Source organism: Xenopus tropicalis, chromosome 9 (genome assembly GCF_000004195.4).
Source record: "Xenopus tropicalis strain Nigerian chromosome 9, UCB_Xtro_10.0, whole genome shotgun sequence".
Classification (NCBI taxonomy): domain Eukaryota; kingdom Metazoa; phylum Chordata; class Amphibia; order Anura; family Pipidae; genus Xenopus; species Xenopus tropicalis.
Window position 1 is genome coordinate 53,123,524 of NC_030685.2, and position 288,358 is coordinate 53,411,881.

The 288,358-nt window shown below is 37.9% G+C and overlaps 1 protein-coding gene across 4 annotated transcripts; it reads left to right on the plus strand.

The window, feature by feature from the left end:
• Nucleotides 1–53,602: 53,602 nt before the first annotated feature.
• satb2 (SATB homeobox 2) lies at nt 53,603–165,483 on the plus strand. 4 transcript variants are annotated; one of them, XM_031893396.1, is made up of 12 exons: nt 53,603–53,679; nt 55,804–55,986; nt 57,016–57,234; nt 85,504–85,674; nt 94,512–94,638; nt 95,800–95,923; nt 104,624–104,726; nt 111,605–112,071; nt 120,206–120,418; nt 123,339–123,503; nt 138,106–138,303; nt 162,610–165,483. In XM_031893396.1, the coding sequence occupies exons 2-12, from the start codon at nt 55,926–55,928 to the stop codon at nt 163,069–163,071; spliced, it is 2,310 nt and encodes a 769-aa protein (XP_031749256.1). In that variant the 5' UTR covers nt 53,603–53,679; nt 55,804–55,925; the 3' UTR covers nt 163,072–165,483. The 4 variants fall into 4 exon arrangements, with proteins under 4 accessions (XP_031749256.1, XP_031749257.1, XP_031749255.1 ...); XM_031893395.1 differs by lacking the exon at nt 53,603–53,679 and having other exon boundaries at nt 55,346–55,986; XM_002937713.5 differs by lacking the exon at nt 53,603–53,679 and having other exon boundaries at nt 55,346–55,986; nt 85,516–85,674.
• Nucleotides 165,484–288,358: the final 122,875 nt, after the last annotated feature.

Genomic DNA, 288,358 nt, shown 5'->3' on the forward strand with positions numbered 1-288,358 from the left:
TTATTGCCAAGGGGGCAGGGGTTGCAGCCCCCTCCACCGAACAATGAATCTGACTTATTTCAGAATCAGAACTACAGCTAATGTTGAATATCTATTGCCATTTAATGTAAAGCTATTCGCAAGGCTGTGTGTCTAGAAGGCTTAAAAAAAAAAATCCACAGGGACATATAAAAGCAAGATAACCACAATGGACTCTGCCTAATATGAACCCAGTGACAATAGTAATGATAGTATCGAGTAGTTTAACACACAGAGAGGAACACATATGGCACAATTACAATAGTAAAAGGTTTAATTGTATACCTGCCTGAGATGCAACCATGCAAAAATATGTAACATCCAAGCCCACACAACCCCATCAAACAATCCCCACCTCTTAGAAATGGAAAAACCCTGCCACCATTTTCATTCAGGGATGGCATATCCTTGACCTGCTCCACAAAAAAATGAAAAATGCCACAGAAAGTAAACTGCAATAACTGGATCATCTACAGTAGGAGAGAGCCATTGTTGGACAGCATTTACAGAAATGTTCCCTTTAATCAGTTCCAGTAGAATCATGATGTAATCTGTGCTAAAAATATTTAAAAGCCCAGAAGTAAAATCCTAAAAATATAAACAACAAAAACCTTCTGTTCCCTGTATTTTGATTCATAATAATTCAATATGTACCTTTTTTTATTAAACTGGGGGAGTCTGTGGTGGATATTTTAAAGCTAAGCAGGATAGCTGATTTTATTCATTTATTTTTTTTACACACCAATACATTTTATTATGTAGAAATCATCTTACCCCACTTTGTGTAGAGGGTGGCAGTTAACTTATTGGGGTGATTCTAGACCTGCCAGTAATTCCAGGCCTGCCAGAGCAGGTTACATAAATAGGCACAACAGACTTGCCCCAAGTAAATCAGACTTTAACGCTGTTGCCTGGAAATAAATCTGGAGGAGCAAAAGCCATGCACTACAGCTTCCACACCATTTACAGAAATAAATCCAAATTGTTGCATTGCTCAAGGTGAAGTAGGCTCAATTATCCTTGAATACTGGGGACAACATTGCATACAACCGTATGAATATGAAATATGCATTTTACACACTGACCTAGGTTCATAAACTAGCCTTTTAAGGATAACAGTAACCTTGTAGGATATGTAAATTAATATAAACCACTGTGCCACTAATGTTGAGCATAGGTGCACTTTAATGTATATAGTATCTGAATGATTACCTCCTATTAATGCAGAACAAATAAGCAGAATTTAATCTCAGGAGAAAATGGTAGATTTTGTCTGGTATTTATTCAGCTTGTTTTCTCACTTGTTTAGTTTTCTAAATTGATTATTTACGGGATCTGTAGAAATATCCCAGTGTAGGAATTCCTTCCCAAACATCAAGATGGAGTTTGGAGAGTGGTTGCCAGCTGTTTCTCCGGAGGGATGGCCAAATATATTTTAGGGATAAGAAATGATGTTTAATATTTCCAGTGACCTACCTTATTATTAGAAGATTATGTTTCTAGAATGTCCAGTGGAATCTTTTGAAATGTTTACCTCTCTCAGCACAGACATCTGTAATATATTTAGCAGCGATATATCTCTGATAGGATATATGATAGGACATCCATTGTTCACTTATATAACATTTGCCAGGGCAGTTACCCAGTGCAAACCATTAATCCAGTGATCCCCAACCTTTTTTACTCATGAGCCACATGAGAAAGTGTAAGTAGAAAGTGTTAGTGAGCCACACAAGCATGAAAAAGTTCCTTGAGGATGCAAAACAAGGGCTGTGATTGGCTATTTAGAAGCCCCATGTGGACTGCTAGCCTGCAGGAAGCTCTGCTTGGAGCAAAACTGTGTCTCTCGGCTTCCAAAACTTGCCTCCGAGCCAGAAATGTAAAAATGGCCACCTACTTTGAGGCCACATGGAGCAACATCAAAGGGGGTGGTGAGCAACATGTTGCTCACAAGCCACTGGTTGGGGATTACTGCATTAGTAGATAATAATACTGCATTAGCACATAATAATAAGGAGCATTATTATGAGATCACTGCATTTTACATGATACCAAAACTTCTCCTTATATCAGATTTCTTGCTTATAGTGCACTTTAAATGGAAAAGGCATATATATATTTGCTGACTCTTTGCTGACTCTCTTCTTGACTCCCAGGGACCACTTGTGTCTGCTGTACACTGTGCAAATGTACAATAGAGTGAAACCTAAACAGAAGTTTTGATGTACTGCACATGTGCACCCACCCAGGTTACCAGCAATGATCCCAGATAAAGAAAAAATATTTTTTCCTCAATTTGCACCCATATATTTTAATTAGGTACCTGTGCCTTTAAACCCAGCTTTGCAGCCAAGCTAATGCATCAGGCACAAACAGCAGTGCCATCAATGAGCCTGACAGTAATGATGGTTCCCATATTCACAACCCCTGGCAAAGGTTAGAGGAGAGAAGTTTTTCATTTATAGTATTGCTTTGTTAAACATAAGCCTATTAGCGGTTGAGTCCAAAGAAATCTGCCAGTACATTTAAGGCTAGTGTAATGGAAATACTCTGGCAAAGAAAAAGTCCTCAATCTACCCTGTATTGGCACTGACAGGCAGATGTCCATCAGCACAGTCTAAAAATTGGAAGAAAAAAGAAACTCATTTTCTCCCCTGGTGTATTTACATAGGCAGAGAAACATGACATGTGACACTAGCCTGAAGAAGTCAACTTCACTATAAGAGCCGTGGTGCACAGGGAGATTAGTTTCCCATAGTGATGAGCGAATCTGTCCCATGTTGTTTCACTGAAAAAGTAGCGTGCCTACAGAAAAATTCGCGAAACAGCGAAAAATTTGTGAAGTGCATTTGTTGGTTGAGATTTTTGTTGCGCATGAGTTTTTTTTAACGCCCATTTTGATGCGCTCCGATTTCTGCTAAATTTTTGCAGAGGTTTCGCAAAACAATTTGCCAATGACAAAATACGGAAATTTGCTGCAAATCCATGCCTACCAAAAAAATTGCTCATCACTAGTCACCCATGGTTAAATGTCAGCTACCATTAGGGCAAATTCGGAAAATGAAGCACCGTGTATGCCTTCCCACTTTATTGTGACGAGATCGTCTCATTGATCCAACTGGAAAATAGTCCTACCCGATCACCATCTGACCGAATTTCGTCATGAGCAGATAAGCTGCCGATTCAGTCTGAAGGACTCAAATCAGCATCTTAAATCTGCTTGTGTATGGCCACCTTAAGAGATATCCTGAGAGGATGCAAGGACATCCATTGTGAGTTGAACAAAGAAAACTTATCATTAGCTGCGCAAAGCATTTATTTCCCTGTAATATACCCTGGTGAGGTCATACTGGCAGACACTGTGGAAAGTTTCAAGAAAGGACTACATAGTTTTTTAGGGAACTGGCAATTACTTGGTTAATATTATTAATGCCTATTATGTTATGGTGATTAAGGGACTGGTCTAGCTGGAATTTTCTAGTAAGGATGGAAAGTCTTTCCAATCCTGACTCAATTAAAACAGTTTCATATGGGTTTTAATTCCTTTCTTAAGATTTACTACAAGCTAAATAGGAATTATGTGAATAAGGATTTGATCTGAACATATAATTTGTTTAGTAACTGCTTAATATCTTTGGCATTTAGGAAAAGACAGCATATTTGCTATGTTCATTACTGTTGCTCTTTTCTTTTTTTGTAGAAACCTGATATGCTTGATGCTTGATACTAAGTTATAAGTGCCATTTCATCCTTCTTTGGTGAATTGTGGTTTAGCTATTACAACAGCTCATCACTGCAGAATGGCATTTTGGAGTAGAAAATGTAAATGTAATTGTTCACAGCAGCATACAAGAGTCTTGTCATTTAGGAACTATATCAGATGGTATCAGAATCCCAGTTTGTATATACAATAATTGTTACATTGTTAATATTTCACTGCAAAACTGTACACTTTATTATGGTGGATTATCTGCAGCCACTTATTAGGTGTGTTTCTTAGGTAATAAATCTATGTTAGGACACATGTAGCCTTTTCTGGGCTTTCTGTGGCCCATATCTGATTCTAGAACCACATAGAAGTGCAAAAAAGCAAGATTGCCTCACCACTACATGTTAGTTGTGCTGTAAGTTAGGAGAACAAACAAGTTACACTTTACAAAGGGAAGAAGCACACCAAATTGTCAGCTATGCCTTTCAACGCATTTATTGCAGAAAATAAGTGGCACAAGCTTTCAGGTGTTACCCCCTTCTGCACCTTAGAGGGCCCTTAGGGTGAGGACACACAGAGCTACTAGTAGCAGCTACTTTTTCATGGCTACTAAACTCTAGACAATACTCTGCCATAGACAATGCTGAGAATTACCTCTTTTAAAACACATGTAAAAACAATTGTCTATTTAAGTAGCCTAACAAGTAGCTGCTACTAGTAGCTCTGTGTGTCTTCATCCTTAAGGTGCCTGCAGGTTCTAGCAACTGTGCGTTTTTGGAGTGCCACAAATGTTCTTGTAATGCTCCTTTGGTTCAGGTATCAAGGCAGACCATCATAAAGAATCCTGTGGAAATAAATAAGAAATTATAAAGAGTACTACAGTGGGTATTGTATCTCACAGATATGACACAAACAACTTTGATTTTATTCACCAACATTTTTTCATTTATTTTACAATAAATCAAAAAGTGGTTTCATTGTTTTCACTAAAAATAAATCAATAATAATTTATATATACAGTATTACAGGTATGGGAACCCTTATCTGAAAACCCTTTATCAGAAAGCTCCAAATTACAGAAAGGCCATCTCCCATCAAATGTTTCAAATTTTGACAAATTATTTTTTTCTGTAATAATAATATTAGCTTGTACTTGATCCTAACTAAGCTGCATGAACCCATATTTCCAGCAAAACAATACTATTTGGTGTTTAATGTTTAATAGACTTAAAATATAGGAGTCCAAACTATTCAAGAACCCATTATCTGGAAAACCACAGTTCTTGAGCATTCTGGATAACAGGACCCATACCTATATTAATATATATATATATATATAATATTATATTTATATATATTTATGTCATAGAGGTGATAGTTAACGCAAATAACCCAGGGGTCTGAGATTATAAAGTCCTCTTTACCTGGCTGATAGAAACACCTGTAAGAATAAAGAGTAATATAAACATACATGAATGAATCATTAAATCCTTTTGCTTTGTGAATCGATATATCAAGGTTTCCATATAGGATGCAATCAGAACTTAGATAAGTGAAGCTAGTAAGCTAGTGAAGTGAAGCTAGTAGATGGAGGGAGGTGTTAATGAAATAGGGAAAGATAAGCTCCCATTTGTACCCTCAAAAGGAATATTTCAAAACTTTATTTGTGTTATCTTGAAAAAAGGTTAAAAAGCAAGTATGCTCAGTTTTGTAAGATTTGGTCTAAAAATGATTGTGTTGTAGGGCTTTTTTATCACTTGGTTTCGATTTAAACGCAAATTACAAAGTAGTCCGATTCCTTTCTTTAACTTATACAGTATGTGTAGAATATACAGCCTTTATATAAACTACTGTAATACAGAACACTTTATTTATTCTTGGGTATGTTCATGTGGTTTTATAACTTATATACTTAAAATATGTTTCTTTTTTAATGTTTCTGATATGGTTATTGTTAACTGTTCCTTTTTGCTCTCCTAACTTTTCTACCTCTAGTTTTAAAAGGAAAGTCAAGGAAAGGACAAGTAAATTCTCATATTCACCAGTTTGTAAGTACCAAATATCCAGTTATCTTTTACAGCCCTTCTGGAGTTAAAATTGTAAACACAAATAGTTTTTTTTGTTGATGTTTGTCTAATTACATTTATATTGGAAAACAGTAATAATGTGACCTGATCATGATGAACTCAGAGTAGAACAGCCAGAAGAATGGCCAGAACAGTTTACCATTAGAAATATTATCTTTCCTAAATAGTATACCACAAACTCAGTTTTTTTAGTTGCCTTCTATTATTTATTAGGTTTTTAATTTTTTTTTTTTAATTATCCACTCAGTCTTTGACTCCTTTTTTACCACAAAATTTGGTTTCAATTGCACTCTCTGAACTAGTGATGCTGTATGTCTATGAAGATTCTCATTCATCCAGGTCATGATATACCGTATCTAGTAGAATTAAGTCTAAAACAACTGGACTTTTCTGAGTTTTTCTTGAAAACGTTTCACCACTCATCCGAGTGGCTTCTTCAGTTCAAATGACTGGTAGGGAATTCCCCGGTATTTAAACTCTTGATGGTAGTAGAGTCACAGACATCCAATCACAATGGTTCCATTGAACTTGTTCAGTTAGGTGTTAGCTGAAACTGACAGGTGTAAGAAGGTATGATCCAATCACAATGGTACCAAGATTCTCATTGATGAAGGTGTTAATCCTTCAAAGTACATGACTGGAAGTGTGAACTGTTGTGAAACTGCCGGGGTAAGGATGTCAACGCGCCATTGTATGTTGGTGACAAGCGGTGTCTCAGGCCCCCTCCTCTGTTCAGGGATGGTTTTTCCAGGTTGGCATAAATGGCCTCTTTCACACCTCTTTCAAACCATCTGTCCTCTCGGTCCAAAATATGCACGTTACTGTCCTCAAAAGAGTGACCTTTTTCTTTGAGGTGTAGATGTGTGTGCTGCTGGTAAAGGGTAAGGTGGGGCAGCACTGGCCACCTCAGACAGCATTTTGGCCAGAAACAGCCCAGTTGGACTGTCTTAGAATGAATGGATTAATTTCCATCTGCTATAGTAGGCAAGATTCAGTTCAGTGAGAAAACATTTCTTTTGGTTTATCTCAAAAATCTCTAATGCAGTCTACCTTGTCTATACAGGTATAGTAGGGTCTATTATCCAGAGTGCTAGGGACCTTTGGTTTCCTAGATAAGGGATCTCCATTCCTTAAGTCTCCTAAAAATCATTTAAACATTGGATAAACCCTATAGGATTTTTTTGCCTCTGGTATGGATTCATGCAGTTTAGTTAGAATCAGGCACAATGCTTTTAAACAGGTTGATTGGTTGCTGTGGGTTACTGCACCTGGGCAAATTTAGTGCCTTCTATTACATAACCACTATGGGTCTTATTTAGGAAGTGCAAAAACCAGAGCATTAAGTCATAGGGACTTATCCACGAATGCTCCGAGCGTTCTTTCGATCAGTCCAAGCGTATTTTCCACGACTTTTTCGTACCTTGCTCGGCTTTTTCATCGCTTTCACAACTTTTTTGACACTTGCGTGACCTTTTCATCGGAACGGTTTTGCCACTGTTTACAATCGTTCGGTACAAAAATTTTGTGACTTTCAGATCGCCAATACGAAATTATTGTGACTAACACAATTTTTTCGTAAGCATTTTCGGGATATTTGCGATCTTCAGAAATTTTCATTTCCAATCCGAATTTTTCCCATTCGAGATTCGAACACGTGTTTTGATAAATCTGCGCCATATAGACTTCCTTCAATGCAGCATTTTCCCAATTCTTTCTGCACACCGCAGGTAGCCACAAAATTCTGCACCCCATGCTAACATGTTTATAAATGTTGCACAAGTTGCATCCATGTCATTATGGCCATCTAGCTGATGGCATGATGAATTTACATTCATGCCTTCCAATTGTGTACGATTTTGTAGATACAAAACAAATAATGGGCAGTGTGTAGTTTTCCTAGTTTGAAAAAAGTAGTGTAACTTTCATACACTGCAAATCCTAGCATAAATATTACAACCTGGTGCAAAATACATGGCTATAAAAAGTAAAAAAAGGAAGAGAAGTAAAATAATATAATGTATTTTTTTTTTTTGCAAGTAGTTTAGTTTCCTGGTAATAAACACTGTTGCTTTTTGAATAGCTGTTATCTAAATGCTGCTCTAATTCCATGATGAAAAATACCTCTCTGTAAAGTGTATAATTACCCTCTGCTACTCTTCCATCTCCTAAGGTTTCTCATCTTCTTCAATAATGGTGAACAGATGAATTGAACTTAAAAATAAAGGGCTGTTAACAATGTGGCAGGCAGGACATAATGTATATATAATGATGATCGTGTGAAGGCCTGTTATTTCCACCCGCTTGCTATTTGCTGCTGCTGCAATGGCAGAGACAAACGTGTTGTATGTAAGACAGCCCAGGAGAGCTTAAAAACAATCACAGACTGAATTTGTAATTAAAAAAAAAAAGATATAAAAGAGCCTGCTGAGACCACTCTGTCAAAGGTATGAAACAATGCAAAACTTCAACCGGAAACCTTCTTTTTTGTTATATTGCATTTTTGGCCTGGTTTAAAATTGTGACCAGCAAATCAGGCTGCTAGCTAGCCAAAGGAAACCTCTATTAAGTCATCTGTTTCTTGTAAGAGGAGATCTTTCTGATGTTATTTAATGAACACTCTCTAATTTTGCATCATGTAAACCATGGAAGAATGACTATTTTTAGGTCCCCTTTCTGGGAAACAAGTAAAGACCTTTGGAAAGCACAGTTCCAGCATATTACACTGCATAGTAACTTGATATCTCCCTCTGTCTAATCTTACATTTCCTCTTCTGTGGTTATTGCCTACCTGTCTGTCTTTTTATCACATGAACTCAAAGACAAGAGGGCTCATTTACCTCAGCAAGTGCGGTGAACAAAGTGCAATATGAAGCACAATCCCCATGTTTTACCTGAATTCCAGTGACCAGTGACCCGTAGCAAAGTGTAGGGAACATGGGGCATGACAGAGCCGATGGGGTATAAGCCACACCCAGCTGGTAAGGGATTGGTTGTTTTTGAATGAAGCAGGCAAGGGGTATAAATAGGGGGATTGGAGTTTTTCCCGCTCACTGTTCCATCTTAGGCAGTACATGAAAACGCCCACCCTCCATCCCTACACAGGTGAGTTGGTATGGAAGTTTTGATGGCGGGGTAGTTGAGTCCAATGGTTGCATAGTTATTGTTGGTTGTCACGCCTGGCACCTCAGGGGTAAGGAGGTGTATCAGGAAGTGAAGTGGTTGAGGAGTAGGTGGTTCTGGGCTAGAATGGCAGCTGGCAGCGCGAGTGGCGTTGCGCAGTTATTGGATGGTTGCGGTTATTTGTTATACAAACGTTCAAGTTATGTTTATCATATTTTCATGTTATGTTTTGATATATAGTTACATAGTTACATAGGGTTGAAAAAAGACCAGTGTCCATCAAGTTCAACCCATCCAAGTAAACCCAGCACACCTAACCCACACCTACCAATCTATACACTCACATACATAAACTATAAATACAACCACTAGTACTAACTGTAGATATTAGTATCACAATAGCCTTGGATATTCTGATTGTTCAAGAACTCATCTAGGCCCCTCTTAAAGGCATTAACAGAATCTGCCATTACCACATCACTAGGAAGGGCATTCCCCAACCTCACTGCCCTCACCGTAAAAAAACACCTACGCTGCTTCAAATGGAAGCTCCGTTCCTCTAATCTAAAGGGGTGACCTCTGGTGCGTTGATTGTTTTTATGGGAAAAAAGAACATCCCCCAACTGCCTATAATCCCCTCTAATGTACTTGTACAGAGTAATCATGTCCCCTCGCAAGTGCCTCTTTTCCAGAGAAAACAACCTCAACCTCGACAGACTCACCTCATAGTTTAAATCTTCCATCCCCTTAACCAGTTTAGTTGCAGTCTCTGCACTCTCTCCAGCTCATTTATATCCTTCTTAAGGACTGGAGCCCAAAACTGCACTGCATACTCAAGGTGAGGCCTTACCAGGGACCTATAAAGAGGCAAAATTATGTTTTCATCCCTTGAGTCAATGCCCTTTTTTATACAAGACAGCACTTTATTTGCTGTAGTAGCCACAGAATGACACTGCCTGGAATTAGACAATTTGTTATCAACAAAAACCCCTAGATCCTTCTCCATTAAGGATACCCCCAACACACTACCATTCAGTAGATAGTTCGCGTTTATATTATTCCTACCAAAATGCATAACTTTGCACTTATCAACATTGAACCTCATTTTCCAGTTTGCTGCCCAGTTTTCCAATTTTGTCAAATCGCTCTGCAAAGCGGCAGCATCCTGCATGGAACTTATAGTTTTGCACAATTTTGTGTCATCAGCAAAAATAGAAACAGTACTGTCTATGCCCACCTCCAGGTCATTAATAAACAAGTTAAAAAGCAAAGGCCCAAGGACTGACCCCTGCGGTACCCACTAACCACACTGGTCCAATTAGAAAATGTTCCATTTACCACCACTCTTTGTACTCTATCCTTCAGCCAGTTCTCTATCCAATTACAAATATTATGTTCTAGGCCAATATTCCTTAATTTGATCATTAACCTTCTGTGAGGTACTGTATCAAACGCTTTAGCAAAATCTAAGTAGATGACATCAACTGCCATTCCAGCATCGAGGTTCCTACTCACCTCCTCATAAAAGGCGACTAAATTAGTCTGGCAAGATCTGTTATGCATAAAACCATGCTGGCACAAACTAATAGTATTGTGAACTGCAATGTATTCAAGTACCCTATCCCTTATTACCCCTTCCAAAATTTTTCCTACTACTGATGTCAGACTAACAGGCCTATAGTTTTGAGGCTGAGAACGGGATCCTTTTTTAAATAACGGCACCTTATTAGCAATCCGCCAGTCTCTCGGCACCATGCCAGACCTCAATGAATCCTGTTATCATATGTTCAGGTTACGCCAATTGCTTATGGTATGTTTTAAATTAAAACGTCTGATGTTAATAAATGTTCTGTGGCCCTTTTCATCCAAACTGGTGTCTTTGTAATTTATTTGGGATTCGAGGGATAGGTGGGGTGGGGTGGTAGGTTGTTAAGGGGCAGGGCAATTCCCAATGATGCGCCTGTCATGCGTCCTTGTGGTTGCAAGTGGTAGTTGCACCTGACACAATTGAGGCCAATGAGTCACAATTAAATGCAATTTCTCTTGCACTTGGTCAGGGAAATTGTGCTGAATAGTTTTGAAATATTTTTGAAGACTATACAGTCCTGCAATACTTACAGTTTTCTCTTTATTCCTATTTCAGTTCAAAGCACGAAACATTCAGTGCTCTATAAGTGATAACAACAGTATATCAAACATATATTTGCTACTGCTGGTCTTAATTTTAAAAAAATAAATAAATAAATTAAAAAAAAAAAAATATATATATATATTTCCAATGTTCAGCTGCACTCTGTATATATCATGGGATTGGAAATCTGGCACTTTGTGCAGAGAGCAGCACCAATGGGCACAGGGCAGTCTTGTTCTTACATCTGCTATAAGGCAGGCAGTAAGTGCACCTCTGTTGATTAGCACATAGATAGGGGGTGGTAGGGGGGAAATCTATGTGCTTCCCATCACCCACCCCTCATAATTACATTGCTGACAAATGCAGGTAGTGCTGTGTTCATAGGGAAAATGCAGGCCTTTGAACGCCACAATGTAGTGCAGGGACCTGCAGCAATTCTTCTATGTGTATGGCAAAGCACAAAAAAATCAGGGCAGGTTGCGCCTGATTTTTGCCCTTTGCAGTCTGCCTTGCACATAGTAAATAACCCCCTTTATCTTTTTAATTTTTGTTCCTTAATGACCGTCAGAGACATTTGAATCCAGTGAGATGTTAGCACAAAGGCAGTGTATCCTGTGTTGATTTTGTATAAGTATTATTTGCACTTCTGTGTATTTCTTAAAATAAATACAAATATAAAAAAAGCATCTCAATGTATTTTATGCATGTTAATTTAGTAAAGGGCAGGCTTGGCCTGCACAGAAATGACTCACAAGCCTTTGTCTTAAGCAGAACAACTGGCTTACACTTAATTGTATGTACCTTCAGGTGTCAGGAATGCATCTGTATGTACCTAACATGTATAAAATAAAAACATAAAATGTTGCATAACATGAGAAGAAACAATACTAATAATAATTGGGCACACAATGCTATGTATTAAAAAGGATACAAACCCCAAATTATTTTTTGCGTGATAAAAGTACAGGGAGATGCCATTTAAGCCTGGTTGAGCCATCCCAGAAGCCATAATCTGTCCATAATTTGGCTGATATATCGAGAATAACAAGTTGGGGATCAAAGATACTGAAATACTATAAATATATAGTTCTCTGCTAGACTAGAAACACATAATATTTTATGCTGTGCAGGTACCTTAAGTTATACACCTTCCTGAGTGGTGTCCTGCAGTGCATTCATGCGAGAGTGGAAAATATGTGAATGGTATTAGCTAAATGGCCCAAACATCCATGTATATACAGTACTTGCATGATAACATTGTGTTGGTGCAGCTGCAAATTCCTCCTGCATCTGTAAACAAGCGTGGGTTGGAGGTGCAGAATACTTGGAGGAACGCAATGAGACATTTCTACATCTATAAAAATTTAAAGGCAAAAATCAGCTTTTACATAATGATTGCAACAAGGCTAGTTGGCTAAATTAACAAAGAGCAGCAACAGACTTATTTACTACTTAATATAACCTTGGGGAAATACAAGTACAGGTATAGGACCCGTTATCCAGAATGCTCGGGACCAAGGGTATTCCGGATAAGGGGTCTTTCCGTAATTTGGATCTTCATACCTTAAGTCTACTAAAAAATAAATAAAACATTAATTAAATACAATAGGATTGTTTTGCATCCAATAAAGATTAATTATATCTTAGTTAGGATCAAATATAAGGTACAGTTTTATTATTACAGAGAAAAAGGAAATCAATTTTAAAAATCCTAATTATTTGATTATAATGGAGTCTATGGGAGACATACTTTCCGTAATTCGGAGCTTTCTGGATAATGGGTTTCCGGATAAGGGGTCCGATACCTGTACTGTGTTTAACACTGGGGAAATACAAATACATGTGTCTGCTTCTTTGCACCTGTTCCCATGTCAATTCTGAATTGGAAGATAAAATCCTCATTCTTCAAAGGGAAAAAAATCTGTACACCTTTAATACAGCCCAGTGTAATTTTTTGTCATGTTATGGGGCCAATTTATCAAAGTACGATCGCTTCCAAATACAAAAAAATCTAAATTTTTCCAAGTTTTCATACTGTGCGTGTTTTTTGCGACTTTTTCGTTAATTGGCGTTACTTTTTCGTACTTTGCAACAAAAAGCGCAACAATTTGTGCAACAAAACTGTATTGTTGCACCGAGTACGAAAGTTTCAGATTCATTCAAGCTTCGGTATTGTGACTTTCCTTGGGCCGGGTTGGAGCTGCAGAGTGCCATTGAGCCCTAAGGGAGACTTTCCTTGTGCCAGGTTGGAGCTGCAGAGTGCCATTGAGCCCTATGGGAGACTTTCCTTGGGCCAGGTTGGAGCTGCAGAGTGCCATTGAGCCCTAAGGGAGACTTTCCTTGGGCCGGGTTGGAGCTGCAGAGTGCCATTGAGCCCTATGGGAGACTTTCCTTGGGCCGGGTTGGAGCTGCAGAGTGCCATTGAGTCCTATGGGAGGCTTTCCTTGGGCCAGGTTGGAGCTGCAGAGTGCCATTGAGCCCTATGGGAGACTTTCCTTGGGCCGGGTTCTAGCTGCAGAGTGCCATTGAGCCCTATGGGAGAGTCTCCTTGGGCCGGGTTGGAGCTGGAGAGTGCCATTGAGTCCTATGGGAGACTTTCCTTGGGCCAGGTTGGAGCTGCAGAGTGCCATTGAGCCCTATGGGAGACTTTCCTTGGGCCAGGTTGGAGCTGCAGAGTGCCATTGAGCCCTATGGGAGACTTTCCTTGGGCCGGGTTGGAGCTGCAGAGTGCCATTGAGCCCTATGGGAGACTTTCCTTGGGCCAGGTTGGAGCTGCAGAGTGCCATTGAGCCCTATGGGAGACTTTCCTTGGGCCAGGTTGGAGCTGCAGAGTGCCACTGAGCCCTATGGGAGACTTTCCTTGGGCCAGGTTGGAGCTGCAGAGTGCCATTGAGCCCTATGGGAGACTTTCCTTGGGCCAGGTTGGAGCTGCAGAGTGCCATTGAGTCCTATGGGAGGCTTCCAAAATCATGCACAGAAGGATCAAAGTCAGAAAGGTTTTCCTGCTGTTTATGATCGTTCGGATACAAAAAAAATTGTGACTTTTAAATCGCCAATACAATATTACCGTTCCGAAAAAGAAACCCAAAAAATCCAAGTGGTAAAGTGCTGACGTATTTTTAACATGCTGTGCTGACTTCCAGCATATAGGCTGGTCCAATGAACAACCCTTCCCTAAGTATAAAACATAACATATGCATCACCTGACATTTCAAAAGCATTTAAAGGACAAGTATGAATTTAGACCTTTTGGTTGTACTGTTTCCAACCTTTGAATCCAGGAATTATTTAAACAAGCATATACAGCCTTTATGTGTGTGTGTGTGTGTGTGTGTGTGTGTATATATATATATTCTCCTACTTTTCCTACATAAAGGACATTAAGAAAGGCATTTTGTGCATTAAGCTGCTTAAAAATGCTATCCCCTTTACCAAGGGATGACTTTAATGTAATTGGCCAGCTTGAATATATTGCAATATATGACTATACAATTCCTATTTTATTTAAAGGGGGTGGCATTTTAAGTAGCTTAGTGCACAGAAAGCAAGTGAGCTCCTCTATAGCACAGAGACTTTGCTTTTTACTTGCCTCAGTACCCACTGCTCTCTATTTGAGGGGATTCTGGTTGTGAACAAAAGGTTCCAACTGCAGGTTCCCTAAGGCAATACAGTGATGCCTAAGTCAGAAAAAAAACAGTACTTTTATTTGAAGACCATGGAATTCCAAAAACATGACTTGCTTACAAACAGAAAAATAGCAAATCCCAAACTTGATGATAAACATTTGGCCTGATTTACTAACATAGGTTCTAAATAGCCCAGCTTTAAATAGTATACAAAGGGGCTGATTTACTAACCCACGAATCCGACCCGAATTGGAAAAGTTCCGACTTGAAAACGAACATTTTGCGACTTTTTCGTATGTTTTGCGATTTTTTCGGATTCTGTACGAATTTTTCGTTACCAATACGATTTTTGCGTAAAAACGCGAGTTTTTCGTATCCATTACGAAAGTTGCGTAAAAAGTTGCGCATTTTGCGTAGCGTTAAAACTTACGCGAAAAATGCGCAACTTTTCGCGTAAGTTTTAACGCTACGCAAAATGCGCAACTTTTTACACAACTTTCGTAATGGATAGGAAAACTCGCGTTTTTACGCAAAAATCGTATTGGATCCGAAAAATTCGTAAAGAATCCGAAAAAATCGCAAAACAAACGAAAAAATCGCAAAGTACCGATCATTACGAAAAAAACGCAATAGGACTCCATTCGACCCGTTCGTGGGTAAGTAAATCAGCCCCAAAGAGTTTAAAAATGAAAGCAAAGATCTGATTGACAGTTATTGGTCACAGCACTAATGTAAATGTTTGCCTATATTAGTAAATCAGCCCCTTAGTGCTAAAAATCTGAATCAGAAAAAAAGTAATCCAAAAGTTAGTATATGGTCCCCTTAACATAAAATGTGTAGATTGTTCAAAGGTACAATTGAGTCTCCCTACCTATGTTAGGGATGTGAGTTTAGAATTAGCGATGAGCGAATTTTTACATCAGGCATGGATTCGCAGCAAATTTCCGCATTTTGCCATTGGTGAATTGTTTCGCGAAACTTCCGTTATGGGACAGATTCGCTCATCACTAGTTAGAAGTCTTAAGGGAAGTTTTAAAAACACCCCTTATTCCTGTGTATCTGTCGGACCATAGATAATGGGAGAATTGCCTTTCTCCTTGGCCAGGAACCAAATGTTCTCCAAGCTTGGAGATGAACAGAGCTCCTCTATCAGGAAATAGTTCAGAGTAAATTATTAAAGGAGAACTAAAGCCTAACTAAAGAAGTAGGGCAGAAATGTTGTACATTATGTTTTGGGCTTCTGTTCCAGCCCAAGCCAACCACAGCCCTTTAGCAGGGAAGATCTGTGCCTCTAAGGTTGCCCCCAGCAGCTCCCCATCTTCTTTCTGCACGTGCTCTGTGCTGCTGTCACTTACCTGAGCTTAGGGGCCGACACACAATATACAGTATACAGAGAATATAAATGTCACAATATATAAGGCTGATTACTAATTAATGCAGAAAATTGCTACAGCTCAGAAACAAATGACTTTCCCTGACTTTCCAAGATGGGGAGCACCTGTGACAAGTTAAAAGTTCTGAATCATTGATGCTATTGAGATGGTGTTGTAGAAGAATTGTAGTTATTTTATAGAAGTAATAATGCCTGGCTATGGCACAATGAGTCCAGTGGAGAAAATGGCTAGACAAGGCCTCACTTAAAGAGTGCAAAAGGGGTCATTTACGACCACAAGTGCAGTTGTGGTAGCCCTGATTTCCCCAAAGTCAGTTGCACGGAAAACCCTCATAACTTACATCAAAACACTCTATTTGAACTTTTGTATAGTGAGCTCAGAACCGCTTAGTCTTTGCTGTGGTGCAGTACTGCCCCAGAGGTCCGAAACATGTAGTGCTATGCATCTCTAAACCGATAAACAACACAGAACGCATTTGTCTCTCCGGTGGATTTTTTTATTTTTACATGTTACTTATTGAAGTAGACCTTGCGAAACCTACACCAATGTTTGATTGAACCCTTTCACTAAGTTTTACACTTTGTGGCATACAAGTTGTATTTTCCTTTAGTCCTTCATGCCTCCCATCCAAATTAAGTGCTGCTGTGCCTACTGACACAGAGGAACCCTGGAGCTACTGTTTACCAGACCAGAGAAACCTCAGAGCTACCCTGACCTCCCGACCAGGCAGTGGCTTCAGGGTTCTCTCAGTGCCCTACATATATAGGGAATTATAGCATTATAGGAAAAAAACATGGCAATTGTGTTTGAAATTGCACTTTGCTTACAGCACTTGCTGTCATAAATGAACCCTATGTACATATAGGAACTTGTTTAAGCATATTTCTCTTAATTTTATGTTTTATTATAGTGCATCTAATAGACCAGTCCACCCTTTGAGAAGCTGAGTAAAAGTCCTTGCAGCTAAAAGATTGGCAACTTTATCATTTTATTTAGTATTGAATTCATACTTTCATGATGTTGATATTTCTCAAACAATATAAAGAGCACAGTAGTGTGACCACTGATCTATGCAGTGTACATAATAAGAAAGGTGTGTACAAGGGCAAATTCTCAAGCAGCAGGTGATAAACCAATAACATACACACAAAGGCAATCACATCTGTGCAACAGGTAAAATGCCTATAAAACCAAACAATCACACAGCAAAACTGCTCTGTAATGTTCTGCTAGTTAATAAAACTGAAGCTAATTTTAACAACCAAACCAGTTTTTGTGTTTCAGATACAGTAGGGTAGATACACACATACTGTTTCTAGACTTCTTAAGGAGCATTACAAGCTTCTTAAAAATATACATTTCCACTGTACCTGATTTTGCACCCACATGGGCCGTACTCTAAAGTCCCCCAATGGCTACTGGATGCCTTGACCTTATTCTTGCTAATTTACTTAACAGAATACAATATTCATTTCATAAGAACAATGTCTTAATTGTTAAATGGTAACATAGAAGCATAAAAGAAACGTTATTAGCCTCTCCATTATTGGGTAGTCCTTTCACTGTTGTCAGCATTCATAACTGTTGGTCTTCAGCCTCCATTGATTGTATTTAGCTGCAGCCTTTTGGAACTGCAGGAACTGCATTCTGCTTATCCACAGCAAGTAGCAGCAAATAAGAACATCAGAACTATCTTTGCAAATTGTCTTTATATTAAAGATTATGTTCAGAGAAAAGAAATCCAAGCAATTTAATACTGACACAATGATGTCTATGTTTGTAACCTACGCAGGGTTTAAGCTACACTGTTTTATTCAGTGCACTTTTGTTTTTGTGGGCCTTTTTGTGCAGTATTAGGGTGAAGACACACAAGCTACTAGTTGCAGCTACTTGTCATGGCTACTAAAATAGACAATACTCATAATTTACTGATAACTGTCTGTGTGTTTTAGCAGACATGCACATTTATCTAGTTAACAAGTAACCAGGGTATTGCACCTCTAAAAAGCAGCAACCAATGCCCCTGGGTGGAATGGTGTTCCTTATTGACTCAAGAGGGTAGTGACTATTTCCTGTTAAGGTTTGATATAGTGGGATGGAGAACATTGCTCTCCTCCACCTGCTGAAAAGTGTAGATGCTGCTCTGGAGCCTGGGACATAAGAACCCAGTCAAGAAGGGTGCCCTAAAAGAACAATCCCTTTAGTGAACAGGAAAGCCGTCGTAGGATTAATAGATTAGAGGTAGCTCTCCCAGACCATACTCTGCCTAAAAGTGAAGCAAACCTGCCAATTCCACCTCCATAGTAGTGTCAGTGTGCTCTGCTCTGTGTTAAACCCATGTACCTCTAGTGTAGTATAGCAACACCACTCCCTTCCTTCACACAATAATGTGAGGGCCCAGCTGAGCACACAGGGAGTATAGTGTAACTGTGATCTGCTTCACAATAGCTAGAAACCTACTTTTGGGCCAAGATAGGATTATGGATGAAAAAGTATATACCTGTAGTGTTGTATATGTGCCGCCTTTACAAACATACCTTAAGTACCACCTCTGCAGACAGCATATATATACAATATCAATGTGTGACTAGTGTTCTCAAATATAGATCATGCCAAAAAGAAAAAAAAAGGAAAAGTTTCTTTGTAATGAATGAGAATAGAATCCTATGGATAAAAATAAGAGCAGCATGTGCAGATAAAACCTTTAAATTTTAATGTAAGAGAATAACATTTTATAGACTTCATCCATGGTTTTAATCCCCCACATCTTCTGGATTTACACAGACATGAGTCACTTGGTGACATCAGGAAGAAGATGCCCACCGACCCACTCAGTGATGTACAATCATTCATATTGCAACCATATATGTGCATTTCAGAAATAGTGAGAAAGTGCACTCACAATGCAACTGGTGCACATACAGTGGTTACAGTTCTTATGCCAAAAGTGCATGCAGAGAATGTGCCATTGACAAATCTCTGTACATCATTATTCAGCCAATACTCTATCTGTGTAGATACAGAGTCCCCAAGACCAATATATCTTAAATGTTTTAATAACATTAATATAATAATATGTTTAACTCATTAGGGGCCATTTAAACATGACCTGAACAGTGTAAGAGAACAAAGGGGAACACAATTGCTCTCCTTAGTGCTCATTTATGCAGCACTTTCATCCATAGTATAGCTGAACTTTTCACCATGCCCTTACTAGCACCACTTAACTTGGGAGTCTAAGGGCAGGATGGGGAACAAATGCGTCACCCACAGCCAACCTGAATAAATACCGTTCTTCCAAATGCAACAAGAAGTGAGAAAAATGTGGCGATGAGAGAATTTATTTGCCAGGCATGGATTGGCAGCAAAATTCCACAAATTCCTCTAATTCTTTTGCAAAACTTCTGCAAAATTTCACTATAAAAAATTTGCAGTTGCCGTTCCATACCTTGCACCTCTGAATGAACTGTTAAAAAAATAAAGGACTATTTCTTGTGTTAGTCATTGTTATGAAGCCTTTATTTGTATACTGTTCATTTCTATACTGAATATCATTATTTGCTTTGACTATAAATATTATTATGCATTCTACACCCATTATTTTCTCTTACTATTTAGTTTAGTTTTCATTATCTAATTTTCCTGACTGACTCTAAAGCATTACATCTCAAATATAATGCAGAGGCAGGCACTCCGGTATGGTCAGAAAAATGAAAAGCGATTGTTCATGAAAAGTAAAAGTAAAATCAAAAACCTTTTATTTAACACATGATACAGAGAGCCTTACGCGTTTCGTACCTCCTGGTACTTAATCATAGGCTCTCATACATAATCATAGGCTCATACAGCCTATGATTAAGTACCAGGAGGTACGAAAAGCGTAAGGCTCTCTGTATCATGTGTTAAATAAAAGGTTTTTGATTTTACTTTTACTTTTCATGAACAATCGCTTTTCATTTTTCTGACCATACCGGAGTGCCTGCCTCTGCTTTATATTTGAGATGTACCCATGATGCCTCCCTTTGGCTGAAGGTCTGGGGCATGAGCACCTGGGCCCACTTATACTACGGGTGAGATCCTTTCCTACGAGCATATGTACTATTTCAAACGTTATTTATCTAAAGCATTACAGTTTGAATATAAAATATAATATTCTGCAGTGTTATCTAGTACAGTGGTGTCCAAATTTTCCCTTGTAGTTAGCCATTTATGTTTAATATCTGCAAATATGCTGGACCCAAAATGGTAAAGTCATTCAGGGCTAGTCTTCTGAGCTTTTTATACACCCATACAATGCCTTGGAAGCCTTCATTCAGTCCCTGGGCCTGTTTTCCCTTTTTTTGTGTTTTTGCTTTCTTTCTTTGTCTTGTTGGGGGTTGCATATTACTTTGTATAGCTGGTATAACACAGTGCTGAATGTTCTGAATAAATGAAGGCTCTTTGTCTATAACCACAAACCTCTAATGCCTGTGTTTATGCAACAGTTGGATATTTGCTAGTGCTTTTGTCTTCCCCTTTTTAATATGGGATGAAGAAGGAGCAAATTAGTTGCTATTCTGTAAGACTTCTCGCATTGTCTTCTTTCTAAGGCACACCTGTACATTTATTTCATGCGAAGAACCATTCTGTGTGGGTAATTTCAGATGCATTTTAGAAGACCATCTTTATTTCCATTTAAACCAAACTGAGAAAGTTTGCCTCCTTAAATGTTCTTTTTTTGCCAACAATTAAAAGCGGCTCAGCAGGCATGTTAAGATGATTTGCCTACATCAAGCCAGCAGCGTTGCCAACAAAATAAAAAGTCTTTAATGTAGAAGAATTGAGAAAGTACACACATTATATAGCCATTCCTAAGTGATTTCTATTTCTTCGCCTTTCAAGATGCATTGCTCTGACAGCCGTTTGTCTCAATATTATTGTTCTCTTCTTTTTATAATAAGTTTAGAGATTTAATAGCCTTTTTTTGTGTTTTCTCCAATGATTGAAATATACTAATAACCTGGGTTCTGCCATGTATGAAGTGCTTGTCATTGCCAAAAACACGAGCAAAAACACAAGGCAGATCTATAAAAAATCAAATCTGAGTGTTTGCAATTTTTTTTCCGAATTTGAAAAAACTCAGTCTCAAATTTGTTTCTTATTTATTAAAAACATGGAAAAGCAACTTTGACGCATTGAAATTGCATTCTACCTTTCATTTTACATTAGTCTGCCAAATTTTGAATTAACCTTAGAAATTCAAAGCTTAACAGCTTTCAGATGCTGAATTTTTTTATTTAAGTTTTTTGTACTTAATAAATTTTGAAATTTTGAATTAGCCATTTTTGCTGCAAATAACTCGAGCTGTGGTGAAGTCAAATTTAAATGCTGAAAAATTTACCCCATAGTATATTTCATTCTGCCCCACAGTTTTCTCCCTGTCTTCTTCTGCAGTAAAAGCCAATCTCCTGCTTATAAGTGGAAAGGCACATTAACCCTCCTAAAATTACTTCAAGGGGCTGATTCATCAAAGTATGAGTATCCCGAAATGGGTAAAATTCGGATTAAATACGATAATTTCTGATGATCGCAAATATCACAAAAATGCTTACGAAAAAATTGTAATAGTCACAATAATTTCTGTGCATGATTTTGGAAGCCTCCCATAGGACTCAATGGCACTCTGCAGCTCCAACCTGGCCAAAGGAAAGTCACGATACCGAATAAACTTTCAGCGCTACAAATACGATTTTGTTGCACTAATTGTCGCAAAGTACGAAAAAGTTGTGCAAATTAATGAAAAAGTCGCAAAAAATAAGCACAGGAAGCACGGAAGCTATTGTACTTTGATAAATGAGCCTCAAGTCTTGTTGGGCAGAGCTGGGGGGGTAATCATGGGGAGTTTACCGGGCATAATAAGGCATGGTTGGAGGCGTAACTAGTTGTGGCCAAAATGAAAAATAACCTGGCGTGTTGCCATCTCTGCACACATACTCTGCACTACATGCTAATAATATGATCTCACTGTAGATACAGAGTGTAAGTGCAAGAAGTATTAGGAGGGGGTGCTTTAGTCTCTCATCTTAATATACAAAAGGGGTATTGGACCCGTTATCCAGAATGCTCGGGACCTGGGGTTTTCCAGATAAGGGACCTTTCCGTAATTTAGATCTCCTACCCTAGGTCTACTAAAAAAATTATTTAAACAGTAATTAAACTCAATGCTATTGTTTTTGCTCTAATAAGGATTAATTATATCTTAGTTGGGATCAAGTACAAGGTTCTGTATTATTACAGAGAAAAAGGAAATCACATTTTTAAAAATGTGAATTATTTGATTAAAATGGAGTCTATGGGAGATGTCAGTTCCATAATTCAGAACTTTCTAAGGGGTTTCCGGATAGGGGGTCTGATACCTATATATATAAAGGTTCCTCTTCAGTCCCTCATAATAGCCAGATTTTGAGGAAGGTAGTGGTTCCTTAGTAAACAAAGGCAGGCTTTGGCAAAAAAATTAAATTTACACGAAGTACCCTATAGTAAATGATCCTGCTGTATGAAAAATGCCTTACAAAAGCAAAAGAGTTAAAAGCCTCACTGTGCCACTGATTATGGTGCCTGTATTTACTCCTAGTAAATATTTAGGTTACTTAAATCTGAAGGGCTTGAACTGTGTGACACTGACCGCTAATTAAGGCCAGGTTTCTCTAACCCACATTTCCTATTTTGCTGATTTATCAACAAACTTCAGTTCCTGTCTCACCAAATAGGAACTGACATTTCCCTAAGGATTTCAAAATAGCGAGGTGAAATCAATCTGATTTTTCGCCTTAATCCATTGTAACCCTATCTTGGTTAAAAAAGCCCTGTCCAGCTAGTGATGGTAGAACATGGGTCACATTGGACTCTCTTACCCAGATAGGCCCTTGTTAGGTGAAAGAGAAAGGGAGATGGTGTTGTTCAACCTCACCTCTCTGCTGCTATGTAGAAAAAAACACCAAACAAAAAAAGTAGCACAAAGTACCACACGGTTAATACCTCCAGCTATCAATCCTTAGTAGGAGCACAGTGTTGCTATTTCTAGCTATGCCTGCCTTACTATCTTGCATTCCTAGAATGTACTATGACAAATGCTAGTCCTGTAATCTGACTAAACCTTGTTCTCAGGATCCCTGTTTCCCGACTTTCTCTCATTGTCCTGGGGCAGAACTCTTTACTGGGCCTTGTTGACACCAGCCTCCCCAGGACATCCACCTGGAGAGGGAGAATGGAAGGCCAAAGAGGAAAAACCATCCCTTTCCAATCACAGGCAGGAAGGAATAACTGCATCTATTGGTTAATAACAAAGATATGTAAAAAAGTTAAATTTGGAACATAGGCTTCTGTCTAGCGGCTGGAGGAATAGCACTTGATGGGATTTCAGTCCATACAGACTGTTAACCCTATAGGTCCTTACACCACATTTAGCTTGAATATTGCCAAATGCTGTCCTTTACAGACATTCACAACTTCTGACAGACCTTTTTGTCCTTCTGTATATTAATACTATTTTGCTAGAACAGTAGAGTTCAGATACCCAGAATAATCCTCCTATATGGATGTATTTTTATTGCTTATTTTTTGACAAGTAGGAAAAACAAACAATGGATTTCCTGCACATTAAATGATTACATAGGACTGGGATGGCCATTTGAGGTATGGCAGATTTTGTTAAACTACAACCCTCAGTGATAGAGAAGTTGCTGAAAAAGCCCAGGGCAAAGACTTTTAGCCATGGCCATACATTACCAATTGGTTTTTAATTACATTTGATATTTTTGCCCCCACATTTTTAAATAACCCCCCAGAGAGCATTCATTTGTGGATATACTGTAAGTATATGTGATGCTGGATCTCATTCTTACTTAAAGTGACCAGTGCATCAACCATTACAATTTAAAACATATATATTTAAAATCTGTATTCAAAACAAGTACTTTGACATGATGCTAATTGTTATCCAAGTGACACAGTGCATAAAATATTACAGGCATTATTTTAATTTATACCCACCACAGTGCATTTAAAATCACATATATATGCATATTACCATATGTCAGTTATTCAGAAAGTACAGAGTTATCACTTCTCACTTGAAAAGAAATCTAAAACAGATCAGGGCTCTGGTACACAGGGAGATTAGTCGCCCGCGTCAAATCTCCCTTGTTGCGGGCGACTAATTTCCCCGATATGACATTCCACCAGCAAAAATGTAAATCACCGGTGGGATGGCATATGCGGTGGCGCAATCACTGAAGTTGCCTCTCGAGGCAACTTTGGGGTTTCCGCAAATCACACCGCTGCGTATGCCATCCCACCAGTGATTTACATTTTCGCCGGTGGGATGTCATATCGGGGAGATTAGTCGCCCGCAACAAGGGAGATTTGGCGACTAAACTCCCTCATGTGCCAGAGCCCTCAAAGGTTATTTAATTAACAGGTAAAAAAACCAATTAAATTGTAGAGAGCTATTAGGGTGAAGACAGAGCTTCTAGTAGCAGCTACTTGTGTTGGCTACTAAAATAGCCAATGCTGATCATTTACTGATAACTGTCTCTATGAGCAAAAGGAATTCTCAGTATTGCCTATGGCAGGGTATTTTCTGGAGTTTAGTAGCCATGAAAAAGTAGCTGCTACTAGTAGTCCAGTGTGTCTTCACCCTTAGGACAGTGGCACACGGGAAGATTAGTTGCCCTCTTCACTATTGCGGGCGATTAATCTCTCTGACATGCCATTCCACCGGCAAAAATGTAAATTGCTGGTAAGATGGTATACGCATTGCTTCAGTCGCCTTAAGTTGCCTCGCAAGGAAACTTCGGGCGACTTTAGAAAACCGAAGCGGCGCTTATGCCATCCCACCAGTGATTTACATTCTTGCCAGTGGGTTGACATATCAGGGAGATTAGTTGCCCGCAATAGTGAAGATTTATCGCAGGCAACTAATCTCCCCGCGTGCCACTGCCCTAAGTTAAATACACATGGAGCTACTTAGTAGCAGCTACTTGCCACCTCCCCATATCTTACTTTACTTTTTCAGTGCAGGAGTGGGTAAAGGGCCACATTGCTATTGTGAATTTCAGCTCTTTGTGTTGCTATAGTGACTTTTTTGATACCAGTGAGGGGACGCTGAAAGGTGATTGTGAGCTGGACTCTGAGGGTCTGGAATAGGGGAAGGCAAACAAAGGTACGTGCCTAGCGCTCCTCCTACTGTTGCACCCTAGGCAAATGCCTCGTCTGCCTGCCCCAGTTCTGGCCCTGCTGTCCAGGTGCAAATGTTGCCAGCGTTGATAAATTGGCTTATTAACTTTATCTCACTTACACTCTTAAGGGCTCTGGCACACGGGGAGATTAGTCGCCCGTGACAAAACTCCCTGTTCGCGGGCGACTAATCTCCCCGAGTTGCCTACCCCTGCCATCCCACCAGCGAACATGTAAGTCGCCGGCGGGATGGCAGACGCGGCGGCGCGATTTTGCGCAAATCGCTGAAAAAGACTTGCGAGTCTTTTTCGCCGATTTCCTGAAATCGCCCCGTAGAGGGAGCGCTAGGCACGTACCTTTGTACGCGACTAATCTCCCGTGTGCCAGAGCCCTAATTTGTCTTTTATATCAGTAGATCTAATCTCTCTTCTCTGCCTCTCTTTCCTCTAATCTCTCCCTGTTTCACATTTTCTACCTCCCTCTTACTCTTTTCTCTGATCCACTCTCCCTTCTCTATAAATGTGCTGTTGTCCTTCTTCACTCCCCCACTCCCTTTTTATCTCTCTCAATCTCTTTTATCTAAACTCCATTAGCTCCCTGTGTTTCTTTCTCCGTCTTTGATTCTGTGCTTTCCTCTCTTACTAGCCCTCTTCCCTTCTTGACTTTTCCTTGACCCATAAAATATGTAAAATATATTATATTACTGGTTCCTTTATTGAGTAGTACTGAGTAGGAATTTTGTTTCAGATTACAGTTTAGCATTCCACCCAATTAATCTAGTTTTCTGGGTCTGTTGTACATTTGTACATTTCCCTCATTTCTTTTACTTACAGTTATACAGTAAATGCTGGCGTACTATCCTATTAATAATAATATAAAATACTATAAATATAATTGTCAGCTCAGATCCCCGTGTCACTGTGCAGCTGCTGACATGTTAACTGTCTGTTTAAGTTTGTGTCATGTAAGTAATGGATGATAACCAAAAAAAAGCAAAATGGCAGCCACAAAAAAGTAAGAGTGAGTAAAATGATGCACTAGAGAGGTAGGTTGAGGGTTAAGTTGGTAGGAGCAAATATTGCATAAGCCACATGGCCACCAAAATTTCCTGAACAGAACATTTTCAGAAATGTGTTTACAGCATTCCCACATTTATCAATGAGGGCCAATGTTTCAGTTTGTTAGAACTGAATTGACTGCTCTTAACTAGACTGAATCAACTGCTTTAGATTTAGCCCAATGCTCATCTATGGGCACTTTCCAAAAATCATTTTGTTACTACACAATAGTAGCAAGAGCAAAAAAGATTAATATGCATGAACTGTAATTATTTATAGGATGATAAGTCAGCCCCTAGTTATAATTATGGCTTTTAATATCCCTTCTGTATTTCACTGGGGCTAATTCATCCCTTTTTCTACTCCAGAATTCACTTATAAACTAAATGTTCAGATGCCATATTTAGTGGTGACTTCCTAAAGCAAAATGAGCTGATTGCAGCACCACCTGGGAGCTATAGAGATGCCAATAGTTGTCAGTTGCAATATGTACATGTATACCTAATTCAACCAAGAAACATCAGTCAGAGGTACAAAGCAGGAACAGATCATGATAGACTGAGTCACTGGAGGGTCCTAGTACAAGAATATTTTTTTCCTGATATCAGGAATAGGAATTACTGGGCCCCATGATTGAAAATGTGGGCAGTACTTCACTTGTACTTCTATGCCTCTTGAGCCCCTAAGCTGTCACAGGGTCTGCTTCCTTTATAGTTATACTCCTAAATGGAGGGAATTAATGGACTAGGCCCCAGTGCTCCTGCACCTGTTGCCCTTGACACATCCATTTATGGCTGCTGAGAGAGGCTACATCTCCATTTAAAAGTAGACATCACTTAAGAATATATTGAAGAGATTTGAAACAGGATTGTATGGTGAACCATTTTTATCTGATTTCTCTATTGTTTAGAGCAGGGGTCCCTAGCCTTTCTTACTCATGAACCACAAACAACTGTAAAAAGACTTGGAGAGCAACACAAGCATCATAAAATTTCATGGAGGTGCCAAATAAGGGCTGTGATTGGCTATTAGGGAGCCTCTATGCACACTATCAGCATACAGGAGGCTTTATTTGGTAGGAAATCTTGTTTTTATTCAACCAGAACTTGCCTCCAAGTCAGGAATTCAAATAACTACTTGGTTTGGGGGCACCGAGAACAACGTCCGAGGGGTTGGTGAGCAACATGTTACCCCTGAGCCACTGGTTGGGGATTACTGGTTTAGAGAGACATGCAAGCATTAGTTACTGGCCAATTCTGATTTAGAATCATATGAATGTTAAAAATTCAAATACTGTATATGAATTTTGCATAAAAATGATTGATGTTCGTTAGTAAAATGTATACTTAATCTTCTTTGCGGACTTGAGGTATATTTTTTTAGAATCATAACCCCCAATTCTTTACCCTAAATTTCTGTGTTCTGTTTCTTGGCAAACCTGCATATTAACAGTCAAGGTACATTCATGAACTGAAACACATAATGTTTCACGGCTAAGTGTCACAAAAATAGGTTAAATGGCAGTCACTGGACATCTGCTGAAATTTGACATAAATCTGATGACCATATAATAGAGAAAATCTTTCATTTCCAAGGCTGATTTTCTGGATAGTTCTTGCTCTATATTATAAAATAATCATGGATGTGGGTGTTCTTTCCATAGTAGTTTTTTTTTTTTTCAGTAAATTTAAATTCTCTCTTTAATAAATAATTGTGTTGTATAATTCTCATTATGTGCCTATAATAGCTTGCAAACTGAATTGCATATGAAAAAATGTTCATTCTTTTAGCTTTTACCATGGTTTCTACTAAATGTTTCCTTTGATATTTGCCCCTTTATAAATATGCACCTTGGGGTAGGGGGGATACAGCAATTTACATATGGCTGGGTAGGTTTACAGTGTAAAAAACATTTTTAAAAAATAATAGAAAATTATTCTATTTGTCATCTTTTATTGTAGTGCATACAAGTGGTGCTTTTAAATTTTTGACCATCCATTAGGTTATCATGTATTGCAAATAAATTTAGAAAAGTGAGAGACAAGATAATTAGTGGTCCATCTCATCTGGCTAACCCTTAATTTCCCCAGAAAACTGCGAAATTCAGAGCTGTTTACCCCTCTGACAGTGAAAGGGTTATCCCCCCACCACAATAAAGACTTCACTTGTGTTTACAATGGGTGAAACATACCAGATTCAAACCTTTAGGCAAAAGAAAGTGTTTCATATACAAAACCATAGGAGTATTTACAGATAATTGAGATTGTCAAATGTTTCAGTATAATGACAAAGTGCAGAGATCCCCCCTAAATTCAACAGCCTCGCTGCTTTTTGCTTTCTTGAGTGTTTTGCCCCAAGGGCTTGTGTTCCAGGGACAGGACAAATTAGACTCTAGCTTCTCTAACATGGGAGGGATCCTGTGATTTTAATATTTTCATTTTAGTCACACATATGGATTTTATTTCAAACCACAGCCACACACATACACAGATAAACATTAGAAAGGAAAAAGGGCTTCAGTTCAGCACATGCCTGATTTTGTTCCCAAACGTTGCTCCATCGGACACAGTAGTTTTAAAGAGATCACTTCTAAATGACTGCAGCAATGTGAAACCTCAAATCCTTGCAGTTTAAGTGCTGTGACTGCTCCTGCAATAACAAGTTTGGCAGCAGAGTAGATCTATTTTTTTACGAAACTTTAGAAACATATAAATATGGTTTTATATACAAGTGTTTCGATTTATTTATGTTATAGCACAGTAAGTGTTGTTTTGAATATATATATATATATAATATTTTTACCACTCCAATAAAATATACTTTGTTCCTCTGGTTACATAGGTATGGGTCCTGTTATTATTATTATTATTAACTTGTATTTATAAAGTGCCAACAATATTCTGCAGGGCTGTTATCCAGAATGCTCAGGGTCTGGGTTTTTCTGGATAAGGAATCTTTCTGTAATTTGGAACTACATATTCTAACGCTACTAAAAATTATGTTAACATTATATAAACCCAATAGGAGTGTTTTGCTTTCAATTATTTCAGAAATAATTATATCTTAGTTGGGATCAAGTACAAGGTACTGTTTTATTAGTATAGAGACAAAGGAAACCATTTTTAAAAATATTAAATATTTGATTATAATGGAGTTTAAAAGATGACCTTCCAATAATTCAGAGCTTTCTGGATAACGGATTACTGGAAAACAGATCCTATTCCTTTACAACACACATGCTATCAGCAAATAGGAAAAAGAACATCACAAAAAGCACAAATATTTAAATGAAGAGATCATCTGGATGAAAATATTTTATAAAAGACAGAATTGCAGACAGAGCACTGACCCACATAGTTTCATCTTCAAAACTGGATTCCCAGGGGTTAATTTGATTAAACAGCTCAAAATATGTTGAACTCATTTGGGATCAGTATCCAAAGGGCATCCATATTAGCTCTAGCAATTAGAATCAAAATAACCTCTAGGAATTAAGCAGAGAATTCTAGCTATCTTGGATATCCTGAGTAATTATTTGAAACAGCCAGATCCAACTTTATGCTGTAAATAAATGTAAATGTTAACATTCCCAGGGCCTCTAATATACAACCTTCTGATTACTTACATTTAAGAAATGCAATATATATACCATTTTTAGCATCATAAAACTCAAGAAAATAAATAATATTATTTCATGGAAACGGATAGCCGAAATAACTACATGTTAGTATAAAAATTAGCAGAGCAGTCAGCTAGGAGGGCAGAGAGCCTAGCAATTCCTTGCTGAGGGCACGTCCAGGTGTGAGAAGTATTTTGTTTAATAGGACATTATCACTTGGGTTATCCCACTGCTTATTTTTTTTTTTTTAGATAACTAAAAGTTGCTTTTATCAATTTGTATGTTTATTTACCAAACCAACAAATGCAAAATAATATGTATTAACAGATTCCCACTAGGTGGAGCACAAAGTAAAATCCTTGGTATGTGGCGTGCCATGGCTCCAGACATCATTTTAGATACATTTTAGATGGCTTTGGAGCAGATGACCTTCACAGGTAAGTTTAAAATCAGACCTAATGGAGTCTGAAGTAACGTTTTTAATTACAGAGACCTGCTTGAAATGTATACATGAATAGCCTTTAGGTGCCACTTTGATTGTTTGTATGAATTTTTAGTTGTTTTATTAAGATCACTAGAACTAAACATTCATAAAAACTACTGATTCTAAACCCTACATAGAAATGTTATATTTTTACATTAATATTACATAAACACTATATTGTGACATTATTCTGCTGTGCTGTTTAAGGATAACCCATATTTAATATCTCACTAAAGCTCTCATGAACTAAGAAAGCCAGATTAGTACTGGACAACAGAGACCGCAGACCCAACAGCTGCTAGGAGTCCAAGGGTACAGAGGACCAGGGCCCTGACTGATGCACAGTTACAAAATACATTATCCTAAAGTTTTTTGGTGTGAGGTGTCCTTTAAACAGTTTGTATTATAACTATTTACTTTTTCTCTGTAATAATAAAACAGTATCTTGTACTTGTTTCCCACTAAGATATAATTAGTCCTTATTGGAGGCAAAACAATCTTAGTTTGTTTATTAGGGTCAGATTTATCAAAATTTGAGTTTAGAGCTCAATACATAACAACTCACCCACATTTTATTAATTCCTATGGAATTTTTGGAAGCATATTTGTCACCATACTCACCATTTCATAAATACACTCTTGAAAATTTCATAGGAATAACTAGAACATGAATGAGTTTTTATATATTAAGCGCTAAACTCACATTTTGATAAATTTGCCCCTAAAAGTATAGTGATCCAAATGATGAAAAGATCCCTTATCTGGAAAAACTCAGGTTCTGAGCATTCTGGATAACAGGTCCCATACCTGTACCACTGTCAGGCAATAAGTTATGCCCAATTAATATTCACAATGTAATAACTTACTAATATGGAATATTACACTGAGAAATACAAATTTCTTAATATTGGGATTTATCCGCATTTACTCCCTCTGCACCTCAGAAGCTCTTCCTAAGAATCCCCCATTGAGTTTTCTGGACAGAATGTTTTTTAAGTTAGGCAGTATAAGAATGGTGTCTTGATTTTTCTGTAGTACATATGGATAATAGCAGAGCCACTAAACACAGACCACCTACATGTGTTTTGACAAAAAATTGTTTACAATTGTGAACTAAAGCATATTATGTATGGCCATTGGGTTGCATGTTTATTTACAGAAGTACTGAATCTAAACAAAGAATTAGCATATAAATGTAGCATCTTATGTTTTGGGCTTCTGTACCAGCCAAGGATACAACAGCCCTAACCAGTAAAGGCACCTTCAGTAGTGCCCCATTTTGTTTTCCACTGAATAAAAAGCATGTTCTGGGCAGCTGTCAGTTTCTGTACCTTTACTTGGTGACCAACTCAATACGCAATACAAAATATCTATCCAGTAGAATAGTCACAATACAAGGCTAATTAGCAATTATTTCAGATCCCCATTACAGTCAATTTTTGTCAATTAACAGTATGACCACACTTTATGGGTCCTGGTTGCCAAATGACCAGGTTTAAGCAATATGGTCAGTAATTGATGTTTTCTAAGGGCCCCAAGTGGGGTGCAACCATGCACTGTATGTAAAGGAGCCCAGTCTCCAGATGCTAATGTTTATAGTACATTGTACATGTCTAACACTAACATTACTCTGTGGAACTCTTTCATTAGTTATCACTGAATGAGCAAATGTTCTGATATTCAGTGCATCTTTCAAACAGTGAGCCAGATTCAGTTTAAAGAGAAAATCTTATTTCCTAATTCAGGTCTAGATTTTTCCCATAGAGCCAGATGCAATTTAATGAGAAAATTGCATTTCACTGTTTATCATATGAAAACTCTATTGAAGTCTATGGGAAAAACTGGAACTGAATTTGGAGAAACATTTTTTCTTCTCGAATTAAATGTTGCCCTTACGTTTTCTAGTGGTAAGCCATAAAATAATGTTTTCTTACTCTCCATCATCAAACCGCAGGTGCTGTTAGAAGATGGCAGCATATGGCTTTATAAATACTGCAAATATAAACAAATTCAGGCTAGCATGTTAGCAGAAAACGTAATTGTTTAATGACGGTCAATCTGCTGTTTGAATGTATTTCAACATTACACGGGGTGTTCCAAGATTCTGAGATTAATTCCTCCTTTCTGTATATTCTCTTTTCCCCTTAGGTTGATGCATATTTAACCACTTCTATACTCTGCATATATGCATGCATTATTGCCTAGTTCCAGTCTAAATCCAACAGTCACAATGAAAGTCTTGTAGAAAACAAATAGATGGATAAATGAGGGTATTTTTGTTAACTTTATGGCAATCTCTTCCACCTCTCACCTCATCACTGTTAGCAACAAAACTTTGTATATAATATGTGAGAATAAAGTGTGATGCTGGAGTGGGACGCTTCCCACAGTCGCCCCTGCTTTTTGTTTTTGTTTGTTTTTATTGCCCATAATGACGAGGACATTTCCATGATTATTTTCCACAGGCCAATTTAGAGCAGAGCGTGAGTCAGATTCAGAGCTCTCACAGGAAGGCCTTCTGCTGCCTGTAAACTCTTTCCTGACACAGGGTAGGACACAGGGTAGGACTCAGAGCTCCTTTCTCCCTTTAAAAACACAGATACATGCAACATCTCACACTAAGGTGATTGCTCTGTCTTTGGCACACAACAATATATTTATTTAAAATTAATATTTAATAAAAACAAGTAATCTGGGGTCTCTGATAGCTACAAGGGCCTTTCTTATCCTCATAAATTGCTTTAATTATGAAACACCACTTATGCTTGTTGTAATGGAATATATGACATTTATGGGTGGTCACTGTTTTAATAACCAACTCTGGAGAGCCATACATCATTCTCAAAGCATTATTTATAAGCATTGCCATCAAGGCCAAGATGATTGCCATTTGCTGTAATGGTATACTGAGCAAATGTTTATTATTAAATCTGTACGAATTCTTATTATTTTTGTATTATTCTGTGTTCATAAGGGGTAACATTCACTAGGGCTGTACAGTGTTATACAAACGCATACATGACAATAATGACTGAGTGCAAATGTATATACACGTGGTGGGTCTGCTAATGAGCTGGTACAGTTTAAAGAGAGGGGTTATTCCTCACTTAAAGGGCCTGGTTCGGGAGAGACAAATAGGTCCTGTCACGGGCGAAACTAAACATCTGACCCGTGTGGGTTCAAAAGAGTAAATTTTTCTGATATGTAATTAAAAATATTGCATTTTGTATTAGGTACTATATATTTATATATATGTGGGTATATATGTGTGTATATATATATGTGTATATATATATATATATATATATATATATATATATATATATACATACTAGTAAGGTTCAAAATACAAAAGGTTCAAATACAAATCAACTTCATATTTGGCAGGATTGACAACTGCGATAAAGGCTGCAGAATGGGGTGAAAGTGCTAGGATTAGTAAACAGAATTTGAGATATACATATGTAATGCAAGGGGCTTATATTCTCTCCTTTTCTTCTTCGCCACCCTTATATACTGCATATATATTTCTCAGAGACATACAAATGTATAGCTTAAATGTTATGAGAAGTGTCATTTGTTACATGTAACTTTAATTTCAGTCAATTTCATTTCAAAGTTCAGTACATGCAAAATATCAATTACTAATATCTATGATATAATAAACATTGCCGTAAGATTGATTGTGTTTTGAGATTGCTGCAAGATCGTATATTTTCCCCTATTCTGTTTCCTTTTCGTGTGCAGGGCTGGTTAATCTCTTTCTCCATCAGATGAATTAGACGGCTGTTTCTCATAATTTTTGGTCACAGACTGGCTGACTTCCTTTGTAAACGGACATGATCCCTCCCATTCAGACTGCAAGCTCTTCAGGGCAGGAGTGATGTGTTCTTTAGCATATTAGTATTGCCAGTTTATCTGAAGTTTCATCCTATTGTCTGGTTTGTGTTAAAAATTAAGCACATGATACTCAATGGGGTGTTAACTTCCAAATACATTTTTGACAGTTTTTAGTCCAGGGCCCACTAACTCACTAATTATGATTTTTAGAAAATTACTACTAGGTGTAATGACACCATGTTTTTGTATTGAACCTTGTGGCAATTGGTACCTGCACTTTATCATATATGCATGTTCAGTATGTGTACTTTTATTCAGAGAATGTCCGGCTCTATTTAATGCCCACAATTAAATAGATAGTTCTTTATATTTTAATTGTATATGCTGACATATTCCATTGACCAACATTATGTTACCTATTACTTATTACATTATTACACTATTACATTACCTATTACTATTACCTACAGAACTGTTACAAGGGTTCCCACCTAAAATGAACCTTAAGTAAAGTGAAGAAAGTCAATTTGCAATTAGTCTTAATTCTTTATTTTTTTGTGGTTTTTGAGTGACTAAATTGTTCTTTAGCTCTCCGACTTGGAATGTAAATTGCTCTCTGGTTGCTAAGACATAATTACCTAGCAACCTGGAAACAGTTTAGAAGAATAGAAGATAAATAGGAGAGGGTGTTAACGGCAAGATGAGCAATTAAAAATTCGACTAACATTGTCTCACAATTGATAGAATTTTTAGATGCAGGCAGGATAGAGGCACAACAGAAACATTAATAAAATGAAATTATTACTATAGGAAATAAAAACTTCCCCTAAACTTTGTGCCATGTACACAGGTAGAGCTGCTTATTTACAGATATCATAATTCCATTTAATGCAAGAAAACATGGACACATTTTAACAGACATATGTTAACAAATATTCCTGTACGCTTTGTTTCTAGACTAATTATACTAAGACTAATAATGGTTTTTGGCGTATTAAGGGGTATTGTGAGCTTTGGAGATATTTCCATTGTATGGATATTAGAATGGCAGATTTATCTTAGTGCTGCCACCAATATGTTTTTCTATTATCTAATACGGTCCTTAAAATCCTGAACAGAGCAGTGAAAAATTAAAAATCTGTTTTTCTGCTAAAGAAATGTAATGGTGACAACATGTAAAGTTTGTTGTAAATTGTGTCTGGGCTGAATATGCGCAACTACCACTTGCTTGCACACTTCTAATAATGTATGGATCATATATTTATTGCTTCACCAAATAAATCTGCAAAACTGCAAATAAATTAGCAAAATGGTGAAACCAAATGCTTTGGTGTCAATGAGCATCTTTTTGCCACATTTTCTTCTCACGCCAAATGCTTTGAAGTGAAAGGGATTTTTTTCTTCTTGTTTAGTTTCCTGCACGAAGAAACAGGTTTTTTTCCACCGCAACAAAACACTTGGGGGCTGATTTACTAACCCACGAATCCGACCCGAATTGGAAAAGTTCCGACTTGAAAACGAATATTTTGCGACTTTTTCGTATGTTTTGCGATTTTTTCGGATTCTGTACGAATTTTTCGGATCCAATACGATTTTTGTGTAAAAACGCGAGTTTTTCGTATCCATTACGAAAGTTGCGTAAAAAGTTGCGCATTTTGCGTAGCGTTAAAACTTACGCGAAAAATGCGCAACTTTTCGCGTAAGTTTTAACGCTACGCAAATTGCGCAACTTTTTACGCAACTTTCGTAATGGATAGGAAAACTCGCGTTTTTACGCAAAAATCGTATTGGATCCGAAAAATTCGTAAAGAATCCGAAAAAATCGCAAAACATACGAAAAAATCGCAAAGTACCGATCATTACGAAAAAAACGCAATCGGACTCCATTCGACCCGTTCGTGGGTAAGTAAATCAGCCCCTTGGTGAAATTCTAGTACATATTTGTGCAGAAAACTTTTGCCACTTGCAAAAATTCTAATTTCACCACATCTGTATCGATTTCCAGCTTGGCAGGAAGGTGGCAAATTGCTGAGAATTCCCCCACGCTTGACTTTACCAGCAATTGCCTAGACTCTGTCAGTATACTTTTGATTCAGAAATACTCACCCATGAGTGCACTGCCAGCACCCAGGCAATTAAAGTCAATGGATGGGCAATCCAAAATGTTATGCTGCCCACCTATTAGGTTGGAAATCATGTGGGATTGAACTGTAGGACTGGCTTTCCTGGGGTGGAGAATGTAGAGAAGTAGCAAGGTGTATCACCCTAAAGAAATTTATCTGATGTCCTAGATATTCTTGGCTGAATGACACAATGATACAATGTTTTCCTATATATATAATATTTTCTTATCTATAACTATGTTATGAGCTAAGAAGGGCCCTGACCAAATGTTGGACACAATTCTAGAATTTGTGCAGCAGTTTCATAAATATATATATTTTTAAAAATACCTTGAAGTTCATTTTTAGTGTATGAACTGCTAAAAAATTGCGTATGGCATTTTTACATGTACAGAATTTGGTACATCCACTCCAATCATGTTCTTTTTAGTGGAACTACTGCTCCTTGAGTTTATTACTCTATTCTGGGCAGAAAACATTGATTTCTCTAAATGCAAAAGTAACATTTTTGTTTTTTGAATTTGAATTATCGAGTGCCAGCCTATTAGATCTGTATACTAATTGCTCCAAATGCAGACTATAGAGAAAGCACAGCTAGGGTTGGTTCTAGATATCTTGGGATTGTATAGCTTATCCTTGAAGTGTCGTTCTTATTGTAAATAGCAGCTAAGGGTCTGTTACAGAATAGCTTATTCAGTGACCAGAATATCGGTTAAAAGAGAAAAAAACAATTGTTAGTGACAGGAGGAAGTGATATAATGACATTTGTGTACATGCAGCCGTCTGAGAAAAAGAAGGTCAACGATGGGCATGTTAAACACACATCCACCCACAACGACTTCTAAATATCCTCACTGAGATTCATTTTGTGTTTTTGTGAGATGCCTGATTTGCAGCTCTTTAACCTGGACCATATTAAATAAAACCTTTTGTTGAGCAAAGGGTAGGTATTAATAGTTTTCTTTTAAAAAAGGCCAGGTTATGGCTATACAGTAGCAAAGGGTTAATTTCCCTTGGTGCTGCCAGGCACACTGAGTTCCTATCAGGCAGCAGGGAACAGTGCGTAAGCACCTGACAATCAAGCTCACTTCTGGTACTGCTGAACAGCCTAGATATTTCCACTTTTCAATTTTACCAACTACAATCTAGTTATGGGCTTGTCAGGGGCAACACTGGATCAGGAATCAAAGCCAATGGAAGGTGGATACATTGTCACATCAGTCAGCAATCAGAGTTTGGACTTTTGATGGAGCCACCCTAAGGGGCAAAGTTAACATTAGGGAAGGACAACCAGCACTTGTCATATAAAGGCCTTACGTGGCAGCAAGGCATTGATAAAAGCAGTAATGCACACTACTCTCACTGTGCAGTCATTTGTTTGTGTTCTGGCACAGCTAGATGCCACATTGCCTCTAGCATTGGTCTGTCTGTCTATGTTTTCATTATTTGCACTTACAGGTATACTATCTCTTATCTAAACACCCAATATCCAGAAAGGTCCAAATTACAGGAAGGCCATGTGCCATAGACTTTTTTTCAATCAAATATTCCAATTAAAACGATTTTCCCTCTATAATAATAAAACAGTACATTGCACTTGAGCCTTACTAAGCTGCATAAATCCATATTGGAGGCAAAATAATCCTATTGGGTTTCTTTAATGTTTAAATGATATGAAATGATATAGTATGATATCAAAATTACGGAAGAACCCTTATCCAGAAAACCCCAGGTCCTGAGTACTCTGAATAATGGCCCATACCTGAACAATATTTTGTTAAGAATAAGCACACTTTTTATTGTGTTTTATTTTCCCTATAACTGATTAGTTAATTATAAGGCCTTCCTTAATTTGGTTGCACAGAGCATTTATTTTCTTATAGCTTGGGCTAAAGCGGGAAACTGTTATTTATACTTACATAAAACTAATTTCATGATATATATATATACTGAGGTAGAATGATAACTATGCAGGTGTCTATTGCCCCTTTAGGGAAACATGGCCATGTGACTAAATGCTATTATGTAGTCTTAGTTCAAATCCCTTTTTCAATTTACCTTGTGTCTGAAGTCTCAAAATGTGGCAATTTAAGCAGAGTAAATTGAGAAGATATCACTCTAGACCCACAGTTTCATGACTGAGATGGAATGTTTACGATGTTTAAAACTCTGGAGATTTCCTTTTGTCTCTTCTAAATAAACCATTGTGAAGAGAAGAGTCTGATTCTCCCCAAACAACTCTGGATTGCACAACTGTGAAATTTGTTTTCTAAAGCTATGGTTAGAGTTGGGGGATGCACTATTTTTTTTTTTTTTTGCTACAAATAAATATTTGTGCATAATAAGAAGGCCAAAATTCAGTCATTATTTATTAACAATATTAAGAATAATTATAAATATTATTTTAATAATAACCCAAAGTAGTTGATGATTTATTGGTTGAGATACAAATTAAATTACCCATTAACAGGAGTGTAAGAAGCACACTTTACTCCAGCAGGGGCCACACTGATCACATGGAAATCTCAAATCTGAATGTCAGGTAGTTGGGCGTGGAGGCGAGATTTGGTGGTAGAAAGGCTGTGCATTTTCAGTTGGTGCATTACAATAAAAGAGCTACAAATAATACATCATCTTGTTTTTTTCTCCAACTTCTATAAAGGTGATACTCAGCTTGCAGTTTACCTCTTGCCTGAGCCTCCTTTACCCAGTGGCTATCTGGCCACAAAATGGCACAAGAGAAGAAAAGTAACATAATAAAAGCCAGTATTTTTTCAGAAAATGGGGATAACCCTAACAGGGGAAGCACCAGAATGTCCCCCAATAAGCACAGGATGGGTCAGTAGCACAGGCCAAGGGCAGTTGCTGTCTCATTATAGTGAAAAATAAAATTACAGTAAGCAGGGAGGGTGCTTTTTCCAGGAGCTAGGTAAGAGCATTCCTCCAGCTACCACCCCATACCCCCCTGGTTCAATGTGCATGAGGAGGGGCAGCATTGGCAAAATGGCAAGAAATACCCCTGAAATTAATTTGGGAGAAAAGAAAAAAAAGCTATGCTCAACATACTACTACTAACGTCCCCAAACACTTGTGCAAAAGAGTGGAAGTCTTTCCTCAATTAGTCTCCACAGTATTGTGTGTGTGTGTGTGTGTGTGTGTATGTGTATATATATATATATATATATATATATATATATATATATATACAATACTGTTCATTTATCAATATAAAAGTTTAGAAATACTGCATACCTTGCATTTTTAACATATGACCACAACATGGCACCCAGGAATTATAGGAGTAAATGGAGCAATATATAATAAGCAGTTTTATGAAATTTACTTTACTTGGGGCCTAGTAACTTATAACATCACTGGTATCCCTCTGTATGGGACCAAAACGTGAAGAACTTTTTGCCTGGATGAAGCATGGACCAGTCAATGGCCCACTCCTCAAGAAAATCATTATCAAGGAAGCTCATTAAGAAAATTTCTGAAAACCACACACTAGAAAATTGGTTGAATTCGATATGAAATACAGACTCAGCACCTACATTAAACATATATAGATTTGCACACTAATGGTCTATATATCTATCTATCTATCATCTATCTATCTATCATCTATATCTATCTATGCACCTATTATCTATCCCTCTGTATCTGCCTTTCTGTTTACATGGCATCTATTGTGAGGGCAAAAGCCAGTAGCAATGAATATGGTGCACTTCTGTATATGGTGTTTCCAAACCCTGCAAAATACATAGATTTTACTGCTTGCTTTTAAACCATCTTCAGTAAAATTTCAATTTGCAACGACATTATTTGCCTTTAAGTAACTGTAAAGCAAAGTCCACCTTGTAGACAGGGATAATAATTACCTATTCCAGCTTAATGACTCAGTTGTCAAGGTTTAGGCAGCTACTTTCAAGTCTTGTTATGTTTGTTAGGTATTTAAGTGGCTGTGTGTGATTGTAATAAAAAACATGGAAGGTCTGATTCTGTTTGACTTTCTGAAGCTCTGTCTATTGATTAGGGCCTGAGAGTTCATGGTAAATAAATGGTTTAATTCAAACAGCTATAAACATCCCAGTCCCAAATACTAAGAATGAGTTAGGACTTTGCTTATCTGAACACAATCAACTGAGCCTCGAGGGAGCACAAAATCAATCCACAGAAATGCATTATTTTTTTCATAAGGCACCCATGGAAAAATATCTGGAAGGACTCACATCTGGGGTCCTGACTGTTTGCTGCAAGATAGTATTTACATATAACACAAACACACTGATTAAATCCGTTCAATAGAGGAAGCTGCAGCATCCCGTTACCAATACTGTAAATATATCTACATATTTTCATATGTTTATATGCTGTAAATAGCTGAATATTATCAGATGCTCTTTTATTTAACCTAAGTGCCTATCTTCCCTTGGATAAGAAGTAAAAACTACAAAGGCATCTGATTCTATTTCTAACATATTGCCTCACTACACAATCCATGTATGTTGCTTATATGGCCCTGCCAGTTCCATGCTGAAGTTGTCTTTTGTACCTTTCTGAGTATGATTCCTACTTTGCTACATTGCTGTTCCTCCTCAGAGATGATAGATAGATAGATAGATAGATAGATAGATAGATGAAAGAGAGATAGATAGATAGATAGATAGATGAAAGAGAGATAGATAGATAGATAGATAGATAGATAGACAGACAGATGAAAGAGAGATAGATAGATAGATGATAGATAGAAGCTTGCACCTTTCCCTGCACCAAAATCCATGAATTTAACTGCTGAGACACTAGTTCTCTATTTTTTTTTATATATGTGAAAGTGAAACTAATAATAATGAACTAACCAATAGATGATGCAGGTCAGTGCTCTTGCTGAAAGCCTAATTTGGAATGCTCATGTGTACTGGATAGTTGCTGAACTATAGCATAGCCAGTTACTATAAAAATTGCTATATATGTTGATATGTTAGACCAGTTTGGTTGATTACATGACATACCACAAGTTGAAAGCAATAATTATTATAAAATGACTGTGTACAGTAACCTTGGGCTTGTCGGGGGTCATATTTGACCCACAGGTCTCCATATAGATAGCACTATTCTACCTCTGGGCACCAGAGAGTTCTAAACAAATAAGAAACATATTTAACAGATAGACAGTAACCTCAAAAAAGAAACAATTCAATCACAATTAGTAGAACAGTACTGACAAAACTATTAGTTGCCAGCTCCCTTTGGGCACTTACTTTGGATTCTCTTAAGGGTACTTCTCACCATCAATTATCTCCTTTAGACATTTCAGGTAGATTCTCCCACTTGCGGCCACTTGAGGTGCTTGTACTGGTGGGACCCCCTACTGATCCTTATTTCAGCAATGGGTGCTCTTTCTATCAAGCCTCAATATTTTGTGCTATTGAAATGCCTACACAGGACCGCTAGCACTATCCATGGCTATGTCTCATTCACTGGGCCCTCCTGCACCTGATTTTGGACCTACATTTTCTCTCCTTCTCAAGCTGAACTATGAGACTGGACCCTTCTATTCTTAATATTCTCAGAAAATGGACTGACCTTCAATATTGGATTTTTATAAAAAGTGGTTCTGCCATAAACTTGCCTCTACCCCAGGGAACCACCATGCATGTAGGTGTCTTACTCCCCCTAATATAGTGGAACATTAACAGTAGATCATACATGTTTGAAATTGCTTTGACCCTATTCCCACTCATGCTTGCAATCATACACATACATACTGTATATATGGTTTATATATATATATTCTTTGGGCTTTTTAACAATAGCTATTTTCTATGAAATTGTGTATATGTGTGTATGTATGTTTTACAGTACTTTAGTGCATTTATTGTTGCATGGGAGCAAGAGACACTGCTTTTCCTGTCGTGGGTGCAATGGCAAAGCACAAACTTCATTTGTGAGTGGTCATAACCATATTATGTTCTTTGCGCACCTTTACTTTCACCCACAGTGAAAGGAATGTTTAAGAAATCAGATTCACAGACAGTTTCAAATGTATTTATTATTTCTTATATTTCTGACATATTAAATGCTTTCACAGAACTGTTTCTAAATATGGCTTTGTTCTTGCTACAAACAACTCAGATCAGCAGTTTGCCAAATGGGCATTCCAGATAGCAATTAAATTATTAGGAATCTGGCTGGCATGTTCACGCTAACCCAACAACTGCCACCTATCAACAACTGCATCTGCACACAGCACAACTGACACATTTGGGAACAAAATAAAAAAAAATCAGAATAAAATGTAAATATCTCAAAACTGTTCAAAGACAAATATATATTATTTGTAACACAGATTAAGTAAAATGCATGAGTTCATGTTTTTTTAGCCCAGATACAATTATTTGTTACAAGCACTGCAGGGGCCACACTTGTATCAACCCGGAAGCCAATTCAGGGAGTTATGGGACTTCTATTTTACCACTGCTCAAACCTGGGCAGTAACCCATGATAAAAAATTTAATTTTTACCTTTATTGTTCAACTGCAGCTTGGTGCGCAGCACATACTCCTCCAGCTCTTCCCTCCTGCCCTTGCTTGAGGCGCACAGACAGGGACTAGAGTGTGAGGTGGAACCCCATAATCACTGACGGTTCAGATCCCCCAGGGTCACGGGGGCCACTAGACAGTAGTTACAGCACAAAATGTGAGTGTGTGGCTGGATTTTACTTATATACAGGCTGAAGCAAAACAAAGAAACTTGAGAAGAAGGTCATTTCTGAATTTCAATCCTGTATTATAATCTGTTTTAAATGATTTTTCACAATTAGATGTGTATTTATTAACATTGGAGACAAACATCACTGGTGATATTGCCTATAGCACCAATCAGCAATTAGATTTGAACAGTCACCTATAATTTAAAAAACAAAAGCAAATATCTGAATGGTTGCTATGGGCAACATCACTGGTGATCACCATTTATTAAAATACGCCCCTTAATATTTTCTGCTTTCATGGGCATGTTATACCCATGATGCATTGCAGGCACCAAAGGTACCACTTAAAGTCCAAGGCAAATTCAATTTATAATGGGCATTATTCAAACTGAATGTAAAGAGAGAATGTGTCAATAACATTTGCCCATAATTCCTCTTGAATTATTTAACATCCCCTAAATTTCAAAGTAAAATGAACATATAAAAAGGTGCAAATAAAGATTTTTTTATTAATTTGTACCCTATATTTTTATGATGGCAGAAAAGATTTGTAATCTTATGAAGAAAGATGGAAAGAGAGAGGGGGAGAGAGGGAGAGAGATTGAGAGAGAGAGGTGGATGAGTGAACCATAGATAATCTGTGATCATGGCCTGCCTTGGGGGTGTTGTTACCATAAGGAAAGAAGGTGCCAGAGTGCTTAATGTCATTTTATTTCAATGTATGAAACACACAAATTAGAATACAATTTTACTCAGTCTGGCAATAGGAGATTCTAACCAGCTTTGTCTGAGTTTCCAGCAGGTGCTGAATAAAGACTATTGTGCATATATACATATATATATATATATATATATATATATATATATATGCACAATATATACATGTATATGTATGTATATATATATATATATATATATATATATATATATATATATATATATATATATATATATATATATATATATATATATATATATATATATATATATATATATATATATATATATGTATATACAGTATACTGTGTGTATATGTGTATAGGCAATGTAACCGGATGGGGGGTATAATTGTGCAGGATGTGCTGCTAATCTGCTGAATTTGGCACAATCTGGTGCCTGTCACTCCTCAAGGCTCATTCTGAAGAGCAAGCAACACGCCAGAAGAATGTAGTTTGACAAAGAATAATTTTATTGCGAGTCTCCATCCAACTTCAAATGTGTTGATGGTTTCTGAGTGTTGCAATAAATAAACAGGTCGGTTGCCTTGCGGTTTCCTTGTCCTTTCTTAGCGCGGAGCTTTGTAAATTCTGCTGACAGGGCACCGTGTGAAACCTGGGCTTCTGTGGGCAGAGAAAGGCTTGTTGTCATAATCAGAAATCCGTGTGTGGGGAAGGGATACAGGTAAGGCAGCAGCTTCCGGCCAAGGTCAAGCACTGCAGCTCCGCACTGCCCCGCACTGACCAATCCCCCCGATTAGACTAGCGCAGGGTTCTGACCACCAAGGAGTTCACTGGTCTAGTCAATTTCTCCGGGATAATTAGCACAGATACAGCTCTGGGAAGGTAAAAAGGCGGATTTTAATCAGGACTGAAATGTTCTGCAGCTCCAAATCGTTGCAGAACCGAACGAAAACAGATTTCTTACCCTTCGAAATTATAACACAGACATGGGAAACTTTGCCCAACGTTTAATAACTGCACAATGCGCCATTAATTTTGATTATATTATGTTTTGGTTATAACTTTGCGAACCTGTGATTTATTTTTCAGTTGTATTTTTATACACTTTGTGTATACTATTGTTGAATAAATATTTCTATATATGTGTATATGGTTCATCGTTCTGAAGTTGATATAAACGTACAATTTTCTGTTTTGTTACGTTTGATAAAATTATTTTTAAGTATGCTTCAAAAATAATAAAAAGTGCGAATTAAATCGAATTGCTAAAGAACAAATGTGATACCCCTTAATATGCAGGTTTATTATCTCTACCTTCCAGTTAACACGACTATAATATTCGGAAGATCTTGTTTGTACAAACATCTGTCTTTCGGAAATCCAGATAAAATGGCACATACAAAGGCAAAGCATTTTTAAACCGAGTATCTGAGCTAAATCTTCATAAAAATAACGATTATATTCTGTACCTTCAATTTAGTCCGAATATACAAACTCTCTCTATACATTCCGCCTGATTATTGTTAGTAATACCGAGATTAAACGGCGCAAAATATGTAGATTTGTAAGATTTATAATGTAATCCATAAAGGGGAAATTTCTCTCATAAAAAAACATTTTAGCATTATATAATAAACATGTATATATATATATATATATATAGATAGATAGATAGATAGATAGATAGATAGATAGATAGATACATGTTTATTATATAATGCTTAAATATTTCTATTTAACTATATATATACATAACCAAACTGTAATCTTCCAATCTTACATACATAACAATTAATACACCTTGTAATGGTGGGACATTTTTTCCATATTACGTGAATGGATAGCCCTGGAATATGTTGCGGTATATTACTTATGAGTACAAGTGTGTCTAGACTTACAAAAATTTTGTAGATCAAAATATAATTCTGTCCGGCCTGGAATTTTCTCATTAATTAACATTTCCTTACCTGATACCCTCAGTTCAGATTCTGTCCCTTGTTACGCAATTAACTTTATTTCGTTTTAGGATTTATATAGTATAATAGATAATAATAACTATTATACCAAGAGTTATTTATATGCATGGATGCTATTTTTACGTGCAGCATAAAATAATAATAATAATAATAATAGAATACATTTGGAGTATTATTATCAACATCGTTATTAAAATATTCCTTCTTGGCGAGTCACAGACCTATAAGTAAGAGCGATGTATGGGATCTGCAGGGCAGGATCTGGGCAGTGCTGCGGAGATATATAGAAAGACAAAAGAGAATATAAGAGAATAAAGCCCGGGTTATGTGGCACTATGAGATGTGCGAGTCCCCAGCCCTTCAGCCCAGTCCGTGAGTCTGGACACCAATCAGAGCCCTGACCTTGAAGGAGATGGGTTATCAGTCGCTCGATCTGCTCGGGAAAATCAGATTTCCTCTCCATCTGCCAAACACTTATATTCACCCTTTCGTTTCCAGCAGGAATCAGACATGGAAACCTGCGCCTTTGTTTGTTTGTGTAGGTAGATTTAGCAAAGGCTACAGCAGTAGAATTGTCTGCGACCTGTTGCAAAGAAACTGCCCACTTGGCACCTGCCACCCTAGTCCCCGGGTCACACAGGCTACACTGCGGCTCTGCCCTTCATGGGAAACTCGCCAAACTAGGGAATAAAGTAATAATACAATCTAAAACTATCTGATTTATGTTTCTTTGATTGTCTTTCTACTGTCTGTCTATAGGTTTGTCTGTGGGACTGATTAACCTGATTGGCTTAACCCTTCCATCGCCAGAGTGAAGAATCACACAAAGTGGCAAATGAGGAATGAGAGAGGCTGATATGGAATTCAGTCGTCTGTTTCAGCTTTTATATTACCTACGGAAAACATGGGATTGTTTGGTAGGTGGGCGGTTTTGCACTAAAAGACACAGTAATCTGTATAATGTAATGGCGCATATGATAATAAGTGTCCCTGCACAGAGACCCATTTAATACCCCACAAACTTATTTAGCGTCAGGCCAAAGATCTATACCAGTTCCATCTGCTCCTACTGCTCTGAGCTGTCTGTTGGGAGAAACCTGTGTCTGTCATGGGTGTATAGACTTGCACTTAAGCAAAAAAGCTTCCCAAATAACAGTATGATGGGTGCCATTATGTCAGTGCATCAAGGGTCTCCATTACTGAATCCCTTTTGGAAAGCTGCTTTTACCCAGTGACTTCCTAGATCATTTCTCTTAGACCTTTGTTTGGGCAATTTGGGACATTCATATTTTTAAAGCTTTTCAAAATGTCTGTTTAATGCTTCATAATTCATTTTTTAATTCAAATAAAAAAATTTCTGTTTTGGCAGAACAAGGTCAGAGCAACTGGGACAGAAATGCAATACAGCCAGATGCTATTCTATATCCTATATACTAAAATGCACCATTCTCTCCCCAGAGCTGCCCTAGTTGCAGATATATTTATATAAAGTAATTTCAAGAAAGATTGTATTCTTTTGTAAACAAATTAGAAAATAGATGTTTCCTGCCCACATGATGAATCATAACATTTACAAATCTCTAGCAAAACACTTGCTGAATCCCATAGGCACATTTCTATTTGTGTATTAATCATTGATAAGTGATGATTATATTTAAGATCTAAAAATTCTGCCAAAATGCTTCTGTATTAGCTGAGCAATTAAGGGCCATTGAAAGATCCACATAGGTGACTATTGCTTGTAAATCAGAACCACTGAAGGTAGTAGCTCAAATGTGTCTTAAGCTCAGTCATTTGCATTCACTGTAACAGAATATAAAATGAGACAATTCTAATGTTTTTTCAACATTTTATGCTGAAAATTAAGTGATTTCCAGATGTGTTTTTACTCTAGGAGCTCAAAGCTAGTGTAGTAAATCATGGGTTTAAATCTGGCCTGTGACTTCTGTGTAATGATTCTCTGTTATACTTACCGATAGTATCTCAGCGTAAAACATTCGATGGTGAGTGTTTTTAAAGAGAAAGGAGATATTACTGTACAAATAGCAAGAAATACACATCTGTATTCATTATTAACCTTTATTTATAAAACATTAACATATTCCACAGCACTTGCAGATTACACATCATTTACATCAGTCCCTGCCCCAGAGAAGCTTACAGACTTACACACACTATTCACACACACTAGGGCCAGTTTTATCAGGAGTCAGGTAACTGGCCAGAGGAAACTTAGGGGAAGCCCATGTATAGGCAGAGCATACAAACTCCTTACAGTGCCCTGGCTGTAAACATGGCTTCACTTTTAGAATTCCAGTTTATCACTTTTCCAAACTTTTCTGAGATCAAATACTTTGTTTTTAGGAAATATATTGTATAATGAATTGGTAGAATTACACAAGTTATGGGAGTTACAATTATTGTGGCCAATGAAATTGGTTGGTGCAATGGTAATAGGAGTAGCAAAGCTAATCACAAAAGATTGTTGGATCTAGCATAATTTTTATTTGTAAAATAACTACTTGCCAGCACAGCACCAACATGTAACTTGTCACCTATAATATGTATAAACCCTTTATTTGACATGTCTATGGTGTTTTATGAGAGAGGCCTCAGGCATCAGAGATGGGTGCTAGCACGACTAAGGTATGTAGTGATAGTATGGCACATTAAGTAGAAATGAAAGTATAATTATACATAGAGAGGGTTTGGGTGGCAGTGATAGGGTGTTATATACAGAGATAGCAAAATACACTGTTAATTTACCAGAGACAGGACACTAGTGTAGCACAGACAAGGTGCTAGTGTTGCAGGGTGTGGATGTTACTAGGGTTAGTCATGCTGTAGACATTGGGTACTAGTGTAACACAGTGTGTTTGTGTAATATACAACAAAGAGGGGGTTCTAGTCTCTGTTCCCTTTAAGCCATATGCCTGCACACATATTTTTAGGAAAGGACACACAACAAACTTTGGTGGATACAAAGAATTTTTAATAACAACACATCATTTTGTTCTCCTTCTGACCCACCCACAGTTTTTTAAAATTACAAATGAAAGATAATATATGTGCACACAGCCAAAAAAATCTGTATATGGCAGGGGAAAGGTGTTAGTGTGGCATAAAAAATGTGCTTGTGTGAAATGAACAGGATGTTAGCAAAGGGAACTTTATAGCCAGCCTGCTCTAGGCTCACCCACCATTATCACCCCCCTTCTCCGACCTGATCTGAACATCAGTAAAATCTAATTAAATGGCTCAATTAGATTGGAGAGTGGTATATAGATTTTTATTTTGTATATAGGCACCTCATGCTCCTCAAAGCTACCACTGTAGACACAAACCATCAGGTGCACATGTAGAAAACATGGGCCTGGGTGTTAGTGTGGTATAGACAGAGTACAATGCTGGCATAGGAACTGCATATATATATATATATATAAATATATATGTACCATGTTTCATGAATGAAGCTTAACCCTTTTATTGGGATCAACCCTCCCTCCTTCAAGAACAAGGAGCTAGTTAGAACACCAGTATGGTGCTTGCCTAGACTGTCAGGGTGTTAGTGTAACACAGACAGAGTTCTTCTGTGGTACAGAGTGATGGTGTGACACAGATAAGGTGTTTTTATGGTAGAGACAATGTGTTAGTATGGCAAACAGAAGGTGTACATGAATCAGGGTTTGTGCAGCATAGAAAGGGTGTTTGTGCATCACATTGCTAAAGTGTTGCTAGTAGAGTGTTAGTGTTACACCAGTTATTACAGGTAGGGTACTAGTGTAACACACATTACTACAGGTAGAGTACTAGTGTAACACTGGTTACTACAGGTAGAGTATTAGTGTGGCACAGAGTTCTAATGTGGCAAAGATATGGTTTTTGAGTGACTGTGGGAGGGAGCTAGTGTGGCACAAATAGAGAGTTAGTGTGATACAGACAGGGTATTGCTGTGGCAGAGAGAGTACTAATATGGCTCATATATAGTGGTGTTGGTGAGGCACAGTGTGTTAGTGTGGCACAGACAGAGTGCAAATATATTGTAGTAATGGGTAAGACTGCTGGAACCTGAGCTTATGGGAAGGGGGCACTTCACTGAATATTAAACTGAATTGTAGTTGTGCCCCATAAATGAGATCAGGGCGCATTATTCAGGGGGCTACAGTTGTTAAATAGGCCAGCATTTTTTGTGTTTGGGGGATCTCAATATTTTATACACTAGACTTCCATCTCAGCTCTTACTGAATGCAGCAGTTCCTACTCCACTGTTTGGAAGCAAAACACCTGATTAATTGCCATAAGTTACTAGACCCGGTTAAAACTTTACAAATTTTACTACATTACCCTTTTACCAATAGGAAAACAATGTTTGTCATTGGCTTTTTTTCAGTTTCTTACTTTTTTTTTTATCCCGCAAAATAATATTATTATATAAAACAAATCGTTTCTTATCTTGATATATATCACTGAGATATCACTAATATCTCTTTGTCTCTTATTCCTGTCCAGCGCCTAGTCTTGCCATGCCAGTCTCCTTCTTCCCTTTGGGAACTGCAATAGATTCAGTATTCCAGCAAGTGATGGAGAGAACTACACACCGATCATCCGCTTAGTTTTTTCAAATTTTTATATAATGATATTTTTGTTCTTAGCTTTCCGTTTCAGATCGTACATCTGTATACCGACCACCTTTGAAGCGCTTTTACATTTGGAAACCAAATTGCACCCTGCTGTTTTGCTGGCGCCCAGTAGGTGGCAGTGTGCCTAATGAATGAATTAGTCATAGCCAGACAATATACCTGCTAAAAGGGAAGTTTCCTGTTACCTTTTGAGATTTCTGATTGCCCTTGCAATAATGTTCTTATACTATGGGCAAAATCGTTTTAAACTTAGTTCAGCAAGAAACTACAGTAATTGGTAAAACTGTTACAAATACATTCTGGACTGTAGCAGAAAATGTCCCTTTTTCTAAGTTTATCTCATCATATGTTGATAGTCTATTAATCTTGCTTTCATAAATAAAGGATGAAATATGCCAGAAGCAACTCTTGTATTTTCATGTTGTCAAACTCTGATTCCCTGTAGAAAACTTGTGGGCTAGAGGAGGGAAATCAAAATTTTTAAGAAAGGAAAATCTCATTTATCATGGAATATTTTTTATGAAAAAGGGGGGCACATTTTAGGACAGAACGCCCGAGCAATTAGCTACATCACACACATAAATAGCTTTTTAAAGCTTTGGTGATTATATGGCAATAAAATGATTGTGCGTGTGTGTTTATATATGATTTTGCACTTGGTTCAGAATAATAATTAATAATTTAGATTGGAAAATCTGATTTTCCCAAAAATTCTGTCTCAATTAACATATTTAGAAATTAGAGAATTGCCTCGGAATAATAATAGGATAACAATTTATTGTGAATTCAGTTTATTTAGGGGATTTATTGTGAAACATGCGTATTAGACGCATACATTCACCACCAGGCAATCACAAACAAGCACATAACCTGTATGAATGAAGGGAAATATAGGTGAATTATTTCCCATATCCTGGGACAGTGTAGCTGAAGGCAGCCGTGCGTTGGGCAATGTTTGCCTCCTAGAGGTTAAAGTATTATTTAGAAGCAATGAATGTGGGGAGTACTTGGGGGTTACTCTTTAACCAGCAGCTATTTGGTGACAAACATTTTATTGCTGTCTGCAAACAAAACTTTTATACTTAGATTCCTGCCCTAAAACCGAAATGGCCAGATACCTCTCTCAAAGTGCTTAAGAAAATAATTTTCTTTTTACATAAAAATGGAAGCACATTACTAATGACTCTCTATTTAATACATGGAATTTGGTGGCCTCATATCCAACAAAGCGCCCACCTGACTTCCCTACGGATCTTTCCGCCTACAGCGCTAGGAGATTGCCTGGACTCTTTTAGCCAAATTTACTGTCACTTTAATGAAAACTGTAATAGAACTCTGTGTGCCGGTCCTGTTGCTCTGTGAAAGCAACTCCATAAAAAACTCCCATTTATAGTATACAGATCACTGTTTTGAATAAATATTCTTTATTAACTAATTGCAGTGTCTGAATACAATTTATCTGCTAATAACTCAATGTAAAAACACATAACCACTACAATCTGCCGATTAAATAAAGCTGTCCTTTGTAACTCGATATTTTAATGCCAGATTCCAATTAATTATTAATAATTATCATGAACACATTAACCACGTTTTAAAGGCACCTCGATGGAATCTGCCTATGATTAATTAACAGTAGCATACCTGAATGAAATATTCCAATTAATAAAACATATTTTTAGTAATACGCTTTATCTAATAACACTGAATAGAATTTGACCATAAATAACTCGCTGAAGCATCTAAATGAATTCCGACCATTGATAACTTGCAATACAGTAGCATCTGAATGAAATGTTGTCATTCATATAGTAGACGAATTTGAATGGTACCTGTGCATGAATAGTTTCTAATACTATCTGAATATATACATCTTTATAGAAGCACCGGAACTCACAGAAATAGCAGCTGAATTAAAACGTTATCGCAATTAAAATCTGGCTCTAATTTCACTCGAGTGCAATTTACCCACTGTAGTGTCCAGGAACAGAACCTGATTGAGTTGTTCGCATTAAACTTCAGGTATTAGTGAATGAGTAAAATGTGCCCTTTAATACCTTGCTGCAGAAGCACCTGAATGAAATGTACCCATTAAACCTGTCTGCATGCAATGCTTATAAATCTGTCCACAAATCTTCAAACTTGAGGCCGCCCATATTTACTAGATTCAGCAGGATGGGGAAATGTTAAAAAAAATTAAAAATGTCAAACGAAAATATCTAGAATTTTTTCAGTAAATTCGTCATTGTTACTGTTACAGGGTCTGTAACAAATTAGTTTATCCCAATTAATAACCAGTTTTTCTATTTCTGATTTTACTGTGATACTATGTAAGTTCATTCTAAATAAAAACATAAAATAGTTTGTGTTCGGCGTAAATATCTGTTGACAGTTTATTTTCTGTCCTCCCTGTGTCTCGACTGTTGTGTTAATGCACATTCGCTTCAAATCATCAAAAACGAAGATTACGACATTAATATTCGTTTAGTATAACATTTATTTACTGAGATACAAATCAAATAAAAGGGATAAAGGAAAATGTACATTAACTTTCACAAATAATATTAAGTCACTTTCTGAATATGTATGCTATAAATAGAGTGAGCTAATTAAAATTAGAGACGATGAACTGAACACATATTAATCATGGCTAATTGCATAAATTATTAAAACACACCTCTGCATGAATTAATAATTTAGTATCAATAGTGCCCCTTAAAAACTCCATCAAATATTTACACTTACTAAAATATTAACAAATTAACACCTTGGGGTTATTCGTTAAGACATATTTAATAATATAAATACATGGGAACCGACCAACATCTGCTTGGTAAGTGCCTGTCAGGCGATTATTGGATCTTGAATGAGGAGATGGGCCCTGGGAAATACAAACTTGCAGTTATTAGACATGCTACAATGTAACCTAATAAGAGAAATACCATATTGCTTAGTATCTATCTATCTATCTATCTATCTATCTATCTATCTATCTATCTATCTATCATCTATCTATCTATCATCTATCTATCTATCTATCTATCTATCTGATCTGCCCAATCACAGTCTACAATGAATACAACCAATCAGACACGAACAATGCTTGTGGGTCTCTGCCAATTTGCTATATTTGTCCTTGCTCAGGAAGTTCATTATTACTACTGATTTCTGTAACTTGGGGGGTACGTGCTGCCATACTGATCAGGATCTCTCTCCCTATTGTCTATCTGTGGGGCAGGAAGAAAGGTAAGTCGGTTATTAGCATTACTTATGCCAACTGCTGTGCCTTAGCTATTTCACAGCTTTGTTTTAAAATGACAGCAATTTAAAGCAATACTGTATAATAATTAATAATAATAATCATTACTAATAATGCTTTTAGTTTCAATGATTCCTGAAGCTATTACAAGCACTTTGTATACTTGCATAATAATGTTATGTGTACATTTTACTACACTGTCGCCATTGGAGGAGGTTGAACCAGTCATAAATAGAGACCGCCGTTAAAAGAGGGAAATATCTGTATATATATTTGTTCGTGGATGTAATGTTACACACAGACAGTGACGGGAGGAGCGCAGGTAAGGTCTAAAGCGGATAAACATGCTCCCTATATACTGATATAAGAAATATGTGTGGCATATAGAATGTATATGTGTGTGTGTAAATAAATATATATTTCTATATCTATCGATACATACATATATAACTATTTATAACTTTTTGAAAGCCTAAGTTGGGGGTCGGTTCTTTCCCTGACTAGCAGTGCTGTAAGCTGCCCTTCTATCCATGAATAAGTTGGCAGAGCAGCAGACACATATAACAGGGGCCCTAGTAGTGCGGATCCCCCTGCGCACCCCCAGTGCGGGACTCCCCGGCAGAGAGAGTGTGACGTCACCGGCAGAGTTTCCCCCTAGGGTGCCCATCAGCTGGGTGCTCATCAGCAGGGTGCCCAGAACGCTTGTCCCAGGACTGTGATGGAGAAGATACATAAATGCCATGGGAAATACCCACAAGAGTGTAGTTGCGCACATTGTCACTGGCCTTTTCTTTCGTACAGAAAATGACACTTCCACCCATAGGTACAACACATGTGGCAGCTCTCATTTCCCAGCTATACTCTGGCTCTGCAGCCAAATCTATAAAAGTAGCAATATAAAGGCTTCTCCTAGTTATTGGGACATGTTAGGAATCACTTAATGAACTAATAATTCTACTTTTTAACAAGTTAGTTTGGGTTCAGCTCCCCCCCCCCGTAGCGCAGTCCAGTAAGCGCCCGAAATCTGAGTTTACTGCTGCCTATAAATCGCAGCGATAACAGTAACATTCCCATTCCCGCACCTCCCTGGGAATTACTGAGCAAAGAACATTCACAGGGCAAAATCGGAGTAAGTTGCTACAAAGTTACATTCGCCTCGACTTCTAAACACAGAGAAAAGTAAGGAGAAAGAGAAGAAAAATCATAGTAAATAGAGAGAGAGACAGGGAGAGAGAGAATGAGAAAGTGAGAAAAGAACCCGCAATAAGATAGAAACGTGCAGCGCCGGCTGATCCAGTATCCCATGTGTCCGGTCCTTGAATCCAGCCCCATAGGGAAGCGACAATCCGTCTCAATGCCCTGATCGCCCAGTAGCCACAAAAAGTCAAACCTTGCCGCAGGGATCAGTGCGAGTGTAGCCGCGTCTCCTGGGTGGAAATAAGGGAGAAGGGAACGATCAGCCGCTCAGCTCCCTGTCCCTCCACTTCTTCTTTCTTTGCCCCCGAGCAAGGTCTCCATTCTCTAGAGCTGCACCCACTGGCACCTCTCCTACTAAACAAATACAATTAGTGGGGGCTGGACCCCCCCCCCCCCCCCAGCAGATCCACAGCAGCAGCAGGTTCTCATGTCCTTCCTATTTTGGTCTCTCTCCCTCCTCCTGTACATGTTTTTTTCTTCCTGTGCAGTGACAGATCCTCCCCTCCCATATCACAATCACATCGTCTCCTTCTTCCCTGCTCTGGGCTGAAATGGCTGCATGAGAGATCAGGGCTCCTGGGGGGTGTGGGGGGGAGAGGAAAAAAAAAAAAAAACCTCAGATGAGGAAAGGAAGGAAGGAAGGACAGCCCCAAAGTCCTGATCAGTCCTGGCTGTATGTGGCTCCTGTGCCAGTCACTGTGCTGCTGCTGCCACTGCCAGGCTGAAGGCACACTCATCCTGTCACATCTCTAGTGCAACTCTCCCCATTCCCTACCTCTGTGCCAAGGTGCCGGGGGCACTCTGGGAAGCCTCTACCTCCGCTGCTGCCCTCACTGCACAACAGGAAGCTCCGCGGCTGCCACATGACCTCTCCGCCCTGATCCCGGCTCCTCTGCTCCTTCCCTTCTCCGCAGGCTGAGAGAGAATCACCCTGCGCCGGGGCAAAAGCGAAACAAGTTGGCGCCGTGCGAGAGAATCAGCACCCCCAGAAGCCTTAAAGAGCAAGAGAAAACTTCTAACCCTGGAGTCTTTACTTATGATCCATGGGCAGAGTTACAGCCCATCCCAGGCAAGCTACAGACAGGCTTCTCTAAGCAGTAAGTACCAATGTGATATTTAGCACCTATTTATTATAATTTATATCAATAAATATCAGCATCTATATAGCTATTTATATACATATATGGCTCTCTATATAATATCATTTGGTTCTTTATTCTCTTCATATATATATATTCCATTCTACAAGAAAATAAAAGACACATGCACTAAGGATTCACGCTATGGGATCCCTACTATTATTGCTGGCTTTGGAGCTGTGTGCCTGTCCCTATATAAATATATACATTTTACTGCTCCATAGAGGCCCCTTAAACTTTATGGGAGCTCCTGCTCCTTTACAGGTCTGAGCTGAGTACATGTGACAACAGCATGAAGCAGCAAGCCACTGCTATTTAGCTTGGAGAAGTTTGTACAGATTTATTTTGAAGGTAAAACTTGTACAGAAAATTTTACTTTTTATTAAAGATTTTTCATTTATAAGCAAAATGGGGTGAGGATATTTCTATTTTAAGTCCCTCCAAATTCAAATTACAATTGAACCCAAACAACAACTTTATTTTCAGTAATTTCCTGATGCCTGGTTCGACATAGGCCTGTTATATATATACATGTAGATCTATAGAAACATTGCGTTGACTATGTATTCTTCAGTGGTGAGTTGTCATTTTGAAATTTTAGTGAAAACATATATATATATATAAATATAATACATTATATATAAATACTGTTAATAATTCTTGAAAAACTAAATACATATGTTGTACATGCTGTGTCTAATTGTACAGTATGTGTGCTTGTGTATATCATTTTTTATTATTGTTATTATTGTAAGCTAAATGTAATTGTAGACATTTTTTGTTTTTCCCATAATTCTGATGGTTAGAATCTGGAAGCAAAGTTCTAGTATCTTCTCTAAAAGTTTAAATAAAACTTGCTAGAATGTATCGAGCACACAATGTTTGGCTTTGTGGTTTATTCTTCATCCTTCTAGTAGAAGAGAAAATGTGTGAGACCTATCGGCTCTTTTATTTATATCGTTCCTTTTCTCCTTAACTCTTCGCTAGATCCTTTTTATTGTGAGCTGCCTGGGAGAGCGTTGTCCCCTAACCAGAAGGGCATGGAGGGGAGAAGTGAGAGTCCCAGCCTGAGGGACAGCCCGGACAGAGGGAGCAACAGCCCAGAATCGAAAAGTCCTCCCCCCAAAATGGCCAGGTTGGAACAGAATGGTAGCCCGACAGGAATCAGGGGACGACCCAACGGCTCACTTAGCAAATATAATGGAGGTAAGAAAGCAATATTTGTCTGCAAAATGCTGCAACCAAATGAGAACATTGTCTTTGGGTGTCAGGGTTCATTTTGACTCTACTCTTTTTGTCTATGGTGTAGCATTACAGGAAGTTAGTTCTGCTGTGTTGTGGCCTTGTGATCGCTGTTATAAATCAAAGAGTGGGGTGACCCAAGGGCTGGTATGTTATGGGCACTTTGCCACTTTGAGTTCAGTTGTTGGCAGCTCCATGTCACTAGGAGCAAAAAGATTCTAGCTATTCCTCGAGAGCTGATTTTTTTTCACCCTTGCTCTTTCTGTTTAGCCGAGCGCTGTGCAGAATGCTCATCAGATGAGGATACAGTTACATGGACTGGCTTTCTGTAGCGGGAGATAATGTTGAGAAGCTGGCGCTCAGCACATAATGATTTAAGATGCATTTACATTAGCTGGTGGTAATGCATTTGCACCCTGAACTCAAAATTGTAGTTTTTATCACAGATATGGCAGCCATGACTGAAAAGCTGCTTTTGTGTATTTTACTAGCTAAGATTAATGGTTTTTTCCCTTTGTGTGTACATATTCGGGTCATTGTCAGAATTCTCAGTATCATATATAATGGAAATAAGGCAAATAACTAACTATTTAGAATTCACCCCGGTGTCTTGCTTAGAAACAGCATTAAATTCTTGCTTTAAATGCGGCCGGATAATAACAGCATTAGGCTTGCTGACTGCTAAACTTTAGCTTTTTGTACACATTTAATAGAGGACTTCAGTGAATTCAAACCATGAATGCGTTTTATATTTGTATTATTGGTTTATTATGACTTCCTTTTATAACAGCACATGGGCAAATTCTCTTACACCTTTTGTGTAGATTCTTAAGGAAATATTTAAAATATTTGCATGAAGCAGTGCGTGCAAAGGAGTCATATATATATATATATATATTTTTTTTTTTTTTTTTTAATTTGCTCTATTTGGAATAGAGCCCTGGCCTCATTTAGGTTATTTTTTTTATTGTATTTCCATTTCACTTGTGTCCCTGCTTGTTGGATATAAATGAAAAAAGATGCCATTTATATGGACATCCTAAAAATATTCAAGAAGTTTTATTTATTTATATGACAATTTCTTTAAACCTTTTTACTGGCAAAGCAGCAGGACCCTTTTGAAGGGCTGCTATAAAAACCTTATAGTGTTTATAAAGGTGGTTTATAGATAATACGTTCTGGAAGGCTTCTTTTTTGAAACTGAATTAATCATTGAGGCACTGAAGTAATTTATGCTGTAATACTTAATATACAGCGCAATTACACACACACATACACACTCACGCACTCACACATGCATGTACACAAGCACAAACAGAAATATACACACTCAGATGCACACACACATGCATATTGCTTGTTTCTGTCTTATGTTTATGTATTTGTGTGGCTATATAAGTCATTTGTGTGTGTGTAATATATATATATATATATAAAATTATATATTGATATATGTGTGTATGTAGATATATAGGTTAAAGGCCAAAGTCTAGGTGTGAATAGAATATACATGTGTTTGTGTGAGTGTGTATATGTAAGAAAGCTACTTGTGTGTGTATTAATAATACAAAGACAATGATTCATAAATTCTGTTTTTTTAAATGAATAACAGATAAACTTTGCAGTGAACCACTGAGCAAATTGCACACCATCCCACTTATACACTTATAGTGAGTTTCAGTTTACACACATAGCCCACAAACAGCACTTTGAAAATGAAGAAGAGACAAGTAAATATCTCTGGTGCCAGGATACGTGATATTTAGGCTAATATTGCTAAGAGTCAGTTCCTTCTCCGCCTTGCAGACGTCCTGGTGTGTGCCATGTGGCTCTGCTAATACGAATGACCCCTTGTGCTTGCTTTGACCGTTGCCCTTTAATCATTTGAAAATCATGTATAGATTCGTCTGGCCGATAGTGTTTAGTTTTCTAATTAACGTCACAAATCTGCAGACAGACCACACTTTGTGCTGCTGTGGTTCTGCTGTGCTGAGCTCTGCCTGGAATCTGGAATCTTGCAGGGCTGATGGTGCAATGTGTTGCTTGTCATCACAGCACAAAAACAGTTAAATTTGGGCAACCTATGCTTCAGATGGGAACAGTTTTTTGGTGAGGGGGGGGGGAGGAGGAGCAGCAAAAATAAAATAAAAAGTTATTTTCCCCATATTCAAATAAGAGCTTTTTGGTACAAAGATTTCATTTTTACTAATTATATGACATGTATATGTAGCAGGATGTCAGTGTTGAGGCACCATGTAATATCCCCTTTTATATGTGCACCTATTAGCATGCCACAAAATAAGTCAAACTGCACACAAACACACACATATGTACCTATACACAAATATGCAACTTATTTTAAAAAGCCATAGACATTTACAAACGTAAAAATCAACTGCAGAATTTGTATCTACAAAAAGTCAAGTGTAGATGATTTTGAATTCAGTATGCTCATAAAGATCATTTCTATGTATGAATGCATCTGGATAGTTATGTTTATTTTGTACGCGCACAGAAACATTTTTAATATTAAAATAAAATGAATACTTTATACTTTACACACTTATAGAAATATTTAAACGTGTGTGTTAATAGACAGTACAGGTAAATGGAAACTTTTTTGATGTTGCTCAAGCGTGAATAAAGTTTTTTTTGTTTGTTACTTAAGTCTACTATTAACATTTCACCTACATTCCTGGATGTTCACATTTATACTTTGGGTCCATTTATTGCTGGATTTGTTGATTCCGGGGCCTTGGAGCACACGCATCTGAATCTCTCTTTGCACGTACACAGTAATGCAAAGTTTCTGCACTTTGGAAAAGTATTCAGGTTTTTAAATAAAACCAACTTGGTGCTTAAACTGCTTGAAAAAAAAACTTGCAATGTTACACCAATCATTGTAAGAACTATTATTGTCCTTTATTTATAATAGCACCAACATATTCTGCAACACATCACTCAGCTTGTTCATCTTTCCCTTTAGCCCCTGTCCCAGTGGAACTTAATATCTTATATATTTTTTTTAGAAGGATAAATGTTAAGATTCATATTTTAAAGTAAATGTATTCACTGGACCTGAGCACCACCGCTCCAAGTTATCGTGTTTAGTACGGTGCCATGCTTCTATTCATTTTACATTCCTCTTTACAGTATATTATTTGACTGACATTTTGTCTCAATCAAACATTTTGCCAATCAGTCTTCTATATAAAAGAGAGAGAGCGAGAAATACATATTTAATTACCTGAAAGCGATACTCAATTGTAATGCAATTAGGGATGAGCATCTTCGATAATTTAATGCTGTTATTTGATAATTGATTTACTTGTTTGATTTTAGACCAAAAGCTTTTAGTGTAAGTACCAAGAAGGAATTTTTATTTAATTATAATTTTGTAATGACTCTGAACCCTGCTCTTTCTTGCCACAACAGACTTGTGATACTGATAGAGTCTTGTATATCTGCAGCTAGATGCTCCTAAAATTGTTATCATGTACATGCAGGTCATGATTACTATTCAAATAAAATAAGGGGTCATTAAGAAAATACATAGACATCATTATCAGAGGTAATAAAAGAACTGAAACTTGAAAAACAAGAACATTTTTTCATAATAGCTGAAGACTGAAATCTATTGATGTTTAATGCTTAGTTCTCATATACTGCTTGCATTACTGGTTGAACCAGGGGTAGGGTAATAGTCAAAAACTTGTCTTTTTGTGCAGGACATAACTTTCTCTTTTTTGAATTTGCATGAAATACAGTTAAGTCATTAGCATGGGCTTATTTCTATAATGTTATAATCATATCTACAAAAAAATGAAGTTGGATTCAACTGCACAAGAGCATTAATAAAGTTAGGGTAAGCCTCGAAACCTAAACCTTTCGTCTTGCCCCTTTCGCTGGGATCTAATCAGCCATTTAACACTGTGGCATTGTATCCGCTGAGCCTCCTTACCACTGAGCATTGTCATAAGCTTTTAAATATGCATTGGATTTTGGAACTTATCTGGGCTATTTTTTTTTTTTTTTTAAAAAGAAGGATTTTCTTTTCTTTCTAAATCCAGAAACTTAGATTTGGTGAATTCTGACAAAAGAGTTTGAAGAACTTGTATCATTTATTGAAATGATTGGGAACCAAGACATTTTTCTATTACCAGTTCCTGGCCCAAAAGAAGAGCACCTGCTATCTTCCTAAAGATACAGAGATGTTTAAGAATACTCAAATAGCTCAGCATAGACTACCCTTTAGTTACAATGCTTATTACATATTTAATCTGCCACAAAAGCTTGGGACCATTAAATAGGGAAGCCAGAACTTCATAAATGCAGGGTGAGTTTGAATATGACCCTCAGTAGCAGCTGTCGCCATGTCTTTCCATTAGGAGGTGGTTTATAGGTGCTCAGTATCAAATGAGAGCACTTGCGCATTGAGTTGTATTTAAAAATGTAATGGCCATACACTATACAAGCAGAATGATACTTTCTTCACTGCCTATTGGCAGGGAGAATGCACTCATTTGTAAAGCATATGATAATCATATAAATATAGATATATTCTGAAAATGCCAAAAGCACACATACATCGTTTGTTATGTTTTTTGCACGTTCTTTACATTTTTTTGCACTAGAAAATATAGATGCTGTTTTTCTGCATACTATTTTCTGTTCAAGGTTTTTTATGAAGATTTTTTGAAATCTGAAATTTTCTAAATCATTTATACCAAAATTTGGAATACTGTTGTTTTATATACTGAATAAAAAAATGGTGCTACCTAAACTTTGGTGGAAGGCAGGGACAGTAATATAAAAATTATATATATTATAATAGATTATATTATAAACCCTGTACCTACAGATTTCCTTCTGCTAGACAATCTCTTTTCTCTCTCTATGTTTATGCTATATATGCTTTTGTTATATATGTGTTTGCATGTGAAGCTCCAATACCATTTATTTATACATTTCTCTATGTTCCTTAAGGCAGCAATTCAGAAACCTGCAGGGCTTTAATGTCCATGCATATAGCATAAAAACCTTTAGAACTGTATACAAAATAGCACATTTGCTGTCAATAAATAATTTATTTGCAGATGCCACGCAATCTATAAATATAAACTATATAAATCTATATTCTGACCTTTTAGAGAGGTAGAGAGTTCTGTACACCATGATTGATCAGATTTTGTTATGGAATATATTATATTATATGGAATATAATATAATTCAAAAAAGGCAAACTTCTTGCTCAAAGTCTCACTTGTCTTGGGCAGCCTTAAATGCACAGCCGTGCACATAATGATTACAAGAATTCAACCCATGCACTGAGGAGGAAGGCATAAAAAGAGGCATTTACCTACAGGGATGATTAAATAGGGTGAGGCTGTTAACTTGATCTATCTCCGACACATTTCACGTTAATAGTTCTTTTCTAATCTTAACTTTGTAATGGGTGCATATTTTCTGCGACTGCTAACTTTTGCCTGTTTTCCATGGCATTTATGTTTCTCAAAAATTTTAAAATTAAACTAGCTTTTCTTGTTTTTGTTATAATGGGTGTGCTATATATGTGTGTGATAATGTTGTATGCTATACCAATGCAAAATAATGGGTGGCATAGAATCAATATAAATTACAGACTCATTTTAAACTTATTTATATATTACACAATTTTGTAATGGCTTGTTACTGCATTCTAATAGTTATCTTGGTATGGCTAATTAACCTCAAGTTAGCAGCAAAAATGTAAATGTTCTATATAGATGACTGCCCAGCATCTGTAAATATAGGTATGGGATCCATTATCCAGAAACCCGTTATCCAGAAAGCTTATGGGAGGTCCATCTCCAAAAGAGTCCATTTTAATCAAATAATTAAAATTTTCAAAAGTTATTTCCCTAAACTGTACATTGTATTTGATCATAACTAAGATATAATTAATCCTTATTGAGGCAAATCGATCCTATTGGGTTTATTTAATATTTAAATGATCTTTAAGTAAACATAACATATAGCGATCCAAATTACAGAAAGTCCACTTATCTGGAAAAACACAGGTCCCGAGTATTATTTATCATAGGTCTCAATACTGTATGATATTTCTTGGTTGCATGGATCTTTATGTAAGGAAAGTGCCACCCTTTATATGTGAAGAGATGATGGTCATTGTATTCTCATTAGCTTATCTATTGTCTTGTTAGGAAAACGCACCCTGCAGCCCTGCATGGCTGTCTCATCTGTTGCAAAGTAGCTGACTATTATAAAAAATATTTTTTTGAAGCAAGCATATAGTTTACAAAGGGTACAGGGTAACTGTACATTATATTTTGATGAACATGAAACCCCATCATTTTTAGTGTTACTGGTCAATTAAATTAAAACTTTGTTGTGAGTTATGTGCCCACCTAGTAGGCCTATTATATCTGTGTACAAAACAGTTCTATTCTGTTAGTCTGTTAGAATTGGTATAGATCTATCCTTGTGTTGCTGCATTGCCTTAATACTTTCATATACTGCTAATTGTATTTTGACCCTTGAATTATTAAAAAGTGATGTTTCTCACAAGTCGGCAAAGGTTTTTCAATTGGTTTTGGTGGCAACTTTGTTGGGGGGCTTCTCACACAATCTGTTAAATATTTTAGAGGCATTTTTGTTTTTTGTCTTACAAATAATCCAGTATTACTAGAATCCCAGCTCAGTGTAGCCTGCATCTTAGAAAAGCCATGTTTCATAACGATAAGCGCAATTAGGGTGCTGATTGCTGCCAGAGGCTACTAGTGACAAGGATTATAATTCCTCTACCTACTACACTATGTTAAACACTATGTAATGTTGTAAATCATTAGAACATGTTCTCTCCCTCGGTTGCCCACTTGCCCAGAGTACAAAAAGAAGGGCCATTGGTTTGTGCCAAGTTATTTCCAAACAAAAGAAATGAATCTACTTTGGTATGAAGTATGTTGATAAGTCGATAGAATTACTAGACTCTGTTAACATTAGGGCCAAATACCATAGTAATAAGGTTTTACCTATTAAAAAACAATTCTGTAATATGCATCCAACCCTATGCATAGAATGATAAAGGACTCAGTTTGTTTTCTAAGGCAGCGTGCCCTTTATATGGCTTGTTATTATAGGACCTGTATTATTCATTAGCCATCATGATCCTTTAAAGATATGTTTCCACTGTTGGTTCTGTATAAAGATGTTGCATACTTTCCTGTCTAGTTTGATCTTTTTGCTAGCCAATGTGGGCAATTTACTAACGCCCATTTGGATTCCTGCAATTTTTTAATGATGGAAATAGTATCAGGTAACTGCATGACTATTATGAAAGCTGATTGGCAGAATTAAATATATATATTTTTTATTTTGTTCAACGTTGGTTAACATTTCTTTCTGGAATTAACTCTAAACTTTGCTTGTGGTTATGTTGTTAATTTACAGTAAAGTGTGTGCGCATATTTAAAGTTGACAACGTTTAAATACATTTCTAAGGTTTCTTTAAAACAATTCTAGCATTTGCACGGCAAATGGACGCTATGCAATATTTTTTACACAATTATATTTTAATGTGACCTCTCTATCTATCTTATTAATTGCACCTTAATTATGCTGAAATGTTAATGGCACCTTAATTATACTGAAGTGTTGCAAAAAAAAAAAAAAAATATGAGCATTATTTTTTGCATTACCACTGTACTTTATCCGGGCATACATTGTATATGTATTTTATCTATAGATTAATATAACATTAGCCAAATAAACAATAAGTGTAGCAGCAAAATAGTTAATAGGTCTTATGCTAAGAATATCCTAAGACGTATCCTAAAAATAAGATAAAAGATGCCAGGGTTAAGCAGTTTATGTTGCCCAGACCTGGCAAAGTAACGGAGAGAAACTGATTACATCATGCAGTCCTACTTCATATATTGTTTTATACATAGATTTGTGCTTCTTATATCCATACCCAGTGGGCTTGTGGAATGCAAGTGGCTGATGGTAGAGCAAATTAAAAAGTCTGCACAAATGCAATACAAAAGGATATTGGTCTTGAGCAGCAGATTAACGTAATCGCTAAACTTTCCGGTTGCCATCATTTTGATATGTATGATTGCATTTCCTGGTCTCTCTGTGCCTTGATAAAGGGCATTGTGAAGGATATAGCAAATGGGCCATTGTATTCTGGATTACTTCTCAAACATAATGGTTTATAAGACAAAAATATAGAAATATTGTTTTGCTGTTCTTTAAATTGCATATAATCTTAAAAACATGCACAGTGATACAATACTCTATTCTGGTACCATGCCTCACCTTTAAACCCATTATGCACATGATGCATTGAATTATTTCATTTACTGCCTCCAAAAAGATACTTATTCGCTCTTTTTCCCAGAGCTGAAAACATCAGCAAATGTAACTAAACACACAGTATTTGAACATCTCAGTGTAGCTAATTTCTATGAATATTGTTTTTAGGTTTAGTATATATATATATATATATATATATATATATATATATATATATATATAGGATGTATATAATAGTAATTTGTGTAGCTCTTACAATATAATATATAACATATATATATGTTTTGGATAAATGTGTTATACATTTACATTTAACATAGACATTCTACAGTCCTGCAAATTCAGACCTTTACTTGTGGTTTTTTACCTACAACTTTCTGTACGTATATATTCAGGAATTTGTCAGCCAAAGCTCTGACACACTGGCACACTGACCATGTACGATCATTGACACTATTGAGTGGACCTTATCCAGGGCCGCTGCTGGCCAAATGGGTGCCCTAAGCAGAAATGTACTTTTATGCCCCCTCCCCCAAATATTACAGAAGTAAAAATAAAATAAAAAACACCTACTATAGGGGCCCCACACACAGTGCCCCCAATATCCCCCATAGACAATGCCCCCATAGTAAGTGCCCCCAATAGCCCCCATAGACAATGTCCCCGTAGATTGATTGAACTATCCGGGACAGCGGGATGCACTATAAAAACCGGCGGGACAGTGTTGAGGGGTATGTTATAATATATAAAAATGATTTTTTTGAGCAGCTGGGATGGTGCCCCCCTGGGAGTTGATGCCCTATGCAGACTGCATACTCTGCTTATAGGGAGCGGCGGCCCTGACCTTATCTGCATGAATGTAAAGTGCTGGTAGTCAGGAGTGAATGAAGCATTAAATACAACCAGCCTACAAGACAAATGAGTGTGTTACCCCCCCTTTACTTTACAATGATTACATTCTTAGTAGGGGTTAAAATTATTGTATATATATATACACACACACACACACAGACATACATATAAATATATATACTTATATGTACTAAACTGTAAACCCTAAAGCACTGGAAGGTTTGCCTGTCCAAGAAGACTTCCAAACCCCTCTTAAATGTATTAAGTGAATCTGCCATCACAACATCTCCTGATTTATTAAGCTCCTTTATTTTATTAGTCCCATTTGTTTCTGCTAAAACCTGTTGCAGGCTTATTATTTTTGGTATTTGAATCATCTTCAAATTTTAGTATTTAAAAAGAGAGGGGGATTGATCAATGCACATTCCCTGGTCCCCTGTTTCATAAGTAAATGATCTATGCTAGTGCATGTGTTTACAAAAACAGGGATTTTTAGTTACAAAATTATGATCATAAGATTGTTAAGCCACAATACCACGTCAAGGTAAACCCCGTATGGTGGTCCTATCTATTTACCTCTGGTCATATATTTTAAAGGCTGGCACTCCCGTGCACTGTTGCCATTATGTCTGGTATTTGGCTTCTGTTAGTAAAAGGAAGGCAGAAAGAAAACACTTGCTTGAATATGGGAAAAGCCTTATAATTAAGAGTTAAATTAGATTACAATGAATCCATTCATTATCAACTTCCTTCTAGAAATATTTGGGAAACATAAATGAAAATGTTTGGTCATGAAACAGAACCAACCTAACATGCCTTTATACTTCATAATGGACCACAACACACCAAGTACAGGACATACAAGTACAAGTCTGAAAATTCATGGCTTTCTAGTCAGTAGACTGATTCCTCCATCCCAGTGTATTGTTTGGACATATTTTGGGAATGAAATACCTTGGATCTGTTTCAAAAAGGGACATTGATAAAGCTAAAATCAAGATATATATCAAAACATTTCTAAACAACAGACTGTTCTCTCTGATCTGGCATATACCTTGTACATTCACAGCCAATAATATTTTTTTAAAGATTTTTTACAAGATTTCTAGATTAAAATCAAGTCATTGCTCACAGGTAAAAAATAAATGTCAAATACCTCTTAATTAAATTGATTTTATCGCTGCTTAAATAGCTATGCTGTAGCAGCAGTGAAATAGTTAAGCTGCCCTAATAACCAGGCAGTATTTAGTAAAATCAAAAGTGCTTTGGTGTTGACAGCTTTATATCCCTACTGGGTAATATTCGCTTACTTCAATTGGCAAGGTCTCTCAGTTTGTAATTTACTCCATAAGATTTCAGCATAAAGACAGATGATTGATGAATAGAAATGCCTATTTATGAAATTGTTGATTAGAACTTGTAAGTCCACAGGGAGGGATTTTTTTTCCAGACTGTATTGTAAATAAGAAATTTGGAAAAGCTGTTTGTTTTTAAAGAAAATATAGAAAGAAGATTCAATTTGATCACTAGTTACATTTTTTGTATAGAGTAATAAAATAATTGGACAGAATTAAACTGAAAACAAATTATCCCCAAATACTGAAATAATATAAGGTTCATGAATGAAAATATCATATTCAAATCACTATGAATTACCAACTTTATATTTACACTGAAAATGCCCAATAAAAATGAAATAAAGGAAATGAGTGGATAAGGGGCTTATAATTGGAAAGCCTAACTTTGATTTATATTAATAAGGAAAACTTGTTCATATAAAAAACTCCAGTACCTCAGAATTTTTGAGTTCGAAACTCGAAAACCTGAAAAATGAGAGTTTGAGAATATGGCTTGACTTTGCCTATGAGAACTGACTTCTATAGAAAATCTCAAGCTTTTAGATGGCAAATTTTTACATTCAAGTTTTCGGGGGTTTTTTGCACTTAATACCAGACATTCAAGTTTTTGAAACATAATTCGAATTAAATTTTTTTTTAGAGCAAAAACACTCGAACGGTGAAAAAATCGCAAGAATCAAGCTCGAACGTTGATTAATCTTCCCCTTTGTGTTCGTAATATCAAATGCCATAAATCTTGCTTTGGTAATTCCATTAAAACATTTTGTCAGGGTACTGATTTATTGAAAAGAGCAGTTGAATGCCACCTTTGTATTGGTTGTGGTGTATATATATATATATAATATATATCTGCTTATAGAAAAATTCAAAAAGCTAGAGACCCTTGGATTATAACAGGTTTCTAAAGTAATTCTTTCTTTATAGGAAACAAGAATGATGGCATAATTATTTTATCAATGGCATCATTTGATTGTCTTGGGGCAAGAGCATGATTTGTGATGGCAAATGGCGAACATGTAGAGCCCCATACTGCATTATATATTGCATCTCACAGTGTGCTTATAGTGCCCACCCCAGAGCTGTATTCAGTTAGGAAACTAATTAGAGCCTCTTTGGCTTCTGCCATTTATCCTCTTAAATAGCTGTCCTGTGGGTGCAGTGCCCTATTCATGATGTCACACAAATGTCAACCACACAGCTACCAACATGATCATTCTTTCTTACCCAACCAGGAATAGGGTTGAAGGAAACCTGAATGTCATATTCCCTCATTAGAGCTGTCAGCTCTGTGCCATTTGTAACAATTTAAATCTATCCCCTCTAGTATTGATCAACTACTGGATAGGGTACACACTCAGCTTTTCAAATACAAAGGATCCCTGGCAGGTCAGTTTTGGTACCTTCAAGCAACTGAGAGTCATGCTAGAATTTCAGGCCCTAAGCACATACTAAAAAGAGTGTCTGCTTTATTTCTGGAATGCAGTTTCTGTACAAGTGATTGTCAGTTTATTCAACAAAACTGATTAGAAAGCATTGCAAATGCTGTAATATATACAGTATATATAGGGCCAAATATGAAAAATGTAATTTTTTCAGTTTTTGCATTTGGAAACTCTCCTCGGTTCTTTTTAAAATAAGGGAGGAAAAAAAATCTATAAAAATTACCTCTTTTTTTGTTCATCGCTTTTCTGTCATTAATTATACAGGTACTTTCTCACTGCGTAATAAGGACTGCTCAAAGCATGTTGACTTTGCTTGCATTTTTCAAACCACAGAAATTTTACTTAAAATAATAAAAATGATAAATATGAAATGCTTTCTCAAACCTCATATATGCCTGTAAGGCAAAGACTGACCATTATTCAACAGATGTATCGCTTACCTGCATAGTTGAGAATGAGCCCTCAGGAGAAACATGGCTGTGGGCATCCCTTTCCTTTATCCTTTATTCTAAGAAATGTTTTTCCTTTTCATGTCAATATAACAAGACTTATTGGCTTATTGCTATTCATGTCAGTAGTAACTTTTGTCTTAAATAGTTTATCCAGTAGTTTGCTTCTGAAAAAGTAAGTTGTAGTTCATCGGCACTAGGAAAGCACCAGACTGCCTAGGTCTGATATAGATATTCCTGCGCCAAACTATGCTTGAAATGTGTGCCTTTATTCATAACTAAATTCAAAGCCAGGGCACACGGGTATGCGTTCCTCTTGTCTGGTAATGGTAGAGGGCTATGCAGTATGGTCTGGTGACTTTCGGAAGTTTAGTCTTAGCTGACTCTTGTACAGTTATGCTCTAAAAAGAAAATTGTACAATTATATAGATGGCCATGGAAGCATATTAGTCTAAAGTTAAAAGTAAATAAGGAAGAATAGCCATATTCATACTTATATAAATATGTAACTCAAGTCAAGTGCAAATCAAGTGCATATAGAAAAAAGAATGACAGAGAAATAATAATAATGTTTGCGGGAAATTCCTAGCAGCTCACATTTGCCTCAGAGACATTTGGGCTGATTTTAAACAGTGATTTAATCACTACAGAAAAAAACAGTTCTGTGCCATTAGTCTCAAACTGGCACCTGATATGAGAAATAGAAAGTCATGCACCAGTCGGGAGTGACCTAGAGTCTATAGTACATGATCCAGTCGTCACTACCTGTCCCCTCGAAGTGTCTGCCAAGTGTCAGTGGGAAGTTGCTGATTTTAAGGATTATGTGCAGAAAAGCATCAATGCTGTTCAGAGTGACTTCTCCAAATACAAACTGGCTGCCTGCCCTCAAGAGCAAACTGATGCTATCTTTTCTCAGAGGTGGTTAAGGTAACTATAAAAAAGACTTGTGGTACACAACCCCGGTATGTGAGGCCAGCGTTTAAACCAAATAGTGTATGCATTAGAACCACTAGAAATAGGCATGCTGGGTGGGCCAGGAGTTGTTATCTGCCTGCAAATGGTATGTTTCACATTATATTAAAGAAGGAACATAACCAGGTCAAACAAGAATCTGCTAATATTTTAATAGTAATGAAAGTTGTGTAGGTCTTTTCCTTGGTTTGGTTCATTGCTTGGTATAGCAGAAAGGCATATTCACTTACTAAAGAAAGTCATGCATAGTATGCATAAAATAATGGAAAAGGCATGCTACACTTGGCTTATCTTAAATATAGGTTGGAGGTATCCAAAGAACTATGATAAATTTATGTTTATATAGATATATATGTGTGTGTATGTACTGTCTGTTGTATATAAAGGTCTTGATTATATATATACACTGTATGTTAAATGCAGTTTACAATTTCATAAAAAGTAGGTACATGGTGATATAAAGTCAGGAGGCGGGGCAAGAAGAGAACAACTTGGAATTGCCAAAAAGCAGTCTGTCTCTCTGTCTCTCTATCTTTATTAAACATTTACTTTTTCTTTAAGAGAGCTGTGAAGGGTTTAGGCTCAGTGTACATTTTCACATGCTGGATAAAACACGTTCTTAGAAAGATGGCCCATTTGGGATATAGAAGACTGCTGTACTTGAAAGCAAGAGATCAACTGAAGTTAACCCATGGTATGTGGAAATAAGTCTCTGAACAGTTGGCGCTATGTAAAAGGCAGTTAATCTTCAGAGACAACTCGGATTTCTCATAGCATTCCATCATACATACTGCTGACTTTAAAAGGATATTATACCAACCACTTTTGTTTTTGAACGCAGTATGTACATCGTGTAGCTTTTCCTTTAAACTAAAACATGGGTACTTATGGTACCTCCATAGTATTCTTGCTTCAGGAATTGGAAAAAAAACATTGCCATAGAATAAAGAGAGAAGAGAGACAGTAATGTGGATGAGAGTGTAATGTGGATGATAGTGTAATGTGGATGAAAGAGCGATGAATGATGAAATTCATGAAAGTTATAAGTTGTGTAGATGGACTCCCTTATATATGTTGTTATTGCATCGACTGTGTTTGAATTTCAGTTCTGCAACTTGTAAGACTATTAAATTGTGATATAAATATACACTCACCCAATAAAATACAACTGTAAAAAAAGGTTTGTTTATTGAAATTCTGATTTTGTAGTTTGATTTATGAAACAAAACACAAGTCTATTATGTTCTTTCTGCCTCAGCAGAGCTTGCAGAGTGGAGTATTTTCAGATTTTTTGCTAGTGGCTTTTTAAGTGCACAAGATACTTATGTATTAAGTAATTGCAGGTATGCTTCTGGTCCAACAATTCACTATGAAATATACAACCCCCCCCCCCCAACAAAAAAAATTAACAAGACTTAGTTACTGAATTCAAGTTAAATACTAAAATGTCAGGCTCAACCCATGGTAAGTTAGATTAGCCCTAAGGTATTGCAGCTCCAAAAGACATCAATAAAACACCCCCTTAGACTAATCTCACACATGGAATTTTCTCCACCACCATAAGAATAGCATTTGGGAAAACTGTCTATTACCACTGGCACCTAATGAAATTGCACAGGGGTATTTTCAGTCTAAGGTGACCAGAGTGAAGACACATCCCCAGTAAACCACTCTCCATTTTACAAATACACAATCAGTAAATATATAAATAATATATTAATAAACACACCTCCAATTCCATGTATTATACCCCTAGAACCCATAGAAGAATGACACAGTAGCAATTTCATATACGATACCCCCAGAACTAATTTTATATTTTCCCTCTGTTTGCTTCAACTAATTTTCTGTTCTACTTTTCTTACCATATTCTGTCTCCCACCTATTTTCCCTCTTTTCATTCCCCCATTCTCATATCTTCTGCCCTATGCTACCCATTTCCTTTTCCTGCATCCCCTTCCATCCCCACCCATCCCCACCTGTCTGCTCATTGGTTTTGCCTATTCTGTTCTAAGTAACACTTCTGCTGCATCATGCAGAAATTGTGCTGCTGTGTCTTAGCATTGTAAAGAGATGTAAAATGTGCATACATCTAACAGCAATTAAAGATTTAAAGGGTGCGCCATTTAAGAGCAGGCTTCTGGACACGCAAATCAGATGCCCAGCAGACACGTGGGGGGACAGAATAGAATGGGTTAATGAAAGCTTTTCTGAGTAGTGTGCACTTTTGTTGAAGTCTTGGCAGGCTACACAATTGATCTGACAGCCTGAAGAGTCTGCAACAAACTGCCAGACTGGAGAGTGTCAGACAACTTTTGGAAGCCTTCTAGTATGTGGCTATGTCACTATGAACAGCACTGGGGCAGAGGGGGTTAAGTAGTTGAATACAATGTCCAGGACAGTGATGTGTGTCCTCTCTCTCACTTCTCTTCCCCTGAAAGAACAGAGCAGCTGCTTAAAATACTGTGCGTCTATTGGTCTGGCTGCTGGCATGGCCTTAGCAGCCCTATGGAATGTTGGGTAGTGTAGTTGCAGATAGAGTCTTTAGAAAGAGACATTTGAAAGTACAGGGATATAATGAAACTCCTGCTTGCAGGCAGGGACACTTCACTGGGACGCTTTTCCCCAGGGACCAAGGTCCTGAAATTGGGACGGTCCCCGTGAAATGGGGACAGATGGGAACCTTACTTCAGTCTTCATGTTATATGTGTATGTTGGGTGTTGAGTCTTTAATGGGACAGGGCTGCTATAACTTCATGTTCTATTAACTCTTGTATTGCACTTTATTAAATAAGGTTCGCTAGCTAGGGCACAACAAAGGCTTTTTAGATACATTAAGTATGTGCAACACTGGGTTTATAATTACATTGGGAATTCTGTCCCATTTATTTGGTGAATGAAGAAATCTTAAATAAATATTTTTATTTTTTCACAAAACATTATTAAAGCAGTTTTTATTGCCCATCTCATACGTCACATCAGTGACTTGGACACTGGATACAATCATCTCTCCAGCATTTTAGCAACCATTCTGCTCAGCACTGCCACTTTGCATGGAAGGGGCATGGCCTATTGAAAAGGACTAGTTGCTGCGGCTAAAACATATCAGAAAGTGTTAACCCTGACCCGGGGTAGTTTTCTAAACCAAAGTATCAGTGTGTAGAACTGCAGTATTATCATAACCTATGTATGCAATGATGTATTTATCATTCTGTTAATTCTATGAAGTTATAGTTTCACTTAAAGTGGTACTGGGTTAGGAGCTGTATGTTCAGTCTGGTGTAGCTCAAAATATACTGCCATTCACTTAAAAACTGATCCTGATATATATAGAATGTATGTAGCAGATGCCTATATAATATAGAATCAATTGTATTTATAGTATGTGTTAACCCAATGCAAAGGGATATTAATTCATGCAGCCTTTTTTTGAAAAAATAATGCTTAAAAAATTAAAAGATCTCTTTAGTTAATGTTCTCTGTATATACTGAATTCATCTGTAATGTGTAATCTTTGTAGAGGAAAGCTTTTTTGTCTGTACTTCTCACATCACCTCCTATATCTCTCTGACATGATAGGTGCACTTTGAAATAATGCACAGAGAATATTAAAAACCATAAACATTTGCTTATTATAGAGATTCTGTCTTTTAAGGTGTGCTTGATATTTTCTGTTCACTTTAGAAAAACTGTGTTTGCAGGGTGCTGGGTGGGTCAGAGGCAACAGTGAATTATGTGTAGACACACAACATTTCTTCATATAGTATTATTATTAACATTTATTTATAAAGCGCCAACATATTCCGCAGCACTGTACAATAAGTGGGTTTCATACATTGGACATACAGAGTAACATATAAAGCAATCAATAACCGATACAAGAGGTGAAGAGAGCCCTAACCAAAAGAGCTTACAATCTATCTCTATATCCTATATATTAACTGAGCGATCACTCACAGGACTTGTTTCTTAATGTACAAATGCACAACAACAGTGAAAGTTTACTCCATTACTGGCAAAACATAGCAACTAATTCGATTTTACTTTCTAACAGCAAATCAGTGAATGCTACGGGCTAATTGGTTACTATGCGTGAACAGAATTGGAGCAAAAGTTGCATTGTTGTAATGCAGGAATAGCGCACTATAATTCATTCCACTTTCTGATTGGCAGATGACTTCATTGTTCTCTTTTTCTGCTATTCCCTGGACCAGACTTCCTCTGAGACTGAGGTATTCATTCTAGAATGAGCTTCCAAGTGTTCCGTCATGAAACCAATGCGCCTTCCAATACACGGCATGTTCGCTGTTAATCAGTTAAATATGTACTTTACTAGCAATACATTTGTTGCATTACGGCTCGAGTTGTATCTAAACCACACAGAATAGATAACTGAAACTCTAGCTCATATTATCTAAGAAGTATTTGCAAAACAGATTCTTACTAAGTCTGACCTGGTACAAGAAGAGGAAGTTATTCCCTTGAACTCATTATCTTAAATGGGATCCCGATGTTGTTTTGAGGAAACTATTTATGGTTTATTACTGCAGGAAATACAATAAGATATGAATTCCCTCAAGGTGGGCATGAAAAGATGATAGCCCCCTCTACCCCTGTGAATGTACTTCTATGGTACATTAAATAAAATGCCCCCGAAAGTAGTAATAAACTACAAAAACTTCTTTTTTACTTATTTATTTATAACTGCTGTGGTCCAAACTGCTGTCTGGTTCCTACAGTCACTGATCCCATAGTGATTGGGATGTCAACTTAAATTGGAAAGGATCTAAATCAAAATATAAGTATTCAAGACATATCTAAACTCTCCTGTGTCAGTCAAGTCAGCTTTCTTATTCCCGAGTTCCCTGACCCTCGCAACAAGATAGATTTCAAACTGCAAGTTGGAGCTAAGACCGAACTAACATTACACGCTCTACAACAGCCAAGGGAGCTCTTTAGAAATGAAAATCCACACGCAGTTCTTAACCCATTAGAATCCAGTTTTTGCTGGCAATATAAATCTGTGAGTTTCTACTACCAACCTTACCGACTATGCTTTAAATGCCGGTCCAGGGAATAGAATATATAGTACCATAACTGGGGTGACCAGCCCAAATAGCAGTGGTATAAGGGATTTATTTTCATCTTTCCTTATAAATTACCGTGAGGGTAACCTTAGAAGCTAAATGGCTTTTATATAAATGGAGATTCTTACATTAATAGATTTGAACTGCAACTAAATAGATCTCAAGATACTGTATCTACTCTTTTTCAGCATAATTCTAGAGTGATAATGTCATTTGGGGTTTTCTCACCTAAAATATAACTTATTTGTTAGGGGGATGTATCCATTTATATTATTTCACTTGTATAGACACTTATACAATAGGGTGTTGTTTACTGTGTACAAAAATCACCCCTGTCTGATCGTTGTCGTTTATACATAGGAAAGGGAGGTTAAAAATTACTTGGATGCATAATTCATAATCGCCAACCCCATTTTCAGTTAATAAGCATTAAGGCCTGTCTTGTCGGATAGAAATAATATGGTAGTGCCTTCTGTACAGATACAAGTAAATAAATTGGTGAAGACCCTATAAAGCAGCCATGTCAAACGTGTTGCTTCCCTGGTAGTTCCCTTATCAATACTGTAGCCCATCACCAGAATAAAGGCTATCAAAGCAGCAGAGTTTTTGTTCTACATTCAAGTAATTAATTTAGACATTGAACTTTATAGTTAGATTAAAATAAAACTATAATACAAAATAATTACCATTTGATTTTTTGGCAGCCATCAATGGCTGTATTGCATTGATTGCTTTGGGTTTTTGGGGCAGGTGACTTGATAGCAGGGGATGTAGGAGAAAGATTTATCCCTGTTAGCCATTCTATGTGCATTTATTGGAGGCAAGTGGAGACCAGATTTTTCACTCCATTCAAAATGACCAATCGGAATGCAAGCTAGTCATTTGGCAGTTCAGACAAATTGAAAAGATCAGCGTGCAAGTTGTTGGACAAAACCTGCTCATAAATACACGATGATCCTGCTATAGTTGATTACGCTTGATTAGAGAACACCTAATCAAGTGTAAGCAACATGGCAGCCCTGAATCCTATGCATCCATTTCACAGGAGGTTAAGGAATGGTGACCTCATGCGTTTCTGTATATTTCAAGAAAACACTTACTAACTTGCCCTTTGCTGGAATATCATTTTCTATTATTGAATGGTCATTGAAAGATGAAAGTACACATTATATATATATAAAATAACTGAATTTGGGACTCCAACTCAAAATGACCTGCTTAGAATTTCAACTTATACAGTCAGTTAACAACACTATACAGAACTGTGCATTATTTCTATGGTTTTAACCTTCTCAGTGCTCCTTAACAATAGACTTGTACATCTCCTGCATTTGATGGTTCCTTAATCCTCATGCTTTACTACTAAAAGGGCTGTAGAAAATTAATTCTAAGTTTTTTCTTTTAGACCTTTAAAGTACATTGGGTGGTCCAGTGACAGATTTTATAGTCCTGAAACCATAGCTGTGCCCTAAGCTGTTGTGTTCAATCTATTTATCCAAAAAGGATCTGATTTGGTTGGCACTGCTGATTTGTGTCAGTAAAGGGGATGCATCAATGTACTTTTATATGCTGGGTATATGATTTAATAGCAAACATCTGCAGATTAAAGATGGAGACCACCCACTACTGAACTGAACAGGCATTGTTCAAGATCTCTAACATGTTAATAAGCCAATGGAATGCAGCTGGCATATACCCAAACCATTGTTCTTTTAAAGACCTGTGAAGTTTGCCATGCTTGTTCCATGCTGCATGAGAAATATGGTCTGTACCAGTGTATGGCACACTAGGGATATAGGCATTCATAACTTAAAGTCACTGGTGTGAATCTAGACGTGTTAAATCCCATGAAAATATGTGGGTTATAGATATACCAGTGTTGCTTACACTTGTAGAAATACTCTGCTGTCCTTATTAACCTACTGCATCAGACTGTCATAGCAGGATAGAGTCCAGAGCATTGCATTTTGTGAAACTGCTGCATTAGATCATTGTTTCAGTTCCATCCCTTCCTCATGAAAGAATGAGGCTATAGTGCATTGTCTTAGTATTCTGGAGTATAAATATTTCTCTGTATAGAAAATGCATTGACACTTTTATTTGTGTAACTTATTTTATTGTACAAGGAATTTGAGAAGTTCAAATATAAATATCTATTTGGTATCCCCTGTTAATATATTTCGCTGCAAATTTCCACGTTTCGACATTGGCAGATTGTTTCGCGAAACGGATGCAAAAATTTGCCGAGCGTCACAAAAGAATAGCCGCGGGTGACAAAAGAATAGCCGTGCGACAAAAGAATAGCCTTGTGACAAAAAAATAGCTGTGGGCGACAATTTTTTTTGACATGCGACATTTTCGCCTTCAAATTTTTTGGCGAAGTGAAACAGGACAGATTCGCTCATCACTAGTTACTGCCCATTTCATGCTGGATTGAGGTATTCTTACCAATAAAAAGTGGAGTGTTTGCTACACTATAACATATTAAAGGGGGTATATAGTCCATGTATGATTTATGCTTAGTATTGGCAAGCATGCACACATTGAGGCAACCATGCATGGCAATCATTAGTGTAAGTGAATGTGGACAAATTTGATAAAACCTGCCTTGAGGTTAAAGGAACAGTAACACCAAAAAATGAAAGTGTATAAAAACAATTAATATATTATATACTTTTGGTCTGCACTAGTAAAAGTTGTGTGTTTTCTTCATAAACACTACTGTAGTTTATATAAATACCCTGCTGTGTAGCCATGGGGGCAGCCATTTAAATTTAAAAAAGGAGAAAAGGCACAGTTTACTAAGCAGATAACAGATAAGTAGCAGATTCCCATTGTATTCTACACAGTTTATCTGTTATCTTCTTATGTAACCTGTGCCTTTTCTCCTTTTTTCAATTTAAATGGCTGCCCCCATGGCTACACAGCAGCTATTTCTATTAACTATAGTAGTCTTTCTGAAGCAAACACGCAACTTTTACCAGTGCAGGGCAACAGTACATTATATTTGAATTACTTTAAAACATTTTTATTTTTTAGTGTTACTGTTCCTTTAATGAAAGCAACCTAAAATCTAAAGTGCATGAGACCTTAGCAGAATGTTCTGTAACATATACAGGTGCTGTTAGTTACCTTCAGCATTTAGATATCTTGTCTTACTTTGTCACTTCATTTAAACAAATCATTATTTTGTTTCATTTGAAACTAACTCTTTGTGGGATTGTGTTGGGATGTGCCTTAGTGCAGGATGTTGGTGCTGATGTCATTCCACCTGCAGCAATGCAAGGGAAATGTCTCAGCTGCAACTCACCAATTGGGGGCAGTCTAATGGTAATTGTGTGTAGTGTAGACCCTATTTCTTACATACATAACCTGTATAAATGTATATTTGGACAAAAAAGTTGGAACTGCAAAAACAAAACAAAACAAACCTTAGCACCATGTAGAAACCAGAGGTTAAATGCTCTTTAAAAGGCATGTAATAGTAAGCGTATGTGAAGAACAGAAGCAAATGTGACAGTGATTAAAATACAAAAGTCCATTATGCATAAGTGTCTTTGATTTGGGCATGTCATAGGTATTAAATAAGTTAAATACCAGGCAGACAACTTTAAAACATGAGAGCTTATTACTTCTGTATGAGGCCTTGAATCACTTGCAGCTAGTTTTGCTTCTTTGTGCCCCTTCATGTTTCTTTTGTAGCAAAAACCAAAACAGCAAATGTCAGCATTTGAATGATCTGTCTTAGAATGTTTTCTGCTCCTGTTCTCTTCCTGTGTTGGTATGGTAGAACATTTGGATTTGGTAATAGGGGTTAAATTGTACAAGGGAAGTTGGCAATAGCATCCAATTAGCTATTAGTTTAGAAAAGACTACTAAGTTGACTACTAAGTTCTAAGCAAAGATCTAACTTGTGCAAATTAGTAGCGCTGTATGTGTATACTGGTATGGGACCTATTATCAAGAATGCTCTGGACTTTCCAGATAAGGGATCTTTCCATAATTTGGATCTCCATACCTTAAGTCTACTAGAAATATCATATAAATGTTAAACAAACCAATGGGATTGTTTTGTCTCCAATAAGGATTTAATATATAAATATCACACACACACACATATATAAAGTCCTTAATCATTATTATTTTAGTTGGTATACTAAATTAATTCTAAATTTCTCCATCCCTGGCTGCTCTCTATGCACTGAAGAGCTAAATAAGAGAAATGACCAGTCCTGCTTGTGGCTCTGCAATGTATATAACAGCATTGAGAGATTTACAGTGAATATAAACATAAATCTTTACTTTAACATTTTGGGTAACAGAGCACACCCAACCCTGTGTGCAAGGAAAGTGTAATTTTTATTGCTTTGTTGCAATTCTGTGGATAGGTCTCAGCCATTTCTCTATTGTGGGAGTAAAGGATTCATCCAAGGCTGAAATGTCAATAACACTTTAAAAACAAGGGACAACTAAGCTAGAGGGAAATAATTGAATACTTCCAGTAGAAAAAATACAATTGCAGTTTGATGCATCTCCTGATGAAAAAAGTCTTGCAGGTTACATTATATTTTACCTGTAGAAATGCACCTGTGTTTCTATCAATATGTGCTTAGAGAAATTGCTATTTTCACTTTTTATTTTTCAGCCAATAAGACTTTCTTTGTGGGTAGACATATCCATTTTGTGCCAAATAAATAATTTTGTGCCACTAAATGTACTGGATAGGGTAAGGTTTCATGACCTTTTTTGAATTAATCAGTCTGGGATTTTGCCTCTGGGTCCAAGATTCAGTGCAAAATTAATTGTCTCCTTTTTATAAAACTAAATACAAGGTTGTCAAGGATGACTCTCATATGTTGGGTCCTGAGCGACAGGTTGAAAAGTGAGTGCTGTGTGGGTTGCTATACATTGTTACTGAAAGGGCTTTGCTTACACACAGGCATCTGTAGCGGCTTTCCTTTTTGCGATTGCTAGGATAAGTGTGCTTGTTAATCGACTGTTGACAATGTCCTTTACTGAATTAGCAAACCTCTGTGTCTCTGTGCCAAATAAATATTGTGCGATGAGAGGCCATGACAAAACAATGAAGCCAAATGCTTATAAATAATATTTAATTTGTTTTTATTTCTAGACAGAGAAACGGCCTCCCTATCTCATGTCCATTGCTGAGATAAAAATACTTTAGTGTATCGAAAATCATTCCTATGATACATAAATGCACGAGTAGCAATAGATATATATATAGGTACGCCTTTCCATAGGACTACAGAATTTCACAGAACGTATAGCCTTTTATTCTCCTATTCCCCCTAAAAAGTGATTCAGCAAATTCATCTTATTTCATTTATATAACTGGGTGGGGAATAGGTTTGCTACCTGATTGATTGATTGATCTAAATGTTATTAGTTGGGAAGAAAGATAAATATAAAGGAAAGCCAATACAGGTATAGGACCCATTATCCAGAATGCTCGGGACCAAGGGTATTCCGGATAAGGGGTCTTTCCGTAATTTGGATCTCCATACCTTAAGTCTACTAAAGAATCAATAAAACATTAATTAAACCCTATGAGATTGTTTTGTATCCAATAAAGATTATTTATATCTTAGTTGGGATCAATTACAAGGTACTGTTTTATTATTACAGAGAAAAAGGAAATTGGTTTAAAATTCTAAATTATTTCATTAAAATGGAGTCTATGGGAGACGGGCATTCCGTAATTCGGAGCTTTCTGGATAATGGGTTTCCGGATAAGGGATCCCATACCTGTATTTATTTTTCAGAAAAGGTGGCATCCCTAGTGGGGAATTATGTCATACTCCCCACTTTTGGAACACTTTTGCCTCAAATCTCCCCCAGTGTGCTATCCTGCAGCCACACCCACAATCTGATTTGGCCACAACCTATTTCCTATAAGCCACTCCTCTTTTTAGAAAGAGGATTGTTGGGGTGTATGAGTTTTATGAAAATCTATGGAAAATACCTTGACTGAGGCAAAAAATAATTCAGCTCCCACAAAACAACATACTATGTTGTTTAAGGAAATTAAAAGAAGATGAACCCTATTTATAAAAAGCTATCAGTGTAGGCTTTAGGAGCGGGTGGCATATTTAACATTAGCACCTGCAAAATAGTCTTCAGTGGGTCCGTGACCAGCCACTGCTCAAGCTATACACAATTGTGCTTATAGATGCTTGTGTTGTACACAGTAGTATACAGCCAGCTAATAAAAGGAAGCAAACTGTGCAACAAAAAACTGATTCCCCTAAATTAAAACACATGCAATAAAGCCTCCTTTCATTAATGTGCGAGAGGGTTTTATTTTAACTCATTTTCTGCCAAAGAGTACGGAAGCAAATTACAAATTCCTTTGCCAATCGGTTGGTTGTAACATCTATTTTTTCATTAACGACTTTCCAGCAGATGAAAACAAAATAGCCATATAAAAAGATGATTTATTAGCTGAAGATGGAGACACGCAGGAGACACATTAATAGGATCCAGACGCCCTGACACAAAATCTTCCTTTCCTTACCATGCGGCGTATGAGAAAGCAAAAGTTGTATTGCTTATATTTAAGGCTCTTTAGTATATGCACATTCTGTGAAGATAATAGTGGATGGAGGAACATTGTAGGATTTGGAAAGAGAAGTCATTAAAAGGGAAATTTGTACAGGTATGTGACCTGTTATACAGAATACTTGGGACATTGGATTTTCCAGATAAGGGATCTCTCTGTAATTTTGATCTTCATACCTAAAATCTTAAAGAATTATTTATACACTAAATAAATCCAATAGGAGTGATTTGCCATCAGTTGAGGTTAATTTTATCATTCTGTTCTTTTTAGCAAAGTTGGGTGGTATGCAGATAGTCCTAGAGATGCAATTCTAAATCCAGCCCTGTACGCATGTGTGAATATGAGTCTTTGTTCAAACCTTTATCTTTTTTCTGTACATTTTTTCCTCTTGCTAAGCACTATGGTAACTCCCAACAATATAAACAAACAGAACCATTCAGATATATAAATCTTACTGTTCAGAATAATAATCTCGGAATGGGGTATTTATTGCACATTTAAATAAATAGGGTGTATTTTCCCTCAGAGAAGATTAAAATTCTGTTTTCCAGCACTGAGCAAGCAGTCTATGAATGGCAGGTAAAGGAACATAGAAACAGTTTGCTCGGAATTTTTGTCTTCACTATACATAGAAGGATTTGGCAGATCCTCTACAAATTTGTGAGAGCCATGCTAAATGCCAGGTTGTTGGCTGCAGTTTTTAAAACATGTAATAAAATGGAGAAAGTGTAAAAAATGAATGGGTAAAGCATGAGAAAGAAAGGATGGCCTTTTTAGAAACAGTATGTATATTTAAGTTATGTGCCAGCGCCATGGCCATTAAGCAGATTTGTTTTTTATGATTTATCCTTATTTAATTTTCCATATATTAAGTTTAAATGCTGTAAGTTTAGTTCTTTGCATATTTCCATTTCTTCAAGAATGGGAGCAAGTTAGCTCTATAAGCAACAATGGCTAAAGAACTCTATTTGGCTAATTTACTATGTGCAAGGCAAAGTGCAAAATGTGTGCAATCTGCCATGTTTTTTCACTTTGCAACCTGCCCTGCATGGTAGATGAATTGGTATGAGTCCCTGTGCTCCAAAATAGAGAGAAGAGACCCGCATTCCCCCATGCCATGTTTGCTGGAGTGCTGCATTCATGTGGGGCAGGGGGAAGGCACATAGGTATCCCCTCTCCTGCTCTCTATCTGTGGCCTCAGGATGCACCAGGGTGGCCCTATATGTACCACCTTCCCTATGTATAAATGACCAGACTGACACTGCTTTCATACAATTACATTTACAAATAACTTTAAAACAACTGAATGAATGTATGTTGGAAAATGACAGGTATACCTACATTTATGGCGGGACATAACCCCTTAAAGGAACAGTAACACCAAAAAATGAAAGTGTATAAAAATAATTAATATATTATGTACTATTGCCCTGCACTGGTAAAAGTTGTGTGTTAGCTTCATAAACACTACTACAGTTTATATAAATACCCTGCTGTGTAGCCATGGGGCAGCCATTTAAATTGAAAAAAGGAGAAAAGGCACAGGTTACTAAGCAGATAACAGATAAGTAGCATAGATTCCCATTGTATTCTACACAGTTTATCTGTTATCTTCTTATGTAACCTGTGCCTTTTCTCCTTTTTTCAATTTAAATGGCTGCCCCCATGGCTACACAACAGCTATTTCTATTAACTACAGTAGTCTTTCTGAAGCAAACACACAACTTTTACCAGTGCAGGGCAACAGTACATTATATTTGAATTATTTTAAAACATTTTTATTTTTTAGTGTTACTGTTCCTTTAACAGACTTGATGCTCTCTGATTCACACAATATGGAAGATTTAACACATAAGCATAAATAGAAATACAGGCAGGGGACCTGTTATCCAGAATGCTTGGGACCTGGGGTTTTCTGAATAAGGGGTCTCACTATGCCTTAAATCTAAAAAAAACATTAATTAAACCAAAAATAGGATTTTTTGCCTCTAATAAGGGTTTAATCTTAGGATCAAGTTCAAAGTACTGTTTTATTATTACAGAGAAAAAGGAAATCTGTTTTAAAATTTTAAATTCTTAGAGTGTAATGGAGCCTATGGGAGATGGCCTTCCCATAATTTGGATCTTTCTGGATAACAGGTTTCCGGGTTAAAAGGTCCCATACCTGTATACTGAGAATCCATTGTATTATCTACCAGCAAGATCTGGCAATGTACCATGCCTAAAAACCACTAGGTCATATTTTTACCCTACTCCAGAATTCTGTAGCAACCATATGTTTGACTTTACCTACAAACAATTCCGTACAGCACCAAGCCAAGACGTCCGGGCGCCCTAGGCAACCCGACCGGATTGGCCCGTGGGCGTACACTTATGAACGCATAGGGGGGTTACTGGGCTGGTGGAGGGGGGGGATGCGGTGGGGGGGAAAGGGCATGGAACTAGGGGTAAGTGAAAGGAGAGGTATCTGCCTGGTGCCCCCCCCACCGTTGCATCCTAGGCAGGTGCCACTTCCGCCTACCCCTAGTTCTGGCCCTGCTTCCGTACTTCATATTCACTTTTACTGTCTGATGTTTTTCTGCGGTAGCATGGGCAAAATGTAAGACTAATAAATGTAATACATTGTCTTCCTTCTTACCTAGTAACCTATAGCAGCTAGCCTTTACTAATCAGATTGGTTGCTATAGGTTACTAAGTATTGGCAAACTTCTGACTTTTTATTGCATTACCCCATAAGGCTCATTTATGAACAATTGCAAGTGCAGGTACTAAAATTCACGCGTATTGACAATATTAAGAAAGATACATCAATAAGTTCCAATAAGTCCATCTTTGAATTGAGCACTTAATACCATGCTCTGAAATTGCTCAAAAACAAATGCAGGGGAAAAACGTGCTGAAACTTGCATCATGCAATTTACCAAAAGTGAGCATATTGTTTGAATGCGACTTAGCTTAACTTTGGAAAAAAAATTCTGTATTGTTGGTAAAAAATTGTGACAACTTGCATCCATAGTTTGCACATTGCATTACGTTGGTAAATGGGCCTTATTGCATCTATTACAGTGATACAGAAAATTGAGCTTTTTTGAGAAACTGTGCATTCAATAAATGTACAAATTTTCTAAATGATTTCTTTACATTTCTCTTTATGAGTATTTTATTTTTCTCATTCTGATCTGGACTCAGGTCTCATGCTTCCGGTCTTCTGTGTAGTGGAGCAGATGGACAACAGGGAAGAACATGCCGAGTTTGTACTGGTTCGGAGGGATGTTTTGTTTAATCAGTTGGTGGAGACAGCTCTCCTGGCCTTGGGATACTCTCATTCATCTGCCGCTCAAGCTCAAGGTAAAAGAAACCCGTACCATAGATTTATTGTGTGTAAAATGCTCTTTCTGTAATGTTGATTGCTAACTGCAATAGGTATGTTTTACCACCAGAAATTCCCTCCAACATCAGTGGGATAATGTGACACATTTGTACCTTTGTGAAAGTGTTCACTTGCCAGGAACATTTGTACTTTGAATCATTAGACACACACACTTGAAGCTTCAGCTGCTAAATACACATTTGCAGCAACAACTGTTAGATAAACATTAACTTAGCCACCAGACAAATTGTACCCTCAACCACAGGACATGCATTTGTACCTTCAACCACCAAACACACTGTACCCTCAACCACAGGACATGCATTTGTACCTTCAACCACCAAACACACTGTACCCTCAACCACAGGACATGCATTTGTACCTTCAACCACCAAACACACTGTACCCTCAACCTCAGGACATGCATTTGTAGCTTCAACCACCAAACACACTGTACCCTCAACCTCAGGACATGCATTTGTAGCTTCAACCACCAAACACACTGTACCCTCAACCACAGGACATGCATTTGTACCTTCAAACACCAAACACACTGTACCCTCAACCTCAGGACATGCATTTGTACCTTCAACCACCAAACACACTGTACCTTCAACCTCAGGACATGCATTTGTACCTTCAACCACCAAACACACTGTACCTTTAACCACAGCACATGCATTTGTACCTTCAACCACCAAACACACTGTACCTTTAACCATAGGATGTGCATTTGTACCTTCAACCATAGGACATACATTTGTACCTTGAACATCCAAACACACTGTAGATTCAACCATAGGACATGCATTTATACCTTCAACCATAGGACATGCATTTGTACCTTCAACCACCAAACACACTGTACCTTCAACCACAGGACGTGCCTTTGTACCTTCAACCATAGGACGTGCGTTTGTACCTTCAACCATCAGACAATGTACCTTCAACCACTGGATGGTGCTGCCAGGTTTCAATAAGAATAAAATCCACTATAGTTAATAGAGCACTCCAAAGGACTTGGGTAGCGAATCAAGCAAAGTATTCGTTAGGCTTATCTTAATAAATATATATTTATATCTATATCTATCTATCCATATATATCTATCTATATATATGACGTATATGGATGACAAAGTTTGTTTTAGATATCAAGAAGGGAATTGTAAGACAACACTATTCTTTTGAATGAATCTTGTTTAAACTACAAGCAATTTAATAGCATATTTGAACAAATACTTTGCACTTGTATCAACTATGCCAACCTTGTGAGGTCTTGTATATGTTAAAAGATTAACCTCTTATATGAGGTTAACCACTGAACTGCCCCTTGAAGTTGAAGGTATTATGGAGAGCTTCCTGATAACCATTATTTTCTCAAAATGGACTAACACATATGTGTTGGAATATCTATAGTTAATGAAATGGCAAACTCTTCCATAGAGGACACAGAGTGTATGGCTTCATACACAGTGGAATATCATTTACTGAGTTTTTAGAACAGTTGTTCTTTTGTTTTGAGAAATAGCCATCCGTTGCATAAAAAAATGGTTGCCTCTACTCTGAGTGCTTAGTCTGGATAATGGATATTTCAGATGCTGTGCTAACTCACACGTTTACCTTTTGAAGTGACCCTCCCTGGGTCTCAAAATTGCAGGTCATTAAGAAGTGCCCATTTGAGGCGGCAGAGCCCTCCCGGCTGGGCAGCGTTGGGCTATAAAGCATTTTATTATTGTGTAAGGTAATATTTTCCTTCAGATTGTGTCATATGAACATGGTTAGCAGCTCAGAATAAGAGTGAGTCACACATCATGCTTCCAAAGAGTCCTTTGTCCTCTTCAATTACACATGAATGTAAATCTAATTGTATTTATGGTTGGGTCTTCTCATTGCTTTGCTGTTTAATCTAATATTGGAATAACATCTTTATGTTGCAGGCCTTGGAGGCAGAGTTTTATGGTGGGTCTTTGGTACTGAATGAGAGAAAATATGCAAGGAAAAAGAATTTATCCAGCCATAATTAAGTCTTTACAAGGAAACCCTTCTTTGTAATGAACACAGTATGACGTGTTGAGGTGAATTGCATGCATTTGGATAAACGAAAATTCATCAGTTGTTTTCCCCAAATTAGGGGGGGCGGCAGTTACCAAACTGGTTGTAAACTGGGTTAGATAAACCACTGGGCAAATGAGATGCCTAGCCAGGATTTCTGGAGGGGCTGCCTAGTGGCTGTGGTTAAGCTCCAGGGACAGATTCTGCATTCCTGCTTACAATGCGCTACATTGTATGGAACACTAGTGTTTTGGTTTACTTTTGCTTCTAAAATCTAGATTAATGATGGAAAAAATATAAATATGTATGTTCCCCTGGCAGCAAACTCATCTGAGAACTTTCTGTCATACAATAAGTAAATACAGATATATGGGAGGGAGGCTAAATATTAACAAATTGATGTGTAACCTAAACTTGGCAGTTAGTTGCAGAGGATGCTGGGCCTCATAGTTCAGCAACATCTGAAATGCCAGAGGTTTTTAAACATTGGGATTAGTTGTAAAGCATCATAGTATGTTCCCAACATATTAGCATTGCTGATATTTAGAACTGGAGAATAGGGAAATCGGATGCGTAGTTTAGCAAAAGACCGCTTGACTGCCTCGTCAGGGATGACAGGACCTTAATATGATTTGTAAGAGATATTTCTGTCATCTGGGAATCCTGACACTTTGTATGCTGTTTGTGTGTGAGATTTTACATGCTAATGCAAGTACAGATGCCACGGCCTCTTTCGTTGTGCTTATATGGAATGAAGGGGCTCTTGTGTGATGTATTAGGGAGAGAAGAGGGAGTGTGTAAGTACAATGTAGACTCAACTTTTCATGAGATCTAAAAAATATGCCTTTACAGGTTTAAAAACAAGAAGCTGTTATTTGCTGACTGGTGTAGGTGCTTCTCTTCTACATTTGTGCTTAAAGTTTATTTGGATACGTTAAACCCAGGGCCTTTTGTATCCAGTACTTAAGTGCATCTCTCTGCAGTGGTCTCCTAGCTGCAATGTTGAATCTAGCATCTACTCTGTACTTCTTTTAGCATTACCCATTTAGCAGACACAAAGAAATTGCAGGGTCTGTTTCAGGTCCCTGTATCAGGAAAAATATGCAGTTAGTGGTGCTGCTGGGTATGCTAAATAGTTTTCCGGAGTGCCCGGTCACTTGATTAGCACTGGAAGCAACAGGAGAGCAGAATAACTCCATTCTCTGCAGACTGTTACTCTCTATACTCCTCCAGAAATTTTAATATTGCACGCTAAAGAAACTGATGTGCACTTTCAAAATGTCAGCTTTGGAGCAGTTGTATACTTATCTATTCAACCCCCTGAATGTTTATTAGCCAATTACATCCCCATATTTATCCCAAGCCCATTTACCCAAGCCATTTTATAAATAGGTTTTATCCACGTGCTGCACTTTCATATCAGAGCATGAGGACATTATCATCAAAACGACTTCTTTGCTTGCGAAGACTAATTTAACAGGCATCTTTTAATTTGCTTGACTGCTTTGTGGTCTCCAACACTGTACATTATACATCACATGAGGGGAGTTAGGATAGATTTATCCATCGCTTCAGGATAATAGGAAAAGAACATAAAACTTATGCTGTTACTTCAATGCGTATTAAGAGTCATATTTTGTCTGTAATTCTCTTATGGTGCACATTTAATTGATAGCTGTCAGAATATTTTGCACATTGCACTTGTTATGGCTTTCTTAACCTCCTGCAGTAACCTTGACACTAACTTTTAACCTTAAATGTCCCATCCCTTGGGAATAGAATGTATAGAAAATAGAATGAATTAAACCTTTACATTTAAATTCACTCTCTTAATTTTTGTAAAATCTTGCAGTATTTTCCTGCTTCATTTTCTAGCTTTATCACTGGATAAGAAAGCTCAATACCTTGTGCTTCTAAATAATGCACTGGACAACATTGAACAGAATTCTATTTGTTTATTTTATGTCATGTTGGACAGGTATGGGACCTGTTACCAAGTATGCTCAGGTTTTTCCACATGAGAGGTCTACTAAAAATCATTTAAACATTAATTAAACCCAACAGGATTGTTTTCTCTTCCATAAGAAATAATTATATCTTAGTTGGAATCAAGTTCAAGGTACTGTTTTATTATTACAGAGAAAAAGGTAGAGAGAAAAAATTTAAGTATAAAAATGGAGTCAATAGAAGACGGCTTGTAACTTGGAGCTTTCTGGATAATGGGTTTCTGGATAATGGATCCCATACCTGTGCTTTTTTTTTTGTTTGCAGAGAAAAGAAGCCTACTTTATGCTTAACATACTTACCACATCTCTCATGTTAAATGAAAAATTCTGACCCGGTGAGGGTAGTCAGTATATATTTAATATGGAAATTCCAAATATATTTGGATTTACAAATAAAAATTGTTGGTAAACAATTTAACTCCAGAACTCCATGCATGAGATAATTAATTAATAAGTCAGTTACTGATATGGAATCCATTATCCAGAAACCCATTATCTGGAAAACTCATAATTATTGGAAGGCCATTTCCCGTAGACTCAATTTAAAAGGAGAAGGAAAGGCAAAGTCACTTGGGGTGCCAAAATGTTAGGCACCCCCAAGTGAGCGAACAGGAAGGAGAAAGCGCTCGCTACAGGTACCCCAGGCTGGTGCTGTTTTCTCCTAACAGGGGCACCAGTCCGGGGTACAAGGTAAGCGATTACCTAACATTTTGGCACCCCCAAGTGACTAAGCCTTTCCTTGTCCTTTAAGGCAATAATTTGCATTTTTAAAAGGAAATTCCTTTTTCTTTGTAATAATTAAACAGTAGAATGTACTTAAAATAAATAATAAAACCATATGCAGTCTGAAAACACCATTAATGAAATTGGATTTAATGAAAAAATGCATGGAATCACTGACCCCCCCATCCCCCCACAGGGTCTGTGCAGAAGTAAAGGATCAGCAGAGGGATGATTCTGAGGTGAATATCTTTATGGCTGTGACAGACGGGTTGATTAGTCGCCGCGCGACAAATCTCCTCAAAATGCCATCCCAATGGCTAGAATGTAAATCGCCGGTGGGGTGGCATACGCGGCACCGAAATTGCCGAAGTTCGGCGAAGTGCCGCGAATGCCATCCCACCGGCTATTTACATTCTAGTCGGTGGTATGGCATTTCAGGTAAGTTTGTCGCGAGGCGACTAATCTCCCTGTCTGTCACAGCCCTTAGTTAACTGTGTGCCAGAGATTATTCTATTAATGTGAACTGTTAGATTTGTGAATGTTGTAGAAAGGTGAAGAACCCCTTTAAGTTTAATCTTATATATTTATTATCTTCAATTATTAGGCAAACTCTGTTCCCAAGTGAAAATAGCTTATACCCAATATGCAATTATTTGCATGTGTAAAGCAAACATTTTGCTCTATTTATATCTGCAAAGGAAACTGTCCCTATACACTTTTTCAGTGTTTGTTTGTATATGTATATTATGTAAGCTTGTGTATTTCACTTTTATTATGCGTTAATAAAGCAAGGCACTATGTTACTTTCATTCCTCTGGTTGGTTATAGCTGTGCATTTATGAACACACCATAAATTGCTAATTATTTATAAAAGGTAGAGCTTCAGTTGGAAAATATGTCTCAGCATTCCAAGTTCACCGCCCTATTATAATGTCAAACCCACTTATAACGCCTCATTTTATAACACTTTCATAAATCTTTTTACCTATATAGTGTAGAATGATCTATTCATTGCCAACAGTGCTAAAGGCAATGCAATTGTATAAAAAAAATGCATAGCAAATCAATGTTGCAGAACTGAGAATCATTGAAGAGCGCTTAACTGGCACTCTGTGACATAGTGTATTAAGTACAAGTATAATTACATAGATACTTCTGATATAAAGGTTAAATGGTGTAATGGTCAGGGCATTATATTTACTTTATATTTACCTGAATATGTAAATATGAATGTTGCCCAATAATCTAACTGTTAGTCTGGGCCTCTGAACTTTCTGCACATCACAAACAGAAATAGAAACTGCAAACCTGCTGTATTAGAAATAGTGATTCATTTATGCTGTAACCTCTCAAACACATCAGGGCACACTGAATCTAGGATTGGGTTTCAGATCCAGCCAAATCCTAGCATCAGTTCAACTACATCTGAACCCTTATGGGATTCTTAAAGCTCAGGACAAATTACTTATTTAATTTTTCTCCAATATTAACATGCACATTAGGGTTTGGTTTGGACGTACCTGAGGAAGGGGGTTGTTCCCCCTAAAATTTTGTAAGGACTGTGAATTAATTACACTGCTTAAATAACCGTGAGTTAAATGACTTGGCAGACTTGTATTGTATTGTGTTAGCCTGCCAGGAGCTGATGTGTCTATTAGATCATAAATTCATTGTGAGGATGAATACAACATTAAAATGCCAAGTTCAAACACTGAAAAACAGGGAAAAACACAGCAGCACTCTAATGCATTGCTACTCTAAATGGATACAATGGCCAAAGCACTGTACCTTGCCATAGCCAGAGCATTTTCCCTAAACTTTTAACTATTTATGCTGCTTTCCCTTTTATTTTGTATGATCTGCTGTAAACAATATCAAATATCAGAGAAAGGGCAAGGAGCTTTGGAAAGCAAGGCAACAGTAACAGTCTGGGTACTGGAGTTGGACTAATTATGAGCCATTTACATGGTGTGCTGCTGTGCTTTTTAGTTTGACCACTGTTCCCAGCTGGCTGCCAATAAATGTGATCTGTCTCTACTTCTTATCTTTACATGAGCCTCTGCTCTCTGAACCCTTGCACTCCACTTGCTGACATTTGACTGTGACATTGTCTGAACTTAGCTGAGAGAATGATTAAGGGGGTATCCAGGTGAAAGCAAATCCACAGGGTACAGGTGCACGTGGGACACCATAAGTACAGTTGCCACCTTTACTCCTGAGTAATATCATCTTGCAGGAAGGGGGGGGGGGGGTGCCTGTGACATCACAGGGATGGAGCATGAGCAATTTGGGGGTGGGGAATGATTAAGTTGTGGGTGGGGGATGGGCAGATTGAGGGTGGGGAATGGGCAGGTTGGGAGTAAGGAATGGGCTGGATGAGGGTGGGGAATGGGCAGGATGGAGATGGGGAATGGGAAGGTTGAGGGTGAGGAATGAGCAGGTTGAGGGTGGGGAATGGGCAGGATGGAGATGGGGAATGGGAAGGTTGAGGGTGAGGAATGAGCAGATTGAGGGTGGGGAATGGGCAGGATGGAGATGGGGAATGGGAAGGTTGAGGGTGAGGAATGGGAAGGTTGAGGGTGAGGAATGGGCAGGATGAGGGTGGGGAATGGGAAAGTTGAGGGAGGGGAATGAGCAGGTTGAGGGTGGGGAATGGGCGGGACCGTCTCCGTGATCCCTTGATCTTACTTTGCTTTCTCCCATTGTGTCCTATAATTCTTTCCTTTTAGATTGTAAGCTTTTTTATTTGTATGTTTGATGTATACAGCCATCTATTGTACAGGGAATGTGGCGGCGAATATGTTGGCGCTTAATGACAATAAACAACAATAAATATATTTTCAAGAATTGTGCAACTTACCACTTTCATGCCAAAATGGCTGCACCCTAGAATGGTGCTCCTTCTGCCTACCTCTGCTTTTGTCCCTTTTGGAAGCTGTAGTTCTGTAACAATGGAACAACCACCCTCCCTGCCAATCTTTCTTTTATTGCTTCTCTATGGCTAGTCAGAATAATGTAACATCTTTGCAAGAATTTTCATTGGTGCTTTTCTGCTGCATAATAAAGTACTTCTAAGAAGCAGTCCAACTTGTTTATACTCAGGGGATAAGGTTAAATTATTAAAAATATGAGTAGAAGCTAAAATGTACCCAGCATACAATTACCCTGCTGTATAAACTTCACCAAATCAAATCTCATAAGTACAGTCCTTGGAAAAGAACATTCATTTTGTTTGCTTTCGGCAATGGGGCTTTTAGAATGAATAATACCTTCTTCAAATGAGACATTTTTTTCCTTGTGTGGTTTTGACCAAAATTATAGAGACTCTCCATCTTGGAATAAGATCTGGAGTTTCTCTTCTCTCTTGTATTTTGCTTTAAACCCTTCTGTAAATATCGCTGGGGCCTTTAATTAAAGAGAGCACCATTTAATCCTTAGGCCTTCAAGTTCCCATTAAATGGTGCCACTTAAGTGTGAGGTCTTTATGGTATTTGAAATGTAGGCTTAATAATTAATAAGCAGAAGTAATTGTATCAGCCTTATGTAGTAATAATAGACTGCAGAGTAAACCACAAATATGCTTTCTGATGTCGGATGCGATAAACCAAAAACATTTAGCAAAACCATTGTGATATTTAAGCATGGTAATATATATAATAATATGTGTAATGCTTTAGTCCAGGCAACAGCCCCTAACAGCATCATATATGTATATGTATAGAGTATTTACAGCAATAAGGACACTATTTTTGGACATGCTGGTAGCCCCTCCTCCACTTTTATACTTAAATTGTGTTAGCATTGAGACCAATATGGAGAATTATTCTTGTCATAAAAGCTGGATGAATAATGTCAGAACACGGGCCCAAAAAATCCAATTTGCCCATGTTTATTTTCAGTGTCTTTCTGCTTCAACCATCATTTTTTCATTTCAGACTGTTTATTAGAGTTTTAAGAAACATGAATGTATTCCATATCAATACTATACACTTTGCGGATGTTACTGACCTTTTAATGCCAATTTTTACTTGCAGGAATAATTAAGATTGGACGTTGGAACCCGCTGCCCCTCAGTTATGTGACTGATGCACCAGATGTGACTGTTGCTGACATGTTACAAGATGTCTATCATGTGGTAACGCTGAAGATCCAATTACAGAGGTGGGCAGATCTCTTTGACACAGGGGAAGTATATAGTGGAACCATTTGTACACATGGGCATGACAAGGGCAAATGCAACAAAAATGTAATATGAAATAATCTAAGCAATTTTGCCTTCTGTGTTTGCTTTTTGAACCATTTGGCTTTTATGATCACTGACCCAAACAGCCAGACTTTTACTGTTTTTATTTTTTCACTTTTCACAAAAAATACATGATTAGTTGACATTGATTAATATCCTCTACATCCTGCTAAAATTCATTGTGAGGAGTCCCAGCCTCTATAATGTCTCCTAGTATTTGATTCTGTTTAGGGCTACTATAATAATAAAACCAATGTTTGCCTAATTTCTACTATGACGCTGGGCGCAAAGAGCAAACAAACAGGGCTTTTAGGTCTTTAGTACAGGTATGGGATCCCTTATCTGGATACCCGTTATCCAGAAAGCTCCAAATTACAGAAAACCCATCTCTCATAGACTCCATTATAAGAAAATAATTCGAATATTTAAAAATTATTTCCTTTTTCTCTGTATTAATAAAACAGTACCTTGTACTTGATCCCAACTAAGATATAATGACTCCTTATTGGAGGCAAAACAATCCTATTGGCGTTAAATGATGTTTAACTAATTTTTTAGTAGACTTAAGGCATGGAGATCCAAATTATGGAAAGATCCCTTATTCGGAAAGCCCCGGGTCCCAAGCATTCTGGATAACAGGTCCTATATCTGTACTAGTTCCTGCTGAATTCGTCTTATACAACTCTTTATCAAGCGCATGGGTTTTCCTGGCTGACTTTACCCTGCCTCAATAAAAGGACCAGTTTTAGGGCATGGAGGAGAACTGATTTGTTAATTGTGATTTGTTCTTCATGAAGTTGGAAACTATGTCTACAGGATGTCATTGGTAAAAATGCGTGCAAATTACATATTGTTACATATATGTTACACTGTGTAAAACTTGTTTGCAATTGTTTCTGTTACATCAGTTATTTAGATCAGTAATTTTTAAGCATGTAGCTGAACTATAACAACCTATGTCTCATGCCACATTGGCCAATGACTGATAGGGGGTGATGGGTGTTGCGCTCATGTTAGGGGATCAGTCTGCTTGCATTTCTCTAACACTAGCCCTAATGATAAAATCCCTTTCTGTGCAGTTGTTCCAAGCTAGAAGACTTGCCTGCAGAGCAGTGGAACCATGCCACAGTGCGAAATGCCTTACGCATGCTGCTAAAGGAGATGAATCAGAGTACCCTCGCCAAAGAATGCCCCCTCTCTCAGGTCAGTGTTATGCACAAAATAGTGACCAGTGTTGTTCTATATTAAGAAGGTTATAAACCTGCAAAAGGTAATATATGTTTGAGTGTAAGAACATTGTGCTTTTGAGATGAAACCAGGTGTCAACTCACTTGGATTGTCTGGAGTCACTTGGTTTTGTACACAGAGAATCCCAGAGGGCATGGCCAGAAACCTCTCTGAAATCACATCTGGGAGGTTGGCATAATAAGTGCAAAGCATATGTAGGTAAATGTTTAATGATACACATCTATCTATCTATCTATCTATCTATCTATCTATCTATCTATCTATCTATCTATCTATCTATCTATCTATCTATCTATCATCTATATCTATCTATCTGTCTATCTATCTATCTATCTATCTGTCTATCTGTCTATCTATCTATCATCTATCTATCTATACAACCTTGTGACAAGATGGCATAGATCTTAAATGAGAGTTGTCTTTGGGTGAATGTGTTTATAAAATAGAAACAAGTGATAATGAACAGAAACCAATGGGAATCAGGCTCAGGTAATGCCCAGTGGCTTGTGTGGCCTTTGGCTGGAATAAAGCATTGGTTCTCTTTTATAAGTTCTTACAGACTGAAATTAAACTGGCCTAGTTTCAGTAGTCCGCAACACCACGGGAACCTTGTTCTACTAGAATATTAGGGGACACAGTGACTTAATGGACACCCTTTTTTTCCCTGAGGAAGAGCACAGTCAGTGCTCGAAACATTGGATTTCTTTTCTTAAATAAACTTATTATTTTTTCTGCAAAGTCCTGGTGTGTGCGGCTCACTGTCTTGCTGTATATATATATATATATATATACACACACAATTATGGGATCCCTTATCCAGAAACCCATTATCCAGAAAGCTTCGAATTACGGAAAGCCTGTCTCCCATAGACTTCATTTTAATCAAATAATTTAGAATTTTAAAACTGATTTCCTTTTTCTCTGTAGTAAAGAAACAGTACCTTGTAATTGATCCCAACTAAGATATAAATAATCCTTATTGGATGCAAAACAAACCTATTGGGTTTAATTAATGTTTTATTGATTTTTTAATAGACTTAAGGTTTGGAGATCCAAATTACGGAAAGACCCTTTATCCGGAATACCCTTGGTCCCGAGCATTCTGGATAACAGGTCCTATACCTCTATATCAGGGGGCTCAAACTCAATTTACCTGGGGGCCGCAGGAGGCAAAGTCAGGATGAGGCTGGGCCGCATAAGGGATTTCACAAAAAATTGGCTTTCAAGGGATAATGCAAGGCACGGCGGGCGGGAGCTTCTGATTGCGGAAATGACATTATGCCATCATAACAGTTATTATGGGAAGACGTTCTGTGTGCACAATTAGCTCCTTAGCAACCATAATAACTGTTATGATGGCATAACGTCATTTCCGCAATCAGCAGCTCCCGCCCGCCGTGCCTTGCATTATCCCTTGAATCGCAATAAAAATCGCGATCCATTCATTGCTTTTGAGAAGGCGTTGGTGCGGGCCACAAAATATTGTACCGAGGGCCGCAAATGGCCCGCGGGCCGCGAGTTTGAGACCCCTGCTCTATATAAATATATATACCTATAAGGAGGACCAGCACACCAATTCACATGAAATCATCTTTTTTTTTACTGTGCGTTCCATAAAAAGAAGATTTGATGTAAATTGGTGTGCTTGTCCTCCTTATAGGTATTTACATGTTTTTGACTTCAGCACCCACTTATTGCATTGGTTTAGAGCGCGGACACACAGCTTGACTTTATATATATATGTAAAGCCAACAGTTTTTGACTATTCTTTCTCCTGAGACCAGCATATAACTGGGCCAACTGAGTACCAGCAAAGCACAACACCTCACTTGCAGCCCCTACACTGCAGATTCCTGGGAGAGATAGGAGAGACCCCCTCCATAGATAACAGAAATATGGCTGCATATACAAACCTCACCCAAGCTGAACAGGAGCTCTGTGTGTGTTTTACTTACAAATAATCTGTCTGTTCCTATGGCAGGCAATGGAAGCATGAAATTGCAGCTTTGTATAAAGTACCATTTCACAGCTGTTTTTTTTTTTCCTTTGGATCTTCAGTTTTTATGCCTACGGGGCAAGTGAGAGGCTTAAACACACTTTTATTAACACCCTGTATGCAGGAGGCAATTTCATTTAGCAAAATTGCTTAAGAAATACTCTGCCATATGTGTGAAATGTTATTATAGGTCCCAGTAGATTAATATGTTATTGTCAGTTTCAGGCAGGAGAGCCGCCTCATAGGAGTTAAAGCTTGAGGGAGACAGCTATTGTTTATTAACCCTATGTGTCTAGGCTGCAGCCAGTGAACAGCTACAGCCTTAATGGATGCTGTGTCAGAGAAGGGTTAACAAGAAGGACTGCAATAACTAAGGCTTTTTGTTTGCGCGCCGTTGTCTCAGACAGCTGCTTATTCTTGTTGTTCAGATACTGCCGAAGAGCAAAGAGTCGCAAGGGCTTAAAATGACTTTTTGTTAAGTAAAAGAAGACAGAGCTATCGTAAAAACACTTTGGGAAACAGCAGAAACATCTATTTGTGCTTTAGAAATGTTAATGTTACCAGACAGATTTATTTAAAAGTGTTGGTAGTGTGTACAGTAGTGATTGAGTATGATGGGACTTGTAGTTCACTGCAATCTGGGGGGCCGCAGAGTGTATTCAACTGCACCCATCAACTTTTGCCCAACTAATTGTGTACAATTTTACAAGTGGGACATTTATTTTCTCTGATATACTCTTTAGTATTAAGCCTCCTTACCTGTCCCATCATGCCTCCTAAAGTTGGGTTCATTATTTTTATTATAGCCCAGTCACAGTCCTTCCAAGTGCCATTTGCTTAGAGGATCAGCCATGCTTTTTGACCCTTGCACTCTTGCACTGGGTGGGAAGGGCTTCAGGAGACCACAAAGTGGAATGAAGTCACAAATATGGCTGGTGTTGGGTCAGTAATGCACAGGGTGCTTTGTTGCTCAAGGGAAATCATGCTTCCCATGGTGCAGTATGGTAGCCCGATTCTCAGCTTGTCATTTAATGCTTTTCCAGCAATAACAATTATTTTACTTCACTTTAAATCACGGAAAGGGTGCTTGGTCACCCACTGGGTATCGCACTTCTCTCCATGAAACAAAGTACCCAAAAACACCTTTTCATAGCCACCGGCAGCAGTTACTGTGGGTACAACAGTTCAATGATATAATGGTGTAATGATGTTTCCTTCTGTTACTGATTGAACTGACTGAAGTGTTTTACCTGCTCTTGTCCTGTTGGCCACAGTGGTAAATAGGGCATCTGGGAAGTATTCCACTGTGACGCTACTGGTGCCTATTTTATACAGTAAGAAATTAGCTACAGCCAGCCCTGGAATTGTTGTGGCGGCCCATAGTTTCCAAGCTTCTTGACGCTAGATGTATCTGTGTCTTGGCTTAATCTTGTTTTAATTACTAGCCCTGTCTCTAGTTTAACAGCAGCTAGAGGTGCAACAGGTCAGATACCTCTCGTTTAAAGAATGACCTCCCCCCTCAAATGGGGACCCAAGCATTTATGCATTTTTAGGGGCCATCTTTTTCACTAACTGCAATTCTGCTTCTGTGGCTGCATCTAAATCTACTCCCTTCATTCCATTATTTGTCAGATATCCGCCAGCCCTGAGACACCACTGTGAAATCGAGACTATTTAAAAGGTGATCTTTAATAGGCAGCACCATCCTGTCCCCAGTGAGCTGAGCCCCAGACATCTGCACAGTAAAGCCTGTAGCTGTGATTGTAATGAACTCTGCTTCACAGCACCAAAGAACGCTCGCAGCTCGTAACACGCTTACATGGGATTGTTTTCACACATGCACCAAGCCCAGAGCCAAGCCATAAACAGCCAAGGTATCGTCTTCTATCCACCACATGGTTTCCAATCATGGAGAGTGCAAAACTGAATACAGCTCAGTGTTTGGGCTGTATTCCTTTTTTAGTGTCTGCTGCAAATTTCATACAGATTTTTCTCATAACTTAATATACTGTATGTGTCGTAATCCAGATTCGCTGATTTCAGTGTTTGTCCAAGAACTCTCCCAGCAAACAGCTAGTTTCTTAGTGGGGGGGGGCTATTAGTTGAATTGGATAAAAATGAAGCAGAAAGTACATTATGGATTGTATCTTCAGATATTTACTATTGTTTTATTTTACTGGGTCCCGAAACAGTGTCTTTTATGTGCCTATATGTGTCTTCTCTTGTTTATGGAGGATCCTAGGACACAGTGGTTTAAAGGGCAACTAAAACATAATATTTACATGGCTCCTGGTATTCTGCTACTGTTTTGAGTTAGAGTTACAGCATCCCATGCAGAATAGGTAGCCCCTTGCAATGCAGGTAGGTAAAGGCCCACATTATTTGGGTAGGTTATAGTTCACAAATCAGGGACATTCAAGCTGCAGGCTGTAGGGAGAGCTGAAATGCAACAACAACTGGAGGGCTGTAGAATTTTTTAACTGGTTTTTTGCTGCCATTAAACATGGTCCGTTGTTGCACAATAGTGTGGTGACCTTCACTTACCAACAATGTGATGAACCTACTGAATAATTGACTCTAATCAGTAATCCATAGTAGGCAGTAGCCAAAGTGAACAAATAATAAACATGTGACCAGTAAATGCTGGTTGGTTGATATGAGTTACTGCTCATGCGCAAACATAGTGCCTTTTATTACAGAACCCCCTTTAAGCACAGCTTCCAGTGTGCTAGGTTTGTGTATATGCCTAGTGCATTCTGCCCCTTAGTGCTCCAGCCCTAGTGCCTACCCATACTAATTGAACCTAATTTGCATGTGGACAGGGAACTATTTGCTCTGATTCTCATTCACCATAAGAGTTGTTATTAAAGCAGGTTAGAATAGCCTTTATTTCCACTGTTCCAGTACTGTCTATGAAGCACACTTGTCTCCTTATATGTTCTAGGGAGGCAGGGGAGAGGGAATGAGTGTTCCCTATACAATGTTAAATAAAACAATCTAAAAATAAAGAATTGCTTGTATTTATAACTAAAGGCATGTTTAGCATAAGTCCTTTGTGTTGGGTTTATGTTAAAAGATATCACTTCTTTAAAATCCTATGGTATTATATTAAAACGGACTCAGTATGCAAGGCTGGTATACCCTCCAGAGGTTTAGTTAATAGCCTGTTAAACTGTATGCTAGGAAACAAAACAGTGACAGTACCAGAATTACAGTTTTACATGATATAGTAAGTTTTCTAGGAGAAAAACCAGATTTAAATAAGAACTGACATCCTGAACCAGAGGAGACTTGTTCCTTTGTTCACTTAGTCCCTTATTTTTCTTGTTATACATGGTGAATTTAGCATGGCTGAGCCCTCCTTTTTAAGCCTGTATTGTTTATGGAAGTAGTGAGCCCACCCCTGCCCCTCTGAGTTATTCAGTGGTTTAAAGCAGAACAATATTAAATCCCCCCAAAAAATGAGCATAAAATTAACTTTTATTAAATCTATCCTCACTGTCTTCAAATTTCAAGCCATTCATGCAGATGAGGAATGTTTTTCCATTGTCTGTATAATTCTGAAGCTTATGTTAGTGGCTGTCCTACATAGGTGATTTTGCCAGAGCTACTTGTTAGTGCAACTAGATTACCCAGTGAGCAAATCCCCAGTTAGTGGTGTGCATCTATTTAGCCCATTTGCTGCAACAAAGGTCTCTGGTGAAGATTATCCTAACTGCAGGACAGATTTAGAGGCACTTTATAGGGTTAAATGTGTAAGGGCTTTTATTAGTACTTGTAGAAGAACTTGAGCAAAACTGGATTACTCACAGTGGTCAGCAGATGGCACAAAGCATTTCAACGGTTAATATTGTCACTGGATAGTGAATTTCAGCACAGGTGCTAATGACACGTTGCTATAACTGATAATAATTTACCTTATTAGTCTAAGCGTTGTACTCGGGGTAGCAGCACGTACGTTCCCAGGCTCTTGGCTGTGTGGTCTTGCTGCAGTTGGAAGCTGAAATGTAACATCTGAGAAGCATTAATGGGATTATTCATGCCGGGGCATCTAATCTTACCTTTTAGGTTCTGCTTCCTAAATCACCATTGTTTTCGTCCATTTTCCCTAATGTCTGTGTCTTTCCATATGTCATTTGTAATGACCGGGACCTGGGGATAAAGATAATTTAGAGTGACATAAACTTTGTGAAAGCATGTTATTGTACTGGCTTGTTTTTTCTTATCCATATTCTTACTGTGCCAAAGATCCAATAGAAACCAATATCCCATAGTATATAGGATAACAGCCTTCTGCTAACATATCCCACAAGAACTCCATGGGCCTTTTGCAGTTGTCTAGACCAGGTGTGGACAATCATTTTTGGAGTAGTTCTGGTTTTGAATTTGGTAAGATTTAGGTTTTTACACATATGCCTCATTATCTGTTGTGGGTGGGTTATTATTTTCTCTTCAGTCTACACTGACAATTAAATAGTAGCTGCAACTTAATTTGTAGGATAAGTTAAAAATAGATAACTTTTCCAACCAATATCTGTGCTGAAATCTCTGCAGTTTTATATTGCCTGTATTGATACTTTTAGGGAACGTACAGTGCAGAGTGGTTCTAAAACCTCTGTATTCCCATGTTAAGTGTTATAATGTGCTATAATATACCTTATATAGATACACTTTTCTTTATATACTGAAATCTCTGCAGCTCTTCATTACTGTGGTTGTGAAATAACACCGTACATTGTACTTGATCTGACTATGATATAAATACTCTTTATTGGAGAAAAAACAGTTCTTTTGGGTTTATTAAGTGCTTCAATGATAACAGGTCCCATACCTGTACTAAACTTCTGCCTTCATGTTCTGTAACAGAGGCTTGAGGCTTTGCCCTCAGTTCGCTCCATCATGTTCAAAAACAATAGCCATGTATTGCTCTTGCAAGTGCTTCTGTTTGGCCTTAATAATAAAAGGCACAATTCGTTTTCCACCAAATTATGTTGTGCTATAAAATATCTTCACAATCTAATGTATTAAAGTGTAGTTATTACTATAGTAGAACCCCCATTTTACATTATTCAAGGGACCAGAAAAAATGGTGTACCATCAGAGAAATACATTGTGTATTGTGTATATATTGGCGGGACCACAGAAAATTAAGGTATGTAAAATCAAGGTTTCATTGTATTTAGTTAATTTTACTTCAGCAGTTTACCAGTTAGCCTATTCCAAGAGTTTGTATCCTAAGGTCAGGTTAGAAACTCACTGCTTTTAAGCAGACCTAGAGCTTGTTGCATAATTGAGATCTCGTCACCTATTAGTGGAATGAATTTGCACTTTCTGCTTTTAGCTGGGATCACTGAATGTGCCACCAAAACGTTTCCTGATTACTCTTTAATTCATTTTCATTTCATTTTCAACAAACTCTGCAAAATTCACTGTAAAAGATTAAACTCTGATAAAATTATAGGGTGGGGAGACCTTTCAGATGAGGGTTGTGATTTGGAATGAAAATATGTAATTGCTGATGGGGAATTTGCTTTAAGTAAATATGCATAAGGATGTATAGTCATTAAATATGTTATATATCTTTCATGAGATAACATCACTTAATGCTGGTTTTATTCCTTGAAGCTGGTTTATCAGGTTCAAGTTGAGTTTTCTTAGACAATTCCAAAGAAGGCTGCTGTAATATTCGAGGATTCTCTGTTGAAGACTTAAGCAGGCTTTCTGCCATATTTTAAAAAGGAAAGAAATATCTGTAAAAAAGAAAAAGAAATAATTGGAAAATATACCCACAGTGCAGGCTATAGCCCTGTATTACTAAGAGACTCTAAAGGGAGAGGGGGTACTTAAGGCACTCACACTTCTGGCAGTCTTTACATTACTACCATTAGCCGTACTGTATTTAATATGTAGATAATTTCGGGTTAAATCACATGGAAGGAAGTGTGACAATTGTACCAGAACTGCTGCATAGACAGAGAGGCTTGTCCTGACTTGGGCGTCTGGATTCTTGGTTTAATGCAGGGGTGCAGACATTGTAACAGCTGCCATTTGATTTGTAGTTATTGAGGGATATGGATGGACAGAGTGGTGATTTAGAACATGGGCTTTGGATGGACCTGATGGCTTGGGGGTTCTGTAGTGGTTCTAGTGCCTCTTTGATATGTGGGCCACTAGGCTGCATCCCCACCAGAGCTCATTATAAACCTCCACAACTCATGAAAATAAAGAACAACCCATTACAGAATCCTAACCATATGTACACAAAAGTGACAGAAAGACACGCATTCCTTTCGTAGACAACTGAGACCAAAAATGTGCTTGTAAATAAGTTTATATTTAACTTTGGACTTTCTGTCTTTGCTGTCATTTAGTTGTGGTGATTTTACCAGGGAATTTAATAAATAAATTGTGCCTTTTTACTTTAAAGGAAAACATAATGATATTTGTAAATGCAGTACAAAGATTTGTGTCACCATTATTCCGGACTGAGCAAGTCTTACATGTTTTTATGGGAATATGTAACCATGAATTTATGATATTTAAACCTGAAAGACAGAGATAATGTTGTAGACCAGATACGCAAGTCTGTCATCACTGCATTATTTTGTGATCGCCAAATCTTTCTCTATTCACCCTTCCGTTCCTGTTTTCTCTTGCAGAGCATGATCTCTTCCATTGTAAACAGCACATACTATGCCAACGTGTCTGCCACAAAATGCCAGGAGTTTGGGAGATGGTATAAAAAGTACAAGAAGATGAAAGGTAACATTCACTTTTGTTGTCAAGTGTCCACTCATACTAAACAGGAAAGCACCTTGCTTTCAGAGGAAATGCAGTATAACTGTAAAAACATTATCCACAAGTGAAGGGAATTACAAGTGAATTGCAAACCATTTGCTTTTATGTAGGTAGGGACTATTGTTCGTCCTCTCTCAAGGTTTTTGTTCTATCTAGATCCTGCTGCATGTAAAACAAAGCACAGCCAAACATAATGCACTTTGTTAGGCCTTATTAAGAGATAAACTATAAAGAGAGTCATGTGTCGTGGGACAAAAGCAGTCTTCCATTTCTCTATGCCTTTTTGAAAACCCATGGAGCTGTACTATTAAAGATCTGTAATGCCAACACAAGCTCATATTATAGCTAACTAGCTGCAAGATGTTCCTAATTATTAGAGTCAATCTCTTTTTGACTCTTTGGTTGCTAAAACAGACCAACTGCACAAATACATTCCTCTAGTACCAGAATGCAATTGCCAGTGTCTGTACTTAAGGATGAGAAAAACTGGAATACTCTATTTCCTAGCAAGTCTTATATGGTACACTGGCACAGTCGCAATGTTTATGGATGTTATTTTTTGAGATTATTAGTATTAATGCTATTTAATAATTGGTGAATATTCATATTACTGCCTTGTTTCTTGCCTTTCTAGATATTCTTTGAGGTCACTGGGTCTGTATATAATTAGATTCATTTGAATAGGTGGATTTGTAAGCAATGATGGTGTAACAATGGCAGTGGTCTATTGTGGTAGTTACTGCTTTGCAAAAGAGGTACATGTAATTTTGCAGTCAAGTGCAACACTACAAGTGCAGGCATTCTGAGGGAGCAGGTGAATGCAGGGACAAATCCTAATACTTTAATACATCTCACAAATAGAATGTTATATACCAGTAATTACTGCATATACATTTTTATGGTGGTTTCCTTTGCAGTAAGTGCCAGGCAGCCTATTGTCATTCCTGGCATTCTGGTCTGTGCCATAGCCCTAACACAAACGTAAATGAGATTATCAGAAAAGATAGGCCTCTGATTTCAACCACAAAACCACAAGCTAGAAGTTAGTTTCCTCTCCCTTTGTCTTTTTATGGTGTACTATTGTTAACACATCCACGTGAAAGAGATGAAATATTGAGTCAGTTTGTTACTTAAAAAGCCTGGAGAGTACCCCAGATTCTGTTGAGAGATATAGAAAAAAGCAAACTTGGAAGAACTGACCAGATGTGGTGCATGTCGCCTTTCACCCAGCTAACATTTTTTTCCATTTAGCTGAAGCTTTGTGGAATGATATGTAATGTTTTTTGAATCTGTAACATGCACACAAGATCATATAATTGTTTCCTCTTGTGCATGACTTGTAAAACCAGTAAAAAGGGAATGTAATTTCAAATTTGTCATTTATCTTCCTTTTATAATGGTGAGAGTCACTTCCACAATACTAGCACAACAAAAAAGCTCTAAATACAGCATTATAGCAAAGGTAACATTGAAAATAAGGTCTCTAAACAGTCATCAGCTACAAAAGTGCGGTTTAAGCAAATATGCTTTGTATGAATAGGGACAGCAGAGTGACAATAAAGGAAGGAATTGTATCACCCTCTAAATGAGACCAATGTATCCTAAGTGAATCATACCTGTCAGCTAGATGTACAAGTCAGTCAAGTGATCACTATAACCAGTGACTATAGGTCTTATTCGATATCCCTTTCAACAAGACCCCAGCTAGGGGTATGCTAACCACAGAATGAATGCTTCTTATGAATACAAGTGATGAAAAGGAGTCATATTAAATATGTATTATATGTCCACATGGGGAACTTACACCAAACTAGAAAAAAAATATTTTGCCATCTCTTTTAATTTTTTATTAGCCATGCATCGTCATGTTGTGGTGTCTATGCCACTGTCATGAAATTTGACTATAACTTTTTAGAATTCACTGATATGCCAGACGACCGTTCCAGAGAATAAGGACTTATTAATTTTTTTTGCCATTTCTTACCTTGGGTATCAGTACCCCCTGCTGCCTTATCTACCCGATAAACACTGCCAGTGTTGGGATGTATTGTAGTGTAATACTAACCTGCAGTCAGTGAGGCTGTTAAACAGACAGTCAGTCAGAGGGTCAGAGGTATAAGGAATCTTATATATGTCTTTGTCAGTGCTTTAAAATATGCAGCATTGTTTTCCATTTCATTAGTGTTATATACACTGGTTCCTATGGATTTTATGCCTCTGGAGCTGTATTCAATCGATTATGTTTTTCATAGTTTAGCCTATCCACTCGCTTAAATAAGTTCTTTATAAGGGCTAAAAAAAATTGGGGGGGGCGGGGGAAGATATTTCACATTCCATTTTGGGCTATTGTTTATTATTACTTAATTTAAAATGTATTTTATAATTTTATACTTATAATTAATATATATATATATATATATATATATATATATATATATTTATTTAAAAAAAGAACTGCACTCTCTTCCCTCACTCATGAGCATCATTAGGTTGTCACATACAAAGTTGATGTAAAGGAGTTCACACTTGCTCTCGATACTAAACAAATTCTTCCTATTCTAGTTATGTTTGTAACAGTAGATTCAGACAACATTAGTCACAGATCCACCTGAAAGCCATTGCTCACATCTCTGTAGGATTTCGAATCCATAAAATAATGAATTCAGAGAGCAACAAGCTGGGTTTGGAATTTCAGCAGCAATCATGTTGCTAGGGTACAGTTTCTCCTAGCAACCAGGCAGTGGTTTGAATGAGAGAATGGAAGATGAGTAGGAGGGGGCCTGAATAGCTTAATATTCAGGCCCTCTCCTATGCAATAAAAAGTAAAAATAACAATAAAATTGTTGCCTTAGAGCAATATTTTTTTGGCTGCCGGGGTAAGTGACCCCAATATGAAACTGGAAAGAGGCTGAATTGGAAGGTAAATTATTTAAAAAACTTTAAAAGATAAAACAAAAGATGACCCTATGAAAAGCTGGACATACTATAAATACCAAAAGTTAACATAAAATGAACTACTCCTTAAACCCGTTGGCAATAGGAAGTAAGGTAGATGAAAAATCAGAGATGCATATTTAGGACCGGTTAAGCCATTGCAATTTTCCATTTGTCAGTCTGGCAAGTAAGCAGCAAACTGAGAATAAAATTTACTAACTCTACATCAGCAGAATAAGACCTTGATTGAAATAAGGTCAAGGATCTAAAGCAATGATTTCCAGACAGTGTTTAAGCAGGCAATCTGAAAAGCACTTCTCTGTGACTTCCTATTATCCCATTGTTTCCTGAGATGATCAGAGAGAGCCCAAGGTAACATGTTAGGTAAACAGGCCCAGTTTTAATGGCTCTAAGTGGCTTTGCTCTATCAAGCTTGCAGAAAACACTGTTCTAGTGTTATACATACATTTATTGTTGATGTAATACAAATGTATATGTCCCATTCATCCGGTAAAACTTATCTTGTAGCTAGGTTTGGTTTGATTGCATGGCAAAGTGGACATTTACCTTGGGCCTCTAATCTTAAACTGGCCATACACGCACCGATAAACGATATTCGGTGCGTGTATGTCAACTCGGCAAGGCGACCGATATCGTAGAAGGCTGCTGATATCAGTCGACTCACCAATCAGGTGGGTTACAAGATTTTGATCGGGTGCCATTGAAGGCGCCTGAGCAAAATATATGTTCAGGGCTGAATCGGCAGAAGGAGGTAGAAATCCTATTGTTTGTGCCTCCATATCTGAAGATTCAGCCCTGAACGTCAGTGGAGGGTTGGAACGATCTTTCATGCGACCATCGATCGAAAATCGCCACGTGTGTGGCCACCTTTAGAGAAGGACCTTAACAAACAAATCAAATATTATTATCAAGGATAGAGATATATAACAACATGGTTGACTTGCCACTCTGCTATTTTTTATTTTATCAATGAAAGTTAATAAGCAGTCAACCTCAGATTTCACCCTAACTTGCTAGCCCCCACATACATTGGTTTGAGCACCCCAAAAGGGCTAGTTCCACAGCTTGGGAATCATAGACCATACAACCAATGGTTAAAGAGTGGAACCAGAAGTTAGGGTAATATCACACATGGCCAAGTACCACCCATGCCTCATGCCATTGACTTCAGAAAACACCATGTTGGACATTAGCCTTACAAATTAGTAATAGCTTGATGGTAATGCAGGTACAGGTATGGGACCTGTTATCCAGAATGCTCGGGACCTGGGGTTTTCCAGATAAGGGATCTTTCCGTAATTTGGATCTCCATTACTTAAGTCTGCTAAAACTCATTTAAATATTGAATAAACCCAATAGGATGATTTTACCTCCAATAAGGATGAATTATATCCTACCTGGGATCAAGTACAAGGCACTGTTTTATTATTACAGAGAAAAAGGAAATTTTTAAAAATTAGAATTATTTGCTTATAATGGAGTCTATGGGAGATGGCCATTCCATAGCTGTACAAACAAACTGCAGCCCTGTGACCAGTAGCAACCAATTTGCAGCTAGCTGGTCTTCAATACCTAGACTTATATTTAAGCATCCTAATTCTAGAATCGCTAATTTACTAGATACATAACTAAATACAGTTCTTGAAACTGACACATTTTTTTATAAAAAATTGTTGTGTGTTTCTGTGACGAAAATACAATCTTTTTTGTATTCCAAAGGTATAAATCTCATGTGGGTTACACTTGGCCAAAACAATGTTTATTGTACATCTGGGAACTTACAGCCAAACTATTATGTGGCAAATGTTGTCCCTAGTACTTTATAGTTGGCCAACGTTCTATCTCACAAGTCAGAAGAATGACAAAGTCTGACCCAGAACAATAGGTGGAAATGATTAATACTAGCTTCTCATTTGTGCATAGCTAAAGTTAGCATTATAACGTATCTTTACAGGTAGTACAAGGTCTATGGTATAAACTGGTGATCACCTCTGCCTGCTAGTTAATTTCATAATAAATCTTATTTGATGATGTATGCATAAGTGTAATGTTACCTGCACCTTTTATGTGCTAACTTCCTGCTAAAACACAGATATGACTATACTGTATATGACTCCTTTATTATTTCCCAGGAACTTGTGTACCTGCAATATATAAGAATTATTGCACAACGTCTCTTTTATTCCTATTTACCATTGCTATCCTCAACTGTCTCTCACCATTAAACTCTTCAAAAATAGCCTCCAAAGAGCATTGTTGTCTGAAGCAGATAAAGATCTGGGCTTACAACTTGACCCCACTAAAAAGAGACATTTAGTATAAGTCTATGAGCTTTTAAAGGCCCAGTAACGTATGGTTGGCTATCTTTTCTAACCTGTTTCTTATTAGGCGTTTATGTCTTATTTAATACCACAGCGAGAGTAAATGGTTGCTTTTTAATGAAAACCATCATTGTACTTTGGGATCTTATTACTCGCTGCCACACAGAATCCTCACCGGTCAGGCGTCCTGCCACTCCCAATCAATGAAATAAACATTCAAGTCATTTCCCAGTAGGCAAGATCTTCATGTTTTTTTACAGGCTGAGCTTGATCTCTCTCTCTCAATGTATCTATTTTTCACAATCTCCTTTTCATTATAGTCCCAAAGCATTCATTGCCCAGCAATGCCTCGTACCAGAGAACTCAAATGTTAATTATTTTTGTTGATACATATAATTAAATGTGACTGCAAATGAAACTGTATATGGAGTCACTGCACATTTGCTATATAATTCATGTTTAGGTGTGCGCAGGGCAAATTTTGGGACAGGGTGGAGGCGCCATTTGATCTTAGCTATGAGCCTCACAGGGACCCCTTGGCTAGAATATCTTCGTAGTTCAATTACAAGTGTAACATTGTTACGACTGACTAGATATGTAGGGATTCTTAACCTTTGGCCCTTCAGTTGTTGTTACCCTATAAATTCCATATCCCATTGACAGCTGAAGAATCTTGATAAAAATAATAGTTTATTATTAGGAGGGTGACAGGTTGGAAAAGCTTATTTAAATTGGGTATATGTTCTAGTAGTCTCCACCTTTTGTCTAAGGGGCCTATTTGTTATGCTGTGTGAAAAACAGAGACAAAATTTGCCACACATAGCCAGGCTTTGGCACGTAAAAAACATCATAATTTTTTAAAATCTGGAGTCCAGCCGCCGAAATTCACTTATTATTTTTTTTTCCAAATTTTGTTTTACACAGCATAATAAATAGGCCCCAAGGTGTGCTCTCTTGTCCCCTCTGAAACTGCAAGTCAAGTCCAATTTTATTTTGTCATCTCATCTACATATACACATCCACACCTCTACACTAGTACCCCACTATCAGTATCCATAAAACTTACCATAGGGAAATAAGGGCTTCTATTTCCATAAGTGCTTTGACCTTAAACCTGTACCTTCCAGCTATCCCTAACAGCCCAGGAAAGTTTTAAACTGAGAAATGGTGTGGAGTTTACAGAGAAAGAGAGGTTCTTTCTGACCAGTGGACACAGTGCATTAATCACTAGTGGACCTAAAGGAGATGGATTCTGTCACATCGGATCCTGTAGTATGTAGGCCATAAGCGATATTTCGGATATTTGACTGATGAATGATGTATCTACAGTCATCTTCTGGCCCATAATATTTCACAATCTGTTTTTGGAGACAAGGAGCAGGTTTCTATCTGAGCCAGTGTGTAATCTAATTTATAAAGTAATACAGTAATACTTGTCAAACTGCTTAGCTACATAAGCTGTAATGTGTATTTTATCACCATTATAATAATAGTAACATTGTTAACATTTGAGCGCAATACTATTTACAAGCTGAGATTTTATTTCCACTCTTCTTATTTTCCTAGTTGAAAGAGACAACCTAACAGACTTCTGCTTAGTGGGCCCAAGACCAACACACTTACCAAACATCAACCAGTTGGCAAGTTTGGGAAAAACCAGCGAAGCACCTCCTCACAGCCAGCTCCACCACAGTCCTCCAATCAGAAGCCAGGTTCCATCCTTGCAGCCCATAATGAGCCCTGGACTTCTTTCTCCACAACTCAGCCCTCAGTTAGTACGGCAGCAGATAGCCATGGCCCACTTGATAAACCAACAGTTAGCTGTGAGCAGACTTTTGGCTCACCAGCATCCACAGGCCATCAACCAGCAGTTTCTAAACCACCCTCCCATCCCAAGGCCAGTTAAGCCAGTAGAATCTACGAATTCATCTGTAGAGGTTTCTCCTGATGTATACCAACAAGTCCGAGATGAGCTGAAGAGAGCCAGTGTGTCTCAAGCTGTCTTTGCAAGAGTGGCATTCAATCGCACCCAGGTAATGTTCCTAGACATGGGGAGTCTGTAGTCAAAGTGGTGTTTATTAATGCTGATAACTTTAAAAATGTTGCAATGATTTTTTAAAAATGTTCCAATGACAAGCTATCGATAGTTCGGTTCTACTTTATGTATCATTATACTGTATTACTCGTTGTTTGTGTAGTTTTCTTTTGTTCCCAAAAGTTTATAAAATGTGGTTTGTGCTGTATAATGTAACTATAGATGAGAAAGGGTCCAGCGATGGCTATCTTTAAGGCTCATGTACTATCTCAAAGACAATTACAATATACTTGCATGGCAAGGGCGATGTGCAGGTAAGCAATGTGAATGTGAACACCTAGTGGCCTCCCACTTGCATCCCTCGTAAATGACAGGCAGGTGTCTTCCAGCACATACTGTAATCTTTTAACATTGTGGCTTGCTCTCTTCTCTAACACCTTATTAGTTTAGTTTAAAAGATTATGTGGGGCTGTGTCAGTTACTGAAGCCCTCTGCACCCCCTACAATAATGCCCCAGTGCTTAACCATGAGCCCATGAACCCCGATTTGCTCCCAGACACATCTTCTTATACTGTAACCTCCTACACTGCAATGTAAAGTAATCGGCAAGTGCATATTACAGATTTGAGTTACTTTTTCTTTACCTCATGAGTGCTTCTTATTGTGATGAGGCAGATGTTTAAAAATAAACTCCTACTCCGATATAGGTAAAAATATTGGGGAAAGTGCGGTGGCTGATTGGGTTGCCCATTGCTTGAGTGCTGCCCAGAAAAAATAGTAGACCATATTATATGTTTGAACATAATGAATGCCTATATGCTTTATATGAGACCCTCACACATACGACAGGCTTATGTGAATATAAATGTGTTTGCTATTCATTTTGCTTCATGTAGGTCCACATTTTTATGATGAATCCATGACTGTAGCATTGAAGTTAAAATGGATTAGTTAGTTCTTAAAAAAAAGTTACAAAAACAATATTCAGCTAGATTTAAAAAATAATGAGAGGTGGCCCATTATACTAAGTTTTTCCTAAGAAGTTAGAAGCTCATTAAACATTCATCTATATGGGCTAATTTAATTAATGTGTGTAAGTTGGCAGTGTGCTGCACAGTGCATTAATCTGCAGGAAGATTGAACTTCATGAAAAATGCACCAAAAGCTTGATTAAAATCTCTCCTAATTCTTGAATTTCATTTCATGTCCAATGACCTACATAGGAAGATGCTAAAAAGTCTCCCTCCTCTCTTGACATGAGATTTCCCTTGTGAGCTTCCATCTCTGTAGAGCTGTTCAGTGTAGTGAGCTATGTTTAGATTCCAGACATCATTAACATTGTGGAATGTGTCCATCCGACATCTCTTCGGGTGCCACATATTCTCCAGTTGGCTAGGCCAAGCAGACAGTCAATGGCACCATATCTAGACACCATATGAAACTCAATAAAAAAATAAAAAACTCAATAATAAAATAATTTACTAACTTTCTATCATTTTTCACAGGCCAAAAACAGCAAATAGAGGTAGACAAGTATTGTACAATATTCTAAATTAAAAGAGCTTAACCCTCATATGTCATTAAAGGCACAAAATTTGCACAGGTGCAGTAACCCATAGCAATCAATAGGATGTTATTGGCCTGATTCAATTCCATGAGAAAACATTATTTTGTGGTTTATCATGCAAAAACACATATGGGTGACTTTCATTTTGAAGAGAAAAACATTTCTCCCTATTCAGTTCCAGTTTTTTCCCTATACTTCAATAGAATTTTTATGTGATCAACAATGAGATAAGTTTTTCTCACCTGTGGGAGAAATGTAATAAATGGTGTTAAGCGAATAAAATGTGTTTGATGCAAATAATATTTTCTTCCTATAAATGGTCATATAGGCTAGTAAAAAAAAGATAGTAAGTTTTACTGTTTGCACTAGTTTGCAGCTTTGTAATAAAACTTCCTACTGAGAAAGTAATTCTTTTTGTGCCAAAAATGCACCAATGTATGATGCCCCAAAAAATTCACCATAAAGTAATGGTCTAATGAAGGATAGTACATTTCCAAATGCAAATTGTAGGTCTTGTTTATTCAAGCTTTAATCCTTTTATTACATTTTCAGCACTACTGCCTGATGGTGTAAGGTTTAAGAAGCATTATAAAATGGCATGAGTCAGTTCAAGGCTGATGGGACACATGGAGACATTCAGGGTTTGCCCACCATGTTTCTTCCCATGTTTAAAACACGGTTTTAGTACACCATAAAATGCTTTATTGATGTCAGTGTGAATAGGCCTGCCATCCCAGCATTCACTGGGCAGAGTAGGAACATCTAAAAGTGCATAGTGAATTAAGGGCAAAAAAAACCATGTTGCTTTTTAACATTTTTTGCCCCTTGACCCCCTTCCCAAATGAGCCTTTTCGCTTACGTATTTTGAGATGAGTTATACCCACATGGAGGCTTCTCTTTAAAGAAATATTTACTTTTGTTAAACATAGAAAGGAATCATAACTATTAAACAGGCAAAACAACTTGTAGACTAATATAGAAATCTGCCCTGTCTGACTTCTCTTACAAATGCAGGAGTTTTCAAGTACATCCAAGTGATCGTAGCGTGCAAAATGTAAGGGCTTGTGCTGAAAATAGAGGGATCAGCTTAGTTCCCTCCGATTTGCTGATACAGCGACACTGAGCAATAAAGTTCAACAGCAAAAACCTTTCTCCAGCAATCATATACATGACAAACTTGATTTCTGCAATATGCCTTAATTTATTCTTCTCTTAAAACTTATTAAACACATCCAATGTTATTGTACCCACTGCTCTCTTATTCCTATTTTATACTCTAGTAGTGCACTTCAAGATCCTGTTGAGTAGTAATGAGTAAATAGAGAAGTCTTGTGACAACAAGTACCATACTGTATGGGACATTTTTGTACCATTTTTTGTATATTATCCCCAATTGACATTTCTTCCTCATAATCCATTATTGTGGAGGCATTTCCTTGAGCTGGAAGCCAGTCAATGGAATAAGCAACTTACCAGATAACATGTAGTGATAGCAGTGATATACCTGCGTTGCCAGCAAGGGGGATCAGAGGGATCAGAGCCATGACTATTGTGTCTGTGTAACTTCCAGGTCAAACATTGTTGGCATAAGGCATCAACAGTCTACATTTTCTAGATCGGTACACTAATGTGTGATTCTACTTGAACCAACAATTTGCTAAAAAAAGCATCCCTTTCTTAAAACTATCCAATATATCTGCCAGTAAATCTGCTTCAGGATGAGAATTCCACAACTTTACAACTCTCACTGTACAATGAAACACAAACTCTGTCCTCTAGTGAATAAAGCATTAGGGCTCTGGCACGCGGGGAGATTAGTCGCCTGCAACAAATCTCCCGTGTCTCGGGCGACTGATCTCCCCAGATTGCCATCCCACTGGCGAAAATGTAAATCCCCGGTGGGATGGCATACGCGGCGGCGCGATTTCAGTAAAATGGCGCAAGTTTACTCTCGAGGCAACTTGCGCGATTTCAGTGAAATCGCGCCGCCGCATTTGCCATCCCACTGGTGATTTACATTTTCGCAGGTGGGATGGCAATCCAGGGAGATTAGTCGCCCGCGAACAGGGAGATTTGTTGCGGGCGACTAATCTCCCCGTGTGCCAGAGCCCTTAGAGTGTTTATTGTATGGACCCCTTATGTATTATACATAGTTATCTTATCTCACTTAAGCACCTATTTTCCAATTTAAACAATCTCATCTCTGCCAGCTTTTCTTCATAACTGAGATCTTCCAGACTCTTTATTAGCTTAACTGCTCTTCAGTAGACTCTGTTTTAATAGTGTCCTTTTTAATTACTGGAAATGTAAACCGTACTGCTCTTTTTAGACAGGGCCTTACAAGTTCTTTGTAAGGGGAATTGGAAAAATTCCGATTGGAAACGAACATTTTGCGACTTTTTCGTATTTTTTGCGATTTTTTCGGCGATTTTTGCATGAAAACGCGAGTTTTTCGTAGCCATTCCGAAAGTTGCGCAAAGTCGCGATTTTTTCGTAGCGTTAACACTTGCGCGCAAAGTCGCGCCTTTTTCGTAGCGTTAAAACTTAAAAGGCGCGACGTTTCGCGCAAGTTTTAACGCTACGAAAAAATCGCGACTTTTCGCAACTTTCATAATCGCAAAATTACCGATCATTACGAAAAAAACGCAATCGGACGCATTCGGCCCGTTCGTGGGTTAGTAAATGTGCCCCTAAATCTTATCTGCCACTTTGTCAAAATCCTCCTTTAAGAAGGGCACTGATTAAAAGTTAGCCTAATTCCGAAGTTTGCAGCTTACCACTAGTCAGGTTAGACAGTTTACCATTGACAACTTCTTATTGTACACAGTCTTTCAGCCAGTTCTCTCTCCAGGTGAATATTGTTCCACCAAGACCAATAGACCTTAATTGTGAAAGGAAACATTTATGCAGCACTTTGTCAAAATCCATGTAGACCACATCTACTGAAACCCCACTGTCCAATGTCCAACAGTGGGCAAGTAAGTTTGTTTGACATGATTGGTCCTAAACTAGATCTTTGACTTGGGATCAGTTATAGAGTTCTAATAGGAATACAATGTTATTTTAGAGATTTTGCCTAGAATATAATATTAGTTTCAACATTTCCTCTACACAGTTTACTAATAAGCTTGTTATGTTGCAGAAGTAATGTAAGTACCATCTGTTCAGTCTGATAGCTTGTGTGAATGAGCAGTCACTGTCAGTAATCCTTTATTTTCCCCAAGGCACAGGTTTGACTTTTTCAATAAGTATAGTTGTTAAGTAGTCACCTTACACATGGACGATCAACTACGACATAAACTAAGTCAAAATACAATAAGGTATAAGACTTTGGTATCTGCACCACATCCACTGAAACATAAGAGCCTGTTTTATTACTCACATAGTCCATACGTCATAATTAAAGCTCATGTCAAACTTTGCTAATTGAACTAAACAGCGCTCAGAAGACTTTCCGGGACAATGCTTTGTTTATAGCTACCTTGTCATAATTACAGGGCTTCGTGTGGGTTCTGTGTTTGGTTATCATTATTGCGGGAATTTAGACAATCTCTTGAAAGCAAATTAGCCTTTGTAGAATACGCTGAAGTCTTCAATCCTGACAGATATGATTTATGGTTAGATTACTCATTGGAGGGGGATGGTCAAAACTTGAGGAAAGTCTTCCTCATTATGGTTTCCAGCCAGTCTATATTCTACTAGAAGTACAGGCAGTCGAGCAGTAAGTTTGATCAGGCATGGAATTCAACAGTTTGTAAGAATACTTACACTTTATTAGCCAACAGGTCTTACAATGGAGGTTAAAATATTGATGCTGCAACATTTTGTTGTAAGAAAATAAATTGTACAGAAGAGCAGAAAGAGTACTCCAGTGGTTTAAAAAAAAACATATAATTGGGCTTCAGTAGAAAGATACACAAGTAAAATAACAATAACCATCTAGGCTCAGGAGGAATCTGATTTCTGGTTGGTTGGAATTGCTGACCCCAGCAGTTGCATTTTATATTACAGTTACAGAGAGGCAGAAAAGAAAGCCTATTCAAAAATTGCTAAATATCAATGGCTACCTCACACTAACAGCTATCATGGGAGGTTTGCATGATTGTTCCAATCCGAACAACATGACAAATCCTCAGGGGCACATCTAACAAGAACATTGACTTAAATGTTCATAGTTCAAAACAGTCATAAAGGGGGCTCCACACTGATCCAAATGGTTAGGCGTCTCTATCAATATATATATATATACATACACTCACACATATATATATTGGTGTGTTTATCTTCTCAGGTATATTTGCTTGTTGCCTGAATAGTTCATCTACACCCAGCCATCACTTTTGGCCTTGCCAACAAAGCCTGCAGTTCTGACACTTGGCAAAATTGTGATCTAAGTTAATATATAGCACCAACATATTGCACAACAATTCACACACTTTTAACATCGTTCCTATAACTTCCTGTCCCATTCTAAGCTGTGAAACTTCTTCTGTAGAATACTTGGAACCTGTAGATTTAGAAATGTAGATCTTGATGTGGAGCATGGTACAATCACAAACCTCACATCATGTAGTCATTGAGCTTTATCTTAAATCACCAGACTATAGATGTATAGCAACTAAAATACATTTAAGAGTTTTGAAACCCCAGCTACTTTGCCTAAATGGATTTATTTTGGTTTAAATAACATCAATTAAAAGGCACTAGAGCTCATTTATGAAACAAGTGCAAAAGGCAAGATGCAATATTTGTATGCCAATCAACATGTTTTTAGATAACATGGTAGTAAAAGACATAGCTTTGTATGTAGGTAGCGTGGATGCATGTCCTCGGTTTGTCACCTCAAAGGATCATAAATCAAAAGGGGGGACTTGAGTTCTGAAAATAGAAGCATTTCAATGGGGCATATTACTGTTACCCATCAGTTTTCATTAAAAAACAGTTTAATAAAAAAGATTTTTGATTATGGACTGTAATATATTTTTATGTTTTATAGAAATCTTCACTCTCCAAGGGTATAGTTTCTTTTCAAATATTTATGTGTGTGTCTTTGGGCATGTATATAGACTAAAATACTGCAGAAGAATACTACATGACATTGTATGTGCCAGTGACTATTAAATAAACAGAATGGAAGTTACTTGGCACTAATGGTGTTCATGTGTGAGCAAGAATGCTTGAGAACCTTACGTAAATTCAGGTTAGAAACTATTATGTATAATGCTTGGGACATGAGGTTTTATGGATCTTTTTATGTGTATTTTTGTTCTTTGGAACACCATGCTTTAACGCTACTAAAAACATTTAAACATTTAAAAATACAGTAGAAATATTTTGCTTAGCAGGATTTAGGTTTCTTAGTACAAGTGTTATTGTTACAGAGAAAAAGGAAAGATTATTTCCTTAAAAAGGACCCTGTGGGAAACAGCCTTCCCGTATTTTAGAGCTTTCTGGATAGCTGTTTTGTGGAAAATAGAGCGCATGTCTGTACTGCTACCATTATTTGTCCCATCATTTCTAAACCCAGGCAGAGACTCCACATTCGGTTGTCACGCACCTGGTCTCTATCACTTCAAAAAATAAATTCTGCCTCATTTAGTTACAATTAAACAGAATTATGACCATTTGTTTTTCTTTAAGGAGGTTGCTTTGCATATTGAGTGGCTAATTAGTTGCAGGTGACAAAAAAGATAGATTAGAAAATATTGTATATAATTGAGTAGGCTGTATTTATTGGTGAAAGCACATACTGTATGTCAAGCCATAGGTCATTATACATGAAACAGATATTTTTCTTTTGGAGTGTTATGATTGTTGCTATTACAAGGTCTATTGTATTATTATAGTTATATTCACTCTGATCTTAGAACATATATTTATTATAATGAGCTACAGCAGCATCATATAATGGGGACTATAAATATGATTATTCTGTGGCCAAGTGCTTGCTAAGAAATCACACTCACACGTTTCTTAAGGTATGAAATTAAGCCATGTAAAAACGGTGCCATGTCAAATAAACTGATTTATCATGAGTAGTCCTGTTTCAGAATCAGCTTTCTCTACTCAAGAAGCCACCATATTTGGCCTCCTTAATTGCTGTTTTAGGGCACCTTTGGCATGATTTTTACTATATTAACTGTGTCTTGCTAACAGTGTTTTTAATAAATGCCCCATCTGTGGCATCTTGTACTGGGCTTCAGGTTTTGCTTCTTATTGTGGCAAACTATGCTACTCGTGTATTTCATTTGGCAGCTATTTGACATTGGATCACAGGAGTGCAATGGGCGCAAGAACCAGAAGGGACAAATTACCTAATATATTTCTATATTATGGGGTTTTTGTATGTAAGAGAAAAAAGCATAATGCTTTTAGTTACCAATTAATTTCATTATTATTTTGTAACGAATCTAAAAAAATCTTGATTTAAACAGTTCATAATCAAGAAAATACATGGCAGGACTGAATATAGGTACCTAAGTCTGTCTTATCTGAAAGCAATTACTTTATGTTGCATTGTGCTTTACAAATTTAAAAAGAGAGTTTTTGATCTCTTTTGGACCAGGGCTTACTCTCAGAAATCCTTCGTAAGGAAGAGGATCCCAGGACAGCTTCCCAGTCTCTATTAGTAAACCTAAGAGCCATGCAAAACTTTCTGAACCTCCCAGAGGCAGAAAGAGACCGCATCTATCAGGATGAGAGGGAGAGAAGCATGAACCCAAATGTGAGCCTGTTGTCCACATCATCCAACAGCTCAAGCTCATCGAGGGTTCCACAGGTACTTTCATACTTACTGTTTTTTCTCTTTCTAAACTTAATGTTCTGTCACTTCACTACACTGATCCTAAAGGCCTTATTGATTTTTTTTTCTTGCACCCACTGCACTCATTTCTATTGCTGATGCAATGTTCTTATAAGCCCAACATAGATACGGAGTTTCAGAGTGTTCATTAGTATGCAGCTGGTGCTAATTAACATTTGTCTGCTGAGTAAATTGTGTTGCATTTGTTGTCATTCTCATGAGAAGTTTTGAGGAGTGTTCTAACACAAATCTGGTCCGGCTTCAGAACACTTTATAAGCAGAGATAGTACTATGTCCTTAACAACTGTGCAGTTATTCCAAGGCAAAACAAAAGAACAACTTGACAGCTTTATCTGAAACATATCATTTTCCAAGAAAGCCTTGCCCCCAAAAATCCTAATCACTTTCGCAGAGTTACCGTACCATAGTTCCATGTACACAGAGCAATGAGCAATAAACCTAGCAACTATTCTAATCAAAGGTTCTTTCTATGAAGCATGAAACTGGATCATGATCTATAGCATTCACAATTTTTACTGGATTTATAATTGTGATTAAATCTCGTCAACCTCATTATGTAAGACAGCTTGCTTAATATGTATGCATACATATGGATTTCCCAGAGCTGGCTGTCCTGTTTAAAAGACCTGTTCTAGACTCAACTTCATTGTTCCTTTGTTTTTACTCTTGAATGACTCCTGTATAGTAGACATTAACTGTACTTACATGTGCGAAAGTTATGAAGCGTTTCCTTCAACCTCCACTGATTTCTAACACATTAACATTTTTACTGTCCTAGTTGGGCAAATGCTAAAGGTTAATGACTCTACATGCAGTGAAATGATTAATAAAAAATTGTATCCTGGGCATAACAACTGCCAGTTGCATTTCAAACATCTGTGTACTAAAGTCAGAACTCTAAATCTACTAAGGCTCTACACCTCTGAACCTTGAGTTTATATAGCCTCTAACAGGACTACATATTTTCAATAGTACAATTATTAACAACTACAGAAACAATGGTAACCACCCCTATACAATAAACATAAATAGAGAGACTAAATAAAAGAACCCCTGGATAGTCATGGGGGAGTCCTCTGATATCAAGATTTGTAGTAATGTGTATGGACAGATTGGACTGCCTGCTTTTTAAATGCCATCACCTAATATCCCTGTAATTCCTTTTTACACCAAGTATTTCCTTGTCAGTTCTTTGTATTAAGCGGCAGATCATTTTGTACTGCTCATATTTTTTTTCCATTGCCCTTCATTTGTCAGCTGTTGAGAAAAATCATTGAATTAAACTATTACGGCAGAATACAGAAAATAACAATAACAGTTTAAGAAAATTAAAGGCGCAAATCAGAGGCAACCTGGGGCCTTGGATGCGAAATGAATTTCTCTTTTCATTTCTGCTGATTTCCTAGGTGAAATTGGGTGTCCGACTGGTTAGCATAATGAGGATAATCATAGCCAGAGCTATGTGCTCAGATGACATACATATATGTTTAATAAAGAATGAGAGGGACATGAGGGAGTGCCTTAAATTGAGTAGTAATTTATTATTTAGAGATCTGTACCCATTTTCTCATTTTTTCTGGGAGAATTGCTTGCTGCACTAAGGCCTTTATCCAGCAATAGGAATGAAAAAGTAGCTGGAAATGTTATATATACTTTCATTGTGTACCTGGAGGTTAACACACTGTCTCCGGGATTATCTGAGAACCCAGTCAAGATGGGATTTTTTAAGTGGCAGAAATATTTTTCTCCTATAGAACCTTCTCTAGGAGGGATTAAGAACAAAGAGGAGCATGAGAAAAAATTAGTTCAGTCCAGTATCTTAAGGGACCAGATGTTTGCTATATCTGGTCATACTATACTAGATAAATAACATCTATTAGGTCCAGTCTGGGATTCAAAATATGCCCTGGCATTTCAAGTGTGCATAGGTCCCAATAGCCTCCCACCAACCCAATAAATGGAGATCTAATATATGTATATATATATATATATATGAAATGCATAAGAATGGCACTTCAAAAATTGCTTTCTAAAAGGATATGGCATATAAGGGTCTTTCTACCTCTGCATTCTGTTTGATATGGTTTTCTCTGTGTGGCATCTTTTTCTTAATCTTTCTGATGCAAGCCTATAATTTCTGCTATTCCTTTTTCAAACAACTTTTGGAGTTCTAGCACACACATATTTTATGTCTGCTGCATTGCATGTATGTTTAAATGAACAGTTGCCACAGGTGACATGCTTGCTATGGTTGCTGTGCAATCAGTTTTGGCGCCAGGAATTTGTGGGGGTTTAAATTCTGCCACACTACTGTGGATCTGGTTGCACTGTTTGACTCCTGACGAGGGTCTCTGTGGAGGACAGAAACGTTGAGCAAAATAAACCTTTTAAAGATCGATTCAGCAAAGCCTGTGAGTGCCGTTCTTCTGCATTTTTTATGTTGTTTCTCAGCTCAGGCACCTATGGTGCACCTTAGGTCTCTCACTCTCTTTTTTTCTTTATATATATATATATATATATATATATATATATATATATATATATATATATATATATATATATATATATATATATATAAGTTTCATGTTTTTTAGTACAAATATATGTGTTACTTGTCACTTCCCTACATCCTTACTGTAAGTGCTATGTTTTGTTAGTTGCAGCTCTGCCCATAACCAGAGAAGAATTGCTCTCCCAGCCTTTCCATATTCTTCAGTGGCCGTTATTCCCAGTCACAATTAACCTGATTACAGCTATGGACAGGAAATGTCCCACTGTAGCTAATTCTCTTTGGCAGTGACCGATCTAAATCCTGTGACAATTTCTGCACAGATGGTTCATGCAAATTATTTACTGCCATTCTTCTCTCCTCCAGATGAAAACCTCCAGCACTCCGACATCAGACATTCAAGTGAAAGTAGAAGGAGAAGGCTCCAATGTTAACATCACAGCTGTTGTTTATGATGAGATTCAGCAGGAGATGAAACGGGCTAAGGTGTCCCAAGCTCTCTTTGCCAAAGTAGCTGCAAATAAAAGTCAGGTGAGTTTGATTGTAGGGCATGATATCTTTATGGAAATACATCTGGATCCTATCAAAAGCCATCCAGATGTGGAACTCCTAGAATTCCTTCAGCAACCACTGGTAGGGCCAGCTTGCACCATGTAAAGGAGAATTCAAGTAAAAAGCACTGTAGCTGCCAATTTGTTAGACACCCCCTAGTAGCTCTATTTCCTAACCTGCTACTTGGCCTGACACTCTCTTTCTTTAAAAACGCAATGATCTGGGGTACTTTCTACAGAGTGTGCAGCTGCATCTTCTTAGCTGTTCCCAGGCATCCCCTCTTGTGCAGGGGCATGGGAAATACAGAACATCTTTGGCCGTTCCTGTACTTTGCATCTGCCAAGCTTCACTCGGGGTATGGGATGCCAAGGAACTGGCAAACAGGAAGATGTTGGCTGCGCAGTTTGCTAAAAGTACCTCCATAAAATGGGAGCAAATGCTGGCATAGGGTAGAAATCTAGCTTGGCACAACCTAGTGAGTTTTACTTTCATTCTCCTATGAAACATTTAGTGCCACCACCACAGAACTTACAGCATAGGCATAAAAATACCATAATTCCTGGTCTCCCTATCTTATGTGCCACACTACTTTTACTGACATGACGCAGTGTGGCAAGATCAAAGAGACCTGCAACAGAAAGGCTTAATATATGCAACCATGCAATGTTCGGAAAAGTACCAAAATGCACTTCAAAGCTTGTTGAAACATACCAAAAGATGTGCCTCAGGTCTGTCCTAACTGCATCTAATGGAAACTGCGCACAACTGTGCAGTATGTTTAAGACTAAATGTAAAAAAAACATGTTTCTGTAAAAGAAACTGTTTCTATTAAAAAAGGATTAGTTCAGCAGATACAGAATTTGATTTGCACACACAAGATTGGACTTCTAATAAAAGTTTCTGCAAAAAGACCATTGTAGTATCACTTCACACAGTCAGTCTAATCAGGCCAGATAACAGACTGGGCTGGTTAGAAGCTGCTTCATCATAGCACTTGTCCCGTTTACTATTATTGATACAATCCTATATAGCATATGCGATAGTTTCAGGTTAAATGGCTTATGTTTTCCATGTCCCTCCTTTTGAGTTATAGATCCTTTACAAGAAGCTTTAGGGCCATGACAAACGGGGAGATTACTTGCCGTGTGACAAATCTCCCTTGTCGCGGGCGACTAATCTCCTGAAATGCCATCCCACCGGTTAGAATGTAAATCGCCGGTGGGATGGCATACGCTGTGCCGAAATCACTGAAGTTTCCTCTCAAGGCAACTTTGGCAATTTTTGGCAAATCACTGCTCCGCGTATGCCATCCCACCGCCAAATTACATTCTAGCCTGTGGGATAGATTTGTCGTGTGGCCTATTAAGGAAACTTTCACAGACACTTGTAGCAGCTACTTATCATCCCAATAATTGTTGTACTGTGCAAATGGTTGTTTGGTCGACCAGGTTAGAAAATTCTGGTCAAATAACGATAAAATCTCTGCATTTATTGTATATCTGACGATATTCTTGGGAGACCTACAATGCATTTCCCGGAAGTCACTTTTGTGTGATTTGTGTCTGCCAACTATTTCATGTTCAGAACATCCTCTGTTGAACGTTCGTTAGAAGAAGACTTAAATCTGAACATGTATGGCCACCCTAACTGCCCAGAACAGCTAAACAGTGATGTTCTCCATTCTCACATGGCTGTGTAATAGTTCTGCTACTTAAATAAACAGATAAGAGTTTCATATGTCTGAAGGTAACCGGAAAGTATGTTTATTTCTTTAAAAACATAAAGAGAGTTTCTCTTTATGGCATTTGCTTCCACTTCACTTGGCGTGTGTCAGTGATGCAACTTGTTGGAATTATTGGCAGGTCCAGGCTGCTGGTAATTCCAGAGTTGACTTGGCTCAGGGCGTGCACTTGCATGAGAGAGGGCTGAAGAGGCTTATTGGCATGTTAGACCCAAGTACTTTGTAAATAGATTCAGTGAATGCTTACTTTTTGCTTAGCTATTTTTACCTTTGTAAATGAGCCTTTAAGCCACACTAAGGCTGTAGCAGTAGGGAATGTAACAGTATATAACACATAAAGGTTTATGTGCATATTAATTAACAGAAAATTCCATCACTTTATCCAAAACGTTTTGTTGGAGTTATACATCAGTTTAAATAAAACGTCCACATCCCCTTTTGTTTTATACAGACTCCACCCCCTCCCCCCCACCCCCAATTTAGTTCTTCTGAAATAGGGCTACGCTCTGTATGCAGTTATTAAAGTATTAGTTCAAGGATAGGTAGCCTCTGGTGTTGTAGCTGTCGCAGCTAGCAGGAGGATCTTGGGATTTGTAGTTTCATCGGAGTGCTGAAGCTTACCTCTCTGTGCAAAATTTTGACTTAAGAACAGAACATTTCATGTTCCAGCTGATGTTAATAGAATTCAGAGGATTTGCTACCCATGAGAACTATGCAGTCTGAGCACATGGTGATGAGAAACTTACACCTGATTGGTCATGGAATATGCCACCATAAATAATACATGCGCCTGTTTTGAATTTTCACAGATAGCCCCATGCCTGTCTAATAAGGAAACTTTCACAGACACTTGAGCAAAAAAACTCCTAACATCCCATTAGGGAGATATAAGTCATGCAGACGTTTCATGGGTTTTGCAGTTAATGACCAGCATTTTTGGGTGAGGTTACCATTATTGTGTGAGTTTAATAAGAGAAAATAAAGCTCACTTAAAGGAATCTTCTAAATAAGGTATTGAACACACGGATGCTGTTTATGGGGCTTAAGATGAATTATGTTGGAGGTATCTGAGCCAAGTGGTTTGATAATGAGAGCCAGACAACAAAGATACATTTATAAAGCTAGCCAAGCCTGAGACTTGCTCAGTGCTTTGGAGGCTCTTTTTGCATTAACAAAGTTTTTTTTATTTTCAGAAATATCTTTTATACGCAGTTCTTCTATTTCATTCAGCCTATGCACAGCACCGAACTGAACAGGCATTAGCTGAAACATAATGCTGAGCTACAGATTAGAGTTTAGTATTGGTTTGTGTATATATATTTATTTATAATAAAAAAAATATATATTATTATTAACTTATTGTATAACAAATATATATACACAAACCAGTACTAAACTGTAGATCTACATTATGTTTCTCGTAACGCCTGTACAGTTTGGTGCTATGCATATGCTGATTGGAATAGAAGAACTGTGTATAAAAGATATTTCTAAAAAATAAAAAAAAACAAATTAAAACTTTGTTACAAAAAGAGCCCCCAATGCAAATCTAATTCCATCTGGACTGACTGGATATATATTGAGTGAGTCCAGATGGAATTAGATGGAAGATGGTTTTTTAGCTTGAATATCTTGAAAAACAAACTGGCATTGTCCCTAAATCTCACATAACTGGATCCTGCCTTGTGTGGTGGAAAGAATTTGTGACTAGTGATGAGCAAAATGTTTTGGTGCAAATGGATTTGCTGCAAATTTCTGCATTTTGCTATTGCCGGATTTTTTCAAAAAATGGGTGCAAAAATTTGCTGCGGGAAAATACGGAGCATGACAAAATATTGTTGTACATCAAAAAAATTTCAGCACACTTTAAACAAATACCACACACAACCAATTTTTTTTGACACACATCATTTTCAGTGTTTCATGAATTTTTTCAAAGATTCTCAAATATTTCCCGAAGCAAAACGAGACAGATTCACTCATCACTATTTGTGATATTAAAGTTTCATCTTAATGTCCTATGACTCCTACAGGAAAATAATGTATTATATATATATATATATATATGTTTGCTGCAGTGTTTGATCCCCTTGTCTGTACTATTAATCTATTTGACTAAACAAGTAGTACTATATAAAAAGATTCATATATCCAAAATGACTAAAACCACTGAAAGCATTGAACATGGATGCAAATGACATCATAGGTACACCAATGCCATTCTGGGCAAGTCCACTGTGACATTTATTAGTACAGGTATGGGATCCCATATCCGGAAACCCATCCCAATCCAGAAAATTCTGAATTACGGAAAGGCCATGTCCCATAGACTCCATTATAAGCAAATAATTCTAATTTTTAAAAATGATTTCCTTTTTCTCTGTAATAATAAAACTGTACCTTGTACTTGATCCTAACTAAGATATAATTAATCGTTATTGGAGGTAAAACAAGCCTATTGGGTTTATTCAATATTTAAATGATTTTTAGCAGACTTAAGTTTGTAGATCCAAATTACGGAAAGATCCCTTATCCGGAAAACCCCAGGTCCCGAGCATTCTGGATAACAGGTCCCATACCTGTAATTCTACTTGTTTGCAACTGCTGAAAAGTTTTCCTTATGTATATTTGTAAGGTCAGAGTTTCGTGTGGCCTGTTCTAAAGGCCTGTTATAGCCAATAGTGAATCAGAAACCCACTATTATTGTTTAGATTTGTGTCTTGGCTGCTACAAGCCACATATAAGATGATATAAGCCCTCTATGGAATACTGCAGAAACAAGAGCATGAACCCCATTGTGTTTTCATTGTTAATGACATAGTTTTGCTAATCCTGACATGTTTGTACTCTGGTCTTGCTGCTACATTACACTAATCACTAATAGGGTTCAGTGTATTGATAAGGAGACCTCATACACAGCCCCCTTTAGTCTTCTACCTTGCCATGAAATGCATTGTAGCAAAAACCACCAGGCACCTACTTAAACTGCTAAATGAATCTGCTTAGAAATCCTCCTATATAACACATGGCGGAATATAATGAGGGCTGGAACTGTTAAATGGCCAAAGCTGCTAAATGCATAATGCTACTTGGCAAAACTACTGTGCATTTAACGGTTTTCCACGCTGTAATAAATGACATATGTGGAAAACGTGCAGTAAATGTGAAAAACGGCACAATTGGTTTTGCAAACGTGCCCTTTTTTCCCCTCTCTGTTCCCCCTCATGTGAATATCAAAGTTGTGCAGAATGTAATGGACGTTTTTATGGGCCGCCTTAGCAAGAGGTGTGGGTCACAGACTTGGCATAAAAGTATCTGCCACAGACCAACAACAGCTTCCTTTAACTCCATGTTAAGTACCAGAACCAGCTCCCAGGGAAAGTTTCGACCCACAAAAATCCTTTCATATGGTTGTGCCCTTGCTTTCTGACATATAAGCCCTCTCTGATGATTTTACACTAGCCACAGTCAGTTTCCTGAAACAAACATGGGTTTCCCAGGCAAACTACTCATTTGAAACACACACAGACACATATATTGTTGCAGCATGAAAATTAAATCTCACATGGGTCCAGACTGAAATGCTGTTGTGTCAAAAAGCAATGTTATGCATACTCAACTCATGTTGACTCAATAACTACTGAATTTCTGTAGTAGCAGAGGGACAGTTATGGGTTAATTCTGAATAGCCTGTGTAAAGGTTACTGTTTCAGATACAGCATACACAAGCCATTATTTTGTATCTGTTTGGAATTCTTTTTAAAAACAACACTCGCGTGCCAGGTAAATGAGTGCATTTTTGCTTGATGTACTATCACATGTCAATTGTTGCATTGCTTGCTAGTCAAATGCATTTTACAAATGTGGAGGTAGCATTACACAGCAGCCGGTGCTTGCCCAACTGTCTTCTGTAGGGGTGCCTGGGGTCTGGATCAGTGACAGGGGGCTTAGCCTGAAGACTTATTAGGGTAACATACATACTGTGTTTACTCTCCTACATACACCTTAAAGGACAAGTCAACCCAGAATATAATTTTTTTGCCTAATAATAGAAAACTGAATTCTAAGCAACTTTGCAATATACATTCATCAGGGCTGGAACTAGGGGAAGGCAGTAGAGGCAACTGCCTAGGGTGCAATGATTGGGGGGCGCCAGGAAGGAGCCTCTCCTGCCTACCTCTAGCTCCTTTGTCATTGCCCCCTCCACTTGTCATTACATGGGATAACAGCCAGGAGTTTAGCAAATGCTGCTTTCAATAGCAATTACATTTACACATAACTTTTAAAGCACTGAATTTTTTAGTAAATTCAGAATGGAAAGTTACTTAGAAATATGTTTTCTTTTGTTAGGACAAAACTTATTTTTGGGGTTGACATGTCCTTTAAACCTAACCTGAAGGTCAGTTAGGGTGAGCATGAAAATTTACTGTCCAGTGGACAAATGATACACATGTTTTTTCTGATATCTATAACCCTGTTATGAGCTTGGGTCCCTGAACAAATTGGACCTACAGCAGGGGCTTAAATTTAAAAAGTTCAGCAACCACTGAACTACTTTGAAACTGCTTGGTGTTCAATTCTTTTTTAACATGTAATGACTTTTTGTGTACTTTGGCCACTAGATTGAAGAAATCCCTTGAACTTGAAGCTGCACATCAGCTTTTGCCAACTGGTTGCATCAAAGATTTGTGCCTGTGGATGCAGCCCTGTATATTGTATGATATGTTGCAGCTCAGAGAATAAATGTGTACGTAGTATAAATATTAACTTGCTTTGTTCCTCAAACCAAGGGTTTTACTTGTCGAGGAATAGATGCAGAGGACATGAAATGTCCATGCACTTAATTTCCACACACACACACATACACATATATTGCAGTCATTTTTTTTGTATGCATGTGATATTCATGGCATTCCGACAACACTTCAGAAACAGTGCCATTCTGCTCCTATTCATTGCCTGCTGGGTCTAGTGAAGCTACAATTAACAGGCCAAATGAACATGAACTTCTTTTTTTCCCCGTACATCTAGGCTACTTTACTTTTTTTTGTGTTCCATGGGAAATAGCTGTGTGAGAGTTGTTAGTCTATTGGAAGCCAAAGTACTTAGAACACCCAATTGGACAGGTACAAATTGATGAGAGTTTGGGAAGGTCTAAAAGAAAACTTATTTTTGACCTTTACTTTAAAGGATCCTGAATACATGTTTTTTTCTCTTGCAAAATTAGACAAACATTCAACAGTGATAGACCTTTCTCAAGGTGAGACATACCAAAGTGTCAAGTTGAAACACAGCTCATATTTTATGCCACAGAGGCAAAGTAAATATGTTTAACTTGACATATTTCACGTTCCTCTCTCTCTTATCTTGCTGTCACTTGCTAGTCTCCTTTTTAAGATCACACCAAGCAGATTTATGAGTTTCTGCATAGCTCTCAACCTACTAATTCTTTTAAGAGCTGAAGACTTCTGATATTTAAGAGGGTGAAACTAATGAAATCTATGAGGGTTGCTGATGTGTAACATCTGGGCATGGTGAGTCTTTTATGAAGGTAACTAGATCTAATCGTGCTCCCTCCACCCACTAACTCCATGGCAAAATGCAATGAGATGTTAACCCCAATAACAATAAATGGGGGGTCATTTACAACAACTTATACCAACACTGCATAGCAACACATTTATGGTCTCCATAAATGCAATGTCAGGTTTTCAGGTGAAGGAGGGCAGTATGATAGATTTTCAATGGCATTTTTGATAGATGTTCAATGGCTCCCTGGACTGCCATGTTTTAGATGATACAAACTTTGCTTGTACATTTGTTGGTGCAGTGGACCTTGTGTCTCCGCTACTTTTAGGGATAGTTATCACCCTGACAGTCCACAATAGCACAGGTGTTTGTTTTGTACTGCTATGTACTCCCTGTAACTGCAGGAATGTGCTCTGTGTAGAACTACTGAGGTCTGCAGAAGGACTGAGCTCAAACTAAGCATCAGCAGTGGAATCTTTAAATCAGTTTTAATAGCATAAATGGCTCTGCAAAAACATATTCACTTTATTAAATTAAAACAGCCAATTAAAGGGAACAGTGTAGTTATATATCTGTATACTATTTATATAGTACAGTGTATATGTGTATATATATATTACCTAAACATCCCCATTTACCATTTATCTACTCTATCTCTTTTCATGAATCTCTTTGCCTGTCCATATGGCAGATCTATCACCCACCCAATTACTGTGCAAATTATTGCTAATATTAGCTCATGAAAATGTTTCTGCTCTGCAGGTTGGTTATTATTTATAAAAATTGCACAAGCAGCTGATACATGCATAAGCTAATTATTTTGGCAGCTGGGTACCCTTGGAGCAATATGGCTGAAGCTGGGATTCGTTCAGGACCTGCTGTGGTTAATGTATGGTGGCAGGAGGTGTGTGTGTGGAATGGTCGGCTAAGTGCTTATTCTTATCAGGGGGGTCAAGATGGCAGACCCCTACTGTGCAAAACACCGTTGATTTACCTGATATTACCATGTAGGCATAGTCTTGCACAGCTGTGTGGGAAATACAGAGACTTGTATTTTCTGATAAGCAGATATCCTGTGCATATAGTCATTAACCAATTGTCTGCTAGAGAGGTGAGTAAAATATATCCACAATGACAAGTAGGCTTAAAAAAAACCCCCATAAAAAACACAACTTGTGATTTTAACAAAACACTCTTACACCCCTCTTTTGTCAGTGTTGGTCACTTAAGTAATTTAAATTCATACACAAACATATCACTTTTAGGGCCTCGGAACTGGGGACCTGAACATCACATTGCACTGGGTTTGGGTTTGTCTTTTATCTGAAATAATGTTTTTTTTTATATTTGCTGTCTGTATTCCCATTGCCTGTACATTCAGTTAGCAGCATGCAGCAGTATCTCCAGGTAGCCAGCAGTACAACAGGTTGTTTGTAGGCTGACCAATCTGCTGCCATTTAAATGTGTGACTTATGTGTCTTGGGACCCTTGAAATACTCTTAGCAGAATTAGTCGCACAGTGAACATATTTACACTGCTCTGTTTATAGTTATAAAGATGGAAAAATATTTACTAAGCTGAATTTGCAAATTGTGAATTTATGTTTGCAAAGAGAAAATCGATTATGTAAACCAAGTATCCCCAACCTTTCTACCTGTGAGCCACATTCAAATGTAAAAACAGTTGGGGAGCAACACAAGCATGAATACTTACCTGGGGGTACCAAATAAAGGCGGTATTTGGTTATTTGGTATCCCGATAGTACCCTTTGTGGACTGGCTACAGGAGACTTTCTTTGACATTACACCTGTTTTTTATGCAACCATAACTTTCCTCCAAGCCAGAAATTCAAAAATAAGCACTTGCTTTGAGGCCACTGGGAGCAACATCCAAGGGGTTGGTGAGCAACATGTTATTCCCTAGCCACTGGTTAGGGACCACTGATGCAAACTCTTATTTACTGCAGAGACTTATTTGAACTCCATGTGACAACTGCATTCCTCCTTATCTTCAAATTAAAATTATAATTATGTCCATTAGGCATATCTATTTTGATCAAAGTGGTTTACTTAAAGGAGACATATTGGATAAATGGAAAAAACCCAAATTTTGTAGGCCATTATGAATAATATACAGTGCTGGTTTCACTTTGGGCTAAACATTAATCCTCTCTGTAACAATGGCCCCTTTATTGGAGCTCCCTATAGATCCTATCAGTTCTCTGTCCCTGTTTCTAATGAAGGGTGGGAGTGTCCCAACGGTCCCTGCCAGAAGCACAGCAGGAGGGGGAGAGCCAATCACAGCCTTGTACTCACACAAGCAAAGACAGGATTCAGTTCCCTATCAGGTCAGCCAGCTGGTCCCCTGCACATCCAGAGAATTCAGCCAGCAGGAAGTAGAACAGATGGGAGGGACTAGTGGGGTTTTGGTGGAATGTCTCAATAAATCAGTCCAAAACACAACTTTTTTAAGCACAATCCTATGTTTAGAGAAGTATAATTCTCTGGTACATTCTTAATTTTTATATCTCCTTTAAAGCAGATGTTTGCTGCCTTCTGTATAAACTTGCTAATACATGTTCATAAAATATGATTTGTGATTTATCAGATGGTAACATTGAATATCACTTGATCAAATAAATTGCACGTGATATCGGTCAAAGTATTTATCTAATTTATCTAATGTACTGCCTGTGCTGTTTCTAATAGGTTGGATTCCTGCCAAGGCAGTGCAAGGAGTTTGTATGTTCTCCCTATGCTTCTGCGGGTTTCCTCCAGGAACTCTGGTTTCCTCCCACACTTTAAAAAACATACAGACAGATTCAAAGTCTAATGATAAAATTGACCATAGTGTATGTGAATGTGATATATAGAAAAAGAAACATAAAGTAAAGCTGTAACACAATAATTACCTCCATAACGCGCAATGTGAGATTTTCACTTTAAAGTTCTGGAATAGCTACTTCATAGTTCAGCCTTTATGTCTGAAATTTTTTGTACTTGACACTCAGTTGAGTCTCTATTAAGTATTAATAGTATATTAATAGTACATTATTAATAGTATAAAGGCAAGATATTGTACTACATAAAGACTATGCCTATTAGTATTGTACAGTACTGTCCAACTGTATCAATATAGTAGTCCACATTTTTAATTAAAGTTAATTACGTAGCAATTGTGGTAAATGATAATTTACCACAATTGTTACGTAATTAACTTTAATTATATACATATTGTGATTGGTCAACCTTTTTGTAATTTGATTGGCTAGTTTTGCTTTAAATAATATGCGTTCGTAGATTGTTATTCAGCCTATGACTAAGTACCCACCTAGGTAAGAAACGCATAAGGCTTTATAGAATTATGTGTAAGTTTGAATAAACTATACTGATTTTACTTTAACTTGTTGAGCTACCAAGAACGCTTTGTTTATCCGGAGTGCCCCCCTGTTTTTCTAACATCTGTACAGACAATATTACTATGTCTGGGCTAATATTCATTGCAGCTGTTTGACAGAAAACTAGGAAGCATTTTCCATTTCAAAACTATGTGTATTCATTTGTTTTATGACTTGACATATTAAACTAACAAAATAATATTAGAATGATGTACTTATCAAGCAGTCTTTACAAAGGATGGGAATACAAATGGTCTAGGCAGTATTACAAAAGCAACATGGGCTGCAAAAGTGTGATCCTTAATGTGGTCATACATGGGGCAATAAAAGCTGCTAGTTCGGTCCTTCCAGACTGTGTCAGCAGTGTATGGTGCCCTCCAACAGGCCTGTCTAACCAATATCTGCCAACAATGGTACAGATATTGATTGGGTGGCTTTAAAATTCCATAGGGGCAAGGTGCACATTGGTTTGTGAATGCGGTCTTCACCCCGATGGCATGTTGTTGTGATTCAATCATTTGCCCCTTCAGGTGGACATATCGGAAAAGATCTGCTTGTTTGGCAAAGAGTCTTAGGTCATCTGGTCCTGCATCTACACTCTTTGGTGTGTGCCAGTTTTTCAATCCAGCACAGACAGCAGAGCACAATGCTATTAGGTGCAAGGGAGTCCTTTACTATCAGATACATATTCTGGGAGTTGGGCCTCAGGGTTCTAAGAGCAAATTTTTATTGAAGACCTGTACTTAATGCCTTGTTGTAAGTAGGACCGAGCACCCTAGCACTTTGGCACTACTGGCTTCCATGTTCTGAATCACACAAGCTAGGGGTGTGACAGGAGAATTACATGTGCCACATGTTGCTCTGTCTTAAGGGGAGGCAGTACCACATACAGAGACAGGAGCAACACTTGCACTGTACAATATTCTGGAAGTGCAGAGAATTGCCTGTAGGTGCTAGATGCAAATTCCATGGGGACAAATTGCAAAATGCACTCTCCCCCTTTTTTTGAACCCTAAAGAGTGATCACATTCTGTATAAGTACAGATGTCTGTGTATTCTATTAAAGCAATGTCCTCAGTTTATATTCAGCCCTGCAGTACCTAATTAAGCAAAGGAGACACAGGTACCTTACTTCTCTCCATAAAAGTCCATATAGGGCTTGTTTTAGTGTAGGGCAGAGAGGACACTAGAGTGTATAATTGTTATTCTTTTTAGGTGGCTACTACAACTTAGAGTCCTAAAAAGTCTCGTGCAGAAACATCAACCTGAGAATATTTTTTACGGTCTGATCCACCTCACAATACCCCTATTCTACCTGGGAAACTCCAGAAAATACAGGAAAGTTGACATGTCTACTAGTGCTGTGCTTGGTTGGACTGTAATGCACTTAGGGTGTGTTTTAATTGCTGCTGCTCCAGGCTAAGTGTGACAAAATGCTTGAGAACTGGTGCCGGTGGCCCTTGCTATGCAATTGTTACAATTAAAATGTATCAATTTTGACCAGCATTTGTTGGATAAGGGCTGCTCATGGACCTTCCCTTTGCCAATATTAATAATGACCCGCATCTATAATAAGTATAAGTAGTGGTTATAACCATACCATATGCAGAAAGACATACAGTTTATTTTTGCTTTAAGAAAAGACATAAATAAATATAGTGCAAACAGATATTTCAAACCAAAGTAAAGGTGTTAGATTTAGCAACAAAACCTTACAGTTTTGTTAGTTAATGACTTGCATTCCATTTCCCCAGTATGGAGCCTTTATATTCTACTTATTCTGCATTACAGTTTACGGCTGTGGGTTGGTTACAGTTCAGTGCTTCCTTATTATCTGTGTTTTTTCATGAGACTGGAAGCTGCTATACTGCTTTCCCCACCAGAAGCATCACCAGAGATTAATACTCACTGTTGGTAGTGATGTTTGCTCAATTCTATGAAGAAGGCCTATTCTATAGGCAGGAATATAATAGCTCTCTCTATGTATATATATATATGTACACATGCAGAAAATAATTCATTACTCTTCTCTTTATTTCATACTTAAAATGAAATAAAGAGAAGACACAGACTGCTTATAATGTGGGCCAGCCTCCACCCAAACCATTTTAGTTACTTAACCTATGCATCATGATGTACTTTAGCCTGCCCTTCTGAAGACTCACTAACACTTCTAAAAAAGTCTCCCTTTCGTTCATTCCTTCTTCCACTTTATTGCAAGAATAGAACAGGTCTGTGCAAATGTGGCCTTTCTCTTGTAAAAACAAGGCAGTCTTGTGTTACAGATTACCCGATAAATCCCCAGTGCCTTCACAGTTCAGTGCCTACAGCTGCTACAGATGGGCAGGAGCTCTTTCTCTCTCTGCTCTGTGCTTTGCAGCCGGCAGTTGAAGGAGAAAATGGAATGATCAGGTTATTAACATCGGGGCCATGAGGAAGACGAAGCACAATAAGAACAGCTGGTGTTTCTGCCTTGGCCGATACAGCGAAGATAATCAAATCTTGCATTCCCCCCCCTATTTATTTATGTTTAGGGAGAGACCAGGGGAAAGAGGGGAGGAAGAGAGTAAGTGAGGGCATTAGAGGTTGAAGAGTTAATCGTCTAGTCTACAATACACAGACTTTGATGCACTTGTCCAATTTATTTGCTTAAATTCAGAAACATGAAATGCAAACTTAAGCCAAATAATAAGCCATTCCTATGAGGGGTGTTATGTGCAGTTTACCAATGATCTCTCTGTCTTCCTATCTATCTATCTATCTATCTATCTGAACTGTCATTAATACAAAGGTTCTCACTCAAGGATCCTGGACTGTGCATACTTTCCATTTCCATATTGTACAACACAGCAGTTCTTTTAAAAATCATTCCAAGGAACACAACCAAGGAAAACAGCAAGTCAAAGTTCAGAAAGTAAAACATTCAAATTTTGGGTTAGTGTGGCATTTGACCCATAATACAACTGGCATAGGTCTAAAGATGATCATATTTCATAGATATATATATCAAGATCTACACGTTTAGTGATGTTGTCAAACTAGTACATTTTTTTCCCAAATCTTTTTCCCTGCTTTATTTTTCTCTTTAAACACCAGTGTTCTCCATCACCAACAATTTCTTCATCCAGTGTTCTTCAACCTGCTATATTCCTCAAACTCTGTACATGGGATTGTGTTCTCGCCCCCTCACATTGTAGTCTTATTTTCTGGAGAAACATCACATATTTTGCTCCTAAATGGTCCCTCTGGATCCTAGGGCCTTGTTGGGCGGAGATCCTTTTTAGTCTGCAGGTATCAACAGGTATCCCAGGGATCAACAGACAATGCATCTAGACAATGTAGAAGTATTGGGGGGAGAGGCAGGGAAATGTTCCAAAGGTTTTAGGTAACCCCTTTAGGCAATCAGCCTCTTTGTTAAAAACGTATAAAATTACAATTATAATCATAAAATGTTACAGGGGCACAGGGTAACAAGGCTTATATCGTAAATATCCATGGAATATCTTTATTGTTATTGATCTGCTAGTTATAAGCAAGGCTGTACACAGAACTATTTCAACACAACAAGACCCTGGCATATAAAAATAATAGGCTTTAGGGGTGCACATCTATAACTGCTTTTCCCAGTAAAATGAAATGTACATTGCATCTGCAGTTCCTAAAGTCCAAGGCAATTGAAATCTGGAACTGGAGTTGTCAGGAATCAAACCCAGAACTTCCTGATTCAGAGTTTTGTGTCCTAGTCTTCAAGCTATTTGTTCTACATTGCAGTAGGTGTTCTTATTCTGTTAGGATTGCAGTGCCCTGTCTCTGCTTTACATAGAGATATCAGAAGAAACCAGAAGGTCGCCCTTTCTGCTTTATGGTCTGTTTGTTTCACCAACACATTTAGTAAAATTCATTCTGTTCTGCAGGGATGGCTCTGCGAACTCCTCCGATGGAAGGAAAACCCCAGTCCTGAGAACCGCACTCTTTGGGAGAACTTGTGCACCATCCGACGCTTTCTGGCTCTGCCTCAACATGAACGAGATGCTGTGTATGAAGAGGAGTCACGGCACCATCACAGCGAGCGGCTCCAGCATGTGGTACAGCTTACCCCTGAGCCAGTGCAGGTTAGTACTCCCCTTCCAGCAGGCAAGAACTACTGCAGCAGCAGTAGGGAAATGTACAAACCCAAGATAATGTGATAATGCAAAATACAAATACACACAAATAATTAAGTAGGCGTTGATAAAAGCAAGTAATTCACAAACCATCAAATGAAACCAAGCAGCATATAATCTGGTAGTGCTACTGAAGATCATAGATTGTGATGTAGGACTTACAACAATGCTTATATCCAAGACATCCTCTTGTCTTACCAATCACCTAAAAAAGAAGTAATCTGGTGTTGTATTGGCATTAGTATGGATTAATGCTGGGTTAGTTAATATCTGCCAGTGATACTTGATTTATAGGTATCTGTAACATTTCAGCAATGCTGGGGAAGCCTGTTATGCTAAGCGCTATGTAATAAATGACATGCCTCTCCTACTCTGAAGGGGTAAATGGCCACAGTACAATATAATGCCACTAATCAACTAAAAGCTAATTAGGTTGCCACATTTTTGAAAAAAAAAATACTGGCTTTCTTATATCATATAATCTTTTTTCCGGCACTAAGCTTTGTTTTATTGGCAGGGCCGGTAAAATACTGGCAAGTTGGCAACCCTGCCTGCTGATAGCATGCACAGCACCTCAGAGACTTTCCCTCCAATTGCTTCTGAGGCCTTTTCAGCCTCCTATCTCATATACTTTTCACTTGGGAGCCTTGTTTGGCTTCTTCATAGGCTAAGTACTGCCTCTAGGTTTATATGTAATAAGCCTTATTGCTTGAGTTGATATATCTCTGAAAAGTAGATAAGGCAACACCCATACAACATATCAGCGACAAACTCCTTTCTGTCAAAATGAACTACAAGTTCTACAAGAACTATAGTCACTGCTATAAAAAACACAGCATTTTAAACTTATGAGTAATAATTTTGGCATATTAGCAATAAATGTATGCACAATGTGAAAGAATTGTATAACGTGGAATTTCTTTAAGTCACATTATATGAACTGCAGATTTGCTTGATAAACAAGTTTGTTTGACTAATATTAAATTTAACTGGAAACCTGCATTGTCCTTAGCTGGAGTTGCTTGACAAAGAAAAGAGCCATTTATGTCCATTTTGTAAGAAGGAATTATTTTTATTTATATTTCCCCATAGAACTAGGACATTGTGTGCACAAAACATTACAATTTTTATATGTTGAAATCCAACTGCAAAAAAAACCAGTCTCTTTCTACATCATTTAAAAGGAGGGACTTAAACATTGATGATACAGACAGCATGTATAACCCATGGTCTTTTTCATTCTTGTATACTGAAACTGTAGCACCCCTCCTGGGCATTCCATACTTTTAGGGATAATGGTTTAGGAATTTTCGAGACCTTATTTCATGTAACCATTTTGAGAGAAGAGGATGAAGGTTTTAAAGATCCCAAAGTTGATTATTATCACCCTAATGACATGAGATTAGTTGACATGTTTGTACTTCATCCCTCCTCTTAGCAGATGCTGGTTCTGCTGGTCTTTATTATCACAAGTCTGTCTATGAAGTGTTTTCTCTATTACTTCTGCTGTTGTGCAACATAGGATCACTCACTCATGTATAATTTGAAGAGGAGCAATACCCTTTACAAATGGCCAGGCAATGTCTATTTAAAAGAAAGTACATGAAACTCAAACCCTGCTTAGGGTAATGTTCCACAGGGAGATTAGTCACCTGTGATAAATCTCTGCTACCATGGGCATCTGATCTCACAGAAAAGCCATTTCACTGGCAAAAAAGGGATTCATCAGTGGAAAGGCCTACACTTCGCTTCGGTTTTCCAAAGTCACACACAGTTCCCTGCAGGAGGAAACTGTGTGTGACTTCAGAAAATCAAAGTGATGCCTTACCACTGGCAATTCCCCTTATTGCTGGTGGAAAGGCTCTTTGGGAAAATTAGTCATCTGCAGAAGTAGAGATTTATCTCTGACGACTAATTTCCCCATACAATGATACTTAACCTATGGTTCTCTTTTAATTACACTGGTATTACATATTTTTTACATTTCAGTGCCCACTAACATGAAATCATTTGTGGAGGGGTTTATATAGGATGGGAAATTTCAAACCTCCTGGTCTGATAAGTTAACACTATTCTGTGTTTAAGGCTTATGTCCCATGGGGAGATTAGTTGCCCATGATATATCTTTTCTACCGCAAGCAGCAAATGCCAAAATGCCTTTCCACCTGCAATAAAGTAAACTGCCAGTGGAAAGGCATACGCAGCGTTTAATTTTCCAAAGTTGCCTGCAGAAGGAAACTTTGCATGACTTTGCAACACATTTCAGGGAGATTTGTTGCCCGCGGTTGCAGGGATTTATTATGGACAACTAATCTCCCCACATCCCCTTATCCAGCAAACCCCAGGTCCCAAGCATTTTGGAAATCAGACCCCATACCTGTATTTTTATATATATAACTTTGCTTATGCACACGTTCCTGTATAGCAGAATAGAGAATTGTATATCAATATAATAGTCAATTATACTGCACCACAGTATAATATCTTCTTTGTCTACATTATTGCCATATATGTGTGTTTAGATGTAGCTTTTAGCCAGGATGTATATGGGCCGTGATGTTGCAGGAGGAGGCTGTGTGCAATGACAGGGCCGATGAGACTGATAGCCAAACAGCCAGACAGGTTGTGTATAGATAACATGCCTCTATATGACTGGCATCTCATACATTTTTCTTACATACTGCACTTGTTTTCTGTAGTCAGAGGATTTGGTTCAGGAAATCATGGAAAGTAAAAAAATACATTCTACTGTGAACATTTTTTTTTGCCTAAATGATTCTACAAGTGGTTAAAAAGACCTTGAGTAAGTACTGTCTCTTTATATCACAGCTATCTTTTGCACAGTTGATCAGGTGAGAGTGCACATGTGACAGCTATCGTCAATAAGCTCTGATAAATATGAGATATGTTATCAAGGCCCCAGTACACACCCTCGACCATCTTCTGTGATATGCTGCCAATCTGGGCCTTTAAATAGGATAATGAGTGTGGAATTCACGGAATGTGACAGCACCTGCATGTCCTCTATTGTTTACTTTAACACCCCCTCCTCTATGTATAGCTGCTTCAGGTATCCATCTGCCTTATAACCAGGAAGTCAGTGCACCCTGCAGCACTCCATTGATATACAGTATGGTAAATGCTTGTAGCATACTAAGGGGGGCATTAAATAACGCTCAGTTTTTTTTTCCAATTTGGATTTTTAGTGCTAAAGGTTGCGGGAAAAAAAGTTTCTTTTTACTATGCGACCAAATGACTAAAAATACATATCCAAAAATTTGCCAGCTTAAACTTGCAGAGATCATGTAGAATGTCCCTTTCCCTTGTGAGCACTTTTTCAGTTCGGACTTTTTAGTTTTAGTAAATGAGCCCCTAAGTCATGCCTGTTATTATATTAGTAACAGGTAATATAAGGTTGGCCACTAGTTAAACATTGTGGAAAGACAATAGTAATACCATAAATGAAGTATTAAAGAAAATAATAAAGATTTCACATAGATTGAAACTAGGGGTAGGCAGAAGAGGCACCTGCCTAGGGTGCAACAGTGAGGGGGTGCTAGGCAGGTAACTCTTGCCAACCCCTAGTCCAGGATCTTTTACCCCCACCAATGATTTTCCGACGCTCCCTCCCTGCACGGTGTCTGCGTGCCCCCCTCTACGGCGTCCCCGCGTGTGCGTGCATTTGTACACGTGCGGTGAGGGAAAGAGGGGGAAACGGTGGGGGCGAGGTGGCTGGCTGAGTCGCCTAGGGCGCTCGCCTGACTTGGCCCGCCTCTGATCATTGTCATCTATTTATTTTTTTATTATTATTGCACCAGCAGAGTTTTAAGCTGGCCATAAAAGTGCTGATGTAATCATATGAAACAAATACAATTTTCAGACTGTGTGTGGGCTCTGAATAATTGTCCCAACAATTTTCGTACTATGGTGGTTTAGGTGATTGGACAGGTTAAAAAATTCCTGAGGGATAGCAATAATATGTTTGCATGCATTGCCTGACAATATCCATGAGTGACCTATGACATATAAACATGTACAGGTATAGGACACTTTATCCAGAATGCTCGAGATCAAGGGTATTCCGGATAAGGAGTTTTTCTGTAATTTGGATCTTTATACCTTAAGTCTACAAAAAATTCACATACATTAATTAAACCCAATAGGATTGTTTTGCCCCCAATAAGGATTAATTATATCTTAGTTGGGATCAAATATAAGGTACTGTTTTATTATTACATAAAAAAAGATAACCAATTTTAAAAATCTAAATTATTTGATTAAAATAGAGTCTATGGGAAATGGGCTTTCTGTAATTTGGAACTTTCTGGATAATGGGTTTCCGGATAACGGATCCCATACCTGTATTACACATTTAAGTGCAAATGTCATTCCCAGGATCAAAGTTTCCAAATGTCACAAACATTTCTGGGACAGCGATTTTGTGCGATTGTTGTCTGTTAATTAATGGCCAGAACATCATCTGATTTGTTATTTTTCTGCCTTTAATCCTACAATTTTAGATTGTTCCTTTGAAACGAACTTTTAATATGATGTAGAGAGTGCTATTCTGAGACAATTTGCAATTGGTCTTCATTATTTATTATTTATGGTTTTTTAATTATTTAACTTTTTGTTCAGCAGCTCTCCAGTTTGGAATTTCAGCAGCCATCTGGTTGCTAAGGTTCAATTTATCCTAGCAACCAAACAGTGGCTTGAAAGAAAGACAGAAATATGAGTAGGAGAGGGCCTGAATAAAAAAATAAGTAATAAAAAGTAACAATAACAATAAAACTGTAGCCTCACAGGGCAATAGTTTTTTGGCTGCCGCGGTCTATGACTCCAATTTAAACACAGGTAACAGAAAGGCACATAATTAAAAAACTACAAGGAATACAAAATTAAGACCAATTGAAAACTTGCTAAGAATAGGCCAGTCTATAACATACTAAACCTGAAGGTGAATCTATAAGGGTACAGACAAAGGTCCAATGCATCCATTGAAGTGCTTTGCACTTTCCTTTTGATCAGACACAAGTATTAGTGTCTTTTAAGGACACCAGTGTTTCCTATGCCCTCCATATTGGAACTGTTTCAGACCAATTTATTACAGTTGCCTTCACTAACATAAACCCCAGGTGGATTAAATGCTGAAAAAGCTATGTATCATTATAGGCACATGTTGTATTACCTCACTACCTTTGTCAGCACCTGAGTAAGGTTCAAAAGAAGCAAAACATATAGTGCCAATAAATGTAGCTGTCCTTTTAAATTGTCAGCACCTAATATCCCTGTGGGATAACTCAGTGATATATAGGGTACATTTGTGAATTTTACCAACTGTGTTTTCTTGTATTTAGTATATGATATTTTTTAAAGGGTTCTCAGAGACAGAAACGGCTCTTTTTATTATCATTAATTCTATGCATATTTGACTTTGGTCTCTGCTAGTGGTTTTGGACATGTCATTACTTAATTGCCTCCATATTCTAATGCAACTGCTCACATATCAGTAAAAGGCATTTGCATTAAAACCCAGTTTGCTAACCAGATAGGCCATGCTAATGATTTAAGATTCCTACAGGGCTTGTGGATGTTTTCAGTGAGAGGTTTCCTCAGTGCCCACAATATTTTTAATCACCATTAATCTTTAGTCTTTGAATGCCCTCTGGCTTTTTTAGAGGTTATTTAGACTGTTCTCCAGATCCCCTGTACACTGTGACATGTTACATTGTAACGCAAGGCTGCGTTTGGGGCTGTCAGCAAGTTTTTAAAGTGTGGATTAAATATTTATTGTGGCCATGGTGCTCAGAAATGATGGCTGGAGCTGAAGCCAGCTGGTAAGAGATGCCAGCTTACTCCAGAGAACCACAGTCATGGTGCAGGCAGGAGGAGGAGCACGCTAACAAAATGCAATAAGTTAACCATTTGTAAAGAAAGGACAAGCAGTTTCACTGAATGGGCTGAAGAACAATAATTAAAATTAAGTGGTATTTCTACAATGGCATAGTCATTTACTCAGAGTAGAGGATAGAAAGAGTAGAGAGTGTAAATATGTAAATATGAGTGTAAATAAAGTTGTTAGTCCCAGCACTGATTGGGAGTAATATTTGAAATAATCTGGCCCTGTTTCTGAATCATGTCAGTTTACAGTTCCAGTTGTTGTTGTTTTTCCCTATACAGATACAGCAACTCAACTAAATAAGATAAGGCATCTTTCTGTAATCTGGATCACCATACTTACTAAAAATCATTTAAACTTTAAATAAACCCAATATGATTGTTTGCCACCAGTATGGATTCATGCAGCTTAGCAAGTAAACAATTTTAACGAAATAGTAAGATTGCCTGGCCTATATCTAAATCCCTCAGTTTCCATTACTGATACCTGAGGAGGCTTTAATAGATATAAGCAAAGACTGGTAAAATTAAGTGTAAAGCTAACAATAACAGTGTATCAACATGGAAAGATATTTTAGGAAATATGGTATATACTAAGAAACATTAAGTCTGATTTAAAGTTATACAGAGAAAATTACATTGTATCATTTTTTATTATTAAATAAGGGATGAATGTATCTCCTGACATTGTGTCCTGCAGTGCAGTAGCACTTGGTGGAGAGCGAATGGGAACATCATCTACAATATAGCAGACCCCAGGCAATATTTCTTATGCCTCATAAAGTTTGGTGGTTTTTTTTCTTGAATAAAATGGTGGCCAGGCAATGAACCTTACCTGCTAATTATGTTTTCAGATATTTTAAGTCATCTTGCGTAGACTGATTTCTGGTTCCCTAATGATGTTCCCGTAATTATCAAAGCTGATCGTAACATAGTAACATAGTAAGTTGGGTTGAAAAAAGACATGTCCATCACATTCAACCATAATGCCTATATATAACCTGCCTAACTACTAGTTGATCCAGAGGAAGGCAAAAAACCCCATCTAAAGTCTTTCTAATTTGCCGCAGAGGGGAAAAAATTCCTTCCTGACTCCAAGATGGCAATCGGACCAGTCCCTGGATCAACTGGTACTAAGAGCTATCTCCCATAACCCTGTATTCCCTCACTTGCTAAAAAGCTATCCAACCCCTTCTTAAAGTTATATAATGTATCAGCCAGCACGACTGATTCGGGGAGGGAATTCCACAACTTCAAAGCTCTCACTGTAAAAAATCCTTTCCTAATATTTAAATGGAACCTCCCTTCTTCTAAATGGAGTGGGTGCCCTCGTGTCCGTTGGAAGGACCTACTGGTAAATAAAGCATTAGAGAGGTTATTATATGATCCCCTTATATATTTATACATAGTTATCATGTCACCTCTTAAGCGCCTCTTCTCCAGTGTAAACAGACCCAACTTGGCCAGTCTTTCTTTATAACTGAGACTTTCCATACCCTTAACCAGCTTAATTACCCTTCTCTGGACCCTCTCTAACTCAATCATGTCCCGTTTGAGCACTGGAGACCAGAACTGAACAGCATATTCTAGATGGGGCCTTACCAGCGCTCTGTAAAGGGAAGAATAACCCCCTCCTCCCGTGAATCTATACCCCTTTTAATACAGCTCAAAATCTTGTTTGCCCTTGCAGCTGCTGCCTGGCATTGCTTGCTACAGCCAAGTTTATTATCTACAAGGACTCCAAGGTCCTTCTCCATTATGGATTTGCCTAGTGCAGTCCCATTAAGGGTATTAGTGGCTTGCATATTTTTACATCCCAGGTGCATGACCTTACATTTATCCACATTAAATCTCATCTGCCACTTAGCCGCCCAGATTGCCAGTTGGTCAAGATCCTGCTGCAAGGATGCCACATCCTTGATAGAATTGACTGGTCTGCAGAGTTTTGTGTCATCTGCAAACACTGATACATTGCTTATAATACCCTCCCCTAAGTCATTTATGAACAAGTTAAACAAAAGTGGACCACCCTCTGTACCCGATCCTGTAGCCAGTTTTCTATCCATGTGCAAACGACTTCACTAAGACCAATAGACCTTAGTTTAGAAAGCAGTCGTTTGTGGGGAACGGTATCAAATGCTTTGGCAAAATCCAAATAGATCACATCTACTGCACCCCCACTGTGCAGCTTCCTACTTACCTCATCATAAAAAGCAATTAAATTGGTCTGACATGACCTGTCCTTCATAAAGCCATGCTGATTACTGCTCATAATGCCATTCTCCTGTACATAATTTTGAATGTGATCCCTTAACAAGCCTTGAAATAACTTGCCCACCACGGATGTCAAACTTACAGGCCTATAATTGCCAGGCTGAGATCTTACTCCCTTTTTAAATATAGGAATGACATTCGCCTTCTTCCAATCCCTAGGTACCATACCAGAAAGCGAGTCTGAGAATATCAGAAACAGAGGCCACTGTAAATCTGACCCTAGCTCTCTCAGTACCCGAGGGTGTATTCCATCTGGCCCAGATTTGGCCCAGATCTGGAATTTTCTTTTTCTTGAAAAATGTCACTAAATGTTCGATATGATTAGCATGCCAAGCTATAAATCTTCATTCATTTATGTATATATATATAAAGGTTTATAATTATATGGGTATAATAGGGTACATTCATTATAAGGCTCTGACATCTGGGCATGGCCTCAAAACTTCTACTACTGATGAATTCAGATTCAAAGATATATCTGTGTAGTCAATAGGAACCCTTTAAGTGAATATTTACCCTTTAAGTGAATACCAAGGGATATTGTGAAGTTTCCTGCAGGAGGATGCAATGTCGGACAAAAGTGGGGCGTATGCCTTCCCTCTGGCGATTCACTTTATTGCCGGTGGGAAGGTATTTTGGGGAGATTAGTCACCCATGGTAGCCAAAATGTAACCGCAGGTTACTAATCTCCTCGTGGGCCATTACCCTACGAGTGGCTTTCAACAAATCCATAGGATTGGAAAAATCAAGTTTAGTACCATATGTAGACAGATTTCAGCTTTCAGATTTTCAGACCAATTCAGCAGCTTATCTGCCTGTGTATTGGCCAGCTGTCAAACAGCAGGTTTAATTTTCCCATCGGATCAGAACTGCATCATTATAATTCAATCATTTGATCCTTAGGTGGGCATATCGGTGGAAAGATCCGCTCATTTGGCGACCTTGCCTAACGAACAGATCTTATGTTTAATGGCCAAAAAAGTGTTAACAGACAAGACCATAGATGAGGGATCCCCAACCTTTTTCACCCACAAACCACACTCAAATGTAAGAAGAGTTGGGGAGCAACACATGCATGAAAAATGTTAATGAGGGTGCCAAAAAAGGACTGTGGTTGCTCCTATGTGGACTGGCAGTCTACAGGAGGCTCTGTTTGGCAGTATGCAACCAAAACTTGCCTCAAATCCAGGAATTCAAAAATAAGCACCTGCTTTGAGGCCACTGGGAGCAACATCCCAGGTGTTGGGGAGCAACATGTTGCTCACAAACTACTGGTTGGGGAACACTGCCATAGACAACAGTGAGTATTTTTCTTCAAGGTTAGACAATTTAAATAAGATTAATCTGAATCAGACCTATCAGTTTTGTATTTTGTTTGTTTTGAAGGTCGTGCTGAAAGGGATAGAAATAGACAGTCAATGGGATTGTCAACATCATGTGATAGGATAGTACGTGTCACTCTCTGTGCATAATGCCTAGCTTGTAAATATGAGAAAAAATTCCCAAACTATTAAAGAGTATCCCTGTTTTTATCATTTTTGAATTTTTTTTGCCTTCTTCTGACTTTCAGAGAGTGGTCACTGACCTGTTGCTCTGTGATGCTACAATTTTATTTTTATTGTCACTTTTTATTACTTATCTTTTTATTCAGATCCTCTCCTATAAATATATCAGTCTCTCATTCAAACCACTCCTTGGTTGCTAAGGAAATTTAAACCTTAAAGGACATGTAAACCCCACACACAAAAATGTATTCAGTGAACAGCCTCTTTGAAATCTTTCAATACCTGCCACTCTGGTTGTCCAGAGGTTAAAAGTAAAGCTGCAGTATCTCCTTAATCATTTAGATTTCCTTCTCCTTCTGTAGCCCACTTAGCCCCCCCACCTCGGGAATTTGCTTTGATTTCTTTCTTGCCAGACATGCTCAGTTCTAAGCTCAGATTACTAAACACACCCTCCAGTCTAGCAGCCAGTAAGAGATGGCATTGCTGGTTCCCATAGAAACTCAGCTCTAGCTGTCTGCTTCAATTGTTTTTCTCCTAACTTTCTCTCCTGCGCTCAGCTCACACAAAGCAGAAATTTTAGCAAAGACAGTTGTGCCTGTGTGAGCCTGTATTCTTGATGAAATGTATGCTGAATAAGGGTCTGTGTGTGTATGCTGTTTGCAGATTTAAATGTAACTGATTATGTATCAGAGGAAAAATGGCCACCGGGTGAAAGCTGCTATTTGCTTTAGGAAAATGTGATGGTGCTGGCAAGCGGAGGGGATATATGCAGTACAAATGATGCCATTTGGGTGGGGGAGACGTACCCAACTGATATACATTATAGGTAAATGTAGACTTTACATGTCCTTTAACAACCAGATAACTGCTGAAATTTGAAACTGGAGAGTTTCTGAACAAAAAGTGAAATAATTAAAAAGAAAACATAAATAAAAATGAAGACCAACTGCAAATAGTCTCAGAATCTTACTCTCTACATCATAGTAAAAGTGAAATTAAAGGTGACCAACCGCTTTAATTCAAGATTTGGTGGAAGTACAGCCTAAACCTGCCATATATGGCCGGATTTGCTTAGACAAGTTGGAAAATTCTGATATGGGTTACATATTTCAACTCTGGGACAGTTTCATTAGACTATTCAAAATCATTACCTATGAAAATAGGAAAATAGACAAAAAGTATACAGTGCCTCTTTACTAGATGGAAGCTCTCCAGTATGGCCTCTCCAAGCAAAAAATGGCATCTTTGATGATGGGTGGATAGTACATTAACAGAAAAGAAAGCAAGAGGAGCCACACGCTCTCCTCACTTTCTGTTATATTTGATCATTTCAGGCCCCTGACACAAACAAATGAAACATGCTATTAAGCCAAGAATGGCCAGATCACACAACATCAATCCCTTTGACCCATCTACAACTTGGATGGATATCTTGTCAGGCTGGCAACTGCACGACCACCTTGAACCATGCAAAACCTGATCTATCCCATCCCGAGTCCTGTACCCATTTTACTGTAGTGTTGTGCTTGGGAAAAGCATTCGATCAGATATGCAGAAAGCTAATCTGTGCCCCTCATATTCCAGTTCTGATGCATGTTATATCAGTACCGTAATAATACATATTACACCATTTATTATTACACAAAAGAACAAGGGCGATTTAAAACTTGAATAAATTCTGCGCTGATTACATCTATACTTAAGAAATGTAAGCTTCCCAGACATATTTCATTTTCTGCTATTCATTCAGTGGGGTGAGAGAAACCTAGCAATATGCTATGCAAAGAGTTAAGCCTTACTGTAAATTCCAATTCATGGCTGTGATATATTAGAGCAATTTCTGGGTGTTTAGCCCTTTCAAGGGTCAATTATATACCATAAATATCTCATTTTCTCAGCGTGTTGTTTTACAGTTATCATGCTCTGTTTTATTCCCCTGGATACAAAGAAAAAGGATCTAAAAAAATATTTTGGCAGAGACAGGCAGCGCTGTGGAGCCCCTAATAAAAAAATTAAAATACAAAAGCTACATTCAGAGCACAAATCAGACACATGACTTCAATAAATGTGCCAGCCTTTTAAAAGTAGGATAGCTTGAAAGCTCCTATTTATGATTCTCTAACTCAGAATGAGGTACAGTAGGATTTTGGCTGCTGCAAATGTCTGCCTCTTAGAAACGTTTTTGCTTTGTCCTTTTTCCTTATGTTTTAGATGTAGCTGATTAAATTACAGTTCTAATACAACAAGGATATTTAGATTAAATAAAATTAAATATGTTATGCTGTTCCTTACAATGGCCACACATGGTCTGATTCCTGTCTGATATAATCGACTGACTTACTGGCTGGGTAATCCATTCCAGTGCGATTTGCCACACACATGGATGACCAGATTGCACTGATATGATTGCTTGGGAAGTGGGAGGGAGGTGTGGCCTTGCCACTTTAGGGCAGAACGGCAATTTCCTTCATGCATCAATAGGAATCAGCAGCTTACTGGATTTTCCGTACTGAGTCGCCAGCTGTGATCCAATCAGATTACATGATAGTCTGTCATGAAATGATGCTGTTTTTCATTTTAGTTGCCTATTTGTTAGGTAAATATTTGTGACTGTGACTTGTTTGTGCTGAGAACTAAAGGCAAAATATCCTAATAATGTCCCGGATAGTGATAAGCAAACAAATTATTTGCTAGGCATGGTTTCACTGCAAAATTCTGAATTTCGCCATCCGTGAATTTTTTTTGCAAAACTGTGGCAAAAATTAATGGTGGAAAAAAATTCTATGAAATAACAAAAAAAAAGTAAGTAAAAAAAATGCCTATTCGCTCCAGTGATAAAAAAAAACACCAATTGACCAATGTATTTAAAGTAAGTCATGTGCATTTTGTACTCATAAAAAATGTTGTGCATATAAAAAAAAATCACACGGTAGCTGTGAAAACCACCTATTGACTTCAATACATTTTGTGAATTTTTCAGTGAAGCAAAATGGGGCAGTTTCCCTCATCACTAGTCTCAAAATAGGGTTGTGCCCAGTATCTATGGGATCATAGAATTCCCTTAGGTTCCATGACCATATAAAGAGAGTCTATCACAACACATGTCACCTAAATCAGATTCCTACTATTTTACAATTGTTACCTTTTATTCTAAAGAAATAATATATATATAGGAGAGATGTATTTTACTGTGATTTTGTTGGTACATCAGCTTGCCTACAGAGAATATGACATTTCCATGTATTACAGGAGAAATAGAAGATGTGCTGGCCGGATTTTCCCCTCTCTAGTCACATGGCTTATTGATATGCCAGTTATTCCTTTACAGCCACGTTGACTTGAAGGGGCACACCTGCCTTAATTTGGCCCATCAATCACTTCCCAACCATGCAGATGCAAAATCCTTAACAGCCATGAGTGATTCTACATGAAAGCTTTACAAGTGGCAGGGCAGGAAAGGCCAACAAACGTGAAACCTAATCCATGCTGTCTTTATGTGCTAAGGCTTTCATGCAGGTGCACCTCACTTTTAGCACATATTCTGTTTTATGGTAGATAAACGTGTTAACACGCACACAGCTCTCTGCTGGTTTGGAGGCTGCTGTCCCTACTTCTGCCAATGAGTTTTCCATATCCCGGCTGTCTCAGTAAGAATTCTAGTATTATATTGGCTCAGCATTCATATTTATATGGGCCGATATGGCAATATAGTTAAAAGGAATAATGCAGTGCACAGTGCTATAAAAAGGACATGTTACTGTCTGTTAGGAGTTATTAGTTTTCTTTAGAATATTAACAGCTAAATCAAAAGATGTGTTGGAATCTCCTACACAATTCTAGGCCTGATATGTTTATACTAGCTAATATATTTTACACACAAAACTAAATATACAGGGTAATAATACTATTATCCACTATGATTTATGTTAAGATGTTTAAGTCTCTGAAAAAGCAACTGTAAGGGTGTGGGAGGCTGAAGACTTCCCAGTTTATAGGAAGAGATTAGCATTAGAAGATGCCTTCTTTTCTTAGCAAGATTGGTGGTCGGACACATAGCTGCCCATATATGCAGGACAGTTCTGATTTGCTGAGCCCAAAAGGGGCAGCGTGTACTCAGAGATGGAAAGTCTGTGAGGAGTATTATATATAGTAATATTGGCACCTACTGTAGCACCGCTGTGTTGGCAAACATTGTGCTGCCATGCTGCCACTCCATAACCTGACTTTTAAAAAAACCTCTCCAAATGTAAAGCTGCCAACCAACTTGCCATGACCCTGCACGGTATCTCACTGGTCAGCAGTCACAGCAGTGAATGATCAAAGAGATACTATACATGGGGCTATGCCCACTCTGGCCATCACTGTCCTGTTAGTTCATTTGAGCTGACAGCCTAACTGATCAGAACAGCAGGAAGTGCAGGGGAGATGCGGCTTTTCTTTACTTCCTATTCTACCACGGTACCATATACAGGCAGATATGGTGCATTAGTGCATTAGGTTTTCAAACAGGGTCAGTCCATGAACTGACTAAAATCAGTAGTACACAGATACCAATCTCGTTCGTCAGCCCGCCATACACATATTGAAAACCATACAAAGTTTGATATTATGATATCATACAATATTATTGGTGTAAGTATGGCCAGTTTAAATCCATAATAAAACAAGCATGCATTAATTAAAGGTTTTTATTTCAAAATATATAATAATTTGGAATGTTGGACTTAAGTGGGCCATTAATATTTAACATACTGAAAGAGAACCCATGCCCCCTTTTTCCAGTACTGCCCAAGAAGAAGTGAAATATTTGCTGTATATTAATTACAGCACTTATGAGGTATGGTTTCCTATGGAACATTGGGTAATTATCAATGTTAATTAAAGCAATGCTTTACCGCTATAAGCCACTGTATGAAAACCTCAAGTTGTGTGTGTGCTGTTCCCAGGAGATGGGGGTTAACCAAATGACTTTTCTCCTTGCGCACAAATTGAGCAAACTAAAAATGTGTCTTATGAGCTTTAGTGTTGGAAGTGAAAGAGAAGCTTTCCCTAAGCCACTTTGGAAACATTAATAAATCCACAATAAATAAAATCTCATCTAATGAAATAACTGGTTTTCCTTGGCATGGGGAGAACTGCACACCACATCACTACATAAAATAGCTCCGGCTTCTATTTGTGAAATAAACTTGGCTTGTCTGAAGTTCCTTTGCCAGCATCCATTAATACAATCCTCCATGACAGCAGTTAATTAAATTGCTTTTCCTCGTACCAGATTCATTTAAATAATTTGGTGAAACTGCCTCTGTGTTGACGCAATGCTATCACCTCTTTATTCTGAGTACTAAGTTTAGTTAACTCTAAACAGGCATAAAAACCTTTGTAATTAGGCACACAAGATACGGGCAGCACTCCACTTTATATGTACATTTAGCATTTATTTCATAACTCACCCAGCAAGAACTCATAACTACTATAATACTAACACTTTTGAACATAACCCAGTATACAGTAACTTTCCAGCTGCAGGTATGGGACCTATTATCCAGAATGCTTGAAACCTGGGGTTTTTCTGATTAAGGGATCTTTCAGTAATTTAGATCACCATGCCTAAACCCAATAGGATTGTTTTGCCACCAATAGGGATTCATGCAGTTTAGTTAGGACCAAGTACAAGGTACTGTTTTATTATTACAGAGAAAAAGAAAATATTTTTTGTAAACTAGAATTATCTGCTTAAAATTGACTCTGTGGGAGATGGGCTTTCATTAATATGGGCTTTCTGTATAGCAGGTTTCTAGATAAGTGATCTTATACCTGTATTATTATTGTGCATTATGAACTTAGATAGACAAGCTACTGGCTGTATCTGAGTAATATTCAGCCAGTCAAAACAATAGTAGATAATCTCATGTATTCTATGTTTCAAGGTTTCTTCAGCTTATAGTTATTAGCAACATTCAGGGCAGATAGATGATAAGAGTCTGCATTCAATGGATTAAAATAATACTGTCAGAATAAAAAAGGTTTTATTTCCTTATAATAATCAGTCTCATTTATCAAGGCTTGTTAATCCAAAAACATACTGAGCAACAACACACTAAAGATGGCAGTTTTTAAAAAAACACACTAAAAGCTCTCTGGGTAATTCTTTTTTTTTATCAAAGGGAAGGCACAAGTGCAGGAGTCCTGAAGATCTCACACAACAGATCACTGACAGCCACAAGTAGGAGGTGAGTACAGGGCAGCCAAGAACCTGGTGCCCTGGCGCTCCTGACTTGTACAAGCTAGGGGAATGTCAGGTTGAAGGGCACATGTCACCAACCTCACATTCCTTCTTTATGCAACAGTTCCACATACAGAGATGCAACACTTTGTGTCCCAATTCAGGAAGCCCAGAGAGTTGTGCCTTTGGGCACTAGATCCAAATTCCATGGGGGCAAACTAGAAAAAACATGGCAGTTTGCACTTGTGGGCACTTTGCACATATTTTTCCCTTCTTTAAAAGTGAGCCTTATGATGTACTATTGTGTAAAGGTTTTATTCTTGCATTTAGGAATTAATTTCATGGTGTACATCCTGGATCCATTTTTCTGGCACGCAGCAGAAGCCCAGTATTTATTTTTTTGCCAGGGATTGTACATATACATTCAGTATCAGAGCCATATCCCGCTGGTCAAAGCATGACCGGTGATCGTTTAACTGAATGGATTGTTAATATTTACTACACTGCTATCTAAAAAGCATGTGACTGATTTAACAATGAGAGTGTTGAGCTGTGACATGTAATGCTACTATCCCTTTAAAAAGTTGTATTGGCAGCAGCTTAATACCTGTAAAAAAAATTGGTCTAATAATTTGGCTCCGCTGTTGACAGATGTTGCTGATCAATCAGAAAAAGGCAGAAAAAGTCAATTTTTAAAAAAAAAACCATTAAAAAATTAGATGTATCTCAGCTGCAGTCTACATCATCCATCATACAAAAGTAAACAATAAGATCAAAGAACAATGTTCCTTTTAATATGAACTGATGCAAAGTTCTTTTTGCATAAAAAAGACACATTACATATATGTAATGTAAATCAATCAAATATAATTTGCCGAACTTGTCATTGTGTAAAAGAAAGTGTTATTCCCTTGAGTAAATGAACAGCAGTCATAGTGGTACCTGTTGCCTGTCTGTGTCCTATTCTACTGCCATTTCATATTGATGTTACCACTCATTACTGTCTGCAACCAGTGTAGTAAAATTCAGCACAATTTGATTTAGGAAAACAGTTATCCAATAGAATGAACAAAAATGATATTATCTTAAGGATATAGCAGTCAAATGAACCGCGTACATGAATTTGAACTCCTTGTGTTTATATAAGGTGACATAGTTCCATAGTTCATTTGGGCTGACAAAAGACAACTGCCCATCAAGCCCAAGCCATTCAAATGCATTGCCTGAGCAAGAAGCTGAGCTCCTGCAGATGTGCTGTAAGATTTGCATTAGTACTGTTCTTAGTTAAAGCATATTTGCATCGATGATGAAGAGTGGAGCAGAAGGAAATCGGTATTAATAGTTTATTGGCAGTTTAATGTCTTGGCACCTATTCCTCCTATGAAATATAATAAACAGGAAGCCGAGTGATGCAGAGCCGCTCAATAACATTTTCAATCAAAACCTTTCAGCAGATTGCAAGGCGACCTTCTTGTAGAAGCATTCCATGTGTAACGCTGCACAGTGGTTTAACCCATATGCTGCCGCTGGGGGATGCATATTCAATAGGACTCCAGATGTCAAATGTAAAGTCAGCAAATAAAGTTTTTTTTTTAACAAAAATGGAAAATATCCAGAAATATCCAGAAAGTCCAGAATTCATAACTAAGATAGCTGAGATAAAAATAGATCACGTATATTTCACCTAAAGAGAGTGCTGATTCTTCATATCCATTTGCAATAGCACTTAGCATAGCACTCAGATGAACAAAATACTCATTCAGGTCTGTACTGAGATTTAAAATAGTCCCTGGCATCTCAAGTACACAAAGGCCCAAACGGCCCCTACCTGTCCGCAAAAATATTGACTGTCTATGACTTACAGCAGCCCCTTTGGCATTTGCCAGAATCTATAGATTACCAGTCCAGGCCTGGACTTATTAATTAAATGAATGAATAGAACTGTAAATTGGTGGAGTTTACCTTGATTTGTTTTTACACTCCAACCCAATGCAACATTCTTTCCCAGAGTTCCAGCATAAATCAGGCTTACAATGTCAAATGAGATACCTATTAACTTCTATCTAAATAGGTGCTACCTATGTCTCTGAGGGAACAGGCAGCATGTAGACAGGACATAGGTATGAACACAAACTTCAATTGCATATGATTCAACTGATGCAACATTAGGCATAGCACCTATAGGTGCAACATGCAATAGGAACACATTGTACTTACTGCCTGATCAAGACAGGTGTCATATACAGGGCTCCCTTGTGCTAGAGCTGCGATGCCCAACCAGTAGCAACATGTTGCTCACCGACTCGTTTGATGTTGCTCCCAGTGGCCCTTAAAGCAGGCGCTCATTTTTAAATTTCTGACTTGGAGTCAAGTTTTGGAGGCATAAAGACTATGTTTATTACTGAACAGAACCTCCTGTATTGTGCCAGTCCACATTGGGCTACCAAATAGCCAATCATAGCTTTTATTGGGCACCCCTAGGAACATTTTTCATTCCTGCTTTGCTCCCCAACTTTTTTTATATTTAAATGTTGCTCACAGGTAAAAAAAGGTTGGGGACCCCTGTGCTAGAGCATGCTGTGCCTTGTGCCTCGTTTAACAACATAGGTACAACCAGCAGACTGGCGCATTGTTGTAGTAATGAGTGTAGAAGCAAGCACTTTGTGTTTGCCGGTAATGTCCCCATTCAGTGCTTAGTGCTGTAGTGCCAAGTGACAAATGCACCCTATTTTGTATAGTTAATGTTCAGTGAAGAACCCAAAGAAACTGTAAGATTTAGGTTTCCATAAAGCATAGCAGGCCTATAGGAAAAAGGGTTAACTTCCCAGTAGTCAAAAGGTTAATGGACAGCAAGTGCCAAGAGTGTGTGGTTTGTATTTAGCCTCTGTAATTTCTACATTTAGTTCCTCTAATTTCTGCACCATGTACCTAGATCGCATCTTGATAAGCTACAAAGGCATTCAGGAAGCGATGGGGGCAGGTTGTGGTACCTTCTAACTGAGAAACAGCTGCTAGCAGGGTTTGCGGCAGAACACAGTGGTGGGACAGCTGGAGACATGTTTATCTCCTTTGGAAACTGGGACGTAGGGGATGTAGGGGGCTCTGCAGGTGAACGCTCAAGTACTTTTACGTCGTAGTGTTCTTTGCAATTCTCTGAAGCTTTTATAGGACATTTTTATGCCGGGGAGCTGTTGTTGTGCAGTCATGCTTCAGACAAGGTATAGGGGCCATATTTATTATTATGGAGAAAGATGCAAATTTAATTGCACCTAAATGTGCAATTCTTCTTGCTCAAAAAAGATCTAAGGGGCTTTGCTGTATGCGGCATTTGCCTGTGCTGTATGTCTATATATATAGGTAGAAGATAGGCAGCACCCAGGCATCACATTGCTTGTGCAAACTAGGGAGCACTAGTGTCCACTAACCACACAAGAACCTCCTGTGGTAAGAATTATTACACTCTGTCTGCTCCTTAAACTGGATACTTAATATTTATATTTAATATAAATGTGCACACCCTTATCTAGTGAAATAAATACATGCCTCTTCTACTGCAGAAAACATTGGACTCCCCAAAAATGCCTTAATATGATTTCCCCTTAATAAAAATGTGTGGAAAAAATACCCGGTTATTTCTTGCACCGTGTTATTCCCGCTGGTTAAGCAAATACAGAATGCCTGGTTGAATTCATGTGTTTAAAGTAGCATGGGTTTTTATGCTGTCATTCCCAACCTGCTAGAGTTCTAAAGAAATGTGTCCATCGATGTGGCTCTTTATTTAAAGGTTAGTTATCTTCAGATCTCAAGAATAATTAATCCTGTGAAAAATGAAGAATTGCTTTTTTACTTAATTCTGCTACTAAAGAGTTTCACATTTGACTCAAGAGCATTGCTTTTTTATGCCCATCATTCTGGATAATTTTGAGTAGGAAGTAGGGTGAGATGAGTAGTGGTGATTAGTCTCAACTACCAACTTGGCAGCCTTGGCTTTCACTGTCTTTTAGGGGCATATTTATTATAAGTGTGTAAGCCAACATCAATGGTGATGTTGCCCATAGCAACCAATCAGATCTTTGCTTTTGTTTTTTTTTAACTTAGGTAGGTGACCATTTAAATCCAATTGCTGATTGGTTGCTATGGGCAACATCTCCAGGATATACACAAGTGGGATTTAGTGCTATATATATTTCACTCCCATTCAAATGATAATGTTATAGTTCTACATATTTACCATAGGTATATTAAATGCTATCTAGGGGATTGTACAACCAACCTATACCTAATATTAAACCCACTATAAAAGGCTGCCCTTAATATTGGATAATATTTAAAAAATCCAACTCTTGCTGGACTTTTGTTCTATGATTAGCTCCTTCCTTCTTGTTTGTGTAGAATCCTGTTTTCTACTTTTTGCATAATATAAAATTTAAAAATAAAGTACCAAAAGCAAAAATCCTTAAAATAAGAGCGAAAAAAATACATTTTTAAATTTGAGCTGAAAGAAAAGATGATGTCTGTACAACAAATAAAATATTGGCCTATGCTCATTATTCAGCCTTGAAAATTCTTATATTGTGTTGTCAAAGGCTATCAGTTATAATAAATCTATTCATCATTATTGCTTTGCAGTATTGCAGTGACCCTTCTCTACGTAGACATTCTTTAAATGACTTAGTCCCTGGTCTCTGTAGTTTATTAAATGCATTATGGTATCCTAGGTTAAATATGCAGCTCTCATATTGTTGGGGATATATAAATCAACTTTTCCCTATTGTATTTCTTCATCTATATAATTTGAATCCTTTTTTTATTTCTAATAATAAAAGGGCATAAAGAAATACACATTTGATAAGAATTAATTTGGTAAAAACAATGGTTCGGAAAAAAATGAATGTTTTAAAGGCATGAAACATAATTTAGTGAGCAATATAATAAGTTTGGGCTTGACCAGTAAAAATAATAACTGGAAAGGAAAATGATCACTTTTTTCTAAGTTAAGTTTTCTTAATTTCTAAAACAAAAAAATATATTTCATGTTGCAAAATACACTATAGGAACCCCTTACTGTTTGGTTATTGTTTGCTTCATTTAGGAAATGCACACAAATGCACAAAATTCTGCAAAAACATGCCAGATTTCCAATTGTGCAATCTGTGGCATTCCATTGGTTGCTGAACTAATGAATATACAGGGATGGGACCTGTTATCCAGGAACCCAATATCCAGCATTGGCCTTCTACTATAGAGTCCATTTTAAGCAAATATTTCCAAGTATTTGAAATTATTTTCTTTCTTTGTAATAATAAAACAGTACCTTGTTTTTCATCCCAACTAAGATATAATTGGAGGCACAACATTCCTATTGGGTTTATTTAATTTTTAATACTTTTTTTTATAAGTCTTAAAGTATGTTAATCCAAATTACGGAAAGACCCCTTATCCGGAAAACCCCAGGTCCCAACATTCTGAATAACAGGTCTCATATCTGTATATCGATATGTAAAAATTCTGAAACGTTGCAGATATAAATTGCCATTTTGTGAATTTATAGAATTTTATTGTACTGGAATCCTCTGATTTTTGGTACTGTATGTCTGGTTATTTTTCAGGATTTCTTTTAATAATAGTAATATTTTAAGGTTAAAACAATTTCAGCCTTGGCAGTGGTGGGCAATAGGAAGCCCTTTATTGCTCCAGGGGCAGTGTAAGTAAGCAGTGACCATGCAATATTTATTTTTAGCTAATTACCGAAAACATAAACTAGCTAAACGACATCAGAATAATAAATAAACACAACGTATTGACAAGTATATGACTATCCCACATATAATAAACTGAGAATGAGAAATTTGATATTTTAGCAAAAATTGTAACTAATGCAAATAAATTATTTCAGATGCTAATTTTTATTTATAGAAGTGCAATTTATTGTTATCTTTGCAAACTTAATTGATTATAATTCATCATAACTAATATTATATGTAGTTTAGCACAAGGGATCCCCAAATGTGCATTGCTTTCAAACAAAAGCTTTAAAAATACCCGATTTATCACTAAACTGCAAAGACCCACAGTAAGTACATCTCAACAGGAGCCCTATTTTATATAATCACAATTATTAATCTGTACTATATAAAAACAATATCTCAGATGTGCCACAAGCAACTCGTTCTATATTAAAAAAAAATTTGACCAGGGCTGGATGAAATTGAACACATATTTCCATGTCTGACTTCCTACCGTTTTGCACGCTGCTATTGATTTTCCTTGACACGCTCTTTTTATATTGAAGAACGCGGTTTTTCTTCTCTCTTTTTTTTCTCTTTGGGAACCCGCAAGGAGAAACTGTAACAAAAAACAAAACCAAGGTAATATTAAACCTGCCTGAAGTAAAAATGTAATTTAACACCTGTAGTATACAATTTCACGTTGTAAATATCTATATATATACTTCTATTTAATAATGGCCAGACTCTCTTGGGTACTTGACCTTTGCAGTGTGAAAAGCTTAGAGATTAACTGGTATCTCAAAATGATCTTTTTGCTTCCAGTAAAATGCATTAAAAAATACAATGTACTCGTTCTACTTTTAAATCCATCTGTCTGCTATGGAACATGACCAGGCTTTCTTTGTAGGTCCATAAAATGTTGGACATTTCTGGGGACAGCAAGTGTCAGATGCACTTTTTCAGAGTTGTACATTTCAGTTTACCATCATATCTTTAGTCTTATTTACCACTATAAATTGTTCATGCGGGGAGATGGACACATGTGACATGATCCAATGAACTGTGGAGCAGCATAATATTATTTTAACGCCAGAATACAAAACTTTTTGTCAATGAGACTTATTACCCTATTGTTAATAATATTTATATTGGTGCATTTACTTTGTTCAGCTCATTTGTATGTAAGTAGAAAGAGGGATTCCAGCAAATAAGATTGCAGTTAGTCCATGGGTATGAAGGTGACTGATCCTTTAATTTTTGGTGACACCCAGAGTCCCTGCATTTGATCAGTGTTTGTTTTGGGTTGACTCTAAGTACTATTTGCCTAGGATGAAATACTTGGAACAGAATGTTCTGCCAGACAGCAACAGATTTGTGAATCCATAAATTGGCCCAATTTAATAATTTGTGTTCTATCATTTAGGACTGCATTTCTTGCTTATTTCTTGTCTCTTTGAGTAAACAAAGCAAGCCATCTCTTATAGTAGCTAGATTAGATGGCAAACACTGTTACACTGCTTTATAGGGCTGTTTCAAGGAAGAATGAATAAGACATTTTGTTAAGAATAGCATAACAGACAACCGCCATGCCATATGTCAGCCAATAACCATAAATGGGTCATGTTCGACCACAAAACCAAAATACATTTGGAACTCACAAAACCTGAAATCTTGACCTGAACATAGATGTCTCCATCACCTTAACTTCACCTTCCATAAGAAACAATGATAGAACATCTGAACTATAGGCACAGTGGCTTGTTAATGCATTGTTAACCCTACCACAAACCTATTTCTTATTATGCATAATGCATGTCACTGGCATAATGATACAGTGCATTATATACTTTCCTAAAATTGTTCCTTCACTATTTCACTTCCTTCCCTCCAGGCAGGGACCATTTTATTTTACACATGCTTTACAGCTGTTTTCTATTCTCTCCTTCAGAACATATTTCAGCACACAGAGATTGAAGGCGAGACGCTTTATCTGCTGTAGTCAACTTTCAGCAAGCAAGCCGATAGTCTTTCCTACTCACATGTTTTATTAATAGCATTTGATTATATCATGGAAAGTGCACAAGCCTTTATTGGCAAAAAGATTTCATGTGCTGTGTACTACAAAAATGCATTGTAACATATCATATAGTATTCTTAGATAACGATGGTAGTGCAGAGATACAAGTGTAATAGTTATATACTCATAAAAGTTGTTCATTAACAATCCTATCCATCTTTTAGATTTGACACACATATGCAGATGTCCTATTTGGTCAGATTAAACCAATTTACCTAATGATTATCTATCATTGTCACCCAAATGCATGTTGCTTCTGATCAAAATTAAAGCAGATAAGATATGATAGTTGATTATAAATAACTAAGTTGAGTGATGACTTCTACGTATTCAATCTGCACACAACTAGGGCAATTTCAGTCTGGGCAATTTTGCCACCCTTGTATAATCAATTTGCTTAAAGCTCCAGTGATTTGGTGACTGTGATGAACATATCAGTTGTTCTACAAATCAGTCATCTACGAAGTCTAACCATAATTATGGTTTGTGCTGCATTTGTATTATAAGTTAATATATTGGTTACATTTTAAACATTTCTTTCAACAGGTTCTTTTGGGACAACAGCCCCAGCCAGCCAAAGAAACCTCACCTCCAAGAGAAGAAGTTCCACCTGTTCCACCACCACCTGAAGACAGCTGCACCAAAAAACCAAGATCTCGCACTAAAATTTCACTGGAGGCTTTAGGCATACTTCAGAGTTTTATTCATGACGTAGGTCTATACCCTGACCAAGAGGCCATACACACTTTGTCAGCCCAACTCGATCTGCCCAAACACACCATCATTAAATTCTTCCAGAACCAACGCTACCATGTCAAACACCACGGCATACTTAAGGAGCACTTGGGAATAGCGGTGGATGTGGCAGAATACAAAGATGAGGAGCTTTTGACAGAGTCAGAGGAAAATGACAGCGAAGAAAGCTTGGAAGAAATGTATACAGTTGAACAGAATGAGGAAAATAGTGGAAAAACAAAATGTAATGCATCTGAGGTGGACCAGAGATAATACTAATTTCCCATTATAAAAACATGGTTGCAATACAAAGACGCAATGACACTTGCTATTTGTTATGCTCTCACTTTCTGCTACAAGAAGAGAGCAAAGAACAATAAGTTTTGGTACTGATACTGTTGGATTTTTCCTTGACACTTGAGTGTATAAATGATACCCTACTGGAAACAAACTAGTAAAAGACTATATATTCAATCTTCTTGCACTTATGGTGAAGATTCAAGTAAATTACGGGACCTCTCAACAGATAAAATCAATGAAGGAAAACTAATTGTATATGTAAATATATATATGTGTGTACCTATGTGTGTATAGGTATATGTATGTGTATATGTATGATATATATATACACACATACACACACAGAGACACACATACAGACACGCACACACACAGATATGCTACAGATATGATATATATATATATATTGTATTTGAAGCAAACATTTCTTTCTCAAAGTATAGACTGTGAAATGACTTAATTAAACACCAGACTGGTTTATGTATTAAGACCACTTAGCAATGAGAAGCTGCAGGTTGGGGTTTCCTCTCTTACAGACTGTCAGTACTCATTGAGTGGTAAAGGATAATTTTGAGTCTATATTTCCAATTGTGTTTATCTTTGATTTTTTTATGCATTCTGCTCTCTTTCTATCTGCTTGGTGGGTTACATTTATTTAAAAGAGGCAATAAACAGTGTATAATATAAAATAAATTAAAAGGTCATAGCATCCTTCAAAAACAGTATGGGTATAAAGCAAATGTGTTAAACGTGTTTCAAAACATCTGAGAGCAATATTTTGAAGAGGCCCTCTGATCACATGCACAGTGGCATTACACTGCTTTATAGAACTGTATCATTGTATCAACTGTGTCATTGTTTTGATTGAAGAATTTTTTCATTGCCATTTAGTCATTCCTCGACCCAAATCCATTCCTAACAGCTGTGATGGACACAGGAAATCAGAAAAGCAGGAAACAAATTGGAAGTGTGAACTGCATCTCATCCTCAGGCACATTTCATTTGGTTCCCCCATTGGCTAATTGACTGGCAGCCTGTATGCCCCATCACTGATTGACAGTTGTTAATACACTTATATGGAAACACAGATCCAGTGAGCTATGGCAACTTGTACTGACACTTTAGTTGAAAGGAACCCATACAATGCGCAAGCACCATGAAAAAAGTATAAGAAGTTTGATACACAGTTGAACAAAGCAGGCCCCCATCAAGCTAAAGATCCTACTCTCTTTAAAGGAACGTTCCTGTCCCTGGAATACCAATTTGCCACTTTAAAGAACTATGCGTACTCCTTTTTTTTTCCTTTTATTGTGTTAAATATTATTGTAGTGGCTATGGGTTTCAAGTCAAATGGGATAATTGATGAAAGCAAATAATATAAATATTAAATGTATGCATATTTTGTTGCTGCTCACAAACACTTGTATCTACATTTGTAATGTTGTCCTAAAGCACTTGAGGGAATAGATCATTACCAGCCAAGCTGACTAGAAATGCAGTGTTTTCCAACTGAGACCATGAGACTCAATTACATATTAATAAGACTATCCATTACTAAATGTGCTGATTGATAAATATATGTGCTTAATTCATGTAAAGCAAAGTTAGGCAACCCTTTGTACTGCAGGTACTTGCACAGCTGGAGCAAGGATACGGTTGCTTATCTATGAGTTAGAGACAGCACTACCAGGTCCATACATGGATTATCCCTGAAGACCTGTTCAGCTACATTGTTTTTAACCTTAGCTGAGTTTATTAGCACCACCTGCTTTGCCTTGGAGTGCTACCATTTTGTCACCTAGGCAGGTGGGTCAGGAGGCTTAGTTTGGCATCAGTCATTCTATCCATTTTGAGTTTACAGTCCATATTATATCTGGGACACAGTGTAGGTATGGGTACTAACAGCTGGCTGGGATTTCTATGGTGAGTACAATAGGGGGATCATTGTCCAGCACTGCATTAAACATCAGGAGTCAAGCTGCTAAGTAGCAACTATCATCCACATCCTAAGGAAATATACTAAATGTGCAATATGATGCAGAGATTTGATGTTACTCTTTTTTATATATTTTGAGGGTTATGCGGTAACATACGGCAATGGCTGCCATGGTAGAGTAAACCATAGCAAACAATGAGACGTTTAGTTCAGTTAGCAAGCAAGCCTCTCGCTAGTTGTTATGGCTTTCTGAGCCTGAGCAAACTATCCCCATGTTACGTCACAAGCACATTTGTCTTCTCCATTGACTGCTGTGCAGAAATATCAAGATCACTTACCAGTTATAACCTGATGGTGTGATTACTGAGTATCCCAGGTTTTACAGTTGTATATTGATATTAGAAATGATGTGTGAAACTAAGTAAAAATGATCTGTACTTACATATGGATTTTGCAGTGATTCATTCATAGTCAGGAGATTGTGGTGATCCAGTGTCATTCTTGTTTCACCACCAAAACATCAGCAATTCTACAACCAGTCACTTTCAAACAATTTGATTGCTGCTTTTTTATGGCTTATTTATGCATAAAACCACTTTCATTTAAGGTACTTGCGTCAAAATACACCCTTTGCGCTTCCATTTTTGTGCCGCTCAGTCCTTCATGCCCTCCGTTCCAAATTAGGTGCTCCTGTGCCTAATTACATAGAGGAACCCTGGAGTTGCCTCCACCTCCTGACCAGGTGGTAGCTCCAGGGTTCCTACAGCTCAGTTCCACCAAATGAATACAGAACACACGTCATTTGCATGTCAAACACCGGAAATGCAGACTTTGAAGATATTCAGCTGGACTGCGCAACTTGCCAAAATTAACACAAGTGGGCACAGTGCAATTACACCAGATTATACACCCATTTGTGCCTGCAATAATGCTGGAATTTCCAGAAAAAATGCTGCGTTGGAGGGGAAACAATGCAGATTGAGCTGAAAGTTTGCTCACTGCACTTGTAGACTTTGCCTTTTTATCCCTTTAACTTTCTTATATGTTTAATTAATGACGAGGGTTGAATGCACATACACTATAAAGACAACAACAGATTGTCAACAAATCTTTATTTTATATTATTTTATTTTTATTGCACTTTTCTTCATTTTTTCGCTTCTTCTTCCATTTGTGGTTATTTGATTATTTTATTGAGTTGATTATTTTGGGGAGCAAGCAGCATTGTGATACTCTGTCTCCTAACAGGCAGAAGGTTTTGTGTTGCTAGTGATAACTGCTCAGGACCTGGGGGTTTTCCATCATTTGGATCTCCATACCTTAAATCTGCTAAAAAGTTATTTAAACAACAAGGATTAATTGTATCTTAGAACAATCTACTGTTTTATTATTACAGAGAATTTAAAAAAAAAATAATAATCATTTGCTTTTAATGGAGTCTATGGGAGATGGCCTTTCCATATTTTAGAACTTTATGGAGAGCGAGTTTCCAGAAAACAGATCCCATACATTTTTAACCAAAAATACATAGTCCCATCCTCGCATGGTGAATGGGAGCAAACGTGGCACCTGTTAATGTATTGCTATTATATTTTCAGAAGTATTCAATTTTATTAACCCTCATGTACTACCATTTGTGTTTTATAGTCACAATGGCACTGACTCCAGATACTAAACAGCATTCATTAAATATGAAAGTGTTGCTGTAGACATTGTATACCTCCAAGGTGCATATGAACCACAGACTACCTAGCTGAATAGAAACAGGCTCATTTTTAACACAGTTATTTTTATGGTCTCTCAAAGTAATATCCTAGCCAGCTTTTCTATAGCAAGTCAAATGAAGGCATCAAAAAGGGCAAAAAGGACTCTCTGATTGCCTAACAGCAGAGGCAAGGGGAAAAACGATGCAGTTACATATTAACATTTGCCCTGGTTGAGTATAAACAAAAGACCTCAATGGTTTCTGTTATGAGTTACTAATCTGAAGCACATTTTACTTTCTACATTTTTAAAATTATTATTGGATTTAAGTAACATGAGCATATATTTCATCAGTTCAAAATACCAATAGCAGAGAGAAATATTTTTTTTGTAACCCACTTAGAACCCAGAAAAAAAAATCATTGGTTTAGTTGCCTTTGGAGAGTGGACCTCTGTTAACTCAATCCATATTACTACATAACCTCATTAAGGGTCATTTATAAAATCTGGGCAAATTTGCCCATGGGCAGTAACCCATAGCAACAAAGTAGTGGTTGATATTTTTCAGATTTTTTGAACAATGAAATCACACCTTGATTGGTTGCCATAGGTTGCTGCTCAAGTGCAAATTTGCCCAGTGTTTACAAATGAGCCCCACTATGTTTAATGTAAGAGCAGCTTGTATTTTATCAGCTGATAAACGTTTTTGATCTTTTTAAAGGGAAGTTATTGTGGGCCCCATCACTTATAGGGATCAACTCAATCATTTTTAGGAAAAAATATAACATTTCCACTCCCAAATCTACCTCAGTGGCCTTGATATTGCACCTGCAGCTATGAAATAGAAGACTGCCCTATAATAAAACTACTCCAGTGCCCTATAAGAAAACTGCATTGTTGTATAGTTTTATAGCTGATTCTATCCAAATAGATCCAGCTTAGTTGTGAATTATACAGCAAACAGGTCACGGTCTGCAAGAGCATATGATTTTGTCTATTTATTTGTGCCATTTATTTTCTGGCCAGGATGTTAAACATGCATGTCTTACAATAGTTGGGTTGAAAAAAGGCCAAAGTCCATCAAATTCAACCCTTTCAAGCAAACCCCAGTGCACATATATACACACACTCATACCGACTAATCTATGCTCTCACATATATAAACTATATATACCAATACCTATACTAACTGAAGATTTTAGTTTCAGAATAACTTTGGATACTAAGCTTGTTCAAGAAATCATCCAAACCACTATTAAAGGCATTAACAGAATCTGCCATTATTAGAATCTGCCACTAGGATGGACATTCCCCAATCTCTTTGTCCTTACTGTGAAGAACCACCTACGCTGCTTCAAATGAAAGTTCTGTTCCGCTAATTTAAAGGGGTGACCTCGGGTGTATTGATTGTTTTAATGGGAAAAAGCACCCCCCCATCTGTTTATAATCACTTCTAATAAACTTGTAAAGAGTTACCGGTATATTGTTCCCTTTGCAAGCATCTTTTTTCCAGAGAAGACAACCCCAACATTGACAGTCAACCCTTATAGTTTAAATCTTCCATCCCCTTAACCAGTTTAGTTGCACGTCTCTGCACTCTCTCCAGCTCATTAATATCCTTCTTAAGGACTGGAGCCCAAAACTGCACTGCATACTCAAGGTGAGGCCTTACCAGGGACCTATAAAGGGGCAAAATTATGTTTTCATCCCTTGAGTTAATTGCCTTTTTTATACAAGACAGCAGTTTATTTGCTTTAGTAGACACAGAATGACACTGCCTGGAATTAAACAAGTTGTTATTCACAAAAACCACAATTTTACAGTTTGCTGCCATATTTTCTGATTTTGTTAAATCACTCTCCATAGTGGCAGCATCCTGCTTGGAACGTATAGTTTTATACAATTTTGTATCATCAGCAAAAATAGAAACAGTACTTTCAGTGCCCAACTCCATTAATAAACAAGTTAAAAAGCAACAGACCGAGGACTGACCCCTGCGGTACTCCACTAACAACACTGGTCCAATTAGAAAATGTTCTATTTACAACCACTCTTTGTAATCTATCCTTCAGCCAGTTCTCTATCCCACTACAAATATTATGTTCTAGGCCAGGGATCCCCAACCTTTTTTTACCTGTGAGCCACATTCAAATATAAAAAGAGTTGGAGAGCAACACAAGCATGAAAAATGTTCCTGGGGTTACAAATAGGGGCTCTGATTGGCGGTTTGGCAGCCTACATGGGGAGGGTATTATGAGTAATGTATCAGTGTTTGCAGATGACACAAAACTCTGCAGACCAGTCAATTCTATCCAGGATGTGGCATCCTTGCAGCAGGATCTTGACTGGCAATCTGGGCGGCTAAGCAGATGATGTAGATAAATATAAGGTCATGCATCTGGGATGTAAAAATATGCAAGCCACTTATACCCTTAATGGGACTGCACTAGGCAAATCCATAATGGAAAAGGACCTTGGAGTCCTTGTAGACAGTGTTGGACTGGCCCACCATGTTGCCAGGTATACTTCTCGTGGGCCCAGGTGTCAGTGGTCCCTAATGCTAATGAGAAAAAAGAAAAGAAATGAAAGGAAGGAGAGGTAATAATATGTACAGAGAAGTGATTAAGATAATTAAGAGGGTGAGTTACAAGGAAAAGGAAAGGGTAAATATGATAAGTCCAGGGAAAGCCTTACCTCATTGCAGCATGACAGTGCCCTAATGTCAGTGAAGTGTGCCCCAGTTTGTCCAATGCTGTAAGAAAGGAAAGAGTGCTACCCATAATTCATTGTGCTACTCTCAAGACCAAGACTGAGCAACATGCGCAATGGAAAGGTTTTCGTTTCGGCGCATGCGTATATTATCCTTCTTGTGAGCATGCTCTCGTCCCCTGAAGATGGCTCTGTCTCTGGCCCTAGCATAGCTATGCTGATACGTGCAAAGAAATTTCGCACATGTGCGGAAGATTGGCAGGGGTGATGCGATCACAGAAAAAATGGCAGACACGGTCTACTAAAGAAACTATAATATTAAATGATTGACTATTCGCTTTCAAGAAGGTTTTCTGAAAAACAAAGGTAGCATTTTGGGAGAGACAAATGAGACAAATGAAATAAGCAACTTTGTAGAAGCATCCTTTCCTTGTCCTTTAAGAGTGAACGAAAAATTGTTTAAAGAGTGGTCCCACGGTTTAAGATTTTCTGTTGGGCCCCTGCCACCCCAGTCCAACACTGCTTGTAAATAATAAACTTGGCTGTAGCAAAGCAATGCCAGGCAGCAGCTGCAAGGGCAAACAAGGTTTTGAGCTGTATTAAAAGGGGTATAGATTCACTGGAGGAGGGGGTTATTCTTCCCCTTTACAGAGCGCTGGTAAGGCCCCATCTAGAATATGCTGTTCAGTTTTGGTCTCCAGTGCTCAAACGGGACATTATTGAGTTAGAGAGGGTCCAGAGAAGGGCAACTAAGCTGGTAAAGGGTATGGAAAGTCTCAGTTATGAAGAAAGACTGGCCAAGTTGGGTCTGTTTACACTGGAGAAGGTGACATTATAATAATCTCTCTAATGCTTTATTTACCAGTAGGTTCTTCCAACGGACACAAGGGCACCCTCTATTTAGGGAGGTTCCCTTTAAATATTCGGAAAGGATCTTTTACTGTGAGAGTTGTGACATTGACATTCCCTCTCCGAATCAGTCGTACTGGCTGATACATTATATAGCTTAAAGAAGGGGCTGGATGGCTTCTTAGAAAGTGAGGGAATACAGGGTTATGGGAGATAGCTCTTAGTACAAGTGAGGGAATACAGGGGTATGGGAGATAGCTCTCAGTACAAGTGAGGGAATACAGGGGTATGGGAGATAGCTCTCAGTACAAGTGAGGGAATACAGGGGTATGGGAGATAGCTCTCAGTACAAGTGAGGGAATACAGGGGTATGGGAGATAGCTCTCAGTACCAGTTGATCCAGGGACTGCTCCAATTGCCATAGAAGGAATTGTTTCCCCCTCTGAGGCAAGTAAGATGGGGTTTTTTTTGCCTTCCTCTGGATCAACTAGCAGTTAGGCAGGTTATATATAGGCATTATGGTTGAACTTGATGGACGTACGTCTTTTTTCAACCTAACTTACTGTGTTACATGAGGCAATGTTTGGCAGCACACCTGTTTTTTATGCAACCAATACTTGCCCAAAAGCCAGGAATTCAAATCTGCTTTGAGGCCACTGGGAGCAAAACCCAAGGGACTTGTGAGCAACATGTTGCTTACCAGCCACTGGTTGGGGATCACTGTTCTAGGCCAACATTCCTTAATTTTATCATTAACCTTTTGTGCAGTACTGTATCAAATGCTTTTCCAAAGTCCAAGTAGATGACATCCACTGTCATCTTCCGAGTCATCGAGGTTCCTGCTCAGCTATAAATATAAATAATAGTCCATAGGGTGCACAACATTTGCAGCAAAAAAACCTGAGTGCTAGTACCTGTACCAAAAAAAATTCACTGGAACAAGGACAGCGCTCCTAGGATTTAAAGAATTGTGAGAAAAATGTAAATGCAAAAATAGAAAGGTTTATTACAATTACTTATTACTTTTGGTCTAACACAGAAACCTTCATCTGGAGTGAAAAATTACATATATTACAATGATTGCATAATACTTTAGCTAAGTCTATGCATTTATACCATGCTGTATAAGCATAAATAAAGGCGAGATATATCATACATAGCAATCAGTTATATTTCTATGTTTGATGGAATTAAATCGTTTAGCTTTCTTCTTTTTGGGCACAAATGAGTTTGCATGTTGACCACATTAGTGCCACCTATATTTATTCTGCAGAAAGCATTACCATACCTGAGTAAACAGCCCTAGAAGCTTTCTCTGTTTGTTTAAGATTGCAGCTGCCATTTAAGCTTGGTCTTCATAGCTTCCTGCTTGCAGCTTAACTGTTATAGCTTGAATTACAAATTCCTAAGGGTGGGGGGAGTGAGTTTTATGAATTCTTATGGGCAGGGGGGAGCGGGGGGAGCAGGAGAGGGGAGAGAACTGTGCAGACTCAGGCCTGGGAATGAAGGATTTTTCTGAGAGAGGAAGTCACATAACCTAAGAACATGTTTGCAAAAAAAGGAGACAAGAAATCCTGTGTTTCTTTTGATAGAAAAGAAGATATTTGTGATATTAAAGGTACTCTTTCTAGTTAACCTTTTGTTATATAATAACTAAAATGCTCTTAATCCAAAGGAATTCTTTAATAACTGCTATCAAATAGAAGTAGTTTGCAAAACACTGTCATTGTCTATAGACCAATTTTATGGAGCAAAGTTAAGTTCATCTCAAGACAAAGGAGCAGTTATTGTTTCAAGAGCTATGGAACTGGGTGCTGCTAAAAGAGACTCACTAAGCAACTGAGTAGAGTAACGTTATGATGTTGGATTTCTTAAAATAACACCAACCAATCATTTTCTTGTATTATTCTGTACAAGATCAAGGCAATGATTAGCACTGCTGCCTTGCAGCACATGGGTCTTAGGGTTGATTCCAACCAGGGCAAAATCTGCAAGGAGTTTGCAAGTTCTTCCCATGTCGGTGTGGGTTTCCTCCAAATGCTCTGATTTCTTCCCACAAACAGATTAACTGACTCCTGATAAACTGGCCATAGTGTGTGCAAATGTGATAGGGACCTTAGATTGACTGATGTGAATGCCATATAATCTCTGTAAAAGGGCTGCAGAATAATAGTAAGAATAAAGGCGTACTGCTGATTCCTTTCCATGAGTTCCTTGGTTTGCCATATTTAGCCTCTATATATCTTTGGAAGCTTGAAAGGTTTTCTGCTGTGATAGTTATACATATCGAGCTTATTTTATTATTTGTAAAATGAGGATTTATATTTTCTCTGCTGTGAATTCTCTGTGGTATGACTTTATTGCATTCTTTGGTTAGTTTTATTCTTTTCCTCAAAGAGAACAGATGGTATGGAATTTCATCACCAGAGTCTCACAGCTAGACTACTAGCACTAAGTTCAACTCTTCTAATCACCATTGGCTCCTGAACGAAGCTGAAGGTTTGTCACATGAAGAACCCCTGGCTGTTATGAAAGGACTAAGGAGTGATGTTGCTATTTATACATACAAAAATATTTATGTAATTATGTATTACAGATAGACTTTCTGTTGATTCTCCCATTAGACCCTTATTCAGAGAAAATTCATGGAGTGGGATTATACCACTCTAATGAGCTGTACTGAACTACAGCCAAAATAACTCAAAAATCTTTTTGCCAAAGTTCTGCTTAATGGCAGTTATGAATCTAGGCAAACCATACAAAACACATATCTGTGCCCAGAGGTCATGCAATACATTGCAAAACAAATCAACATAGCCTAAGGTCAATGTTGCCTTTATGTAAGTTGGCACATTGCTCTGATACAGCAATATTGTCACAGCATATAGATGACTCTTCTCAGTCCTGGCCATCACAATTTCTCTATCTAACCTCCTCCTTTCATCTTCAGCAGTGGACATATACAGCTACCCATAAAGATTGTCATTTCCTAGATCTGGTCTTTACCAAAAAATGTAAATCTGTCAGATCTATCTCTTGATATCAGAAAAAATTAGGTTTTAGTTTAAGGTGCAGAAAATAATTATTTCCAGTTAAACCTGCTAATGGCGGAATTCTGTCCCACAAACTGTTGTACAAACAGATCATTTCAAGAAGGTATTGGTATAAAAGAGGATCTAAACCTTTCTCAAACACTCTTTTCTCAATTGTTACTGGACTGCTTTCATTGTATGCATCTGTATTTGTCAGAAAAGCAAGATACCTGTAACAGTACCTACCCCTTGTGTTCTAGTGGGATCTTTAGAGAATCCTGTCTTCCCGGCAGGGGCACCTGCCACTTTCCCTGGCGCCTTTTATGTTTGACGCGCGCACACAATGACGTCACACAGCCCGAAAATTTAAATATTTAAAGCGCCCAATGTAGGTTCTGTTCTCTAATCTTCCTGGGTTTCCTCTCTGATTTCTCTGTGTTTGACCTTGCCTGATCCTGATTTTGACTATTGCTGCCTGTCCTGACCCTTTTGCCTGTTTTTGACCACACATTTTGGATTCCGATTTTGTACCCAACTGTCAGTAATGTATTTGACTTCGGCCTCATTGTGACTTTGCCTTCTCCTTCTGATTCCATAGTAACACTTAGGTTTCCTTGCCTGCCCAGAACATTTGCCCTAGTTCTCTCACATAAGTCCTGGCGGCACCCGAGTAGTGGAGGGCTCCTCCTGAAGCAAAAGGTAGCTGTTATAGGCAGAAGAGAGAGCTCTGACCAGGATCTTGGCTTTTGTTCTGGGTTTTTGGATATTGTGCATGACAATACCTTTTGATTCTAGATGGACCTGTAGTTAAGATGTAATAGCCCTTAAAAAATGTAAGGTATGGGTAGAATTATATTAAATTTAATTAAGAATCACTGGGAAATGATAGCATCAGTAGCAATGAGTAGAGTAGAATTTCTAAGAGCAGATGGAAAAGAAGTGTAAGGCATTTAAGGTAATATAAAGAGAGCAGTATTGTTCCACTGAAGAGGAATAGCTTGCAAGTTCCATGAACACAATGTATCCCCTATTGTAAAATATGAGGGTTCCCTGTCTTCATAAAGGCATAAGTTCACTGGTTGAAACCTTTTAAACAGATTCTGGAATACATACAGTAGAACCCCGAATTTACGTCCCCGGATTTAATGTTTTCCCGTCTTTTACACCATTTTGTTGTGATCCCACCAATTTGTATGCATTCCTATGGGCTCTCTTCCCGGAATTTACATTTGTATTTCCCACATTTTACATTATTTTTAACATGCCTCTCCCTAGCAAATCGCTTCATTTTAAGCTGAAAAGGTGGCTTACTTTAGGAGATAAAGTTTCCCCATGTCTTGCGATCGCAGGCGCCATCTTGGGAAGGTCAGCATTACCACTATCGCCTCATAATATACACTGCGCATGCGCACCTATCTGGGAGCTTACAAAATATTGCGAGAGTTGCACAAGCACGGGGGAATTTGTGACTGAGCAACAGAAACACCAGTCCTTCACTAAAGGTACAAGGTACAAGGTGCGGATTCTCTTTAAAATGGTACAGACTTTTGGTTTAGGAGTTATGGATGTACATTTTGAAGTCAATGTTATGGGGTGTTACTGTGTCAGCGTCATGCAGCTTAAATATCTTACTTTTATGTGTCTTTAACACATTTCCCTGATTTTACATTGTCCCTGATTTTACCTCTTTTTTCCATGGTCCCTTGAAAAACGTAAAATGGGGGTTCTACTGGATATATATAATGCACAGGTTATAATGAGACATGACACGTGTTGTTACTAAATAGGGATTTTAATGGTTTCCAGCATATCCAATACCCTCTTGGTATAGTATAACCATTTTATAATAATCCCACCCCTCAGAAATATGAAATAGCATATACTATGTCCCATGGCCTAAAAATTAAGGCAACTGCTTTTTAATGTCATATTGGAATAATAACACACGTGACAACTTTTTACGATATTTTAGCACAGTCATCATCTCTTGTGCTTTCCCATTTACATTGGAACCTGTCTATATTTAGGCAAGGAAAAACAAATAAATTAATGGACCATGATATTGCACGATCTTTAAAAATATAAAAAATATTGCACGATCTTTAAAACACCAAACTTTGAAGTCTTTAAAACTTGAACCTGAAAGTCAAATATAAAAGTCAAATTGACACCTTTATTAAGATCAACTGCAGTTGCACTGAATCAGTGCCATTAAGTAAAGGGATTGCAAGGGCAAACAAGGTTTTGAGTTGTATTAAAAGGGGTATAGATTCACGGGAGGAGGGGGGTTATTCTTCCCCTTTACAGAGTGCTGGTAAGGCCCCATCTAGAATATGCTGTCCAGTTCTGGTCTTCAGTGCTCAAACGGGACATTATTGGGTTAAAGAAGGTCCAGAGAAGGGCAACTAAGCTGGTAAAGGGTATGGAAAGTTTCAGTTATGAAGAAAGACTGGCCAAGTTGGGTCTGTTTACACTGGAGAAGAGGCGCTTAAGAGGTGACATGATATTTTTCCCTTTCACTGCCACTTAACATGTTTTAATGTATATTTCTTACACCTTTGGCCGCCCGCCCACCTCGATCACGCATGCGCACACCCCCAAGACCCCCTTTTTCCCGATTATGCACGTCACTTAACTTTAGAGGGAGCATTGGGGAGAGGACGCGCTAAAGTTTCTGCGCGTCCTCTCCCCATTTCCCGGAATATGGGCACAATTTTCATGTGCAGCAGGACAGCATCCCTGCCTCCCTAGACCTGGGCCTTTGTGGCCTCGACACAAATCTGGGCCTGTTTTTACATATAGCATTATATTGGATGAGATTGCTTTAATTATTATTATAGGGGATACTGGCTTTAGAGGCTTAATAAACCCTGCATAACTCCCTTTTCCAGGGTACCCATTACTGGTTTAGTGTGTGTTTACAGAAGCAATCAAAAGAACCCCACCTAAAGTAATTACAGATATAAATAAAATCTAGTAAGCAGTACTAGTTGGGTTTCAGTGTTATTCTCACAAAGCAACAAGATAAAAATAACGGGAAATGTTATAAATAAATATAGCCCAATCTTTCTTTTCTTTAACATTCTCCACAAATATTTTCTGTTTATAATTAAAAACCACAAATGACTGCTTGTCAGGAAATGTTAGTAGCACATGTGTATATGGTTACTGGACATAATAAAAGGCTTATTTTATTTATAGCGGACACACTGAAGAAAAAAAAAATGTCCAGACATATCAACCTATCTCAGCAATGTGCGCAAATGATTTATTTTCATGGAATTAAATTGAGTTTTCTGGAACGTACTTGCACAATACGAAGGCAGAAGGCGCGTCCCTTCCTTCTTTAGCACCAATTAACCAACTATAATTTGTAATATTTTGTGGCTTCACATAGCAGTGGCTGCTGAAATGTTGGTGTGTTGTCTGTGTGCGCTGTAAAAACAACACTGGGATCAACAGTGAAAGGAAACTGGTTGATTTTGTCTTTCATTTGCCTGTAAAGAAAGGCTGAATGTGGCAGCAGAAAAAGACACATTATTAGCTAATTCATTTTCTTTATGTAAACAGTTATTGCTCTTTTTTGTTGTTTATTCTGCTGTCATAGTTATAATTTTTTTACTAATTCCTATATATTGTAAGCCTTTACTTGCCTAAACTGCATTCAACTGTATTTTGTTGGTCCCTTTGAAGTAGTTTTAATTATATCTTCCCTATTTTTTTTTCCACCAAGCCAGACATACTAAGTCATTCTTGTCCATTTCTAATCAGTATCAAATAAGGTTAGGTAAGATTAGAATTAAAGGGGCATATTAATCAAGGCTAAGATGGAAATTATCCACCCCATCACAAACTGACTTCTTTAAAGGAGAAGGAAAGCCATTTTGGCATTTTACTGCCAATAGATTTGCCGCATTAGTACCACCTAGAACACTATATTTATTCTGCAGAAAGCATTTCCATACCAGAGTAAGGAACACTAGAAGCTTTTTCTGTTTTTTTAAGAGTGCAGCTGCCATTTTATGTAGCTTCCTGCTTGCTCTAGCTTTGGTAGCTCAGATCACACATTCCTAAGGGAGGGGAGAGGGAGTTCTTAGCATTCTTGTGGGAGGGGCAGAAGAGGGGAGAGAGGAGAAAACTGCGCAGACTCTGGCTCTGGAATGAAGGATTTTTCTGAGAGAGCAAGTCAGATACCCTAAGAACATGTTTACAAAAAAGGAGACAAGAAATCCTGTGTTTCTTTTGATAGAGGGCTCAGTGCAGTGTTTCTGTGAGTGATTATAGCTGTATTTACATAGACCTTTCTGATAAAGCTTACTCAGTTTTTACCTTTCCTTCTCCTTTAAGCTTAGTTCGGAGACTTTTGCAGGTAGATTTACATGAAGATTTGCAAGCAGAAATAAGCCAATTGCATAACAACATTAAAACGCCCTTCAGTATCTACAGTTGCCAAAGCCACCATAGCCTTTTTGCAGGGAAGAATGGTTCCTTATGGAGATTTCTGCTGATTCACAGCACATGCTGTAGGCAACTGTGTGATATCTGAACTTAGGGACTGAGTCACAATATTTAATATATATACAATGTAAATGTCATGTTGCAAAGCTTGTTCAGCTTGAAAATACTTTTTGTTTATTATTTTAATTATTATTATTTTATTTTAAAAAATTATGCTTTTTCTTATTTCTTAAGCTAAACAGGACAAACAGGGGAACTGAAGCTGCTCTATGTAAGGCCGTTGTGAGGCAGATAGTAATCTTTCTCCCATACTGTCCCTCTCTCTCTCTCTCTGCTTCTCTCTATCTCAATTCAACTAACTCCATCCTGACTTCTTCTTCCTTTTTTCTTTCTCCAAACCTACAACAAACTTTATTATCACATAACACTTTATATTCTTAATAACACTGACAATAACAGTTATCTCCAACAGGCCCCTTACAGACTCCTACTAACAAAACAGAGACAACAAAGGACTTAGCATGGATGATATATATATGGTAATCTAATTATCTACACAATGACTAAATATGAAGTAACTTCAGTCTCCCTGTTTGCGGACACAGCTTGACTTTATATATATATATATATTTGTGATTAAAGAATAGGCAAAAATTAAGTTCAGCACAAGTCCTATCTATGGAACTTATGTTGAACAATGGGATTAGACTTGGACTTACAGTATATTACATATTAGCATATAAACCAGTGCATTCTGCTTCAGAATTGATGAATGACCACACTGCCTTTATGACATTTTGATGATTTCCAAAAAACCCTAAGCTTAGCTTCACTGAGCTGCACTAAGCATGTGAAATCTCTCTGACACTTAATGGATGGTATAACAAAATCACAAGATAGAGAGATGCTGTGAACAACTTTGAGAGACTGGATCATTACTGCTGAATATTTAGGGCTCTGGCACACGGGGAGATTAGTCGCCCACGACTAATGTAAGTCGCCGGTGGGATGGCACACGCTGCGCAGGCGATTTCGGCAAATCGCCGGTGGGATGGTATTTCGGGGAGATTAGTCGCCCATGACAGGGGAGATTTGTCGCAGGCGACTAATTTCCCCGTGTGCCAGAGCCCTTAGGGACAGATTTATCAAAATGTGAGCTTAGAACTTAATACCTAAAAACTCACGTTCTGTTCATTCCTATGGGAATTTATCAATTGGAGAGTTCTAACTTTAACCCATTGATAAATTCCCCTTTAAAACCTCATAGGAATGAACAGAATGTGGGTGAGGTTTTAGGTATTGAGCACTAAACTCACATGTTGATAAATCTGCCCCATAGTCTGATAAAGTAAGTTCAGTATATAAAATACAGCTTTTCTAGCCAAATTGTAGGTTTTAGTTCCCCTGTATGTGCCCTATTGTAATGTGCGAAACTAGTTTTCTGGATATAATCTCATAAAATCATTTCTGAATTAACAAAGACAGTAAAAATGTATGATTTGTACTAGCAGGCGTTAGTGTGCTGTCCCAAAAATTTGTTGACCTGACTGAAAGAAAAAAAACAGATGTGGGGGATTCTCCCCGAACTGCCAATGTATTTGTTACCTAGTACAGAATGTGTTCTGCTAACGTTCTTTCTTTGGGATTCTTTTTCATTCAATTAGCCATCTGGAACTGTTTAATAAGAATAATTGTTGAGGCCTTAAATAAACAAAAAATAAGCATGTTATATATGTCTGCTTGAGAACATACATATCTGCAGCTTCACAATAGAAAAAGCCAAGTCCTTCTTGGAAAGCAATTATTATAAAAATAAATAAGTTGTATATCTAGTCAAAGCTACACTTTCCAATAGTTGCAATGGTTGTGGTGGAAATTAAAAAAAAATATATTGAGCTGCTATCTTTTTCAACATTCCTGAAATGTAATATACTGTCTGAATTTTAACTATGCTATATGTTATGAGTATGTTATGTTAGGCAACTGGTCTTGTTTGCACACTCATAATATGCCATATGATTTTAGCCATGGCATAATGGTAACCTTGACAAAAATATGCTCACTGCTTGCACGATTTCCTTTATAATAAATAATACTGTATCTTATTTATCATAATATCATTATTCTTTAACACCAATTACATAGCAGTCAACTGGGGGGGGCAACTTTAGGTGTTTAAATTATGCTTTGAGCATGGAAAAATGCTAACCTGCTATGGATGTCATGGATCTTATGACAAATGTCCTCAAATGTCATTCCAGTGACTCACACAAACCTTAACACCATGGGGGGCATTTACATAGTAACATAGTAAGTTAGGTTGATAAAGAACACACGTCCATCAAATTCAACCTTTTATGCCTATATAATCTGTCTAACTGCTAGCTAATCCAGAGGAAGGCAAGAAACTCCTTCTGAAGCCTCTCCAATTTGGCACAGAGGGGAAAAAAAATCCTTCCTGACTCCAAGATGGCAATTGGACCAGTCCCTGGATCAACTTGTACTAAGAGCTATCTCCCATAACCCTGTATTCCCTCACTTGTGCTAAGAGCTATCTCCCATAACCCTGTATTCCCTCACTTGTGCTAAGAGCTATCTCCCATAGCTCTGTATTCCCTCACTTGTACTGAGAGCTATCTCCCATACCCCTGTATTCCCTCACTTGTACTGAGAGCTATCTCCCCTACCCCTGTATTCCCTCACTTGTACTGAGAGCTATCTCCCATAACCCTGTATTCCCTCACTTGTACTGAGAGCTATCTCCCATAACCCTGTATTCCCTCACTTGTACTAAGAGCTATCTCCCATAACCCTGTATTCCCTCACTTGTGCTAAGAGCTATCTCCCATAGCTCTGTATTCCCTCACTTGTACTAAGAGCTATCTCCCATAACCCTGTATTCCCTCACTTGTACTGAGAGCTATCTCCCCTACCCCTGTATTCCCTCACTTGTACTGAGAGCTATCTCCCATAACCCTGTATTCCCTCACTTGTACTGAGAGCTATCTCCCATAACCCTGTATTCCCTCACTTGCTAAAATTCCCTCCAAACCCTTCTTGAACCTAATGATCAGCCAGTGGACTGAATCAGGGAAAGAATTCCACAGCTTCACAGGTCTCACAGTAAAAACCCCTTTTTCAAATATTTAGACGATAACCTCCTTTCTTCTAATCGGAATGCTGCCATTTTCCCTCTCACTCATTTTTGTAAGTGCAATTATTTACATTTATTAAATAATGCTTACATTTTTTCTGTATGGAAGTGCACCCCTCTTTTTTGAAGAGGCAGCAACCAACTATCTTGGGCATGATATATGTTTTTATTACTGTATATATATATATATATTTATTGAACTTTGCTGAACTTTTATTGTTCACAAACACCCCCCCATATATAGTTCTTATTGTATTGCTTATTGCTTGAGCGCCCCCCCTTTCTCTACTTTTTTTCTTTATAGTTCTTCTCTATATTACAAATTTTATATTTATAATACTGTTACAAACTCAAATATAGAAATGTCTTCCAAAATATATATATTTTTTTAGCTCATTTGTCTTTGATTTAGGCTGTGGAAGGCAATTTCTTCTCACATTTCAACAGTTTTAATACATTTCTACTGTTTAGTTTTGTTTGGCCACTTTGTGCTTGTTTACTACTGGAAACTGACAATGTGTTGAATGAAATCTACACATTCAACGCAAACTGAGAAAATCACACCCTCCGCATTTTGGGGAGGATTCTGCCTTTTAAAAACAAAGATGTAGTGATCATGCAGAAAGAATTTTGATCTCTAGACTGGCAGACCAATTCATAATGGGAGAAAAACCATCACATTGTTGCCAAATATATTTCCTATTTATATTATATTGTTTTTATTGATGGCATATACTGTATCAATAGATATGAGTAACAAAGAAATAGCAGGCACTATTATGTCTTCACAGAAGCTCAGGCAGTGCCCTCTGCCTAGGGGGGTTATGCAACAAAGCGCAAATGCCCAAGTGCAGTAACCCATAACAACCAATCAGCAGGTAGCATTTACTGGTTACATTTTTAAAATCAATTGGTTTGTTATCTTATTGGTTTATGCAACTGGCCAAACTTTGTGCCTTTTATTACATAAGGGGATAGGTATCTTCAGAGGAGTATTATTATTATCCTTTAGTGTTGACATGTTAGAAATACAGATACTGATCATCATTCATTTGTCACTGCCCAGTGGAGCTTACAATCTAGGTTTCCTATAACAAACACACTAGATTTAATTTCAACAGAAACCAAGTAACCTGGCTCAGCTGTATATTTTTGAAGGAGCCCACTTACACACGGGGACAACATACAAACTCCTTGCAGAGTGTTTGGATTTTTTTATTGGCATTAGTGCTGTTGCTACCATGGATTTGATCCCTTAAATGGAAACCCACTTTTTCTCCGAAAGGGTGTCATAGTCCACACTGGAGATGCATAAAGGCCAAATCAACAATTAAGTTATGTCCACTGTGTCCCTATGCATTAAAGAGCATTTCACTTCCCAACACTTATCAGTGTGCTTCCATTAAAATGCATGACATATTTTGCATAGCAGCCTTGATAATATGTATTATATAGCCTATATAGTGCCAGCTTTAGTACATGACATGGCCCAAACAGCTCCCTTGTTATACTGGATGATATAATCTGCATACACAGTGCATTTAACAACATGCATGACATATATCACACAGGGACCTAATTATTTCTGTGACATATCCCATACAGATCTCACTTTTATCCACACGATGACTTTGTCCTCCACTTATACCATGAATGAGATGCTCTGGTGCTCTAAAATTCTTTCTTATCTTGAGCCCTCTACTTCAACTCTTGTAAGGAGTCTCTCTGTGACTCTTACAAGTTATATTCCAACCCTATGTTTAAAGGTCAGTTCAGTGTAAAAATGAAACTGGGTAAAATGGATAGACTGCGCAAAATAAAAAATATTTATATATTTTAATATAGTTAATTAGGCAAAAATATAATCTATAAAGGATGGAGTGGGCAGATGTCTAACATAATAGCCAGAATTTCTACCTCTTAGTCAGTGACTTTAAGGGGGGGGGGGGGGCACATGGGACATAACTTTTCAGTTAGTTTTTGAGCACAGTTACAGTTTCTGTAAAGCAGGAAGTAGAGTTCTGGCCATTATGTCAGACATCCATTCACTCCAGCCTTTATAGGTGACATTTTTGCCTAACTAACTCTATTTTTAACTGACTAATATTTTTTATTTTGCGCACTTTAACTATCTTACCCAGTTTCATTTTTACATTGAACTGTTCCTTGAAAGTGTCATGTAAACATTGTTCCATTTGGGAAGTGATAGATTTTGGGACTTGAAGCCCCTCTGCATGGTATGTGGTGCACAGATGCTGTGGAAAGCAGCAGAATTCATTACTGCACAATAAAATGTGAAAGTTTTAGGATTGTTCTTGCCAACAGGTAAGTGCCACAGCATGTAATCCATCTAAACTGCCAGACAGGCTTACAAACAGGAGCTTATATAAGGAGAAAGCAGGCGCTTTCAGTCATACTCTGGAGTAGGTATATTCTTACATCCCATAGATAACACCTCTCATAATATGTTTCCCAATATTCACTACAGAAATGTTATGGGCTATCTTGCTTTTCAAGGTGCTACTGCTAAACACCAGTGAAAGTTTTCCAACAATCTCTATTACTAAACAGCATGAAAGAAGCAGTGTCACAAACATACACAGCATGCCAACAGTACGCAAGGTCATCACTCGTGATTACAGAAAACATCATACCTTTTGTTGAGGAAAGGAAAGAGCAATAAAGTTATGGAACTCAGTGCTATAGAGGCTATGTTGACATACAAAACAAAAAATGATAGATTCCTTTAGTTGTTATAAATACATACAGGATTCAAGACTGATCTAACTAAGATGTTGATCAGAAAGAGGTCTGCATGCAATCTTGGTGTCAGGAAGAACTGGCCTCATTGGGGAGCACAGTGGTTCAGTGGGGGGCAAAAAACTACAGGCAGGTTAATTGGCTCCTGATGAAAGCATCATGGCAACCAATTATATTACCAAGTTTATACACCTATCCCTAAAAATGAAAGCAATAATCAGCGTATTGTGTTTTCCAATACCATTACTACATTTTTAAAGAAACAAGCTACTGTCTATAATTTATTATTATTATATATAAACATTTATTTATAAAGCGCCAACATATGTCTATAATGACCAAATGCACCTATATCTAAAGTGAAGGGATTCATGCTGTTGTCCTCACAAAAAAAAAAATCCAAGTGTCCATATTATGAATATAGAGAATACAGTCACTTTCTATAAGGTTTACCGGATGTGATGGCATTGGCACAATCTGGGGAAAATATATATAAAATATAAAAAATATATAAAATATAAAATAAAATATATATAAAAATGTTATAAGACATACAGTACTGTTATGTAAGTTATGTTTTTTACTTACTTTGAAAATATTATCTAATCATTTCTGGGATAATAATTCAATGCAGTTTAATGAGAAAATATAGAAAATGCTGAATGTCTGCCCTGCCATCTCTGTTGGGAACATGCTAGTTATAAACAAGCTTGTACGTAAAACCCCTACATCAGTTTCAAAACAAGGTTCTGCGTCCGTTGATTGACTGTAGCCTGCAGTTACATTTATAGATACCTGGTTACATGGTAACCAAGCTGAAAAATTACTCATACCCATTAAATTAAAATATGTTCAGACAAGTCAACCCTGAATATAAATCGTTGCCTAAGAAAAAGTAAAAATTCTGAGCAACTTTGCAATATATATGAATCACTAATTTGCAATATTTTTTGAGTTATTTGTATATATAAATGCTATTAAAAGCAGTGTTTGTCCTTTTATATTATCTGCCCTGGTGGCTCTGACTCTTGAAACAATGTAACACAAGGCAGCAGCCTGACAGACCTGTATTGCTGGAGGAGACTGGCACTTGCAACATTATTTAAAAAGTAACAATCAGAGTTCAGCAAATGCTGCTTTCAATAGCAATTACATTTACAAATAACTTTTAAAGCACTGAACATTTTTGATAAATTTGTATTGGAAAGTTGCTTAGAATTGTGTTTTCTTTCATTAGGCAAAAACTTATTTTGGGGGTTGTCATGCCCTTTAAAACATGTAGAACATATACATTCTGGCTTTATTAATAAAAACTGTACTAAAACATATTCTCTCTCCAACCTCTTTTGTGTATCTGTGTGTATGTGTGTGTGTATGTGTGTATGTGTGTGTGTGTATGTGTGTATGTGTGTGTGTATGTGTGTGTGTGGGATGGGGGGGGGTCATAACGATGCATGTTTTATGCACAATCCTTCATTTAACAAATTATGTTTATTAAAAGAGGCAGAACATATGTTCATCATTTGCTAATACATAATCTTCAGTCTATCCAACGCTATTTATTACATATTAAGGGGCAGTAGCTGTGAAAATTGCCAGTATTAGAAACAATGATATGTTATGCTTTAGTTTTACAATTAAAGTTGGCAAGGAAAATGCCTCACACAGAGGTCTAACCACTTCTTATACAAAGGAAACAGCTTTCTGGCACCAACTCCCACACCATCATGTGACTTTGTGCCAATTTCAGGTTTAATGCCCCCTGTACATGCAACAATTGCCTTCCAGGGAGGAAAATGCTAATTGCAGGCTGAGCTTTCTCTTTCAAAGCATTTTGCTTTCTCATTAAAATGTTATGATTTTTTTTTTTTTTTTTTTTTTTGCAAATCAGGCTAACTATTTATGTAACTCCTTTAATGCCATGGGGTTTAGTAGTCAAAAAGGAATGCACTCAGTCTGGACAGTCTTGCACTACCAGGTAAACAAGTGTCAGTATATTTAATAACATGAATCGAATAGACATACTTATGCATATAACATAATATAATTATGTGCCTAGTGATAGTGTTCTTAGATCGGGGTCAGGATCAATACAGAACACTACCCACTATTATTAACAGATATCTCCACAGATATCTTACCTCCGTTGGACTGACACAAGGATGCAGATCTTGTCTAGTTTATTCCCATAATTGTGAAAAATCTTCCATTCATAGACCAATCCAGTCGTTCAGAGAATAGTAATCAACCAGGGTTGGATAGCAATTAGAGAATTGAAAACTAGAAAAACTGTTGAAGAGGGGAGGGAGGTTTAAGGTCACAGCAGCTTTCTGAAGCTACAGGGAGAGGTGAAGGACAAAATATATAGATATAACACACAATACAAACAAATTATATAAACCAAGGTTGTGTGTAACATAACACTCCCTACCTGAAATCTTCAGATTTCACAATTAACTAACATTAAATATAAAAATTAAAGTTCATGAATATGGTGACTCTTGCACTCCGGAGACCTGTAACAAATAGAAAAAGAGAGAACAACAAACACATGTATGGCAAAACAGGTACTAGAGTCTTTTGCAGACACCTTCCACTGATATATGCTGTCTGCATCATCTGCTAAAGCATCAGGAGAAAGGGAGTCTGTGGGCATGACAAGTACCAGATCAGTAGTGGGTCTAAAGAAAACCTGGGTAGTGTCACCTTTGGTTATCTTTACTTCTGCCTTTCATACCTTGCTATCATCACTAGGTATAGTGTTTGTAATAAGTCCCATAGGCCATTCATTCCAATCAGCTTCTCTGTTCTTTAGTAGAACAAGATCACCTACTAGGTTTGGTTTAGACTCTTGTTATTTGTTCCGAGTCTGCAGAACATGCAAATATTCCTTTCTCCAGTGGTTCCAAAACACATTGGAAAGATGTTGGACTTGTTTCTACTGACATCTGTAGACACTGCTTCAATCAAAGTCTCCTGGACGAACTGTGTAAAAAGAGTGTTCAGATACAGTATTGATGGAACTTCTGGATCTGCAGAAACTGGAACTAATGGTCTTGCATTAATTATTGCAGATACCTTTGCCAGAAGGGTGGTTAATGTCTCATGGATGAGCTGAGAAGACCTTGTATCTATCAGCATTGAGTCAAGTAGGCGTCTATAAACTCCGATAATCCTTTCCCAAGGACCTCCCATATGAGAAGAATGACGAGGATTACATTTCCACTCACATCCATTACTGCTTAGAAACTTGTCACATCTCAGTTCTCTAACTGCTTCGATAAACTTAGATCCACAATCACATCTTAGCTGTTTTACATGTCCCCTAATGGCAAAGAATCTTTGAAGAGCATTGATAAAGCTTGAGGAGTCCATAGACTCAATAACGTTAATGTGGACTGCTGGGATGATAAGCACAGCCCACTATTAATTGTCAGTGATGCCTTCATGAATTTTTTGTGCAATCACAGACCATGGGCCAAACACGTCAACTCCGACATAAGTAAAGGGTGTGTTTGTGCTCAACCTTTCTACTGGAAGATCTGCCATTAGTTGCTGTTGTTTTCTTCCTGTTGCTGTAAACAACATTTTACACACTTGAGCAGCACAGAAGAAATACATCTCTTTGCCCCGGTGATCCCCAGATGTGCTGATCTGATAGTTCCTTCTGTAAAGTGTCAACCTTGATGTTGTAATTGCTCATGATAGTGTCTGATGAGCAAAGTAGAGATGTGACGACGACCAAGTAGGACAACGGGAATTTTCTTCTTTTATCTTAGGTCATATTTGGCTATATGACCGCCTACTCTCAGTAACTTGAGATCATCAATGGCTGGCCTAAGTTTATATAGGGAACTGTTCCTTGAAATTTCTGTTCTATTAATGAGGTCACTTATTTCTAGAAAGTAGGCTTCCTGGTGCACACACCTAATAACAATTTCTTCTGCATGGGCAATATCTTCAGTTGGAAGGGGTCTTTTACATATATGCCAACGACCTATCAGTGGTGTGTAAGCCACTGCATACAGTGCAGATGATCAGTTAGAAAAACACTCATAATGGTGAGATCCTAATTCTACTCTTCGGGTTACAGTGGTATAAAGTGTAGTATTCCCATATATGTTTATCAAAGTCTAGGCCTACTAGTTTAAAGGTGTCCTTAGTAGGAAGAAAGAAAATATCCTCCTGCTAACAACCACATTGTTTTACTGAGATTGGTGGCAGATGTTGAACTGGTAGCAAGGTCTGCTGGGTAAAGATCAGTAGAGATATGGTGCCATGACAAGGGGATCACCCAGTCAGTGACTTCTCTCTGAGCAGTATTTTTCCTTGGATGGTTACTGGGGCCACAAATCTGAGTGGGTCATATAAACTATTCACAACTGAGAGCTCCACGCTTAGTAAAAGGTTTGTTGCAAGTGGACACCTGGAACATAAATGCATCTTTCTGGATATCCCGAAGTAGTCCAAGGCTACACTGCACAGGAGGGGTTTCAGTCCCTAAGTCACGATTCTTTACATTGGTAGGGTAATCCTTTGAACTAAATGCCTTCATCACTTTGCTGCTATTAGAGATAATATTATGAAGCCTTAGGTTGGCTACCGACAACAGTTATTGTGTTCTTGAGAGGAGATCAATTGCCTTTTCATCAGGAGGTAAGGATTTTAGTCCATCATCTACGTAGAAGTTCCTCTCAACAAACTAGTGAGCAACAGTACCATAGTCAGTTTCACCCTCTTGGGCAGTCCTTCTCAAACCATATATTGCTATGGCAGGGGAAGGGCATGTACCCTCATGCGGTAGTCTATCACCTCATCATTTAGGTCAATGTTACAATGCCGTGGGAATCTTAGGTATTTCTGGTTATCATCATGGGCAAATGAAACAGTGCCTACCATTACTGCCACAGGTTCCTGTCTGAAACAGATCAGGATCCCTATGAGGATATTATTCAAGTTGGGCCCAGTGAGAAGAACATTATTTAATGAAAGACCTTCATAATAAGCACTCAAGTTAAATACTACTCTTATCTGACCTGGTTCCGAGGGTAGTAGACACCAAAGGATGGATGGAACCAGCATTCTTCTCCTTCCCTTAATGGTGGTGCAGGCTCAGCATGGTTGTTGACAAACAACTTTTGCATGAAGGGAAGGAAATATTCTCTCATCTCTGGTTTCCTAATTAAGGTGCATTTGATTGAAGCAAATCTTGAGATGGCTTGTTGTCTGTAGTTGGGCAAATGTTGCCTTGGGGTGCAAATGGGAGAAGGTGCCACCCAGCTGTTGGAGTTATCTTGAAATAATTTTTTGTCCATTATTTTAAGGAATTCTTTATCTTCCATTGTAGGTGCTGGTTTATTGTCATCGCTGGTAGATCTGAACACAGTGCTTACGAGAGTGCCTTGTTGAGACTGGTGGCAATTTGCACAACTCTGTGTGATGTGCTGTTACTTGCTGGCAAGTCTTTTCTTTACACAGTAATGATGAGGACCTGCATCCAGATGGGAGTATGTGAGTTTTGTAAGAAGTAATATTGATGTGTTTCTTCTTCCTATCTATATAGACATTTCCTATGATGACCCATCCCAGGTCAAGGTGTAAGGCATAAGTTATGAGGCTTCTTGCATTGCTGGCATACCTTGTGAACTCTCAAGATATTTCTACCAAGCCACATTCTGTATATTCTAAAGAGGAGCAGCACTTTTAGCAAATGCAAAATTTCTTTAAAAGTTCTTTTTGTTCCTGAAGTGGCTTTGCTTTGAAGCCACAACACTTTTTGGGTGGATGAGGCATCTTATGAATAGGGCATTGCCAATTTGGGTTTTCAATTGTCTCCCCCTGGTTGCCCTTGATGGAGAGTGTAGCAGCAGACAAAATATCTGGTTTCTTGATAGACACACGACCCCTATGATCTCTGTATTTGGTGCGTTTTGGTGAAGGTGGACTAGGAAGACCTGACTCACCAAATATAAAGCTTGGCTCATTCTTGGTCTTTGCAATGCTTTTGATGAAGTTGCAGAAGAATGAGAATAGTGGGAAAGACACTTGGTTTTCCTCTTTATATCATGAACCTTGTGTTACCCACTTTTCCTGAATGCTGTATGGCAACTTTGCTACTATAGGGTTAACACCATGAGCAGTGGCTAAATACCCAAGGCCTGGCAGGCGAGGGTCAGTTTTTGCTAGCTGAAGTTCAAGAAAGAGGTCACTCAAATCTTGAAGCATCTGATTTGCTTTTCCAGTTATTTAGAAAAGCTTTGTGGCCTTTTAAATAAGCATTTTCAAAGGCTTCTGGGCTGCCATAGCTCTGTTCTAGATGTTCCCAAGTAGCAGCGAGACCAGCAGCTATTTTGTTAGTATAAATTGATTTCAGAGTCCTATTGCTTTCTTAAGACTGGGGGCCACTGAGTCAGTAGATCCAATTCTTGTCCAGCTGTAATCCCAAGATCTGCTATGGTGGCCTCAAATGTACTCTTCCAGCCCCTGTAGTTCACTGGACGGTTGTAAAACTTTGAAAGACTGGTGCTGGTGAGTTTGTGACAAGCCAAAAACTTGGCAATGTCTATAATTTCAGTTTTTTCAGGCTTTGGTCAAGGAGCTCCTGTCTGAGGAAAGTCATCCCTATCTGGCATATAAGTGTTAAATGACTTAGGGGAGTAGGGTGAAGCAGAGATGTTCAGCCTAGGAATAGGAAGAGTTTAGAGTCCATTACCATAGTGGGTAGTGGGTCTCCAACAGCATTGTAGATAACTGTGTGATACTATGTCAGGTAGTATGTCAATACCTTGAATTCTAGATTGAGGTAAAAGGAGCAGAATATGCATTATGTTGATTGGAGCTATGAAACATCGTTGCCATACCTATAAGTGACTGCTTTGAGGAATTGTTTGTGTGGTCTGATATATCAGAAGCAGAGTGCCTTGGTGTGCTTAAATAAGTCTTCTGTACATGTCAGACTGACATTGTCTCTATCACTCTCTTTAGCAGCTTGTTCTAAAACTCTCAGTCTTGCTATTGCTTCTGCCTGATTGTGTTCTTTGTGTTCAGAGATCTTCATCTCTGCCCTCTGACGAGCAGCCTCCACTTCCATATCTGCTCTCTGATGGGAAGCTTCTGCTTTCATCTCTGCCCTCTGACGAGCAGCCTCCACACGGGGAAGATTAGTAGCGCCGCAACAAATCTCCCTTGTCGCGGGCGACTAATCTCCTTGCAATACCATCCCACTGGCTAGAATGTAAGATGGCATTGCGGGGTCATTAGATGCAACGCGACTAATCTCCCCGTGTGTCACAGCCCTTAAGGAAAGATTCTCTTATAGCAAAGTCAGTCTCTATTTTAGAAGTTTCTAGATCAGCGCAAGCCTTCAGTAGCTACTCACTAAGTGTAGAACACCTTGAACTTGAAGATCTGGAAGACCTTTTTGTGTGTCTAGTAGATGCGAAAACATGAGATGTAGTTTCTTCCCGATGTGTGATTTTTTTCTTGCTTGAGCTTTTGCTTTAGTCTCTTGTACTAGGCTGATCCTTTGCTAATTAAGGCAGTTGAGAGACTCTCCCGTGTTACTGCTTTTAAAGAAAGATGAATATTTAATACTCAGTCTCTTATAACTTTCAAAGGCAGTATTAAGGAATTTGAGAGCACCTTTTAGGTGCAGTACTTCATGGTCAGGTTCACTAACCACAGACATGCAATGTACTGTTTTGTTTCATAGCTCAGTGACATTACCTGAGAGTTGCTCTTTAGTAGCTTCAAAGTTTTCCTTAACTTTAGTTGTTGGTTTGATCTTTCTTTTGGATCTAACTCTTAGCCCTGGCGAAATGGTGCTGTGCTATATATGAGTGAGCACTGGTTCTTGACACACATTTTCTGAAATATCTTTAACAGAAGCCATAGATCCAGAATGAGACATATCAGAGTTTGTGCTGCTTACAGGGTATACAGAGCAATGTATGTGTGTCACACAGCTAAGAGCAGGAGAGAGGCAGGTGCTGAGCAGGCCGGCAGATTACAGAAAGTCCAATGCTGAATATCTCACATGTGGCTCTATGCAGAATATAGAAAGCAGTATTGTGTGAACAGAGACATGAGGAGAAGCTCTTCCTGACTGAAGCAAATCTGTTCATGTAATTATTCACACTGGGTGCTGATATAATCCTGATGAGTAGATGCTGTAATGTGCAGATATATACCTGGGGGCTTCTGTTATGCACATACATTGTGCTGCTGCTGCCGTTGGCTGACTGCTGGTCCTTACTTATTTGATTGATCTGACCACCAGTGATAAGCGAATGTGTCCCATTTCGCTTTAGCTAAAAATCTGCAAAACTACTAAACCATTTGCGGAATGACAAAATTTTTGTGCCTGTTTCGCGAAAAGTTTGACTTTAGGTGTTATTAATGTACTGTTATACAAAAAGAGTATATATAGTATTGAAAAAGTAGTTCACTTTTTCAAAATAGGTGCAGAAAAATAAGCAAATTACCCTAATTATGCTTCAGCATCCAGCGCGCCTCTAACTGTCATATTTGTACTCCAACACTTTATTACTATGTGTTTTAGTGTTTATTTCCACTACAGATTGCAGGTTACAGGGATGTTTTTTCCATATTTTTAATAGATAAATTGAAATGGTCCCTTTTGCTGGCAGGGAAGAGCATACAGTACTTCACTGCAGTCATGTGACAATGTGATGTGAAGTTCAGTCATGCTTTATGACTGGATATCATTTAAAAACAGAACGGGACTCATAATACACAAAGTTCAGTATCCTATACCATGGAGAATAATAACTTGGTTGATAAAGAACAATTGTATAACTGTCTCAGACATGTTTTAGTAAACTTCGATGAAATGCTCCATATTAGGGATTAATCTAATAACTTCCTTTTTGTGCTAACATGGAACTTATTGACTGCTGCCCTAGATAAGAACATATTGAGATACAGTGTAAAATAGCCTAAACTAATATATTGTTATTTCTGTGTATAAAGTTCTTACATTAGGGTAGCACTGACATGGCACATGGCTCTTTTCATACAGCAGTTCACTGCTGGCTTTGGCTCATTCTACTGCTGATGCACAGCAGCACATACCCATCACTGCATTTGGTTCTGGTGTAGTAGTGATTCATAGTTCAAACCTGATGTCACTCAGTCTTTTGCCAAGGCTGTAGTTGTGCTGGAACCAGGCCTAGCACCAAGTGCAGAAATGACCCCTGGTGTTTAATATAGTAAATGCATATCATGAGTTTCAAAAGCCCTGTATCAGTTTCACAGGTGAATATTTCTGTATAATATACAGCACCTGAATATATAGCATCAACCCTGTCATATGCTGAGGTCATTTGTATAGTGTGATCTCAGTTGTTAACCCAACCCAAGATGTATGAAATTCACATGCTGAATGGAACAATTTATTTAGACACTGCTGCAGCATGCAGTAGACACTAATAATTTGTATTTAATATGTGTCAGTTTAAAGGGGTTAATTAGTTACAGTAGGCTAGATTCTGTATGCAGATTTCTTCTACATATTAGTATTAGCATTATTATCTTTGTTATATAGTGTCAAGATATTTGGTGCAGTGCTTTACAGAAAGTATACATTATTCACATCAGTCCCTGTATCCTTGTGTACATTCCTCCTTTACTACACCATAATTATAATTTCTGAAGAGGCTACCGTTATTAGTCTCCCTTAAGGGATCCTATTGCTTACAAAGCTTTTTTTCTTATTTCATTTCTGAGAAGCATAAGCCACATCACTCTACGGTTATTCATCTATCTAAGAATTCTTCAAAACAGCTCCAAACCAAATCTGAAGTGAGTTCATGGTGGTCCCCTGGAACAAGCCTTTACCATAAAGCCACATCCTTTCTGATATTAGTTACAAGCTGTGCATATTTCACATGCAGAGAAGAAATGTGTAAAAGGTTTATGATCAGCTGCTTCGCCGTACGCCTGGCCAGTGCTAGGACTTAGAAATATGCATAGAATGATGCTAAGGTGCTCTGACTTGCAAGAGATAATGAATGCCAAACAATGATGACTTTAGTACTGTAGGGTTTTGGTACCACAGACATCCTCTATTTAACTCTTTCAGACAACACTTCTACAGTCCCCATGGAAATACTGGAAAATAGGGGACTACTGGTTCATTGGGACTCCACAGAAAGCTTGTAATGGGTCCCACTAAAGGCCTACCCAAAGAAAGATTTGGGAAATAAATATGAGTTGCTTCGTAACAAAACTGAGATTAAGGATAGATAGCATATTCTGCTGCTGAAGGAAATCCTGTCTGATTTCCACTTTTTGGCGCTACAGGAGTCCTGTATCTCTGCTATATGGGGCAGCAGGTACGCTATAATATGGTGTGCCTCCACCCTGGGTCAGGGCAGACTGAGTTGTAATACCCCTTCCTGGGAATATTTCTGATTCAAAATCACACACACAGGAAAAGTTAATTGTTTTGCAGGACACTGAACCTTTAAATAACTTGCATACATACAGCCTGACAGCCAGAAGCTACTTCATATAAAGGGCCAGATTCAGTTTGGTGAGAAAAAGGTTTATCATGTTAAAACTCATGGACAAGATACAATTTGAGATGCAATTCATGTCAGAAAAAATGATCTCACTGTTTATCATGTCAAAGCTCTACTGAAGTCTGTGGAAAAAAACTGGAATTGAATTAAGAGAAAATGTAATCTCGTCCATGAGTTTTCACTTGAGAACTTCTCATGAGAGAACTCTTTCTCATTGGATTGAATCTAGCCCTATATTTTTGACTGTTTAGTCTCTGAGTTGCTGGGGGATCCCCACTTTTGTGGCAGTTTCTTCAGAGCCCCGAGAAGGATTCCCTTTGGCTTTCTGTACCATGAAAAGACCATGCTTTGCCCTTCACAACCATGACAGGGACTCCCTTTCCTTCCACACAGAGAGTGTTTTTCTGCCACTGGGGTTCCCCACTAGCTTGCAACACACAGTAATCTCTGGGATCTCACAGCACTTTCTCTCACTATGCTGCTTCTCTCTCCCAGCACTTCCTCTGCAGGCCTTCCTTCCTGTCAATTCACAGGGGTGGGTGCTCCTCCATCTCCCTGCACAGAAACAGCCCTAGGGCCAAAGATGGAATTAGCCCAATATCGCCTGCTCACCTGTTAGTGGTTGTGCATTCATTCCCTTCAGTTTCTGCCAATTATATGGCATCCTGGGTAAATTGGGGGTTGTTAACAGGTAGGGTAAAATCAATAGCCAAAGCAGAATCAGCAGCTGCCAGGGTCCCAAAAGTACAGGCCTAATAAGTATGTTCAATAATGCAGAACTTCTAATATGTTTGCCAAATGAATTCTAAGGAAAGGCTGCGATTAAAACGATTCTGCTAGTTAGACCAGTTTGTACCTCATATTTACAAAGATACACCCTTACCAAAATATGAGGCCTTTAGGACTGGACCATGGAATGTAACTAAGGGGAACAACAACTCGACTTCAGTGGAAACATTTACTATGTGCCTTAAGCTTTTTTGTGATTCGTACTTAGACAAGTTAACAATGGAATAATATGTTACTTAATAAGGTTTGTATAAATGTGAGAAATTAGTTCTTCAACTCCACAGGGGTTCCCAGTTCCAAATCTTATAGTAATCTGTAACATGTTTCCATTCTGTTACATATGATTTGTCTAATATATATAATAGATTGTCTTCTTTGTGTTTGTGATATATTCTCCAGGGCTGATATCTGTGAACACCAACAACTTAACATGATATTATGTGGGCCTGTAATTCAGAAAAAAGTAGGGCTTTAATTATTATCATCATCATTTCATTTAGGCAATTTAATTTTGCATTTGTTTTAAGGATATTAGCAGTTTTATGCTGCTAATAGTGGTTTTGACACAGCAAATCTTTAGGGCTACTGAGCTGGTGGTCCAGGGGTTAATTGAATATGCAAGTGGCATCTCCAATAAGATGTTGCTATGCATACCATTCACTGTCTCTCTGCGGATTTTAGAGCTGTACTAACAGCTGAAGGGAAAGAGAAACGCTCCCTCTGTCTAACTCAGTCACTGCTATAAGTGCATATTCAATAAGCCCTTTGGCCACTATCTCAGCAGCTATCACATAAAGCCGCTGTGCCAAAAGCCCCATTTAGCAGCAAAACATTTTCCTCCCTTAAGAGAAATAATAGCACATCTAGAGTTTATTATTAAAAAGGAATATGTTTGGAGCATTTCCCTATATGTCATATACAGTATATTTAAAAATGTCATTCCCCAAGCACAGGTTGTTATTGATGCGTAGAATATTACCCATTTAAATTGTGCTATAATCTATCTATATAATCTACGGAGGGATCTTAAAGTTCTAGGAGCTGGCAGAGTATCGTTCGAACCTAGGTTACACAGACATCCATGTATTTGTCACAAAGAAAAATCGAATTTATTTTTACAAATTTAACCATTAAAAAACAAAGTTTAAAAAAATACACCTTAAATGTTAAAAATACACCTTCCACTGACTTCTATACAAGCAAAGTTGGTTTTTACCTGCTGAATTTTTTATTACAATTTTTAAGAATTTTTTTTATTGCTTTATCTCATACATTTCTAGTTTGAAAAACTCTGACCCTAAAGGACTGAAGATCAATTTTCTCACTGTGTTTTTCTTGAATTGAAAACATTTGTAATTCTAGGTCCTATAGTGTCTAGTTCAAGGAAATGACTCTCTGGTTGACTGTGTGCATCTATGGTGGCTGTGAAATGCTAGTGGCAAATGTGCTCTGTGTGCCATGTTCTAAGGCTGGAGCAGACTACTTAATTGATATTACCATGTCTGTGGTGTTTTTTAAGTCTTTAGGTCCTTCTGTTGAAAATTTTCAAGACCAGCAGTGTAGAGCACAGCAAAAGATTGATACTGCTTTCGGTAGCAATTTACCAATAACTTTAAAATCATGGAACATGTTTAACACTGGAAAATAGCTTTTAAGTACATTTTCTTTTATAAAGCAATGTGTTACATTCTTAAAGCATTTGACTGGAGTTGTACTAAATAACCTGATTTTATCCGGCTGTAAGCACTGGGATGCCATTGCATGTTGGTCCTAGACATGCTGCTGGGGCAGATGAATGACAGCAATTAAATTACGCCAGATTGCAGGACTACACATCCAACTATAGGACAGAAACTACCTATACAAAAGGCATTGTGCTGAATTCTTTTAAACTGAAAGGTAAAGGTAACTCTTATTATCCTAAAGAAAGTAGTGACTTATTAGGTTCCAGACAAATACAGTTAAAAGCGGCCCAGTAATGAATATGAATACAGTTTTCAAAAACACAAAGGGCTTGCAAACTTGGTTTCATTTTTCTAAAGCGGAGGTGAGACATGTAAGACATGAGATGCCCTTAGGGATATGCAGAATCCCGTGGGCTTCTTTTACTCCCAAGAATAAATGGTGTACATGTAAGGAAAACAGTAAAACAATAGGTGACAATAGGGTTCATGATAAATGAATGGATGGACAAGCTTTTCTATTAAAGTAGGACAGTTAGCATGAGAGTTTTCAAACTTCCTACTCATCAACCTTTCAAAAATAGTTGTGTGCAACTTTGAACCAGAAACATTTTTACATAATGGAATAACCAGATACAGTAGCTATATTCCAGGTTGCACCAGCAGCTAATGGGTACTGACATGAAAAAACGTCAGATTGTTGGACTACACATCCGACTATAGGACAGAAACTACCTATACAGAAGGTATTAAATACCATCTCCTTTGTGCCTGACAGAGCTGCTCTTGCCTTCAAAACACTTTTTATCTGCCACAGGGGGCAGAATGGAGAAGCAGTGCCAGGAAGGTGCAAAATCTTAATAAATTGAACAATGTGTAAATGCATCCTCTTTCGCTGAACTGTGAATATAACCATTAAATAAGTGAATTTATACCAATATACCCTGTATACCAGGCAAAGAACAATATATTTATTAGACATTATTGAAGGGGAATAATTGAATTATTGAATTATTAAATTTACTCTGGATTTATTGGCCTTCCCCTTTCTGCTGTTATATAACCAGGCCTGGATTTGTGGCAAGGCCACAAAGGCCCGGGCCTAGGACGGCATAAATTTTGGGGCGGCATGTCGCCCAGCCGCGTCTCATATATGGAGTACTGGGGACGGGACACCCAGCGTGTCCTGTCCCCAGTGCTCCATATGAGAGTTATAAGGATGAGCATTCGCATGATCCTTATAGTTCTCATATGGAGAAAGGGGGTGGCCCATGGATGCCCAAAAAAGAAATCCGGTGTTGTATATAACATCAAATAAAGATGTGTATATTTCTTTAAGGCTAGAGGAGATGCAGCTCTGTGTACAAACTGTCATTTTCAATGTCTTTGTTGCTAAATAGAGGAAACATTTATAAGCTGATTAATCACAGTTTAGGCTCGCAGGCAGTTGGGGAACCCCCAGGGCTGTCACACTGCAAGCTGTGGGCCGCAGTAGGAACACTGATGATGCCCTGAGCTGGTTGTGGGTGATGCTGTCATTGACTTTGCAGGGAGGTAATGCTTTCTGACAGCTGTTAACCTGAAAGGAAATAGGCCTGCCATCACTTGCAATATTGATAAACTGCTTCACTACATTACAAACTCTGCTGGCTTCTGCTAAGCTGGGAACATCTGTGTTCTAATAAAACTTGTAAATGTACCTTTTTCTACTGTCTCATTTGTCTTCAAACACTGATTTCAATTAATAGTTTTCTCCCCCCCCCCCATATTTTCACATTCTGTTTAATTTTTTTCTTTCATTCTCCAAGAAATAAAGCCTAAAATGTTAAGTGTACGTGATGCTTGGATTTCCCAGATAAAATCCAGTTCCAATAATAGGGGACTGTTAATATGGGGAAAGCTATTGTGATTCTAGGCTTGACTCCAGCTGACTTGTCACATAAATTAATGCCTTGTGGATGTCAAATGGTGACCTCAAGCAGCAGAATAGTGTTATTATTAGCAACTATTTTCCCAGTGGCGTTGCTTTCTTACTCACCACTATGCTGCAGAAACAGGGTTAATTTAAACATCTGGAGCACTTGGTCACACACCTTTCTCACTAACATTAAAATAAATAGTGTGTATTGTGTGGACCATATGTATCAAAGTTTGCTCCATCTTTATGGCACAAGGGCTTTGCACCAGAATGGGGTGTTTTCCCCCATGTGGCTCTTGCAACAGCTTCCACAAATAATACAGGTCAATATGTGTGATCAACACTATTATCTAGTTGCATACCTCCCAGGGGCAGTCATGATTTTGAGGTCTTGTCCTGATGTACGGGTAAGGTACCCATGTCCCAAATTTTGTCTTAGCCCCAGGGATCACCTGTCCCCATTTTAAGCAAACAGCTTAGCAAAAATCTACCTGTTGCTTGTCATATTTTTCTGCATTTGTCCTGCTTTGGTAAGACAGAAAGAGCTAATTACCAAGTACAGTGTGAAAAGTGCAATTTTGTATGTAATCAACATTGTTTAATCACAATGCAACATTTTCCCCCAAAATTCATGTCATTGTGGCCTTGAGGAAGTGATATGCCTGACATTGTTGCAGCTGATGTGTTACAATGAGTGCAGTTGTGCTTCAGCCGAATCAAATGTAATTGCTCTAAATGCTGAGAGAAGCAGATCCTCTCACGTCCCCAGCTCCATTGATTTGCAGAAAACTAGGTATGTGCAAGCAGGCGGTGGGGGTGTATGAGCGGATAGGGGTGTGCGAGCAGGGGGGTGTGCCAGGGGCAGGGGTGTGAACGGCCTAGGGGCACACTACCTTAAAATCTAGCCTTGCAGGCACTTGTAGCGGAGTGAAGGTTGGCCCAAAAATAAAAAAGCAGACATTTTCATGCCTACTTCTACTCCACTGCATGTGCCTGCACACAAGCGGAACTGTACTTTTAGGTGCAGATCAATAGAGCTGGAGAAGGGGGCGGATCCACTTCTCTCAGCCTGAAAAAAAAAACACAGCCTGAGAGCAGTGGAGCCAACATTCCATGTGCCCACAGCCATAAGCATATTTTTTCGCCGTATAAGACGCACTTTTTCTTCCCCAAAACTGGGGGGGGAAAGTTGGTGCGTCTTATACGACAAACTGCATCTTCCACGGCTCTCTGCTACATCCTCGCTTTTATAAGGTTGCGCCCGTGCGTACTGACGTCACACGCACAGGGCGCAACCTTATAAAAGCACAGAAGCAGCTGGGAGCGCGGCACAGAGAGGAAGACATCACGGGAGCCGGAGGCCGCGGTGGGGAGGTTAGGGGGGAAATGGAAGGTGCTTGGGGGTCCTGGGGGAAGCTGAAGAATGCTAGGGGTGCCGTGGGGAAGCTGGAGGATGCTTGGAGTCCCTGGGGGATGCTGAAGGATACTTGGGGGGGGGGCCCTGGGGGAAGCTGAAGCATACTTGGGGGGGCCCTGGGGGAAGCTGAAGGATACTTGGGGGGGCCCTGGGGGAAGCTGAAGGATACTTAGGGGGGCCCTGGGGGAAGCTGAAGGATACTTGAGGGGGGCCTGGGGGAAGCTGAAGGATACTTGGGGGGCCCTGGGGGAAGCTGAAGGATGCTTGGGGGGGGCCCTGGGGGAAGCCTCATTATGTGCGAGCCCAGAGACAATTAACTTTATACAGTTGATATAAAATATTTTACTACAGTATTTGGTTTAGAATCTTTTTTTTCTAGATTTTCCTCCTTTAAAATTGGGTGCGTCTTATATTCCAGAGCGTCTTATAGGGCAAAAAATACGGTATGTGGTTTTTGAGTGCCTGTGCTGTTCTTGCATACATACAGGTTTCTGTTCCCCTCTCTGAGGGTCCTGTGGTCCCTGGGTCATAACCACAATACTATTAGTTTGTGCCAGCATGGTTTTAATGCGTAACAGATCTTGCCAGACTAATTTAATTACCTTTTATGAGGAGGTGAGCAGGAGCCTCGACACTGGAATGGCAGTGGATGTCATCTACTTGGACTTTGCTAAAACATTTGATACCATACTGCACAGAAAGTTAAAAATATTAAATTGAAAAATATTGGCCTAGAACATATAGATTACACAGAGTGGTGGTAAATGGAACTTTTCTAACTTGGCCAGTGTTGTAAGTGAAGTACCGCAGGGGTCAGTCCTTGGTCCTTTGCTTTTTAACTTGTTTATTAATGAGAAACTATATTACCAAACAATGTAGATCTCTATAAAAAATATATTGTATAAACAAGCTCATATGTAAAACCCTTCTTCATCTAAATAAACCATTTTTTTAAAAATATACTTTTTACTAGTATGTGCTATTTGGTACTTCCAAATGGAAAATTTTAAGAAGTAAGGGGTGCCTACTGGGATCATAGGATTACATTACATTAACATTTATTTATAAAGCGCCAACATATTCCGCAGCGCTGTACAATAAGTGGGTTACATACATTGGACATACAGAGTAACATATAAAGCAATCAATAACCGATACAAGAGGTGAAGAGGGCCCTACCCAAAAGAGCTTACAATCTACAAGGAGAAAGGATTCACAAACAAGCCAAGGCACACATACATGCTAGGCCCCATCAGCCAATAAATGGACAGAGTTCTGAATTTTGCATCCACACTTCCCTCTGTTACAATTAAAGCTGCATTATTTCTGGTCATGTGATCTCTGAGGGAGCACACAGACCATCACAAAATGGTGGATCAAGGGAAAGGATGTAAAAGGGCAAAGAAATACTGTATATATTCCAGTTTGTTGAGATTCTTTAATAGGCCACTTAACATAATATAAACTATCTATTGGTTAAGTATTCATTCTGGGGGTATAGTTTTCTTTAATGACCTGGAGGTGGGCATACAAAGTACTTTTTGTATATTAATATATTAATGAGTTGGAGAGAGTGCTGAGACATGCATAGGCAGTTAGGTGAAGTTCTATTTTTTCCATAAAAATGATCATTGCACCAGAGGTCATACCTTTAAATTAGAGGAACAGAACTTTCATAGAGTAGGGTATTTTCATGGTGAGGGCAGTGAGGTTGGGGAATGCCCTTCTGAGTGATGTTGTGATGGCAAATTCTGAATGATTTCTTGAAGCATAAAATCTACATTTTGTCAGTATAGGTTTATGTGTGTGTGTGCCAGGTTCACTTCAAAGGGTTGAACTTGATGGACTTAAGTATTGGCTTAAATTTGGCTTAAGTAATCACCTGTCTATGTTCCCAGTCAACTTCCAGCATTACATTCCATAAACACTAGTAAGAACCAGGAGCCCTTTGGAGGTTGGTGATGGACCCCAGTCTTTATTCTTTGCAGTTGTTTGCAATACAGCTTCTCAGCATTTTTGATCAGAACTTTTGTTTTGGCTGCAACAGGAGAGCACCACAGTCAGGCTCAGACTGACAATCTGTGGCTTTTGGCAAATGCCAAAGACAGTCATATTTATTGGGCCTGTGGGTGGCTGTTTGGACCTCTGAAATACCAGGGCCTATTTTAAATCCCAGTCTGGGCCTAACTACAGTGTAATTTGTGTGCAGCCTAATGTTGCAGATATCTAAAGTTGTCCTTCCAATTTATAGTACATTAGAAGAAAAAAGGAATAGATGTGCTCCAAACCAACTTTTGGAGCTAAACCATACAATTAGCTACTTGCAGCCAGTCAAAATGTGTACACAGAGACATAAGCAAGAGAAACACAGATGGCTACTGGTGATGCAAATCTTCTCTGTAAGTGAGAATTATGGCTTCAGTATTTCTTATTTGACTCCAATGCTTCTGATGCTATTATTATCCCCGTGCCCTATAAACCTACTGAGCCACTGTTTTCTGTAGTCCAAGGTATCATTTTTTATACGGGCAGACTAGGCAACCCCAGCAATTTCTTATCAGCTTTCAGTTTTTCCCATCTTTGCTTTTTAAATAGAATGCCAAACCTGCATTTATTGTGATTAAATGAAACTTATACCTCATAGCCTAGTTTGTGTGAATTAAGTACAGGGGAAAAAAAGTGTTTTTATTACAATTTTATTGTAATATTTTCACCATGTTTTTACAAACATTGCCTTCAGCATAACCCACATATCCCACACTGGCTATTCCCCCATACTTATTAAACAGCTACAGTCCTTTTGGGATGGGTTCTGCATTCCAATGCAAAAATTTAATTAGGTGGGGTGCACAGTTAAATCTAATTGTCTAATTGATAAAAAATATTACTAGACCGGCACACTCTTATTAAAACTTTATGCCTTTATTATAAGCAATTTGCACAGAAAGTTCAATATTTTGGTCCTTATTAAGACCTTTTCTCAAGTAATATTATATATATATATATATATGAGTCAAAAACCACACGCACAGTTCTTATGAAGAAAAAATATTATGTTATATTGTGACTGAGTGGCTGCAAAGATTTTAAAAGGGAGGTGTAAAGGTATATCTACATGGAATATAATGGAAAAGTCAGTATAGGATTGGGGCTGTGGGTAAGATCTCTGTCCAGAAAGTATGAACTGACAAGCTGGGAGGGAAATGTATGCAGTTTGGGAGAACAGTGCAAACCCATCTGTACACTGTGGGTGCAACTGTATCCATTTCTTGTTGGAGTTGCTCCAGTGGGGACTAAGGAACTAGCGTCTTGGAACTGATGTACAACAGAGAAGGAATCAATATTCAGGAGAGCAGGCAAAGCCCAATATGTAGTATTGAATTGGTTAAATAATTTCTTAGTAGAATCAGGCAAAGATCAGGACAGGCAGCAATCAGAATAGTCAGAGTGAAGCAGGAGAGCCAGGAACCAGAAGATCAAGTAATATTACATATCACAGCACACCCAGGAAAGAAGTAAGATTTAGGGGCTGATTTACTAAGACACGAATTCGAATCCGAATTGGAAAAATTCCCATTGTAAAACGAACATTTTACAACTTTTTCGTATTTTTTGCGATTTTTTCTGCGACTTTACGACTTTTCGGAAATTATCGCGACTTTTTCATTACCAATACGATTTGCGCGACAAAACGCGAGTTTTTCATAGCCATTCTGAAAGTTGCGCAAAATCTGGCGATTTTTTCGTAGCGTTAAAACTTAAGCAAAAAGTCGCGCCTTTTTTGTAGCGTTAAAACTTGCGCAAAAAGTCGCGCCTTTTTTCGTAGCGTTAACTTAAAAGGCGCGACGTTTCGCGCAAGTTTTAACGCTACGAAAAAATTGTAGCCATTCCGAAAGTTGCGCAAAATCGTGATTTTTTCGTAGCATTAAAACTTGCGCGAAACGTCGCGCCTTTTAAGTTAATGCTACGAAAAAATCACGATTTTGCGCAACTTTCGGAATGGCTACAAAAAACTCGCGTTTTTTCGCGCAAATCGTATTGGTAACGAAAAAGTCGCGACAATTTTCTGAAAAAAACGCAAAATACCAATCATTACGAAAAAAACGCAATCGGACGCATTCGTCCCGTTCATGGGTTAGTTAATGTGCCCCTTAGACTAGGCATTGAACCTGATACCCATTCTTGCATTCATAATTTTGAGCTAAAAAGTGGAACAATGATATCACACACTGGTGCTGCAGAAGTGACATTATAGCAATGGACACCACCATCAACCAAGCAATCCACTTATATATAGACTGCAAAAATGAAAGCTGAATCACTTTCACTCAAACAGAACTTTACTAAAGACTTCAGGCCAGGGTGAGGGATTATGGAGTTCTATACCTTGAGAGGACATTCTGCTTTCAGATACACCCTACCTACTTGATTTAAATGCAAGTTTCCTTTTGTGAGCTGTACACTCAATAGCTTCTCTACTGAAAGTACATTACAGGCAATTTCCTGTTCTCAGTGATGCCCAAGAGCTTATTTAAGTGACTCATGTATTGACAGCATAAACTGGTGCTGAGAGTCAAAAGCTAAAGATATCTGAATTGAATAAATTACCCATGGAATCTGGCTATGATTTTCTGAATCTCAGCCAATCAAGTTACCCAAAGTTTCTCTTTACTGTCCATCTTAAATATGTTTTAGAACATTTTTGCTTTTTCTGTTTCACTTCCTTAATTTTCATAAATGTTTCCCCTTTCCCTTTTAGCAAGCAAGCAAACTCACTATCACAATTTTAAGCCATCAGCACATCTTAAATTGCTTGTGCATTCCAGCAAATTCCCTAATGAGCCCAGCTGAAGAGATCCTCTCTCCGACAGATATCTTTTCTTCCCAAAGAATGATTATCAGTAGCATGTGCTTAATTTTAAATTACAGTCATTATTACAGTTGAATTAATACAGAAATTTGGTTTTAATTTAGTTATACACCACTATGGATCAGTGTGAGGTGCTTGTTTCTGCTTGATGGCTCTATTCTGAGACATCTATGCTTTTGGCATTGTGATCTAATTGCTCCTTTAGATGAAATAAAAAGAGCCAATTCACTTTTTCATACTTATCTTAATTTATAAATATTTATTTTGTAAGTTTTATTAGTATGAGATCAATGATAGTTGTATACTGAAGGAAATGGAAGAATGGTCCTATCTGTTTTATGGAAAAATTAAGAGCTGGCCAAACATTTTAATAGAGTGGACAGTTACAGTTGGGCATCCTTACAAATGCCAATATAATTGTACAAAACAAAGTTTTGAATGATTTTTGGACAATGTGGGGGCTCTGTACCATGGTGATCAGTCATTTAGTCGACCAGACAGGTTAGAAAATTGTGGATAATTATTATATCTTTGCATGTATTGCCTATCTGCCAATATTCTTCTTTTTCTGATGTGGTGTTGCCAATAATATTGCAAATATTCGTCGTATGACAACTAAAACCTTAATGTTTATGGCCAGCTTTAGAGAAACTGCAATATCAAACAAATATTTTTCTAAACAATTTCACTTCATTAATCACAACTTGATAACAACTTGAGAATCAGGGGGAAAACTCTAAACTACCAATAAATTATGGAGTTAAAAGCTTGTCATATTTCCAAAATGTGTTGGGCTAATGAAAGAGTAATAGATTAATGAAGTGTAACTTGTACAAAGCAAACACAAAAATCTTTTTGTGACATTTGGGCCCCCAGGTGGCATTGCATTAAAAACAGACACTTTTTTGTTGTGGGAAACACTTCACTGACTCAGAAATCATTCTGTGAGAACACAATTCATTGCTGCATCCACAAATGCAAGTTACAACTCTACCATGCAATAAAGAAACAATATATAAACATGATCCAGTAACACCACCAACTTTTTAAAGCCCAATCTTATTTAAGATGAACTGAGATGAAGTGGAAAACTGTCCTGTGGTCTGACGAATCAAAATGTGAAATTCCATTTGGAAATCTTGGATGCCACATCCTTTGAGCTAAAGGGGAAAGGCACCATCCAGCTTGTGATCAACGCACAGTTTAAAAAAAGAATAGTAGCAGAATAGTAGAATAGAAAGAATAGTAGCTTGCAGACCTGTAAGGGCACCATTAATGCTGAACAATATACACAATTTTGTAGCAACACATGCTGCCATCCAGATTACGTCTTTTTCAGTAAGATAATGCCAAATCACATATTGCAGGTATTACAGAATAGCTCAGTAATAAAATAGTTTGGGTGCTAAACTGACCCCCTGCCTGCAGTCCAGACCTGTCATGAAGTGAAAACATTTTGCGCATTATAAAAGATAAAATATGAGAAAGAAGACCCCAAACTGTTGAGTAGCTGAAATTCTTTAGAAGACAAGAATGGGACATTTCACTTGGACATTTACAAAATTGGGCTCCTCAGTTCCCAGATGTTTACAGAGTGTTGTTAACAGAAGAGCTGATGCAACACAGTGGGAAACATGCCCCTCGCCCAACTTTTTTGAAACATGTTGCTGGCATCAAATTCAAAATGAGCATATATTTTTCAGGAAACAATAAAATTCAACATTTCATATGTGGTCTTTGTACTAAATGATTTGCAAATCATACCAATCGCCTTGTATTTATATTTTAGCCAGTGTCCCAACTGTTGTATATGTGTATACACTGTATGTGTAGGTTCTAAATGTTAAAACTCCCAGAAGACTAGTTGCAAGCAATACCAAGCTGCAGTTATCCTTCTGGAACATGATTCTAACTGCATATGTACACTGTAGTTTAAATGCATACAAGCATTTGAACAGGCAAAAATATAATAGCAAATAGTATAAAGAGCGAGGAGTATCTGCTGAGATCCATGACCATGTGATGAGACCACCATTTTGATTCCAGAAGCCTGTTGAATTTTTGTCATTGTCATTGTTCTTTAGAGCTTAGAAGATATACTTATGTATAAAGTGTAGGCTTATTCACCAATAAAAATTATGTAAGCTAGTTGTGCATATGCAGCTATCATATGGTCCTTATACCTGATATACCAAAGGGTACACCATGTTAACACTGGGACCTCACACAATAAACTGTAAAGGAATGTCCCCAGCTGGATTCGCCCTAATGTGATGCTTTTTTTTTTCCATTACATTGGTGAGATGCGTATTCCCCTGACTGGGCTCTGGACTGAACATAACCGAGAAGAGGGTTTGCTGATGCATAAGATATTCTTGATATTCCAGATGAAGAGGCTTCATCTGTAACAATGTGTGGTATAAAAGTAAAACCCAGTCTTTTCTTAAATGTAAGAAAAAGATCACATTCAAGGGCTGTGCTGAATAATGACAGTGGGATCTATCTATATATCCTTTATTAATTTGTAGCTTTCTGGTTATTGTGGATTAAGGTAAATGAAGAGATCACATGGTGTAATTCATGTAGTACATCCTCTATAGCTAGCAGTCTTGATGGGAAAACTATCCTAGAATAAGCAGGCTAAAAAGTGCAGCATACAATTTTAGGAGAAGGACATTGCACAGTTCTAAAGAGCCGTAACAAGGTCAAGAGTCAAGGGTTTGAAAGCAGAACAGAAAACCAGAAAACATAAACTAAAAAAATCTTAACAGAATGTCCTAAGAAAACAGTATAACGCTTTACTGTTATTTATTAATCTGTTTTATTAAGTGTTAACTCGAAAAATTAACAAGGACATGTATTTATAAGAAGGCGTTGTGATGGGAATGTTTCAATACAAACAGTAAAAAGCCCAGTGGAATTTGGGTCATTGGAATCATTAACTGGTTTAGAGGTTAAAATATATTCCCTAGAGACATATATCAAACAGAAGCCAGAAAGTTCCTACTGTAGAATTGTTATGCTGAAGCAGGACTATTAAAATTAACAAACTGATTGCATCTTCTCTGTTTAACAAGTAATATATTTGGTCCTGAAGCTTTACAGTGTTTAAATAACGTTATCCTATAGCTGCTAAACAGGGACATTGCTGTATATTTGTTGTACACAGAGGCAGGAAGAGACAATACAAAATACAGTGTATTTTATACACTGTGTATTTTATATCAGCACTGCCACTGCTTTCAGTACATATTTGGCACATTAGTAACAATTCAAAAGGCATAATGACCATTGACGTAACGTCCTGCCAACACAGTACCTTAATGAGCATTCTATAAATAAGTTCAGACACTAGTGGTTCTCTATAAGAAGTCGCTATACAGTAGCAGCACTAAAGGTTTATCCAACAGATAAGAGGACCCTCCCGTATGCACTACATTTTTTATTTCACATTTGAATAAAGATTTTTATACTGTCTGTTTTTGTTTTATTTAGCATGCTTTTTTCTTGACTCCTCTTCATTCCTCTTCCTTTTAAATAAATATTTTTCTACTTTCCCTTTCTCCCTTCTCCAACCTTCTACATTTGTTTTATCCACTATATGAGTTTAATCCCTTAGTGTGCCCTCCTGCCTTTTTGTATTTAACTGCTCTGGCAGTTGCTTTACTTTCTACTCTCTCTTGCATAGTAGCGCTCTTTTGTCCCCTAATGGTTTATACCCACAAAGGCTTTTATAAATAATTGGAGAGATGTCAGCAAACCACATATCGTTACGGTGGTTAAGATCCAGTCCTGGATTTCTTAAAACTAATTCCTCTTTACCTTAAAGGGTAACATGAAAGAAGGTCTCCAAAATGCCCACATTATAGAGCATCATTATCACCTTAATAACAGGGTGTTAGGTGACACTCAGTTTATTGCAATGGATTCTGTTTTCTTGGCCCATAATAGATTATTTCATTTACACTTAGAATATAACTATATAGATCCTTCCCTACAGGTTTGTATCTTCCACACAATGAATGGGTATATTAATAATATGGTGTGTGTGTATATGGTTAATTTAAGAGATATTCCTTTCATGCTTTGATAATCCTATGTGTGGCATAACTTTTTGCATTCGGTTAATTCACTCCATCATCACTGCATTTGTTAATTTGTCTTATTCATTCCCCACAGGTTTGCACCCAAAGGGACATAGACAATTCTTTATGTGGAAACAAATAATCTCTTTATAATTCATGTTAATCTGTCTCTTTTACACCTGCAGGTCTGACACCAACCACGGGATGTACTTAACTAAACTTAACTAAACCCATGGCATTAGAGTGATAATGATCTACTCCGGGTAGTCTTGACCTATACTCCTATCTACATCAGTAAGTGCAGACTTTTTCTTTGGTTTTCTATTATCTTTCTTTATTATACTTAAATTGTGCTGCTTGAGGACAGTTCTATTACAGATTTCTTGGGGAAGCTGTAAGGGCCCACTAATCTTTGCCATAAGTCCACTGGTAGCCTAAAGTAGCCCTGAGGCAGTATCCGCCCTCCAAATATAGTGGCAGTAGTGAATGGTGTACTTCAGTCTTTGCAGAGCAGTTGTTTTCCATGTGTCTCACTCCCCTAATAGAAATCCACATTAAACCAATGAACAGCAAATATTTCTCTGGTCCTTAATAACACAATATCTGGTACTGAAGGGGTTATTATGTGCGTGCAGTGCTGAAGGCTCTGATGCCCATTAATCTGAATTGAGCAGATGCTTCTTATTAAATATTTTTCATTGACTTATTATTGAGTTACATCAATTTGGCCAATTTAACCATCTCCTGGTACATCAGTTCAAACAAAACAATATTCCCATGAGATGTTTTATTAATAATGCATGTGATCAGCATGGTTTAGAACTTAATTGGGTTTGCCTCTGATATACTAATCAGCTAATACAGATGGAGCAAAGACTTTTTTTTTTTCTTAATTTTCAAAAGCAATGCACACTAACCAGTCCAGCTCATAACTATTACGTTGTTGTCAAAGAGAACAGAGAGATGTATACTATAGTTTGGCGCTGGTTAACCCAGCGTAGCCAAGATGAAAGCATTAAAGAGAAGGTCTGCTGCTTCTGTTGCATCTTAAAATAAGCACTTCTTGTCTAATTGAATAGGGACTAAAATAGAAAAAATTATGTGCAAGTATGAAAACCTCATATTGATTAATTGAATGGAGCCCATGGCCTTTATGTTTTGCAGAGCCCACTTAGTAAATGAATATCCTTGACAGCATTGGTTAATAAAGCCGCACAGAGACCTAGAGCTTGACCTAATTGACATTTGTACTGGATGCAGGACTACCAGGCTGCAGTTATCTGACACCTGCTGCAAAATCAGATCTGTGCTAGGAAACAAAACTTCTTTGAAGTCTCGGTGTGAGGGGGTCACTTCCACATTAGAATGATCTGCCTGCACTGCTGAGCGTAGGAGAGGAGAAGGGATATTCTATGAACTAATTCCAGAATGAGCCAAGGCAATCCAGCTAACCCAGTGACCTTCTTTCTGAATGCACCACTTGGTGAATCAGGCCTTCTGCTAAAATAGACTGAATGACCTGCAGACTTCGTTATACAGTTAGAAGGTGGCTGTGTATATTTCATTGTTTTTGGACAGAAACTTGGGTTTTCAAATGTTATTTGGCATTGTAGTTCAACAAAAATTGTTAATTACTAATGTGCCTCAAAAATGATGTTTTACAATGCTGTACAAAAGATTTACAGGTTATAGTAGTATGTAATATTATTCAGATCTGTGTTCTAAAGGCAAATGACAAACATATATTTTATGAACCATTATTTATATTGTTTAATATATAATAATGTAATGATTTAACATTTGTCCCTCATAGATATTTATAGGGAATAATGCACCACATTTGTAAAATATAAACATATGACAAGTCGCCTTGCAGTAATGTCATCATATTATAAAACATGGGGTACATTAATTGTTGTAATACTTAACGTTCAGTAAGGGGGGCAGGTGTGTAACTAGTTATACCATAAAAACCTAAAAATTTAGTACAGCAAACTTGCCGATTGATTAGAATGCAGTTTTCTTATTCTTCTGGCATGTCTGCGTGGAAATATGTGCATTCATCTAAATTAATTTTTAACATTGTATCATTTTGACTTTCTCTCCACAGCACCATAAATACTGATAAGGTTTTGGCAGTTCTCAGTGATGGGGTTTAAGAAAGGACATCAAATGGTTCTAAATTGAAAAACATGGTGGGAACTTTAATTTTTTTGTTTATGTATGGCACCCAATGCTGGTCCATCAGATCAAGGGTTGCACAAAAAAGTCTTTTGACTGCAAAGCATTTGGTGTAAGAAAATACTTGAGAAAATATACTTTTTAGCCTTAATGAATTTGGAATGAGAAAAAAATGCCCATTGACTTTAATGCATTTTATGAAATTTTTCGGCAAAGTGAAACATGGCAGTTTTACACATCACTACTCAGATCCAATAATTCGAATTTCCCCATGTGCTGAACAATCTAGTGCTTCTACAGCATCTAAAGCTAGGGTCTTACCCTCAAGCGTTTTTCTATAGATTTAGAGCCATATACTGAACTAAGCTGTCACGGGTGGTATCCTAAAACTCAGAACAGGCTCCAAGGGTCCGGTCTCGGCTCACTCTTCCGCCTATAACCGCCGCCTTTCACGTCGGGAGGAGCCCTTCGCTACTCGGATGCCGCCAGGTCTTATTGTGAGAAACCCAAGGAGAGAGTTCTGAGAAAGCACAGGAACCAATCGTATGACAGGCAGATGGGAAACACTAGAGTAGTCAGGACAGGCCGGGGTCAGCAACAGTCAGGCAGCGCAGCACAGAATCAGAATCCAGTAGAATAGTCAGGCAGGCAATGGTCGGTCCAGGCAGCAATAAGGAAGGTCAAGAACAGGCAAAAAGGACAATACAGGCAGCAAGCGAGAGAAGTCAAATACAGGCAAGGTCAGGAACACAGGAGAACAGGAACAGAAATCGCACCCAGGAAATCAGCAAGGAAAACCTACGTTGGGCAACGAATAGAGCACAGTGAGCGCTTTAAATATTTGAATTTCGCGCCGAAATGATGTCACGCGCGCGCCGGCGACAACGCAAGTGCGCATGCGCGCGCATAAGAGACAGAGAGAGGCGCGCGCGCGCGCCTAGAAGATAATGGCGGGCGTCCCCGCACCGGAGGAGGCGGCGGGCGTCCCCGCCGCCCCGCTAGACCACCAGGTATCGTTACATTACCCCCCCCTCTAGAGGGGGCCACCGGACCCCTAGGCTTATCAGGGAATCTGGTGTGAAATTGTCGAACAAGACGATCTGCCTGAACATCAGCAGCTGGGATCCACGACCTCTCTTCAGGGCCATAACCCTTCCAGTGTACCAGGTATTGTAGCCTACCCCTAGAGAGGCGGTAGTCCACTAACCTCTGTATGAGATATTCGGGCTGTCCCTCAACAGAAACGGGAGGAGGAGGAGACCTCTGCCGAACCACCCTAGCAGGTTTTAACAAGGAAACATGAAAGGAATTAAAAATTTTGAGTTCGGGAGGAAGCTCTAATCGGACTGTGTTCGGGTTAATAACCTCAGAAATAGAAAAAGGACCAATATATTTGGGTGCAAATTTAGAAGAAGAAACCTTTAGAGGAACATTTTTAGAAGAAAGCCAAGCTTTATCACCGACCTGGTATTCTGGTGATGCTTTATGATGCTTATCGAAGGCTTTCTTTTGAACCGCTACTGCGGTGGATAATGACTTTTGCACCTTTTGCCAAATGCTGGAGAACTGATTGACTAAGGAATCAACAGCAGGCACATCAGAGGAAATGGTAGAGAAAGAGAAAACTCTGGGATGATACCCAAAGACAACGAAAAACGGGGACTCACCAGTGGATGAGTGAGTAGAATTATTGAATGCAAACTCGGCCCAAGGGAGAAAATCAGCCCAAAGGGATTGGTTACTGGAGACATAGCACCTGAGGTACTGCTCCAGAGACTGATTTGTCCTCTCCGTCTGCCCGTTGGTCTGTGGATGATAAGCAGAGGAGAAGGACAAATCTGTACCCATCAGTAAACAGAAGGCCCGCCAAAATTTTGAGACAAATTGAACCCCTCTATCAGAGACAATATTCTGCGGAGCACCATGGAGCCTAAAGATATTAGTCAGAAAATGTTCTGCAAGAGACTTTGCAGATGGGAGGGCGGGGAGGGGAATAAAATGAGACATTTTACTAAAGCGATCCACAACCACCCATATGACAGTATTCCCCTTGGAAGGAGGTAAGTCTACAATAAAATCCATGGAAATGTGAGTCCACGGCCTTTCGGGAATTGGCAGGGATTGCAACAGACCCTGAGACAAGGATCTGGAAGGTTTCGAGCGTTGACAAGTTGAACAGGAATCAACATAGTTACTAACATCTTGTCTCAGAGTTGGCCACCATAGGGTGCGGGACAAAAGAGAACAGGTTTTAAAACGACCAGGGTGCCCAGCCAACTTAGAATCATGGGCTTCTAAAAAAAACCGCTTCACGGAGGTTTTCTGGAACAAATAACTTTCCCTGGGGTAGGTTGGAAGGAGAGTGAACCTGGGCCTTAGACAAGGAAGAAAGTAAATCTGGGCTTAAGGCAGCTATAATCAACTCTTTAGGGACAATAGGGTCGGGTTGACACTTCTCCAGAGGATTGGAATCAAAACTTCTAGACAAGGCATCCGCTTTAACATTCTTTTCGCCAGGTCTATAGGTTATAATAAAATTAAATCGAGAAAAGAATAATGCCCACCTGGCTTGTCTAGGATTTAAGCGTCTAGCGGATTCAATATATAGGAGATTCTTGTGGTCAGTAATTACTGTAACTACATGTTTAGCCCCTTCCAAGAGGTGTCTCCATTCTGTGAATGCCAATTTTATGGCCAGTAATTCCCTATTGCCAATGTCATAATTCTTCTCCGTAGGAGAAAACTTTTTAGAAAAGAAACCACACGGGTGAATCTTATTGGTCACAGGGTGACGTTGAGAGAGGATCGCCCCTGCCCCAACTTCAGAAGCATCTACTTCTACCAGAAAAGGGAGGGCAGAATCAGGGTGCAGGAGTACAGAAGCAGAGATAAAAGCTTCTTTTAGTGATTTGAAGGCTGTTAAAGCCTCTACCGACCAAATACTTGGGTCAACCCCCTTTTTTGTGAGAGCCGTAATTGGAGCCACTACCGTGGAATAGCTCTTAATAAACTGTCTGTAATAATTAGCGAAGCCTAAAAATCTTTGTATAGCCCGCAGAGACAAGGGTTGTACCCAATTTAGGATAGCCTGAACTTTGGCTGGGTCCATTTCTAAACCTTGATGGGAAATGATAAACCCAAGAAAGTGAACTGAAGAAACTTCAAAGATGCACTTCTCGAATTTAGCATACAAATGATTTTCCCTTAATCTGCGTAAGACCTCCTGAACATGAACACGATGATCAGACAGACAATTAGAATAAATCAAAATATCATCAAGGTAAACTACCACAAAGCGACCCAGAAGATCGCGGAATATATCATTTACCAGTTCTTGGAAGACAGCAGGAGCATTACATAAGCCGAAGGGCATAACCAGATATTCATAATGCCCATCACGGGTATTAAAGGCTGTTTTCCACTCATCCCCTTCCCGGATACGTATTAAATTATATGCACCTCTTAGGTCAAGTTTAGAGAAAATAGTGGCTCCCTTAACCCTATCAAAGAGCTCGGAAATTAGGGGAAGGGGATAACGGTTTTTGACCGTGATTTTGTTTAAACCCCTATAGTCAATACATGGCCTGAGACCCCCATCTTTTTTTTCCACAAAGAAAAACCCGGCTCCTGCCGGAGAGGTAGAGGGTCTTATAAAACCTCTCTCTAGATTCTCCTTAATATATTCTTCCATAGCCTGAGTTTCAGGAAGAGACAAGGGGTAAGTTCTACCTCTAGGAGGAGAAGAACCTGGAATTAAATCTATGGCACAATCATAGGATCTATGTGGGGGAAGTGTTTCGGCTGCTTTTTTAGAAAAGACATCCGCAAAGGCAAAATAAGGAGAAGGTAGCCCCTGTAACGAAGTTGCGGCCAAAATTTGGACAGGCTTCATGCATAAGCTCTGACAGTCTGTTCCCCACTGAAGAATCTTGTTAGCTAGCCAATCAATTTGGGGACTGTGCTTACGCAACCAAGGGAGACCTAAGATCACCGGGGTATTCGGGCAATCAATGATAAAAAAGGAAACTTGTTCCACATGGAGAGAACCTATCGACATGGAACAGCTTACGGACTTTAAAGATATAACCCCACGACCTAGGGAAGTACCATCAATAGCGATTAACTTGACCGAAGGGACCAAAGGAAGTGTGGGTATAGCGTGTCTACGGGCAAAGTTAACATCTAAAAAGTTCCCTTCTGCCCCAGAATCAATGAAAGCCAGGCTCTCCACAGTACTCGTATCCCACCCCAAAAGGACCGGAATCATGACTTTATAGGAACTTTGTTGGGGAGTAGGAATGACATTGCCCAAGCAGAACTCCCCAGATCTGCTTAGGCTTTGTCGTTTCCCGGCCTCTTGGGACAAGTGCTACGAAAATGACCCCGATCCCCACAGTACAAACACAACCCGTTAGCCCGTCTACGAACTTTTTCCTCGGCAGATAAGTGAGTAGAACCCAGCTGCATGGGTTCCTCTGAGGGTCTAGAGGAAGTCTGCTCAGGTTTGAATAAACACTCTGGAGGAGAGGGTTGTGGAGCCACTGCAGGAAGTCTCTCCTGGCGTCTCTCCCTATGCCTCCTATCAATCTGAATGGCAAGGTGCATCAGGGAGTCTAGGGAGGATGACGTGGGAAAGTTAACCAAGCTGTCTTTCACAGCGTCAGATAGCCCCACTCTAAATTGACTTCGTAAAGCAGTATCATTCCACCCTGTTTCAACCGCCCAACGGCGGAATTCCGTACAATAATCCTCGACCTGTCGTTTACCTTGCCGGAGATTGCGAATAGCAGAATCAGCAGAGGCAGAACGATCAGGATCATCATAGATTAGTGCCATAGCTTCAAAAAAGGAATCAAGGGATGTATGGGCTGGATCAGAGGGAAGTAAGGAAAATGCCCAGAGCTGTGGATCCCCAGTCAGGAGGGTCATTACAAAATTGACTTTCAACCCCTCGGTAGGAAAGGAACGAGGGAGAATGCTAAAATACAATTTACATGCTTCCTGGAAAGCAAAAAATTTATGACGTTCCCCAGAAAATTTTTCAGGAAAAGGAACTTTAGGCACCACTACATACGTTACCGGAGCAGCGTGAAGAGAACTGCCTCCAGGAAGAGAAGCCGGAGTAGGAGCAGCAGGCTGTTGTTGGAGCGCATCCAACCTCACGGACAGTCTCTGGAGCCACTGAATAATCTGGTTTTGCTGAGCTTCTTGTTCCCCAAGACGCTGGAGGAGACTCGCCCGGAAATCCTCAGAGGAAAGTGGCGCCGCAGCCCCTTCAGCATCCATTTTTTCTGGCCCAACGTAATGTCACGGGTGGTATCCTAAAACTCAGAACAGGCTCCAAGGGTCCGGTCTCGGCTCACTCTTCCGCCTATAACCGCCGCCTTTCACGTCGGGAGGAGCCCTTCGCTACTCGGATGCCGCCAGGTCTTATTGTGAGAAACCCAAGGAGAGAGTTCTGAGAAAGCACAGGAACCAATCGTATGACAGGCAGATGGGAAACACTAGAGTAGTCAGGACAGGCCGGGGTCAGCAACAGTCAGGCAGCGCAGCACAGAATCAGAATCCAGTAGAATAGTCAGGCAGGCAATGGTCGGTCCAGGCAGCAATAAGGAAGGTCAAGAACAGGCAAAAAGGACAATACAGGCAGCAAGCGAGAGAAGTCAAATACAGGCAAGGTCAGGAACACAGGAGAACAGGAACAGAAATCGCACCCAGGAAATCAGCAAGGAAAACCTACGTTGGGCAACGAATAGAGCACAGTGAGCGCTTTAAATATTTGAATTTCGCGCCGAAATGACGTCACGCGCGCGCCGGCGACAACGCAAGTGCGCATGCGCGCGCATAAGAGACAGAGAGAGGCGCGCGCGCGCGCCTAGAAGATAATGGCGGGCGTCCCCGCACCGGAGGAGGCGGCGGGCGTCCCCGCCGCCCCGCTAGACCACCAGGTATCGTTACATAAGCATATCTTGCATTATATGCCTACTTTATGCAACTAAGTGCATTTTTGTCAGTTCCAAACACATCCCTCTATTCTATTGTGTTCTGAAGATGCTCAAGAAAATAAAACATGGGCTGTTTAAAAAAATGCGATGAAACACAAATGCCATAAAACACAACTCTGAACGTGCATGAGTACAACCAAGCAGAATATAAGGGAATAAATTAGCTAATGTGTTTAGGTGTGCTGCATCTCAAATGTGCATCAGCCTTTTAAAATAAAACACCCCTGTGTAAGACATATAAGAGCAAAGATCTCAGATGGCTATTCCAAGTTTATTGTTCACGTATAGGACTTAGTATATCATTGGGTGACTCAGTATATCACTACCTCCTGGGAAAAATGGTCCAAGGCAAAAGTAATCAGTGCCTGATATTCTCCAGCACTGCCGTACTGGCACAATACTAAAGCGATACTGTGTGACAACTTCTGAGAGGGAAAACTAACAGATATTTGTACACATGGAGTGTTTCCTGTTCAAAATGTTTTTTTTCAGGATATATATCAGGTACAGGTATTGTACCCCTTATCTGGAAACCCATTATGCAGAAAGTTCCGAATTATGGAAAGGCCATCTCCCATAGACTCCATTTTAATCAAATAATTCACATTTTTAAAAATGGTTTCCTTTTTCTCTGTAATAATAAAACAGTACCTTGTACTTGATCCCAACTAAGATATAATTATCCCTTACTGGAGCCAAAACAATCCTATTGGGTTTAATTACTGTTCAAATAATTTTTTTAGCAGCCTTAAGGTAAGAAAATTACGGAAAGACCCCTTATCTGGTATACCCCAGCATTTGGGATAACAGGTCCCAAATCTTATCTTCATTGCTAGGGGTTTTTTTTATTCCAATCGCTATGAAGACCTTAACAGACATTAAATGGGTGGTTATTTTTCCATTAATTTTTAGCATGTTATAGAATGCCCTATTCTTAGCAACCTTTTAATTTTTTCATTTTATATAATTCACTTTTCAGTTCTGCCTCCTTCCAGCTTTCAACTGCGGGTTTTGACCTCGGCATCCATTGCTCTGCAAGGCTACACTTTATTGTAAAATTGCCTACCTTTCTACTCAGGCCCTCCCATCTTCAACTACAATTCAAACTACTTCTTGGTTTCTAGTGTAAATTGCACTTTAGCAACCAGATAGTTGCTAAAATTCCAACCTGCTGGAAAAAAAGTAAATAATTCAAAAATTACAAAAAGCAAATTAAGGCCAATTGCATATTGTCTTAGAATACCACTACATCACATTAAAAGTACATTTAAAGGTGAACTGTCGCTTTAATTAGTATTCCCAGTTACAAGACTAGGGTGTCATATGAAATCAGTATTTCAATCTGGGTTTCCAAAATATGAAGATAAAAAAAAAAACATTGAATTTCATAAATCAATAGTACTCTTATTTATCATAAATAACATTACACTTTAAATAATGGACTGTGTAAAAAATATGCTTGGAATGAACTGCATTGCAGAGAAAATCATCTCGTATTATAAAAAAATAAGATCCTTTACACTGAGTGAGAGATTCCCCTCAGCACTTTCCTTGGACCTCCCGAGCTCCATTAATGTTCTTTCACCTGTTTCATCCTTCAATAAGCAGGCATCTTTTGTAAACATGTTGTTTGTAAGATGGAGATTAAAATGAATCTCCTTTGTCCTTCAGATATTATTCTAAAGGGGTCATCACCCATCCATCTACCCAACTTTCTGGATAATTGTTTGACAACAATGCCTGTCTGAAATGCAAAGCTTCAGTCCTTTCAGCAAGGGGGGGGGGGTCTATTTACACAATGAAAAATATAACTTCTTTGTCTGGTGAGGCAATTGTAAAAAAAAAAACAAAAAAACGACTGATATAGGAAGCTTCATGTTCTTTTTGCATCTCACTGCCTACATCTGATTAATCTATACATATTCCAGGTAATGGATTGTGCATTATGGAAAGGGGTATGGATGATGAGTGGGTTACTTTGTAAAATATAGCAGCCACAAAGGTGTTGCATATAATATAAGGCAACAGGCTGAGTGGTTTTACAGGTTCTGTGCAGGTCCTGTGCATCTAAGGTCAGGGTCGGACTGGGGGTGCGGGGCCCAACGGGTTTCTGCCTCAGGGGTCCCTGCACCCTCCAATGACCTCCCCCCCCCCCCCCCCGCAGGGGCCCACAATACCCTCTGAAGGATCGCAGGACAGTCTGACGCTTTCTAAGGTTATTTTCAATAACCATGTGTTTTAAATACAGGAATGTGTACATTATTTCTTGTGAAATGAGTCATGTAAAAAAAGAGATTTGAGATGAGAAACCAGGTTTTAGACTGGTTGGTTTTAGACTGCCTAAAAAGCAAATATTTGGTGTGGCTCCCAACAAGGTTGTCACCTTTTTGGCATTGCTTTAAACAAGTTTGGGGAAGCCATTTCTGCAATTTGGGAACTACTTCATTCGTCTAAGGGCCCCAGGGGTGACATTTCTGCTTTGACAAAGCATGACAAGGTGTCACCTATGACACAGGGCACACAAGACAATTTAATGTTCATAGTGATTCTCATGTGTCAGCTAATTCATTTGGTACAATGTGCTAAGCTGCTTGCCACATAATTGAAACCTAAAACCCAAGAAAAAAAGGGGCATTTATCATTTAGATTTTCAGTTATTTTTTGGTATTTGGGTATGATTACATTTGCATACTACAAACTAGAATTTAGAGTTTGGGATGGAGGTACCATTGAGGGAAAATTATATCCCCAGAATACTTAACAAGCAACAGTTGATATCGTATTAAGTGGCCTATTAAAGAATCTTACCAAACTGCAATTTATATATCAGTAAATATTGCTCTTTTGCATCTTTTACCCTTAGTCTCCATATTGTGATGGTCTGTGAGCTCCCTCAGAGACCACCTAACCAGAAGCTCTAACTGTAACAGGAAGACGTGTGGGAGTAAAAGACAAAACTTTTTCCATTAATTGGTTGATGGGACCTATCTTGTATGTGTGCCCTATATAATGCTATATTATATTCTGCTGTAATGCAATACTATATTTCTCAATGTAGATCTGCATTTAATACGCACTACTATCAACAGTCAAAATGTTTGGCTTACATTTCTAGCACTGACATACATATATCATTTCTTCGGCATTGATCAGTCTCCTTTTTATACAGGTGTTTATTTGCCTGCAGATGGAAATGTGCCCTATATCTATCGTCTACAAAATAGGACTTTGAAAAGAAGATCTAACATGTAGATAATATCCTGTGTGCTAAATATAGACAAGTCCTTTGCTAAATAGAAAAACCCACAGTTTGTGGTCTTGCCTTTGCAGTTGGAAGCTGGAATCAGCTGAGAACAGGTGCAGAAAAAGTGCTGTGCCGCAGATAACATCAATTAACTCCTTGACCGCCTCTGCTCCGTTGTACTGTTGAACTGTACTGTCATGTACTTTTAATTAAACTGTAAGAAAATGAGATTGCATTTTTATTAGATAAATTGATGTATGTTAAGAAAAAAATATTCATTATAATCAAATTAAATATTTGTACATAACAACTATTATTTTACTGCTGCACAAAGTTGAGATAGAGTCCTTTGGGACCCAGACACTCCATGAGCTACTGTCTGTGTAGTTACTGGTATGAGTGAATAAGCGTGGCTAAAACACTTCTATGTAAATGTTCTGACTATTCTAACAGTTGCACCATAGAAGGGGATAATTGGATTCACCTGGTGGTAAAGAAAATTGGTTGACAGAAAGCTTATTTACTTACATTTATTTGTCCAATACTCCCAGTGTATTCTGAATCCGACATGTTAATTTAAGTTGTTATTTTCCCCTCATTTGGGGCAACGTGCAAAATGCTCTTGCAGTTTGCAGTTTGTACCATTCTAATGTTGCACAAAATCCGCAACTCTGCATCAGCACTAGAGCTAGACCTGCCGATATATGGGTGAGTTGTAAACCAGTTATACCCTCCTGCACCCCATAGCTTGAGCATCATATAGGCTACCAGCCCAGCACTTACTGTCTGGTTATATTGCGCTCCAAAAACCCTAGGGGTTGGGGGATCACAATAATTAGGTAATAAAAGAGCAATATTTTTCTGCAACCTTTCACAAAAACCCTATACTAATACTACTATTGGACTCATTTGTTATTCCTCTCGATGGAAGGAGTGCTCTGTGCATTACATCAATCAATCATTTTGCCCAGTAACCCATTTTTGACATCTGCTTTTGCTGTTCTTCCATTGTAGCTTCACTGAATTCTGCTTATGTTATTGCTGCATTGCTGCACAGTATAGTTCTGCTAGGCTATGTGCCTTTTTGTGGGAGCAGGTTTATCCTGGGAGAAGGAGCAGCAAGCTAGTCTGGGGAGGAAGAGGAACTACACCTGACTTCAAAAGCCCATATTAAGGACCTCTTTCTTCTTAGTTTTTGATACCTTTAGGTACCTATAGCCCAGCCCAGCCATCTGTGATGTTACTGGTGGATCAGGCAGCTCAGTTAAATGGCTGCACTGTACGGGTCAATATGGCCTCTACATGGTCTGTTATAGACCCCTTTGGGTTGTGTACTCTTTGACCTGATTTGACCTGCTGTCATAATAACCAGGAAACACAGATTTATTATAATGTCTTCTTCTCTACCTGCCCAAGAGCGATATAATTATGCACTAGCATGTAAATCATGGGTCAGGGCTCAGGTCCCATGTTGGGGGTGGTAAAAAAATGAGTATGCTCTTGCACTAATGCTTGGCTATTCCATCAGGGTTTTTGACTAGATGTACAAGATGTTTCAAGCCCAAGTTGGAAAACTTTATATGTTGAGGAAGTGATTTCACATTTACATTTACTTACATTAAATCATTTTGCGATACTTAATATCATATGTGGGCATTTAATACCCATTATTGCATATTTATATATGAATGCAAGCTTGGTTGAGTGGGCAGGTAAACTTTCTGGATTAAAATCCCCATGAACTCTCCATCATAGCAAGTGCAGAAAGGTGTAAAAAGGAAGTCATATTTCTTGTCCTTTAATACACAATATTGCCTTCCTTGTCCTTCAGTACTCATTAATGTACTGTATATAATTTATATATGAATGGAAGTTTGGTTGAGTGTGCAGGTAAATTTCTTTGATTGAAATCCTCATGAACTCTACATCTTATCAAGTGGGAATGGTGAAAGAATGAAAGAATGGAGTCATATTCCCAGACTGGAGCTTGGAGCCGGGGTCATTAGGCATACCTCCAATGACTTGAATTGCTCCGCAGTTAAAAGCCAATAGGCTGATATGCTATGTGGAGATCAACTTGCTTGAAAAAAAGGTGTAGGGGGACTTTTCTCATATTTATCTGTTATGCAACATTGGATTAATCTATTTTCTCCTTAATATGCCAAAAATCTTGGTTTGTTAAAAAGAAAAGCAAACAAAAATCTATTGAAAAGTAACTGACATTTCAAGGCAACACCTGGATGGCCTATACTCTATAAGCCAACCAGAGAAGCGCTGGAGTCATGTGTGGCCATGATGAAATAGGAAAAAGAGTTTACTGCATCCTTTTAAATTCTTTTGCAGGCTTACTGAATCCCTGTTATTTGATATGATCATTTACCATACATCATTAACCTGCAGGTTCAGAGTAAATGGGTCTAGAAGGATAGTCCATACCTCTTTTCTAAAAAAAAAGGACATATTGTTACAAGACTTGTTACAAGAAGGCAAATATCATTAGTTTTTTCTCATAAACCTAATATGGGGAAATAGGACTGATGCAAACAGTGTCCTTTTTATTGCTTTAGACCCTGACTGAGACACCTTTCAAGGACAGATGTACATTGGTCTTGTGTTATACCCTTAAAGCTTCTGATTTATTTAATTTGGAAGGATCCAAAGACTTCATTTCAACTGCTGTGTTACTTGTCAAATGTGATATGTTTTCACAGCTGCAAATCTCTCTGGCATACCTTATACATTACCTTGCCTTGTAATGTAAAGATTGCATAGATGTGACAGGTTGCTACATTCTTATAGTCCGTATTCATTAACCTGACTGGATGTTTCCAGCCTGATCAGGCTATACAGCACTTTACTGTGGTCTGGGATGCATTTCAGTCCACATCACAATAAGATCATATTGCATTAAAAAGTGGGATCATTTTAAGTCAATGAGTGCACAAGAGGTCAATGGTAATTTGCAAGTGGAGACAAATGCTTTGATAACCTCCAAGGGACCCACTCGTTTATCAGAGCTAGCAAAGTTGAGTCTATAGGGCAATATTTGTGACAGGAGATAGCTATGGCCTACAGTAATGTTATAACAACCCCCCCCCCCCAAAAAAAACACAAATCCTAGCTGTTCGAGCTGATTATTCTGTAGTAGATGAAGATAACCCTGCGGGATGGGGGGATTATAGGAGTATAGAGGGCCCAGTAAGGCAATTGCCCAATTAGCAATTTTAATATATCTTGGTAGAATTGGTCAATTTAGCAATCATTTGGAGCCTTAAACTGTATTTGCTGTGGGACCCAGTAACATCAAACATTTGGCTCTATATTATACTATGATAATGTAATCCACTGAACTTTATTGGGCCAGTGGCCTATCTGGGCAACTTAATAATCTTGGGAGGTTGTGATCTAATACTGAATGGCCCTTTACTTGCAATGGATGTTTTACATACTATTTTCTGTTTCTTAGGACCAAGCAAGGGCATTACAGCAGTTTATTTTCTATAAGCACTGAAAAAGTTGGAGCTGTAACCTCCTATTTTTAGGGCTGAGCAGTACTAAAACAGCAATTACAATGTTTGTAATGGTATGAAAAATTCCAGTCAGACTAAAAATTGTGTTATGTTTTGAAATGAACATTGTACATGAATACCTGCAACCTTATATTTTCTGATTTTACAGGAAATCTTCACATATTTGCTTTTTCACAGTAAAAAAAAAACTCTTTCTGAAGCTGCTATTAACACCTCATCGTTAGATAGTTACCAAAGTCTATCAAGCTGAGCCCCTACAAGCAAACCCCATTGCACACACATAGACCCATACTAACCTATCTATACACTCCCATACATAAACCATATATACCAACATCAATACTAACTGTAGATATTAGTATCACAATAGCCTTGGATACTATGCTTTTCAAGAACTCATCCAAACCCCTCATAAAGGCATCAACAGAATCTGCCATTACAACATCACTAGGAAGGGCATTCCCCAACCTCCCTGCCCTCACTGTAAAACACCTCTGCTGCTTCAAATGAAAGTTCTCTTCCTGTGATCTAAAGGGGTGGCATCTGGTGCGCTGATTGTTTTTGTTCCAGGGTATTAATAAACAAGTTAAAAAGCAAAGGACCAAGGACAGACCCTTGCAACAACATTGGTCCAATTAGAAAATGTTCTCTTTGTAATCTATCCTTCAGCCAGTTTTCTATCCAAGTACAAATATTGTGTTTCAAGCCAATATTTCTAAATTTTATCTTTAACTTTCTGTGCCGTACTGTATCAAATGCTTTAGCAAAGTCCAAGTAGAGGTTCCTGCTCACCTCCTCATAAAAGGCGACTAAATTAGTCTGACAAGATCTGTTACATCTAAAATCATTCTGGCACAAATGTGTAGTATTGTGATTTGCAATATATTCAAGTACCCTATCCCTTATTACCCCTTCCAAAAGCTTTCCTACTACTGATGTCAGACAAACAGACCAGTAGTTTTCAGGCTGAGAATGGGATCCATTTTAAATAATGGCACCACATCGCGTGCATAGCAATCCGCCAGTCTCTTGGCACCATGCCAGACCTCAATGAATCCTGAAAAATTAAGTGAAGAGGTTTGGCAATCACAGCGCTCAGCTCATTTAATACCCTGGGATGAATCCCATCCAGTCCTGGACCTTTGTTTACCTTTACATGTTCAAGTCTCTTTTGAATTTCCTCCTGAGTGACCCATGTATCAGTAGTTATATTACTAGAATTAGGTGCATTAAAAAGGAAGCCTTCATTAGACTTTGCTTAGTTGTGTGGAAAAATAACATTTTAGAATTTCTGCGTTTTTCATGTGATAAAAATGGTCCCATCTCTTCTTGCTTAATTTTTTTTACAATTTACATATTTAAAAAATAATGTTGGATTCCTTTTACTCACAGCTGCAATACCCTTTCTGTCTCTATTTTAGCTTGCCTGCTTTTTGCATGCTTTATTGGCAAGCTCAACTGGAGTCCCAATGCTTCTATTTATACTGTCTGTTCAGGTGCGACTAATCAAACCCCACTTAAACTGAGGGAAATGAAACTACAACTTCTGACAAACTTGCTGTAAGCCTTGTAGTCCACCAAACTAATTATTTAGCATCTAAGACAGCAGAAAAATTAAACCACAATAGTTAAAGGAAAACTGTCATGGGAATGCATCAGTTAGTCCTTCAGCAGAATCGTACATTAAAATCTATTTTTTAAAAGCACAAACTGATTTTTTTTCATAATTAATTTTGAAATTTCACATGGGTCTCGCCATATTCTTAATTTCCCAGGGTGCCACAGCCATGTGACTTGTGCTCTGATAAACTTCAGTCAATCTTTCCTCCTGAGCGGCAAGTTGGAATGATCACCCCTCCCTTCCCCCCCCCCAGCAGCTAATCAGCAGAACAGTGGGAAGGTAGCTAAAGTGGTAGATATCAGAATAATCAACCGAATATTCAACAGTAAAAAAATCCAGCTTGGGACTCTTCCAGTTACATGAGAGTAGAAGAAACAATAGGTTACCTGAAAGTAGTTCTAATGTGTAGTGCTGGCTCCTTCTGAAAGCTCAGACTCAGACACAATGCCCTTAGATAGCGCCTACACACCAATATTACAGCTAAAATAAAACATTTTTTGGTTCAAGTATAAAATTTAAAATGGTAGAGTGAATTGCTAAATAAACAGTGTAATTTAGACATAAAACGTAAACCATAAAATCATGACAGTATCCCTTTAATAAACACCTATTACGTTACAGGAGAAGGAAATGTAAAAATACCTGGGGGTGAGCAATGTTAGGCACCCCCTAGTGATTGTAATCGCTTACCTTTTACCCCATGCTGGTGCTCCTGTCATGGTAGAATGGTAGCTAGCTGCTTCTCACCACTTGCACATGTGCATTAGTGTGAAAAGCCAAACTTTAACAAGAAAGTCACCATGTTCACCCTACTACGCATGTGCTGGCCCCGGGATTTGGAAGAATGAAGTGAATTTTAGAATTCACCACTTGATAAATAAGCTTCTAAAAATCGCACAGGAATAAATAGAAAGTGGGTGAATTTTTCTGTGGTGAGTTCTAATCTCACATTTTGATAAATCTTATTATAGATTTTGGGGTTACGGTAACTGTGATTGTATTTTTAAAGTATGTGTAATTGTGTCTTTGGATATAATTACAACATAGTACTGCAATATCTAAATAAAGACAATAAAAATGATGGGAAAATGGGAAAAAGAAAAAGAAGGGAAAATGTCCCTCCTAAAAATCAATTTTTTTCTATATGCATAATAATGAAATGGGCAGATATGTTGTTACAAACTGAATACTGTTTCTGTCTGTTGGATATGATCAAAAACTAAGTAAGGACATTATTTAGTTAAAAATGAAAAGGAAGTAATATGGCATACTTTGAAGTCTCTGTGCCAGTCCTTAAATACTGGTTTGAGCACAAAGGACTCAATACCTGCTAAGTTGTTTGCCAAGAACACAGTGCGAAGCTGTTCTCCAGTGGATAGATCTGGCAGGACATCCAGCTGACATTGTTTTGTTCTATAAAACTGAGAGTAGGCTCCAGAGAATCCAAACAACCTAAAATATTAACACATTTACTTCCAAATTTTGAAACATCTGTGCCAAAGAGATTGGTTGCTACATAGAATGCACTAAGAGAGGCACATTATAGACAGGGTACAACATTCGAACCAAATTAGCCAAACACAACAGATGACAGAAATTTAAGTAAATGTAACAAAAATGGACCAAAGCTCAACATTTCTGTACAATATGTAAGCAAATAGGTAACTACAATGTGCTTTAAATGGATTCTGTGTTGGTGCGTTCACGTAAATTAAGAAATGTTGGTCTCACTGTTTTTTGGTATACAAGAGGAACTGTTTGCTGATTGCCCTCATTCAATGGAATACAAAGAGTTGTCTCTTCAGTATGTGGTCCTTCCAGTATTTAGCTCTGCTTCGTACACAAAAGGCAGGGTGGGTGGCACATGGATATTCCTTGGCATGCCCTTAGCTTGGATGCCATATAGAACACAAGGCAGAAACACTGGTGGATGCGGAGTGCTAGGGAAAGCTTTACACAAATGGTTGTCAGCACTGTGCTCTGCTCTTCATGTTCATTCCAGTGCAAGGCACAGGGCTTAGGTACAGCAATATAAGTTCTAGGTCCAAAGTGTCTGTTTTTTTATATATTGTCTCTTTGGAGAAGTACTTGGATAGTTTGGTTTAGTTGGAACCTTTCTCCTCCTAGTCACCTCCACATTTCACATTGAATGAATAAAGTTGGACTGGGGTGCCAGGGACCCACAAGAAAAACTCAGAGGATAGGTTGACTTTATTTTTCCTTTTGTCTTAACTCATTTTCTTTACTTACTAAAAGGGGTGGTTCAGCTTTGAGTTAACTTTTAATATGTCATAGAATGGCGAATTTTAAGCAACTTTTGAATTGGTCTTCGTAATTTATTTTTCATAGTTTTTGAATTATTTGCATCCATTTTCAAACTCTTTCCCATTCTCAAGTGGGGGTCACTGACCCCAGCAACCAAAAAACAATTGCTCTGTAAGGCTACAGTTTTATTGTTATTGTTACTTTTTTGGTATACTTATTTTCTATTCAAGCCATCTCTTCATTCAAACCACTCCCTGATTTCGAAGGTAATTTAGACCCTAGCAACCAAATAGCTGCTAAAACTTCAAGCTGGAGAGCATCCAAGCAAAAATGTAAATAATTAAAAAAGCAGAAATGATAATGATGAATGGCAGTTTACTTATCAGTACACAGTGGCAGTGCATAACAGTTTCTACAGGCACCGCTTCACCCCACTGTAAATGCTACATCGCATTCACTTTGCTTAGTAAAAACTGCAATGTACTCCATACAAATGCAAAATTACTCTTATGTTCTGCTACATATAGGGGTTTGCATTACTTTATTCAAATGAAAAATAAATGTCAAGCATCAAGTTTATTTTTAAGCTCAAATATTGTAAAACAGTAGCATGAAAAATGAAAGGACTTGCGTGTAGTAGATTAGTGTTGATTCTGTGCATGACCTACTGTACAGTTGGAAAATAATATTTGCTTCTCTTCTTGGTGTGTGAGTCAGATCATCAGGAAACTGATCCCATGTTTTTGAGACAGCCAACGTACCTGGAATTAGTGTGTTGCATGATGGATTTCATCTGAAAATAGGTAATACTTTCTACAACTGAGGCTGAAATATCTTCTAGTACACAAGAATGGCATTGCTTTTCATGCAAATCTAGACCCTTACCCTTTGCATCTAGAGATACCGAGAAGCCACAGGAGATAATGAGTCTTTGGTGCTACTCAGAAGTTTTATTTCCATTAATTTTTGCTTCAGAAATATAACACTAACAACTAAAAGATACATTTACATTTAGTCATTAGCAAAATGTTTTCTAATTATTGAAGGTACCACTTATTTATTTTTTATAGGCATTCCTTTAATATCTGCTAATAATCTTTAAAGGAGAAGGAAAGTCTAAGTCACTTGGGAGTGCCAAAATGTTAGGCACCCCCAAGTGACTTAAATCGCCTACTTGTACGGAGAGAACAGCACCAGCCCGGGGTAGCAGCCATCGCTTCCTTCTTCCTTGTTCGCTGTGCGTGCATGCGCAGTAGAGTGAATACTGCGCATGCGTCTGTCCCGGACAATAAGCAGCAGCGCGAATAGGGAAGCGCTCGCTACAGCTACCCCGAGCTGGTGCTGTTTTCTCCTAACAGGGGCACCAGCCCGGGGTACAAGGTAAGCGATTTAAGTCACTTGGGGGTTTTGACGTTGATACTTTTCAAGGAAATGCTATATGTATAAGTACTAAAAGTGCTGTGGGTTAACTTATTATTTTTAAAATGTCTTCGTTTTGTAAATGAAAACTTTGCCAACAGAGAAAAGGTGATCAATGTGAAATTCTTATTTGTGGTTAGTTAGATGATTTATTTTGTGTTAGTTGGTGTAATATGCAAAACAAGATTGCATTAAATGCTATGCCATATTTCCCATCAAAACTGGATCCAAAATCAAGTGTTACCCTAAAACATGCTTATTGATCCCCTTTTGTTTTGCTATTCGGGAGTTATCAATAACGTGCTTTGTTTGAGAAAGAAGGTAACCTTTAGGTAAGTAAAAAAGAGAGACTTTACTTTAGAAGGTTTTAATAACTTAAAGTCTGGACCCTCCCCTGAAGGTTCTACCATACTTTTTCACCCCTGCAGCTAGTATTCAGTTTGAAGTAATAGATTTTGAGGGTATTAGAGATGTTTTTAGAAAGTTCTCCCCACTAGTATGTCATTTAATTTTTGGGATCCACTGAGATGGCGCTGGGGTCCCTGTTATTTACAAGTCTATCAATAACCAGACCAGCAGAATACATTAAACAAAAAAGAGTTACTGAGGGATAATCATATAACAAAATAAAAACAATCAAATGTGCAATCAAATCTCCAGTATCAATAAGGGACCACTACCAGCTCTTTATTAATTCATCATCTAAACATATACAGACCGCGCACTTCATGGCCATGACGCATAGAGTCTGTACCGTGTTAGCCAAAAGTGTCAAAAATAATAAAAAACCCCACAAATACAAGAGTATTGTAGAAATAACACCTATATTGGCTAACAATAAAAATACATTGCAAGCTTTTGGAGCTCTAAGGACCCTTCATCAGGCAATATACAAATAAAAACTGGAATGGAACATTTATACTGTTAGATCAGAGAGAAGTGTTCACAAGCAATAAATTAGGAAGTTACAGATAGATAGAGATAACTTGTGAAGATAATAAAAGTAATTAATATTTATTAGGATGGGTTGTAAATAGTCCAAGGGTCTGGATTCAGTCAGGTCAGATAGTGTGACATGAAACCTGACCCCAAATTAAGGCCCTGTCTTAATGTGTTGAATAACTCCATACATTTGAATTCATAGATATTGCTAAAAGCAATACCCTGTGCCACACCTCTCACAACTCTGGTCATGCCCATTGCCACACCTTGTGTCTCAACCCTTTCTCCTTGTAGATCGTAAGCTCTTTTGGGCAGGGCTCTCTTCACCTCTTGTATCGGTTATTGATTGCTTTATATGTTACTCTGTATGTCCAATGTATGAAACCCACAGCGCTGAGGAATATGTTGGTGCTTTATAAATAAATGTTAATAATAATAATAATAGATCTTCCTTGTTCAGTTTCAATGTTCCCTTTTAGAATTAACACCTTCATGTCCTGAAGCCTGTGGTCCTGATTGCAGAAGTGTTGTCCCACTGGTGTATCACACGCTTTGGTCTTGATCTTATGTCTGTGATGGTTCATCCTTGTGCATAGTTTTTGCCCTGTTTCTCCAGTGTACATCCACTTAGTACATATAATCATGTACACCACATTAGAGGAAGCACACAAATATCAGTCCCGAATGGTGTAGACTTTTTGTGTATTCGGTATTGAAATTTGATCTTTGCAGAGGATGTATTTGCAGGGAAATGTATGTACTGTATGTATGTATTTTGCTGTTGCAGGGAAATGTACCTGCTTTAGTTGTTTGGGGAAGAGCACTTCTAACAATCATTTTCCTCAGACTGGGAGGTTGTCTATAGGACAGAAGAGGTAGTTCAGGGAATATCTCCTTTAGTCTGGTATCTGTATGGAGCATGGGCTGCAGGTCCCTGGCTATTATAATATATTATAATGTTCAGCAGTGGGTTGTAGGTGACTATAATTGGTACCCTGTTGATTTCTATTTTTTGTTTGTAATCCAAGAGTGTGTCTCTGGGTATTTGATCATCAATAACCTGCGGATGGTAGCCCTGATTAACAAAAGTTTTACATAAGGAATGGAGAAATGTATTTCTTTCTTCAGGGTTTGAGCTAATCCGGTTGTACCTAAGAGCCTGGCTAAAAACAATTGATTTTTTAATGTGATGTGGATGGAACTGTATGTTGTATGATTCCATTTTTTAAGTAGATAGTGGTATCCAGGAAATTGATGTGTGAAGAGGAATGGTTATGGGTAAGTTTAATCGTGGGATGAAATTGATTGAATATTTGGTGGAATGTCAATAGTTCCTTTTCTGATGCTGTCCATAACAGAGCTCTGCAGTTACATGGAGGAATTTTTCCAGAGATTACTACTCAAAGACAGGGCCTTAATTTGGGGTCAGGTTTCATGTCACACTATCTGACCTGACTGAATCCAGACCCCTGGACTATTTACAACCAATCCTAATAAACATTAATTACTTTTATTATCTTCACAAGTTTTCTCTATCTATCTGTAACTTCCTAATTTATTGCTGGTGAACACTTCTCTCTGATCTAACAGTATAAATGTTGTGCCATTCCAGTTCTCATTTGTATTTTGCTTGACGAAGGGGCCTTAGAGCTCTGAAAGCTTGTTATGTATTTTTGTTGTTAGCCAATATAGGTATCATTTCTACAATACTCTTGTATTTGTGTTTTTTTTATTATTTTTAAGAACAGAAAGAGTTTATTCTGATGCATCATTAAATGCTTAACTTTTAGTTACTTAGCTTTTATTAGCAAGTCAGCAGCTGTCCAAATAAACAGCACTACCCTCTAATAAGAGGTACAAAAAACCTTTTCAACTAGTTCCTCAATCTGCCCCACCCTGAACAGCTCTGATAAGAAAACCATTCTGCCATTATAAAATGAGAGTGGATTTTGTACTCCTGCAGCCATCCTTTCATGATAGACATGTAAAATTAATTCCTTTATAACCACCAGAGTTTATAAAAGCTTATCAAATTATTAGAGATAGAAATGCTCTCAATTGCAGTAGCTACGTATTAAAATGCCCTTGAAAGAGAATTTAATAACCTATAAGGCCCTAATTACATGCTGTTATCATATATTAATGCAACTGATACGTTGAGCATATAACAATGTTACAAACTCTGCTGGGTTCTGCAGAAACACATTACTGTCTGTTGATGCAAATACATCTTTTATTGCCTGTTATTATGAACTAAATATACTTTCCATAAAGATACTAAAAATAATGGACTTCAGGTTCATGTACCTGATGGAAAAAGTATGATGGCTGTGCACTCTTTCTAGCTGGCACATATTTTTTATTTTGATACCCAAGGGAAATGTTTTATTTACTGTTTCAAATGTAGAGCAGATAAACTTCACTGAAATTCCCATATACAGTACCCAGAACTAGATTTCATCAAAACTCTATACCATGTTAAATTACATAGGCCCCTTTGGAACGTAGCTAATGAGCATAGACTTCTAGATCCACTTTGAGCAATAAGGACACTCTAATCAACATCTGATCAACATTTGCATCACAAAGATAAAATTCTTTAGATGGGGACATTTGTAGACCCATCAGGTCAACGACACCATGCAATTCCTACCCACCAGATTTTACCATCCAGTAGAAACAATAGGGCTCATTCTTGACTCTGGGGAGGGCACACAGCAAGAGTGCTGTCGGAGTCAGAGCAGCAGGATGTGAAGCACAACCCTGTTACACGCAACACAGGGACAGTTAGGGGGCAGGCATCAGGAAGCCTTTGTGCCTTCTACCTCCTGCCTTTCTTGAATTCTGTGCTAACATAGTCAGCACTAGATCCAAAGTGCATATTTCGTAAGCATATTCGTGATATTTGCAATTTTCAGAAATTTTTGTATCCAATCTGAATTTATCCCATTCGGGATTCAAACTCGCGTTTTCATAAATGTGCCCTTATGAGTCAGCTTCCTGTCGATTGGCTCAGATCCGCATTCCTAAGGTGGGGGAGTGAGTTCTTAGCATTCTTGAGGGAGGGGGGAGCAGGAGAGGGGAGAGAGCAGAGAGCTGAGTGTCTGTGGCACATGAATTACAGACACAAGAAATCTTTTTTCAGAGAAGTCAGTGCAGTGTTTCTGTGAGTGCTTATGACTGTATTTACATAGACCTTGCTGATAAAGTTTACTTAGTTTTCCTTTTCTTCTCCTTTAAAGCTTGATGATCTGATAATGTTTTTTGAAAGGCTTTATTAACCCTTCCCATATAAATGCACAGATTTAGCTACCCATCCTGATTAGTGATGAGCAAATCAATCCTGTTTTGCTTAGCCATAAAATTTGGTGAAAAACGTTGAAAAATTTTCAAAACGCATTTGTCAGGAGATTTTTTTTGTTGCCCGCATCTTTTTTTGGTTGCCCGTGTTTTTTTCTTTTTGTTGCCCGCACTTTTTGATGCAACCGTGCTCAAATTTTGATGCAATAGCTCCCAATTTGACGCGCAACAAAACATTTTACGTGCAGCAAATTTTTCTGCGTGAATTTGCACGGAAATTGCACGGAAACAATTCGCCAATGCTGAAATACGGAGATTCGCTGCAAATCCATGCTTGGCGAAAAAATTTGCTCATCACTAATCCTGATTGCTAACAAAGGAAAAGGTCACACTGGCAATTAAATGGGACCTAAAAATAAAAGCAAATGTGCATTTTTTGGCTTGGGCCATTAAATATAAAATTAAGAGGCCCGTTTATCAACATTCTCATTTTCGTAGTTTTGGAGGTTTTTAAAACCACGATTAAACTTGCTTTCTCTAAAACTACGAATGTCTAGTCATTTTTTAAAAAATCCAATTGGAAAGAGCACAAAAAAAAAGTCAAAAAGCAATGGAAGCCGTGATTTTTTTGTATTGTTGCACAGAAGCAAGTGTCAAAAAAACCCCAAAAACCTCTGAAACCACAAAGCAAAGATCTTCGAGTTGTAAAAAGGAAACCTGCCACTGACTTCTACATGATATTTAGCGTATTTTTTGCTGCGGTTTTGTCATAAAAAGTGAATTTTTTCAATATAAGATAAAATAGAACATTAGTAAATGCCCCCCTTTCTTAATAAATATTTTTTTAAATAAATTTGCCTCAACTGTAACATTTATGAGGGCAAATTTTTGTACACATTGGGCCCGATTCACTAAAAAAGATGCGAAAATTAGCGCGCGATTCACCATAGTATTATCGCGTGCGTTAAGTCACCATTTTCGCATGCGGTACTTTTTGCGCTAGTTTTAACGCATGCGTTAATTTCCACGCTGAAAAGAATACGATCGCATGATTCACTATCACTTAGGCGCGCTAAATATCGCATTCGGCTATGCGAAAATTAACACCTACTACAGGCAGGCGAAAAATTATAGAAAAGTACAGTAAATGAGTTTTTGCCAATAAAATATGGACTTACAGTGTTATTTATTCAAGTATGTGTCTTTTTACTCAATTTTACTAAAGTCTTGGCATGTATGGAATTTCGCTACTAATATACAGTACTATAGTGGTAAATATTTAGTCGCGATAATATACAGCGCGTTTTGTCGCGACAAATACACTACAAGTTATAATTTGGCGACTATTGGCCATTTGTAATCTCGTGATAGGCGCGACTTGCAGCCATTTTGTTTCAGAGCCTGCAGTTATTCAGCGAGAGAACATGCCTGGGGTATCGGACCTACGACTGGCGGGGAGGCACTACATCTGCCGCTATCTCCTGCGCTCATCTTATGATAGGCAGCCACTGGGGATGGTAGGGGTCCATGAGAGAAAGAGGGCAATCCTCCGCAGGCTGATGCGAGGTTACAACACTGTTATGCCCTCCAAATGGACCTCAGGACTCTCCAGCGGATATGGTTGGATATGAAGCGCAGGAGTCCCGAATTAATAGCTGAAATAGCGGAAGGTAATATTCTATATATATATATGTGTGTACAAAACTAGAAAGAATATGCTGCACACTCAGGTCTTAGATGCAAAAAACTAAATATAGTTTTAGGGGGCCCTGGCTAACAATGTCTGTGTGTCCTTTGTATTGATGTGAGGGTTCACAGGGGGGGGGGGCATTGGGGGTGTGGGAGATGGGGGGGCCACAAAAATGTTGTTGTGAGGGGCCCCGTTATTTATGATGGTGGCCCTTTGTGTATGAATGTATATATATATATATATATATATATATATATATATGTATAATATATTTAAATAACATCTTGCAATACTATCTCATAGACCTTCAGCTGGATGTAGCACCTCATCCAGAGGCCCAACCCCAGGCACACCAGGCTGCAGAGGCTCTCCAGGCCCCCGAGGCCGCCCAACAGGCCCCCGAGCCACCCGAGGCCCCCGAGGCACTTGAGGCCCACGAGGCAATTTCTGCTCCCCTGGCCGAAGACTGGGTTGAGGCAAGTCCTCCGAACGAAGAAGTGGGGACCCAGACATCACCATCCAGCTTAGACCTCACTCTTCGGTCCATACAAGAGGACCTTGCCTCCATGAAGGCCCAGTTGGCTAGAGTGGAGCAGAAAGTGGACTAATTTATGGGCAGCAAGCCCTAAAAAAAAAACAATTTTAATAATTTTAGTGTAAAAATAAAAGTTGTTTGATTTTTCTACTTTTGAACTGAGTAATGTCTAATTATTTATCCTTCCTTGATATGGTATTCTATACTTTCATGTAGTTTCCCCTACACTCTTATATTTATCAGTAACAGCATCAATATGCTCTATGGGTTACATGTTCTGGCAACAATTTTGTCTTTAGCCCATTTTGCTGAATAGTAAAACTTGCGTTAATTAGTACGTAGCGTATTTTCTGGCGAGTGTGATAACTGCCAATCCAATGTTTTGTTGCCAGAATAATTGCAATATTATATTTGTTCCCGTTTAATAAAGTGCCCATAACATATTTGCCATTTATTCATTTATTCTGTGTCTAAAATCTCCCACTTAATTTAAGCCACTTTAGCAAACAGACCCCCTAAGTATTTGGCTAAATATTCTTAAATGCCCCCCCCCCCCATTTTATTATCTCTGGCACTTCTTTTTTTTTCTTACTTAGATTTTTATTGGTTTTGGGGGTTTTTTTTTTCCAAATAAACATTTATACAGCACCTCTCTAGCACTCTGTGCTCTCCCAGGGCAAAATGTCAGCAGTTTTATGCTGCGGATTGTCGCGTGCGTAATGTCGTGACAATTAGCGCATGCGATAAATAGCGTGCATGCGAAAAATACCACGCCCGCTATTTATCGCGACAAAACTATTGCATGCAGTACCGCGCGTAAAATAGCCCGAGTGTGCTAATAGTGAATCGTGTGTTAAGTCGCGAAAATTTAGAAGCGATAAAATTTTTACCGCACGATAAAACACACTTTAGTGAATCGGGCCCATTACTGCAATGAGCAAATCTGAGCACAAAATGACATTCAATATAAGTAAAGTCTAAACAATACCTGCTCAAAAAGATTTAAGAACATTGTTGCAATGGCTGTTTACTCTGCTGCTCTTTATTGGTCTTTTTCATATTTGACTACTTCCAACTCATCATTCCAACAAGATAAAGATTTGCCCCTCTGTCACTGGCTACATTGACTGCTGTTTTTTTAAGGGATTCACCACACCACAGGGAGTCTTTAGGAGGTTATAAGTTATTTTAAGAGAACATTGGGGGCCTCATGCAAGGCATATCTGCAAGTGTCAACACTACTGTTATACAGAATAATAAAGGAAAAGTCAAAATATTATTTTTTGCCTAATAAAAGCAAACACAATTCTAAGCAGCTTTGCAATATACATTCATTACAAGTTTGCAATTTTTTTTTTTTTACTTATTTGTATATATAACTGCTATTAGAAGTAGTGTTTGTCTGTCCTTTTCTATTCCCTGCCCTGGTGGCTCTGACTTGTGAAACAATGTGACACAAGGCAGCAGACTGACAGACCTGTCTTGCTGGAGGAGATTGACCTTTGCAACAGTGCTTAAAAAAATAGCATTTACATTTACAAATAACTTTCAAAGCACTGAAATGTTTCAATAAATTTGCATTGGAAAGTTTATTGGAATTATTTTTCTTTTATTAGGCAAAAAATTATTTCTGGGGTTGACATGTCCTTTAAAGAATATTGAAAACACAGAAAGAGGAAAACAAAAACATATACATGTACTTTTCAGGGATACTGCATATGTCTTTCTTTAGCCTCTGCAGTTTTCTTCATAGTGATCACAATGTTAAATAGGGCCTGGCTAGTATATCTTGTCTTATAGTGGGGGGACTATTCGAGAAATAAAATACCACCCGTCTTATATCTGTTAATATTCTTTACTAACAACACTGAAGCACATGGCAAGCATCTTTTTTCCCTCCTGTGTTGGTGATAACTCATCATTCCAAGATGTGCCAAAGCATTTCATTGGATTTGGTAACAATGCTAAAATAGCCCAAAGAGAGTTCTGTTTATGAAGACCAGAAAAAAATATTGCAACACTGAATTGTAAAGTAGCCATTATTTCTCATTTAAGATTGTGTTTTTTGAACAGCAACATTGATGGCAGACATCATTTAGATACATTCTGCCCTGTCAAAAATCGCAAAATACCGATCATTACGAAAAAAAACGCATTCGGACTCTTTTCGGGCGTTCGGGGATTAGTAAATGTGCCCCTAAGTCTTGCGACCCCAGTCAGTCTCAGAAGTCATCCTATAGATGTGCTTATATTACAGTGAATCCCCGATTCTGTTATGAGCACCAATAACTACAAAATGATTGTGCTAAGAAAATGTCAATCGTAATGTTAAATTACAATTATTCCAGTTGTCATATTATAGCCGATGGCCTCCCAACACATCTGGCATCTGTCTCTTTAAAGGTGCTGACAGAATTCTCCTATGTAAGGCCCCTCAAATGTTATAACCCAGTGCACCAACTCATGCATGACTTTATTATATTTTTATAAAATCCCCTAGGAACCAAAGAAAATCTAATATACTAATATGCATAAAGTATTTTTAAAGAAAATTAGCTTTTTAATGCATTTTTGCCTGTGAATATGAGCTCTTAATGTAGTGCGGTTTTACTTATTGGTATCCTAGTAGTACCCTAATACCTTGCTATTTACCTTTATCATAATGAGTGCCAGAAACTGATATCTCCATATATGAGCTAGGATCAACATTTAAAAAGATTTGTTTATGTTTCTGTCTTTCCGAAGAAAGAGACAGTGGATAAGATTACAATCCCTTGAGGTTGTATTGGAAAAATGATAAGTGCTCCAGACGATGAAATGGGTCACAGTACTAACCTGAATCGGATGCTCTACTGACCTTGTATTCAAATCAGCAGGGGTTTAAAACTAGGGTTTATCCTATTACTTATCCCAGTTTGAAAGGACTGGAACTTTATCTCAATGAAAGTGACACAGCATATGTTCATTTATAGATATACAACATAGTTAATGCATTTCTGAGAAGATTACTTTGGCCCCGATTAATACAGTCAGCTACAATTCTGAAAAATTATCCTGGAAATCACTTTGCAGAATGATTAACTGGGAGGTCAGGAAGTGATAAAGTTACACTCCAATGGTAAGCCGTCCAAGAGAAAGGTAGGATCAGGCCTAATAATAATGATAATATCACTGCAGTTCACCTTATTAATGTTACAGTGTGCTCTTTAAACAGACATGTATGACAGGTAGTGCACAGCCTGGGATATGGATCAGTAGGACATCAAAATACCAAGTATAGCTGTTTAAATAAGGCAAGTAAAAAGTCAAGGAATAAGAGATGGCTGTACACAGGAGCTTCTTTCACTTGTCTTTAAACACTTAGCACTCAATTTTGAATGTAATTGTGTTTTTGTATTTTTTTATGTTTATGTTGTAGTTTTTCCATCCTTTCTATAAGTTTATTATTTTAATCCACAATGCTGTGTATACAAGTGCTATATGAATAAAAAATACGTAGATTAGAAATATGAGAGAGTTCAGTAGAATTAGGGAAACATTCAGCAGAGAATACATAAAGGAAGAGAGGAAAAGAATAAAAGAATAATAGAGCACAGATAAATTGTTAGGTTAAAGCTCATTTGAACAAAATTGAGTGTAAGTGCTAGTCTACTTTAGTTTCTACATCATGCACGTTACATGTGCCTTGTGGTTATGCTCTAGCTTACTATACATAATCTTTACAAATTGTGATTGCCTTATTAACTTAAAGACTAGGAGAGGGGTGAAAGAATTCAGGGAAAAGGGAAGACTGAGTTAGGAGAAGGGGAGTAATGGAACAACAAGGAGGGAGGTGACCTAAAGCATAAAATTATAATAAATGAAAAAGCAGTTTGGAAATAGGGGAAGAGTGCAGAAATAAGAGAGGAAAGTGTTTTGTCCTTCTGTAGTAGTACAGGAATTAGACAAGAGTAAAAAAAGGGATGCATGTTAATAGAACAAGAATGAAAGAAATGGGTAAGGAGAGAGGATATGAGTAAACTAATACAAGATGAGAGGGTATCTGCAGAGATAGGAAAAATAAAGGAATAAGAGAGGAGTTGCTAAGGATATAGAGGATAAGAGTTTTAAAATTAGAGAGGTTCACATGGGGAGTGTGAAAGGGGTGCAGGAATAAAAGAAAATTTGGTTAAGGGCAGGCCCGGATTTGTGGAGAGGCCACAAAGGCCCGGGCCTAGGGCGGCAGAAATGCTGCCGCAAGAAAATTTTTAAATTTGGCTTCCATACGGAGCAGTCGGGACCTCTCTCCACTGCTCCGTATGGGAGTTTAAAGGAGCGCATGCGCACTCGTGGCTGCAGGGGGGAAGGGGGGGTGTTGTCACGCGTTTGCGCATGCGTACTGGGGGGGGGGCGCGCGTTTGCGCATGCGCACTGGGGGGGGGGGGCGCGTTTGCGCATGTGCACGGGGGGGGGGACCAACAAGGGCGGCTTCGGGGTGCCCAGAAGAGAAATCCGGCCCTGGTTAAGGGAAGAGAGGATAAATATACTGGCATGGGAGAGGGGTAGATAAGGAAAGAGAAAAAAGTACAGAAATAAGAGCAGCACAGTCAATGGGGAAGAGTAAGTGAAAAAGTGTTGGTAAAATGGCAGAGACCTAGAGCACAGGAATGAGAGAAATAGGCAAGGAGAGATAGAGAGGAGACAAGGAAGAAGAACTGGTCAATGGGGAAAATAGAATAGCAGTTGAAGAAGAGAAAGGTAGGCAGAGAGAGGGGGAGTACAAGTATAAAAGAGAAGTTGGTAAGGAGAAAGTGAAAAACAGTGAAAATGGACTAAAATGGAAATGTAAAGGAATTAGAGCCATGATGGTAAGAAAAAAATGTCAGAAATGTGAGAGATGCAAAGAGTACATGAGTAACAGAGGCGTTTGTAAGGAGAAAGGAAACAAAGAGCAAGAATTAGAGATGAAGTTGGTAAGGACAGAAAGGGGAAAATATAGGAAAAAGAGAGGAATGGGACAAGAGTAAGGAATGTAAAGGAACAAACAAGAGATGTTTAAGGGGCAAAAGGAGAGTACAGGAATATACAGTATGACTAAATAAAGAGAAAGATACAGATAAACAAGGTGTTTTTTTCTCATAATATTACTCTTGTTAGCAAAGTTAGCAAAGTGTTTCTTACTGGCTTGATATGGAATCTCTCATCCCTCTCACTGGTTTTCAAACCAACATTTTCTTTCCATCAATATCTTTTTCTCTGTGTCATGAGTTTTACTGAAAAGTAAGATATTGCCCATGCTTTCCCCTCTTACTCATATTTCTTTTTCCTATTTCATTATACCGTCCCTCTCCGCCCTATACAGTTAGGTACTTCACATCTAAAAAATTTTTTTATGGAATTGTCTCAGTGTTAAGCTTTTGTGGAAAAAAAGCAGCAATAACCAAAAATTGTCAGTTCTATGAAGAGAGTCTCATAGAGACTCTTACGTATATTGCTCCTATCTATACTTGCTTCGGTGGCTGTGAGTAGGGCTGCTACCTGCCCTGGTATAAATTATGATGATGTTAATGTTATTAGTATGAAGAAAGCTAAAGAGGTACAGTATAACAGCTTTTTCCCAGAAAACATATTTACCCTAAAGCAGGTATAAGCTGGAGTCAAGTTCAGCTTTCAATAGAAATAGAGACTTTACATTGTATATAAGCTGTACAAATGTGGGTGAGACTGGTGGTATAGAAAAAGGTCAGAGTGCAGTAATATGAGGTTAATAGATTTTTTCCTCTGCATTAATGTACGTTCACTTCCAGTTTGGCTGCTATTCATTGGCCAAGGACCTCTATGTAATTATTAGGTCAAAGATATTTCTAATGTGAATTAAAAAAGAATATTTTACATCCTCTGTTCGTCTTGCACATTTGCATTTCTCCAGGAAGAAATATTAACAAAAATGAGGATGCCGTATAATACCTACAACATAAATAGAGATGTAGCGAACTGTTCGCCGGCGAACAAATTCGCGCGAACATCGGGTGTTCGCCAACGCGTATGTTTCAGCGTATGTACGCAGTTTGGGTTCGCGCCGCGTTTTCCACCGCGTTTTTTATCGTCGCAAAAGTATTGTACAATACGCCGCACAAGTCACACATGGCGTTTTTCCGCAAATCCCGATTTCATGGTGTTTAGCGCGACATAGCAAAAAAGCCGCGTATTTTCGCTAGAATAGCTTGCGTTTTTTGCGCAACTCTGTGCCAACAAAGTATTTTTCAGAGAAGTTTTTGCCCTTGATCCCGCAATAATTACTAATAAAATAAATAGATAGCTAACTAGTCAACTGATAATTAACTGAGCTGTTGTGCTTAAGGTTAAAGGTGCAGATACTTTTACTTGGGTCAATTTCTTCACTGCTTTTACACCATCTTTGCATGCATTGTATTTATCAGTAGATTAACACCTACATTCTATGTAAAAACTGTTAATATAAGCATAACTGAAGTTAGAACACCTAGATATTTTTCTTGAAAAAGCATAAAGCAACCATTCATCCTTGTTAACTCCAAATTCTAGAATTATTTCCATTTAACATCCATATTCAAAGTTAAACACTGTTAGGGGCAGCAGTTTAGTCTTTATTTCCATTTTTTATTTATTTAGTTATACATAACATAACATAATCTTAGCAAGAACTCCACTCAATTCCAATGTTTAGGACTCCCCTGCTGTCATAAGTATCTCCCTATATGACACCCTGTGATAAAGAAAGAAGGAAAGATCATGGTGTTTAGCGCGACATAGCAAAAAAGCCGCGTATTTTCGCTAGAATAGCTTGCGTTTTTTGCGCAACTCTGTGCCAACAAAGTATTTTTCAGAGAAGTTTTTGCCCTTGATCCCGCTCCTGCATGCCACTGTCCAGGTCGTGGCACCCTTTAAACAACTTTAAAATCAGTTTTCTGGCCAGAAATGGCTTTTCTAGGTTTTAAAGTTCGCCTTCCCATTGAAGTCTATGGGGTTCGCAAAGTTTGCGAATATTCGCAGGTTTTGGCGTAAGTTTGCGAACATGTTCGCGAACTTTTTTTTTTAGGTTCGCTACATCCCTAAACATAAATACTGTGTTCGTTTTATGTTTTAAAGCAATGCTTAACTGTAAGTGGAAGTATAGTAAGGAGGGTGGATTAGGAATATGTCTGCCAGATTGTCTTTGCTTGAGAAATGCATTGTGTTGGATGTGCCGTCATTATGATAGGCATTCATATATGCTGGTGCAAAGTGAGAACTTGACATTTAATAGCAGTCATCAGCCTTTCTAGGTTGGACCATCCCTGATAATAAAGATAAGCTGATGCCTAGATAAGCACAGGGCATTGCAAGGGCCTATTTATTGAAGGCTTTTATTACACCCCGAGAAGTCAAGGTGCTGATAGAAAGCAGCTAATTATTGGTTAATTATGAACTTGAGCACATTTTAATGATAAAAATAAAACTTGGGGCTAGAGAGCCAGACGCGTTTAGACTTTGGACAAGACATTCTTTTAGAACACTGGGGCAATAATTACTAATAAAATAAATAGATAGCTAACTAGTCAACTGATAATTAACTGAGCTGTTGTGCTTAAGGTTAAAGGTGCAGATACTTTTACTTGGGTCAATTTCTTCACTGCTTTTACACCATCTTTGCATGCATTGTATTTATCAGTAGATTAACACCTACATTCTATGTAAAAACTGTTAATATAAGCATAACTGAAGTTAGAACACCTAGATATTTTTCTTGAAAAAGCATAAAGCAACCATTCATCCTTGTTAACTCCAAATTCTAGAATTATTTCCATTTAACATCCATATTCAAAGTTAAACACTGTTAGGGGCAGCAGTTTAGTCTTTATTTCCATTTTTTATTTATTTAGTTATACATAACATAACATAATCTTAGCAAGAACTCCACTCAATTCCAATGTTTAGGACTCCCCTGCTGTCATAAGTATCTCCCTATATGACACCCTGTGATAAAGAAAGAAGGAAAGATCCATTCTAATCCAGACCATTGTGAGAAGATTCATTCTGTGCTTTGTCAACTTCCTTTCTACCCTTCTGCATGTATATTACCATGTTCTCAAAAATTACCTGAATTATTGGCCAAAATGAAATGAACCAGGACTTTGCAATGAAAAATAAGCATCATTTGGCTGCACTGCATTTGTCTGTTAAATTGTCTGTAAAGTTAATTTACAAATTACTTATGTGTGGCAGAGGATTTTTTAAATTTACTGGAATATATTTCAAACTTTCCATTCTGAGATATAATTTATGACATGTTATATTGCATGTGCAGCTATTCTGCAGCCCAGAAAGGCAATTTCCTTGCACACTTAGCTCTGCTATAGATGTAAAATTTGTGAGACAGAACAGCGCAATCATTAATTTACATCTTGATAGTATTTTGCAAATACAAGTGTAAATATAATTGAGGGACAGTTTGCACTTGCACATAGAATTGTCTCTTTAAAAATATCAGATGCTGACATGAATAAAAACAATACCAAATTCTATTGCCATTGGTTTTTTGTATTATTATTTGTTTCCCCTGCTAAAGCATACCTGTGCTGTGTCAGTCTGGCAGGCCCAAGCCTCCCCCCACTATAATCAACATAGAAGACAACCAGGTTGGTTTTGGGCTTTTAATATCAAATAAAAGCATTACATTTAAATAGCAATATTAACACAACAACATTATCACAAACATTAACAGTACTGTTTTAATAAATGGCCAAAAGGTGCCACTGTCCCGGCCCATGATTAAAGGAGAATAAAAGGAATTTTGGCATTATACTACCAATAGATTCGCCACATAAGTGCGACCTAGAACACTATACTATATATATTCTGCAGAAAGCTTTACCATACCTGAGTAAAGAGCCCTTGAAGCTCCCTCTGTTTGTTTAAGATAGCAGCTGCCATTTTAGCTTAGTCTCAATAGGATCCATTCTGCAGCTCTAGCTGCTGGAAGCTCAGATTTCACAGAGTTTGGAGGGGGTGTGAATTCTGATGGGAGGGGGAGCAGGGGAAGGGAGGGAGAGAGGGAGAGAGGAGCAAACTGAGCTGATTTATGCCTTTGCCCTAAAGAATGAAGTCTGCCACTAAAGAACATGTGTACACAAAAGAAGAAAATAAATCCCTTGTTTCTTTTGACAGAGAACTTCTGTGAGTGCTTATGGCTGTATTTATATAGACCTTTCTGATAAAGCTTACTTAGTCTTTACCTTTTCTTCCCCTTGAAACCTGTCGGCTGCAATTACTTTTGACTAGAAATAGCAGACCCTTTATTTTAATCAACCGGAAGACTTAAATATAACTATTTACTTCTTCTTCTATTAGAACTTTTTTTTTTTTTTAAATAAAAAGGCCCACTGGTATCTTAAAGCAGCCCTGAACAGCAACATAACTGATATGAACAAAAACACATCCCCACATGAAATACATGTCCAAAGAAAACACACCACAGGCTGGGCTACCTGCCATGCTAGCCACTTCTCATGAGGGTGGTAGGTGGGCATGTGGGATCAAACAACCAGAATACCTGCACTCTGGAACTCTTGTCCAAGTAGAACCATCACCAGTCTTGTCACATTTGTTCTTAAAACTGAAAAATGGCTAGGACCTAATTCTTCTAGTGCCATGCCCCATTTGTTGCCTTTTAACCATGTTAAATGCACTGTATAATATAAAACTTTTTAATGAATTAGCCCAAGGAACTACGTTGGCATTGATATTCTGAGACAATTTGCAATTGGTCTTTATTTTTTATTATTTGAGGTTTTTTAATTATTTAGCTTTTTGTTCACCAGCTCTACAGTTTGGAATTTCAGCAGCTATATGGTTGCTAGGGTCTTTTTTTAACCTAGCAACCAGGCAGTGGCTTAAAAGAGAAACTGGATTATGAAAAGGAGAGAGTCTGAGTAGGAAGTTAAAAAATAAAAAGTAAAAATAACAATAACATTGTAGCCTCACAGAGCATTTGATTTCTGGCTGCTGGGGTCAGTGACTCCCATTTGGAAAGAAGCAGAGTAAGATAAATAATTAAAAAAAAAACTATAAAAATTACTGAAGACCAACTGCAAAGATGCTAGGAATAGGACATTCTATAACATGCAAAAAGGTAACTCTAAGGTTTAAGTGCCAAGGAAAGACGAGTTGACATTGTGTTACAATACACAGGGCCAGATTTACTAAAGTACGAATTAGGAGTACAATTTGCGAAAATTCACATTGAATACGAAAATTTCTGATGTGCGTTAATTTTGTGTTGTGCTTGGGCCAAAATATAATTATATCTAGTGCAGATAGGGTTAATAATCCCTTGCAGTCAGCTAATTAGGAGGCAGCTGAGAGAGGAGCTGCCTGTAGAGGTAAAAAAGGGGTGTGCTCTCACATCTGGGGAGACACTTGAAGTGAAAGGTTTTTTAGAGCGGGGCCCAGAGCAGGAAGGCTGCCTGCCTGTGTTAGGAACTCCCAAAGGTCTAGGGGTGCTCCCTGCCACTGCAAGGAGCAGAGGGAGCTGTAGCCAAGTGCCAGGAGTCACTGAGAAAAGGTCTCTCAGAGCAAGGCACAGGTCAGGCTTTGGTGAGAAGCCTGAGTGTTCACAAGTGAGACTCACCGTGGATGTGTGAAAGTTACTGGGGATAGTGAGAAGTCCAGGAAAGATCCAGAGTGTGGAAGTTACCCTGGATTGTGAGAGTCCCAGAGAGGGGAAGTTTTGAATAAGTTTGTTGAAACTGCTGATGAACTGTGTTCCTGTGATATATATATGTTGGAAAGAGTTTGCCAAAATAAACCTGTGTTTTTGCCAGAAGACCTGGTTTCCCTGTCTCTGTGCTCCTGATCCTCTGCTTACCTGCCTACCATAGCTTATTCCCCCAAAAATTACATGTAAAGGCAGACTGCACATCACAACAGTTTTTCACAGAATAATGGCATTATTGCAGACACAAACTGGCAATTCTATTGATGTTATTGTGCTATGTCCAAGACTTGTGTCTGATTCGCCAAACTTGATGCAACAGCATGTGAGCTTTGTTGCAAATCAGTCACAATAGCGCCAAATATTTTCTGTCTACCTGGCATAATTTCTGGTGTTTTTTTGTCATTTACTGTGTTTGGCATACAAATGGAGTCTGCTTCTATTTCTTTAGGCGCAGTGCTCTGAGAAAACCATGGAGCTGGTCAGGAGGTAGCAGTAGCTCTAGGATTCTCTAGGAGTCAATAGGTACAGCAGTGTCAGATATGGAACGTTAGGAATGACTAAGCATCTATAGGCAAGTGCATTTTGATGCAAGTAACTCTAATGAAAGTTTTTCTGCCACAATTTCCTGTGTGGAAAAGTCAAGTTGCCAGCTGTGCAGGCAAACGTAAATGAGCTTTAAGCCCTAATATGTCTGCCCAATTACATTGCATTGCACCTACAGGGTCCCACCAAAATTGCCACTCCTATCTTCTTGACCATAAATAGTCTGTCCTTGTATTACAAGCAGAGAATGCAAAGAACAGAAGCGTAAACTAAGACCACCATCCTGGCTACTTCATTTTTAGAAGTAAAGAGGGTAGTCATGAAGAAAGCTGCTGATCTGTGAGTGTTTTCACAATGAAAATGGAGAAGACAGTGGTGCAATATAACTCTGCTAAACCAAAGCTGGACTTACTTTCCAACATTTTAATAATATATTACATTTATAATATGGCAATCAGTAGTGGCAGGCCCTGCTCATCCATGTTCTCATAATCCTGCACATTTGCTTTGCAGTGTTAATGTATAATGAATTATAATTATAGTTTCAGCACAGTTCTTGTGGAATGCCCAGCATTTTTGCTCACCCCCACAAGTATCCGTGGCACAAAATTAGCATTAGTATGCCACACATATTCACATCCACAAAATCTCTATAACAATCCGCACTCACGTTTTTTTGTAGTTCACTTCACTTCAAATCAACGCCTGGGTGCTGCTTTAAAGAGGATTCACACATAACTACTGTAATAAGGCACACATATTTTTTTTTCAGACAGCTTACAGTCTGAAATAAGTACATCAGAAACAGGAACAGATATGGGATCTCTTATCCAGTAACGCGTTATCCAGAAGGCAATTTCCCAAGTCCTCTTAAGGCTGACACCACAGGGGTCTGATTCTTAGCCTGCAGAGGAATGCTAGCCGTGTATCAGCTCCTCCACTGGCATAAGCATTCTACTTTTCCTGTACCCAGAAACATTGTGTCTGCTGGGGTGCAGGCAATTCTCAATACCCTTTGTTATTTCCAACATATAGCCTATAATAATAACCAGCATTTATGCAAAAAAATCACCATATAAAAACTCAGAATATATAATCTCTCTACTACTAGCCATTCACTGGTATAAACAGCGCTTAGTAATGACTATTTTTACCACTTTTAAATCCAATGAGTAAGCCCTGTTGCTGTATTGAGTTGTACTGTGCCGTGTACAGTAAATAATTTGTTGCAGCAGGTGTCGCATGGCACGCTACTTCCATTTTACTACATTTACATTCCTAATGTCTTCTATGCAACATAGACACTCTTACCCACAAGACTTTTAATGGGTGCCCAAGAACAGTTTCCGCAGAATAATAATGCCCTTACGGAGTGTGTGTGTGTTTTTCTTTTTTCTTTTTGGTCGCCAGCTATGTGATTCAGTGCTTATGTTTAACAGTTGAAATTCAAATCTATAATTTAAATAATCTGAATGTTTGAACCCTATCTGCTGAATAAACACACAAAGGAAGTCTTTAGATCTGTAATCACCGACTTCTTTAACAGGGCTGGCCTACTCCAGACCAGACAACTGCAAGCAATTAGGCAAATTAGTGGCTCCAACCTCACCATCAGGCTTCATTCTTGTTTATAATTTAATCGAAGAAAATGTCAAAACAGTCAAGGGTTGAAAGAAACAAGATGCATTTCTGAGATGAAATTAAAACTGCCAGGCTGGAATATCGGGGGATGTTTGTTTAATAGCATGTGATCCAAAGCATGGTCCTGATTTTCGGGAAATTCCTATTAATCTGGGCAGCTCAGGGGGATGCTGAGAAAGCTGGGGGCATGGTATCCCTCAGGGAACATATCCTATTAATATAATAACAGCTAAGTGAGTGGTAATCATTCTGGACACTGTGATTCTCAGCACAGGTCTATCCCAGTTTGCACAGTTGGATGGAAGTCTTTGAGACCATTCTTATAGATCTATAGTGACCTAAGAATAACATTCTAACAGTTCTATTTATTTAACATAGCTAGAAATAAAAGTGAGCCCAAATTCAAAATCAATTGCCCATTTTATGGTCTCTCCCCATAGGAATCTTGAATATGTGTCAACATATTCATTAATGGTATGCCATAATGTAATAATTATAAGTGAGATTTCAACCAGGTGGTGGTAATAGAGAAATAAAAAGTCTCTGCTATAAAAAGCATACAGTCTACACGAAATAAATTATGGAAAAACACAACCTGCAAGTGCCTGATGTCACAATGGTCTGGTTAGGCAGCTGGTTTCATCTGTTATTCTGTTTTCTTTCTTTTTTTGGCTTCAATAAAATGCTGACCCAATTAGCTGGACTGCTAATAGCCCATTTATATATGTATGTAAGTCTTGCTCTTGTTTTCTACATGATATAGTTCTCATATTTTAAGTTCTGAACTAAGGCTCATTAGTAACTGCTACTTGTAACTTACTAGAAATAGGTGGGATTTGCATTGAGGTTTAAGGGCTATGGCACACTGGGAGATTGTTGCTACCGGTGTGCAACACAAATATGCCAAAAATGTATTTTCCTTTACTAACATGGGGATCACCCCTACAAAATCAAGTACCTGTGCATTAAGGAGAAAATTCTATGGGTGGAACACGTCATTCACTTGTGTTTTAGGATTATCTATATGTACAGAGAACTTCAGTCCAGACCCTTTCACTGAGCAATTGCTCTAGACCCCTGAAAGAAGCCCCTGTGAGCCACACTCACTCATGCTCAGGAGAATATGTGACTCAGGGCACTGGGAGCAGGATTAGCAAGCAAAAAGCCAATGTGCTAAACTAGGCAATTTATGTGCTTTGCTGGGTTAAAAAATCTTTTCTCAAAAGGCAGTTTGTATCATTAAATAATATTAATACAAACCAAACACACTGGGATATATTTCATTTTAACTAGTAATTAAAGACTGCTACATAAATTACACAATTCAAGTAAAGTAAAATGGTAAAATGTGTGCCTGTTAGTATTTCCAGATATAGAACAGTAACACCAAAAAAATGAAAGTGTTTTGAATTAATTAATTAATGTATAATGTACAGTTGCTTCACAAAGACTACAATAGTTTATATAAATGAGCTGCTGTGTAGCCACGGGGGCAGCCATTCAAGCTGGAAAAAGGAGAAAAGGCCCAGGTTACATAGCAGATATACAGTATATAGAATACAATGGTGTTTTACAATTGTTTTATCTGTTATTTGCTATGTAACCTGTATCATTTAGCCCTATTCTCAGTTTGAATAGCTGCCCCCATGGTTACACAGCAGCTTATTTACTGTATATAAAATATAGTAGGGTTTCGGAAGCAAACAGACAACTTTTACCAGTGCAACAGTGCGTTATATTTTAATTACTTTGTTACACTTTCAGTTTTAGTGTTGCTGTTCTTTAAATATTGGAACATTATGGCCATGCCTCTAATCTACACAGGCCATAGCCGCATTCAGTATGCTGTAAACCTGTGCCAGCCTACCTACTTTCTGAAAAATACTTTTAAAAGGGATACAAATAATTTTCTTTATTAAGAAAATGTCATATTTTTTTCCAGTGATTCATACCAGATATTTTAATATTTAAAGGAACAGTAACACCAAAAACTGAAAGTGTATAAAAATAATTAATATATTATATACTATTGCCCTGCACTGGTAAAAGTTGTGTGTTTTCTTCATAAACACTACTGCAGTTTATATAAATACCCTGCTGTGTAGCCATGGGGGCAGCCATTTAAATTGAAAAAAGGAGAAAAGGCACAGGTTACTAAGCAGATAACAGATAAGTAGCAGATTCCCATTGTATTCTACACAGTTTATCTGGTATCTTCTTATGTAACCTGTGCCTTTTCTCCCTTTTTCAATTTAAATGGCTGCCCCCATGGCTACACAGCAGCTATTTCTATTAACTATAGTAGTCTTTCTGAAGCAAACACGCAACTTTTACCAGTGCAGGGCAACAGTACATTATATTTTAATTATTTTAAAACATTTTTATTTTTTAGTGTTACTGTTCCTTTAAAGGAAAACTATACCCCCAGAATTAATACTTAACCAGCGGAGACTTTATATCATATTAAGGGGTCAAATAAATAATCTTACCAAACTGGAATATATATCGGTAAACATTGCCCTTTTACATTTTTTACTGTGAGCCACTATTTTGTAATGGTCTGTGTGCAGAACTTTTCCATTCATTGACCTAGCATGTAGGTGTGCCTTTGGTTTGTTTGTGTGCATTGTGACTTGTATGATCCCAGGGGGCAGCCCATAGTCGGACTGGGGGGGTGCAGGGCCCACCAGTACTGCTGCCCCAGGGGCCCTGCACCCCCGAGGTGCCTGCACCGGCCGCATCACAGTTACACATTGCTTGTTGCTACCACCCTCTTATTTCTGCCCTGCCAAAGTTACAAGTTCCATAAACAAAAAGGAACCTCTGGCAGTTAGTTTTCCTCTTTCACATACGGTTCCAGCAATTTCATCCCACAGTTAAAGCCATTTCATTGTGCAAATCAAGTAAAACCAAAGATTTTTCAAACTGAAAATTGTTAAATGCACTGCACCATGTTTATAAAGTAACTAATATTTATAGAGACACAAGTGACGTGTGACCACATATTTTATAATGCAAACAATATACAGGAGCATTGCTAACAGAAATACTTGCCAGCCTCCAGCTGATTTAAAAAGCTCAAATATTTGTACTTTGTGATACACAAAAAAGGATTTCAATACATTCTAGGAATCAAACGAGAACAAAAAAGTCAATGTATTTTAATACTGAGATGTTTATTCTGTGTCTTTCATTATGTTCGCTTTTCCTGATTTTTATTAGAAGCATCATGATGAGAAGAGGTTATTTTAATCCCAAAACAAATAAACCAGCCAAATGATTTGTGTAAGAGAACACTATTCTGAGTATTCCTTTTTTAAAGATGAGGCATTGTGAAGGTGACAAACTGCAGGTGTCTTTATATATGAGAGATGGAAATATATAAATTGTGAAGAAGAAGACATTTCTGAAAAATGGATTGTGAGGTTCACAAGGTAGGTTCTTCTACTTTTTGCAGTACAGTTTTAACTTGCATTTTGGGTGTGAAAGTTTAAATCCAAGTCACCCCTGTTGTTCGCCTTAGCAATTGAGCCCCTGGCCCAAGCCCTGAGGTCCAGTGTCAAGATTTCTGGGGTGAAAGTGTGGGAGTGCTATTTACGCTGATGACATAATAATGACTTTATCCAATCCAATTACATTATTCCTGTAGTAATTAAATAGCTTGGAGTAAATCTCTCATCCGATAACACAACATTAGCATCTGATAATGACATTAAAGTAGGTCAGAAAACCTTGAATATGGTAAAAACAATGCCATTCTCAAAACTTCAAGATGTATACAAATTCCTCATAGAAAATGGTTTTGCTATTATCAAATCTCAAGTTATATTAGATCACTTTACCAAGGCAGATGTTTTTCCCAACCTACAGCATTTGAATGTTTATGCCTCCAACTCACCCCTACTAAAGGTGCACTATCTTTTATGTATAATGTATTCATTAATTTAACCTCAATCAAGGAATTGAACTTAGTTCAGACATGGTAAAGCACCCTTCATCTCTGTTTTGATGAAGAAATGTCAAAACATCTTTAAGGACTCTATGTCCTAAAAGGAGGCCTCCAAAAAGCTTCTACACCAGTGGTATCTGGTCCCTACTAAAATATCAAGCTGGTATCCTTCTGCTTCCTCACTTTGCTTTATACTATGCAACCAACGTGACTCATTTCTCCATATTTGGTGGGACTGTTTGATTGCAATTTGTTTCTGGATAACAATCTACACATTAATCACTTTTGTCACAGGTCTCTCACTCCAGAAGAACTTCACTAAGGCTCTTCTAAATAAAAATATTTCAGGAGGCAATAAATATCTGAAGAAATTAATTACCAATTTTTTTCTCTGGCACCAAAAAAAAATAGCCAAAGCCTGGAAAGCACCCTCATGGGTCAGTAAAATCCAGACTGGATAACCTACTAACCATAGAAAGACTTACCAGTACACTTTAAGGCACTCAGACCTTCTCTTAATATCCAGCACCATTCCACCTGCACCCCCAACAGGCTAGGGGAATTCTTTTTAGCATTTTCTTTCTATATAGGCACCTGATGCTGCTACCCTAGGCACTGGCCCTTGAACTATGATGTAATACAGGCATCCCCAACCTTTTATACCCATGTGCCACACACAAATGGAAAAAGTGTTGGGGAACAACACAAGCATAACAAAGGTTTCTGGGGGGCCAATAAGAGCTATAATTGGCTTAATAATGGACTGGCAGCCCACAGAAGGCTCTGTTTGGCATTATACTTGGTTTTTATGCAACCAAAACTTGGATCCTTACCAGAAATTCAAAAATAAGCACCTACTTTGAGGCCACTGGGGGCAACATCCAAGGGGTTGGTGAGCAACATGTTGCTAATGAGCCAATGGTTGGGGATTACTAATGTAATACCTTGGCCATGTTACATGATTCTGTTTTAAACTGGGTAAGCCAATTTCTGTCTCTACATCCAGGCTTTGGGGCTGATTTATGAAAGCTTGGGTGTCCAAGCATGGTTAAAATAAAAATAAAAAGCTTTCCATGTTTTAGATAGCAAGCTTTTTATTTTTGTCAAAAACCTACCTATTTGGCAGCAAACCAGAACAAACTATTGTAGAAAATGCAAGTGATTAAAGCAATTGACTTCATTCTGCCTGAACCTGCACTCTGGAGTATTAATAAATCTGCTTCTTTGTGTCTAGGCCACTCAAAGTTCTTAAGGGCCCACTTGGATGGGGGCCTTCCATCAAACATTTCATCTGTATTACCTATTGAATAAAACATCGATCATAAATGGCTGGAAAAGCTCAAATATTTTTTTTTTCTAAATTTTATTTTTTTTCTCTTAATTTTACATTTTTTAACAGATAGTGGTAATATAAAGAAATATGTTTGTCTTAAAGTTGGGGAGGTCAGTACTGGTACTGGTTCACTGGGGCAGGGGCCACTAATGGTGTCTTTGCCCAGTGTGTTAAAGTGGCCCTGAGGTCAATAATGATGTATTAGAACTCAATATCAAAATCTGACTCATGAAGAGATTGCTGAAACAAGGACAAAGAAGAATAATTTGATTATTTTAAAAGTCGTTCAAAAGTTAAACATATTTAATTTATTATATTTAGAATTTTTCAAGTTTTATGAGATTAATCTTATATTACATTTTTACAATAGTTTCCTGTTCATTTTACTGGATCAGTGGGGGGGACAGGTCATTTTGTGATATCATATCAGTTAATATTATATTTTATAGTTAAGCCATAAGGGGCCTGTTGCTTATGGCTTCTCCCCTTTGTGTAAAGAGTAGGGATGCAGCAAATCCACTATTTTAGAATACTTTGTGAAAGAGTTGGTTCAATCTGCATAGGCAAATTAGGATAACAAAGGGTTGCATGTTTATGTGACAAAAAGTGACGTGATTTTAAGGATTCCGATTTGGTTCGGCCAGAAGCATGGATTTGGATAAATCAGAATCCTGCTGAAAAAGGCTGAATCTTGAATTTTGGAGTAAGGAGACTTCTAAATGTCATGTTTTTATTCACGCCTGCCGACCAAGTCAGCAGCTGGCATAATGGATATGGCATATTTACATGTAATAATGCTCTGGCAATTATTTAGCCTAACTCAGCATCAAGTGTGTTTTTTTATGCAGCACTTTATGCCACAGCCCTCTGTTTAGCTTGGGTTTTGGCCATAGTCAGCCATGTTTGGGCAGAGTATAACACATGACCAAAATTTCCATATCTCACATTAAAAGCTCAATATGCAGCTATTTTACTCCCATGAGTAAATAATGATAGTCCTGGCATTTCTCGGAGATGGCATTCCTTCAAAACTTTATTAGTTATCACAGATGAAAGACAGCAGTGACTAATTTGTCACAGAAAGCTCTTCACTAGCTCTGTGTGTATGCAGATTTTTTCACAGATATCAGTATAACAACACCACTATTTATGATTTGCTCTGCACAAGAGCTAACTGATCTAAATAGAATAACTTTTAACTGATTGCATGCCAGAGATCATTAAATCTACAGCTGTGCTGTCAAGGACCCGACTGCTGGTACTGTAGACTTTAGGTTGGTCTTTGGCCAAATTAAAGAACAAAATGGCAGTTAAGTGGTTAAGTACCCCCCAAATAACTAAGACACTTACAAATATCCTGCTGCAATTGCAAGAGTAATAAAGAGGGCAAAATCACCCCCTTAGTGCTACATTTTAGGTATATAGGACATGTTAGGACATTAAAAGTTATATGGTACAACTTCAGAAAGGTGGTGGGCTCTAGGACTCTACTCAGCACGATGGCTTCACAACAGTGGGGCCATGAGTACAATATGCAGGAGGCTTATATTTAACAAAATTGCAAAAAGTACAAAAAAAATTACAAAATCGAAATCAGAAAAACTGGAGGTGTATTTGTGACCATACGTACAACAAAAGAAACAAAAATACACAAACAATATAAATTCCCCTATTTAAAAGTAAGAATAACATCCCATTCCTAATATTCCATTCTTCTGCTGTGCCGACAGCCTCAGGGAAAAAGTGCTTACAGTGCAGGTGTCACCCACATAAGTCACTGAGCCAAAAAAAAATTATGTGGCTATTGACTGATGGGTAAAGGGTGGTCACAGCAATAATGATAGTGCAAGTTATTTAGAAAGTAGGCACCCACAAACAGGTAGATGCAGAAAACCGAACTAGGGTAGGTGTGTGTTGACATTTTATAACTGGCAAATTCTGCTAAAAAGGCAGTTTATGGACAGAAAGCACATAAGGACAACAATGGTTTTACCTGCCATTTTACAAGGCAGGATTGGGCATAGACACATGCAGAAGGCATTTATATGGTTGCCAGTTTATATAAGAGGCATTGAACAGCAGCAGAGGCTGCAAACAAGTATAGGGAAGTTGCTGGCATCTGACAGAAAGGGTTTTGGGCATTGTCAGAAAACCTGGGTAGGGTACATGGTTCCCGCTCAATGAGAAAGTACTAGACAACAGCCAAACAAGATAGGGTAAGCCATTGGCTTCAAGGGACAACACCCAAAGGCTTCAAACAGGAGAGGATTTGGAAATTGCTGACAAAGGGATCATAGATCAACAGGAAGTGTCAAACTGGACATATAAATATGATGTATTTTTATTAGCAAACATAAAAGGTTCTGGGCAACAAAAAACACACATAACAAGGGATACAAAAGTAGCTTCAGGCAAGGGTAGCAAGAAGTCTGTGGTCAACAGACTATGGGCAAAGGACTGTGAACAACTGAAGAACAGTGCAAAAATTAGTTTTTAGACAAAAATATTTATTTACTTCTAAAAATAGTCACTCTTTTGCTGGTAAGCATAGGGGTGAGTATTACACTGGGCTTGTGTTACAGCCTTTCTTTAACTCCAGCAAAGCACTCTAGCATAGTTCTGTGTCCTGTACACTGCCAAGGTCAGAGCACGTGTCCCACAAGGTGTATGGCAGGGCTTGTTACCCTCTATAACATTTACAATGCTGTTGTCTAAGGTATAGCCCCTATTTAACTTGAGAAGAATAATTAGTAAATAATTAGAGTATTTATATCCACACAAAGAAAATCACTATTTTAGCCTTAACTTGAACTTAACTAAAATATGCCCCAAAATGTAGGCAGACATTGACCATTACATAAATACCTTTTAAACAATAACGTCTAGTAACTGATATCAGTGTATAGATCTGTTATCTATAATGAGGCGTAATAAAAAAAAACATTTTTATAGATGATCTAATAATTTTTTAATATGATATATACCTTTGAAAGTAGAGCTTTTCCAGATCTGCAACTCCCTCTTCTGGATATGGTGTCACACTTTTAGGGCCTCTTCCTTCCTTTCCTGCTCATTTACATACTTGTTAAATTATTAGACAATCAAATAAATTACATGACAATAAACAGGACAATATAATCATGTAGATACCAAGTTAATAACAGAACTGCTAAGAGCCAGGTAAATAAGGTGTAGTTGTACTTACAGTTTGGCTGAATATGAGTTACTGTCGAAAGTTTGGGTCATATTTATTCAAGAAACAATAGAAATTTCTGTACAGAAACGTTGTAAAATTGCTGCCCAGGTATTGACTTTAAATTAATCATTACAAATTTGGAGTACTTTTACAAAAATTAACGAAATAATGTATTTAAAAATATAAGCTTGTCAGTGGTAATTGTGGGATAAACAATCATAACCTTTTATTTACAGGTAGGTTTTACATTTCCTTCAATGCTTTTATACAGCACTGCAGAATATGTTGGCACTTTATAAATCTGCCTAAATAATAGTAATAATAATGTGTAGAAAGTTGATTTTGTTCCACGACAATGTTATGCAGTTAATGTTATAATTTTACAGTGGTTCAAAGGCTCATATACTAATGGCAAGCACAAGTGCTATGCAGAGTAATGGGTACAGGTATGGGACCTGGCGTTTTCTGGATAAGGGGTCTTTCTGTCATTTGGATTTCCAAACTTAAGTCTGCTAAAAATAATTTTAACATTAAATAAACCCAATATGATTGTTTTGCCACCACTAAGCATTTATTCTTTAAATTAAAATAGAGTCTATAGGAGATGGCCTTCCCGTAATTTGGAAATTTATGGATAATGGGTTTCCAGATAACGAATCCCATACCTATATAATATTGCAGCCAATTAAAGCACATTTCAATTGGTTATGCATATTTACAACATCTCATATTGACTAAAACCTGTAAGTACGCTTTTGTGACATGAAAAATACGTGCCAAATTTTCTCCTGGCAGAAATTCATGTGTTTTCTCCATACACACTGGAGAAATTTTGCTTGGTAAAAAGATGTAAACTTTTTTCCAAAGTGAAGAGAATTGTCACAACTATCCTTTGGGGTATAGGTATATAGAGCACATGGTGCTTTCCAGTGCTCATTGCATGCCAGGGGTTGCCCATATCCTACCATATTTTCCCCTCATGTATTCAGTACCAGCAGGCACCAGCATACAAAACAAACTGCACTCCACTGCACATCAAAGGGTTGCACTTGCGAGCAGCAGGTAGAAATGTGCAAAAAACATGGTGCTTTGTGTCTGTGTACTTTGCACTTTGCTCTCATTTTTAAATTCATCATCATCAGTCTCTATTGACAACAATTTATAGTGTAAGAAGTAACAAATATAGAGGCGTTCATAGCAAATATAAGCCAGCATATGATGTCACCTGGTGTAATGGCGAGCCCCAAGTCATATTGAATCATATAAACCATACAAGAACAAAGCTTTGCGATGTTAAGCATTAAATGATGTGAAAACAGAATAGTCTGTTCATTTACAGTGATATATATAAATGCAACAATAATAAAAACAATACACAGAACAAAGCAAACAGTAATGGAATTGCTAAAAACAATAGAAAATCAAAACATACAATAGTAAGTTGAAAAAGAGAAATAGAGGCCAAGTAGTCATCATATCTTATCATAGTTGACAAACAATTCCTTATCAAGCTTGAAGTAGATGGTGCTGTTCCCTGTTTATTATATGTAAAATAAATAAAATAAATGGAATGAAAAGCATGGAAATTAGCTGGTAGGAAGCAAAAGCAATAAAATAAAGACAAATTTAAATTTCACGTGTATTGTGGAGAATCACATGTAAAGTTTGCAAAGAAACACAGACTGAACTGTGGGAATCCAATCACTTGCAGGTCGTTCAGGCTGTATTAATGGCAGCTTTTGGCACATCCTACTGTCAGTTAAGCACTGATCACAAGGGTCATCGGCAACCAGAGTTTCTTTTCTGAGTGATATTGCAATTGCATGACCGAAAGCTCAATAAATGGATCAGTTGACTGTCACTTACACTAAAAATTACTACCTTGCTGCTCTGTAATTTATATCTTACACCAAACAAATGAGAACCTTAAAGGGGTAGTTACTTTAACTTGTATTGTGATGTAAACAATTTACAATTAATCTTATTTTTTTATTTTGTTGCGTCTTATAAATTATTTAGCATTTTGTTTAGCAGCTCTCCAGTTTGAAATTTCAGCATTTATCTGGTTTCTAGGATCCAGTTTACCCCAGCAACCAGGCAGTGGATAGGAAGTGCTTCAGGTTATCAGGGACACAGCAATTCTATTCAAATACTTTAGCGGGCATTATGGGCTTATAGAAAGAACATTTTTGATATTAAAAAAAGAGGTTCCAGTTGTACTAGTAAATAGATTAGATAGATAGATAGAAAAATAGATAAATAAATAAATTAAATAACAAATTAGATAAAGAAGGCATGTTTTTTTTCCTTATTAATTACCCTTCCATATATCTCACCAACTGAATCCTATACCTATGTACTTCCCAGGACTTCAAAAGGAATGCAGATTCTTTCTCCACCTACGACTTGCTCACTTGATCCTGTGCCCTCACTACTACCCAATGTACTGTACGCCTGTCTTTCCCTAAGGGGCACATTTACTAACCCAAGAACGGGTCGAAATGAGTCCGGTTGCGTTTTTTTCGTAATGATCGGTATTTTGCGATTTTTTCGTATTTTTTGCGATTTTTTTCGGCGTCGTTACGAATTTTTCGTTACCAATACGATTTTTGCGTAAAAACGCAAGTTTTTCGTAGCCATTACGAAAGTTGCGTAAAATCTGCCGATTTTTCGTAGCGTTAAAACTTACGCGAAACTTCGCACCTTTTAAGTTTTAACGCTACGAAAAAGGCGCAACTTTTCGCGTAAGTTTTAACGCTACGGAAAAATCGGGCGATTTTACGCAACTTTCGTAATGGCTACGAAAAACTCGCGTTTTTACGCAAAAATCGTATTGGTAACAAAAAATTCGTAAAGACGCCGAAAAAAATCGCAAAAAATACGAAAAAGCCGCAAAATGTTCGTTTTCAAGTCGGAACTTTTCCAATTCGGGTCGGATTCGTGGGTTAGTAAATCAGCCCCTAAGTCTTACTCATATACTCAATTCCTTTCTATCTTATTTAAACAAGCCTGTGTCACGCCCATTCCTAAAAGGCCCTGTCCTGTCTCTTTAACTACCACCCTATCTATAATATCACTTAGCCTCCAAACTCCTGGAAATTATTGCCTTTTTCTTAGAACTCCTTTCTCTACACTAATAATCTGCTGGACTGTTTTTTGACCTGCACACTCAACCTGCAAGTAATATCCAGGTTACCAAGGGCAAATGACACTGATACAATTTTGTCCACTTCGCCAAAAATAATCAGTAATCTTTTTATTTGGCCTTACATTTGACTTATATACAATAGGATATATTTACGCTGCTTCATTAACCACTAGCAACTATCTGTTTTGATTTGGCATGCTGCTTGGGGTTATCTTTGACCACTTCCTTTGCTTCTCAAATCATATTAATTACAGTAATTTTTACTCTGTAGAATTCCAAAGGGACACCGCTTTTTTACGGCTTAAACACTAATCTATCTTGCTTAGACTTGCAACCTGCTACTCATTGGTCTCCCAGACTCTGACCTCTCTCCCCTGCAACCAATCTTTACCTTTGCTGCTAGAATCCTGCTGCTGTCTCCTAAGAATAAGCCTGTTCATCCCCTGGTAATACCTATTATAGCTGCCTGTTAAGCAATGGGTAGCATACAAATCCTTCTTTTAACATCAAAGTTTTTAACATCAAAGTTATTCACTCATCTGCTGCTGACTACATTTCTTCACATGTGTCATTGTACATTCCTGGCCATCTTCTCTGCTCCTCTCAGGGCCACCATCTTTTCACCCTATCCATGTGCATTGTTATCTCTCATCTGAAACCTTTCTTTTTTGCTGGTTCTTAGCTCTGGAATGTCTTCCCTGAGGAGCACAGTGTCAGCTTCTTCAAAAAGAAACCTAGATCCCACAAAATCATTATATGAGCCGGTCTAGGACCTTAAGGGCCATTGCCCAAATCTTTTGCTCTCCTATTTTTGCCTGAATGTTATGCACCCACATAGCTTGTACAGGACACTTAATCTGTGCATTTACAGTTAAGCATTATTTTACTATTATTTGTTAAAATGTTTGTCTTCCTAGTTTGTACTCTACTATATTGTAAAATTTGACAGCTCTGTGTTTACTAGTTGGATTATATAAATAAAGTTTACATACTTACATAGATTATATCATGTTGGCTATTTTTTCCTGCATCTACTGAACTCCACTTTATACATAGAATAATTAGATCTGGGCCCATTGTAGATTTAGGCAGTACATTTGCAAACTAAAGAATTCACAGTGTTGATAAAACTATGTTCTAAGGAAGGGGTGGACAAGATGAACCTGTCAGTTCTTATTTCTACTCAGATGTTTTTTTGCTCAGTACTAATTTTGAAATACAAAGTAGTTCTGTGCATTGTTTTACTTAAATGTTCATTTGATTAATTTTGGCCTTCATGGAAAAAAAAAATCTCACATACTATAACTATTGAACCATTTGAGTTGTTTCAGTAGTACATTGATATTTCCACGTCAATAGCATCCCATTTCATTAGGTATTAAATGTTAAACTCATTGTCAATGATTTATATCAGAGCATTTTCATGAATATAAATGACATTGCTGTGGATTCCCTTGTGGTTGTTAACTACTTGAGGGGAGAGCGGTAAAAAATGACTGGCACCACCTGATATATATATCGGCATTCTCTGTAAAACTTGGAACACATTGTGCGGCATTACACTACAAGCATACGTGTTCTATATTTCCTTTGGGTGTACGTACTGTGAACACATATTTTGTGAGGTAATAGACTGTTATGAGTTATATGTGGAGTAGACTAGGTTACCTAAAAATAAATACAACTACAGACACTAATAAATTGTTCGGCAACTGACACTGAGCAGTGAGCACCGGGGACTGGGTAAGATGAAAGCATGACATTACAGTGGTAATATTAATGATTATTTTAGTTATGTAACGAAGAAATTAAGAAACAGTAGTATACATGCACAGTGAGTCTCTGCCTCATACAGCATTTCCTGAGGAGAGTAGACATCAAATGATTTCCATTGTTATATACAATGATGATAGTGTATTACCCAGGCAAGGTAAAATATAGGAAATGTATTACTACAATTACATAAAAATGGCCAGAAATAATTGTAAAACTAGATGCTGGGGTGCTAACATAATAACAAAGCAACAAAATGTTGAACTATCAGGATTTTATCCCCCACCCGCCATGGGGTTTATAGTATTCATTTGGCGCCAAATGTAATGTTTTTTTATTGATTTTTCTTTTTTTTTTTTTTTTTTTGCTGCCCGGCAGTGGTAATATTACAATTTCTAATTCTAATTGGTAAAATGGATAACAATGAAGCATAACAGGAATGTGAACAGTGAGAATATAATTTTTAATGTAAAGAAAAGTAGATGGCCATAAGAACATTAGACAGAATTTTTTTTAAATGAAAAAAAATCATGTGATAAATACCCTTTAAGTTGTTACCTATAAAGATTTATCTCCTTGTCATGATGAGTATGCTGTACATTTTGTGAACTAATTTCTGCTGGATTCTATAACGCCACACGTAGCACAATCTTGGCAAGCCGAAAAACGCTTGCTGGGAATATGCCCCTACGCTTGAAAATCCTGCTACCTGTGCCTGAACCTGAAAGCATTGAATATGCCTGGGTGCAGGCACATGTAGCCGATATCTGCCAAAAAACGCAAGACTTTAGATATCAGCTACATGTGTCTGCACCCAAGCGTATTCAATGCTTTCAGGTGCAGGCACAGGTAGGAAGATTTTCAAGTGTAGGGGAGTATTCTCGGCAAGCTGAAAAATGCTACATGGGGCATAAGCCTTAGGGGTATCTGAGGTAGAATAGTTAAACTGTGTGCCATTGAACTTGTCACTAATCAAAGGGGTCAGTTATCAAAACTGGGCAAATTTGCATCTGGTAACCCATAGCAGCCAATCAAATATTTGCTTTCAGTGTTTCTACCTTTAGCTCACTAAAACAAAAACAAAAAAGCTAATCATTGATTTGTTGCTATGGACTGCCCGGTTGCAAATTTGCCCTGTGTTAATAAATGAGTCAGAGGTGTATCTCTGTTATGTGTATGGGCAGGCTCTTTCACCTCATTTGTAATTATGTAACGTGCAGTGAAGGCAGGACATATATGTGAAACACTTACATGAAACAGAAGCCTCTAGGTAATTGAGCCATTGATCTGGCACTACAGAATCAGTACCCTAAGTTATTTTATTACCAGTCTTGTTGCTAGGTGGAATCACCTCCTTGTCTGTTGCCTGCTGTTCACACAATTCTACCTAACCCAGTTCTTGGCACCATATATTTACACATAGGCAGCAAGCTTGCCCTTCTGTCCTGATCTGGTAAGTGGTAAGTATATATGTATATATATATATATATATATATATCAAGGGGGCTGTTAAGTCATGGGTCATTAGTTAAATGAATTCTTTATAACACCCAAATGCTAGCCTACATATTAGATACAATTATGTGTGGTTAATGCTGTGGTAATATTGTGGTAAATATTATTGCAAGTATTAATATGCACATTCCAATAATGAAACCATTACTCACCTATAAAGCAAATACTAGTATATTGGCTAATCAAGTTACTAATATTACAATCAGAAATTGTTATTAAAAAATATTAATATCCCATTTTAATTCCTTTAAACAACAAATATGCTTTTAAATTATGATACAATAACTATTTATATAAAAATATGAAGAGAATCCATTTTTATGGACATACCAAAGCACTGATCTTTATTTCAGTGTATTCACTAATCTGCTCTGATGGCTACAGTCATTTAATTTATAATATGATAAACCATCTCAGAGTTCATGACAACAATATTGTATACTTATTCATTCTGTTGTGACTTGCTTACACGTGATATTGAATGAAAAAGGCCACAGCTTCTATTAACATACACTAATAAATAACAATGGCAAATAACAAGTTGGCAAATACTAACTAACATAAACCACCCTACTAAGATTAACCCTCATCTTTGGAAAGTAGCTCATGGAACTGCAAAATTGTGACCTGCAATGGCCCAAACATTTCTGACCAACCAAAACCTACTCGCCAGAAACCCGACACAGCGAGCATCATCCAGCAAGCCTACTCTAGTCACTGTGCCCCCTGACATACAGTAAATTGTGACCTGCAATGGCCCAAACATTTCTGACCAACCAAAACCTACTCGCCAGAAACTCGACACAGCGAGCATCATCCAGCAAGCCTGCTCTAGTCACTGTGCCCCCAGACATACAGTATATATATAAGTTCCAATCCTGTGCAAAACCTCCAGTCTGCAATCACCTGTTCCCATGAGCCACTGCCAAAGCAGGAAGGTTGGACCTCAAACCTTTCTGCCCTGCCACAGAGAACAGGCCAGCCTGCCCCCCTTTCTCCAATCAAAGTCCAGCAAATTACAGCTGAATGGTGTCATGTGCACTCCATCAGACATCAGAAACAAACCAAGAAGACTTTTCAAATTTGAAATCCCTATTAAAAATGGCGAAACCACCATTATGTGTGACATATTTTCCAACTGTTCTGTTTTTATCCTAGCCCACCTCCACTTCAACCTTAAAATAATGTCCGACCAGGCCACTGAAATACCCAGGAAAACATGTCACACTTGATGTCTTTTCATGGGCACTGATCCAAGGTCATTGCCCCCAAATGTAAAATAAGTATGTCTGGCATACCACTCAAAATTACCTGCTCTGTAAATCGAACCAAGAACAGCTTCTATAACATACCACCGACCCCTAGCCACCTCGTTCTGAGCCAATCTGCCTGCCATTGTGCCCCCCTCATGGCTGCTTGACATACAGAAGAATGTTCCATAATCCAAATTAGTTCTGGTTTGCAATCTGGAAAAGAAAAAACAAACACAGAAATGAACTGTAACACAGAAAATGCCCTATACCCATCGGGGGCTGTTGGAGAAACTAAACATCCACCCTATCTACCCATGCATAGCTTTGTAAGCGATTGGATTCCCACCTACCCAGCCGCTTGACCCATTGTTTTGCCTACATCGCTGCCAAGATCCTAAATGAATAGATGGCATAATTTTTTGACAACAGGCCCACGTTATCTATGATCTTTCTAAACACTGCCAAAGGGATTCTGACGTGATTTTTATGGTGTACTTTTTATTTCTAAGTTACATCATTTACATTGCAAATAATTCATGCTGCAAATAATTCACGCTGGGCAAAGCTTGGTGCCTACCATCTCATGAAGCACACTCTCCCTGTCCTTGCCCATTTGATCTGTCTTGGATCTGTGCACCATCAATGATAATTGTCATGTATAAATGACGTATAAGTATCATAAGTACCATAAGAATAATTGTAAGTATAGGTTTGTGTGTGCTGGGTTTACTTGGATGGGTTGAACTTGATGTACTCTGGTCTTTTTTCAACCCTATGTAACTGTGTAACTATGTAACTATGTATAAGCCACCCTGCATACTTCTCTATCTATATTGCCATTCACTTAACTTCCTATGTGGTAGGATAAGTGGTGTGGACAAAATTAACCCTGTTCTTTTTTGGGCACAACTCCCAGAAGTGATATACACAGGTTCAGAAAATGTGGGCTCTCGAATGCACCAGCCATCCAGCCCATTGCCACCTCCCTTCCAGCCTTGTCATCTACCAACTCTGGGTGTTCTAGGGCTAACTTTAGGTTCTTGGACCGTACTACACCCGGGCTGTTTTTGAAAGGATTTGAAAAACCCTTGGCAGAAGCTGACCTCCAACAATACTGTTGCACTTTGATCCCTATAGGCTCTTAGATGGCGCATTGCACCCACGTTTACCGGAGTCATCCTTTTTTTCCCTATTTTCAATGCCCTTTTGTTTGGACTTGCCTTTTTTTGAAACATCAGGCATAAACATGGGACCCTCCACAATCGGAACATTCATGTTTTAAAATGACACGCGTTCCCAAACTTGTAGGTCCCTTCATTAAAGGCCCAGGAAATGCCCTTCTTGGATCCCACCGATTATTTGGGCTGAGAGCTCCTGCCGGCTCCTGTTGGAAAGGGAGAATGTGCCAGCCTGCTAGGGCACATTCACTTAAGCCACAGCACAACATCCCTATGATCCCATTGAATAGATGTGCATACTGCTTTTGTTTAAATAAATTGCTCATAATAACAAAGCCAAGCAGTACCTCCAAAGGCTTGTAGGCTTCAGAAATGCTACGTAATAGAGTCAGAGCTTTCAGAAAGAGCCAGCGCAACACATTAGAACTGCTTTTAGGTAATCTATTGTTTCTCCTACTCCCATGTAACTGGAGGAGTCCCAAGCCAGACTTGGATTTCTTACTATTGAGTGCTATTCTGATATCTACTGGGAGCTGCTATCTAGCTACCTTACCATTGTTCTGCTGATTGGCTGCTGGAAGGAGGGTGAGAACGTGCAGCCCAGCAGTAAAGTGTGACTGAAGTTTATCAGAACACAGGTCACATGGCTGTGGCACCATGGGAAATGAAGAATATAGCTAGCCCCATGTGAAATTTCTAAATTTGTGTTTTTGAAAAACAAATATTAATGCAGGATTCAGCTGGAGAAGCTCTAACTGATGCGTTTTGAAAAAAAACACGTTTTCTCGTGACAGTATTCCTTTAAATAAACCCAATAGGATTGTTTTGCCACCAATATGGAATTATTTTGTTACCATCAAGTACAGGGTACTGTTTTATTATTACTGAGCAAAAGGAAATCACTTTTAAAAATTAGATTAGATTAGATAAATTTGATCCGTTATTTGCAAAACTATTATATAGAGTGCTCTGAATTATGGGATTGCCATCTCTCATAAGGGTTGATTCACTAAGTCGCATATTGCGGGCGTTAAATAGCGCGCAACCAAATGCTTTAAGTTTACCGCATTGCAATTCTCGCGCAGAAATAATACTAACGCATGATTCACAAACACTTAGACGCGCTAAATATCGCATTAGTCTGTGCGAAAATTAACACCTACTTTGGGCAGGCGGTAATTATAGAAAAGTACAGTTAATGAGCTTTTGGCAATAAAATATGGACTTTGCAGTGGGATTTATTCAAGTCTGTGTTGGCCCTAGAGTGATGCATCCTCCAGTTTGCAGGGAAATGGTCATTTTCAAAAAAAGTAGTTTTACGAATGTAATGGTGTGTATGGCTAATATGGCGTGCACATGATAAGTAGCGCATGTGACAATTAGCACGCTGCGTTCATTTGTGCATGTTGCGTCAAATACCACACGAGTCAACCTTATAGACTCTATTTTAATCAAATAGTTTACATTTTTAAGAATAATTTCCTTTTTCTTTGTAAAAACAAGTAGCATTGACTCGATCCAAACTAAGAAATAATTAATCCTTATTGGAGGCAAAACAATCCTATTGAATTTATTTAATGTTTACCTGATAAAGAACCAAGTTACAGAAAGACCCCTTATCTGGAAAACCCTAGAACCCAAGCATTCTGAATAACAGGTACCATACCTGTATTTGCTTTAAACAGACTCTATGGGAGGTGGCCCATCAATAATTTGGAGATTTTTGGAGAATGGATTTCTGGATAAGGGATCCCATACCTGTACTAAAAGTCTCAAAAACTGTATATATTGCAAAAATAGTGTTAAAATTTAAATTGTTTTATGCTATTTATTATAAAACAGCTACCATAATATTGTATCAGTTATGTAAAGTAGATACAGAATGTTGTCTATAACAAGTCTCTGTACAGAAGCCTGGCTGGCAAGCAATACAGTTCGATCAAAATAACTTTGGGCCTTGTTGACAGACCAGAATTTAATAATGCCTCTGTCTGAGCTTAATCATTTTTATAGATAAAGTATGCTTACTCAGGGATATCTGAAATTCATTGTTCTTTTTTAATTTAAAAAATGTGTATTATTTGTTGATTTGGTTTTATTGTACCACACGTCCCTGTATATCATTTTCCAGTTTTTCAGCTCTGGTGGCATTTAATGAACTCTAGTTACAATAGCAGTCAACAGCAGCCTGGCTTTCCAGTGCAGCAATTGTTCCCTTGTAAGTCATATTGGGAAAGAATGAGTTAAACTGTACGCAAGCTCAACAAAGTGTTAATGTCAGCCGTATTTATATAGGGTGATAGACTCAAGATCATGCCTTACTTTGATGAACACTCCGAGTGTTTTGAAGTATGAATACTCTTTTAAGAAATGATTTGAATCCCACATGTCATATCATGGGTCAAAGAATGACAAAATATTTAAATCCCCATGAACGAACACAGGATTTTAAAATCTCTCTCAGATATTCCCATAAGGCTGGGAGCAAGACCTTGTTATTGTTTTAGGGTATCTAACTCCACCTAGTGCTCATAACCTAACACTTCATAATGATCCAGACATTGTACTACAGAGTCATTCTGGCTTTCTATGCAACTTTTCAGAATCACTGATTTTCATTCTGGGAACTCATAAATAAAAGACAGATTTTTGCAGAGGTCCTATATTAGTGACGAGGGGGCTGGCAGTATCTGGTTATTCCTGCAATACTGTCAAGTGTTCAGAGTCAAATCATAGTTGAAATTATATTTTGTTTACACAAATCTTCACTCTAAAAAAAACCATCTTGGGATTTTGCACTTATTTGGCAACAAGCCTCTACATTTTAAGCAAGTACAGACTGGGATCTGTTGTGAATGCTTGGGGTCTTTCTTTCATGTGAAGCACCATGCCTAAAGGTGCCTAAACATTAAACAATTAGAATTGTTTTGTTCAGCATGGAATTATACTAGCTTAGTTAACATAAATGACTGACATCCACCTAGATGCTATTAGAACCGCATAAGGCCAGTTCTGAGAGCAGATAGTGTGAAGACACACTGATCTACTAATAGGAGCTACTTTTCCACGGCTACTAAACTCCAGACAATATCTTGCCACGACAAGTAGCTGCTACTAGTAGCTCTGTGTGACTTCACACTTAGGGCAGTGGCACATGGGGAGATTAGTCGTGAAAAGCGAAGCAACGCGTATGCCATCCTAAGGGTAATTTACATTCTTGCCATGGGGATGGCATGTCAGGAATATTATTCGCTCGCAATAGCGAAGGTTTATCCTGGGTGACTAATCTTCCTGTGTGCCTCTGCCCTTAGAGTCTCTCTTTACACACCTCATTATTCAATAATGGGAAATGGCAAATATCTTTTTTATTTGTACTAGTTATTGTCTTTTCCAATATAGGTAAATAGGACAAAATACGGCAGAGGGGTTAATTACGTTTTTATTACTTACTTGGAGCTGTAGATCCAGGGGAAGAGAAAACGATATGTAGGTTGGTAGATTTTATCAAGTACATTAGTTGCATTAAAATATTACAGAATATATTAGTTGGTAATACAGAAATGATTGTATCATTTAGTAGGTCAAAAGGGGTTGTTGCCTTGAATACAGTTTTTAAAATCCCATCCTTTAATTAATAAATCAGCTCCCCACACAAAAATAACTGCCTGAAAACTTATTTAACACAATTTTTTCCAGCTATTTTTTACAACTTAACGAAAAATCAGAAGTAAAAGTAAAAAGCCCTGCAGATTTTAAGTGGTGAGCTTGTTATTTTTTATTTACACACAATACACAATCAACAATAAAAAAAGCATTTAAAAAAGAAGCTGTCAAGGCCAAAAAGCAAGTAAGATAAAGAAGTCACTCCTGGTTTTTTTTTTTTGCTCAAATTTATCCGTTCCTGACCTTTGAGTAAATAAATCATCCTGTATCAGACTCAAAGTCCTTTATGAAAACACGTTTTTACATTAATAAAAGGGGTGATGTTTAAAGCATCTAGATGATTGTTGAAGAATCATTCTGTTTCTGATAGGATACGAGTACTGGGTATAAGTTAATAAATAGGCAAATCCCATGAGGTCTCTATTTCCATAACTCTTAAATATAGCAGCTTCTAAGTGAAATTATTTTTATTCTCTCCCTTTTACAAAGTCAGTTGGTTTCCATGCATGACAGACTCACAAATGAAGTGTATTTGCAGAAAAGTACCCCAGCTTACATAAATTAATGTAATAAATACAATTATTGCAATTATTAAACTATAATTTTTTATCATTTATCATAAATAGAAATTAAATGGCAATTCTCCATTGTTATGAGTAGAATAACTAGGATTTAATTGGTAAGTCAGATCCCGACACTTTGTATAACTGCAGATATGTATACAAAGAATATTCTGGACACACCATGAATCTTACCATTATAAAAATGGAAAATAAATCTTTCTTATGAGTAATTTATTTTTTGAGCATGGTTTTAAATTCCAATTAATCTTTTTATATTAGATTTGTTCTGCTATGTAGATGCCTATTAAATAGCCATGTCACAGGGCAAATGATCTGAAAAACTACTGCCAAAAGTGTACTGTGTTGGTTGTGCATTGCTTCAGAATGCCAACAAGACCAGGACTATTATGAATTAAAGATTTCTTGATAATGGCTTGCTTCATATTGAAGAAACAGTAATGAGAAGATTGCATCACTAGGTGCAGGGATGAATCGACTTACTGTTGGATGATTTTTCGTTTCCATTTATGGAATGAATATAATAACGGTGAACAAATATATTCAGGGTCAATGGAAGGAAGTCACTAGGGAGCATTTTGTTCTTGCATGTGCAGACAATTAGACATTTTCTCTTTGAATTTAAGAGATACATCAACAAAATCATTCTTTAAAGTTTGCATAAGTATAGTAATGGGATTTGTGTATAATAATGTTGCATGCTACTGATTTGTAGGAGAATATGGTAGAAAGTTGGAAAGCATGACACTTCTGGTGATGGCATAAACATTGCAGCATCGGTATGCATGAATTATGCAAAATCAGTAAATTCTTTTTTTTATTTAAACATCCATACCTGTTATAAACTCATTTAAAGTCTCAGGCATAAGGGCGGGACAGGCAATTACTTTGACTTTCCATTCTGCACTTCCTAGGTGTCACAGCACTCCTCACATTCCCCCTATAATTGCATATCTCAAAAAAATGTGCCTGCTTGCTTGCTGTGATTGTGAGTTTCAATACTGAAGAAAACAAGAATAAAATCATTTATAAAGTTAATTTTGCTTAACAACCCCCCCTCCATGACCCCTCCCCCCCTAGCTCCGGATTTCTTATCCGGGTGCCCCATGCACTGCCCTTCCCCTGCAAGTGCACATTTAAACTCTCATACGGAGCAGTGGAGAGAGGTGTGGCGGGGCGGCATGCTGCATCTTAATTGGTACCACCCTAGGCCCGGGCCTGCCCCCCCACCCCAAAAAAAATTGGAGTTATTTTTTAAGTGACTTAAGATTCTTTAAATGATGCTTTGGGCTCCCATATTTTTAATTTAAAAAAAGACACAACGTTAGGGGAAAAATATATGACCAAAATAAACCACAGCAATTTTTAAAAGGCCACTCCTGTTTTTTAGGTTAACTAAAATGAGATTCATTGTCAGGATTACAACATTTTTCTGAAAGAAACCCAATAAATCAGGAATGCCAAATTGCTGAAACACTGGTGTGTAAATAAGAGATGATCCCGGAGACCTATAGATTCATATATTGAAAGACAAGGTCCCAACTACCCAAGTATTGTCTAAACTTGCTGAAATATTCACTCAAAAATATTGGGTATAATTCTCTGGCTGTGTTATTGTTGGTCCATAACTGTAGCTAAATAGCCTCAAAGATTAAAACAAGCTTCCATGCAATGTTTTATTTTAGGAATGGCAAGTTACTCCACCTACTGCTAAACACATGGTTCAGGGGGTCTACTCAGACCTCAGAATATTTGCAGCCATGCCTCATTAATTGATAAACAATAATCTATAACATGCGTCATTGGGTAGAGTGATTGAACAGAGCACATTGTAGTGGGTGCACTTATCTATTTCTTTATTTTGGAGCTTTCTAAATATTTCCATTTTTACATGATAGTTAAAGCACCTATATTATATTATTTACACAAACATATCTTATAGGTCAACACCAAGGGGCAGATTTACCAAAACACGAATTTGAATCCCGAATGGGAAAAATTCAGATTGGAAACAAAAATATTGCGACTTTTTCATCAGCATCGCAACGTTTCGTATTTTTCGCGACTATTTCGTCGCCGTCACGACTTTTTTGTATTGAACGATCGTAAACAGCGGGAAAACATTTCCGACTTTGCATGATTTTGGAAGCCTCCCATAGGAATAAATGGCACTCTGCAGCTTCAACCTGGCCCAAGGAAAGTCACGATACCGAAGCTTGAATGAATTCAAAACTTTCGTACTCTGCGCAACAATACGATTTTTTTGCAACGGCAACGACAAAGTCGTGAAAAATGTGTGCAAGATACGAAAAAGTCGTAACAGCGACAAAAAAGTCGCAAAAATACCGATCATTATGAAAAAAACGCATTCGGATGCATTCGGAGCGTTTGTGGATTAGTAAATGTGCCCCCACATGTTTTCTACCTTTGTGACCACCAGGGGGCATTGGTATTGCAGTGTAGAATGTCTTATACCAGACAAACAATATGGCCACTAGCATCAACAAAATATATAAAAGAAAAAACAGAACCATTACACTACTGCATTCATTACATATTTTTTGTCAGCTATCTATTTAATAAAAAATGCAAGCATAAGAAAATCTATAAATGAAATGCCTTGCTTTTACTTTAATGTTGGTATTATAAATATTATTATTTCAGATATGTTGTGAAATAATCTTTAGTACACTTGTTTTTGCAACATTTACATTTTGCAAATGAGCCTCGTTATTTGTATTATGCTTTACAAGAACAGAGGTGTTTCTCAACACATCTAAACCTTTCGGGAGGAAAGTAAAACTGGTCCCAGGCTGACTAGCATTATAGATACAAGGTAAAAGTCCAATTAAATATGAATTAGTTTTGTATTTATTTTTTCTACTAAGTTGTTTCAGCTGTGGATTCCTGGGAAAAAGCACATGGGTGAAAACACAACACGAGTTGTTGTCTTGATTACACATCCGGTAAACAATAGACATGTCTCGCTCCAAGAGAAGTTTGTTCCTTCTTTTTCCTTTTTGTTATATATAATCAGCCTGTGCCTGCCTGGGAATCCCTTCAGCGGCAAATAAATAAAACCAAATAATAATTCTGACTTGATTACATTTTCGGTAAACATTTGTGCCTTTATTAGATTACATTGGGATGAATTTCCACCCAATCTCTTGAGAGAAACAGAACTGACATTAAACAAAGCACTTTGGAAGCAGCCAGTGTCTGTGCGCCAGACTGACAGAAATGGAACAGTTCTAGACACACGCACAGAAGCTTGGGATTGGAAACTAAATGCCTAAAGTCATTCTTATCTTTATTTCAATATTAAAGGTTAAACTAAGGGCTCAGATTTTTTTTCACTATTCTAGTACTGAGATTAAAAAAATGTTTGAAATCTCTAGGGCTAATTTACAACTGCAGCCACATTCAGTATGAAGGCATACATGTATAGTTATAGAACCTTTTATCCAGAATGCTTAACACCTGAGGTTTTTCAGATAAGGAATCTTTCCAAAATTTGGGTCTCCATGCTTTAGGGGGGACATTTATCAACGTTCCACTTTGAATTGTTTTTTACAATTTGAATTTATTTGTGCAAAACACTCAAATTTGAGTTAAAAAACTTAAATGTCTGGTATTTAAGTGCAAAAAACTTGAATGTAAAAATTTGCCATCTACAAGTTTGCGAGTTTCTATGGAAGTCAAGCCATATTTTCAAACAACAATGTTTGTGAACTCTAAAAATTTTAGGCATTCAAGCTTTTTATTCAAACAAGATTCCTTAGTTATAAATAAGCGCGCATTCAATATGCAAGTTTATTCGATTTAGAAAACAAATTTGAATTCACAATTGATAAACAAGCCTATAAGTCTACTAAAAAATCATTTAAACATTACTTAAATCCAATAAGATCATTTTGCCTTTAATAAGGATTAATTATATCTTAGTTGGGATAAAGTATAAGATACTGTTTCATTATTACAGAGAATAAGGAAATCATTTTTAAAAATTTTAAATTAAGTCAATGGGAGATGGCCATTCTGTCCTTCTGAGCTTTCTGGGTAATGGGTTTCCAGATAATGGACCCTGGAATTGCTCCTAAACATGCTCCTTGTACTGTAATGTACTGTCATTTCTGCCAGGGGCCATTGTGCCGGTTCAGTCTATTTGGATGAAGTGCACTATTGAAACACTTTTGAACCCTGGAGCTACGGCTGCTTCTGCATTGCACTTGAGGTTGGGGAGTCACCACTGAAAGACTGTGCCATCCACATTTTTAGAATAAATGCAGTAGGGTTTTTTCCCAAAAATGACATGTGCTTCTCCTACCTTTTTAATATGCTGTGATGCTGCCATAGAACAACCAGGAAGTTGCTTCACCCTGACAACAGAAGAGCTGTTTGAAATGAATGATGTTCATTACGTTGGTTAAAGTGGACACTCCATGACTTTGGTGTGGTTTATTTACATATTGATTGTACATATTTGTATATATTTTGTCAGTGATTCTGCAATAGCAAGGCCGCTCATCCATGTAAATCTCAGACACACCGGCATATGAATACTTGAACTGGTGCTTAAATTACCTGGTTGCTAGTGTGGTTTGTGGGTGATTCATTAGTTGCAAATACGATCACTTATTGATACCACTTGCTGTAGGAACTCAAACATCAATAGGCTGGGGTTTATAAGAGGACGAACAATGGAAGGAATTTATAAACAATCAATAAAGTTTAGTTCAAGACCTTATAGGAGCTATAGAGATGGATCAATTTCTGTACAGATTGATACCAATGAAAAATTAAGGAATGGGGGGAGGTTCATCAACATATTACAGAATTAAATAAGAAACTCCTAAACAGAGATTTCAGAAACAGATACCCAGACACATGCTACACCAGGGAAGCAGAGGAAACTTGGGTAGAAATATAGATTCGGAAGTGGTAAGAATGGTTTGTGAGTTTTATATATATAAAGTAGGTGCATTTTGTTATGGTCACAGGCTCATTTTTTTAATGGACTACAATTTACAGATGGTCTTGCAATGGTTTAAGATGACCAAAAACTGGGGTATTAAGGCTACATAAAAAATACAATATGGAATGAGAAATGGGGGTGGAGTTGTGGCATGAAATTAACACAATTGAAAAGAAGGATGATTTGTTGTTTGGTCATTTGAAGTGTTTATTCATCCTGAATTCATCAAGATCTGTACTTTGCAAGAAGATATTGATTTCTGGGTCTTGTATGACACATATGATGCAGATAGTGTGTTGGTTCTGCAATAAGAGTGTTGGTTTTGCAGTAAGTATAGGGTCAGCCATACAAATTCATATGGGTTGTTTACAAGTTAGGGGTCTGCATGCCACATACAGTACTTTGGAATGTTTTGCTAATTGGGAAACTGTTTAGAAGATCACTGCCATTGACATTTATGTTTTATCTTTGTACCTTAGAATATGTGAGAAATAAGATGCTTTAAAGTGGGGTCACTATCAATGCAAAATGTAAAAATCCTAAAATGAAAGCACACAAGCAATGACAAATGCCATGCTAGGGAAGGAAATCGGCGAAAAACTAGAAAGCACCTCTTACAGAGCACTGTATTTCGAAAAGAAAGGTATGTGGGGATTAAAAGAAAGGAAAGAAGAAAAGCAGGGGGCAGTAAAGACTGAGGAAAGAACATGGAGGATATATAATAAAAGGAAATATATACTGTAAGAATCAAATATGTAGAAATGTTCAGTGATAAATGATCCACATTGTAGGTGGTAAAGAATGAAAGAAAACCTATAAGGTATAGGTATGGAAGGATGTATAGTGGAATGAACCAGATGTAAAGCACACAATAGTAAGAAAACTGGGAGCATGAAAGGAAATAAAGTTGGAGGGAATGCCAGGGGATGAATCAATGAAACTGTAATTAATTACTTTGTAGGGAATGTAAAGGAAGGGACAAAGAAAAAAAATGCACAGGGAAGAACATGTTAAAAGATGATTGGGACATATGTGGAAATTAAATATGAGAACCATTTACTTCCTAAAATACATAAAATCATGAATCATGAACCTACTTAACTAATTGTTTTAAAGATTTTGGGGAACTTTGTCAACAGTTTGTGTAACAGCATATAATTAGTGATGAGTGAATCTGTTCCGTTTCTCTTTGCCAGAAAATTTGCAAAACGCAACCTTTTTTGCAACAAACGCAACTTTTTTGACATGACTGTGACTTTTGTTGGTGCAACCGCAACTTTTTCTGAAGTGACTGCGAATTTTCCACGGCAACATTTTGCGGAAAACAATTGCAGTTGAAGAAATGCGGAATTTTGCTGCGAATCCATGCCTGGTGAATAAATTCGCTCATCACTACATATAATATACTGGCTGATTCTTTGCTAGAAGTGTTATTATTGTTCTAGAGTTGGAATGTTAACTTAGGTTCTTCTAGTTCCTTGCTATTTTGTCACAATGCTGCAAGGTTGTTTACTTTAGCTTCTTCACAAAAGATAATCCAACTAAATTACATTAATTATAAACCAATATGCTCTGTTTAATTCCCATGCGAGTCCAACCTTGCAATGAGCATCTGCTCTCTTTTTCTGCATTTGGGTTTCGAGAACACGATTCACAACAATGCTCAATCTATAATTAACAGCTGAATTAAAGATGCAGAATCCCTTCTAGCAAACTCTTTAACCCACATTGTGCCAGAGGGACAGAGCTGCCTGTTGTAAAGACAGAGGAAATTAAACGTGCTTTCATTGACTATTATCTTTATCACTTGAAGGGACATATTACAGGAGAATATGCTGATGCTAATTTTAGGGGCAAATGGATTGAGAAAAATGTTTATTAGAAAAAGGTCAAGATTTAAGTAGAGTAGACAGACCTTATATGGATCTTATACCCGTTGCCTCTAGGTCTTGCTAAACTGCAGTTCTCTTCATCCTGGAAAAGCCCTTTCTGATATAGGGATTGCCCTGGATATCACTTCCCTATCAATTTTTTGTAATGGAAACAGACTAGCGATGAGCGAATCTGTCCCATTTTGCTTCACCGAAAAATTCACAAACTATGTAAAAATTAGCATAACGGTGAAAAATTTGTGAAATTCGGGTGCCGCGCTACTTTTGTAAGTTTTGTATACAATTCGGCAATGGCGAAATGTGGAAATTCACTGCAAATCCATGCCTGGTGAAAAAATTTGCATTAGCTGGATTAGATGGAGAAAAATGTTTTTGAAATGCTGACCCACACACCTACCTTCAGTTTGCTAGATGGATGAAGACAGTATAGGATGGATTGTTTTTCCTATTATTTAAGTGTGCTACTGTGTAAGCCCTTTTGTAGTCACACTTCCAAAGATCTTAAATAGCAAAAGAGTTATAGGAGAATTACATCTTATCTGCAGTGCATTATTAGGGATGATTTGAAATGCTTGTAGTTAGGGACAGTTTTAGATCATTGCATCAAAACGTATAATCAATATCAAAAGGTTTGTCAGAAGAAGACTAAAATCCTAAAGCTGGCCATAAATGTTCAGATAAGTTCTGGGTCATGTTGGGAGAAGGGGTTAACATTTACTACCAAATAAAGCCTCCTGTAAGCTGATAGTGTGCATAGAGGCTGCCTATAGCCAATCTTAGCCCTTATTTGGCACCTCCATGAACTTACAATGGGTCAGATAACCTACCAAAAATGTAGTGGCCTGAAAAGTTATGAATGAACCCCTAAACAATGTTTTTTTACTTTTATTGACATGAGTGAGGCAATGCATGCAGAAAGGTCCTATTTAGCTGTGCAGGTATGGAATATGAAATTCTTATATCTTTCTATAATAGTTTTGTACACTGTGACCAGTAGCAGTCATCTCTTCATAAAGATGTATAATTAATTCATCACAAACAGAACATTGAATTTTACAATAAGCAAATTACACAGTAAATAAAGTAAAAACATTTCATTTCAGTAGCAATAGGTGAGCACTTGCCAGACCTATTAATTAAGTAAGATCTTTACAAGAACAGAAAGCTTCCGACAAGGCAGCCGCATGAAGATTAATTTCAGATTATGCATTCAAATTGCCTTATTTACCTTTAACGTTTTCAATTTTCTCCTACCTGTCTATTTATTTTATCTTCTGAATGGCCTTCACCGCAAAACAGATCGAGGTGTGATATCCTAATATGTTACTATGGGAACAGATTTCACACCAAAGATACATTTAATGCTGGGTCACAGCTCTTTCTTCTTTTCAGGGGACAAGTCGGACGCTATCCCTCCATAGATCTACATTCCTTTCAGTCCTAACAAAACAGGAACATACATTATCTGCTGAAAAAAATGGTGTGTACTCAGAAGTGAATTTTAACAGTAGCAGCTGACAATGCTTCTGTTATCTGCTTAATTTCATTAATGCTTAATATATGACTCTCTGAAGAGACAGTTGACATTCAAAGATCTAGTAAGTGCTCTGTGTGGCCTTGAGAGACAAACACTTTCATTTTCAGCTGTTCCAGGTAGTATCAGAATAACATTGAAATGGATGCCTTTCAACAAAATTTATCATTCATTGGAAAGTGCAGGTTTGAGAGAAGTAAACTTTTTTGGCTCACACAGATTTGTAGTAAAATTAACATTGAGTGACAAAACATTTTTCCGAATCTGTGCTAGTATTTCGCCATGTATTTTGTTTCACATGGTACAAAATTTAGTTTTTCTCGTGCAGTAAAAAAGATCTGGTAAAAGATGGATCAAAGTTAACTGCTGATTGGCTCCTACGGGCAACTGCACTCATGCAATTTGGCAAGTTTGTAAATTAACCTGCTAACAGCCACACTGAAAATCAACACATGCTAGGCGGGCCCCATTATGTAGAGAAATAAGGATTAGAGGAATGGCATCTCAAGATGTGCCCACACCATATAGTCTTTATCAGAGTGGGGCAGTAGTATTTGCTGTAAGTCTGGAAGTCCCCAACATCCACCACATAAAGTGGTACTTCAAGGCTTAGGGTATCTTGTGAGTGTCCGACAGCAAATTCCCTCCCAATGAAAGCCAGCTGTTAAAGAGTCTGTCAGGGCTGGAACTAGGGGTAGGCATAAGAAGGAAAATTCCTGGGGAGCAACAATAGTGGGGTGTTAGGACCCCAAGGCATGCATGCTGGACTTTTTGTTTACTTGTTCTAGAAGCAGGAGACATCTTTTCAGTTTGATTATCTAGGAGAGGGGAAAGGAGGTGTAAGTTATACCCACAATGATCATTAAGGTTTGTAACAAAAAATCCCAAATCTCTGTACATCCATTGGCTTATCAGACAAGCATGCAATGCAACTTGATTTACACCTTGCACCTTGTCATAAACATCTACCTGTCTCCTCAATGATACTGCATCTGATAAAGCTAAATCATCTGGGGTGGCATCCAAGGTTGTGACTAAATTGGATATTGCAGACTGCAGAAAGAATAATAGAAACTATATCTGGAGACCCATGCATAAAGCTGAGCTTAGTCCAATTAACTACTACAGTACTGAGATGACATACTGTATGCATGCTACAGAGAGGCTAAATACGTGGCATAAATGAAAACAGCTCAGAAGAAGAGGGGCAAGTTTTAACCAAAAACATCTAAGGTACGTTGCATTTCTATTGCATTAGAAGCATGATAAGTTCACTAGTATAGTATTAGTATATTAGTACAGGTTTTGATGCAGAACCCTGGGAAAAGCCAGTATAGCACACAGATGGCTTCAAAAGAGCAAGTCCATGAGCCATACTTATTGCCAATAAGATAAAATTTAGAATTATTATTAGCAAATTGATGAAGCTGCTAATAGTTGCACAGTAGGCTCACATTGCATCCAAATACTATCAGGTGTATGTAGCAACAGAAACCCAGTCCATCTCGTGAGACCACAGCAAGTCAGACTAATTTGGCTGTCTTTAGTTACAGTGGGAAAATCTCCCATCTTGATAACAGTCATAGGCTAGGCTAGGGTCACATGGAATACCTTTTGCAATTTATGGCTTTTAAGTCAGACTAATTTGGCTGTATTTTTAATCACAGTGGGAAAATCTCCCATCTTGATAGCAGTCATAAGCTAGGCTAGGGTAATATGCAATTTATACCACGACCCTAGCTAACAGTAGAGAGAGGTAGATGATAGTGTGACCTACAACACTTGGTAACATTGTCAAATACACTCAGTTGTCCCTCATAAGATCCAACATACACAATGTGGCTTACAACCATCTGGGTTAGCAATACACATGATCATACAAAGACACTGCCTATGTGTTACTAAGTAAACTTTAAATACAACTGACTCTGCAGGATGGTCATTTTGAGCTCAAATACCAGCCACTCATGCCCACAAGGCACCATCCATATGTATAAGACAGCAGTACTCTCTTACTCCTTAAAAAAATAAGGAAGGCTATGTAGTGCCACATTGGGCATCTAATGTCACCCATGAAATTCCTTTATTCTTTACTACAATCACTAACTGGGGGTTACACCACCACAGGATAGGCACTTAGCATTATTACAGCTGCTCTGTATTATTAGCTGTTCATAAGTCACTATTATGGATGACTTCAGTTTGCTTTCCCCATGTGCTATACTGCCCCCAGGCTCATGTACGACATGGATGATCCTGTCCCTTCATAATTCTTTCAGCCTTAGCCCCTGTATTTAACTTGTACAAGAAAGGGGTTGAAACTACAACAGCATTACAGTTTCATCACTTGAAATCAGGCTTTTATGGAGGTGGGCTTCAGAAAGAACCAGAATAAGAGGACATAGACTGAATACATAAGCACAACTGAACAGGGAAAGTTTCGGATTAACTGTGGTTATCATGATAGGTGACATGAGCAGAGGTAGATGATCCATCACACAAGTTTGGCCTGGAACAGACATGTGCAAGGAAGAGACATAGACAGAAAAAGGGAGAGAGGTAGAGAAGAAGAGAATAATGAGAGGAAAGAGAATTACTTAGCACCAAAACACATTCATGTAATCACCCCATGACCATGGCATGCAGGGCTCCATGATTTAAAACATACTTAATAGAAGGAGTTCCCTGGAACAGGTGGGGTCACATTGGCACTGAAAGGATTACAGGGGTAAGGACAGTCATAGGAAAGACATTAACATGCTGTTTTCATCCAGCACATCAGGGACCTGCAGATACAGTAAGCCTTACGGGTGAAGGTTTGGAGTGACAGCAAAACATCAATACTGACTTGCAGTTTATTTTCCTTGATTTTTTTTACATTCATTTTAGAAAATATTTAACTAATGAGCCCAGCTTGGGTGTATTTCCCAATCTTTGACCATCGGTTACACATGTGAGTTGCCATTACACAACCACAGATGGCCTTTATGCTACACACCACTGAGTGTCCCAGTCATTCAGCCAGTTATTATCTTATGTATTGCTGTGTTTTAAGCAACAGTTTGAAAGCAGCATTTGCTGAACTCCTGGTTGTTTCTGTTTAAACAATGTTGCAAAGGTCAGTCTCCTCCAGCAAGGCAGGTCTGTCAGTCTGTTGCCTTGTGTTACCTTGCTTATAATAGCAGTTATATATACAAATAACTCGAAAACCATTACAAATTTGTAATGAATGTGTATTGAAAAGTTGCTTAGAATTTCTTCTATTAGGCAAAAAGATTATATTCTGAGTTGACTTTTCTTTAATACTTTTTTACTTTTGAATATAAAACAATTCAACTCGGCACAATACCATATGTTTTACTGTCTTCTCTTTATATTTCAATTTTTTTTTTACGTAAACATTCAGATACAGGTATAGGACCCATTATCCAGAATGCTCGGGACACTGGGTTTTCCGGATAAGGGGTCTTTCTGTAATTTGGATCTCCATATCTTAAAGGAGACATATCCTATAAAAATTATAAATGTACCAATGAATTATACTCCTCTAGATATAGAAGGAATGTGCTTAAAAAAGTTGTGTTTCTGACTGATTTATTGAGAAATTCGCCCAAACCCTACTAGCCCCGCCCATCCGTTCCACTTCCTGCTGGCTGAATTCTCTGGATGAGCTGGGGAGCCGGCGGCCCTCCGTACCCTGCACTTTAGGATAGGAACCAATCAGCAGCTAGGCTGACCTGATAGGGAACTGAAGCCTGTCTTTGCTTGTGTGAGTGCAGGGCTGTGATTGGTTCTCCCCCTCCTACTGTGCTTCTGGCAGGGACCGTTAGGACACGCCCACTCTCCATTTCAAACTCGGGCAGAGAAGTGATAGGATCTATAGGGAGCTCCAATAAAGGGGCCATTGTTACAGATAGGGTTAATGTTTAGCCCAAAGGGAAACCAGCACCGGATATTATTCATAATTGCCTACAGGGTTAGGGGTTTCCCATTTATCCAATATTTCTCCTTTAAGTCTACTAAAAGATTATTCAAATATTAAATATACCCAATAGGATTGTTTTGGCTCCAATAAGGATTAATTATATCTTAGTTCGGATCAAGTACAAAGTGTTGTTTTATTATTACAGAGAAACATGAAATCATTTTTAAAAATGAGAATTATTTGATTATAATTGAGTCTATGGGAGAAGGCCTTCCCGTAATTCGGAACTTTCTGGATAATGGGTTTCCGGATAACAGATCCTATACCTGTACATATCAGAATCTTAATAAAGGTTAATAGAGAAATCAATACAATGGATTTGCATGAATAAGAAAATAGATTAACAGTCAATAGGACAAGTCAATCCAGAACATAATGCTGTAACCCCATGGTCAAAAATAACTGCTCTGTTTTTTCAGACTTCTATATTTAAATCTGATTGCTTCCTGGAGACAAAAAGATTTCAAATTTAAAGAAATATCTTTCAAAACAGGAGATTCTTTTTTAATCCAAAACCCAAAATATACATTTCTGAGCAGCATAATTTACCATATTTGCTAAAACAATTTTCCTTAGAATCTAGGTCAGGGGTCTCAAACTCGCGGCCTGCGGGCCATTTGCGGCCCTCGGTACAATATTTTGTGGCCCGCACCAACGCCTTCTCAAAAGCAATGAATGGATCGCGATTTTTTTGTGAAATCCCTTATGCGGCCCCGCCTCATCCTGACTTTGCCTCCTGCGGCCCCCAGGTAAATTGAGTTTGAGCCCCCTGATCTAGGTCAAGCCTAAATCCACTAATGAAATCTAATAAAGCAAATTGTGGGAAATTTTTCATATTAAATTGGCTTATTTGTTTGTAGATATAATTCAAATTCTATCTCTCTCTCTATTTTTTTTTTTTTTTAAAAAGGACTTATTTAACTTTTTAAATAGCATTTTGAAAGTAGTAGAAACTAACAAACTTTGCCCTTTATTCAAAGGATTATATGCATTAAAAAGCTGTGATTTGCATATATTAGAAGAATAGGCAAGAACTGACAGATGAAATTCAATGTGGGTGAATGCAAGACTAACATAATGTACAGTTAATCTTTCAAATATCAGTAGACGAGATAAAGCAGCAAGGTCCTGTGCGAGGCTGTTGGAAAAATATACTAAATATTGTATTTCATAAATAGGAACCTTCAAAAATATATGATTAATTTTCAAATAATACATGGAACGTCAGTACTGGTAACACTCAAAGGAACTTTTTATTTGCAGAAAAAAGGCCATACTTGTAGAAGTTTTAAAGGGAAATACCCCCCCCCCCCCCCCCCATTATTACATGAAATTATGCAATTAGTCTTAATGTTATTTTTTTACACAGACATACTTGATTTCACAGAATGATTGAAAACCATGTTACTGGCAAGGTTACACTGCTCTGATGGTCTAAGTGGGGTTGGGATTGTAAAGAGATGAAATAATGCATTCTTGGTGAGTGTTGGATTGATCTGTGGGGCTAAGTGATGATAAGTGATACCTGCAGCACAGAATATCATGGTTTGCTTTCAGTATGTGGAATCCAGTATGTCTGTGCAAAGAAATATACATGTTATACAATTTAATATACTCTGCATTTTACAAACAATAGTATGTTGAGGGTTATGAATCCAGAAAGAAATGTTATTGCCATAGTGGGGTCAGGAAATAATACAATTTCCATCTTGTGACTAAATCGTACTTTTCTTTTTTTCCCTCTGAATCTAAATCAGTAAATATAATTGTGTTTGAAATTTGGAACTTGGTGCCCTTTGTGACATCAGCTTCACAGTGAAAGCTAACTGCTGATTGGCCTATGTAACCACAGAGGTGTAAACTTTTATTATCCCTTGGCTCAGTTTTTGTAACATGACACAGCTTTTCCACTTCCACGAATTGTGATCTCTGCAGCATTTTGCACCTTGCTGAGCCATAACACGCCATTAAAGCCTGCTCCAGTTTTATTCCACCTTTAGGGTTAAATGTAAAAGAACTATTGTATACCTTACTATTCCTCTCCATTGTTAACCAGCTTACACCACATAATTATTTACTTATTTTTTATTCTGCTTTTAATAAATATATTTGATATTATTTTAATAATATCTATTTATGGATCTCTAATATTTTAAATGTTTTATGTTGTGCCCAACACAAGGTTATTAAATGACAATTTACATTCAGACAATCAAAGATAGGAAGTAAAAGGGCCCTGCTTACAAGGGCTTACACTCTAATACCACCAGATGTGGCATTGTTTTAGTTGAAGCCCTATTTTTGGACACTGCAAACTAGTGAGCACTTATGGGGATTTTTGTATTTCTAATGATTTTTTATCAATCTCACAATTCAGTAATTATGTTGCTGACATATTATACAGGAAGTATAAAGGATTCAAACCACATATTACATTTACCTTCTGCTCTCCACCTTTCCTCCACAAAGGACTATACGCTAACAGAACGCATCATAAATTGAATGAAGGTCAGAGGTTGGGTGAAGAATAATAGTTTTTATAGAAAACGTAGTGCTGGAAATTTCAGTAATAAAAAAGCTATAAAATGTTTTTATTGTCAACCAAGTGGTTAAGGAAATAATACAAGTCAAATAGAGAAAAGGTAACAAAACCTTACGTGAGTAGAAATGCAGCAGACATGGATACATTGTGCATAAATAAATATATCCATATTCTGAGAGAAAATATAGAATTTTTTTTAATAGGAGATAAGGCCAAGTGCAATGCAATATTTATTTTAGCATGAATGTGTAAATGTAGCAGTTTGATATAAAAAACCAACATGGAGCTCATTTATAAACACTAGGCACATTTTTACCTGGGCAGTAACCCTTGGCAACCAATCAAAAGTTTACTTTCATTACTGAACCTGCAGCTGCCTGGAAAAAGACAGTCATTGATTGGTTGCTATGATTGGTTGATATGGTTACTGCCAATGTGCAAATTTGTATAGTGTTTATAAATGAGCCCCCACCAAACATGAATACAATGGGAGATGCTGGAAAGCATCACCTATTTTTTACATTCTATTATCAAAAGATTATTTAAAAGGGTTGTGGATTTTTTTTTAAATAAACAATCATAGGAATAATGATGTCACCACCAATGAAAATAACCAGGTTTAGTGATTTCTCCACTATTGTGCAGAAAACACCGCATTTGGCAATTAGATAGTTGAAATGTGAGAAAAAAACACAGAAAATGACATATAAGAAAAAATTCAAAGGCAATGAAGATGGGGCTGCACAAAGGACAGATGAAGTGAAAAGACAGACTGGAAGATTACAGAGAATGATCTATGTGGGGGGTCTTGAAAATAACTATAGAAAATCTTGTATATAACATATTCCCCTCCCCTTAAGAAAAAAATAAAGGTAGCTGTTTCTGACTCTCTGTTTCATATTTTCATTTAATGCTTTTCAGTATTATTTGTTTTTCTTTGTATTTATATTACACAGAAGAAAACTGGCCAGTTGCTATAGATATATCATAATAACACTCTGAAGCTTAAGCTCAAACTGCAGTTTATAAAGGGATTTGTAGCTTTGGTCTATAGATGCAAACAGAAACACAACACTAGTAAATAATTATAGAAATATACTATTCTAGCATGTGTTTTCCATCACTGTGTTCATTGGTGCAAAAGATGTTGTTCAATAATAAATTGTCTACAAAGAAAGCCAGCTCTTAGTGGAAATTAAGCCATAGGATTGAGTTAATTATTAATGTACAGTTAAATGTGTGACCTTGGCAGGCTAACAAAAAAATTCTAATAATTCATTTCAGCATGGACTGGCATCTTGAAACAACTGGTTTTATGGATATTATAATTCATATACTATAAAAATAAAACAGGAAGTCTGTTTAAAAGTTATGAGTAAGTAGGTACTGTAAATTATCTCGAGTAAAGATAAAATATCTTAATGAAAACAGAAATAGACACGTGTTTACGGATCGATACGGGTAGACAAATAGATGAATACATAGACAGACAGACTGGTCAAGAAAAAGGAATATCATTTTATCTATATGACTGCTACGATGAGATATACCTTGTCAGCAACATGTACAAAAATTACTCAGCAATGTGTGAGTTTTACCTCCTCCTTCTAATTATTTTTGAATTGTCCTGACTTTGGTAGTCTTTCATTTCTTAGATAATGCTCCATTATTGTAAATCAGGCAGATGTTTTTTTATAAACTGGACTGAAATTTTTGAGTTGGTCATAAATCCCAAAAAGTATGTACTGTATAAATAGTGTTGATTTGAAGAGGCCCTCACATTTCTTTGGTACTATTTCTCCACATATTCAATATAAAAGGGTTTTTTTTATACACCTCAAAAAAGTGTAATGTTTAGTTAATGTTGAAAATATATATATTTAGAAAACATCATATGCCCTTTTTCTTTTGCACAATTAGGGCGATATATGTTATATCACTCATTTAATGTGCGTTATTTTTTGTTACTTAAGTTTCTCTTGATTTATTTTCTTGGCTCCTCCAAAGGCCTTCTGTGAAACCATTCCAAGGCTGCACTGTAACATAAGTCTGAATATAGAGTCTGAATTTTTTTAGACTAAAGTGCACTTTGGATCATTATAAATATGCAAAGTATATTTAGCAAATATAACTATGAAGGTTTTCATTCATTCAGACTACAATTTGCCTGATATGCTATTTAAATTATAACTCTTGTGAGTACATTTTGTTAGCAATAAATGCCCTTTTGGCACTCACCATTAGTAATGAGCAAATATTTTCTCCAGGCATGGATTTGCAGAGAATTTCCACATTTCGTCATTGGCGAATTGTTTTCGAAACTTCACCGAAAAAATTTGTCACGCGTCAAATTGGGCATGGTCCCGGTTAAATAGGCACGGTTGTATCAAAAAAAGATGCAGGCGTAAAAAAAAAAGACATGGACAACAAAAAAAGTCACGTGACAAAATCGTTTCACAGATTTTTCACTATTTCGTGAACTTTCCTGTCATCTCGAGAATTTTTTGACGAAGCGAAACGGGACAGATTCGTTCATCACTACTTTATGCAACCTACAGCCTGTCAGTTCATTTATTAGAATGAAAAACAACACTGCAAATAACATATACAGGGGATCCATTATCCAGAAAACCCCAGGTCCCAAGCATTTTGGATAACGGATCCTATACCTGTAATAAAAATATGACTGTGCCACTGGTTTGTCAGTCACTCCCTTCACCGTCAACCTATATATAAAAGAGGTGGAAAGAAGAGAAGCAACCTTAAACATGTTAAAAAAAACAGCATAGAGTCATTGGTTCAAATATGTTATTGACACCTGAGCCAAAATCATAACATATAAGGTTCAGCTTTTCACTGAAAAAAGAAAAAAGTCAATAAACCGGCCAACCTGAATGTGACAGGTTTATCTTAAACAATGGCGGAATTGATTTCATTTCTCTCTGATGAAATTAGGGACTGATACCCAAAGGTTCCAACACGTCTGCCCTGGCCTGATTGGAAACAATAGGCAGATAATCCAGTTACTAGAGATGTAGCGAACTGTTCGCCGGCGAACTATTTCGCACGAAAATCGGGTGTTCGCAAGTTCGCGAACTTTTAGTGATGTTCGCAATTTTGGGTTCGCCTTAGCTGGATCCAAATTTTGACCTCTCACCCCAGAGCCAGCAGATACATGGCAGCCAATCAGGCAGCTCTCCCTCCTG

Excerpts from the sequence above, each read along its gene's own strand:
- satb2 (XM_031893396.1), top strand. The coding sequence starts at position 55,926 with ATGATCCATGGGCAGAGTTACAGCCCATCCCAGGCAAGCTACAGACAG. Across the intron at positions 95,924-104,623 it reads AAGAATGCCCCCTCTCTCAG|AGCATGATCTCTTCCATTGT; the intron begins GTCAGTGTTATG and ends TTTCTCTTGCAG. Across the intron at positions 138,304-162,609 it reads TTACCCCTGAGCCAGTGCAG|GTTCTTTTGGGACAACAGCC; the intron begins GTTAGTACTCCC and ends TTCTTTCAACAG.